Source organism: Phascolarctos cinereus, unplaced genomic scaffold (assembly GCF_003287225.1).
Source record: "Phascolarctos cinereus isolate Bilbo 61053 unplaced genomic scaffold, phaCin_HiC Scaffold_3;HRSCAF=262, whole genome shotgun sequence".
In the NCBI taxonomy this organism is placed as follows: domain Eukaryota; kingdom Metazoa; phylum Chordata; class Mammalia; order Diprotodontia; family Phascolarctidae; genus Phascolarctos; species Phascolarctos cinereus.
In genome coordinates, this window is record NW_027555736.1 from 75,167,513 (window position 1) to 75,455,870 (window position 288,358).

Below are 288,358 nucleotides of genomic sequence, written 5' to 3' on the forward strand. Positions count from 1 at the left end.
CAGGTATCCCCTATCTAAACCAAAAACTTACCCAGTACCCAGCACTAACTACATTCTTGATCTCTCCCTTTACATAACTTCAGTCAACAAACATTTACTAAGCACTTTCTATGTGCTAGGCACTGTGCTAAGTGTTATGGATTCAAAAAAGCCCCTCAAACCTTGCCCTCAAGGGATGCACAATCTAAAGGCAACAATGTTCAAACACCTGTGTATGAAACAATAAGTGCCAGGCTGAGTTGGAGATGACGACTGAAAAGGGCTTCTTGTAGAAGATAAGGCTTTAGCTGAGACTTGAAGGAATCCAGGGAAACTAGGAGTCGATGGAACAGTTCCAGGCATGGGGGATAGCATTATGAAGATTCCCAGAACTGGGAGATGGAGTGACTTGTGTGAGGAACAGCAAGGAGGCCATTGTTGCTGGATCATAAAGTTCATGTGGGCAGGGGTTGGAATAAGGTGAAAGAACACTGGAAAGGTAGGAGGGGATCAGATTGTAAAGGGCTTTCAAAGCCAAATGGGATTATGTATTTGGTCCTTGGAGTGTTAGGGAGTCACCGGAGTTTTTAAATTTGGCTCAGGGGTGGGGTGAGACCTATGCTTTAGGAAGATCGCTTTGACAAGCAGTGGAGAATGGACTAGAGTGTAGAGAGATTTGAGGCAGGTGGACCCAGCAGTTGGCTGCTACAGTAGTCCAGGTGAAAGGTGGGTGAGAGCATGTGTAGACGAGGGGTGAGATGTTAGGAAGGTAGAATAAATGGGACTCAACTGCCCCCTGACTTCCATCTCTATCACTTGATGGTCTTGTACATATTAGATGTTAATGATTATTGAACTTACCCTTTTGGAGGTCAACAATTATCTATCAAATCTAGTGAGCTCAATCTCATCCTTCTTGACTGACCTCCATAGTTGTTGAGTGGGTCACCTAAGACTCTCTTACCTTTGCTTCCATAGCTTTTTCTCTTCTTTGATAGCTTCTCTGTTTCCTTCCATATATTATCTCCTCCAGTCTGCCTTGATACTAGTGTTCCTTCTTTTATCCTTTCCTCTCTGTATCATTTCCTTTGGACCTTTCCGGTTCACCTTTGGGAGGATTACTCTAGGCTCATTAGCCTTAACTGCTTTTCTGAATGCCAGACTCCCTAATTTCTTCAATTTATTTTTTGGGGGGTTTATTCTGAACTTAAACACCAAATAGAATGAGCATTTGTAGGTGAATAACAGAAGAGAAAAAGAGTACTTGAAACTGCAAATCTCCACTAGGTGCTGTTAGCCTTTAGCTAACTTAACACAGAATGTCACACTAGGATCTAAAGCTTGATGTCAGAAACCAATTCATTGCCCTTCACTCGTGACCTGCTCCTATTCTTCCTGTGTTTCTGTACTTCTGATAGCTTTATAGTTTTTTGAGTTATCTATGCTGATAATCTTAGCCTTTGATTCTCTGATTTCATCACATCTAATTGCTAAGTTCTGTTAATTCCACTTCTGTCCTCTCATTGTGGCTCTTGCTATGACTGTAATTCAGGCCTTTTATTACCTCTCAGTAGGACCAGTCTCTCAAGCTTGTTTCCTTCTGCCCCAATCCATCTTGGTCATCAGTCTTCATAATGCAGTGACTACTGGAAACCAGTGGATTCTCATTGCCTACTAAATTGTCACTAAGTGCAAGCAACCTGGGCATTCAGTGCCCTCTACAGTCTGGTGAAAGAGGATATTCCTTTTTTTTTTTCCCTTTTCCTACTCATGTGGGATGCACCAACCAACTTGCTCACTCTTATACAAATCATTCCATGCTTTAACAACTTTTCATTTCTGCTCACCTCCTTCCCTATGTCTAGAGTGCCCTTAATTTACCTCAGTTTCTCCTTCCAAACTTTAACTGTTAAAATGCCTCCCATCCTTTAAACCTGTGCTTACTTTCAGGAACCTGCTTATTTTGCCTGGCAGAAGTGATTTGTATCTTAACTTTTTTGAACTTATTATGTACTTATGTTCAGTCTTCTAATATGTAATTTATGTACTTCTTATTTCCCATATTAGATTGTAAGCTTCATGGCAAGACCATGTTTTATATATCTCAGTGTTACTGTCTAATGCACAGCATCTTGCTTTATATATAGTAGGAACTTAAGTGTTTGTTGAATGGATGAAGAGAACAAAGAATGTGGAGAGAAGCTGTTTGACTCATAATCTTGAAACACAAGAGATAGTTGTAAAGCTCAGGTTCTTTGACTTCATCTAAAGGATTTGTTTTAATGACATAACATGAAGATGGGAATGTTAGGAAGCCACTGGCAGAGCTTTAAAGGTCTTTGATGATCATCTCAGCCCTGCAAAACTAAGGACCCAGAGGTGTACCCAAGGGTGCCACAGGAACACTGGTTATTACAGCCATGTTAGGATGATTAGTCAAAATTTCCAGCATCCATTGAAATGATGATAGACGGTTCTACTGGGTTTAATAATAAAACAACACGTTTGATGTATTTTACTTTTCTCTGTTTTAAGCACTGGGCATTTAAATACAACTATTAAGAATACCTTTGGTATCCCATTTTTAGAGAGTATGCCTAAAATGTGATTTTGTCAAGTTGTAAATTGGAGTCTGGGAGAAAGACAAGAATTCCACATGGTCCAGATTTAGATGGCACAGTTTCTTTTTGATTTTTACTATCTTTTCTATTTTCTATTTATGTTATATACACATCAGTATTGAATTTCACATCTGTGGATCAACGAAATGGTTTAATTGGAGTATCTAGTTTTCAGAAATTTATAGTATCCGTTCATGCAAACCAGAAGTATCTTTGCTAATACAACACTTTCTCAACAATTTGCTTATAGTAAGTTGTTAATTGTGGTGTATGGGAGGCAGCTTGGTGTAAAGAGCCAGGAAGGTAGAGGCCACTGGTTTAATTTCTGGCTCTTGCTGTGTAACCTTGAGAAAGTCTTCTTGAGATAGTTTGTTCCTCTAAATGTATGGGTACCTCTTCAACTTAATGTGAGGATCAAGTGAAGTAAGGTAGAGAGCTTTGTGACTGCTGTTACTGGAAGGCGCTTGTCTCAGATTATAGACTTCTAGAAACTGAAGGACTATGTTGTTTTGTCACCACAGAATGAAATCATATATGTGAAAACCTTGAAACATCCTGCCCCCAAATAGATGTATCTTGTCAGGGTCAAAACGAGCTCTAGGCAAATGAAGTCCTTTCTTCTAGCGAAGAAAATTGAAAGGTCAGGGTACGGTAAAGTGCATAAAGTTTTTTGGTTACTATCCCCCAAACAGAACAATAGGCTATTTAAATGGGAGGCTGGGATGAGAAGAGGTAGAGTTGTATGTTCTTTACAAAAGTGCTAGTTACGCGGTTCATCCTTCCTTACATTTAACTGTACTAGGTCAGTAGAGAAGGAAACCGTGCTTCGGTGACTTAACCAGTGAACAGGTGGAATGGGGAGCCGGCTAAGGAGATTTCAGGGGCGGGACACAAGCTTACTGTGTGAAGGAAGTGCGATTCGTTACGCAGGGCTTGTGGGAGAGTTGGAAGTGAGTTGTGCAGTATCAAAACTGTAGAGGACCAGAACTTCCTTTTACATTTTCCTTTATGGGATCAACGGCCCTCAGGTGGGGAGCTCGGTACCTTTAGAAACACCCCCGCCGGCTCCTATCCCTTGGGCTTCTTAGCCCCATTTTCCATGAGAGGTGCGTGGCGGAGGAGGGGCCTTCTTTCGAACTTCAGTGTGATTGGCTTTCTCATCTCCCTAAGGGGCGAAGGCTGTGTGGTCCAGCTGGGGCGGGGGAGAAGGGGCGGAGCGGTCCCTCCTAGCGCAGCTTTAGTGGTAGCTTCGGCGGTGGGTACCCTGAGCGCGGGTAGAGGGCGCAGCGCTTGGCACGCACTGTGCGCTCGGAGCCATGCACAACCGCCGCGCTTAGTCCGAGCCTGCGGTGAGTTCGGCTCACCTCTGCTCCTGCGTCCTGGTCTGGCAGCCTCGTACTGTCATCTTCCGCGCGCCGTGCGCACCTATGGCGCTGGCCCCCAGGCCCCGGGCAGCCGCGCTCCGGACCCTGTCTACCCTGCTGCTGCTGCTGCTGCCGACCCCGCCGCCTCTGGGGCTTTCCCCCGGCAGCGCTGTGGGGCTGGATTACACCCGGGACACAGCCTTCGATTACTCGGCGCTGGAAGAAGGGGATGCTGTCCAGGAGCCGCTAGATTATCACGACCCCTGCAAAGCTGGTAGGTACTGCAGGAAGTGGAGCTGAAGTTTGCTTCCCCATTGCCCCGTGGCAGGGATGGCCATTGAGATGAAAATGAGATGTTAACATTCCTGCGCTGCTGTATTTCTTGCGAGTCCTCAGCCCCCAGGAGATCTCCCACCTCCACGGAGTGTATCTCTTGGGGGGGGGGGGAAGACAATGCCCAGCGGGGAACTCATTAAATATCACTTAAGGGCACTCACGCCTTGGCTGCTTCTGGAGCGAGGATAGGGTGACGAGGGCTTCTGTGAGAGAGGGGCTGCTGATCTGAGCTGGAGTGCCTTGGGATAAGATGGAAAACGGGGGAGGGGAGCTCAGCTGGTGATAGCAGAGAGAATACAGACGGCCAGGTGTCCAGGACCAGACACCTATCCGGCTGTTTGAAATTGGAGTAGGAGAATGGAGGTGACAGTGGGAGTGCAATGTTTTCCCATCTCGGAAGAAGTTGGTAGCTCCAATTTCTTTCTGTTTGCACATTTCATCCAAACTTTCCCATGATCTTTATTTGGTACTTGGAAAAGACCAAAAAGACTCCCCCGCACAACTACAAACAATACAAGAATGCGAGTGAATGAAGTTAGTTGTATGTTTCTAATTAGCCATCAATCCATCTCTGGAAAAGCACCGTAGCCCAAGCGCCCCAGAGCAGAGATGGAAACCAGCAGGTGTCCTAATCTCCACAGTAAACCAATCTCGAAGGGATCCGGCCAGCCTGCTAGTTCTCAGTCGTGCGGATCTCTGCCTACGTTTCCTTACCTCTCTCTCTTCACTCTCCAGGCAGTTAACGGATGCTTCTTTCTCGGAGGAGATAACGTCTCAAATTTTAATTGCGGAGAAATATAGTGCAAAAAGTTTATGTGTGTGTGTGTGTGTGTGTGTGTGTGTGTGTGTGTGTGTGTGTGTGTCCCTGTCCGAGCAAAGTAGGCTACTTGGAAAGAGTGTGTGATTTGGATCTATGGCAATTCCCACATGGATTAATGAGGGCACTTGACTTGGAAAGGATGTGATTGGCCGGCTGATTGGCTTTTGGCCAGAATCCAGTAGTGCTAAATTATTTCCTAGCCACCACTGGGCAATCTATAGTGATGAAATCAACGTCCTCGCCCATTTTGATTTTGTCTCCTTCACAGACAAATTAAAATAGAAAAAAAAAACCCAACCTCATGTGAAGAAAGTTACCTTGTCTTTTTCATAAAGGGACAGACTGGTTTCTGAAGATTTCTTAGGTAGTTGGTATCGGAGACAGCCTGAGTTCAAATCTTGACTCTACCACTTATTCTGTGACCTTGCCCAATTGACTTAATTTCCACAGAATCTCAGACTCAACAGGGATCTCAGATCTTGTAGTCCAGCCTGTTAGTGAACAATCTGCTTTAGATCAGTCCTTCTACAACATTCTCGACAAATAGTCATTCATCCAGCCTTTGCTTAAAGACCTCTAGTGAAGGGCTCCTCTACCCTGGTTAGACAACATCTGGATTATTGTGTTCAATTCTGGGCCCTACATTTTAGAAAGGATACTGATAAACCAGGGCGTCAGCATGCAGAAAGTACTTGAGATCATGCCAAATGAAGATCAGCTGGAGGAAAGCCATGCTTTCCCTAGAAAAGAGAAGCAGTCTCTCAAGTCTCAATTTTTTTTTCTTCTTCTTTAAAATGGGGATAATAATATTCATATTACCTACCAGTTTACAGGGTTGAGGTGAGGGAAGCACTTTGTATACTTAAAGCAGTAGTAAATGCAAGTTATTCTGTGCTTTTTCATTGAAGTGTGTCTATGTGGGTATGTATGTATGTGTGTGTATGTGTGTGTATGGGGGGGGTTGAATGCCATGGTACCAATTCGACCGAAGGAATATCCATGCCTTCACTTCTGGAAATTCATCTGGTTCTGGCCTTAGATAAGGGGGTCTGAACGGAGGGGTTCACCTGGCCCTAGTTTGCTTCTAAGCTAGAAGATTCCTGAGGGTTTGGATCTGCTTTAGGACAGTTCTTGGGTCCAGAATCACACCAGCACTGTACAAGTTGCATCATCTGTTTTCCAACCCTGACTAAATCCTATTGCATTTACCCTGATAGTGCAGTGATCAATTTTACCTTTAAGGAAAGAGGGTGGGATAATAGGTTTCATACTTGGTGTCATAGCTGAAAGTAAGGGCATATCAGTAAGTGGTGATTGCTGGGTTATTCACACACCTTGAGAGAACTAACCTTATGTTCAGGGAGGAAGACTCCTGTCTGCATTGTTAGAAGACTGACCATGCTCAAGCAAGAAAGAAGCTGCTTATGGATGCCCATTGTGAAGGTCAGGAGAACTTTAGGAAGCAGTGTGGTCGATGGCTAGGACAGGGTGAATCCTGGAGAAGGGGCAAGAATAGAACTGTATTCCCTTCTTTGCCCCCTTGGCCTGGTCCTGCTGCCTTACTTTCCCTGCCCTGGGTCTCATTCCTCTTTGGCTGACAATTCTGAAACGTAGCAATGCATAGTGGAGTCAGGATTGCTGAGACTTGGAGTCAGGGGGTGTGGATTTCAATCCTGTTTTAGACATTGACTAGTGTGATCATGGTAAACCATTTTACCTTGGGTTTTCTTCACATTCCACGATTTATCTTGCAGGCTTGTTGTGAGGAATTCTTTGCAAACCTTCAAGTGCTATAGAAATGTAAATTGTCATTCAGGGATTCCATGATTATACAAAATACTGTTTTTCTGCCTTGCTTTTTTTGAAGGCGCCTAGAGCTGACAATGTGGGGGGAAAGCTGGGGCAGAAGATGAAAGCTATAGTTTTTCCCTGCTTGTTGCATCCTTAGCAGCCTCCTTTCATCTTCTTAGTTCTCCTTAACCCTTTAACTCTTTAACCCTTGAAAACTGTCAGTGGGGAGTGTCCAGGCTTGAGCAAGAAGGGTGCTCAAAGTGTATCTTCATTATTCCTTGCACTCTTAAGATTCTGTGCTCCTCCCCTTTTTTTTTTTGTCATCTGTGCCCCTAGTTAGCTCAGCATGATTGGGACCTTTTCCTGACTCCCTTCTCCTAGTCAAAATGGGTTGGTGCTGTGTTCCCTTCTGTTTGTTCCAATTGTCTGCTAATTGCTGTTATGAATGAATCCATCTTAATAGCTGCCAATGCTGTCTCTCATAAGTAGCGTGTTTGCATTTTGACAGGTGTCTCCCAGAGTTAATGGTCTCCCTCCTCTCCTCCACCTCTTAGGATCTTTAGCCTCTTCCCAAGCTCATCCCAAGTACCCTCTCCAACATGAGGCCTCCTTTCCTTATCTCCCCCCACCCAGGTTAGTGCCTCCCCTCCCAGTCCCCATTACTTTGCCTTTATTTTGTATATACTCATGTACTTATATACTTAGTATTTTGTTCATACCTGGTATTTTGTATCTGCTTATGTGCACTTGTTTTCTTCCCTAAAAGAATATCAGCTCCTTGAAGGTAGGTATCATTTTGTTTTTGTCTTTGTTTTTCCGGTGTTTGGCACATAGTAGGTGCTTAACAAATGCTTAGTCATTAACTCACTGATTTGAGATATCAACAGACTTTCAAAGGTGTCAGGTGTGTTGAGGTACCAAACCCTGTAATGTACCTGGGGCCAAGCCACAGGGAAGGAGGAAAAAGAGCTCTGAAGAGAATGGAATTAAAAAGTTGTGTTCGAGAGGACCTGTGTTCAAATCCCAGGTGTGCCATTTACCACCTGCATAGGCTTCCAGCTACAGAAATAACAGTAGTTATGGAAGAGCAAAAACAAAGGAAAAACCATAAGATCATAAGTCTAGACCAGAAATAGCCCCAGGGATCTTCTAGTCCAATCCTCTCATTTTTGTAGATAAGGAAGCTGAGGTTTAGAGAGCCTTGTCCAAGGTTACACAGTAAGTAGCAGATCCAGTATTGGAACTCAGTAACTCCACCCAGAAATATACATGACCCAAGCTAGAGGAGCTTTTGATCCTAAGTGGCCTTAAACCCCAAAGTCAGTTTTATATCCAGGGAAGGTCCTTTAACTCCATTAAGGGATTAGTTTTACTCAAGTCTAGAGTCAAAAGCAGGGTTAGATAAAACAAACAATGATTGCTAAAGATAGGAATTAGTGAATTCCCAATTGTATCTAAGTTCCTATTTCTTTAAATTTTGTGGTGATTTTGTATAACTTTAATAAACACAGAGATTGGCAATATTAATGTTTAGGCTTAGCTATTTTTTTATAGGGAGTTATATTCTTTATTTTTAAGAATGCTTGAATTAAAAAAAAAAACCCAAGGTGAAATCACAACAGAGAAGAAATAAAAATAATTACCAGAACCTACTATACAATTATATGTCAACAAAGTGAGGGACTTAAAATTTAAAAGATTACCTAAAAAGACAAGATAACCAAATTAACAGAACCCCCAAAGTGATCTTTAAAAAAATCTAAAGATGAAAATGAAAGTTGAGTGGAGATAGATTTATAGGTGAATTATAAAGTTTCAAAAAATAATAAATACCTGAAGTATAAAAATTATTCTCAAAAATTGAGAAAGAAAATAGTTCACCAAACTCCTTTTATTTGATATATAAATCTAATGCCTAAACCATGGAAGGGTAAAACAAATAAAGAGAACTATGATAAAAATTGTCATCAATGGATATTGATTCAAAAGTTTTAAACGTAATCCTAAGCAAGGGTAGTTGAATATAAAATTCATGGTTCTGATTTGTGTCTTAGAGAGAAGGAGAAAGAGTGAGAGAGAGAGAGAGAGAGAGAGAGAGAGAGAGAGAGAGAGAGAGAGAGAGAATGCCTTGTCACTTGGATAATGCCTCCATGACCAAAGAAAGGATCTGTTTGATGGGGATAACAATAGCACCTACCTTACAGAGTTGTGAGGATCAGATGGGATAACATCTGTAAAGTGCTTTACAAACTGGAATGCACTCTAGTACCTTTTGGAGCTTCTGTAGCTGGGGTTGGAACAAAAGGGATATGTTGGAGGTTAAAAAGGAGGCAAGTTGGGATGTGTACGTAATAGCCCTTGAGCAGAAACTGAATTTACTGCATTTAATTCATGCATTAAGGAAGGTTTCAGGGTATTAGGGTTGTTGCTTGGGATTCCAGAACTGATCTGAAATTAGGTGTGGGATTTGAAATTCTGTTAGTTGAGAGAACCTGGGATGTAGAGCCTGGAGAAGGGAGGACTTCATAGGGACCTAACAACAGTCATTAAATATTTGGAAGGAGGGATTAGAGTTGTTTTGCAGGGCAAAAAAATGTCAAAGTTAAACACGTAAGATGCTCTGTTGTTGTTGATTTGTTTCAGTCATGTTTGACTCTTTGTGACCCCATTTGGGGTTTTCATGGTAAAGATACTGGAGTGGTTTGCCATTTCCTTCTCCAGCTGATTTTACAGATGAGGAAACTGAGGCAAATAGGGTTAAATGACTTGCCCAGGGTCATACAACTAGTAAGCGTCTGAGGTCACATTTGAACTCAAGAAGATGAGCCTTCCTGATTCCAAGCCCAGACTCTATCCACTGTGCCATCTAGCTGTCCCAGAAGATGCTCTAAGGTTACTATATTTTAATGATGTCTTACAATAATAGTTATCCTGATAACATGGAAAATTGGAAAGAGCCCTGAGCTCAGAGTCAGAAGACCAATTTTTGGAAGTAGGGTGGCATAGTGGAAAGAGAGCTGGATTTGGAGCCAAAGAACCAGGGTACAAATCCTGAAATTCAGTTCTTAGTAGAACAAATCACTTAACTTCACTGGATCTCAGTTTCTTCATCTGCACATTGAGAAGGTTGAACTAGACAAAGCCTCTCAATCTGTATTTATGTTCGTAGTCCCCTACCATTTATTGTGTGACTTTGAGACAGTTCATTTAACATCTTTTCTCATCCATAAAATGGGTATATTCTTGCCCCTCCCTCCCCCATTTCATAAAGATGATGTGAGGATCAATATAGGTTATACAAATTGAAAGCATTATTATGATCAATATCCCTATTTTTTGTCAAATAAGAGGTTATTTGTGAGACTGAAATTACCTATTCATTTCATCTCATTTTCTGAGGGATGGGATTATCTCTTTAATTATTTACTGGCAGTTAGTGAACCCTATAAGGGTACAGTCAGTGTCCAAGACAATGCATGGAAGAATAGAGCTCTGGCTTTAGGAGCTCCCGTCTCTGCTTAATGCTGCAAGAGGAGGAAGGTAAGAGCCAGGAGCTTCCCCTCACTCCTGAGGGGAATCAATCAGTTATTCAGCCACCATTTATTAAATGCCTACTGTATGTCATGCACCATCTAGACTTTAGGGATACAAAGACAGAAATTAAACAGGCTAGACCCTCAAGGAGAATAAACAATAATGACACATCATAAGAAATGCCCGCGGTCATACAGCTACAAAATGTGAGAGCTGGGATTTGAACTGATGTCTTCTGACTTTAAGTATAATACCCTTACTGTTACATCATGATACTACATGATAAGACCCAGGATTACATTTCAGGAATTCCTAGTTTTCAGCATTCATCTACACTCCTTTAGTAGAGTGAGAGGGTAGTGATTTAAAAAAAATCTTTCATAACTTTGGCAATACAGAGCTGCTTCAGTTGTTGCTGTGTGACAAAAACACTGCTGTGTACAACAGGTTTTTTCTGTTTGGGTCTAGGTGAAGTTGTAAAGTCTTCCCAGTTCATCTCGTATCTCTAGGTCTCTTAATGCGTGGTAAGACATCCAAAAAAAGCCCATACAGTCTTAGGTTGCATTGAGAAGTACAGGGTATAGGGTGTGGGGGTGCAGGAGAGGAGGGAATACTCCATTTGTGCTCTGCCTCGGTCAAGCTACTTTTATTGTGCTTTGTTTAGTTCTGGGAATCTCATTTTAGAAAGGCCATTGATAAGTTGGAGATCACCCAGGAGAGGAAAAATTGCATGGCAGCTAGAATGATGAAGGGCCTTGAAATGGTGCCCTCTGAGCATCAGTTGAAGGAACTGAGAATGTTTAACTTGGAGAAGACAAAACACGGTGGGAAAGGTTGGGTATGCTTGAAGTCTTCATGTACGTGAAGAGGGATTGGATTGGATCTGCTTGGCTCCAGAGGCCAGAACTAGGAGCAGTGGGTAGAGTTTGCAAAGAGGTGTCAGGAATATGTTAAAATTTCTATCCGGAAATGGAATGGGCTGCTTTAGGAAATAGTGGATTCCTTGTCATTGGAGACAGTCCTTCAAGCAAAGTCTGGATAACCATTGAAGGGAGGATTCTTATTCGTGTACTGGTTGGATTTGATGCCTTGAAGGTCTCTTCCAACTCTGATATTTGATGATTCTGTTACTTATGCAGGTTCTAGATCCATGAGAGGGCGGGGGCCATCAGTCACCTTTATGACTTCCATGACATGGGTACCTGTGTTTGGTGCTCTCCTAGGTACTGAACAGCCAGATGGTCCCTGTGAGTCACAGGCAACTTCCAGGTTGTGGCTGGCTTCACATTGAGCACTCTTCCTCCCCCAAGTTCTGGCTGTAAGTGACAAAGTAAACAAATCCAGAAATAGGAAAAAACCCCACAACATTTTCCATTAGGTACTGCTGAGCCAGACAGATGCTAGTAGACTGAGGGAAGGAAAAAAGGAAAAGTTCTGAGGATTGACTGTGTAATGGAAGAGTCAGAAGGCCTGACCGTTTCTGACACCCCACCCCCATTTGGTTAGTATTTTTCCTCCCACCAAAATTACCTTCTTTACTTTGGGAATATCTTTTGTTTCCTTATCTGTGGACATGTTGTATCTCCTCAGAAATATATGAGCTCCATGAGGGTAGGTAGTCCTTTATTTCCTTCTTTCCTTCCTTCCTTTTGTCCCACATAGTAGTTACTTAGTAAATGCTTCATTTAACTAATGAAACGGTCATACCTGCCTCTTCCACTAACAAGCTGTATGACCTTGGCCCAATTGTTTTCTTTTTGTATGCCTCAGTTTCGCTTCTGTCACATGGAGGTTGAGGTGAGTTAGATAATCTCTATGGCTGCTTCCAGATTGGATGTTCTGTGATACAAACAAATGTTTAAACTTTTAAGATATGGAAACAAAAGAAAAAAATAATGTAACATCTCAGCCTAATTCAATGGCTACCTTTCTCCATCAGAGGCCATTTCCCCAGCACTGGAGGCAGCTGGAAACAGAATAGCATGCCTCCCATCCTAAACAGATCTTACACTTAATCACAGTCAAAAAAGGGAGAAGGAGTGAATACCATTTTGCTTCCATTTCCTCTCCGATGAAATCTTCCCCTACCCGACTCCATCCCCCATCCTGCTAACATGCATGAATGCTAAGTCCTGAAATTTAGGTTCGTGGTTTCAAAGTTCATGGTCCTGAGAATAAACAAAAAACCGATTGTAGCTGCATAGAGCGATGGACCCCATTAACAGGGACTCATGAATATTTATGGGGGGGGCCACAAAAGAACATAGAGACAATATTGTTTTTCCTAGAACTTTCTTTCCAGGGCACCTTTTTTCTGCATCCTTTAATGTAAGCTTTGCTTATTTAGTTGCACACTTTAAGCCGATTAACTTTTTACAGGGAGAAAAAAAACCCTTGTTTGTTTGTACATACGCTCTCGGGACAAAGATTCATAGAAAGCAGCTTTAAACATCCCAAGTCCCTCTGTTAGAAACCTTCAGTGAATTAAGCATGGACTGAGTATATCAGGAGCCTCTTTGGTGCTTTTTCCTGTCTCTCTTTTCCTCCCCGCCCCAGCCCCAGACTGGATCTTGAGTGGAATTTCAATGTTTTTAATGTTCCATAAACTGATGTTCACATAATCAATGCATGTCACGCAAAGTATGTCATAAGACCATCCACTGAGTCGGCTGGAAGGGGCTGGATCATCTAGTCCAGCCTTGTCATTTTATAGATAAGGAAAGTGAGGCCTCGGTGAGTTAAGTGACTTGCTTATGTTCATACGGTAAGAACTATGCTGGGAATTGAATCCTGGCTCTCTGACATCAATTGACGTTCAATATCCTTTGGAAGAGTGGATAGATACGAAGTCAGGGAGACCTGGGTTTGAATCCAGGCTGGGACATTTATTAACTGTGTGTCTCTGGGGAGGTCAGATGTGCTGAACCTTGGTTTCTCATCTGCAAAATGGGGAAAATAATAGCTTTGTTGTTGTTCAGTCACATCCTGACTCTGTTTTTTGGTTTTTTTTTTTTGCAAAGATACTGGTGATGGGGTTTGAGAGGTTCAGGGACCCCTCAAGAACTGAAGTACAGGACAACATTGTCTGGAATGAATTCACGGACTCAAGCATTCTTTAAGTCAAGTTTATTATAACGCTAATATGGCGGGCAGAGCTCCTTAAGGGATTCTGCCATGGTGAGCAGAGCTGCGTGGGGAACTTGACATGATGGGCAGAGCTCCTTAGGGAACTTGCAACCTTACGGGAATGATGCTAAATATATTTATATAGGAAAAGTAATGGATTGCGTGCCAAGTATGCTAATTAGGTGATAACATTCAACCTTAGTCACAGGTGTTATTTACTACTGGAAACCAGGGAGGGAGGTTCCTAAGGGGTGTGTTTTTGGTCTGTTATGTCTGTAACAAGATAGCTTTGGGAGTTACTATCCATAATGACCTCTGGATCATATATGATAACTGTGGGAGTCAATACATGATAGTTTTGTTGATACAAGTAGTCTCATTCATACAAAGGTGATTCTATAGAAGTCAGCTTGTTCTTGTAACAGGGAGAGATAGTGAGATAGTTTGCCTCACTGAGCCCACTCCTGAGTTATTGCCAGAGATAGGGTGTTTGGTTGGGCTGGGGAGAAAATTGTCAGGGATAGTGTTTTGAGGCTAAAGGAAGATATGGTCTTGGATGTGGGGTCCGAGTATAAGTACCCAAGCACCCCATCACTGGAATGGCTTGCCACTTCCTTCTCCAGTTCATTTTATAGATGATGAAACTGAGGCAACAGGGTTGAGTGACTTGCCTAGGGTCACCCAGCTAATAAGTGTCTGAGGCCAAATTTGAACTCAGATCCTCCTGACTCCAGGGCCTACACTCTCTCCACTGTATCACTTAGTTGCCCTATTTAGTGCTTACTATGTTCCAGACACTGTGCTAATGCTAGGGATATAAAAAGAAGCAAAAAATAGTCCCTGCCTTCAAGGAGTTCTCAGTCTAATGAAGGAGACAATATGAAAACATATATACAAGCAATCTATGTACAGGATAAATAGGAAATAATTAATAGAGAGAAGGCATTAGAATTAAGAGGAGTTGGGAAAGGTTTCCTTTATTAGATGGGATTTCAGTTGGGTCTTAAAGGAAGTCAGGGAAAAATAGATGTGCTGAACATGAACTTGGAAGATCTCTGAAGAAAACCACCTACATCAGGGGGCTGGCTCCAGAGAGAGATGGAGAAGGAGAGAGGAAGCCTTCTCTTCTGAAGAAAAGAGATGGAACCTCAATATGGATAAAAGGCAGAAGATTTGAAACCTTGATGAAATAGAGAGGAAGGAATTTAGAATCTTGAAAAAAGAAGGCAGGAGAAGAGACAGCAATATCCAACTTTATGTGGACTTGGAGAGAGACATCACACCACCTATGAAGGATTGAAGGATTAGCATAGTACTAAAGAGCCACCAGGACTTATCCTTTTGCTGTTACCATACTCCATATGAACGGTACAGGTTCTGAGGGAAGGAGGGATTCTCTCTAGGGAGAATTTCTTGAAATTCTTCTGGTGATTGAGGGATTCAGGTTCATAAATCCATTCTGTATTTTTTCCAGACTCAATCAAACCTGCTTTATATCTGATATCTTATTAGTCTGGGTGCTTGCAGGGGAACTTGGGACTCTTTTGTGGGGAAAAACAAAATGGGCCAGATATTGATATTCACAGAGTTTGCCTGGATAGGAGCAGGAGCCAGAAAGATTTTTGTAGGAAACAGCCAGATACTAACATTCTCAAGGTTTCCTTGGGTTGAGAGTATGAACCAGATTGTGTATGAGAGGTCCAACTTTCCCTAAATGCATTTGGAGGCAGGGTCTAGTTGACATGAGGGGTTATAGGCATGTGTGTGTGTGTGTGTGTATGTATACGTATATGGTGATCAGCAAATATCACTTGAAGTAAGGTTATTACCTGGATGGTATTCATATGCCCTGGCTAGAAATTAAGTTCACCATCTGCTTGTTTAGAGTGAGCTCATGGATGGCTTAGGATAGAACAGAGGCAGTGATTTCAGCTATCAGTCAGTCCATTAACATTTATTAAGAACTTAGTATGTACCAGACACTATGCTAAGTACTGGGGACACAAGGAAAGGCAAAAGACAGTCCCTTCCCTCAAAGTGTTCACAGTCTAATGGGAAAAGACAACACATAAAAAGAACTGAAAAGGGGGGAGGTAGAAGGTCCCCAGTGCGAGGGGCACAATAAAGTTCAGAGGGACACAACTAAGTGGGAAATGGTGAGATGGCTGCCCTAGGTACCCTCTTTATTTTTTTTTAATTTTTTTTGGTATATATTTTTTAAAATTTATTTTATTAACTTATTTTGATTTATCAACAATCACTTCCGTATGCTTTTGAGTTTAAAATTTTTCTCCCTCTTCTCTCCACTGCCCTCCCTAAGACGGTGCACAATCTGATATAGGCTATACATTTACATTCCTATTGAACATATTTTCACATTAGTGAAGTTGTAAGTAAAAATTAAAACCAATAGGAGGAACCGTCAGAAAGAGGAAACAAAACTCAACAGAAGATAAAAAAAAGATAGCAATTCAACTTCCATAGTTCTTTCTTTGGATATGGATAGCATTTTCTATCACGAGGCCTCTGGAGATGTCTTAGATCCTTGTATTGCTGAGAAGGATTAAGTTTATCAATATTAGTCATTGCACCACGTGGCTGTTATTGTGTACAGCATTCTCTTGGTTCTGCTCGCTTCACTCAGTATCAGACCATACAAGACTTTCCAGGTTTTTGTGAAGTCAGCCTGTTCATCATTTCTTATAGCACAATAGTATTCCATCACATTCATATACCACAACTTGCTCAGCCATTCCCCTACTGATGGGCATCCTCTCAACTTCCAATTCTTTGCCACCACAAAAAGAGCTGTTATGAATATTTTTGTACATGTGGGTCCTTTTCCCATTTGTTTGATCTCTTTGGGATATAGCCCTAGAAGTGCTATTGCTGGGTCAAAGGGTATGCACATTTTTATAGCCCTTTGGGCATAGTTCCAAATTGTTCTCCAGAATGGTTGGATCATTTCACAACTCCACCAACAATGCATTAGTTTTCCCACATCTCCAGTCTTTATCATTTTCCTGTTTTGTCATGTTGGCCAATCTGATAGGTGTGATGTGGTACCTCAGAGTTGTTTTGATTTGCATTTCTCTAATCAATAATAATTTAGAGCATTTTTTCATATGACTGTAGATGGCTTTAATTTCTTCATCTGAGAACTGTCTGTTCATATGCTTTGACCATTTGTCAATTGGGGAATGGCTTGTATTCTTATAAATTTGTCTTAATTCTCTATATATTTTAGAAATGAGGCCCTTATCAGAGAGACTGGTTGTAAAAATTCTTTCCCAATTTTCTACCTTCCTTCTAATCTTAGTTGCATTGACTTTGTGCAAAAACTTTTTCAAGTTAATGTAATCAAAATTATCCATTTTGCTTTTCATAATGTTCTCTATCTCCTGTTTGGTCATGAATTCTTCTGTTCTGCATGGATGGTACCCTCTCTAAATGGAAGAGCTCTCCTTCCAGCTGAGCACATATTCTCAGAGTTGCCTGAGAATACAGGCCAACAGTGCATCAGTAGCTATCACTAGGTCATCAAGTCTTGTTTGACTCCATTTTGGAACTTGCAATGCCAGAGATGATAGGAAGTGAGGGGAGGCTCTGGAGTAGTAGTGTACAATACTTGTTAGAAGAAGAAGAAATATAATTGTATTCTGTCCCATCCATAAACCATAATTTGATCATCCATTCCCCAATTTATGAGCACCTCCTTGTTTTATCTTTGATCTCTTTGGGGTATAGACCTGCACAGTTTATTAACTTTTGGAATATGGTTCCCGATGGCTTTCCAGAATGGCTGGACTAGTTCACAGCCCCACCAAAAAGTACATTGATGAGCCTGTTTTTCCACAGCCCCTCCAGCCTTTGTCATTTCTTTTTTTGCAACTTTACCAATCTGAGAGGCATGAGGTAGAATTTCACTGATGCAGAATGAAGAGAATGATTTATATGTTAACAATAATATTGTAAAGACAAATAACTTTGAAGGTCTTAAGAACTTTGAAAAACTAACCACAGCTCCAGAGGGACTAATGATGAATCATGCTACCTATCTCCTGCCAGAAGTGTAATGGACTCAAGGTATAGACTGGGAGTCTACTTTTTGAACATGGCCAATGTGGGAATTTGTTTTGTTTAACTGTGCATATTTGTTACAATACTGTTTCTTTTTTCTTTTCTTTTTTTACATTGGCTAGGGAAGGTAGGAGGGAGAAAAAAAAATTTTTTTTAATTTAGAAAAGTTAAATTCAGAAAAGAACATAAAGAAGTCAGAGGCTGAACAGACCATATATGCCCTTTTCTCTCTAAAAGTCTCAGAGTATTCACATCTCGAACAACTAGTCTGGGGTGAAGAAGCCATGAGATGTCACGGGATCACAGAATTTCAGAGTTAGGAAGGACTTCAGTAGACCTTGAGTCCAAACCATAAAAGAAATTTCTACAATAATAGACAAGTGATTGTCTAGCATCCGCTTGAAGAACTCCAAGGAGGGGAATCAACAGCCTCTTGAGGCAATCTTTTCCATTTTTGGATAGGCTCTAATTGTTAGCAAGTTTTTCCTGACATCAAACCTAATTGGTCTCTTTGTGATTTCTACCCATTGCTCCATGCACTGCTCTCTGGGGCCAAATTGAAGGATTTGAATCCCTGCTGGCACTAGAGCCCTTCAAGTATGTGAAGACAGCTATTATGTTCTCCCTGCCCTTCCCCTCCTGCCAGTGTTCTTGTCTCCAGGCTACACATGCAGGATTACTTGAGGCCTTTCACCAGCCTGGTTGCCCTCCTTTGGAAACGCTAGTTTATTTTTTCTTCATGAACTATGATGCCCCAAATTGAATACAGTACTCTGGATGAGGTCTGAGCAGGGAAGATTATAATTGAATGATCACCTTCCTATTCCTGAAAGATAACTGTGTCTCTCTTAATGCAGCCCAAGATCACATTAGCCTTCTTGATTGATACATCACTCTGTTGACTCATACTGAGCTTTCAATCTACTAAAACACCTGTAATACTTTTCAGAACAACTGTTGTCCCTCCATGTCCATTGATTTCTGTTCAATTTCATCTTACTAGATAGATTCAGTCCAATTTTCTACCTAACCTATCAATATCCTTTTGGATCTTGGCTCTGTCATCTAGTGTATTAGCCCTCCTTCCCAATTTTGGGTCATCTGCAAATTTGATGAATGTATCATCTATGATGGTAAGTCATTGATAAGACCATTAAACATCATTTATTAGCATTTATTTGTTAGTTTCTTTACATAGCTTGATGTTGCCCTTCTTCTGCGCCCTGTCCTCTTTACTCCATGTGTTGCTGGCACTTTGCATCTCAACATCATCAGTTCTTGAAAGTTCACCACTACTTGTCATTCCTGTGGCCACCACCCTATTTCTGATCCTTATTACCTCTTGACTGAATCACTGCAATACCATCCTTATTAATCTTCCTGCATTCAGTCTTTCTTTGTTGCAATCCTGCATACATCCTATTGCTATCTTGTCATTCTCATGTCATTCAATGACTCCCCCAGTAGTTACTGAAAAAAGTTTTTTTTTATCCTGGCCTTCAAAACTCTTCTAGCACTGGCTCTAACCTACCTTTCTAAATCTCTCAATGCTTTTCTTAAAATGCTCCATGCTTTAGCTAAATTATGCTACTCCATCATTCTCTATATATCACCTTTACTTTCCTATATTTCCTCATGGCTCATTTCTTCTTCCTGGAATGCCCTCCTTATTTTCCCCAGCTGAAATCATGCTTATTTTTAAATGCTGCCACCTCCATGAAACCTTCTTAGCTTCTCCTGGCTGGAAATTATCCTTCCTGCCTCTTAACCTGGGTCACTCTTTTGTTAGCCCTTTTCTCCTTTCAGGTCTAACTCCTATCTTGCATATATGTGGACATATCCTTCTTGGCCCTTCTAGATTGTAATCTCCTTAAAGGCAGGAACTGTCTTGCATAGGTAGCACCTAGTTTCCAACTTGCAAACAGATTGTGTTTCTAAAGCATCTTTTTATGTTTATTATTTGGAATTCTCTCTTGAAAACAAGGTTCCACGTGGTACATGGTTCCCAGACTGGACCACGAGTGACTATTTAAATAGTGTGCTTTTGAAATTTTTTCCTTTTAAGAACAAATGCCAACAAGTTCCACTACTAGTAATTGAATAAAACAAAAAAAGCATGGAAATCAAAGAAATGTATGTTTAGAAAAAAATATCTTGAATGCTAGGGCTTTGGGGAAAGTGGGTTTAATTAAAGGAGGATAAAGATGAAGCAGAAATACTGAATGGGACTTCTGGGCACCTTCAAGAGATGGAGAGGTCCTGGCTCTTTATTCAGTCTAACTTCACTTTCCAACTTATGATTTCCCCCTTTCTTGATATAAGTGTCACCCTAATACAACTGGTTGAGGTGGGAGTGGAGTGGGATACTCCTCGTTCCCTTTTTGCCACATCCAGATTCTTCTTCTACCATCCCTCAGGAACCTCTCCTTTGAGGTTCACTCAATCCATATTTACCACTAAAGAATTCTGGTGGCTATTGTTTACTGACCTCCAGGACACTCCACGTCTTTCCTCAGTGAATTCAGTGCCTGGCTCACAGTCTTTCTCAGCTCCTGCCCTCATACTAGGAGACTTCTTACATGATTGATACTCCTGTAAACACCCAAACTTCTCAGTGCTTCAATATACTAATTTCCCATGACCTCCTCCACCCCACCTCAGCACAGAGATGGTCATACTTTTGACTTTGCCATCACCCACAAATGAACCACTTCCAAGTTTATTATCTCTGAAATTCCCTTGTCTTAACACAATCTATTGTCATTCCACTTCTCCCTCTGGCTCATAACTCCACATCCTATTTCATCCACACTGTGACCTTCAATCCTTCAACCTCTTCAGTTCTTTCCCAGGCCATCACCTCTGCACTAGCAACACTCCCGTCCCTTCCCTATGTCCCCCTCTTGGTGAATCAGTTTGTCTTTATGTTGGTATCTTTTCTTGAGTGACCTTGCCTCCATATTATATTACTGATATTGCCTTAGCCTTGGATCACAGCTATCATCTGCTGCCTTTGCTTCTGTACAAATGCTGCTGAATGAAGGTGGGGAAAAATCACAGACCTGTGCTAAGTCCACTGCAAATTTATGTTATGTAACTTCAACTGGGCACTCACCACTGCAAGGAAATTCTTTTATACCTTCCTAATTAACTCACTACAATGATTCTTCTAAACTTCTACATTTCTTCTGAAATCTCCCAAGGGTCCCCCACCCCCTACCCTCTCAGCTGAAAATCTTGCTTCCTATTTTACTGAAAAAAAAAAATTGAGGCCATTTGCCGAGAGCTTCTTCTTCCCCCTTTCTCTTTATCTCATATTGAGTGGATTCCTTCTCTCCCCTTGCTCCTGTCTCACATAATAAGGTGGCCTTTCTTCTCATCAGTGCAAACCCCTCTGTATGCACAAGTGATCCTTTTCCAATCCATCTTTAGCAGATTGTCTCCTCTGATGTCCCCCACTCTCACGTAACTTTACTCTCTCTCTCTGTGCGCTGGCTGTTTCCCTACTGCCTACAAACATACCCATGTCTCCCCCAGCCCCCGTTGCTTGATCCATCCATCCCCTCTAGCTGTCATCCCATATTTCTCCTCACTTTGTTGGACGAATTACTTGAGAAGGCTGTCCACTTCCTTTCCTCTCATTCTCTTCGTAACTTTCTACAGTCTAGTTTCTGACCTTGTCATTCATTTGAAAATGCTTTCTCCAAAGTTACTAATGATCTCTTAACTGCCAAAACTCCTAGCTGTCACTCAGACTTCATTGTTCTTGACCTCTCCGAAGCCTTTGCCACTGTTGATCACCTTCTTCTCCTTGATACCCTTTTCTCTCCAGCTTTTCATGGCACCATTCTCTTGGTTCGCCTTCTACCTATCTCACCACTCCATCTCAGTCTTTTTGCTGGACCTTCATCCAGGTCATGCCTGTAGGTGTCCCAAAGGAGTCTGTCCTGGGCCCTTTTCTCTCCTTTTCTCTCTCTATACTGTTTCACTTGGTGATCTCATCAGGCCCCATGGCTTCAATTATCATCGCTATGCTGATGATTCCCACAAGTACTTATTCAGCCCTAACCTCTTTTCTGACCTCATCTCACATCTCCGATGGCCTATTAGACATCTGCAACTGGATGTTCCGTAGACATCTTTAACTCAACGTGTTGAAAAGTGGACTCATTATCTCCGCCCCCTTCCCCCCACAAACTCTTACTAACTTTTCTTTTACTTTTGAAGGTATCACCATGCTAGCAGGCACCCAGCCTCACAACCTATGGTCATCTTTGAATCCTCACTTTCTCACCACCCTCCCCAGTCCCTTAATATCCAATCAATATTTTCACTGATGTAAGCCCTCATTACCTCATGCCTGGATTATTGTAATAGCCTGCTGGTTGATCTCCCTGCCACAAGTCTGTTCCCGCTCCTGTCTATCCTCCACTAGGCTGTGAAAATAATTTTCCTTAAACCCAGGCACCACACCCCAATTAAACTCCAGTGGCTCTCTGTCACCTCCAGGATCAAATATAAAATCCTCAGGCATTCACAGCCCTTCGTGACTTTCCCTCTTTCCCCCACACATACCTTTCCAGTCTACCTATACCTTACACCACCTGTGTATCCTGAGATCCAGTGACACTGGCTGCCTTGTTGTTCCTTGAACAAAATGCTGCATTTCCAGACTCTAGACATTTTCACTTGCCATTTCCCAGGCCTAGGATTCTCTGCCTCCTGACATCCCTGGCTTCCTTCAAGTTCCAGCTGAAATCCCACCTTCCACAGGAAGCCTTTTCCAATCCCCCTTAAGTCCAGCTTCTTCTCTTTTTTATTCTAATTCATACTGTACGTAGCTTGTTTTGTATATAGTTATCTACATGTTGTCTTTTCCATTAGAATGTGAGCTCCTTGAGAGCAGGGTCTGTCTTATCTTTTTTCATCCCCAGCTCTTAGCACAGGGCCAGCCATATAGTAAGTACTTAATGTTTCCTGGCCTGCTGAAAAATGATGAAGATTCTTGTTGTTTTTTTTTGGGGGGGGGTTGATATGCAGCATGGAGTAAATAGAGATAAAAACATTCCTGGAATACCTGGGCAAAGGTGGAAGAGAGAAGGGCATGGGAGAAGGGAATTAAAGAGGATATGGGTATATCAGAAGTCAAGTTGACATAGCTGTCAGTGGTAGAAGGAAAAGAGGGACAAGGGTGGGGCAAGAGAGGACTATTGCATTGAGGATAGAACACTTCATCAGACTTGCAAGATCTGGGTTCCAGTCCTGGCGTTGATACTCCTTAGCTGTGTGCCTATGGGCAAACCATTTTATTCCTCTAGGATGTAAAATGGGAATAATTGTAATTACACCATTTACTTCATGATAACGTTGTGAGGAATGTGTATTGTCAGCCTTATTTGTTGTAGAAATGTGAATGGTAGTTTTAAAAAAATTATTTAGTATTTTATTTTTCCCCAGTTACATGTAATGATTTTTAAAAATTAATTTATTTTGATTGATCAACAATCACTTCCACAAGCTTTTGAGTTTTAAATTGTTCTCCCCCTTCCTCCCTCACCCCAAGACAGCATGCAAGCTGATATAGGCTATACGTATACATTCCTATGTAATAACAATTTTAAACATTAATTTTTAAAACTTAGGAGTTCCAAAATCTCTCCCTTCCTCCTTCCCCCCCCAATTGAAAAGGCAAGCAATTCAATATAGGTTATACATTTGTAGTCATGTGAAACATTTCCATATTAGTCATATTGTAAAAGAAAACATAGAGAGGCAGTTAGGTGCCATAGTGGTTATAGCACTGGCCTTGAAATCAGGAGGACCTGTGTTCAAATCTGGTCTCAGACACTTGACACTAGCTGTGCGACCCTAGGCAAGTCACTTAACCCCAATTGCCTCACCAAAAAAAAAAAAAGGAAAAAAAAAAGGAAAAAGAAAACATAGACCAAAAAAATAAAACACTCAAGAAAAATAAAGTTAAAAAAAGTTTGTTTCAATCTGTATTCATACACCTCAGTTCTTCGGAGATGGGCAACATATTTCATCATAAGTCCTTCAGTTGTCTTAGATCATTTTGTTGCTGAGAATAGCTAAGTCATTCACAGCTGATCATCTTACAATATTGCTGTTACTTTGTACACAGTACATTTCGCTTTGCATGAGCTCATGCAAGTCTTCACAGGTTTTCCTGAGAATATCCTGCTCATCATTTCTTACGGCACAGTAGTATTCCATCACCATCATATACCACAATTTGTTCATCCATTCTCCAATGAATGGTACTTTTTAATGGGTAGAAAGGTGGTGGGGAAATGTTATGTAGGCAGTCTACTCCCAATGCTGACCACGAGGTGGCACCATCATCCCAGAACACCCAGCTTTCTGGTTGGGGGGGGGTTGCAGGTGGGGGGAGTGTGGAGCATCCTGAATGGGAGGGGAAGGTGAAGTTTGGCATAAATGGAATATTTACAAATGGGTGATTGTAACTCCAGGGGTACCACATTACTTCCTTCTTTATCTCCCATAGTAGGCTCTCAGCAAAAACTTGTTAAATGACTAAAAAGTTGAGAGCATTGTATAAGTGTCAGGTGTAACAAGCATATTACGGGAATTATGGTTCCCATGAATGTGTCTACTTGACTAAATGCTTTGGTGACTAAGGAAATGGCTTTAAGGAATCTACCTTCCTCTTTCTTAGCGAGTTAGGGGACTATGGGTGCAGAATGTGGCATACGCTCTAAAATATGGCCGCTGGGTTGATTTTGCTTCACTGTTTTTCTTTGTTACAAGAGGAGGCTCACAAGGTGGATGAGTCTATCTAGAAATTACCGTAACGTAAAAACTGAAGTTATTAATAAAACAAATCAAAAATTAGAAAAATGTCACGGTTGCCCATTTATATAGACATAAAAAACAAAATGGCCTTGAGTTCATGTCATATAAGGATTGGCCGAAGGAGCTGAGGGATGTTTAGTTTAGAGGAGACTCAGGGGAATCATGATAGAGATGTTGATGTAGTGGAAGGATGGTTATGTGGAGGACAGGCTAGAGTTGCTCTGTTTGGTTCCGGGGAGAAGAACCAGGAGCCATGGTTACAAAAAATGAAGAAACAAAAGTCAATTTGGGCTTGATACCAGGGGGAAAAGCATTTTAATAATCTGAGGTGTCCAAAAGTAGAAGGGAGTGCCATAGGAGAGAGTGGGTTGCCCATCGCTGGAGGCTTTCAAACTAATAGATGACCACTTCTCAGGTTTGTAATAGGAATTCCTTTGAGGCAGCTAGGTGATACAGTGGATGGAGTGCTAAACTTTGGAAGACCTGAGTTCAAATCCTGCCCTAGAGCTGTGTACCCCTGGGCAGTCTCTTTACCTCTGCCAGCCTCAATTTCCTCATTTGTAAAATGGGGAATAATAATAATAGCACCCACCTCGGAGGGTTGTTATGAGGATCAAATTAGATAATATTTATAAAGTACTTTGCAAACCTTAAAATGCCATATGAATGCTAGTTATTGGGGGGGGTATGGGTTGTACTTGTTGGCCACTGAGATCCCCTTCAACTCTGAAATCCTGTGATTTTGTGGGAAAAAAACCCTACAGAAATAATGCCCTGTAATCTAGCAGGTCACAGCTAGGTGGTGCAGTGGATAGGGCACCAGGCCTGGAAACAGGAAGACCTGAGTTCAAATCTAACCTCAGATACTTATTAGCTGTGTGATCCTGGGCAAGTCACTTAACCCCTATTTGTCTCAGTTCCTCATCTGTAAAATGGGGACACACACTGGAGCAGGAAATGGGAAACTGCTGTAGTATCTTTGCCAAGAAAACTCCATGGACTTGGTGAATGGGGTCATATAGAGTAAGACACAACTGAACAGCAGCAATCTGTTTAAACATCAAAGTGGGGTCATGGGCCATGCTCATGCCTGGCGTGGTCTGCTGCAGCCACCCTAGTTGTCTCTGCACAGGACTGGCATGGGTAAGAATAATTCATTGTTTGCTTTGCTTTTCTGGGCCTCCACACAGTCAGACTCAGGCCCACTTTGGGGGAAGACTTTTTACCACCCCCGTTCTTCTGGTGATGCTGTCTGGCTGTGAATCACACCACCTCCACTGCAGCAGTTCTTAACCTCCCTTTGGTAGTCTAGTGAAATGTATGGTGGACGTCTCAGAATAATGTTTTTAAATGCATAAAATACGTAGGATTGCAAAGGAAGCCCATCATATTGTAATAAAGGTATACTTTTTTCCCATATTCAAGTTCACAGACCCCATGAAATCTACCCACAGACCCCTTAGTGGTGGGGGTGGTGGGGGTTCATGGACCTCAGGTTAAGCACCCCAAAGGGTTAAAATTGCAGAAGACCCAAAGGCCAATGGAGAGATGTGACATGGGTACCGTCACTAGACTGCAGTGTATATTACCAGTCATGACTTCATACCAGAATAGAAAATACTGTCGAGAATCTAGGAAATAACATCAGAAGTTATTCTTTCTGACATGTTTCATGTTCCAAACAAATCAGACTACTTGTATTCTCTCTATGTGATGTTCCGTCTCCTGTCCCTATGCCCAGCCTTTGCATAGGCCACCTGTCTTGTCTAGAATGTTCCTTCTCTTCATCTTGGCCTCTCTGGGTCTCTTCAGTTATCACCCCTTTAAGGGGCAGCTAGGTGGATGAGTGAACAGACTAAGACTCTTCTTCCTGACTTCAGATCCAGCTAGCTGTGTGACACCAGGCAAGTCAACCCCATTTGCTTCAGTTGCCACGTTGTAAAATGAGCTGGAGAAGGAAATGGCACACCACTCCGGGATCTTTGCCAAGAAAACCTCAGATGGGGTCAGGAAGAGGCAGACATGACTGAAGGGGACTAAACAACGATGAGCCGCCTCCTTTAAGATAACTTTCCTGATTTCCTCAGTTCTTAGTCTCCCCTTCCCCTCTGCCATTACTGTGTATTTCTGGTGCCTGTTTTGTATTTGCTTATCTTGTGTTTGTTATCCCCTTCCCCATTCTACTCCTACCCCCAGTAGAATGCTTTTAAGCTTCTTGAAGGCAGCCAGGATTTTCCTTTTTTGTTTTTGTATCCCTTAGTACCTTGCTCATAACAGGCTGTTAATAAGTGATGGTTGAATTGGATTGGACTGCATGGTCAGGAAAGTCATGTCACCAGCCTGAGTCTTAGTTTCTTCTGTAAAATGAATGAGGTGATTGGATTAGGTGGTCTCTATAGTCCCTTTCATATCGAAATCTATGGATTCATGACCTTTCACAAGACGATTGTAATAGCCTTCCAGCAGAGAAGTCTCATTGACTCCAGTCTCTTTTATTTCCAATCTGTCGTTTATACAGCTGAAAGACTAACTTTTCTAATGTGTAGGTATGGTCAAAACCCCCTTACTTGCCTATAGAATAAAGTTTATACGACTTTGCCTGGCATTTAAGACTCTTTGTGGTGTGATGTCATCCTCCCTTTCCAGTCTTCATTCTAGCCAAACTGGACTTCCCGTTTTCCAGTCTTGTCCAGTCCTCTTCCACCTTTTCTCATTTCTGCCAGTTATTCTCCATACCCGAAATATGCTTCTTTCTCAACCTTTTGAAAACCTTTTTCTTTCTATGAAGGCCCAGCTCAAGTGCCACCCCCTCCATGAATCACATTATTTGAAGGTTGGAAGAGAGCCCAGGGGCCTTCTAGCCCAAACCACTCCATAAAGAAATCCCTGTTATAACAATTAGGACAAGGTTGCCTGCCACTTGCACGAAGCATTGCCGAGGAGGGGGGACCAAGCATGCCTCCAGGCAGTCCATTGCGCTTTTATATGGTTCAGCTTATTAGGCAGTTTGCCCTGACATTAAGCCTGAATCAGCCCCTTTGCAACTTCTGTTCACTGTTCCTAAAATCTGCCTGTTGGGGCCGAACAGAAAAAGTCAAATCCCTCCTCTGTGTGACATCTCTTCAGATATTTGAAGGCCATTATCATGTGCCCCCTGAGTTTTTTCTTCTCCAGATTAAACACACAGAGCTCCTTCAACTAACCTCATGTGCCAATGCACTCAAGGCCTATTCTTCATCCTGACTGCAAACTCTTCTGGAAACTCTCTAGCTTGTCAATTTCCTTCTTAAACTGTGATGCCCCAGATTGAATCCAGTCCTCCAGACGAGTTCTGAACGAGGGAGATTATGATGGAATGATGGCTACATCTCTCAATGCAGCCCAAGATCACATCAGCCTTTCTGGCTACCACATCACACTATTGTCTCGTGATGAGCTAGCCAGCAGTCCCCTAACCACCTTCTCCCCTACATATTTTTCAGAACAACTGTTTTCTCTCCATGTCTCCCTGATCTTATACGTGTGAAGTTGGGGGGTTTTTTGTACCCAAGCACAAGACTTTCCATTGATTTCTGTTGAATTTCATCTCATTAGGTTCTAGATAATGTTAAGTGCTCTAATGCTCTACCTAACCTGTTAGGTTCTTTTTGTGTCCTGACCCTATTGGTAACCAATCTTCCCAGCTTTGAGTTATCTGCAGATGTGATGAATATGCCATCCCTGCCCTAAAGTCATCGCTAAAAATGTGAAGCAGCCCAGAATCAAGCATGGATCCCTGGGGTTTCCCACTGAAGACTTTCTGTCACCTATCTAATTATATTATCGCCTAATCTAGATCTCTCCATCTGCTCCATAAGAATAGTATGAGATACTTTATCAAAAGCTTTGCCGAAATCTAGATAGATTGTATCCACAGTATTCTCCTCATCTAATGATTTAGTAATCCTGTCAAAAGGGAAATGAAGTTAGGCTGCCATGACCCATTCTTGGGGAAGCCATGCTAGATTTTGTCATCACAGCTTCCTTGCCAATTATCTCTTTAATATCTTCTAGGTTTTTCCCATGAATGACAGTTAAGCTCATTGCCCCCGTAGTTTGTAAATTCTGTTCCCATCTCTCTCGCTCTATCTCTTTGTCTGTCTGTCTCTCTCTCTTAAAGTAGGTGTACTTGCCCATCCCTAGTCTTGTGCTACTCTCTGGTTCTCCTTGATCATTCAGATGTCATTGACAGCAGGTTTTCAATCACCTCCACCAGTTGTTTCAGTACTTGAGGTTGTAGCTAATCTGGACCAGGTGGTTAGAATTCATCAAAAGCCACTTAGGCTCTTTCTATCATCTTACTTATGTCGAGGATGTTCTAACATTTTCGATGCAAGGTCCTTCTCCTTGAAAGGGAAAATAGAAGCAAACTAAGGTGAAGCAGCTCTGTTGTCTTTCTGTAGTCAGTTATCATTGCTTTCTCTACCCCAAACAATAGTTTTAGCTCTTCGTTGCTCCTTATGATTCTTCTAGATCTAAAGTATATGGCTTTAAAAAGCATAGCATAGTGGATAGACAGCTTAAGTCTCAACTAAAATTTCATTTTCTATAGGTAGCCCTCCCCAAGCCGCCTTAATTCTAGTGACTTTCCTCTGTTAATTATCTCATATCTATCCTGTGTGTAGGGTGTTTGTATATATTTGTTTGCATGTTGTCTTCCTTGTTAGATTGTCATCTCCTTGAGGGCAGGGACTGTCTTTTGCCTCTTTTTGTATCCTCAACACTTAAATATTGATTGATTGATTGATTGAGTTCAAGTCCTGCCTCTGACACACACTAGCTATGTGACCCTGGGCAAGTCATCTCATCTCTCAATGCTCTCTGTCACTCTTCAAGACTCTTAGGTTGCAGAAAAGGTTCTAACCTGCGTTAGTTGAGGGGGATTCTCAAACAAGAGAATTGTATTGCATGAATGAAATCACTGGTACAGTGTTCATCTCCATCCCTTATAACTAAAAATATTTAAAAATCCTTTTCGTGGTTGTTAGTTTGTCTCACAAACCTTAGCATATCCCGGACTTCAGCATTCCTGATAAAATTTTTGTAGGAATGTGCCATACTCTGTTGCTTGGTCTTGTTTCCATCTTCTGTATATTTCTTTTTTAAACTCCAAGTTGGTTGGTGAGTTCTCTGTGCCTCCACAATCATTTCTTCAGATATACCCCATATGATCCCCCAGTTATGAGTAACCGAAGTACAGAGCCACAGCCAAGGTGAAGAGCTAGGGCTTTCCTCCAGGCTGCTGAATTTAGAAGGATGTAAAGTGTGCTGACAACAATTCCACAGCATGGAAACAACCAAGTTCAGCATCTTGTGGGCAAGACAAATTCATTAAAATAGGAAGCCGCTGGATAGTGGATTAGAGTGAGCTCCTTCAGGTTCCCCTCCACACACTTCCCCAGCGATGGACTTTCAGTGGTAGCCTTACACTAGTGTCCTGGGGTTTCTGTGTCCCTCCATGGGAAAAATGCTAATGAGGACATACTTTGTGCCCTCTCTCTCATATGATTTATGGCCCTTGCGGCACAAAGATTGACATTTGTGGAAATTTGTGGCTGTGCCCAAGACAGAACTTGCCCACTCTATGCCAGAATAGAAAGTCTCCTCTATAGCATTCCTGGTAAAGTGGATACAGAGGAGACAACCTACCTAGTCAAGTTGGGAATGAGTAGAATTCTTCCAGTGATTAGATAAAATGAAATGATGCTACACAGGGAGTTATGTTGGAATTGATTGAGGAGATTCAGTCATTCAAGTCACATGAGGCTTTGTAAACCAGTTCATATTCAGCATTTCACTGGCAGGTCAGAAGAGATTGACTCTAGCCAAATATCTAAGAAATAATAGCTTGGGGTGGGGGGAGACAAGGAGGAGAAGACTTTCTGTCTCCTCCCCCCATTAGCACCGCTTATTTCAGTATCCTTTGACTGATTAAGTGTATTCTCACATGATAAAGCTATCTGCTTATTAGGTAGTTCAATTCCAGTGGGTTGGTTGATTGGTTCAATTGACCCCTAAACCCTTGCCAAATTCTGGCTCTTATATCTACTTACACCCTGTGTTATTTAACCTTTATAGACTTTAGTTTTCTCATCTACAAAATAAGGGAGTTGGACTAGAGGGACCTGTAAATAGATAATCCTATGTTCCTTCACCACCGGAGGGAATTGCTGCTGCCTTTGACTTTGTTCTGTTACTACTTGACTGGCCAAGGAAATGAAGATCTTCAGAGAATTTGTTCTTCGGGAGAAGAAGTCTCTGGACCAGTCAAACTTAAATAGACATGGAAGCCCACTAAACCACACGTAGGAATACCTGCAGGCACATATTGTCTTTGAAAACCACATATTAACATTATCTGTGTTTTGTTATATTTTTATTTATTTTGTTAAATATCTTCCGATTATATTGAATCTAGTTTGGGCTGCACCTGGAAGTGTTGTAGGCTATTTGTGGTCCCTGTGGGCCAGAAGTTTGACATCTCTTCTCAAGACCATAATTGTTCCTTCCCTCCTTCAATGACACTCCTCTTCTAGGTCTTAGAAGTATAGATTTAGACAGTAGTCTAATAGTCATTAGAGGTCATCTAGTCCAATTCCATTTTACAGATGAGTAAACTGAGGTCCAGAGAAATGAGTGCTTTTGCTCAAGGATTGAAGCAAGATCCCTTGACTCCACGTCCATTGCTCTTTCCATTGTACTTTCCTGTTCTCTTTTACTCTGACCTCAGGTAACCAGAGGAACACCAGTTTCTGTTCTAATTTCCTTGGTCCCTATCACTATGGATGCTCACTTTATCTGGGTCTCTGTCACGCCCTGCATTCTAGCCTGGAGGATAGAGTTCTGGACTTGGGAGTCAGGAGACCCAGGATCAGATCTCATTTCAGATACTGGCTTTGTGACCATGGGCAAGTCCATTAAGTCACCAGAGCCTCAGTTTCCTTATCTGTCGAATGTAAAGGAAGGTAATACTTGTACTACCTACCTCAGAGGGTCAGGGTGATGAAAATACAGGGTGTCTCAAAAGTCTTTGTGCCACTAGAAGTCTTATTACTTTGAATGGCTTCAGACTGCTCTAAGATTTTTGGGACACCAAACATTTCGCAATGTTTGCAAACCCTGAAGAGCCATAGAAATGAGCTATGGCTCTCTGTAGAGCTTAGAAGGGTTGGCTCCCCAGGCCTGGGACATAAGGCCAAGCAGGTCTTAGTGAGTCAGGGAAACTGAGCCCCCAGTGTTTAGGATTCCTAGGAGAGTCTTACCTTTCACCCTTCCAGTTTCTTTATGTCTGTGGCTAATGCCCACCCCATTTAGTAACCACAAACCCACAAGAATGTTTTCCTGTTACCATAGTGACTTGTTTGAGCTTCTGTGTGGTTAGTCAGGATGAGCTGACGAGACCTGGCAGGCCTCAGGTCTGCCATTTAATATGTCCCGTCTGCCCACAAAGATAACATGCTTTCTCCTTTAATTGGGACGGTCTAGTTACTTGAGGCCTTGTTTTGTCTTCAGTATCTGCAGGAGGCCCTGCCTGCCCCAAGAGATCCTTTTCCCAATCGCCCTTCAATGACTACCTTTCTCTGTCCCTGTGGAGCTGAATTCACACAGAATCCCAGGACCTCACGGTTGGGTGGCTCCTCAGAGCTATTTGGTCCAGCTCCCACCAGTACAAGGAGCCCCTTTATAGCCTAGCTGACCAGGGGTCATCTGGCCTTGGCTCCCCCCACCCCAGAGATGAGAACCCTCCTGGCTCCCAAGGCTGGCCACCCCACTTTGGATAGCTCCAGTCATTAGGATGCTTTCCCTTATCTCAAGCCTAATTTTCTTCTTTGCAATTTCCACCTATTTTTGCCTTTTGGGGCCAAGGAGAACAAGTCTGATCTGTCTCCTTTGTGGCTGTCTCTGCCTATGTTGACTGGCAGCAACGACAGGGATAATAACCATAATTGGTTAGACATTTACATTGTGCTTGACAAACATTGATTCATTTGGTCCTTAGTGCATGCTGTGAGGGGGGCAATACATTATTTTGTTCCTTTTATGGAGGCTTCTTGGGGCCCTCTTATAGGCTTCATGGATTTGATTTTTCACGAGATTTCTTCGGCAGAATTGATCTAGTATGATTAAGTCAAGTCTCTGCCCTTAGCACCCTTAGTTTAACTCATAGGATGATAGATTTAGATAGATTTAGACCTGGAAGAGACTTTAGAGGCCAATCAAGTCCAGTACCTTTACTTTACATATGAAGAAACTCAGGCACACAAAAATTAAATGACTTGCTCAGATTCACACAACTAATTCATTTCTGAGGCAAAATTTGAACCTGGTATTTCTGACTCCAACTCCAGAATTCTACCCCCTATTATTGTTCAGTCATTTTAATTGTGTCTGACTCTTCATGACCCCAGTTGGAGCTTTCTTGGCAAAGATACTGCAATGGTTTCCCATGTCCTTCTCCAGCTCATTTTAAAGATGAGGAACTGAGGCAAACAAGGTTAAGTGACTTGCTCAGGGTCACACAGCTAGTGTCATATTTGAACTCATGAAGATGAGTCTTCCTGATTCCAAGCCCAGAGCTCTACCCACTGCACCACCTGGCTGCCCATCTGTCCACTACACTGTGCTAACTCTTCAATTTAATTCAATTCAGCAGTTATTTATTAATAATAAAACCTACTATACTGGGAGCATTTCACTAGGTACTAGGGCTTTATGGCTAACAGGAAATAATCTCTCCTTAAGGCATGGGAGGAAACACTTTGAATACATCTAACCCTTAGCCTGGTAAGAATTCATGGAGCTGGCAAATAGATTGTCTTGTTCAAGAAAAGACAAGGAGGTCAATATCAAGAATCACAGAGTATGTAAGGAGAGTAAGGGACAAGAAGATTGGAAAGGTAGGAGGGGGCCAGGGTATGAAAGGCTTTGAATGCCAGAGGATTTCATATTTGATTCCAGAGGTCATAAGGAGCCAGCCACTTGAGTTGATTGAATGGGGGTGGGGTGACATGGTTAGACCTTCAGAAAAAGATCAGTTTGACAGCTAAATGGAAGATGGGCTGGAATGGGGAGAAACATGAAGCAGCAAGACCAGCCAGCAGGCTATTGCAGTAGTGCAAGCATGAGATGATGATGGCCTGCAATGTCAGAGGGGAGAAGGAGGTGTTTAATATTAGAGATGTTTTGAAGGTAGAATTGATAGGACTTGGTAATACCTTGGATTAAGGGGGTGAGAGAGAGTGAAGAATCAAAGATAACACTTAGGATACAAGCCTGGATGACTGGGGAAGATGGTGGAACCGTCAACAGTAATAAGAAAGCTAAGGGGCAGCTAGGTGGCGCAGTGGATAGAGCACTGGTCCTGAAGTCAGGAGGACCTGAGTTCAAATCCTGCCTCAGACCAAACACTTGACATGTACTAGCTGTGTGACCTTGGGCAAGTCACTTAACCCCAATTGCCTCACTAAAAAAAAAAAAGAAAGAAAGAAAGAAGAAAGCTAGAAAGAGGGGAGAACCTTAGGGGAGAGATAATGAATGAGTTCAGTTTTGGACATGTTGAGTTTAATATGTTTATGGGACATCCGGTTAGAGATTTCTTGGAGGTGTAAGGCTGGTGTTAGGAGAAAGGTTAGGGCTGGATAAGTAGATCTGAGAATCATTAGCATAAGATGATAATGGAATCCAGTGGGAGTTGATGAAATCACTGAGGCTCCCTTTTCAGGACCAATACTAAGGGTATAGATACTGCTCATGTCCTCCAAGTCAGTTTAGAAATCTGTGGAATCAAGTAGGTAAAGGGGTTCCCTTCCTTGATGGGTGATGCTCAATAGTTTCACATTTATGTCTAAGGATGGGGTGGCTTGGTTGATTGACTCTATAGAGCCTCACCTTTACAGTCCCCCTCCCTCCCCCCCCCATGTAAATTTGCCATCCTCAGCAAATGAGCCAGGGTACACTTTGAACATACTGTCCATCCTGTTATCTCTCTTCCTGCTGATTTGGACTCATTTAGTAAGTGCCTAATTTATTAAGTGCCTAATATGTTCCAAGCACACTGTGCTACGTGCTGGTCATAAAAAGAAGGCAAAGGACAGTTTCTGCCTTCAGGTTGCTCATGATTTAATGGGGGAATTAACTAGCATTCCCATCACTTTGCCAGAGTTGAGATTTGTTGCATGGCTAGATCCAATATTGCCTTATCTGGCCTCATCTTTGCCAACTTCTCTGTTCTATTTAATACCATTGGTTTGTATCTTTCTTGAAATTCACTTAACCTCTTTAATACGATGGGGCTTGAAATCAAGATACCATTTGGGGGTTGCAGCTTGGCCCCTTATAGCTTTGTGATCTTAAAGCAAGTTGATGCCTCTCTGAGCTTCCATTTTGTCATCTGTCAAGTGAGGGGGACTCACCCTCACATCTACCATGTCATCAAATCCATTAGATTCTTCCTTAGCAGAGTCCTAAGACCCATCCCTCCTTATCTATCTATACCTACTGCCACTACCCTTGTCTAGGTCCTTGTCATAAGTATAGCTGCAATTCTATTCAGCTGGTCTTTCTACCTGTTACTTCTTCCTGTTTTCCCACCACCAGATACATTTTCTCTAAATCTGTTTTCATGATGTTGCATCCGTGCTCAAAAACATACATCGGCTCCCAGTTCGCCTGGCATATGAAATCTAAGCTCATCTACTTGGCATTCCAAAGAGCCATAATTCATCTCTAGCTAATTTTTTTTTTAACAGCTAAACAACCTGCTCCTTCTGGTTGGTGTCAAAAGTTCATCACAGTTGAACTCCAACTAGACTTTCTAGACTGATTTCCAATTACTCCCTCTCATGTACTCTTAATCCCAACCAAACTGGCTTACTTGTTCTTTGATGTGAAATTCTGTACCTTTTAACAAACTATTCCCTGTGCTTGGAATGCTCTCCTTACTTGTCTCCAACTCTTAGAGAATCCTTAGCTCCCTTTAAGGTTCAGCTCAGATTTCACCTCAGTCAATCAGTCAATAAAGATTGATTAAGGTCTGTATTGTGCTAGTTAGTCAATAAGCCTTTATTAAGCACTTACTATATACCAAGTACTGTGTTAGGTGCTCAGAATACAAAGACAAAGAATGAAACAGTCCCTGCCCCTAAGGAACTTAAATTCGGTTGGGGAGACAAATGCACATATCAAGATAGATGAAAAGACATACAAAACAGTAGAGGTGGAGTAAAGTATAATGAAAAGGTAAGGAAGGGCTATGAATGAAGGGCTTTGAAAGCAAACAAAGGATTTTATATTGGATCCTGGAGGTCAGAGAGAGAGCTGGGTTTTATTGATTTATTGATTTATTGATTGGTCAGACCTGTGTTTTAGGAAGCTCACTTTGACAGCTGAGTAAGGAAAAGATTCCACTGGGGAGAGATTTGAGGCAGGGAGACCCCCCAGTGTGAGTGGAGAGAAGGAGGGGGAGTCCCTAAGGTCCCTTCTAGCTGTAACACTCCATCATAATACCTTGCAGATGTGGGGGTGGTGGGAAGGGTTGGCTTTAAAGCCCTTTTCCAACGCCTTGCCTTAAAGCACCTCTCAGATTCCTTTAGGAGGTAGCACCCCAGCTCCCAGTATTCATCATTCTGAATGCTGAGTGTGAAGAACCAAGTGACTTTGACAACTGGCGATCCAGACATGATGAGTTAAGTTAGATAACCAGCTGGTTTACTTTCTCTCCCTGGGTGTGACCTCTTCAGCAGGAGTTTTATGCTGGGGTCTCTGTCTCCCCCTGGAGGAGGCTACTGGGCTACCTTCCCTGGGGGACCCTAAACCTGGGACTAGAGTGTATTAGAGAAGAACTGAGTGACCTCACTTCTCCTCCCACCCCTTTCACTCTGGCTGTTCTACCTGAGTCAATAGACTGGAAGTCAGTGATGACTGCCATCTTCCCTCCACTGGACTGAGACACCTTTTCAGGTGTCCTAGGTGCAAATATCCCAAGCGAGACCTGTGGTGTCTGCCACATGGGAGGTACCACACGAGGATCGTGGGACCAACAGAAGACAGGAACCCTATCCTATTCTTTAATCATCCTCTGTGGTGCCAAGCACGGTCTTATGCCTGTAGAAAAAGACCAGTGAATACTATATTTTGTTGATGGATTGGAAGGAAGCAACCAAGTAGAGAAGTGTCCTCTGAAGTCAGAAGACCTGGGATTTAATCCCTGCTCTGTCACTACCTGTGTATGCTGAAACTCAGTGCCTGGAACACAGTAGGTGCTTAATATGGTATGGTCTTATATATATGTTTATGGATGCATATGTGCATATGTATGTAGGTATATATGTAATGCATGTATATTTGTGTTTAATTGTAGCCTGGAGGGGAGGGAGGAAGAAAAAAAAAAGTGCACAGCAGAGAACAAAAGAAAACTTGGAAGCACAGAAAAGCTGGGTAGTTTTGAAAACAATGTGCAGTATTTATTATATAGATTTTTTTAAAAAATGGAAATGTATTGTTTTATATTAAAATTTCTATGTGCTTCTGTGTACATGGAAATATTTTTTACCATCCCCATCATTTTGTATTTAAGTTTAAAATGAACAAACATTTTTTTAAAAGTTTAGGGATTGATTGTTGATTGTGACCTCAAACAGTTACTTGACCTCATTAGGCTTCAGTTTCCCTATTTGTAGAATGAGGGGTTTGGCCTACATGACTTCTGGGGTCCTTTCTAGTACTCAGTCTAGAATCCTCTGATCCTAAGAGAATTTTGTGAGACCTAACCTGGATTTGCCCAGGGTGTTAAACTCCAACCTCATATTTTGAAGTGAAGCCACTTCTTAGCCCAGCAAGGCAGCCTGCCCAGCTGGCCCTGGGCCATTTTTCTGACATTTGACCCTTTCCCAGTGAATAATGCATGTGCTTCTGGGAGTGGCCTTGGGAAAGTCTTATACAGTATTCATAGCTAATTAATAGTCCTTGTTTAGTTATGGTGACAGTAGCTTCTAGAATGGAGAAGCTATCTGAAAGGCCTTCGGTGGATTATATATTGATGCTTGGTGTAAGAAGAGGACTGAGAAGCTCAGCTGGCTTCTAAGATTGGAATGGGGGCCTGGTGAGGGAGGCCAGGAGAATCAGCAGCATTGTCTTGGTTCGTCTGCTTGGGCACCTCATGGCTCGTTAGGATATGGTGAGGTTGGCATGTAGTTCCCACGGAGGTTACTAGCCTCTGGTCCCTTCCCATTACTGAATGACATTCTCCAGGGGGCAGATGTGGGAGAGAAATAGTAGATGACATTTATATAGCCCTTTACAGTTTGCAAAATACTTTCAAATTTCTCATCCCATTAGATCCTCACAGCAGCCATGTTAGGGCTCTTTCACAGGTGAGGAAACTGAGGCTGAAACATGTGGAATGACTTAGAGAAAGTTACAAAACAATAAAAAAAAATGATATCCATGAAAATCACCAGCATTTGCTTCTGGTTGATTTTTTTTTCTCTTTCCAAGGATGAATCCTCTTAGAATCAGGGGATCATAAACCAAAAACTGGTGCTTGCTCTTATATTTGTATCTCTTGTACCTAGTATAGGCCCTGGCTGTGTGCCTAATACATGTTTGTTGATTGACTAGCTGATTGCAACTTTCCTGTCTCTATATGGTTTATTCTTCTAAATTTCTCGCAATGAAGCATTCTGGGGTTCTGAATGGTGGAAATGTAGGATGATTCACTTTAGCTATGTGCAAGGCTATGATGTGTTCCAAGATCACTTTGAAGAGAAAACTTCTCTTTGATTTTTTGGGGAGGCTAGAAGTAGCAGGAATGTCTAACAAAAGACTTTGTGTTCAAGAGTAGTTCTGAAACTTCTGTCTTAGTGACTTGTCCAGGGGTAGTTATGTTAGAATTCAAGCCATCTAGTGGATGTCTATTTTAATTAATTGTCTTTGACAATAAACTCACTAATTTCTGCTTGCAGAAGGAGCACGAGTACTGCCAGCACCCTCTAAATTTTGGTGCCTTCGGATAAAGCTTCTGTTACCCTACCCTGGTTATGGCTTTGCCACAGGATGGCCTTAGCATCTGTGATCTCTAAGGGGACAATTCAAGGCTCCCTAAACTGGTTTTTATAATATATTTTCCTGGATAAGAAACATGTAAAGCTCAACAGGTTTTGTATTAGTTTTATGGTGTGGCTCTGTAAAGAGTTTGGGTTTGAAGTTAGAAAGCCTAGAGTCAAATCCCAGCTCTTCTGAGTACTCCTTGGAGTGACTAGCACAATCAAATTATCTCTTGAGGCCTCAGTTTCCCCATCCATAAAATAAAGGGGATCGGACTAGGTGGTTCCTTCCTCTCTCGTATCTGAGTTTCCTGAATCTAACTCTTGTGCCCTCAGTTCATTCCTTGACAAAATTGTGCAAACTGTCTATCTGTCAGCATCCCCCAGTAGAAGGCATACTCTCTGTGGCTAAAGATTTTTGTCTTTTTGTTTCCCCATCCCTAGCATTGAACACATGTTTGTTGAACTGAATTGAATTTGGGATCCTGGAGAGAAGGTACTGTGATAGCCAATATATTAACGCAAGGATTTGAAGGTTGAATGTTCATAATGATATTCTGTTCAAGTCACTTCAGCAAACATTAATTAAGCAACTATTGTGTGCAAGCAACGATGCAAGGGATGCTAAAATAAGTATAAAATGTTCCTACCCTCAAGGAGCTTCCATTCTACTGGGAAATACACCCTGTATGCAAAGAAGCTAATGCAGCTCAGGGCTCAGAGACAGCCCAAAGGAAGGGGGTAGGGATAGGGAGTTTCTATTACTGGTTTGTGGTGGTCCTTGGACCCTGCTTTCCTTTTCCTCCTACATCTCTGACTCCTTCTTCTTAGAATTCCTTATTGTATCATCCACATCCCGCCTGCTCCATGGGCGTATTTTCTTCAGCTCTGTCCTGGACCCTTTTTCTCCTCTCCCTATTCTCTCTCTCAGTGGTTTCATCAGCCCCCATTGCAGATGACTTTTCAGATCTATATATCCCATCCTTATGTCTTCTGAGCTTCAGTCCCACATCACCAGTTTACTGCTGGACATCTTCACTTCTCTGTCCCACAGGCAGATTAAAATGAGTATGACCAAAACAGAATTCATTTTGTTTTATTTTTTCTAAACTCACCTTACTTGCTAACTTCCTTTCTTCTATTGAGGACACCACCATCTTTCAGTCAGCCGGGTTCACAACCTGAAAGTCATCCTTACTTCCCCCATCCCAGCCAATCATTTGCCAAGACTTTTGATTTTAACTCCACAATATCTCTTGGCTTTGTTTGGCCTTCTCCTGCCTCTCCCTCATCCTTAGTTCAGGCTCTCATCTCCTCTTGCCTACATGACTTCAATGGTCCCTGAATCGAACTCTGTCCACTTTCCAGTTTATCATCTATACTAAAGATGTTGAGCTCCCTGACTACTCTCTGGGCAGCCAGAACCAGATTTAAAAAAATTGGGAAATGATTAATAAAATAAATAAAAGTAGAATACAACATAGGTGTTCATTTGTGGTCTTCTAAGTTAGTAAGGGCCAGAGTTCCATTTCTATTTGAGTTGAATGCCTCTGCTCTTTATAAACACAGCTGTCAAACTCATATTCCTAAAACACTGATCCCCTTTTTAAAAACAAAAACAAAAATATCAGTGGTGCCCTATTGACTCTAGGAGAGGGGTTCTGAACCTTTTTTTTTTTGTCATGGTCCTCTTTGGTGGTCTGGTTAAGCATGTTGGGATGTCTTTTCAAAATAATGTTTTTGAATGCTTAAAACGATATGTGTAGGATTACAAAGAAAACCAATCATATTGAAATTGAAATAAAGTTCTCTATCTGCATGTCTAGAGTGTGCTCTTTAATGGCCTAGGGGTTACAGCTGTACATCAGTCAATAAACATTTATTAAGCACCAAGGCTGTGTTAGGTACTGTGCTAAGCACTAGGGATAAAAAAAAAAGGCAAAAACCAATCCCTGCCCACCTTCCCCCAGGAGTTCACATTCTAATGAGGAAGACAGTATAGGAACATATTTGTGTGTGTGTGTGTGTGTGTGTGTGTGTGTGTGTGTGTGTGTACACATATACACACACACACATACACACACACACATATACAGAGTCAATGGAACATAGTCTTAAGTGAAAAGTCATAAAGGATTGGAGGAGGTTAGAGAACTGGAAAAGGTCTCCTTTAGAAGGTGAGATTTGAATTAGATCTTGAAGGAATGCTGAGAAATGGAGAGGCAAAAGGGAGGAGGTAGATCATTCCAAGCAAAAAGGCACGAAGGTGGGAGGTGGAGGATCGTGTATGGGCAAGTAGTCCAGGTTAGCCGCAGCTGGATGGTTGAGTATGTGGATGGGAATGAAGTAAGAGGACTGGAAAGGTAGGAAAGGGCCAGGTGAGTCTAGGTCTTTCTGACTTCCAGCTTCCCATCCATGATGGGAGAGTGCCTTTAATGACCCTGTTATTAGGAGGATTAGACTTTCTTTCCTGGTTTGTTTTGGTGTTTTGTCAGAGGAGGGGGTAAAGCTAATTGGTTTATAATTTTTCCTCCTAGCTGTCTTTTGGGGAGATATTGCGCTAGATGAAGAAGACCTGAAGCTATTTCATGTTGATAAAACCGTCAATTCATCTAAACCTTTGATAGAGAGAACCAGACACAACACAGGTAAGACCCAAAAGCATCTTGCTACGATAGTCTCAGTTTTACCAGACCAAGTTAGAGGGAACAGAAGCCTCAGTGGCTAGAGATGAGCCTGGGAATTTGTTGGTTTTAGTTGGGTTTGCTGCCCATCCAAGTGCAGAAATGTGATCTCTCAACAATTGAACAATCATTTATTAAGCATCTGCCATATGAGACCTCATCTCTATAAAGGTTGCTTTCCAGGATGATGACTCTTGGCGCTGGGCTGGTAGCATTGTCGTTCCCAAGGCTCTTGGGTTCAGAGTCCTGAGATGACTTTATCAATGTCTGAAGGAGATGGTGGTCAAGGAGGTAGTAGTTTGATTAGCTTGGAACGTGTAAATTGGCTGAAACTGTAGTTGGGCCAAATTACATTTTGGGATCAGGTACAGAGCATAAGTCCATGATAAGGCACAATTATGCTAGAGTGGGGTAGCTTATGTCCTAGCTTTTATGGAAGACCATAAGTCAAAGTGCAGGGAAGGAGTTTGCTTAGAGGCTACAACATGGAAGTCCCTTCTATCCTGGAGAAGACACACTTGTATATATGAGCAAAGCCTCATTTGCTAGTTGCTATGATTATTTATATATCTTTGTGAAAGGCATTTCAGAGTATAGTCATCAGGCAATAACACTTGTCAAGTAATGCCAGTATATTGCTTTTACTACATGAGTAGAGTGATAACTGTACAATTATCTGAGTGTGTGATTCTGTGAATTAGATAACACCATTAAATACACAAGCCTGGACGAGGGGACAGGATTAGGGCAGATCACCAATGAACCTGAAATTCCAAGTCAACAGCAAGACTCTGTTAATTAAGAAGCTTTAATTATCTTAGAGCATACATTGCTATACCCACAGATAACCACGTACAGATACAGGCAGTCATACACACATATGTGTCTATTCTTTCATTTCCTCATTCATATATTGGGCACAGTGCTTATGAATCCAGAAGAGAAGGTTTCTGTGGGCAGGTGAGGGAACAAAACATTGTAACCTCATGAACAAATCTTCAGAGAGGTCAATAATGTTCACTGTGATTGTAGTACAATCTTTGAAAGAACCAATTTTGTTGGATTCTTTTCCACAAAAAGTCCCAAAAGATTTTTCTGAAGGGTTTTTCTGAGCTAAGCCTATGGTTTTTCTCATTGATATTTGCTAAGTCTTGGAGAAGCAGTTCTTTTTATTGGAAAGTTTGGTTTTCCCTTCCTTTGGTGGTCTTTTTTTTTTATCATTTTAGATATTCATCTGTTTGCATTCTCGGGATGAGCTAGGATCTTTGCTGGGTCCAGTTCCTACCCTGGTATGATATTTTGTGAAAAATTCAGATTCTTTCTCTTCCTTGGCAACTTAGTCACTTGGGGACTTCCACAGATAACTTTTACGCAGACTCGCAGACATAAACTGCACGTTGTATAGCCCCCATGTTTCCACTTTCTTCAATAGAATTAATCCAGATTTTTAACTTGCCACTTGCTTGTTCTATTAATATGATAAGCTCTTTCAAACCTACCACGATTCATTGTGGAGCTGTTAATGAGGCATTGATTTTACCATTGCGATGATTAATGCGTCAGCTCTTAAAACCTATATTTTGCAACAACTGTGCCATGTCAGCAGGAACTAGCCCTTGAGAGCACAATGGGGAAATGCAATTTCAAAGGCGCTGGGTCACAAAGATAGAAAACCTGTCTTTCAAGAAATGAAACCAGAAGGTCAGGAAGCTCAGCAGGTGAGGTGTTGGGGAATCAAGGTCAAAATGTGACCAGTAGCAGCAAGACTCACTTAAAGCTAATCATTCAATAAACCAATCATTTAGTCATTATTAAGTACCACTAGGCCTCTTAGTGACTGAAGCAGCCCTGGAAGATTATAAATTTCAGGGCAGGAGCTTATCTGCCTTGATAGAAGGAATTTCCTTACCTGGTGTTCACTGTACAAATAAAATCACAGGTTTGGTTAAAAAAAAAAAGTGCCCAGCACTGTGTTAGGTATTGGCAATACAAAAAAAAAAAGTGAAACAGTCCCTTTTCTGAAGAAGCTTCTATTCTAAACCAGAGAGCTTCTTAGGTTGGTTGAACTCTTTATATGTTTTCTGCCTAGGGTCAGATTTGGTTATAGGGTAATGACAAGTGAATGCTCCTCCTCAAGGAGTCATTAAGTAGAATCAGAAGAGCCAAGCTCTTCTTTCACAAATACTCCAGCAAGGATGATAAAAAGATAGGGTCTCTATACTGAGAAATGACAAAAGCAAATCTAAGGAAAACTATAGAAAGTGCATTTTGTCAATCCAGGTCCATGTAAAGACACAGTCAGAAGCCTGCAAGGCACTAGAGAAAGAGTCTTCACAGAATAGCCTGCCCTGGGTGTCGTGGAAGCCATCTAGGTGGGTGAGCCAGTGGTAAGCCCAGGAGGCCTTGAGCCTGAAACTGTGTACTGGAGGCAAGTCAAGGGCACCTGATACCTATACCTGTGCTGCTCTGACTCCAAACCAGGGCTTAAGGCCTGCAGGGCGATGATCAGGGGGTACCCTGGATCAGTCTGGCCCAATATGAACTGCTCTGGATAGACAGATTGCCCCCATTGCAACATGCTGGCCACCCACCACTGAGGTCCTTAGAAAATATAGTGCTCAATCCCCAGACCCTAGATAGTACAGATTCCTTTCAAAAGTGGACCCCCGTTAGAGTTGTTGACCTCTGAGTTCCCTTGCAACTTGAACGTTTAGTGATTCTTGTCCTTATAGTCCTTGGCATATTCTACCCTTTGAAACCTTGGGTAGCTAAAGCCTTGTGTGCCAGCTGCTTTACTTAAACGGCAAGTTTTAAGCAGTTTTTAAGTTTCTCATCCCAATGTTCTTTTCAGTGTTTCTCTGTTTGTATATTTGAACACGTTTTGGTTTTGATCCATTCTTTTTCCTGGCTCTGCTGTTTCTATGGCTAAACCTCCAGGGCTCTGGTTCCCTATCAATAAATAGAAATCTCTGCAATGAGACACATCCTGCTTTCTATAAATACTATGGTCCTTCAGGATCTCAACCTTGCAAGCTACCTGATAAACCCCATTGTAATTTGAGTATATTTTAGGAAAGTGGATAAGGATGGTCTCTTAAGTCCTGACCCTCAACTCTCAGCCCCAGGAAGTTTCCTCTGAAAATTATAAGGTTCCCTTTTACAATGCAGTTCAGAACCAGTAGGAAGGAGGAGAGAGCTGAGAGCAGATGCCAAGGCTTGGAGCCAGATGGCAGAATAGATCTGAGAATAAGCTTCCGTGGATTGAACACAGATGGTAGGAGAGGTGATTTATGCCAGAAGAACTTAAGAGCTGCCACTTGAGGGCATTTAGAATTCAGATTAAGTGATACAGAGGTGCTAATAAAAGATTTAACTCTACCTTGTAGTTGAGTATAAAATGAAATAGAAGAGTGGACAGAAGCAGTGGAAATGTTTGGGACAGCCCGCAGGAAGAAGAAGGATACCAAGTTTTGGATGGACTATTGACCATTTGGACCTCGGGTCTTGAACTATCATTTTAGGAGGAAAATTGATTGGTAAATCTGGAGCAGATCCAGGAGAGACCATCCATGGTGGTGAGGGAACTCTTAAGCCATATCATACAAGAATTAGTTGAAGGAACTGAGATTGTTTAGCCTGCAGAGAAGAAGGTTTCCGCAAGGGTGGGGGATAGGGGTAGGAAGAGATAGAATTACTGTTAGTCAGTCAGTCAGCAAGCATTCAATCAGCAATCAGATGATTACTCTGTGCCAGGCAGTGTGCTGGGAAATAGAGAAAGGCAAAACCATACATGGGGAAGGTAGTATGCAAACAATGATGTACATACAAGATATGTAACGTAAATGAGAAGTAAATCTCAGAGAGCAGACACTGGGGGGCTAGAAAAAGCTTCTTGCAGAAGATGAGTGTTGGAGGAAGTTAGGAGTTGAGAAAGGAGAGTAGTCTAGGCATGAGGGACAGACCAGTGACAAAAGTGCGGAATGAAGAGATGGAGAGGAAAATCCAGAAGGTCAGGGGATTGTAGAATACTTAAACAGAGTTACAGTCTAAGACGACTCAAAAGGTGAGAGGAAGGGTCTTCAAAAACAAAAGGTTTTTATTGATGATCCTGGAGACATAGGGAGCCATTGAAGTTCATTGAATAGTTGGAAGAACCCTCAGAGGCATTCTAATCCAACCTAGGATCCCTTCTAACACATCATAATGTGCCTATTAATACTCCTTCAAGTTCCAACTTTCTTCTTCTCATCAATTTTTGTGACCTACTTTTCCATTTCATTTTAGCTAAACACAGAGATGGTCATATCATCAACACTGCCATTGTCTAAATGTGTTCCATGTCTTTGTTAATGGACTCTGAAATCCTTTATGTGATCATAGTCATTGATCATTCCACCTTTCTCTCTGCTTTAAGACCTTGTATCCCATTCTGCATCCTTACCATGATGACTGCATTCAGATATTTAAAAGAACATGAGGCAGGGTACACAAATGCTTATGTACTTCAGTATTGGAAAGCTCAGCCTCGTTTTCTCTGAAGAAGAGGGGCAGACCAGCAGATTGGGCTCCCTTATTCCTTAGGGAGGGGAAGTGCTAAGCTTTCTTCAATCATGGGCTCTCCAACGATTAAAAATGTAAGATTTGGTGCATTTGGTCCCAAAGGGCACAAGTAGGCCCAATAGTAGAAGTTAAAAGGAAAGCATATTTCTGTTCAATAGAAAGAACTTGCTCAGGGTTAGAGCTGCGCCCAAATAAACATGGGCTGCTCTAGGTAGGGCAGTGAACATTCCATCACTAGGACTTGAGATCCTAACACAAGGATGAAATTGGACTCCACAGTTTGGTAGAATAGGACCTGGGGCTAGAATATGGCTCCAGAAGGGTAGGCCATAGTGAAAAAGATCAGGATGGGTTAAAAAGGAGGGATGAGGATGGGATGGAGTAGCATTTTACATTAAGAAGATAAACATGTGTGAGGAAATCTATCAATCAATCAACACACATTTATTAAATGCCTACAATACTAGGTACTAGGGATAAAAGTAGCAAGAATGAAACAATCTCTACTCACAAGGAGCTAACATTTGAATGGGGAAACAGCAGAAACGTGTAAGTGGAGAGGATGGCACTGGAAGGGTGAGGAACCTGTTAGGATTCTGAGTTTATAAGCTCATATGGGTGGGATTATGATGAGACCCTTAATAAAAAGAGAGAAATTGGAGGAGGTAGAAAATTCATAGTAATGCAATGGGAATGTCTCGGGAGGCTTCCCTTTCAGAGTAGGGGCATCTCATTGCCTGTGTTGTATGTTAGATCAACCTAAGGTAATCTGTCAGTGTATTTTAACTTTTCACTCTTCTCTTACTTTCTTATACCTTGGGGCTGCTCTGAGGTTGTTTGTAGGTCCATAGCATGGTAGATCCAGGATGCCTACTCCTTACTGGGTTTGCCTGAGAGGATCAAAATGGCTTTGAGTGAACAATAAAAGCATTTATTAAACCATATATTATGTTCCAGGCACAATGAGAGACACTAGGGATTCAACCACAAGAGAGATAACACCTATGGAGGAACAGTGGCCAGGGAAAGGAGTTTTTGTCTGGAGAGATACATGCAAGGTGAATGGAGACATTGAGTAGTCAATCATTGTATCCTTTCCTGAAGCAAAGGTAGAAATGATTTGATTTCTGCTCCCAGATCAAGAGATAGAAAGTTGGAGGAGGTTGGGAGCCAGGAGAGGTGGTACAGGAGGTGTGGTACGTGGTCTGAATGGAATGTGAAGCATGATAAGGAGTTGGCTGAATACAGCTGTATAGTTGAGTTTGTACTCATGCATTCCCCGTCAGAATGGCTCCAACCCTTGTATGGGGTTCCAGAGTTGAGTAGATAAACTCTCTTAGGGAAGGGGCATTTATTTATGTATGATTTCCCAAGGATGGCAGATCATTCTTGCTCCTTATCCTTTCAGCTCTACTTGGGCATAGCCCCCAAACAGGTTCAAATCCTGACTTTTTGACCTCTTGAAGTTCAATGATGGGTCATTTTTGCCATTGGCAGAAACAAGCATAACGAACATTGCAAAGCTGTTCTTGTGTCCTCTCGGGGATAACCAAAATGACATGGCACTCTCTATGCGTTGCCTCTGTCAGTAAAAAAAATGGGTTAGAAGCCACCACTGAGGTTTCACTGTCTGCCTTATCTTCCACTTACCTCTTTTTCTCCTCCTTTGGGATGGGGGTAGAGAGAATGTGTCCAAATGGATTATATCCAGCTGGGGTAAGTAGCTTCGATTGTTTCTCAGGAATGTAAGCAGCTGCCAGAAATGAACTTAAGTTACAGGCACAAAGAATCCCTATAGAAAAGAGAGAGAGGGAGAGAGGAAGGAAGGGAAGAAGGAATGAAAGATACAGAGAGGAATAGTGTTGGGAGGATATTGGAGAACTTGGGTAAAATTTGGGTAAATTTTACAGCAAACGAATGATTTTGCACCAATAATCATACATTTGCATAAGAGAGAACTCTTCTGGATCCCAAGCCAAGTATGAAGGTGAATCTTAGGAACAAAGGCAAGAAGAAGGTCTCAGATGTTCATACCTGTAACATCCATTCATTCAGGTGTCAATTACTGAGCATCTACTATGCGTGAAACCTTGTATTAGACATTGTGTGTGGGGGGTGGGGAGAGCATGATGAATTAGTTCAAATTTAGTGAACGTTTATTAAGTGTCCATTACATGTAAGGTGCTATTTTTAGTTTTTTCCCTAAAACCAAGTAGAACTCGCATAACAAAAGCATATCACTGTGGCTAAATGGATACTTATTACCACTTTGGGGGGAAAATGATATCTTGCTGAGTAGGATTAATGCACCCAATCAAGGAAAAGCACAGTCAATCAGCATTGCCTGACTTAGCTTCTAACTTTTTTTTTTAAATGAGGGAGAATATTTCTATTCATTTTGCTGGATGTCAATCCTTGCATTGCACAAGATTAGACTTCCTTTAAATGGTACATGATACTCTGGTGATAAACACAATCAGTTCAGGATCCTGACTGAGACACTTCCTCACGTACTGTGTTAGTATGATCATTATATGAGCAATGCCCTGACCTCTAGACATGATGCATTACTGGCCTGGTTAGTTAAGGCCGTCGCAGTGCCTTAGTGAAATTTGTGTCCATCACTTAACTTCTGGCTTAGAAGAGGCACTTTGGCTAGACTTGGGGACTTTAAGGTGAAAGATTATGACAACCACAATTAAAGGTTACTTTTGAAAATTGGCACATCACTTTTGACATAACGCAGTCAGAGCTGACCAAAAAAAAAGAAAAAGAAAGAAAAATAAAAACTAGCATTCCTACATCAGATCAAGAAGGCTTTAATATATATTGTGATACATTTATTGTCGGGGCTTTGGGAGGGTGGAATCCTGGCAGTGAGCCCGTACTGTCACAGTTGAAATTGGAGATGAGATAATGTTAACTGATACCCAAACTAGTGGCCCCAAATGGAACAGTGACATTTATGTGGAATGCATCACTGGAAGCAGTTTGATTAATGAAATGTGTATCAATGGTGAAAAGAAGTCAGGGCATGATTATATCTTATTTAGAATTGAGTGACAGTTGTTGCTTTATGATGATATCTTATGATTATATATCTAGATGACATTTTTACGGAATTCTCTCCATTTATATATATTTTAAAGGACCGTGATAATCAATGCTATTTCTTATTGATTGATGGTTTTCTTTAAAAGATAATGACTTACTATTCCTAAGGTCTTAGTGTTTGGTCCAAAAACCTGCTTCTGGAAGGTTTCCAGATTATTGTTTATTTGTGACTTAAGTATCATATGTTCACGTACAGTATTGATTTCACCATTCGCTCACTGGAATGCCAAGATAAATAATGGATAGACCTGGCCTTCCAGGAATTTATAATCTAGTAGGGGGAGATGAGAATATGTACAAATAACTTTTAATAAAATGTAGAATACAGAGGCGTATGATACAAAGTGACAAATGAAAATTCACAGGGCTCAGGAATCAGTTCCTAAGGCAGAATGTGGAGAAGAAATAGGAACTCTATGCAATGGGAATATCTCAGGAGTTTTCTCTTTCAGAGTAGGCATTTGAACCCCAAATCTATGGGGCATTTCACTGCCTCTGTTATATATTAGATGAACCTAAGTTAATTTGCCAGTATATTTTATCTTTTTATTCTTCTACTGTCTTATACCTTGGGGCTGCCCTGAGGTTCTAAGTTCTTTCCAAGGTTGCTTTGCCTTGCTTGTGTGTTTTCTGATCTAGGAACAATGACATCACAGGTCCATGGAGTAGCTACTTTGACCTTGGCAGGCACTGTGGTTAGAAGGATGGACTTGAAAGCAAGAAGTCTGGGTTCAAATCCCAACTTGGACACTTCCTAGTTTTAAAGTTTTGAGCATGTCACTTCACTCCTATAAACCTCAGCTTCCTCATCTGTAAAATGAGCATAGGAATATTTGCAATACCTACTTCCCAGGGAGGGTTGTTGTGAGAATCAGATGAGACAATTTGTAAACTTGTAGCTGTTCAAAACCTTAAGCTGCTACATTTTCTTCTTGTAATATGCAAGGCATTATGGTACAGTAGAAAGAGCACTAGCTCTGGGGTCAGAGGACCTGGATTCAAATCCTGACACTGATACCTTACTGTGTGTGTGATCTTGGTCAAGTCACAAGTCTACTGGGCATCAATTTCCTCATTGTAAAACAAGTAGGTTGTACCAGATGCCTCTGAGGTTCTTTCTACCTTAGATCTATGGTCCTATGTCATATATCTAGCAAGTTCCTATCTCTTCTCCATATTCTGCCTCTCTCTGTGACCATTGTAGCTTGGGGATTTCACTTCAACAACTGAGTAATGGCCACTAATTCATTTAACAAACATTTATTATGTGTAAGACATTGTGGTAGGAGACAGAGATAAAAAACCAAAATGAGGAATAGTAGGGAAAAACCTCCTACTAGATTTGGCCCGGGGATCTATTTTCAAATCCTGGCTCTCTCCCTCTCTGCATGACCGTGGTCTGGGTCTCAGTTTCTCATCTTTAAAATATGGAAATTAAACTAGATGACCTCTAAGTACCTCTCCAGTTCTGTGATACTAAAATCCTACTATTCAGTTCATGGTGGCATAATAGAGAACTGATCTTGAAGCCAGGAGGACCTGGCTATGAGTTGCACAAAAGATGCCAACCTGCATTGGCAGATGGATTTTCTTTACCTGGGAGTTCCCTAGACTAGTGGAAATCACAGATCCAGTTCTTATCGCCATTCCCCAGTCCTTGTAACATTTATTAAGCATCTCTCATGTTCAAGGCATTTTCCTAAGCCCTGGGGATATAGGGACAAAATTGAAAGGATCCCTGCCTTCAAGGAACTAGTGGGGAGATGATATGTACATCACATATATAGACACATGTGTATCTGAATATATATGTATTCACACAAACTAAGTGAAAGTTTGATGCATTAACAACTGGGTGAACTGGGAAAAAGACTTCATGTCATATAGTAATTAGAATTGTAATTTACAGTTCTAAACTTGGGGTCTGTAAACTGGTTATTTTTTAAAAATATTTTGATAACTTTATTTCAAAATAGTTCACTTACTTTGTAATCCTATGTATTTAATTTCATTTTATGCATTTAAAAGCATTATTCCAAGAAGGGGGACCATAGACTTCACCAAACTGCCCAACGGGCAGATGCAAAGATGGGTAAAAACTCATAATGTAATGAGTTTTGAAGGAAATAAGCAATTTGGGGAAGTGGAGGCAAGGAGGTACTGCATTCCAGGCCTGGGCTGGGGAAGCCATCTCAAAGTCATGCCATGAAGAGGTGGAGGGGCCCAAAGAATTTTACTGGGTTGGAGCTAAGGAGTGCAACACATAGAGAAGTTAATACTTCTGGGTGATGTAGCAAGGCTTCATAGAGGAGGTGGGCTCTGGCTGAGGTTTGAAGTAAGGCCAGGATCCAGAGAGGAAGAGGTGAGGAAGGAAAGGTGTATTCCTCAGCCACATGTGGTACTGGTGAATGCTTTGTGGAGAGAGGAGCAGAGAAGCTGGGCCCCAGCTTCAGAGCACATCTGTGATGCAATTCAGAATGGGGTGCCGTGGCCTGGACTGTTCCCAGAAGAGTCAGGTGAACCCTTGGGGTTTGGGATGCCATATTCATCCAGGGAGGGCCATGGGTGAAAACCATAGCCCTGGGTAGCATAATCTAATTCAGGTTCCTCACTCCTGGATGGGTCTGGACATCTTGTTTAGATGAGTTAAGATGCTGAGAAGATTTTTTTTCCTTCTCCAGAAGTAGTGCCCCTCCCTTGTCTCAAGGCTTCCTAGATTTGGAGTTGAATAGCACCTCTGAGTCCTCCAAGTGCAATCTCCCATCTTACAGGATGGGGAAACTGAGGCCCATAGAGGTGGAGTAGCTTGCCCCAGATTCCCCAGGTATTACAATATTAGAGCTGGGGTTCAAATCTAAGCCTACCTCCAAAGGCAGTGCTCATTCCACTGCATGAGCAAACATAAGGCATTGTGGATGGGCTGGGGGGGTAGGCAAATGGTGGAGCAGAGGGGGATCCAGGGGGGAGATCATTCTCTAGGGAGAAAAAGTCCTTCTCTGTGCTTGATTTTGGGGGAGAAGAATGCAACTTCTGTGCAGGAATGGTCAAAGCTGTTTAATGAATGGGACCCTTGAATCGAACATTTCAAATTTTCTTAAGGATCCTAATTGGATTAGTTGTGTAGCAAGGAAGTACTTAGTACACACGTGGACACACACAGGCCTAGCTAGCACACAAACACATGTATGCACCAAGGAGATTTTCTTAGCAGCAACCAAAAAAATTACAGACCTTGCCCAATTCCATTGCCCCCATGCTCTTCCTCCCTAGCACCAGATGCTGTGTGGAGGAGGAAGTTGAGCCGTTGATGCACTGGAGGTTTTCTTCCCACCAAGAGCTGTGGCAGCCAGGATTATACTTTTCCAGCTTTGGGGTATGTTTGGAGTTTAGAGGAGGAAACCCAGCTCAATTGCTATCTCTATCCGGGTAATGGATCTAGATTCCTTATTCCCATAATCGGGACTCTTTTAGGGGAAATGGTTTCAATTACTTATCAGCCCTGCCTGGGGTGGATGCTTCCTGCTGGGTTCACAAGGAGTTCATGTCCATCATTTTTTGAGAAACTGCTCTCCAAAGTCACAGATGCCCAAATGCCTGTCATTTGTGAGAGTGTCTGTAAGCCCAATAGTTCATTGAAGTTCAACATATAGTAGAAAGATAGGTCATAGATGGATAGATGGAGCATTTATTAAGCTCTTACTCTGTGCCAGGCTTTGTGCTAAGCACTGGGGATACAAATATAAGCAAGTCAGTCAGTCCCTGCCCTCAAAGAGCTTACAGTCTAATGGAGGGAGGAGAAAGGTGGGGAAAGACAGCAATTATTAATGCCAGGCATTGTGCTAAGCCCTTTACAAATATTATGTCATTTGATTTTCACAACAGTCCTGAGAAGTAGGTGCTATTGTGATTCCCATTTTGCAGCTGAGGAAACTGAGGCAGAATAGAGGTTAAATGACTTGGCATTGTACAGCTAATAAGTGTCTCAGGGCAGATTTGAATTCAGATCTTCTAACTCTGGGCTCAGTGCTTTATCCATTATGCCATATAAAGGGGAGCTGAAGAGGGTGGGGTAATAACAGAGGGGAAGAATGCCTGCCTGTAGGGGTAAGGTTCCTGGTGAGGAGGTAGAGGAATCTGAAGACTGAGGATTGTAGTTGAAAGAGAAATAAGCATGTCCTGGGCTCCTTATGATATACTGTTCAGGGTCAGGGACTCAGCAGTCAGAAGAGAGGGTCGGAGAGACTGGACGAAGGTTGAAGAAGTGTGAGATTTGGTGCCAGCTCTGCTAAATTACCACAGTGGGGCTTTGGAGTCCTTGCTAACCCATCTGCACCCTGTTGGCTTTCTACCCAAAGGACCTATACTGTGGCTTCCGCTCGTCTATAGACTTGTTCCAGGGATATGAATGAGGCTTTCTGAGTTTATTTCCCTCTTTCAGCCTTTGCCACCCCACAATTAGGGATTCTTTCTATGCTTTCAGGCTTCTATGAGTGTCTGGGACCCAGGCTATAGAAGTCTGCCAGATCTGTCGAGTTGTCCCTTTTGCCAACATGTGAGGTTTTTTATTTTGTTTTTGTTTTTGAAAGCTTTATTTCCTTCCTGGCCATCTTTTTCTGTCTGCCATACCATCCTGCTTACATCTGGGCCTCTTGAAATTGACCCACAACCGTGCCAACTCCTCTGAGGGGTCATTTCAGCTAAGGCTTTGATAATGTGCTAGCTAAGCAGCCACTCTGGCTCACATATCAGTTTATGACTGAAAACTCCCCATGTTGGTCCCCATCCTAAGAGCCTTCAAGCCCAGCTGGGTCAAACCACTGAGCCCCAGACATGACAGAAAAAGGGTCTGATGGTGGGCTGAGCTCTAAACCTCATTTCGTTTGGGTTGTATATTTTGGTTCAATGAATGATTCCTGACCTAGGTTTTGCCACTTCTGGTGACTCTAGTCTCAGAGCACAAGCAATGTCCTCAGCTTACTGCTGCTGTGTATAAGCAGTGTGTTTTCCCACATTCCCCCTCACAGGACTCCTTCGTTCATTCCTTGATTCAACAAGGGGTTAGTAAGTGTCTACTACATGCCAGATACTTTGATGTGTAAAACAGAAGCGGAGAAAAAATGAAGAAGTCTCTACCATGAAGGAATTTACATTCTATTGGGGGAGGGGAAGGAGGAGAGAGAGGACAACAGGTGTATACACTATGTAAAATCAAAATGAATTCAAAAAGCAAATACTAAATAACCTTGGCTTAGGGAATGGCACTAGCATCTGGGAAGAGGGGGAGCAAGAAAGACCCCATGGAAGAGGTAGCACTAGGGATGAGAGGAAGAGGCATCTGAGGTGAAGAGGGAGAACGTTCCAGGCATAGGGATCACCCACTGCAAAGGCGATGAGGTGGGAGATTCAATGCCATTTATAAGGAGCAGCAAGAAGCTGGACCATAAGAGGCACAGATTCAGCGGAAAGGAATGTCAATTCTGGAGCATGTAGAGTGTTAGAAGGGGAGTCATGAGCAGTAAGCTGGCAAGGTAGTCTGGTTTTTTTTTTGGGTGGGGGGCACTAGGCAATGGGGTTAAGTGACCTGCCCAAGGTCACACAGCTAGTGTTATGTGTCTGAGGTCAGATTTGAACTCAGGTCCTCCTGAATCCAGGGCCGGTGCTCTCTCCACTGGGCCACCTAGCTGCTCCTTGGCAAGGTGCTCTGGAGCCAGATTGTGGAGGACCTTCGGTGCCAAACAGGAGTTTGTATTTGGTCCTAGAGTCAAAAGGGGACAGAAGATTTGTGGGGGCAAGAAAAAGCTGAGCAGTTTTATTCTACTGGTATGAGAGGCTGAGCCTTTTACCTTACTGACTATACTTTTATGCTCACTGACTGGGTAGCACAAGTAGCACCTTATTATCTGCTGTCCTATTTTCTATTTGCTTCTTCAGTATTATAGTGGAAAGAGCATTGGATTTGGTATCAGAAGGCCTGGGTTCAAGTCTTGGCAGTGCTACTTACTAGCTGTGTGACCTTGAGCCCATCAGTCACTCTCTCTGAGCCTTAGCCTCTTCATCAGCAGAATGATGAGGACAATAATAACTGTCCTGCTCAGCTCAGGGATGTTGGGAAGAAAGTGCTTTACTGACAATAAAGTGCTCCGTGAAAGTGAGCTGTTTTGTGGATTTCATTTGTCTCCCCAACGAGGTGGTAAGCTTTTTGCATTTTTGGTACCCACACACACTCTGGGATCAGAGGTACTGGGTTTAATCACAGCTCTGCCACATGCTCTGTGTGACCTTGGGTCTCTGGATGCCAGCGGAATCTGGGAGGTAGCTGGAAGCAAAGCTTTTGGAACTGACTCACCTTGCTGTAGGTGCCAGAAGAATAGGTCCTTGTTGGTGGGGCTGCCAATAAACTGTTTGTGTTTGGGGCTTTTTATAGATTTCCTGATGTCATCTGCAGCTGTTTGGTCTTTTTCCAAGCGGAGGGAGCTTGTTTCCTGGGAATCACTGCTTATATCTCCAGGGATGCTTTCAAAGTTTTCCCATTATCTCTTTCAGAGACTGGGTATCCCCCAGAACCCCTTTATAGTCCTTTCCCCATGAGATCTCTCTGGATGTCACAGTCTGGAATTCACTCTTGATGTCCCTGACACCCAAGCTCACCTTTCTGCCCTGACCACTCTCTTGTCACCCAGTTCCCAGGCTCTCCTTGGGCCATGTTCCATCTATGTTGATGTTTTCAAGTTACCTACCTCATTTCCCTCCCTCAGCTCCCCCAGCCTTCTAATAGGCACAGCTTTCTCAACAAGTCTCTCATGTATTGAATCTCAGGTTCATCTTCAACTCCTCCTTTTCCCTCTCAGTGATTACCGATTGCTCTGGAAATCTAAGAACGGGGCTTAGGCTGAGTAATGTAGAAGCAGCTGCAGGGCCAACAGGAAGAGATGCTGGGGAGCTGATTCTTGTCTCACTTGCACTCAAATGGGGCCACCAGTAAGTCTGTCCTGCTTCCAGTATGACCTCGCTGCATGAAAACAAGGCTAGACTTAGATTCTGAGGTTTATATTTCTGCTCTATGACCATGGTCAAGTGACTCAAATTCTCTGAAGCTGAAGCTTACTCATCTGTAAGAGGAGAGGATTCAATTTAGTCCATTTAACAAACATTTATCAAGCACCTAGTCTGTGGAAGACACACTAGATGCTAGGGATACAAATACTTGCAAGGAACTTACATTTTTCTTGGACTAAACGTTTGGTAATGTCCCTTTTAGCTCAGATCTATGATCCTATGATTCTGGATTTGTCACTTACTGTTCATGTCACCTTATGGGCAAATTATTTAAACCCTTTGAGCCTCAACTTACTTATCTGTAAAATGGTGGTTATGAGCAAAGTATTTGGTAAACCCTAAAGTGTTATGTAAATGTGCTTTACCACTATAATTACTTCAATTATTACAATTACTTGTAATAACAATAATAAGAATGATAATCACTCTTAGCACCTTCTTTCCCCTTTTCTGCTACCTTGCCACGGTCATTGCAGAAACAGAGGGGGATTACAGAGGACCAAGGGCCATTTTGTACTCTCTTTGTATCCTGGGTTCACATGGCCAGAGAATTTGTCACCAAGTGGATGGCCTATGAGCAATGCAATCTGTTTTGGGAGAGAATACTTGCATTGATGGAACCACAGATCCATTTGAGTGTATAGTACTGAGTGTTCGTGATAATAATGAAGAGTACACTTTGACCAGAAGGCTCTTTGAAGTCTAGATCTCAATATAGCTGTGTGACCCTGAACAAGTCACTTATCACTGTTTGCCTCAGTTTCCTCATCTGTAAAATAAGCAGTAGAAGGAAATGGCAAACCACTCCAGTATCTAAGAAAACCCCAAATGGGGTCATGGAGAATTGGACACAACTGAAATGACTGAACAACAACACTTCTGGTTTCCATATCTAACTATTTTTTAAAAACTTACATAACTCTCTGTGTTCCTGCTGCCACTTAACTTTTGTGCATTGTTTAAACAGTTCATAGATGATCGAATGCCAGAGCTGGAAGCATAAAATGTTAGACATTGCAGGATCATAGAGAGGCCTTCTAGACCCAACTCTTCATTTTATAGATGAGAAAAATGAGAACCAGGGAGGTTATGTCCCATGGGTCATAAACACCCAAAGAAGGATTTGGACCCAGGTTCTCTGACTTTGGATGCAGTTCTTTTCCTGCTGTACCATGCTGCTTTCTGTCATCTAATCCAACGTATTTATTTTACAAGTGAGGAAACTGAGGCCCAGAGAAGTTAATTGACTTGTCTAAGTACACACAGCTATTTAACACCATAGTTAGAACCAGAACTTAGGTCCAGTGTTCTTCTCCACTTCTCCACTGTGTTCCATTCTAGAGAAGCTTGGGCGTGGGCAGGGATTGATGGCTCATCCGTTTTATTCATTTACAGTGGTAAAGGCATCATATCTATTATTGCCTGTTTGAATAGGAGAATTGATTACATAGTGACTGGGTAGTCTTAGAAGCTTCTTTGAGAAAAGCATTTTAAGAAATCAGAACGCGATGTTCTTAGCTAAAACTTGGATGATTCATTTCCCCCTCCCTGTATTCCTCTGAACTTTGGTCATTTTCCCTCCTCCCCCCATTTCAGCTTTCTTTTGTGTGTGGTCTTCCCTCATCAGAATGTAAGTTCCTTGAAGCAGGGGCTTTCTTTTGCCTTTCTTTGTATCTCTAGCACAGTGCCTGGCCTAACGTAGTCACTTAGTAAATGTTTATTGACAGTTGACTCAGAAATTGGGATATAGAAATTTTAGTCATTTATTTTTACTTTTTACACTTATTTGACATTTTAGTCAATTGTTTGCGTAATTCTGAATTGTTTTCCAATGTGGCCATAGTGATTCATAGCTGTACCAATAACGTACTAGTGTACCTATCTTCCCACACCTCCTCCAACATTGACTATTCTAATTTTTTGTCATCTTTGCCAATATTCAGGGTGTAGGGTTAAACCTCGGTGTTGTTTCAGTGTGCATTTTCTTGATATTAGTGTTTTGGAGTGGTCTTTCACATTTCCTCCTTTTCAGTTCTGGGCCCAGCTCATCGTCCAACTATACTATCTGTCCCAGTTATAGAAAACTGTTGGGCAGGCTCTATAAGGAGTCAATCTAAATCCATGTTGGAATCTTGGCAAAAGATGTTATGGGACTTTTGTAACTAATTCATTGTATTGATGAAGAAACTGAGACCCAGAGAGATTAAGGGATTTACCCAAAGATAAAGGAGATAAGTGGTAGAGTCCAATTAAAATCCAGATCTTCTGATTCCAAATCTGGTGCTCTTTCCACTGGGGATGGTGTTTGGGGGTGGGAAGAAAGAGAGAGAAAAAAAGGAAGGAAGGTAGGAAAGAAGAAAGGAAAGTAGAAAGATAGGAAGGAAGAAAAAAAGTAGGAAGATAAGGAAGTTAGGAAGAAAGAGAGGAAAGTAGGAAGACAGGAAGGAAGGTAGAAAAGGAGGAAGGAAGAGAAGAAGAAAGGAAGGTAAGAGAGAAGGAAGAGAGGAAACATTTATTTAGTACTTACTATGTGCCATGCATTGTGCTAGGTTGTAAGTTCCTTGAGAGCAGGGACTTTTTTTTTTTGGCATCTCCAGCACCTAATGTAGTGCCTGATCCATGGTGGGTGCTTAATAAAATGCTGGTTGATTGTCTAACCACTAGGTATAAGACATGAGAGTGTGAGACATGAGAGGGAGCATTATTTAGTAGATACTGTAATAGCCTTGGGAGACAGAAAGGGTGAGTTCAAAGCCTACCCAGTACCCACTATAACCTATGGTCATAAATTTGGACCCAGGGAGTTTACAATCCAGTTGGGGAATTTATAGTTTAGACTTTTTGGCATCTTGATTTCTTTTTATATAGTTCTCAAGTTGGAAGGAAGACCTGCCAGTGATTCCTAATTCCTTTGGAATCTGCAAGCCCAGGTGTTTGTGAGGTGCTGAAGTGGAACCAACTCTTGGGGGGGGGTGGTCCCTTTCACACCTCCCTGTTTTGATAGCTCAGACAGAGAACTTCTCTGTTCAGATGAGCTCCCTGTTCCGGCTGAAGTCTGCTTTGGTCTCTTCCAGTTTACTAAGAAGAGGCTTTTTTTCCTCTCTCTTTTTCTTTCTTTGTGTCTCCTGCTTGGTTCTGGTTTCTTGGTCTCTGCTTCAGTTCCCTCATTTATCTTTTACAGAGCCCAGCGTGGAGCGGGGGAGAAACACTGCTGTTTCTGACATGTTTAGCCTCATATTTGCTGAATGCTTCCCAGCCCTTCGTTTTTGGCTTCCTTGGTGGAAGCGTAGTGCTAATGAGGCCAAGGTTATAGGTTCAATTCCTGTGTGGGCCAGTTAGCTTTGTTCTGAGCCACGGCCAAAGGCTCAGCCAAGACATCTGGCAAAGACATAAGCTACTGGTCATAAGGGGAGCTGGGTAAGAGTGAGTTCAGGATAAATTATTACCATAATTCAAGACATCAAACCTAAAGGTGACAAGGTGTAGCAGAAAGAACACTGCCCTGTATTCAGCTTCATCATTTCCTGGTTATGTAACCCCCCCCAAGTCAGTCACTTAACTTCTCTGAGGGTCAGGTTTCCTCTCTGTAAAATTGCCTACCTTAGAATTTTAATGAAGATCGAATGAGATAATATTGAATGAGATTGAATGAGAGAATGAGTTTTTTTTAAAACAACCCTGTAAAATGCCATATATGTATGAGTCTATCTCTAGTTCGGTTCAATTTAATAACTATTTATTAAGCATCTATATAGTGCCAGGCACTATGCTAACTGCTGGGGATACAAAAAAAGAAGAAAAAGTTAGTTCCTGACATCAAGGAGCTTACACTCTAATCGGGAGGGGTGACAACATGCAAACAAATATATGCAAAGCAAGCTATATTCAGGAAAATTGGAAATAATTAACAGAGGGAAGACATTGGAATCTCTATCCATATCCATAACCATATCTGTCTCTGTTTGTCTGTCTGTCTGTCTGTCTCTCTGTCTATGTCTGTCTGTCTATCTATCTATCTATCTATCTATCTATCTATCTATCTATCTACCTATCTACCTATGTATCTATGTATCTATGTGTACATATATATGCTGTTAATATTAAATTAGTGACAGGAACCCTATAGCATCATCTTTCTAAATGAAGAGCAGTAAGTTTTTGTTATTCATTGGGCCACCATAGACTGAGAGGTAGAAGGGGCCTTAGAGGTCATTAATCCAACCCCTTCATTTTACAGATGAGAAACCTGAAGTCAAAGAAAGTAAAGGGACACCCAACATCACCCAGGTAGTAAGTGACAGAGAAGGCAGGATTTGATTCTATATCCTTTCCAGAGTTCTTTCTACTGTACCATCTGAAAGGATGTTTGAAATGATCAATTAACAAGCATTTTATGAAGCACTTAGCATGTGGCAGGCATTGTGCTAAGGGACAGGGATACAAAGAAAAGCAAAAACCATCCCTGCTCTCAAGGAGGTTTTGTTTTAATTGGGGTGGGGACCGCATGTAAATAAATAATGCACATGCAATATAAATACAGAGTAGATTAGAGGAGTGATCTTAGAGGGGAAAGTCTAGATTAACAAATGGCATTTTGATGCCATAGTGACTGGACAGAATTATCCTCTACTTTTAGCTGAAGGGGAAATTGAAATATAGATGGGTAAAGCAACACTTCCAAGATGACTCCATGATGTACAGCAGGACTAAGTGGGAATGAGGGGAAAGAAGATGGGAGCTCCTAGGGCTTGGGAGCTAATTGTACTTGGGGAACTAGAGCCCGAGGCAGGCAGCCTGACTGAGGGCAATGGGTCCTGTCTATAGCACATCTTTTTGCTTTCAGTGTAAAGGGCTTTGAGTTTGAGAATTTTTCCATATCCTGGGCACCATCCCTCTTTTCAATTGCATTCACAACCTATTTCAAAATCAGATAATAATCAGCATTGACCTCAACTTCCTGAACCAAGAAAGGCTATGGTGCTCCCTATTTGAATACACTAGGAACTGTTTGGCTACCTAAGGCTCCCTGGTACCTAAGGCACCAGCATGTATCTGCACACACATACACAATTCCTCTCCTTTCCATTCTTTTCCACCTCCACCAGAAGCTCTTCAGAGGGAACCATAAGACAGTTCCCTTAGGTTCAGTGTGCTTTGAAACTGTTTTAGGTTAGACCATTGATAAAGGAAGCTCTGTTGTTTGTCAAGAATTATTTGGAAAAAAAAAGAAAAAAAAAGAATTATTTGGGAAGTTTCACTGCACCTTGATGGGTAAGGAAGTGAATGACTTCACCAACTTTTTGTCCACACAGGGACATAGCCAGGTGAATAATAATAATAATAATAATAATAATAATAATAATAATAATAGCTAGCATTTACATAGCATCCCAAGGTTTGCAAAGTACTTCATGGGTTATCCCTAATTTGATATCCCTAATTAGTCATTTCATGTTATGGATGAGGAACCAGGCCCAGACAGGTTAAGTGATTTGTCTGTGGTCACAGAGAGAGAAATTGTTAGAGGAAGGACTTGCAGTTAGCTCTCCTTTGGAGATCAAGCATTGCTTCTCCTACCCTACCCTACCTGAGTTACTCATATTTGCATAGATTAATAGATTTTTTCATTTGGAAGTGACCTTAATTTTAAAGCCACTGACAGGGGGATTCAGAAATAGAGGTTGAGGAATGTAGACTGTGGGTGAACACCTTCCATCCTTAACCTGCTCAAAAGACATTATTTGGAGAACCAAAGAGTCCCTGTGGAAAGAGGCTGGCATTATGAAACTTATTTCATAGGGTTGGCATGAGGAAAAAGCTTGTAAATCTTAAACTACTCTAGAAATCTGAGTTTTTAAATTAAAAAGCATTATTATCTTTTTTTCACCTTTATTTCCAACTATATCTCTTTCCCTCATCTAGCTTACCAAGTCACCCCTTGTATAAAGAATAAAAAAGAAAGAGAATTTTTTTTTGCCAAAATGAATCAACTCATAAACTAAGTCAACTCATAAATTCAATATTATAAACCCTTAGTCCACCACCTGTAAGGTATGGTTTCTCATCTCTTTTCTGGGGTCAGGTTTGGTCATTGTAATTAATTATGCAGCTTTCAATTTTAGAATTTTGCTTTTATTGTTCTTTCCATTTCCACTGTTGTTACTAGTTTACCTAGTTCTGCTTACTTCACTTTGCATTAGTTCATATGTGTCTTCCTATGCTCTGCTAACTATGAGCTGTTATTATGATATCTTGATGTTGGCATCATACTGTTAAATTTTCCCCAGTCTTCTTACTCTTATAATCATGCTGAACTGTCTGCTCCTATTAGGTGCTGGATTTTCTTTCAGGCTGTTGGTCACCACCTCTACATAAAACCACAAGCATAGGATGGTTCCAGGTAGGATTCAGGCTGTGGCTGTGCTTGTCAGAAGCAGGGGTAGGAGAGTCAGGCTGAAAACCCTGGTCAGAGGTCAGCACCATGGATGGCTCCAAAGAAAACTGAAGCAAATAATGTCATTTTAAAATCTGGAAGCCATCTGATCCTACAGAAAGACTTTCCTGATCCTTTTAGCTGTTAGTATCCTCCCTCTTCCTTAAATTAGCATGTATAGGCTTTTCTCTTTACATGATCTATCTGCTACATTCCCTCCCATCAGTGGAATATAAGCCCTGTGAAGGCAGGGACTGTTTTTCATTTTGTTTTTGTATGACCAGTAAGTAATACTGCCTTGCACATAAGAGGCACTCAACAAATCCTTACTGAATTGAATTATCTACTTGAATGCATTCAAGAAGTGTACTTCCTCTTTAAAGGAGTTAGTATCTTTTAACATCTCATTCCTTGGTTCAGAAGCTGAGTTCTCTTTGGCTCAGTAGCACCTTGCTATTGATGTCTATGGGTATGTAGCATCTTTTGGGTAGATTTTCTTTCCTATGGGAGCTTCAGGCTTCTCCTTGGCTCAGTGAAGATGACATGCCTAGCAGCTTCCCCCTTTCTCTGAGTCTTCTTTCTTTGAGCTCTGTGCTCCTCTGAAACCAGAAGTAGAATTCTGGCAGAGACTTTTTGCTCAGGCTTTGACATGAGAGGGGTATGACCTCTTCTCTCTTGCTTCTACCCAGACAATTCAGTTGTTGGTAGAATAAGAAATTTAGAGTGGCTGAGGATAACTTTCAAAAAACCAAGCCAAGAAATCTGTGGTTGTAGTAGATATGGCTGCCATCATCACATTTCTGGGCTTTGCCCCAATCAAACTAGATATTTGGACAGAAACCTAGATCCCTGAGACTTGTGAATGAATACCAGACTAGTGGCCACCTTAGACACCTTCTAGAAATGTGATCTTTTGTTTGATGGGATGCTCTGATATTTAGAAATGGTAATTGTTTTTTCCAACCACTACAGTGACATTTTTCATCACTTAATAGGTTTTGGCTTACAAAGAAAGCTTTATAGAAGATGATAATTTCTTCCTAAATGCTTTGATAAGTAATTTGGGTAGCTGCCACCAAGTAAATAATGGTGCCTGGGCTGACTTAGCATTTCCCATGCGTGAGTAATTGAATGAGCACAGGAATAATAAAGGCAATTTAGTCATTTGTATTTTTATTAAAAATAACTATTAAAAGATGAGCAGACACCTTAACTATCAAAAACTATGTAGTAAACACAGGAATTCACAGCTTAGAGTGAGGCTTAAAGAAATAGAATACTTAAGTACAGCATGTTGCCTTTCTTAGACTAAGCTTGTGAATTGCTGCTTAACCAAATGTTGATTTTCCTTATGGAATGGAAGTTCCTTGAGGATAGAGAACTGCTTTGTTTCCATCTGTGTATGGCTCAGTGCTTGCACATAGTAGGGATTTACTAAGTTTGCTAGATTGAATTGAGGTACAATCTTTAACTTCCTTTCATTTTAACGGTATTTCAGGTGATTAAAAAAACACATACCTTCCCAGAGCTTCTCAGTTATTTGTTTTATGTGGGTTTTATGTAGATTTAATCTTCAGAACAGAACTTCTGGCAGCTTATCTATCATGGCAGGACCATGGAAGGTGGTAGAAGATGGAAATATAGTGGGAATCCAGGACTAAGTCGAGAAATAGATAGGAATGGATAGTTGAGGTCAGACACAGAATGAACTGAACTCGGGGAATTATTGGAAACCAGTAATCAAGATGGAGATGGGAGTCAGGAGACAGTCTGAAGTCAAGGATAGAAAGAGCACTCAGATTTCAGATGTCAAGGCAAGGAAAGTGAGCCAAAACCAGGCAAGCAAACAAGAAAGTAGAGGCACCATAAACAGAATCTTGAAACAGGCAGCTTCTGTTTTGAGCAAAAAACTTTTTGCTACACTTTTTTTAATAAGCTTCTTTTTATATTCATTATTGAGGTAGGAACCACACCAAGGGTGTGACCTTTATGAGTACTACAGGCTAGATGGAATAAGTGTACTACTACCTTTATGGCAATAGTGTGTAGGTTAATATGGCTGAACAGGAAGTATGAAGTTGGAGGTAAGAGAGAATCCTGAACATTATCAGACCTGAGGCAGCATCTTCCCTTATCGGCTTCTTAACTCTCTGAGTTTCTTTCTAGCTATATATTTCCTCTTTGGGTGATACTAGCCCTCTCTTCCATGTAGATTTCTACTTTTTTTTCCTTCCACGGCCAAAAGAGAAAAGCAAAAAGAAATATAAAAGGATGTAACATCCTTGGGTCTTTATAAAACCCCAGAATGATCCCTTTCCAATTAGGAAAAAGCTTTCTTTGGTAACCATCTTTTTGTTCCACTCTCCCTCATGGCGTTTGAGACTTGATGAAAAAATTATTTTATATTGAATTGCTTAAGATTACACGCTAACTACTCTAGTGGCTTTCAGATCATCCCCAAATTTACTTCTTAAAGGAGTTCTGTCTTTTTTCCTAATTGTTGTTTTAGAGTCAGTTTGAACAGAGCCATTTAAAAAATAGTTTCTGCAGAAGATTCCTCATAAATACTTATATTCTGTAACCATCTTTAACTCAGTGTTGCTGAACAAATCATAATTTCATAGTTTTAGAATATTGCATGAAGGAGATTATTTTCCACTTGCTTAAAATAAAGTAGCAGATAGGCCCCCTAACATAGCGTTCTGTTGGCTACTATTCCCAGGTCCATGATACTTAAGGAGTAATATTCTGTTTCAAATTATTGCTGATGAGCCCCATTTCCATTGAATTTCCCCAACCATGCCTGACTAAATCATGTGACATCATTGTAAAGCAAATCAGACATTTGCTTCAAAGAGAATGCAAGGTAAACAAAAGGGATTTAAATCAAGCAGCAAGTACTCCTACCACTCGTTTCCCCAATCTCCTTTCCCACACATCTCCCAAGGAGCAGTGGTCTCAGCTCCTGTTTAACTTGACTGGGTTGTTATCTACAACACAGCCAGAGTAGCATGTACCAAGTCATTCATAACAGGATGTTAGTTTAGCAGACACTAACCAATAGCAGTAGTGGGCTTCTCAACGTAGTATAGTGAGCTGTGGTACTTCAAGCACAGTATAATCACAGTTTTAGCAAAGATTATAGAGAAGGTGTTATTGTTTCCCCTCACGTGTAGGAACCGGGATAGCCTTATAGAGTGTCCTTTCCTGGTACAGCTACTGAATAAATAGAATGTCAGGGCTATTACCACCTGCCATTTTTCCTCCTTCTCTCGAGTTCCATAACATGTCTTGTCCCACTGAAAAATTCCTGTGATCTTTTCAAACTGGGGGCATTGGGGGTTGCTGAGCTCTGCCCAGGCTTCTGGGAGATGTAGTTACCAAGGTGAATGTAGGAAGGATATGTCTTATGATGAAGTAGAAAAGAGTGCTTGAGGCAGATGGAGCAAGCAGGACATGAGATAGGAGATAAGATGCAGGAAAGAAAAGTGATCAAAGAAGACTATGCGTTGAAGTCCCCATCACGGACTTATCTGTGTGCTTTCACAAAGCACCCTCAATTCCACAACAGCTCTTCCCCTCCCCTTTTCTATTCCCTTTGCTTATCACCTCCAGACTACCTGATATCCCAGGCATTTTGGAGCCATGTCTGCTCCTTCCATTCTCTTGTCCCCTCTCCCCTATTCCATAAAATTGTATTTAAACCATGCCTTTGACCTGACTAACTGCCTTTGCCTCCTACGGGAAGCAGGGGCCACTCTGTTGTCTTAGGGGATCAGGGCCTGTGGCCTGTGCTCTGCCTCACGGGGAGTACATCACCCCAGTAAATGCCTTTCTTTAACTTGGAGAATGTCCGAGTGAATTCTTCAGGACCCTAGAACTCACATGTCTATTCCTCATCATTTCAGGTACCACCCCAACATTCTTGGGGTCCATCCTGAACTCATCACCAATGGCTACAGAGAAGGTCTAAGTGAATTCTTTCACACCTGAACCAGCTCTCCCAACTCTAAACCTCAACGCTTAATAAGGTAGTTTTTAGGCCAAATAAGGCACTTCAATAAAGCAGTTATTAGGACAGATGTATCTCTATGTAAAATCAGGTGTTCCAATAAATTCTGAAATGCTAGAACATTCCATAGTGAAGATTTTGATAGTGGTGCTGATGGAGCATAAGCAGTGTGTTAAAGAATTATACTGCATAATCTAGTAATATTTATGATTATAAATACCAAGGACTCAGTAATGCTAAGCAGAAATTATTAGAAGCCATAGAAATTGTTGAAATAAACAGCTCTTCTTTATTGATTCCTATTAATTGTTGTGATACACATTCCCTAGACAACCCAGCTTTGCTTATTGCCATATAGAAAAATGATAGGGAAGGCCAGTGTCCTTCTGAACTTTGTATAAAGCTGTGTGTTCTGGCCTAGGTGCCTTTACTTTTTGTAACCTTAATATCTGGCTAGTTTTGGAGGGCGGTGTGTATATATCTGTGCATTCTATAATACATAGGCTGAATCTATTTTTTTGTTGTGAATGGAAGAAAATTAGATTTTCCCAAAGAAACACTGCTTGCTCCCAAAGTTGCTAACAGATTGCTTCTTAATTGAACTTGGGAGGTGAATTATATGGTGAATTAGAAAAAAGAACAACTCAGAATTTAGTGAATTGTTCCATAAAGGAAACTGTGGGATTGAATTGCAAATGCTGGATGGAAACCTTGCAGCCGGGCCCCCATGCATCACAGGCTGGTGACCTCTGCTGTGTTTCAGTGAGAGCCTCTGCAGCCAGGAGAGCATTCTTCTCAGGGCTTAAAGTGCATTCTTTCCCAGAGACCAGCTGTAAGCCTTGGTTTCTTATGCAAAAGAGATGTTTGAATAAACCCCTGTGACTAATGAAATATACAGGATCTTTGCAGGGTCTTTCTTACTGGAGAGATAATTAACTATCGATCATATAGAAATAAGAATGGACATAATGAGATCTTTTCAAACATTTTAAATCTTGCAAATACACCCAGGGGAAAACTTGAATGTATCCTTTCCCTGGCTATGTATATGTTTATATCTGTATCTGCATCTCACACCAAGGCCAGAGCTAAGGTTACATAGACCGAATAATGCCAATAATGATTGACATTTATATGGGGCTTTAAGGTTTGCAGAGAACTTTACATCCATGATCTCAGCTGATCTTTGCAACACCCATGTGAAGTAGGTACTGTTATTATCACCTCTTAATAGATGAAGCAGCTGAGCTCAGAGAAGTTAAGTAACTTGCCCCAGGATAGTAAATATATAAAGCAGGATTCAAACCCACATTGTTCTGACTCCAGATCTAGGCTCTATCCACTATTCCTGGCCTGAGGAACTCAAGTGCAGTCTGAAGCAGATTAAAATGTAATTGGGAAGTGTTTAACAAAATAAATAAAAATGCAATCCAACGTAAATAATGTTAATGTGTGGTTTTCTAAGTCAATATGCAGTGGATAAGGACCTGCTTCTAGTTGAGTTTGACACTACTGCACTATTCTGTACTGCCTCTCCATACCAAGGTATATTATGGTGAAATGAAGAGTGGTGTAGTCCTGGCACGTCCTAAGTTATATGACTGTGAGCAAATCACTGAACTTCTCTGTGCCTCAGTTTTCTCATCTGTAAAATGAGAATAGAAATAGTTGTACTACATAACTGACACGGGTGATGTTGAGAAAGTATGTCATAAAGCATGAGACATTATATGCGTGTGGGCCTTAATTATTACTTCTCTACTCAATTCCCACTCTGAAAATACCTCATTCAGGCAATAAGATAATACTTGATTACGAAGGCAATGCCAGTGGAACAAAGTTCTAATAGCTAGGAACATACTGTGTGGACCACATCTGAGGACCAGCTTAGTTATGTGACTGGTGGTGTGGTATGGTGGGCAAAGCACTGGACTAGAAGGCAGGAAAACCTGTGTTCAAGTCCAAACTCAAGCATTTATCGTTTGTATGACTATGGGCAAGTCACAACCTCCATGGGCCTCAGTTTCGTCGTCTGTTAAATAATAGCACCTATCTCATAGGGTTATTGGGCAGCACGGTGACCCAGTGAGTGGATAGAGTGCTGAGCCTGGAGTCAGCAGGATTCCTCTTCTTGAGTTCAAATCCAGCCTTAGACACTCACGAGCTTTGCGACCCTGGGCAAGTCACTTAACCCTGTTTGCCTCAGTTTCCTCATCTGTAAAATGAGAAGGAAAAAAAAAGATGGAGAAGGAAATGGCAAACACTCCAGTATCTTTGCCAAGAACACCCAAGAGTCACACACAACTGAAAAATGACTTAACTCATACAGTTATTGTGAGGGACAAAGGAGATAATACATATAAAGCCCTTGATAAGCTTTAAAGTGCTGTATGAAAGTGTTATTATTATTTATTATTATTATCTTCTCATCTTTTTTATGTAATTCGGACTAAGACAATTCACTGTCCTGCTTTTTAAAAAATATTTTACAGACCATTATACAGGTGGAGAAATAACTCTTTTTGTAGTTGAATAAAAGTCATTCGATATAAGCTCATTCTATGTAGGCTCATTGAAAGCATCCTCCATACAGCTCCAGTAGCAGATGAGACAAAGAATATGATATGTACTTCCTTCTCTTCCATAGGATTTTTATCTCCTCTGCCAGATCAATATATTCTGAAAGGTTTGGTCTATATACCTTAGAGATTAAGAGTATTTGGTATGGCAATATATATTTTAAAAAAAACAATGTTCTTAATTTTTTATGGATCAGTCATATCTAGGCAATACTAGGCAACAATCTCATCTTGGACACTTACTAGCTGTGTGACCCTATTCAATTATATAACCCCCTCAGGCCTCCAGCTCCCTCATCTATAAAATGAAGAGGTTGGACTTAGTCACTGCTAAGATCTCTTCAATTCTAGAACCATCATCCCAAGTTTCATCTGTGAAAATGATTTGGTCCCAATACAATTTATTGGTTGATTTCTCCAGAATAGTTTGCATTCTCTATGTGTAGATTGGGATTTGACACCTGTCTATCCGTGAAAGTTATAGCAAGCTTCTAATACAAAGTTTTAGCCACCAGGTCGTGTCTTGCTAGATATTCAATAAGTGCCAAATATTGATAACCTTCAGTGATGTGTTGCACTGTCTCCATTGCTTCTTTGCATGATGATGATGACGGTGATGATGATGATTGTGTTAATGGTGGTGATGCTGGTGATGATGATAATGATGGTGATTTGTAGAAAGAATCAGACTCAGAAGGGTGCCTACTAGTTGAGGAATTTCTGACCACAGCAGTTCTTAAGGGATTACTATGTCAGTGAAGCGATGAAATCAGTGAAAGTCATATTCATTTTCTTTTACCTGACATGGAGGAGTACTTTCCATTGACTATAATTTGTGAATCATCTTTTCTGGACATTTGACATGTATTTTAGCTTAATTTCTATGATTTTAGGTTGTGAATTCCTTGAGAGGAGAGATTGTTTTACTCTTCAACATGCAGGACAGTACCTGGTATATAGTAATAAGTAAACACTTGATTAATGCTTGCTTGCTTATGATCTTTTACCACAATTGATTCTTAGTGATCTTGGGAGGAGTCAGATTGTTACAGAAAACAATGAAGTTTCCAGTCATCTTTGCACTACCAGATTATCAATCAGCAAATAATTATTAATCACTTATTATGTGCCAGGCCCTGAGCTAGGTGCTGGATAATCAAAGATGGAGGTTAAATAGTCCTTACCATAATGGAGTTTACAATCTAGTCAGGGAAGACAACATGTATATACAATATATGAAGATGCAAGGAGGAGAGAGGGAGTTGAGCACTGGTCCCCAGCCAATCCACTGGGGGTTTCTTGGAGCTTCCACACCTTGGCCCAGGCCATATAATCATAGGATCGTAGACTTAAAGCTGGAAAGGACCTCAGAGACCGTCTAGGCCAACCCTCTCATTTTACAGATGAGGAAACTGAGGCTCAGGGAAGTCCCATGAGTCAGAAGCAGGATTTGAACACCAGTTCAAATGGATATGGATAACTGCCGGTCTACTTCCCTCCCCTCTGGCATTCCCAAAGGATGGGCTGGTCTGAAGTCAGTGCAAAACTGGCTTAAATACCTCAACTAAATATAGAGAGAGCCCCTGACCCCTCCTTTGTACTACCCAGCCTGGGCAGAAAGAAAACAAGAATGCAGCTCTAAGACCGCAGTGGATTGGGAAAGTGGGCAGGGAGCACATCCATGGAGCAGGAAGTCTGGCAGAGGGTCCCTGGCTGGAGTGTGGAAATCTGGCAGAGGGGACCCTAGCAGCTGCAGGGAGGACATGAGTGGCTTTGGGCTTGGCAGGCAGCTCATTTTACTGGGCAAAGGAGAAGCAAACACAACAATCCATTTCCCTCAGGACTTGATGATGCCCAATTCACCTGTTCCCAACAGAATGTTTTCAGCTTACTAGCTTTCACAGAATCCTTGCCATATTTGTCATTGCAGAGAAAGAGATTATGGGCTTATTCAGAAGGGAGGTTTGGAATAATATGCTTTATTTTTCTATCCATTTCCTTTTTACATCCAGGATGTTTGGACAAATGTTTTGGAGGATATTAGTTTGTTAACATATATTAAGCACCTCTGGCATGTAAGGTGCTGAATGTGGCACTTTTCATTTGTTGGTTATTTGAATAAAGCTTTGTATGTTTAAACACTGTCATCCCGAACAGATGATGCTGTTCTAGAGGATAGAAATGGTACCTGTTGTTTCTTTTGTCTCCCAAGGGCCTGGTTCAGTACCTCATACATAACAGATCTTCAGTAAACATGGCTAGCCTTTTAGTTGTAAGTTCCCAGAGCTTTTAGAGAACTGGATCTTTCTTGGTCTAAAGACTGGGAACGGATTTAAGCAATCACTGTGATCTGTGCTCGGTGATAACTCTCAGGTTTCTTTTGCTGACCAAGTAAGCAGGATCAGGTTTCCCATAGAAGTAGCAACTTCTCTGAGAAAGGAGGCAAAACATTGCATCCTTTCAAGCGCAATTCCTACAATCCAAAGTTCCTGATAGATTTTAGAACAGGGAGATCTATGGGTTAGAGGAAAGAACGCTCACTAGTTTTGGAGTCAGAAGACCTGGGCTCAGATCCAGACTCTGCTATTTATTACTTGTATGACCTTAGACAAGTCACTTAACCTCTCTGTGCCTCATCTAACTAGAATCCATGGTCTTTTCTATTTTTCATGCTATAGCCCCTTTGGCAGTTTGCTAAAGCCTATGGACCCCTTCTCAAGATAATGTTTTTAAATTCATAAAGGAAAATACAAAGGATTACAAAAGAAATCTATGATATTGAAATAGTTTTAAAAATATTAAAAACATAAATAAGTTAATGGAGCCCAGGTTAAGAACTCAGACTACATCATCTCTAAGGTCCCTTTTTGACCTTAGACCAAAGATATACATCTCCCACAACAAAACACTCTTGAATTAAAGAAAATCCTAAAAAGAGACATGGGGATTTGTAGTAACAAAGAAAGACTGGAAGGTGTGGGACTTGGTAGGTGGGAGCAAGTGACAGAATAGATAGATCAAAGAGCAAGCAGGTTAAGAATGAATGATGATATGTAATGTAGCAGAAAGAATACTAGACTTGGAGTTAGTTCCTATCCCTGCCACTGACTTTCTGAGGCACTGTGGATAAACTGGTGAAAATTTGTCAACTCAGCCGATCAACAGATTGTCTTCATTAAAAAAATATATATATATAAAATCTACCCTGGAATCTGTTTGGCTCGGTCAGAACCCAGTCTTTATTTAGATCTGGAATGTGTTCCCTGGTGTTTTTGTTTTACTTTGCTTCTGTTTTTACATTTTACTATATTTGGTTTTAGTCCAAATTGGAAGGGAATTCAGAGTCCACCTAGACCAGCCTATATCTGAAAAAGGCTTTCCTTGACAACGTCATCACTTTGACTCCAAAACCTCTAGTGGGGGAGAACACACCACCTCCTTTATGGATAGCTCTAAATATTGGGACGTTTGTTTTTAGCTCAAGTTAAATTTGCCTTTCTGTAAGTTCTTTCTGTTCCTAGGTCTGACCCCTGGGGCCACGCAGAGCCAGCCTCATCCCTTTTCCCTGTAACAGCCCATCACATCCTTGAAGCAAGTTATGATGTCCTTCCAGGCTAAACATCTCCAGTTCCTTTGAGTGAGCCTCATATTGCATGATGCTGGACACTTCATTCTATCGATCACTTTTCTTATGATGCTTTCCAACTTACCTGTGCCCTTCCTAATGTTGAGGGTATGTCTGAGGGGATCATGGTTAAGGTTAACTCACTGATAAGCAGGTTAACAAGACAATAGGAAAAAGTCTCTGTTGACGTTATCTCCTTATAGAAGAGATAAGCACTTTCATTTGAGACCTTCTGGTATGATGTTTTCTTGATGGGGTTTGAATTCTCCTTGCCCTGAGTACTTACTGGACCATTGGCGCCATTTTAAGGAATAAATTTGTGCCTAATTTGAGGACATTTAGGCTATACTCTTACACTAGACCTCTAAAAAAGGAGATTGAGAACATATCAGAAAGACAGAGAGCAGAAAATCTATATACAGTGACACAAACTAAGGTCCCTGAACCAGAAGCCTTCCCATATTTAAGACCCCTCTGGGGAACCATGGGACCCCGAGGTTACAACAGCTGAGTAGCTAGGAGTACTTGGGCTAACTTGCAAGGATGTGAGGAGTGGAATGACAAAGTTGGATGGAAGGAAGGAGGGATTCCTTTATGAGCACAGGAATTCTTGGACTGGAAGAATAATTCCTGGACAATGCTGAGTTTCTGGACCAAGTCTTCTCAAGGACAATTCCTAGGGTAGGGTAAATGGAGCTTTGTCCCAGAGAGCTGACAATACTTACAGTTCTTCAGCACCTAGAAACAATTGAGCTTAGTGCCTAGTTAGCAAGAATAATTAAAGTTAGAAGTTGTCTGGTGGCATCCATCAGTACCTCAGGTAATCTTTTCTTTCCCTATAATCTTTCCTGCTGCTGAACTGAATTGTTCTTTTAAAAAGTCAATTTGAGGGCGTGTTTTGTACCCTGACTGCACAAACTGCTAGTTATAGCTCTATCTGGACTCAACCAGAGCCAGAGTTAAGAAGCTTCAAGGACCAAGGTCATGAAATGGAGGATCAAACCCATACCTTGTCCTTCACTGGTGTGGTAAGCTCTGCAGAATACACAGGCTCTAACCAAGATGGTCCTATAATTCCAGATGACTGTATAGCTTCTTGGGCTAACTGGAAGGATGAGTTATTTGAATCTCTAGCAGCCTTCAGTGTTTTCCCCAGGTGTGTTTTGAGGGCTGGGTAACTTAACCCTATAGTATAAATTTAAAGGACAGTATGAGTCCCAGGGGAAGATGGAAGGGAGGAAGAAGTGTGACAATTCATGGGCTCAGGTGTGAGTTTTTCTAGCTTTGTTTTTTTTTTGGGGGGGGGTGGTGTTAAAAAAATGTTCCGTATTTGATGTATTGTTAGTCTGAGTGCTTGCTTGGGAGCCAAAGACCCTTTTTTACCTTTTCTGTAGAGATCTAGGCATAAGCTAGAGTCTTATATCCTAGGAAAAATCTTTTATGGGGGCATGAGCAAAAAGAAAGGCATTTTGATATGTCTTCAAGACTTAGCCTGGTCCATGTAAATTCAAAGGTTTAGTTCTAAACCTACAGGTTACATTAAAATGTGGTATCCAGAACTGAATATAGTCTTAGGATCAATACTTAGTCTTAAATACTATACTACCCTTAATGAAACTTAAGATTGTATTTGCTTTTTTGGCCCCAGACTGTTGACTCATATTGAACTTTCTGACCACTAAAATCCCCAGATCTTTTTCAGAAAATAGTTATATAAGCCATACTTCTCCAATTTTGTACTTTTGACATTTATTCTTTGTACCCAAGTAGAACTTTACATTCACTACTAAAAGTTTTCTTCTTATTCCAGTTTGCCCAATACTTTAGTCCCTCAAGATCTTTTTAGATTCAGATACTATCATCCACTTTGTTAGCTGTACATCCCAGTTTTAGTTTATCTGTGAATTTAATAGGCAAGTAATCTATGCACTTATCTAAGTCACTGGATAAATCTCTTAGTTCCTCTGAGTTTCCATTTCCTCCCTTGTATATGTAGATACTTATACCAACCCAAGGCTCCCAGAAGGCAGGTGTAACAGGAGGAGATTCGGTGGATCATGCCAGTGACCACGATGGCATGTAAAGGGTAGGGGGTAGGTATACAGGCAGTTGCCATAAAAAGTCAGAAGCTTTAGGGAAATCAATCTAAATCAGTCAAACTATCAATTCACTAATACTTCCTATCTCTTGGCTTCCTAACTTAGCACTTGAATCCTTATTCCACCATCAGACTTTTCTACTTGTCTCTTCACTACAAAGACATTCAAGAACCAGCTGGTGTGGTGTCTCTGATTAATGCTTTCTTCCCTCCCAATGTGAATCCTTTCATATCAGCTCCAAGTAATAATCACTTTTGACTTCTGGCACTTAAAGTTATTGATGAGTTTCTCTCTCTCAGTCCTTAAAGTATTCATTTCCCTTGGACAAAGTCATAGAATCTCAGAAGGAATGTGAGTGAAAAAATATGTTCCTAGGCCAACCCATTCCTGAAAATATAGGGTTGAATAGTCATAGCTCCTGCTAACTAAATTTCAGAGATTATGGACATTTCTTTATAGGTTTAGTGACATTTCTGATCATTCCCAATTAGTGATCTTTGTTTCATAATAATTTCATGTTAGTGTAAAGAAGTTTGGTGCCTATACATACATACATACATACATACATACATACATACATATATATATATACATACATATATATATATATATATATAAATAAACATATGTGTATATACATACATATTCTTTTTTCTTTTTTTTACCTGCTTCCTTTTCAGGTGGCCTTGGCGAACAGTTTCATGAAATCGGGCCGAATGCCACAGCCTCCAGTCATAGTACCAAGAAAGTTAAAAAGGGTAATGTGGTACCCCACCCAGACATTTGGGTATCTTTTATTTAATATCTTATCAATTGAAAAACCTATTCTGTTTTAGAACCACAGAATCCTAGAAATACAGAATTCTTTTGGCAGGAATGTGGTTAAGCCAGGCAGCCAGCAAGATACGAAGAATCTGTTAGTAGTGGATTAGGGATGGGTTGATTGTTAATCTAGACCACTCAAAGAAATAGACATTAACATGAACCAAGCCTAGCCTAGAGAGATGGCACTGAAGGCATGGTAGGTGGACAGTGACCACACATGGGCATTGCTGGGTTTTGATTTAAGGGGATGTTTCAGGCTAAAATTTCTTTTCCACCTCTTTGTCTTTGTTACAAGTGGCTGTCTGGGATGCATTACCTTCTCACCTCTGCCTGAAAGAATCCCAGGTTTCCTTCAAAGCACAGCTCAGAGGCTACCTTCTGAAATCACTCCATGGTCCATGGACCCCAAGTTAATAGCCTCTCATCTATGGGGATATGCTTACTCACTATGAAAACAAATCCATGTTCCATTTGTCAGTGCCTAAAATAATGTGAGCCCTTTCACCTTCCCTAGTATTGGTGGTGAAAAGGATACTAATTGCCACTAGCATTTCACCAAAATAAATGGCTTTTAGAGAAGGCTTTCTCATTTCTGAAGGCATTTCCCTTCTCTTCCCTGTCTATATCTCTCCTGAATAATGTGATGAAGCCTGCTTGGCTTCTCTCCTGGAAGGACAAATTCAGCCTCAAGTGGCAAGGCACATAAGTCTCACATGAAATTCTTCCTATCAAAAAAAGAATAATAATGAAAAAGAAATACCAGTTCCCCAAACCTGAGAGACATCTGATTCAATTCAGTTCAATTCAACAACATTTATTATTTAAATGACTTTTTTGTGTAAGGCACTATTCTAGGAGCTGGGGATACAAGAACCCCCCCTTCCCCTCAAGGAGCTTCTACTCTCCTTAGAAGAAGAAATAGGAGTAGATTCTTGATTCCTTATAAAGAGTTAGCAGCTCTCCCTCCCAGATCCTCATATAAACTTTCCAAGTTAATTTCTCAACAACATAACCAAATTTTAATATTGGAGGCACCTTCCACTTTTCTTAGACTCATATTTATATTCCCCAAATCACCTTTTTCAATTTTCACCATCATCATCAAAATAATTAGTTTTTTCCGGTTTTATGTAAATGTATTCAACATTTTGCCTTCTCACCTGGTGGTCACCATCTATCTCCTGCGTAGAGGCCAAAAAAAAAAATCACTGTTGTTAACATTGTTGTTTTTATCAATCGTTCAATTTTTTAATACCCTTTCCTGGAATGCAGGAAAAGCAGGACTATCTATAAATGACTTTTCTTTCCTGTTCCACGCTCACATGTTGTCCAATCTCTTATGATGTAATCTATGTATACATGATACTGGTACACTAAGGAATTGTGTTACCTGGTGCTGAAAGCTAGTTGGCCACCTCTACACAGAGAGATGACAGCTGTTCAAACAGCTGCAAAGCCAAATCACTAATGGCAACCGGAAAAGCCTGAGGCTACTGCAGCCTCTCAAAACCCCTGGATTTAGTCTAGTTATAACTGATTACCCAAATCAAGATTAGCCCAGAGCAACAGGACTTAGCCCCTCAAGAGTGAGAGATGACAGTCCTCTCACTTGAAGATCTTTCTTTCTATGTACTAGCATGCACCGAGGGACGCTGGTTTGGTTGAAAAGGATAGGTGAAAAAAAGCCAGGGAAATATCTTGATCTGTGATATATGAAGGAATGACTGAATAAGCATTTGTTAAGTGCTTTCTGTGTGCAAAGCACTGAAGATATAAACAGAAAAGTGAGACGGTATCTACTCTATAGGAACTCACATTCTAATGGGGGAAAACAACAAATACAGAGACAGTTTCATCCACCCTAGGAATTTAGAGCTCTCCGGTGTCCAGTGTACTTACTGCAAGTCAAGAGAGAGGACCCAGAGGTGCAAGACAAGTGGGGTGGGCTAGGGCGACATTTCCATCCCTCTGCTCTCTGGGCCAGTGGGCTGGGGTGAGTCTGTTTTATTTGAATTAAGGAGAAGACAAGTTGTGTTTCACTCAGACATTTCCCCTTTAGTCACAACCTTTCCTCAACCAGGACCCCCTTCCACCACCCCCATAAGAAGAGACTTCACAAGTAGGAGAAAAGATCTGAGCCTCCCGGATTCATCTTTCCCCTGCTCAGCTGCGGGTTTATTTCCTTCTATTATTCAGAGCCTGTCAGCCCTGACCATAGTGCTTTGCTGGTCCTGGCTTTCTTTGAGAGCCATAAGAAGCATCCTCGTCCTTCAGAGACACCTGGCAGTTTGAGGGATCCCTCTTGTGTGGAGTTCAGGGCTCAGCATGCAGTTTTGAGTTTATAATTGGATTAACGAAATGGAGTGTGTAACCAGCCTCCCAAATGAAGCTGTGACTATTTTGATAGCATTGGATTTCCATAACCATATTAATAAGAAGAATGCATTCTGCAGTTTTAAAGGATGTTGTCCCTGAGAACTCCCAGTGCTTAGCCATATAACAGAAATGGGCGAGCCTGGTAGAAAGGGAGCAAAGCCCCAGCTGCCCCTCAAATCCACTGGAAAAAGCTGACATTTGGGGGCCACCCCAAATTTGAACCTTTGACTAACTTCTGGCTGCTCACACCTTTGAAAAAGAGTCTTCCCTATCCCATTCCCCTGAAGCCCACCTTTCATAGCAAAGCTATTCTGTGAATGCTATGGAGATGGGAATTTGGCCAAAGCGTTTGTGAGATTTCCCCTCCCGAGTTTGTAATGGTTTATCCAGATGGCTGGACCGCTGATGTATTTATTTCCAGCCAGTAAGGGAAAGACTTTCCCTTGATACAAGACTCAGGGCCTCACCTGGGAAAGGCTGAGACCAGACCATAGTATCATTTAGGGCCCTGCTGGGACTGAGACTGGGAATGAAATGTTAACTTATGATGGCAGCTGTCGCGTGGCAGAGTTTATGGGGGTCTGGTTCAGGAGGCAGATTCATTTGGATATATTTGGGCTTGGGGTGTAGCTGGTAGACTGGATCGGTTTCTTTTTGGGATGAGTTCCTTTAGTGCCAATCCAAATGCAGAGCATTCCGAGATAATGAATAAAATTATAATGGATTCTGATTTTCGAGATAACAGTAATCCAGGAAAATCCAATAATGACATTTGCATTAGGATCTTTTCCCAGCCTAAGCAGAACGTCTGTTTAGACATATTTTTAATCTGCAAATGCTTCCTGTGCTAAGTCCTCAGGAAGTTAAATTTCTCACTGGATCGAGTGGTAAACTGTCATTCACTAACTGATCACTGGAAATTATACCCCTTGTCTTTCCCCAGTTAGACTTTGAATTTCCTCATGTTGACTAGATGGTATAAGAATTGCCCCTGTGATTTGCTGTTACATTTCTATTTTGTACTATCTTCTGAGAAACAGAGGAAGCATTGTAGGTATTATTTGGCATGTAGAAGGATTTTTCCACCCCTGATTTTCTACTGAAGAAAGAGATGCAGAGGGGGCGGAGCCAAGATGGCAGAGTGAAAGCAGTGACTTGCTTGAGCTCTCCCCCAAACCCCTCCAAATACTCATAAAAAATGGCTCTAAACAAATTCTGAAGCAGCAGAACCCACAAAAAGACAGAGTGAAACAAATTTCCAGCCCAAGGCAACCTGGATGATTGATCAGAAAGGTGTATTGAGCTGTGCTGGGAGCGCAGCACAGTGTGGTGTGGGCACGCAGGCCGCAATGAACCTGGAGCAGGCCTCAGAGGACTGAATCGTGGGCAGCTGTGGAGGTTTCCAGACTCCTCAATCCACCAATGCCAAAGACAACTTAGAAGGTCAGTGGGAAAAGTCTGTTTCTGTCGGTGCTGAGAAAGGAAGGTGGGGTTTCAGCTCCATTCCCCAAGAGCATGGCCCTGCAGAGGGCAGCTGCTTTTGGAGCTTTCAGCCCACAGACTGAGGGGGAATCCAGTGGCTGATCAGAGAGGGATAGCAGGGATGTCTTTGCCAGTGCTGAGGCAGGAATCTCTTGCTTTGCCCGTGTGTGGATCTGGGTCACAGTTCTGGGCGGCAGTGCTGGGGTGAGAAAGGAGTGCTGGCATGGTGGAGCTTGTAGTGGCTGTAGAGAGGAACCCCTCCTCACAGTTACAAGACAGAAAGGAATACTTGTGGTCACAGGCCAGGAAAGGAGTAAACACCTCACCCCTTATCATACCACCTTGAAAGAACTGAAAATTTACAGGTCCCTACAAGTATCTCTGAAAACAGCTATACAAACCCCTGAAGCTTGGGACAGTACACTCTCCACATTGGAAGCAGACTCTTACCTTAACAAAGAGTTTAAAACTCAAGTAATTGGCTGGGATCATGAGCAAGCAGTGCAAAAAGAGTCAGACTATATTATCTTACTTTGGTGAAAAAGAAGATCAAAATATACAACCAGAAGAAGACAACAAAGTCAAAGCTCCTACATCCAAAGCCTCCAAGAAAAATATGAATCAGTCCCAGGCCTTGGAAGAGCTCAAAAGGGATTTTGAGAAGCAAGTAAGGGAAGTAGAGGAAAAACTGGGAAGAGAAATGAGAGTGATGCAAGAAAATCATGGAAAACAAGTCAACAGCTTGCTAAAGGAGACCCAAAAAAATACTGAAGAAAATAACACCTTAAAAAATAGCCTAACCCAAATGGCAAAAGAGGTCCAAAAAGCCAATGAGGAGAAAAATGCCCTAAAAAGAAAAATTGGCCAAATGGAAAAGGAAGTCCAAAAGATTACTGAAGAAAATACTTCCTTAAAAATTAGAATAGAGCAATTGGAAGCTAGTGACTTTATGAGAAATCAAGACACTGTAAAACAAATCCAAAAGAATGAAAAATTAGAAAACAATGTGAAATATCTCATTGGAAAAACAACTGACCTGGAAAATAGATCCAGGAGAGAGAATTTAAAAATTATTGGACTATCTGAAAGCCATGATCAAAAAAAGAGCCTAGACATCATCTTTCAAGAAATTATCAAGGAAAACTGCCCTGATATATTAGAACCAGAGGGCAAAATAGAAATTGAAAGAATCCACAGATCTCCTCCTGAAAGAGATCCCCAAAGGAAAACTCCTAGGAATATTGTAGCCAAATTCCAGAGTTCCCAGGTCAAGGAGAAAATATTACAAGCTGCCAGAAGGAAACAATTCAAGTACTGTGGAAACACAATCAGGATAACACAAGATTTAGCAGCTTCTACATTAAAGGACCGCAGGGCATGGAATATAATATTCTGGAGAGCAAAGGAGATAGGATTACAACCAAGAATCACCTACCCAGCAAAACTGAGTATAATCCTTCAGGGGAAAAAATGGTCATTCAGTGAAATAGAGGACTTTCAAGCATTCCTGATGAAAAGACCAGAGCTAAATAGAAAATTTGACTTTCAAATACAGGACTGCAGTGGAACATGAAGAGGTAAACAGGAAAGAGAAATCATAAGAGACTTATTAAGATTGAACTGTTTACATTCCTGCATGGAAAGATGATATTTGTAACTCATGAGAACTTTGTCTGTATTAGGGTAGTTGAAGGAAAGAATTATATATATGTATATATTGATAGATAGATAGATAGAGGGCACAGGGTGAGTTGAAGATTAAGGGGTCATATCTGGAGAATAAAATTAAGGGATGAGAGAGGATGATACTCGGAGAAGAAAGGGAGAGGTAGAATGGGGTAAATTATCTCACAAAAAAAAAACAGAAAAGAAAAGTCACAGTGGAGGGGAAACAGGGGAAGGTGAGAGGGAATGAGTGAATCTTATTCTCATAGGATTTGGCTTAAGGAGAGAATAACATACACATTCAATTGGGTATGGAAATCTGTCTTACCCTACAGGAAAATAGGGGGAGAAGGGGACAAAAGAGCAGGGGGTGATAGAGAGGAGGCAGATTGGGAAAGAGGGTAATCAGAAGCAAATACTTCTGAGGAGGGACAGGGTCAAAAGAAAGAATAGAATAAATGGGAGGGCAGGATAGGATTAAGGGAAACAGAGTTAGTTTTTCACAACATGTCTACCATGGAAGTGTTTTGCATAACTGCACATGTACAACCTATATTGAGTTGCTTGCCTTTTCAATGAGGGTGGGTGGGGAGGGAGGAAAGGGAGAAAATTTGGAACTCAAAGTTTTAAAAACACATGTTTTAAAAAAATGTTTTCACATGCAACTGGGAAATAAGAAATACAGGAAATGGGGTACAGAAGTCTATCCTGCTCTACAGGAAAATAGAAGGGGAAGGGGATAAAAGAAGGGAGGGGGGAGAGATAGAAGAGAAGGCAGACCAGGGGAAGGGGTATTCAGAATGCATGCCATCTTGGGGTGAGGGGAGGGATGAGAAATTTGGAACTCAAAAACTTGTGGAAGTGAATGTTGAAAACTATAAATAAATAAATTTATATTTAAAAATAAATAAATAAATAAAAAGACCAGAAAAAAAGAAAGAGATGCAGAAAGTAGGTAGGAAATTGTTTCATATAATAGGAGAAATTAACCCACACTCAGGTCTTCCCTACTTCAACCCGAGACCTGCCACCAATCCCAGCATAATGGCCTAAATTTACTACACCAGGAATGATTTTTGAATAACCCAGTTTTAAACATAAAAGACTTCATTTTTTCTAATGCCATCAAAAAGTCTTCTTCTTGGGGCAGCTAGGTGGTGCAATGGATAGAGCTCTGGCCTTGAAGTCAGGAGGACCTGAGTTCAAATTTGGCCTCAGACACTTGATACTTACTAGTTGTGTGACCCTGGGGAAGTCACTTAACCCTGATTGCCTCACCAAAAAGAAAAAAAAAACATTAAAAAAAAGTCTTCTTCTCAGAACTGATTAGAACTATTTTAATGTCTGAATTTAGGTGAGTGTTAGGAGACACTTCCCTTTTATCAGAGGCTAAGTATTTCAGGAAGTGGAATTGCTTTTGGTGTTTTGGGAGGTAGAGGATCAGCCATGGGAAGTACTCACATTATTTTCTTACAAGTGTTGATTTTAGCTCGTTAATGAGAAGGCTCAAGAGCTGAGGTGACTATCTACAATGAACATTCATTAGGTGAGTCACGAAGGTGGTGCTGGTCTCTCCTAGAGATAGGGATACCTAGTCATTCTAAGCATCTTCATGGGTGGCAGTGGTAACATTGGGGCTGTCTTTAAATGCCTACAACTGAAATGATGAGACTGTCTTGCAGGTGGCAGGCAGAATTCCATGCTTCCAGGGAGACTGAAGAAAAAGGGCCCAAAGGCTGCTCCCGGTAGACCTGTGGAGTCTTCGCCACGAGTCCGCAGGGCCACAACATCAAGGGCTGAGAGGATCTGGCCCGGAGGGGTGATCCCCTATGTCATTGGAGGAAATTTCACAGGTCAGTTGTTGTAAGAAGAGATGTGAATGTGGGGCTAGTGCTGGGATTGTAGCTTAGACTGATCCAGATAATAAGAAGCTGAGCTTATTCTTAGCAGGCTGAAGGATCTTCTGACATCTTTGGTGTAGGGCTGGGTACCATAACTTCTAAGGGATCAGTGGACAGATGTCAGGGGATCTGTAAACTTGGATGGGGAAGAAAAAATTACATCTGTATTTTCACTCATGTCTAACTGAAATTTAGCCTTTCCAGTGGACAGAATATTGGACTTGGTATTAGGAAGACTTGAGTTTGAATCCTGCCTCTAACACTTATTGGCTGTGTGTCCCCAGCCAAGTCCCTTAACCTCCCTCTGTGTCACTTTCCTCATCTGAAAAATAGGGGTAATAATTGTACCTGTCCCATAGGGTAGTTGTGAAGATCAAATAACCATGACCCAGAAAAGACTGGTCCAATGGAAAAAATGCTCCCTGGAGCCTGGAGACCGTGGTGCACATCCCACCCATGTTCATTCTTGGCCGAATAACCATGGGCAATCTAATTAGCCTTCATGAATCTCAGTTTCCTCATCTATGAAATAGTGATAGTAGTTGTACTACCTTCCTTATATTGCATGTAAATGCTTTGTCACCTTGAAAGAGCTATATAAACATGTGTTTAGAAATTCTCATTATTCCTCATGTAGAATGACCAAGAACTAGGACCAAGGAGCTAGACTAACTGTAGCTAACCAGTATAATAATACTTCAAGGTTCCTTGATTGGGCTGCTGTTTCTACTGTTACAGATTATGGCTTCACAGGGACCTAGTAGAGTTGCCATGACCAAAAATTCTATCACCCTGAGACTGACCTATTGATGTACCTCCTCGAACTCAGTAAAGTCAGTCCTTGGACAGCAGATAGACTCCATCTCTAGGTTTGTGCTCCAGGTGGACCTGCCAGAACGTTGACTGCACCTCTGGAGCCTTTGAGAATCCAGGGTCATCTTCACTGTGAGCCATTATTAGAGAAGGATTTTAAGGCAGTGATTGACCATATCCTCGGTCATTTCTGTAGAATGTTGACTGTCTCTAGCAGGATCGGGGTTGGAGCTAGTAGGGACCTCAGAGATCATTTAATCCACCCCCTTCCCTCATTTTATCAATGAGGGAACCAAGGATGAAAGGGCTGCTCTGACTTGATCAAGGTCACATGCGTCATGACAAAGACAAGCAGGAGTCAGATTGAGTTCTTGGGACTCCAAGTTCAACCTTGTCTCCTCTTGTACTGTGCTGCCTCTGGGTTATGTCACCTTCTTGACATTGCATAGGTGTGAACCCAGGATATCTGACTTCAAATCCAGCATTTCTTTCACTGAACCGTGTCAAAAGTCAATTCCATTTCAGGATGACCACTTCTAGGCGCATGCTGTCCCTTTGGAAAGGGCCACAAGGATTTTGTTGAAGTGAGAGTCTAACACTGGACTTTCAGGATACCTTTATATGTGAGAGAAGGGAACAAGCATTTATTTTTTTAATATATATATTTTTTGAATTATCAACAATCACTTTCATAGGCTTTTGAGTTGTAAATTTTTCTACTCCTCCCTTTCTACCTCCCTCCCCGTGATGGCAAGCAATCTTATATAGGCTATACATATACATTCCTATTAAACATATTTTCACATAAGGGATGTTGTAAGTAAGAATTAGAACTAATAGAAGGTACCATCAGAAAGAGGAAACAAAACACAACAGAAGAGAAAAAATAGCAAATAGTATGCTGCAATCTGCATTCAAATTCCATAGTTCTTTCTTTGGATGTGGATAGCATTTTCCATCATGAGGCCTTTGGAGATGTCTCAGATCCTTGCATTGCTGAGAAGAGCTAAGTCTATCAAAGTTAGTCATCACACAGCATGTCTGTTATTGTGTAGAGTGTTCTCCTGGTTCTGCTCACTTCACTCAGCATCAAACCATACAAGTCTTTCCAGATTTTTCTGAAGTCGGCCTGTTCATCATTTCTTATAACACAATAGTATAGTATTCCATTACATTCATATATCACATTCACAGTTATGATTACTATCTGTGTCTTTCCCTCCATCCTTTCCCCCCCATTTATGCTTTTCTTTCTCCTTTCTCCTCCTCCCTAATGTTTTGCTTTTGACCACCGCCTCCCTCAGTCCCACCTCCCTTCTATCAGCCCCTCCCTTTTCTTCCCCTTTGCCCTTCCTACTACCTATAGGGCATGTTAGATTTCTATTCCTAACTGATTATGTTATTCCCTTCTTGAGCCAAATCTGATGAGAGTAAGGTTTAGACAATGCTCATCTCCCTCCTTTCTTTCCCTCTGCTGTAATAGGTTTTTGTGCCTTTTCCTGTAATATAATTTACCCTGAACAAGCATTTATTAAGCACCTACTATGTGCCCAGCACAAATATAATCTCATCTGATCCCACAACTACCCTGGGACATAGGTGCTATTATGATTCTCATTTTACAATTGAGGAAATTGAGGCAAATGGGAGTTAAGTGACTTGCTTAGAGTCGCACAGCTAGTAAGTGTCTGAGGCAGGATTTGAATTCCGGACTTCCTGCATCCAGATCCAGTTCTTTATCCACTCCTGTTTCTTAGTCCATCAAAGGTTCTTACCAGTTTATAGGCCACCTAGATTTGGACTTCATATAAAAAACATTTTCTAACAGTCCAAAAGTGGGATCAGCTGCTTAGGCAATAGGCTTTCCCGTTCTAGAAGTCTTCACACAAAGGATGGATGATGACAGTGGGAGGATATTCTAGAAGGGGCTCTTGATCAGGTACAAGCTGGACTAGAATGACCTCTGAGGCTTCTTCCAGCTCTTAAGATTGAGCGATTCTGAACACTGTCTTTTGTGTCTACCAGCTCAGCATCTGAAGGGTTTTCCTATCTCAAAATGTGCCTTGTCTCCACAGTTTTGACATTCAATTCAATTCAGTAAACATTTATTAAACACCTACTATGTGCCCAGCATTGTGCTAAGTCCTGGGAATACAAAAACAGGGAAAAGACATTTGTTACCTTTTTAGGAGCTTACAATCTAATGTTAATTGGATAACTAAAAAGGAAATCCATTGAATTATGGATCTAGAACTGAAAGGGGGCCTTAGAAACCATCTGATCCAAGCCCCCTTCATTTTACAAATGAGGAAACTGAAATCCATGGAAGTAAGGGGATTGGTCCTAAGTCATGATTTGAACTTAGGTCTTCTGACTCCAAATCCAGTGACCTTTCCATTATATACTCCCTTTCTCTCAGATTCCTCACCTTCAGGATGAAGGAGGTGGACTAAAGGCTCTTAAGGACCCTTCGCAGGTCATCATTCTGTCATTCTTCATGCACTGTTTTCCCCTCTATCAAATGAGATCAGTGAACCTGCTCACTCTTCCAGCCTGCCCTATTAATAAAATGGCACACGATTGGGGCATCTTTGGAAATTAGATTACCCATTATCATCCTCATCCCCATCCTCATCATCACTACTCACATGTATATAGAACTTCAAGGTTTACAGAATGGTTCTGTCACAGTGACCCTATTCGATACTGCAAGTATTATTATTACCATTTTATAGAAGTGGAAACTGAGGCTTAGAGAGCATAAAGGAATCCTCTGTGGCCTCACAGCTAATAAATGGCAAAGCCCAGGCTCAGACTCTGGTCTCTTGATTTCAGAGCTATCATGTTCTCCACTAAATTATTTTTCCCACTAAACCATGTTATCACCACTCTCATTGAAACTTTGAGCTGGAACGGACCTTTGGGGGTTATTTGGAACCCTCCTGAGAGTGATCTAAAAAGAGCTTTGTTGAAAGGCCCTGGTTTTGTGTTTTAACTGTGTCTTTTCAGCATCTGGAGTGCTTTCCTGTCCCAGGAAGTGGCGTGTCATCATGGCTACTAACCTATTCACACATATGGTGTTTGGGAGCATTTTGTGTTTTAGGGACTTTTAGCATCCCTCATCTAGGTTAACACCCCTCCCCAAATGGAAAGAAAACAAATAATTGAGACAGTACTAAGATTTGTTCTATAAATTTATTTTTGTACCAATGAACTGATGTCCCAATTTTCAATTTTTGAATAATAATACTAAGAAAAACTAGCACTTACATTTGGTTTGCAAAATGGTTTGGTGTTTTAACTGTCTTTGGTTTATATATAGCATATCATTTGATATGAGAGTATCATCATACATGATGCAATGATATAATACATATATAATGGCATGTCATTAAATTTATATATGTATGCATCATGTTATAACATGATATATTATATGATTGAATATAATGTGAGTTAGTTACTACATGTATCAATACTCCCAGTTTTTCAAATGAGGAAAGTAAGACTCAGAAATATGAAGGCCTTTGCGTTTAATCACTACCTAGCAAGTATCAGAGACAGGATGTGCACCCACATCTTTTCTGGCCCCCAAACCAGTACTTTATCCAGCCCTCCATGCTGCCTTTCTGAATAGCCAGCTCCTGTCACCCTCTGCTTTCCTTCTTTTGCACCTCCAAATAGCTCCTGCTCATTCTCTAGAGCCTTCAGGTTGATGTCAGTTAACAGACAAGGCTTTCTTAAGTGCTGCATTGCCTCTCTAACAGAGTAGCAATCGCTGCCCTTTGTGAGATTCTTGTCTAAATGAATACATTAAAAGCCTGAGAAGCTAGATTTAGAGAGGATGTGAATACAGTCTTTTCTTGGGACATTTCATGACTTTTCAGTTCTGGAGTCTTTAGAAAAGCAAAGGAAACCCAAAGTTTTAAAAACAAAAGTTAAAAAGAAATAAGAAAAAAAGCAAAGGAACCAGAAATAAGTGTTATTGATTTTATTCAAGTGGTGTATCCAGAGCTCCTTGGACTCTTAAGATTTTCCTTAAGGCATCACCCTCAAAAAAATTCTCCTATGCTTTTATATAAAGTGGGGGAGGAGAACCAAGGTGTAACCCTTTAGTCTTCTAAGACTAAGTTTGCCTAAGGGCACCAGTAAAGTGGGGATACATCTGTCCCACTCCTAATGGTACCAGTATTGGGCAGGTGACGTACTTCCTCCTCCCAGAGTAAACTACCACTAAAAGGGAGTGAGCCCCAGCACATGACCCTGAGGATTCAGTTCCCTGCCCCCTCCTGGGGCCCTTTCCCCAACTATTGCACTGGTACGACACTCTGGGCCACTGGTCCACCAGCACATAGCCCTGAAGACCTGTAACACATAGGCTGCCCAGGATCAGGGCCCAGGAAGTTCATACTGACTTTGGGGGGGGGGTGGATTCTCAGGCTCTATTTCTATGCCCTCCCCTCAAATCAATTTGTCTCAGGTGCCAAAATCTTCAGGTATAGTTCTGCATGTTGGAATAAAATTTGAAATGATCTGTTAGAAATATCATTTTCATTATCAATGGAAGTTGAGAGAGCATAAACCTCTTTGAAAACTCTCTTTCCCTCATCATTTTCTTTAAAGTTAACCTCGGGCAAATTACTTAACCTCTTTGGGTTACATAAAGTCTCTTCCAGCTTTGAAATTTTGTCTGTTTGGGTAAGTGTATGGCTATGTTTAATCCATAAAACCCTTACAGGTTTGTAAATTCAGGAAAGTCTATCAATCAATAAACATTTATTAGGTGCCTACCATGTGCTAGGCATGAGTGCTAAGTGCTGGGGATACAAAAAAAGGCAAAAGACAGTCCCTGCCCTCAGGGAGTTTACTATCTAATGGTGTTAAATTTTGATCGAAGAATGTTGTCTTTTATGGAGTAACAATAGCATATGGTGACTCCTCGGGAAATGGGCTCAAGAATCATTTTAGGCAAGGTTACATTAGTATGCCTGTAGAATAAAATAGGATGAACTGGATTCAGACGCATGAACAAGGTAACAAATGAATGAGTGTTGGTGTTCTATTATTGTTTTAGGGAGCCAACGGGCCATTTTTAAGCAAGCCATGAGACATTGGGAGAAACACACCTGTGTGACCTTTATAGAGAGAACAGATGAGGAAAGTTTCATTGTGTTCAGTTACAGAACGTGTGGGTAAGTAAGAGAAACCAAGAAATCTAGCTTCATTTTTACAACCAAAAATTCTTAACGAACTGCAGTATATGAAAGTTTACCATTCTCTTTGTCAACATACCCACTCACTTGTCAAAGTCTCTCTTGAAATGCAGCACTTGGATTTAAACACAGAATTCTAGATGTTGTTCTCGTTATCTGAACATTCTAAGATTCTGTGATCCTAGATGAGCAGTAACCCAGTAGATTAGATCCTCCGTTGAGGGATGACTGGCTCACCTGGAGGGGGATATAATAAATGTGTTAGGCATTCAGTCTTTCCTGTCCATGATAGAAGTCACAGATGAGAACTCTATTTCTACCTGCTATCTGGGCATTTTGGGTCCATGTGTATTTGGGGAATGGTGAAGAAGGGGCATTTGGGTGCCATAGTTCTCAAGTAAATGGTGAAGAAAGACGTATGGGTTTGAAAGGGGAGAAAACAACATATAGAGAGACTGTGGGCAGCTTGGAGCCCTGGAGTGCTCATTTCCAGCTTAAATGTGTAGTCTTCTCCTGTGTACTTAAACAAATGGTTCACTGCCCTAACATCTATCCCTCTTCCCCCCGTCCCCCCCAAAACCCAACCCAACAACAATCCAGCATCCCTTTAAGCAGGTGTTTTAACTGCCAAACACCATTTCTAGCTCTTGGGTTTGGAGTCAATTCAACTCCAGAAATACCACATGTACCACTAGAAGATTCTCAGTTGAAAGAGCAGCTTATGAATAAAGGAAAACATTATGTATGTGTATGTATTCCACATGTAAACATACACACATATAATGTATATATACATTATGTATTATGTTTATATCTAAAATATTATATGTAATGTATATATAAAATACTATATGATATAATACACACACACACATATATATACATAAAAATAAATTCCCTGTAGCCAGAAAGTGGTATTCCCTTATTGTTATTGTCAAACATTAGATGAATTCTGATGTGTCTGGTGCTGTTTTTGGTCATTAAAGCCAGATGGAGGGGCTGTGCCCCATTAGGAAAAAAAGTGGGAAGAGGGATGGCAGTGATTCCTTATTTGAGAAGGGAATCGGTGGTCCTCCTTTTGACCTACTCCTTCTCTGTTCTGAATATCTCTAAGTGCCCTTCTTGGGTCTTGCACCCTTCTCTCTCTCTCTCCCTGACCTGGACTTTTTTCCCCTGATTGTTTCAGGTGCTGTTCCTATGTTGGGCGCCGAGGTGGAGGCCCTCAGGCTATATCAATTGGGAAGAATTGTGATAAGTTTGGTATTGTGGCTCATGAACTTGGCCATGTGGTTGGGTTCTGGCATGAACACACTCGGCCTGACCGAGACCAGCATGTAACTATCATCAGAGAAAATATCCAGCAAGGTAAGGAAACTTTGCTTTCAAGCACTATCTGATGGGTGGGAAGTGCCATGTTAATCAAGAAAATGAAGTGGGTGGCTTAACAAAGCCAATGAGGAACTTACCCTCATTCTGGGGAGCATTCATCATAGTGGTGGTGAGACATGCAGTGTCCTCTCAGGAGCCCTTTCCAAGAGAAGTTATGTCCCAATTTTGTCGTTTATAACCAAAGAGAAGATGACTTTCTCTGTTTTAAGAGACAATGGATTTGCCTAAAGAAACATCCTCCCCCAGATTCCCAGCTGTCAAGATGATGGATTCACGTCTCATTACTAGTTACATTTCAAAGTTTGGACCTCATCCAATAGATCTGTTTTTTGCCCCTCCATCATGACCGTGTTTCTGGTTTGGACAACATATCTTTAAAAATCCTACATGTAGCTAAATCGCTCTTTTTCCTGGGTCCAGGCCTGTGATTTCATCACGTAGAGATCTTTAGGTGAGGAAATTAATTCAAACTATGCAGATTGGCAACTGATCTGCAAGCTATGGTTTTAATTTGCCCACAGGGCACTGAGAGATAAAATTACTTGTCCAGAGTCACACACCCAATATGTGTTGTAGGCTGTATTTGAATCCAAGTTATCCTGATTCCAAGGCTGGCCTGGTATTCACTACGCTGGGCTGCCTCTTAGCTAAAACACCTGTATAGGCCATTATAGTATCCACAAAGTAGGAACAGGTTAAATATTTCCAAGAGGGCTTTATCTGAGTGGCCAAGACAGAGAAACTTGTACATCAAAATCATGGAGAAATACATCAATTTAGCTTACTTTTTTTTCTTATGGGGAATGTTTCTTTGAATGTATGATAGTCAAAGGGATATAAATAATATATATTGAATGATGGTATGTATAATGACAATATATTACACATAAGTCAAATATAGTATATAATGATAGAATTGCTATGAAAAAAGCTTCTGTTCAATATATTTGCAACTCTCCAGGAGCTTGATTTATCTTTTCGTGGATTTTTCTCTTGCTTCCATTTGTGTGATTGATGCCTTTTTCTTTATATGCTATTTAGGCCCAGCTGATTAAACCCAATCAGTCTCATCACTTTTCAGCTGAAGAATTTAGAGTGATCTTGAGTTTAGAGAGGAGCGAGATGGAAGAATCTGTGCTTTTCTTTCCTGTTTAAAATCTCAGACTTATTTAAACACACACACACACACACACACACACACACACACACCCACCTCAGGTGTATGGTGTGGGCTTAATATGAACCAGGAAGATGATTTTTCTGCCCAATTTTATCTCTCCTCTTTTTATCCTCCAATTTTGCCCTTCCTTAATGACATCTTTGCTTTCCCACGGACCCTAATAGTGTGTATTGTGTCTCAGGTCAGGAGTACAACTTCCTAAAAATGGAAGCTGGGGAGGTGAATTCGCTGGGAGAGACGTACGACTTTGACAGTATCATGCACTATGCCCGGAACACATTCTCAAGGTTGGAAGCGAAGGTTCTGACTGCTCAGTTCTTTATTGTGCCTCTGGCAGGCTGGGTTAGGATTCTTAGTGATTTCCCAAGGGGGTTGTGGTGGGTATCACAGAGTGTACAGGTGCCTCTGTCCTGGATGCTCAGCACCCTCTGGCTTGCAGTGAAATATAATCTAATCAGGAGTCTGCTAATAAGATTTAACCCCATTGTGAGAGCCACTGTTCCATTATCGCTTAATGTCACAACTAGCAAACCGGAAAATGGAAATGATCAAGAGCTTCTGTTTAAAATTTCCAGTGAGTGAGTGGGGGTTGGGGATGGTGGTGAAGGTGGGGGAGGAAGCCTATGGAGGAGTGTCCTTTGCTTTTAACCAGGGCAGCAGTTAACAGCCCTCCTGGAGAAATTAGGTTTGTTTCAGAGTTCAAAGGATTTCAGAACCAGGTAGGAGGGACCTTCAAGGCTGCAGGATCAAAGATTTAAAGCTAGAAAGGACCTTAGAGATCATCTAGGCCAGCCTCCCCAGAGAGAAGTAAAATGATTTGCTCTACGATTACATGGCTAAGAAATGCCCGAGCCAGGAACTGACCCCATGTCTTCTGCCTCCAAACCTAGCAGCATTCTCTCCACTGTAGCAAGCTATGTGTCTTATTTTACCGATGATAAGACTGAGGCCCAGAGAAGTAACATGACTTGTCCAAGGTCACACAGTAGCAGAACTAGGACAAGAACCCACATTTCCCTGACTTCTAGTCACTTTGAGCTACAAGGCTTTCCTTGCTCTCAGATGTATAAGAGCTTCTTACGCCCTAGTCAAAGACTTGAAAGGAAACAAAAGAAAATAAAGCAGTCCTTCTCTTGGACCCTCTTTTCAATTCCTATCTATCTTTGGAATTTATGTAAGAGAAAAAATGTTTGAAAAAATTGCACTACATCCCTCATCCCCCATTAGAACGTAAGGTCCTTGCCAGTAGGGACTGTTTCTTTGTAATTGCATTCTAGCATGCCTAGCACAGTGCCTGGCAACTAGTAGGTTCTTAATAAATGCCTGTTAATTGATTGATCCTGTTGGGCAGGGGTACTGAGACTGGCCAGTGTGGTGGTGTTGGAGGTGGGGAGTGGAATGTAACAGGGACACAAATGACTAGAATACAAGGTGGACTGTGAGAAGTGCTTCAGAGAGGTTCAGGTAAGGTGCTATTTAAAAAAAGATTTGAGGAGGACAGGATCACTTTCAGTGGGGTTGGGGGGTCACTAGGGAAGGCTCCATATTCTCACATTAATATTATAAAAAATGGACAATTTTGAAGACCTTTAAAATCTGATGAATGAAATGAGCAGAAGCAGGGGACCAATTCAGATGAGACAATCGTGTAAAGCCCAATGACTATGAAAATTCTAAGAACTGTGACCAATACAGTGACTCTCCATGATCCCAGAGGACAGATGATGAAACATAGCATCCCCTTTCTGACCAAGAAGTGATGGATTTAGGGCGCAGACATACATGTGTGTTGTTGTTCTTCAGTCGTTTTAGTCATATATGCCTCTTTGTGACCCATTTGGGGCTTTCTTGGCAGAGATTTTGGAGGGGTTTGCTATTTCCTTCTCCAGATCATTTTATAGAAGGAAAACTGAGGCAAACAGGGTTAAGTGACTTGCCTAGGGTCATGCAGTTAGTGAGTTGTCAGAGGTCAGATTTGAACTCAGGAAGATGAATATTCCTGACTCCAGGCCCAGTACTCTATGCATTATGCCACCTGGCTGTTCTCACATATGTATGTGGGTATATGTACATGTACATGTAGATGTACATGTAGTTGTGTGTCTATATGTAGATGCAATGTATATATGTATGCATATGCACATGTATTTGCATACAGCCAATGAGGAGTTTTGTCTTGCTTAATTGTGCATATCTGTTACAAGGAATTTTTAAAAAATCTCTTTTTTCCCCCAATGGATGGGAAGTGGAAGAGGAAATAGATTTCTGTTAATTAAAAACAAATAAAATAGGTAATATGGGTGAGATCACTGTATTAGTTTTGCTTAATTGTTTCACTTCATTCCAAAAGACCTCTCATGGAGTGAGAACAAATTTATGTTTGTTCTGTAAATGTTTGTGATGTAAAAACAAAGCATATCAACAAAACTTTATTTTTAAAGGAAGCATTCATGGAGATAATGTCCCTGGAGGTGAGCCATTTCAGCCTCAATTTTTTTCTTTTGCAAATGAAAGTTGCACCAAGTGGTTTTAAAGTTCCTTCCAGCTCTCTAGTGCTGTGAGTTGGCTTTCTGTGAAACGCAGTGAGAGTTTTAGGTTCCATGGGGAGGCTCAAGCTTGAGGGCTAGTACAAGGGTCTAGCACGCTTGATCTCAGGGGCAGTTTGCAGGATCCTGGGCTTTGCTGCCTCTGAGCTGTAAGTGGGTCAAACAGGATGTGTTCAGTATCAGGGACTGAGATGACCCATGGATTCTGGAAATGATACAGGAGGCAGGCTTCCTATTGGATCTGACTTTATCACATCTGATCCCAATTTAGAGTTCTGAATCAACAAGCCAAGCCTTGGTGTCAGCATGGGATGAGTTCACTACAAAGGTAGGACCACAGGAGTTAGGCCTAGAAGGGGGACTTCAGAGATCATCTAGTCTAACCCCTCATCCTTTTACAGATGAGGAAACTGAGACATAGACACATGAATTGACCGGCTCAAGGTCAAGCAGGGGATAAGTAGCAGAGCTGGAGTGTGAGCCCAGGTAGTCTGTCTGAGAATCCAGTACTCTTTAACAGTTCACAGCTGCTGCTTGGGCATTATAGCCCATTGCTGAGCTGACCCCCTGAGAAATGCCTGTTACTGGAGGAATCATGGGGAGGAATGGAATTCAAGCATGCAGTCGATTTCACTAAGTACTGAAGCCCTGGGATACAGTGTGGGTGTATTCTGTGATGAGCAAACATTGAATAGATCTTTGGAACTGAAGTACCTTCCGAGTGCCTCAAATCAAGGCTAAAGCAAAGCAGTGAGCTTCATCTCCAAGTTCAGTTCCTCCCCCTCTCCCCGCCCCCCCAGCCTTCAGGCTTCTGCAGGCTTTCAGAAAATGGACCTAGCAGGTGAACAGAGCTGAAAGGGACCTCCAAGGCCATCTCTTCCAGCCCCCTCATTTTACTGATGATGAAACAGACACACAGTGATTCACTTAAGCTCATAAGGCTAGTAAGGTGCCAGAGGTGGGCCTTATGTACATTAAGAGAGATAGAGATGTATAGTGGAAAAGCACAAGATTTGCAATTAGAAGGCCAGGGTTCATATTTCAGCTTCTCATTAACTGCGTGAGGTTGAGAGTCAGTGTGCTAGAGTAGAAAGAAAAATGGGTTTGGGGTCAAAAGACCCAAGTTTGATTGATGAATTTTTTTTGGGCTCCAACAGCTTATAAAAAGCATTTACTAAGGTATTGACACTTAGTATATGTATGACCTTAGGTAAAACACTCTTTGGGACTCAGTCTCATCATCTGTAAGATGAGGGGGTTGTACTCTATCTAAGACCCCTGACAGCTCTAAATCTAGGATGCTGTAATCACTAAACCTCATTGAGTTTCAATTTCCTCATTTATAAGAAGGGCATTTTTTTTAACATTTGCCTCATCTGTAAAATGGGGGTAATAATTCTTTCACTACATGCTTCATAGAATTGCACAGAGTTGATGAGACCCTATACAAGTGTTGGCCAAAGTCTTATTCATGGGCATCCTACTTATGTATGTTTTTATAAACTCCTTGCCAGTAGGTATTGTATCATTCTTCGTGTCTCTAATGCCCAGAATAGTGTCTGGCACATAGCTGGGGCCTCATAAATGCTTACCAATTAATGACTGATTATATAAAGGAAGTGACCCTGGGCTCTCATAAAGGCTGTCCCAGCCAATGACATAGCGTAAGCTTAGCTGGGTCCTGTCAAACTTAGAAGCCTTCCAGCAGAGGCACAAGAATGGACAAACGTGTCTGCCATCTGAAGACCAGCCTCACTCCACTCAGAGAGACTCCTCACTAGAGCGCTGACACCAGGTGATGGATTTTTTTTTGGCCCCAGCAGCTTATAAAGGCCATCTGTTAAAGCATTGAGCTGTGGTGCTCTGCATCAGTGGAGGGAGTACCCTCTGTGATGAAACCATGTAGCCTTGGCATATTGAATAGATATTTCAGTATGATTTTTAGCACCTTCAGCGGCTTTGCTAGATGGGTTTTAAATGACCTTGTTTACTGGTACTCCTAATACATTTCATAATCAGGGTGTTTATACCAGTCAAGGCTCTTCCTTTATACTCAGCAAAAATTTCTCTGACTTTATCCTATGTTATTAGCCATAGCAATATACCTCATTTGATGACAGCCTAAGAATACACCTTCCTATAACCCCTTAAGAACAGGATTTCTTCCAGTTGGGAAGGAGATATGTTATTCACAGGGGGAGGGCTGAGAAAAATATCCTCCTCTTCTCTTTCTTGAATATTGGCCAATCACCTTAACCTTTCTCCCTCCAGTTCCTTGGACATTTTCTGCGCATTTTCTGTCTTCACTGACTTTGTGGGATTGGTATCTTTGGGGGTTTAACTGGATAGAACTTGAGGAGATGAGGAGATGGTTCTCTGACACAGGGGTTACTTTGTTTTAGAGAACTCCAATCCAACACGTTTATTCCTCAAGGCATTTGCCAAACTTTTTCTGAGTTTAACAGAATGTAAATGGATTGTCAGACACATAAAGAGAGGTGAATTATTACATTTATTTACTCTGGGGTTACGTTGAATTAGTCACTTTCTAGGACCCAGAGCCATTTAGGTTGCTCTGAAAGTGATGGGGGATTTCCTCCCATATCAGCCATGTGTGGACTGATGTGATCTATGCCATTCTTACACATGGAAATCTCAAATTGTCAGTCAGTCAATGAATGTGTATTAAGCATCTGTTCTGGGCCAACCTCTGTGCTAAGTGCTGAAGATTCAAAGACAGACAAAGGACAGTCCCTGCTCCAAGGGGGCTCACGGCCGAGTGGGGAAAACAACATCCCAACAATCATGTACAAACAAGCTGGGTGCAATAATCAACAGAGAGAAGGTGCTCCAGTCAAGAAGGAACAGAAAAGCCTTCCTTTCACGGGGTGGGAGTTTAGCTGGGACCTGAAAGAAGTCGCAAATTGTCTTCAGTCAACCCATCAACAAATACCCATTGACATGTAAGCACTATGCTATGGATTGAGGGAAATAGAGAAAAAGTGGAAGATCTGGTCTCCTGTCCCCATAGGACTTATGGAGTTGTAAGGGAGGAAATGAGACAGAGTCATATAGAGAGATAAGTGATAATACCAGACAAATATAAATGCTGAGTGGCAGGAGACAGGTGACACAGTGGACAGTGTTGTACTTTGGGTCAGGAAGGCCTGAGTTTGAATCCTGCCTCACACACTAGTTATATGACCCTGGGAAAGTAATTTTTGTGCCTCAGTTTCCTCATCTATAAAAATGGGTATTTGTGAAGATTAAATGAGATGACATATGTAAAGTGCTTTGTAAACCTAGCACTATATAAACGTTAATTATTAGTAGTAGTAGTAATAGTAGCAAAGACAGATCATTTAAGCTCCATCAGAATAGAGACTATTTCACTTTTGTCTTTGTATCACCAGGGATTAGCACAGTGCCTAGAGTAGAGTAGCTACTTAATAAATGTTTCTTGATTTTTTGATTGCTATAGGAGATCAGAGGAAGAGAAATTGGTTTTAACTGGAGAAGCCACAGAAAACTCCATGGTGGAGGGGAACTTTGAATCATAGGATCTTGGCAGCAAGCTGGTAGAGTGAAGTCATGAAAACCTGGGTTCAAATCCAGCCTCAGACACTTACTCATTGTGTGACTCTGGGCAAGTCACTTAAACACCCTCAGTCTTAGTTTCCTCATCTGTAAAATGGGGATAATAGTAGCACCTACCTCCTGGGGTTGATGTGAAGACAAAATGGCATCATTTATATGAAAGTACTATACGAATGGTAGTTATTATTATCATTATCATTGTAGGATTTTATATCTAGAAAGAACTTTAGAGATTATCTAGTCTAGTCACCTTATAGATGAGGAAAATTAGGCTGCAAAGTTTACAATGAAATGCCTTTGGCTTTATGACTACAAGCCTGGCACCCTTCCCACTATCTCCACTGCCTTCTTGGACTAGATTTCTTTTTTTTTTTTTTGGTAAGCAATTGGGATTGAGTGACTTGCCCAGGGTCCAACAGCTAGTAGGTGTTTGAGGCTGGATTTGAATTTAGGTCCTTCTGACTTAAGGGCCAGTGCTATATCCACAGCACTACCTAGATGCTCCTCTTGGACTGGGTCTTGAAGGATGGGCAAGATTTTCCTGGGTGGAGAAGTAGTGGTGATGGTGGTTTTTATCTCTAGTATCTAGCACAGTGCCTTGCATATTTTAGGCACTGAAGAAATGTTTGTTCAATTGAATTGAATAAAAAGGTGTGGGGAAGGCATTCTAGGCTGTCGGCGTGAGATGGACAAAGGCACAGAAATAGATATTGACAAATATTTATTGAGTACCTACCACGTACAAAGGACCATAGTCCCACGCACTGGGGATAGAGAGAGATACAAGGATGAGGATGATATTTTTTTGCCCTCAAGATGTTTCTTGTCTAGTATGAGATCACAAGACAAATACCACCCCCCCAAAAAAATTACTGCATAAAACAGGATGTAACAACTGCTTCAAGAGGTATCAGCCAACTATGGTAGAAATTTGAGGAAAGGAGACTCCAGATTATTTTTTGAGGGAAGGGTTGGTGCTGTTAGGAAGTTGGCATTTAAGGAAAAGTTTGGTGGGGTCTGAGGAACTTTAAAATTTTCCAAGTATGGCCCTCATTTTAATGAATTTTTGGTTTTGCCCTTTACTAAAATCCTCCAGTGCCTCAGTGGGGCATGAAGCTAACCAACCTTGACTTTGCAATGGTTATATCAGTAAAATGCAAGCTCTCACTGGTCCTAGGAACTGGAGAGTTTTCATGTATGGACCTAAGGAATAATAATAGCTGATATTCATATGTTCCTTTAAGGGCTGCATAGCCCTTTATGTTTATTATCTTAGTTGATTCTGTCATCAGTCTGTTATCTGAAGACCAGCCTAGCTAGGTTTGAAGAGACTCATCACCAGACATAGCCACTGGGTCCTGAATTTTGTCAGTTCCAGTAACTCATGAAGACTCTCTACTTAAGGCACAGAGGAAGCACAAGCTTTCTTAGTGAAGGGGATACCAAGCTGACACAGCTGTGGATTCTGTCAATATTGAGCTTTCGGTTTTGTTCAATTCAAGTCTGGACTTTCTGAATTTATGCTGCTTTTCCCAGGTCTGTCCCAATAGAACTTAGGGCCAATCACTCAACTGTAGCACTTTAGCTGATTCAACATAAAACAGGTTGTTGTCATATCCAAACTTTTGTGACCCCATTTGGGGTTTTCTTGGCAAAGATACTGGAGTGCTTTGCCATTTCCTTCTCTGTTGGATCCATTTTGTCAGGCGATCGGAGGTTAAGTGACTTGCCCAGGGTCACACAGCTAGGCACTATCTAAGGCCAGATTTGAACTCAAGTCTTCCTGACTCCAGGCCTAGCACTCTATCCACTGAGCTACCAGTTGCCTCAATAAAAGAGTACTTATTTTTTTTCTTGCCTCCCTTAGGATATTGTTCTATAGAGACTCCAAGGCCTCTGTGTAGTTAGCATCTAGAGGACAATTGTTTGGGTAAGCTTCTTCATGAAGAATGTTTTCCATTCCTTTGGCCATTCTCTCCCTAGGAGCTGTGTCTGATATAGCATCTCTGCTTTTGAAATGGCCTCTGAGGTCATCTAGCCTGACCCCTACCTGAAGCATGAGTTCATCCATAGTAGATGGAACTATGCAACTGATCAACCTCCAAGCAAAGACCTCTAAGTGACAGGAAGCAGCCTGTTTCACTTTAGGGCAGCAATCAAGGGAAAAAGATAACAACTGTAGAGTCCAAATCTCCTCCCTCTAATTTCCTAGTCAATTAGTCAAAAAGCATTTACTAAAAACTTCCTATGTGTCAGACACTGTGTTAAATGCTGGGGATACAGTGAAAAAGCAATAAAAGTCCCCGATCTCAGGGAGCTCTCATTCTGAGAAACAACATTCAAAAAACATACATACAAGAGATATATAGTGAAAATGGGAGGTGATCTCAGAGGGAAGGCACTGGGGGAGCAGGAAAAGCCTCCTGCACAAGTTAGGACTTGAATACCAGGGAAGCCAGGAGGTACAAGTGAGGGGAGAGAGGGCACTCCAGGCGTGGTGGACAACCAATGAAAAGACTAGGAGTTGGGAGATGCTGTATTATGGGTGAGGAATAGCAAAAAAAAAAAAAATCATTGCTTCTGGATTATAGAATATATGAAAGGGAATAAAGTGTACGGGGGGAAGCTAGGTGGAGCAGTGGATAGAGTGCTAGGCCTGAAGTCAGGAAGACTTATCTTTCTGAGTTCAAATCTGGCCTTAGATGCTTACTAGCTGTTTGAGCTGAGGCAAGGCACTTAACTCTGTTTGCCTCAGTTTCCTCATTTGTAAAATGAGCTGGAGAAGGAAATGGCAAACTACTCCAGTATCTTTGCCAAGAAAACTCCAAATGGGGTCATGAAGAATCAGACGTGGCTGAAAACAATCGAACACTAACAAACAACAAAATGTAAGGAGACTAGCAAGATAGGAAGGGGCTGGGGTGTGAAAGCCCAAATAGAGAATTTTGTATTTGATCCTAAAGGTAATGGGGAGCCACTGAATAGTAGGAAGGGACCTCAGAAGCCTTGTAGTCCAATCTATAACTGACCAAGAATGTTTTCTATAACATCATAAGCAATGATCATTTCTTTTCCATTTGAAAACCTCCAGTGAGAGTGGACGCCAAGGTGGCCCCATCCATTGCCCGCTCCGGGACAGTTATCATCATTAGAAAGTTTTTCCTTACACTGAGCCAAATTTCCTTCTCTACAACTTCCATCCAGTCCTCTTTGTTCTGCCCCCCTTGGACCAAACATAACAAATCTAGCAGTTCTTCCTCATGATGACCCTTCCAAGGTGGAAAATAGTTGGCATCCTGTTTCTTTCCCCTCTCCACCTCTGATTCCCAAGTCTTCTCTTCTCCAGGGTACACATTCCCAGTTTCTTCAATCAATCCTTACATGGAATGGTCTCCAGTCCCCTCAACCTCTTGGTTATCCTCATCTAGTTATCTTCCAGATTGTCAATATATCTTCCAAAAGGACCTTGGGGATCAAACACAATAATTCCAGTGTGGTCTGATCAGTGTAGTCTACAGTGCAGTCTAATGGGACTGTTTTCATTCTGATTGTTATACTTCTCAACATCGACTACAGTACTATTAGCATAGCATATATAGTTTGAGGCCCCTGGATTGAGAACTGGCTTCAGAGCCAGGAAGGCCTGGACTCCAGTTCTGACCCTCATACATACTGGCTGAGACATGACCCTGGCAAGTCATATATGCTCTTAGAATTCTAGACTCTCTGTGTCTATATGTTATCAATCAGCATTTATTCATAGTGCCAAGCACTGTGTACCAGGTGCCTGGGATATAAGTACAAAGAATAAAAGAATTCTGCCGATAAAGAGCATATTCCACTAGCCAGATGGGTTTACATTTCTAAATCTATATAGCACAAATACAAATATATGTGTAAAGTAGTTAAATACAAGATAGCTTGGGAGAGAAGGGAAGGGTCAGGAAAGGCTTCGTGTAGAATATGGTAATTGAGGTACATTTTAAAGGAAGAGAGGGACTCTGAGAAGGTGGCAAATAGAGATTGCATTCCTAGCATGTGTGAAGGCTGAGATGAAAGGTCGAGTTTCATGTGTGTGAAATGGAGAGAAGGCTTTTTTGGCTGGGTCATAGAGTGCAAGAGACAAGGAGGTTAGATATGTACTAAAGGAAAATTACCTTTGGCATCAGTGGTGGACTGGAGTGATGAGAGACCTGAGGCAGGGAGATTAAGTAGGAGGCTTTTGCAATAATCTAAGTGAGAGGTGATGAGGACCTCAACTAAGGTGATAGTTGTGTGAGTGGAGAGAAGCGGTGAGATGTGAGATGAAAGATGTTGTAAAGATAGAAATGGTGAAATTTGGTATCTGATTAAATATGTGGGGTGAGGGTAAGTGAGGAGTAGAATATAATGCAGCTGAGATTATGAACCTGGGAGACTGGAAAGATGATGGTGCCTTCAACAAAAATAGTAAAGTTTGGAAGAGAAGAGAATTTTTGGGAAAAGATAATGAGTTAAGTTTTGGGCATGTTGCATTTGAGATGTCTCTGAGCTATCAGATCAGAAATGTTTATTAGGCAATTGGTGATGAAAGTCTAAAACTCAGGGGAGAGTCTAGGGATGGAAATATGTCTGGGAGTCCTAGTTAAACCCATGGGAACTTATGAGGTGGCCACAAAAATGAATATAGAGGTAGAAGAAAAGAGAGTCTAGGACAGAACTTTAGGGGCGCCCACAGTTAGGAGGAGTGATATGAATGATAAGCCAGCAAAGGAGACTGAGAAGTAATGATGATACGGGTAGAAAGAGAACCAGCAGAAAAGTATCACAAAAACCCAGAGGAGAGAGTATCCAGGAGGAGAGTGTAGTCAGTAATGTGTAGTGTAGCTGATAGTTCAAAAAGAATGAGGACTGAGAAAAGACCAGCAGATTTGGCAATTAAGAGATTGTTGTAACTTTGGAAATAGCAGTTTCAATTGAGTGAGAAAGGCATAAGGCAGATTGCAAAAGGTTGATAAGTAAAGGAGAAGAGAATTAGTGGAGACAGTGAGTTTAGATTCCCCGCCCCGCCCCCCACCAAGGAATTTCACTGAGAAAAGTAGGAAAGATATAGGATAATAGCCTGAGGGCATGGTAGGGTCTAAGTAAAGACTTTTTCAAGATGGAAAGACTTAAGTATATATGAAGGCAGTTGGCAAAGGATCATTAGATTGGGAGAGATGAAGATATGAAAAGAGGTGGGGAATGATTGAGAAAATATTCTACTAGACAATATGCTAGGGAACTGGATCAAGTCCATAAGTGGAGAAGTTGACCTTGGTGAGGAAGGCCATTTTTTTCCATCACAGACTGGGGAAAATGAGGTGAGAAAGGGGAGAATTTCAGAGAGTCTTGAGGTAAAAAGAATTTGAGAAGACAATGCTCGCATCAAATAACCTTACTTTTCTCAGCAAAGAGACAAGGTGGTCAACTGGAAAGGTATTGAATTGGGTTGATATAGGAGACTTCAGAGGTTTGGAATAGCCTCTGTGGGGAGGGAGATAGGGAATCAGTTGAAATAAAAATACTGAAATAAAGTGACTGCCTTGCTATAGGGAGGGACCAGTTGAAGTTGGATAGCTTGAATTTATAATCTATCCAGTGAGCACAACTGAGGCTTCCTTCAGCAATATTCATAGACTGGTGAGTAGTAGAAGAGAAATCAGGTGGTGAGAATAGTCCAAGACTGAAATTTGGCAACAGATGAATGGACTAGGATAGAACAAAGGGGCAAGAGATTCAGGAGCAAGGGACAGTATAGAGTTGAAATGAAATGATTAGGTTGAGATTGGAGAGAGAGGAGAGTGAAGTCAATGCAGGGGTAAGCACTTAGGGGCTGGAGAGATTGAAGATCTCTGATGGTAAAGAAAAGGTTTAGGAGTGTGCATTTTCACACGCATTATGTTTAGCTGTGCCTCCCCCATCCTTTTCACTGTGACATCAATTATTTGAACTTTACATTGATTGCTATTGAATTTAATCTTAAGAGATTTGCTTCATTGCTCTAGGCTGATGGGATTTGGGAGGATCCTAACTCTATCATCTGTTATATTAGCTATATTTCTCCTCTCAAATTCATGTCACTTCCAAATCTGATAGGCATGCCATCTTCATCTAAGTCAGAAATGTTGAATGGTATAAGGACAGAGCCTTAGAGCACTAATAGCTATCATAATAATATAACATTTATATTTAGTGCTTTTATATAATAAACATTTATTTTTATTATAAGCGTTTATATAGTACTTTAAGGTTTGCAAATCACTATGTAAATATTATCTCATTTTATCTTCACAACAACCCTGAAAGGTAGGTGCTTGAGGTAAAAAGAATTTGAGAAGGAGATGCTCACGTCAAATAACCTCACTTTTCTCAGTAAAGAAACAAGGTGGTCGGCTGAAAAGGTGTTGATTTTACAGATGAGGAAATTAAGTCACAGAGAGCTTAAGTGCCTTTTCCAGGATCACACAGCTAGTATCTGAGGCCAGTTTTGAACTCAGGTGTTCTTTATCCACTGCCATCACCTAGCTGCCTTGATACCACCCTCAAACTGGCATATATCCATTAATGATAACTCTTTGGGCCTGGTCATTCGATCAATTCTGGCCCTAACTATATAACCTAATGTACTATTGTCTAGCAATCATCTCTTAATCTTGCCTTCAAGTATGGCATAAGAAACTTTGTCAAATGTCATTGATCTTAGTACTGATGTCTGGGACCACACAAATAAGGCCTGCACTTCTTCCACCTGACAGGCTTTGAAATATTTGAAGTCTTTTTTTCCAGGATAAACATCCCCGAATTCATTTAACTATTCCCTATGTGCCATATTTCTTGAGACTCTCACCATCCTACCCTTCCTTCTCTGGACATACTCAATTTAGCCAATGTCTTTATTAAACCACAACACCTGGAACTGAACACAATACTCAGATGTGGTCTGACTAGATAGAGAATAGTTGTATTGCTGTCTCCCTCATTAGGGATACTCTGTTTCTTTTAATGTAGGCTTGAGTTTAGATGGGGGTTCTTTGGCCAGGATGTCACACAGTTGACTTATTTTGAATTCACGGTCCACTAAGATCCCCAGGACTTTTTCATATGAACTTTTGTCTAGCTTCTCTTCCCTTTTCTTGTCCTTGTGTAGTTGATTTCCTGCCGCCCCCCATTTAATAGTATTTTATTCCTTCCAATTACACGTAAAGATAATTTTCAATATTCACTTATATAAGATTTCGAGTTCCAAATTTTTTTCTCCCTTCCTCATTCTTCTTCCCTCTCCCTAAGATGGCAAGCAATCTGATATAGGTTATACATGTATAGTCATACTAAACATATTTCCACATTAGTCATGTTGTGAAAGAAGAATCAGGACAAAAAGGATATAGTTGATTTTTAAGACCCCGGGATTCACCCCCTCTCCATCTTGCTCGTGAGAATATTATGATCACCACTTTTCTGTCCAAATGTATACAAATCATAACTCTAAGATGGTATGATTACTTTCTCCCAACACTACTATTATTTAGTAGTTAACATTTAGATGGCATCTTTTTTTCTTTCAAAAAGTAGATTATTATTTGACCAATGTGAAAATTTGTTTTACATGACATCATGTATAATGGGTGTCACATTTCTTGCCTTCTCAATGGATGGGAGAGGGAGCTGAGGGAAGAAGAGATTTTGGAACTGAAAATTAAAAAAATAAAATGGGAGAAAGTAGATTGTTATTTATATATTTCCTCTTGTACTTCTCCCCTTTCCCCTTCCTCTTTTAAAACAAATATATTTTTAAATGGAATAAGAAGAGACATATGTAGCATTTTAAGATTTATAATGTGCTTTGCTAACAAAAACCCTGCAAGTATAAGTATTATTATGCCAAGTGCTTGGCAAACCTTAAAATGTTACATACGTTTCTATCATCATCATCATCATCATCATCATCATCATCATCATCATCATCATCATCATAGTTTGATCTCCATTAGCGACAACCAGGTTTGTGGTACTAGTAGGTGAATTTAAATTCACAGCTTTGAGCCCCCACTGATGCTCTTCATTATACAAGAAAAAGCCCGGTCACATATGTTAATTCAGAGCAAAAGGCATCCAATTAAATATAATATCAAGGCAAATAACAAGGAAAAATCCCCTGTACACAAAACTGCACCCTCTCTCACAGACTCATGCCAAGCAATGGGAAAGGGCACATTGTCTAAACATTTATGCTCCTAGGCCTTCCTTACGGCCTTTACCTCTCTTGTGGCTCTACCTATGCTGTAGGCTTCTAGTGGTACCTTGGAAATAACACAAGGTCTGGAAGCAGAGGACCTAGTTTCAAACTCTACCTCTTGAACTTACTACCTTTGTGATCTTGGGCCTTATCCATTTATCCTTCCTAGGCCTCAGTTCCCTTTTCTGTAAATGAGGGGGTTGTGCTAGGTGACCTTTAAGGTTCCTTCAGGGTCTAAGGCTGTGATCCTACTTGTGAGCTTGTAAATCTGCTTTGCCTTATGGCAAAGAAGGATCTCCTGTGATCTTCCTTGGTGATAGTTTTCCTAATGACAAAGCAATGGGTGTAAATGCTGAGATTTCTTATATAATGGAAAACTGTTTTTGGGAAAGGATGTGAAGATGGAGGGAGGTGGGTATGAGCACCCAGCAGGTCACTGGTGCATAGTACCATCACTAGTGAGGCTGTTTACCCTCCTGAGCTTATAGATAGCTAGACTGGAGCAGTTTCTTGTGAATCCTTCACATCTAGGGGACTGGTGAACCACCTGGGCTAATTTGTTGATAACATTCCGCATAGCAGGAGCATTACACATTTTCCTTGTTCTCACGTGATGGAGCCTTCCCACCCCTACCCTAATATGTGTCCTCTGTATCAATCAGCCCATGGACAAGTGTTTATGCAACATCTGCTATGTACCAACACTGCAGCACACTCTGGGACGGTCCACATGCTATTCCTGATGGCTCTGAGTTATTTGGTGTGGTAGTGGCACAAAGTCTATAAAACGCCCACTCTTAAGCTTTTAATGAGTCACTGAAATACTCAGTTTACATCAATATAGATGCGCTTAGCCCATTAGGGCTGCAGAAAATTTGACAAACTTGGCAGAGCTGTTTTCCCACTGGAAAGTGAGCTGGCAGCTGATAAACTGGAATGTTAAAACATAAGCACATGGGTGAATGAATCCTATTTAGTCATGGGGGGAGGGGTACCCTGGGGAGCCTCAAGGGTGGGTAGGAATGTTGATGGGATTACAGGGAAGGGAAGAGGGGACTGAAACTCTGAGCTCAGATGGCCTCATGGGCTCACTTTTAAAAAAAATTTTTATTCCCCACCCCCCCATAGAGGAGTTTTCTTAGACACGATTCTCCCCCGCCGAGATGACAATGGTGTTCGACCGACCATTGGCCAGCGAGTTCGGCTCAGCCAGGGAGACATAGCCCAAGCCAGGAAGCTGTACAAGTGCCCAGGTAATCACAGTTGTTTGCAGTAACTTCCATTCATTCTGCTCAGCTCTATATCAAAACTCATTCTCTATTAGGGACCATTTCGCTTTGCTGAAAGAACTTGGAAATCCTAGACAGAGCACCAGAAAGCTGCAAGTCCAGGGCTCTGTAGCAACTCAGTTGCTCTCTGGTGGTCTGAGGTCTCCGAGAGTCTTTCCATTGCTTGCTTTTGTATCCATGTGATCATTTCAAAAGGCACTTAGCGGGTGTTTCCACGGAGGTGATAACTATGTGAGACGCAACCCTCATTCCATGTAACCCTGGTAATAGCTGACATTTTGGCACTGCTAGGCTTGGGAGTGCTTTGTCTATGTTATATCCTTTGAAAGGCTTCAGGTGAATTTGGTTTTTTGAAGGCAGCAATTAGGATGGTTGTGTCCCATTACCCTTAACCCAACCTACTTGAGATTTTTGTGAAAATCTTGGCTTTCTAAGGAGTGAGAGTAGATTGGGACAGGGGGTATTTCTAAGTGGGAGGAGGCTCTGCTGGCTGATGGAAGAACAAGGGCAGGGATGAGGCCCAGAGCAATCTGGGACTTGTCCCATTATGAAAAATCCTTGGCAATGCATGGAGCCCAACTGTTAGTCATCTAGGAATGTGTTAGGGTTGAAATGTAGGACATAAATCTCATGTAACCTTGCTATGTTTAAAGGGTAACCTTATCGCGATTGCTAGCAAATGCCATGCAGCCACATGATAATTTATATGTTCCTGCAGATTATTTGTAATTGCAGTAAAACAGCTTCCATTTCACCTTTACTGGTGTTTGCTGACCCGAGGAATTCTGCCTGTACCTGGCAGTCAAGTGGTAAAATGATACTGATGGCCCTTTCTTCTAGGATTTCCCTAGTCTGATCACTGGGAGTGGTTTGTTTTGCTTTCTCAGTGTTCAAAAGCTATGGATGACTTACTCCCAAAAATTGCAAGCAAGGAGATTTATCCATGTTTAATTTGAGTTGAAGACTAGAAGGGTTCTTGAGTTTCTTAGGGTTCAGGGTCACCTTAATGGGGAGGAGAGATGAATAACAACGCCTCCTGTCATAAATGTTCAGAAAGTTGTGAGCATTCAGCCGGGGCACAGAATTGTTGCCACATCACTCATTGGCTTTCTTACTGTCACATAAATATATGCTCCCCAAGTTCCAGCGAATATCCTACTTCGAAGTTCCAGGTACCTACATTTGGGTCATTTTTAAAAAAAATAAAAACACAGAGAAACAATGGGAAAAGTCACTGGTATTAGTGTTTATAGCCCTTTAGTGTCCAAGGATGGCATGTCTGATTGGGAGATTATCTGGTTTTACTGTTTCTGGGCAGGCTTATTACCACTGCTCATTTTCTGGCAATTTTTGTAGCCCAGTAACACCTTTGCTGAATGTTGAAAAGCAGGGGAAGAGAAAAGAAGCATGATCAAAGCCTATCCATCCTACCTGTTGACTAATTCATGATTTAATGGGGAAAAGAGCTTGGACTGAAGGGATAAAATGTGAGATGCCCTGGCCAGGGTCGTTTCACACTTACATCATTAACGTGACCAAATCCCACTTGCCATCATGTGGGGAAACTACATTATGGGGATGATGACATTCGGCCCTAGCTGCAACTTGGATGGGAAGGCTCTGGAACCAGCTGCCCATGGTAATAGATTTCACTCAACATTGTGTTTTCACAGAATCAGTTGTATGGTACATGGAATGGAAAGAGCTTTGGATTTAGAGACAGAGGAACTGGGGTTCCAATCTTCCCTCTGCTACTTACTCTGTGGGATCTGGGGCAAGTCATTTAACATCACTGGGCCTCAGTTTACTCATTTGTAAAATTGAAATGCTTGTGTCTATGAAAATCAACAGTGGGATACTCCCTGTTTCTCTTGATCAGAGAGATCAGAATATTGGATGAAATCTTTTTCCTAACTACTAGGTCAATTAATAACACCTTGCTCACAGGGTTGTACGATAACAGATCAAATGAGATAACATGTAGAAGGCACCTTACAGATCTTAAAGTGCCATAGAAATGCTAACTATAATTATTAATAAAATGAAGTGCTTTGAGCTCCTTGGAAAATCACAGAATACTAATATAATGTAACAAATAAAAAGTACATGTAATATACGTATATGATGCTGTAACAGTAGGGTGTTACGGGCTGCAGCACTTATAATTTGTTTCACAGGTTTGGATCTGTACCCACAAAGACATGTTCACACTTTTCCTAGCTTGCAAATGATTTAATAATGATAATAATCATAAATATACATGCACATAAATGTGATTACATACAATCTTAGAAACAAAGACTATTAACAGAAAGATAGAGAGATAAAGAAGAAGTACATCACCAATCCAAGGAAGCACCAACTCTTGAACATCTGGCTGGGGGAGTCCTGTATCACAGCCGTCAGGGTCTCGGTTAGGAAAGTCAACAGAGTGGGCGTTCCCACCTCTGAAACGAAGACCTTCAAAAGTCCCTTCCCCAAATGGCCCGTTTTATATCTATGTAAACTGCGGGAGAACAACCTTAGAACAAAAGTGGAGCTTGGCCAAAGCTCCAGATGTCTATTTTTTATGTACATATCCAAGGAGAGGCCAGTTCCTTGGAAACGTACATGCTTTCCTCAAGGAATCTAAGATATTCCTTGAGAGAAGAGTTGTTCTGCCCTGGTAACATAGTTTGTTTTATTCTTTGATATTCTATTCCCTTGGTGCTCCTGGTCACGCATACTAACTTTAAATTACATTACTTAGGTCATGAGGCAGTTGTGTGAGGGGCTGAGGAGGATCTCCTCAGATGCAACGTCCCAATTAGTGGAAATAATGAATTTCCCCAAAGTGGTCACATCATTCTAATTTGCATTACGTATTTCTGGTGAACTGAAACCAGTTACCATATTTTACCTAATTTCAACTAGTTATGAATTATACCCAATTAATATAATATTATATATATTTATGATATCATATAAAACCTAATTTATATTATTATTGTTTTGTTGACCTAATTTATATATACCTAGTTTCAATAGTAGGATGCAGTTAGGTGGTGCAGTGGATTGAGTTCCTGGCTTTGAGTCAGGAAAATTCATCTTTCTGGGTGCAAATCTGACACTTATTAACTTGTGTGACCCTGAGCAAGTTACTTCACCCTGTTTGCCTCAGTTTCCTCAGCTGTAAAAGGAGCTGGAGAAGGAAATGGCAAACCACTGTAGTATCTTTGCCAAGAAAACCCCAGATGGGGTCACAAAGAGTCAGACACAACTGGAAAATGACTGAACGACAATTTCAATAGTGCATATTCAAATACATGTGACCAACTTAGGAAATTCATTATTCATATTAATTAGTACCTAGCTATATACATACATATGTTTATACATGTAAAATTATGATGATGATAATAATGATAATGATAACATTTATGTAGTGCTTACTATATGCTAGGCACTATGCCAAGTGCTTTAGACATATTATCTCTTCTGATCGTCACAATAACCCTGGGAAGAAGGCACTATTATTATCTCCATTTTACAGATGAGAAGAAAAGGCAAACAGAGGTTAAGTGTCTTGCCCAGGGTCACATAGTTAGATACACAGTTAAGTGTCTTGAGACTGAATTTGAACTCCGGTCTTTCTGACTCTACTCTATCCACTGTGTCTCCTAGCTGCTCCCAACTATATAACTTGTATTATTTTTTTTACATACAGTCTATATAAATATACATATATATGCATGCACATGTATATAGACATTCATATACATGCAGATGTATGTGTTTATACATGCATACATGTGTGTGTATACACACACATATACATATACATACACACACTCACATACTCATACATATACATATATGTACAACTGGTGGCACAGTGGATGCAGCACCGTCCCTGAAGTCAGAAAGACCCAAGTTCAAGTACAGCTTCAGACACTTACTTGTGTGACTTGTAAGTCACTTAAACCCCATTTGCCTCAGTTTCCTTATCTATAAAATGAGACTAAAAATAGCATCTACCTCCCAGGGTTGTTGTGAGGCATGTTTGATGATATGTTTGAAGTACTTAGTACAGGTTCTGGCACATTGTAAATGTGTGTAGATGTTAGCTATTATAATAATAATAATTATCATTATTATTATTGTTATTATTATTATTACATACTATGCTTATATGTGTATATGTTTATATGTGTATTCTGATAGGGAATTTGAAATTTTCCCAGATTTATTCAGAAGTCCTCACTTGTTTATAATGTCAATTTGTAGCTGGGGTAAGTTGCCTGGGTAATTTCATGTGCTGGAAATCACAGTTGTTGTTGTTTTGACTCAACAGCCTGTGGAGAGACACTGCAGGACACCACAGGAAACTTTTCTGCCCCTGGTTTCCCAAATGGTTATCCTTCCTATTCCCACTGTGTCTGGAGGATATCTGTCACTCCTGGGGAAAAGGTAGGTGTGGAATTCTCTTGGGAAATAACATTGTCGTTTGAAGTAGGCCTAGGCTAGAGGGCCCTTTGAGCCACAATCTGGATGATCTACGTACATGTTAAATAGAGATATCCTCGTTTTCAATTGATTTTTTGAAAAAAAGTATTAAACATTTTTTAGGCTGAGAGGGTGAGAGCTAGAAGTACCTCAGAGGCCATTCATTTTATAGATGAGGAAACCATGCTTTGCCCAAAGTAACTCAGGTCTTCAAGTTCCCTGCACCATGCTGCCACCTTTTGTATGAAATGTGCTGTGCTAGGCACCATCAGAGATGAAAATACATATAAGACATGCTCCCTGCCCTCGAAGGAGCTTATAATCTAGTAGATAAGAAAACATCTTCCTCAAGGGAATTGATGATGCTTGCTGAAAGCTTTTACACTAATGTGTGTTTGGAGCATCCAGTGATATAGTTGGTTCTGTGGGAGAGGAGCAAGCTAGTATCCAAGACCATCTCAGATAGACATGATTGTCATAGAATCATAAGACTGAAAGGAAACCTGAGAGATTACCCCAGCTGGTCAGCTGATAACCCCAAGCTGCAAGCCTGGCTGTAATTTGCTAAATGAGAAGGGCTCGTTTTCCTGTTTCCTCTCTCTGTGGTATTTTGAGCAGCCAACGGATGGTGACAGGTAAGTGTGTTCAAGTCCGTGTGTGCTGTTTGCACAGCCACAGGGATAAAATCATGCAATAGTATTATAAAAATAACCACTGGAAACTTGATGGCCAGACAAATATTTTTTAAAAGTCAGTGTACTGAGATACACAAGCATAAACACTACTACCGAAAGGAATCTATCTTTCATCCTATTCAAACTGGTCTACCTTTCTTACAGACAAATCTAACCCTTTAGCCTCATAAACTAGGCATTGGAGAGGTAATCCTGCTACGTAGAGCAGTCATGGTCCTTCAAGGTTGTGTTCTGGGCCCTTTACTCTGTCTATAGTCTCTCCCTTGTGATAAGCCCCCATGCATCCAATTATCACTTTGGAGACAACTCTCAAATTTACTTACTCTGCTCTAATATCTCTCTCTTCAACCACAGTCTTATGTCACCAACTGCCTGCTGGTATCTCCATCTTGATGTCCCATTAACATCTCGAACTCAGCATGTCCAAAATGGAACTCATCATGTGTTCCTCCAAGCCTAGACCTTCTTAAACTCCCTGTTTCTGTTGGAGGAACGACCATCCCTCAAATTATTGCACTCTTGATGTCAGACTCTTCCCCTCCTCATGAACCATATTCAATCAGTTGCCAAATCTTGTTATTTCTACTTCTTCCCACCTCTTTTGCATTCTCTCTCCTTCTTCCCACTCACACCTTCTCTACTCTCATTCAGGCTCTTATCACTTCTTTCCTAGACTATTGCAGTGACCTCCTAGATGGTCTTCCTGTTTTGAGAATCTTCCTTCTCTAGTCTGTCTTCTTTCTAGCTGCTAGATTGATATGATTAAAACACAGATCTAATCAGGTCACTCCTCTACTCAAAGACGTCAGTGACTCCCTATCATATCTCAAATGAAATACAAGGCCCTCCTTCCACAGCCTGGTTACTATGCACTTTTCCTGTCTTGTTTCACAGGATTTCTTTTCACAACTTGCTACTATTGATCTGGAAAATGGGAACAACTATAGCATCTATTTCCTAGAGATGTTGTAAGGACCAAGTGAAATTTTAAATATACATACATATATACACACACATACAATATATGTATATAAAATATACATGTGTATGTATATATTTGTATATACACATATATACACACACACATATATATATGCACACACACACACACGCACATATATATATACATTTTTTTCATACCTTAAAGTGCCATATAAACATTTGCTATTATTGCTGTTGTTATTCCTGCCTGCCAAACTGGCCTGATAACAACAAATCAAAATCTAAAACTCCAGACCTTGACCAACTCTTGACATTGATAATGCATTAACCCATAATTCCTCTAATTATTACAGGTGCTGTTTAGCAGATCAGAAAGAACAGTAATTAGTATACAAAAGAAACATCATGAGCAGATGTTTAATAATAATAAACTGGACTAGATAACCTCTAAGTCTCATTCCAGCTCTAAGTTTATGACCATCATACATCAGCTTTGCCATAAGTGCTTGGGAAAGTCTCGTTATGGGGATGGAACCGGGATATGAGTGGATCAATTAACCCGTCAACAAGCATTTATTAAGTTCTTCCTATGTGCCAGTAACTCTATTAAGCCCTGACGATACAAAAGCAAAACAGCCTTTTCACTCAAGGGCTTGAATTCCAATAGGGAACACAACAGGTGGATAATTGGATGTATCCAAGATGGAAGATGACCTTAGAGATTGGGGTAGCTGGGTGATGCAGTGAATAGAGAGCTGGGCCTGAAGTCAGGAAGATTCATCTTCCTAAATTCAAATCTGGCCTCAGACACTTCTAGCTGTGTGACCTTGAGCAAGTCACTTAAACCTGTTTGCCTCAGTTTTCTCATCTGCAAAATGAGCTGGAGAAGGAAATGGCAAACCACTCTAGTATCTTTTCCAGGAAAACCCCAAACAGGGTTGTGAAGACTCAGACAAGACTGGAAAGAGTGAACAATAACAATGACTTTAGCAGCTGGAGAGACCAGAAAAGACCACAGAAGAGGGGCAGTTGAGTTAAGTCTTCATTTGCTGCTAAAATGGGTGATTTTTGACTTTCATCTCCTTTTCTTCCCAGTGGATACTGGAGGTGCTGGGAGCAGGAAGGTAGAATGGAGGAAGAGAAGGTCGGATCTGGGGAGTCCTCAAATTGGCTGAATTGATAGTTTTCCTCTATGTCCCCTTATGCCAAGAATCTAGATTTAAATTTGTAAAATACATAACTTCTATCCTCAGACCTGTGATTTCATCTGTATGTGGATCTGCTAGTATGGAAGCTTCCTTTATTGATGCAGATCAGGACCTCCTCAGTAACTAACATTTAGAGGATTGCCTCTGGGGTCTCTGAGAGGTTAAGTGACTTGCCCAGGAACACATGTGTGAGGCAAGACTTGAACCCAGTTCCTTCTGACTCCAAAGCTATCCTCTATCCACTACACATAACAGAGTTCAGTAAATATTTGTTGGTGGACTTTTTCCTTAGCCTCTGAAAATAAGGACCACTGTTAATTATTCAAAAACTAATTGTACTGGTTTGAGATTGACTGAGACCCATGCATCTTCTCTTCCTTTCACAGCTCATTAGTGAGGTGAAGAAATGGAAGGAAAAGAAGTGATGCTCAAATTAGTCAGTTCTACTACTCACTATAAACTCTGGTGAAGGCTGAGAGAAGAGAGTATAATAATTGGCTTAAATGAGACACTGGGGAATTTCAATTATCTAGGCTCTCCCTCTCCTCCATTAGTAGACAAATGTGATTAGGACAAAGTTATATGGTTCAGTCCATACCCATAGCTTCTCACATGCAGGACATATGTGCCCCTCCCAACACACACACACACACACACACGTGTGTATGTGGTATGTGTATATATATACACATATGTACATGCATATACATATATCTACAGGTAGGGGTGTGTGTATGTGTGTGTGTATGTATGCAATTGGTGAGATGAATAATGTTGGGCTTGGAGTCAAGGAGATCGATTTAAGTTCCTCCTTTGACACTTACTCAGTATACAATCCTGGCAAGTATCTTAATGTTTAAGATCCTGGGCAAGTCATTTAAGCTTTAGGTGTCTCAAGGAACTCTCTAGGACTTAGCTACTAAGTCACAGACCTGTTGAGATCTGCTTTGGTGGAGGGACTTGCCACATTGGAAATTCCCTTTCCTTCTGCCCTCCTCCCTTCTCCACACTTCCCTGCCCCCCTCCCACTCCTCCCACGTCTCCCCTTCCTCACCCTCCCCTCCCCTCCCTTCCCTTCCCCTCTGTTTTGTTTTGTCTTTGTATTCCCAGTGGCTTGCACATGACTTAGTAAACAATTATCAAAATCAATTAAAATTCTCCAGGGAATGCCAGCTACTATAATCTTCCTTGGCAAGATATTCATTAACCAAATAAACAATGTCAATTTGTGGCCATTGTTTTGATCTGTATTCGTCTTGTATTCACAACATAGTGCAAACTGTGTGCCAGGAACTGTTGTAGGAACTAAGGGAGAGACACAAAGCTAAGTTAGGTTGGGGGGTGCACGTAACCACACGGTGTGGAGGTAGTCTGGAAGCAGCACGGCAACAGAAGCTTGTCTACCAGAGCCCAGGGTCTGGAGGGCAGAGTCCGAGGTTCTGGTGGGGGAAATGAGGAAGATGGTGAACGTGTAGACAGCATGGCCATCATTATGGTCAGGAAGTGAAGTTTCAGTCCAAAGGAAAAGAAGAAGAGACAACAAGTAAAGGCAGAGAGGAGAGGGGAGGGAGGGAAGGAGAGGCAAATTCAGGCTTGGGTCAAGTCAAGTGGGTTTTGTACTTGGAGAAGGTAAGGCCATCTCCTCAAACTGAGGGCAAGAGATGGAATTGCCAGCAGAGGGAAAGGACAGTGTCTAGAGTCTACTGGGGAGTCACCAAGAGATAAATAAAGGTGTTCCTAGAGAGTGTAAGCAGGGTTGAGTTGTTCACAACTTGCGTTGAGCCAAGTAGTTGTGGTTTGTAATCTTCCTACGGCAGTTTCCTGTGGCCTGGAAATATGAGCAGCCAAAGAAGGCAGACAATGGGAATTCCAACCTAGTTTTCTGTTCCGACCTGCCTGGAAGTAGGAGAATGCAGTGAGGATCGCTTGAGATTGTTAAGTAGAATCCTATGGAGCAACTTGGGAATGGCTTTTTGGACATGAGGATACTGGAGAAAAAATGTTAAAAATACTTGTCCTGAAAAAAAATTTACTGAAGTAGCCAACTGAAAATGGGATAGAAGTAATTCGTGAAAGTGTTCTGTCTTCCTGTGTCAGTTGGAATGATCATGATTTTCCCTTATATTTGCACTTCATCTCTTGCCAAATCACTAATCTCTTCTTCCCCTGGCCAATCTTTTAATGTCTTTTTCTTTTGGTCAACACCCATATGACTTAAGAAGCTTAAGTTCTTCATTATAAAATACCCTGGAAACGAATTCCTCCCTATTTATTCCCTGTTTTTCCTGACATCCTGACATTCATTATTATGATCTTTCGCGGGATTTTTTTTGGGGAGGGCGGGAGAGGGGTCTGGTTCTGTGATTTCATGGGTATAGGGAACTTCCAGTAAGAAAAGTCTCTCTACTGAAGCAAATCAGCAAGTGTTCAGGAAATTTTTTTTTTTTTAGTGAAGCAATTGGGGTTAAGTGACTTGCCCAGGGTCATACAACTAGTTAAGTGTCAAGTGTCTAGTCTGAGACTGGATTTGAACTCAGGTCCTCCCGACTCCAGGGCTGGTGCTCTATCCACTGCACCACCTAGCTGCCCCAGGAATTTATAGTATTAAGAGAATCACCTAGAGCCCAGAGAGGTTGTAACCTGCTCAAGATCATACCACTATAATGTGTCTCAGGTAGGATTTGAACCTGGGTCCTCCTAACTCTGATGCTAGTTCTCTATCCAAAGGGTGGCTAGGTGGTACAGTGGATAAAGTATTGAGCCTAGAATCAGGAAGACTCATTTTTGTAAGTTCAAATCTGTTCTCGGACACTTACTAGCTGTGTGACCCTCAGCAAGTCACTTAACCCTGTTAGCCTCTGTTTCTTCATCTGTAAAGCAAGCTAGAGAAGGAAATGATAAACTATTCCAGTATCTTTGCCAAGAAAACCCCAAACGGGGTCATGAAGAGTTGGACACAACTGAAATGCCTGAGCAGCAACACACTCTCTATCCATTGTGCCATGCTGACTTTTGTTATCAGTTATTATTTGTATTTTGTTAATACTATAAAATAATATGTTTATAGAGCACATTGCTGTATCCAAAGCACTTTCAAATGAAGGCCACTTGTTTTCATGTTTTGTATTGTGCTGTGGCGTGGGAGAAACGTTTAAGAAGCTCTTTGCTGGGTTTGTCTTGTGAGTCTGTCCCCCCGCCCCTAACTCTGTGCTGCCTCTTTACAGATTATTCTGAATTTCACATCTATGGACCTGTTTAAAAGCCGCCTGTGCTGGTATGATTATGTAGAGGTCCGAGATGGTTACTGGAGAAAGGCCCCCCTCTTGGGTGAGTGAACATTGGAATGCTTTCATGTGGATTGAGAGAGCAATGTGGGAAAGAAGAAAGGTCCCCGAACCTGCATTCACGTCCCATCTCTGCTGCCGACTTCCCGGCTTAGGGGCTAAGTCACTTATTTCCCTGATTCTCAGTATCTCTTACTCCTTCAGAAGATGTCAAATGGCTTTGAATAGATAAATAGAGGGGGCCTAGGTCGGGCTGTAATGCAGAGTACCAAGGCCTGGAGTCAGGAAGACCTCAGTTTAAATTCAGCCTCATATAATCACTATCTGTGTGGACCTGGGCAAGTCTGCCTCTGTTTCCTCATCTGTAAAATGGAGATAATAATAGCTCTTACCTCCCAGGGTCTTTGTGAGGATTGAATGAGATAATATTTGTAAAGTGCTTTGCAAACCTCAAAGAGCTAAGTAATGATGATTATCGTCATTATCATCATCAATTAGATGACACAATAGATGGAAAGAACACCCAGACATCTGGGTGAGAAGCTGTGGGTAGTAAAAGATTGTTTGGTTTTTTTTTTTTAATTAATTCAGTAGAAACTGGGTCCCAGAAGAGACCTCTTTTACAGATGAGCTAAGAAATGTGATTCGGCTAGTGGAAGGAGGGTTGAAAGGGAGAGGCCTGTGTTGCCGAGGCTTTAGCCACAAAAATGAGCTCCAACATCACAACCAAGTATTGGTTGTAGCAGCAGAGCAGGAGAAGCCAGGGTCTGTGGCCAGCCTCACGAACGCAGCCTGTGGCCTGGGGGACTTCTCTCTGATAACATCAGTATGGCTTGTGTTGGCCCCTACCCTGAAGTTTTCCTTGGCACATATGAATGTGGCTTTTCAGTTCACCTGCAATCAACTCCAGCCCCGATGTTTCTTGGAGTTTAAGATACACCTGACTTAATAGTCTTGTTCTTGGGATATGACAACAGGGTCAGATACTGTGGTGGTGGTGACTGTAACCTGGAAAGGATTATCCTGGTGTGACTTGGGAAGGTAGGGTGAGACATGGAAAACAGGGTGGTATATGTAAAGCACTCTCAGGAGGATTGTCTTGAATTTCATTGGGTAATCTCGTGAAGAATGGCGAAAGTTTATAGTATCATTATTTCCTGATAGTCAAATGAGATAACATCTGTAAAGTGCTTCCAAGCCTTTCAGCACTGTAGAGTGCTATTCTGATGATGATGATAACAATGATGATGATGTTTTTGAATGCTTGATTTTGGATTCTCCTCAGCTCTTAATATTCTCTCAGTTTGTCTGTATATGTTTAACATTTACATAGCTCAATTATGGATTTCTGTACAACCTTGAATTCAACATAGGAGTATTTGGATGATTATAATTATTACATGACTACAATCCCTATTTAGGTTTAGAACTGGGAACCTCTAAAGTCAAACTCAGTTCTAGATCATCCAGTTTGTTATTATACTAAAAGACTGGGCTGGAACTACACATTGAAATGATGAAATGTTTAATTGGGACAGAGTTCCCAAGCAAATAGTAAAACTTGTCTCAGAACTCATTCCCCAGTGAGCACACTCTTTCTCGATCCCCACCAAAGTAGCCTAAACAAAGAGCTTCTTAGGATTCAGGACTTTCAGTGTCTTTGTGTAGCTGGCTGGAGTGTACTTGAGCGTGTCCCTGGGTCTCAAGCTTCCAGGGGGGGGCTGAGTCTGTTTCTAAGATTGCCTGTCTCTTGCTCGAATCTTCACACCCTATTCTGCAACCTTTCTCTCTGTGTGGCCCCTAGTCATGCACTCTCCATACAGATCCCTGGCCCCTGATCTCTCTGTTCCATTATTCTTTCATCAAGTGTTCTAAGCTTCCTTCCTGATTGTTTTCACCAGGAGAGGGTCAGAACAACATATCCTCCCTCTTCTCCACCCCCAACCTACCACTCCTTGGCGGAAAATCTCTTTTCCCTACACAAGTTTGTGGTCTGTAAGCCTTTTCCCTTGGAGGGAAGGAACTTAATAACAGCCTGGCCCATGCTCCCAAGAGTTGCTGGCTATGTAGTTAAAGCACTTACGTTCTTTTACTTTCAATTAATAAAGAGGAATTAAATTGATTTATTCCACAATGGGCTACATTCTCGACTCCACCCAGACACTGGGAGGGTAGTTAACTTTGCCTTTTCCAGGCTGCCTTATGGTTCTAATCCTACTTGATTAGGTGTATTTTAGTAGGTGTGGGAACAGATGCTTGGGCTGAAAACCTCAAGTCCCAATTCCCAGACCTCAGCTCCAAGCAGAAAAAACAGTCAAAATCACGTTTCTGATGGGATGATATGCAAGAAGAATAAGGATGTGGCAAGAACAGATCTGGGCGCTCATAATCCCTGGGGCAAGCCCCTTAACCCATCATGGTGCTGCTGGATCTGGCATCAGAGGGCCTGGGTTCAAATCAAGACTTTGGCACTTGGACTCAGGCTTCTCATTTGCAGAGGAGGGCATTTATTGAATTAGACAGATGATGTCCTTTCCCACAATCAATCTATGATCATCTCTGGGTCTTTATTTCTTATGTTGTCAAATGGAAATAGTATTGGATGAGTATTAAGACAGAGCCTAGATCTTAGGAGAATTGACATGATTTCATTGTATCTTTGTATCCTTATCTCTTAGAGCAATGTTTGGCATAGAGCTGCTGCTTGATCAATCCTTATAGAACGAATGACATTTGATTTCAGGGTTAGAATGGGTATCAGAGGTAATATAGTCTAACCCTTACTCAAAATATGAATATCCTCTCTAGCCTTAATAATCATACAGCCTCTGCTTGACTTCCAGGGATAGAGAACTTACTCTTGGTTGAGATAATACCTGTTTTTTCCTGTCCTTTTTAGACCCGGTGGATCTTTAATATAAAGATAATTCAAATATAGCAGCTAGGTGGCACAGGGGATAGAGCGCTGGGCCTGAAGTCAGGAAGACTCATCTTCCTAAGTTCAAATCCAGTCTCAGCTGTGTGATCCTGGACAAGTCACTTAACCCTGTTTGCCTCAGTTCCTCATCTGTAAAATGAGCTGGAGAGGGAAATGGCAAACCACTCCAGTATCTGCCGAAAAGAGACCCAAATGGGGTCACGAAGGATCAGACCCGACTGAAACAATTGAACAACAAAAGAGTTACATTATTAGTATCTATAGATTGAGGAAAGAGCTACTCTGAATTCCCTTAATATTTTAAAGTGCTGTATTGTGATAGCATATGGGGATATTTATTCAGTCTGCGGGAGGTTTTGTTCGCTTGGTGATTATTTTAAGTCATGCTGCATATTTTATTGGGCTAAAAAAGGTCCAAATGACAGTGTGATACAGTCAGACCTTGGGTTCAAATTCTGTTTTTATTACTTACTGCCTTTGTGTCTTCATCTATAAAATGAGGAGGTTAGACCAGAGGATCTCTAAAGTATATTCCAGCTCTAAATCTTATCCCTGGTTATGGGTAGAGATGATGACTTAGGCTAGGAATGTTAATAGTCTCAGGAATTGTGGTTGGTAGGACAAAGGGAGAGCCAAAAGGGTTAAGTGACCAGGAACTGAGCTACAGAGAATGAAGAAATTGAACAAAATTAGAGTCGCAGAATCTCAGAGTTGGGAAGGAGCCTAGAGGCAGTCTATTCAAATTTCTATCTGAAAAAGAAGGGTTTCCCTTATCAATAAGGATCAGTCAATCAAGTCAATCAACAAGCATTAATTGAAGTCTTACTGTGTACTAATTGTTGTAACCCCAAAGAAAGGCAAAGCACAGTCCCTGCAGCTAAGGAGCTAACATTCTGTGGGAGAGACAACGTGGAAATAATTATCCACATATAAAAGATATACAACATAAATGGAATGTAATCCCAGGAGGAAGACTTTAATGGAAACACATCTTGCAGAAGGAGGTATTTGAACTACATCATCTCTGACAACTACAACATCTCTAGCCTGTACTTAAAGACCTTAAGCAAAGGGAAATTCATGATCCCTGGAGAGAGTTCATTCTGCTTTGTAATTGTCAGGGAGTCCTTCCTTACACCAAGCCTAAATTTACCTTTGCCATTTCTAGCCCATATTCCTAGTTCTGTCTTCATGGATAAACAGGACTAGACCATTCCTTCCTCCGCATGACACATCTTCAAAAACTTGAAAACAGTTATCATTTCCAAGTCCCTCCCCATGTCCTCCCCTCGCCCCCATCCCAAGCTTTCTCTACTCTAGTCTAAACATTCCCAATTCCTTCAATGGACCCTCTTGTGGCATAAATTTGGGCCTCTTCACCATACTGGTTGCCCTCCTATGGACCATCTCCAGCTAATCTATGTCCTTCCTAAAAATATGGCACCCACTAATTGAACATAATCCTCTAGATGTGTCTGAGCAGGGCAGAGTGCATTGGGACTATCCTGTCCTTATTCCTGGATGTTTTGCTGTTTCTGTGGTTTCTTCTACCTCTTGAAAGAAATACAAATTCCCTCTCTCTGCAGATCCTGGCTTCACTTGCCAAACTGCACGACCAAACAGATCTGTCTTTCTTTTGATTCATCTTGGCCCTTGCTTTTACCAGCTGCTAGTGGCAGGGTGCATGTGAGTGTGTGGATGAGTGAGGCCTGGCTCCAAGCCTTTGGCCGTCAGGTTTCACTTGTAGAATTTCTAGTTTGCTTAAGATCTGGCCTACTCGTCGAGGCTGCCAAATGCTGTTGTTCCTGAACCTTTGTATTTGGAACAAGTGCACTGGGTGATCAAGGGGAGGAGAGTTGGCCTCTGGGAGGGTCGGTCAGGGCTATGAAATCTTCTGGGAGGAGTCAGGCCGATGCTGTTTTGCCGGAGGGAGAGAGGATTAGGGTGGATTGGGAAAAGTATGCCTCTTGCAAAAAACTGTGCTTTACATATTTTCCCAGGGAAGTGTGTGAAAATCCAGCCATCAATGGGGCATAACTTTTTATGAATGAACCCTTTATCATACCAGACTCTGCTTGTCAAGTCCTTATCTGCATTCCCTCTTCTCTGCATCCTTCATGGGCTCCTCCTTGGAATCCGGGAACCAGAGGTCCAGGAATGCTCCATTTGGTCACGTGAGACCCCTTGCCCTGGTTAAATTCCTTCACATATCACTACCCTGCTTTGGAAAAGGAGACTCAGAGGTAGCAAGGAGAATATTCAGTGTTTTCACTGAGGGACATCCGACCCAAGCCAAAGAGTGAGTCACATCCTTGGTTTGGGGACAGACTCACAAATAAGGAAAATCCCAACTGAGTGAACTGAGCAGGCAGGGAATTTTTCTAATATGGGCTGTGCCCCTGTCTGTCTTGCTTTTTGATTTTGGACATGGTATTTCACGCTTTCCTGTGCACCTCGATTTCCCAGTCTGTAAAATAGGAAACTAAATGAGAGAAAGAGCTATGTAGTCCAGCATGAATTATTTTCTTTTAAAAACCAGTAATTTTTCAATTAATAAGTTTTATTTTCTCTCCTTCCCAACTCCCTTCCCCCATTAGAAAAAAGGAAAATAAAATCCTTGTAACAAATATGTATAGACAAGCAAAAGAAATTCCCCCAAAATGTCTCATTCTGCATCTTGAGTCCCTCACCTCTCTCTATCAGGAGGATGGGTATCATCTTTGGTCCTTTGGAATTGTGATCCATCATTGCATTAATCAGAGTTCTTAAGTCTTTCAAAGTTATTGGCTTTTATATTGCTGTTCTTATTGTATAAATTGTTCTCTTGGCTCTACTCACTTCATTTTGTATCAGTTCATTCAAGTCTTCCCAGGTTTCTCTGAACCCATCCCCTTCATCATTTCTTATAGTACGATTCCATCATATTCATGTATCATCATTTTTTCAGCCAGTCTCCAATTAATGGGCATTCTTTTAGTTTCTGTTTCTTTGCCACTACAAAAGAGCTGCTATAAACATTTTTGTGCATATGAATCCTTATCCTTTTTCTTTGATCTCTTTGGCATATATTAATTGTCTTGTAATTTTTTTTTACCTAATGGTATGTTTTCCCAGGGCCAGTTAACATCAGGGAATGGATATCTCTATTTGTCTTGGCTCCCTATGCATTTCATAAACTACCATAGAGCAGGTACCGTGTTTGCAATTTCTTTGCTGCTAGGTGAATAGGCATTGGATTTGGGGTCAAGAAGAACTGAATTCAAATCCTCCCTTGGATACTAAGTAGAAGGAGTTGGGGAGAAGCTGAAGAAGTCATCCAGGGAATCATAAGCTAGGCTGAGTTTAAAGAGGTCCTTCTGAGATCCCTTTACATCCAAATCTACAATCCTATGAGCCTATGGTGTGTTGCATATTCCATTCTTTAATTCCTATTATTACTTATTGAATGATTAACTGTATTTTGTCCTTTCAAAATAGGAAATATATTTCTGTCTTGGTAATGTTTCCATAAAAAAAAAAAAGTAATAATGCTAACTGGTCATTCCAAAGAACCTCTCGGAGAGTGATAGTCCTATGATTGGCAAACTCAAAAGGCTGCAGATGGTCTGAAATGAGAAAGAAGTGGAAGGAAGAACAGGAAGACTTGAAGGGTGTGTGTGTGTGTGTATGTGCAGAGTATTTCTCAGAATTCTGTTAAGTCACTTTCTTGGAAATCTTTCATCCCCTTGGAAGAGAGATGGTGCTAAGTTTTTTTCTGTATCAGAGGCAAACTGGCAAAGTAAGGGCAAGTGATGTCTAATGCCAAAAGGTACTGCCATCTTCCCATCCAAATGGATCCAGTTAGGTCTGTTGTATGAATTCATCAACTCCCCCCCCAAAAAAAAACCTACTTTTACTCTATTTTATGAGAACTTTTCCCCCTGACATTTGTGTTACCAGTCCACAGATATGCAGGTCTTCTTTTATTTTCCTCTTGAATTTGATACCTGGGGAAGCTAAGTGGTGCAGTGGATAGACCACTGGGCCTGGAGTCAGAAAGATTCATCTTTATGAGTTCAAATCTGGCCTCAGACACTTAATAGTTGTATGATCCTGGGCAAGTTAGTTAACCTTGTTTGCCTCAGTTTCCTCATCTGTAAAATGAGCTGAAGGAAGAAATGGTAAACCACTCCAGTACCTTTTCCAAGAAAACCCCAAATGGGGTCACGGAGGGTCGGACATGACTGAAAACGACCGAACAGCAACAGTTTGATACCTACCCATTTTGGTCACAAGGCTATAAAGAATCGTAGACTGTTAGAGCCAGAGCTCCAGTTTTACAAATGCAGAAGCTGAGAGCCCAAGAGGGAAAGCGATTCGTCTGAAGTTACCCAGCAAGTAAATCGAATCCTAAATCTAGAGTTGGAAGGGTCCTCAGAGGCCATTTAATCCAGTTTCCTTGTTTTACACACTAGGAAACTGAGGAGGTTGTAACTTGCCCAAGGCCACATGAATAATAAATATCAGAGGCAGGATTTGAACCCAGGTCCTTGGACTCCAGATTCGCTGTTCTTTCCACTGGCAGAGTCAAGATTTGAAGCCAGATCTTCTGACTGCAAATCCAGTGCTTTCCTGGCCATACTCTGTCTATAGTATAATGGACCATTAAGTAGTTTTGGAGTCAGAGGACCTGGATTCGGTCTAGACTCTGCTGTTTATGCACTGTGTGACCTTTAGCAAGTCACCTACCCTCTCTGGTCCTCTGTTCCTTCCAGCTCCAAATCTCTGATGAGAACAGAGCCGGCCTGAATGTGGGCTTATTATCACAAGGGCTGTAGTTCTCACAAGCTCTGGGGAGGGGAGGCTACCATAGTTGGCCATCCTGATCCGTTTGCTGGGTGGACTCCAAGCTTACTCACTGGAGGGGCATTTTCCTCCAGTTCATTTGTGTCCAAGCCCGGCCCTCCTGAGTCTCTTTAAAGACCTTAAAGGGCATGGCCAAATGGGAACCTGGAGCCTTCAGGAGACAGCTGTGCCCAGAGAGATGCTTCCATGTCCCCCAGCCCCTGAGGCTCCTGCTTTGGCACCCCAGAGCCTTTCCTTTTCTCTGTTCCTGTTCTGTTGACCCATACTTTGGCTTGGGACTCTGATCACTGAGGCCTCATCTCACAGTTTGATTCCCCAGGTCCTCCCCCTTCGAAACAAAACAAAACCAAACCGGCTGTGGCTTTGGGTCCTGCCCAAGCTGCCCCCATTAGCTCCTGGTAATCTCTTCCCCACCCTTGGCTGCGGAATTCTGCTTATTGCTGGCTGAGGCTGCAGCCTGAGCTTCATCTGTTACTGGCTTCCACTACTTGTCCCTCCTGGCTCAGATACCAACCCCCTCAAATAGAAGGCTTCCTTGAGGTAGGACAAGAGGAAGTCCCCTTGCCACCTAGGCAATGGGTACTAGCATGGAGGGGAGGAAAAGATCACTAGGAGAATTCTTTATGTTTTATTTCATTAAAAAATTTTTGCTTATTTTGAACCAGACGTGTGATTTTACTGATGTAGTGAATTCTCAGAGAGAAAATTCCCTCTAACAAAGGTAGATGGGCAACTGCCCAGGGACTTAGATGTTTAGCGAGTTGACTGGAGCCTTTACTAAGAGGTAAAGCATCTGACCTCAGGGTCAAACAGCCAGTATGTGTCAGAGGCGCTGCTTGAACCCAGCTCTGACTGGCTCTGAGCTCAGCCTTCTATCTATCTCTTATTTTAATGTGGTTTTTTTTATGCTGCCTGTTTTTTTTTTTTATGTTGTAGTCATTTCTGGACATACTGTCCTCCCCACCCTCAATCTAAAACCAAACCCTCCTTGTACCCAAGAAAAATAACTAAAGCAACTAACATGCCTGATAGTATCTGCCTTGCTAGTCTCTGGCCTCTCTGTTAAGAGGGGAAGCTGTCTATTACTGGGTTTTTTTAAGTTCCTTAGGATTTGGCCTCCTTTTAAACTTTTCATTTACATGGCTATATTCATACTGTACATAGTATCCTTTGGGCTCTTTCTCTTTATCTGGTCATGGTTCATACAGACCTTCCCATGTTCCTTGGAATTCTCGTCTTGCTCCTCACTAAACGGTAGTCATCCTTTGTATTCATTTGCCAGTTCTGCCATGCCCTAGTCAATGGACACCCACTCCAGCTCCAGTTCTTTGCAACCGCTAAAAGGGCTGCTGTGAATACTTTGGCATAGACTGGAGCTTTCTTTCCATTTCTGACCTTCCTGGAATATGAGCCCAGCAGTAAGATCTCTGGGTCAAAGGGTATGTATGAAAAATTCTTGTATGATTCCAAATTGTTTTTCAGAATATTTGGCTGGAGCAGCTACCAAGAGGATTCATTTTGAATCCGACTGAACAGATGGTAATAGTAAAAGCCTAAACTGATATGCTACAGGAGTGAGTTTTTTTCCTAAGTAAATAAGAAAAGGGTCTAGTTGAGAAAATAAATGATGATGATAGTGATGATGACACTTATATAGTACTTTAAAGTTTGCAAAGAACTTTACAAATATCATCTCATTTTCACAAACCTAGAAGGTAGTTGTTATTATCATGCCTGTTTATAGATAAGGAAATTGAGGCCCAGAGAGACTAGATGACTTGCCTAGGATCACCAGCTAGAAAGTGTCAAGTGGCTGAGCCCAGATTTGAACTCAGATCCTCCTGACTCCAGGGTCGGTGTTCTATCCACTACACCATCTAGTTGCCCCATGTCCATTCTTTAAGGAGCTGAGGTTTCATTAGCTCCAATGGTATAGATTACAGGTCCTTTATAACTTAGGTCTATGTGAAAGTCGTCTCCCTGCAAGTAATCACTGTGTGGTTATGAGGATTATATAAATTAATGTAGGTAAGGCACTGTATAAATATTATTTTTTATAATATTCCAGCTTTAACACTTAGCTTTGTCATCAAAATCAAGTCATTTTATTTCTCCAAGAAGTTTCCTCATCTATAAAATGAAGATTAATCCACCACCAAGTATTTATTAAATGTATATCATGAAGAAGGCACTATGCTAAGTGTTAGGGGTATAGACACAAAAATGAAAGTCCCTGCCCCGAAGGAACTTACATTCTAATGGATATATACATATATACATCCATATATTACATATACACAAAATAAATACAGGATAATTTGAGGGTGGAGTTGAGGCACTAGCAGCTGAGGGGTGGGGAAGGCCTCCTACACATAGGAGTGGCATTTGAGGTAAGCTTGGAATGAAACTAGAGATTTTAAGAAGCAGAGATCAGGATGGAGTATATTTCAGGCATGAGAGAAGAGCCTGTGGAAAGTCATAGAGATGATAGGAAGGTGGAACATTTGCTGTATAGAACGGGGAGGTGAAATATTTTGATTTATAGGACAGGGAGGTAGAATGTTTGCCGTATAGGATAGGAAGACACTACTTTCCTGATAGGGCTGTTGTGTGGAAAGTGATTTATAAACTTTGATGCATCAAATAAATGTGACCACTTATTATTAATCGTCTAAATGTTTATAAAATTAAATTGAACTCAACAGATGTTTTAATTCAACATTTGTTAAATGCCTGTTATGCACAAGACATAGTCCCGTGGGGACTGTCATGGCAGCCTGCTGGTGGGTCTTCTTGGCTCAAGTTCCACTCTACTCTCACCCACTCTCCACTCTGCTGTCAAATGGATCTTCCTAATATGCAGGTCTGGCCATATCGTGCTTGTAGGATCTAATATAAAATCCTCTGTTTGGCTTTTGACGTTCTTTGTAACCTGGCCCATTCCTGCCTTTCCAGTCTTCTTACTCCTTCCACCCTTCTATCTACTCTGATCTAGTGTCATGGCCCTGCACATGACACTCATCCCCTGAGACTCCAGAGTTTTTTCACTGGCTGTCCCCCATGCCTGGAACTCTCTTCCTCCTCATTTCTACCTCCTATTGTTGTTCAACCTTCATTCTTGAAGAGGACAGTGACACTAGGGAGGTGATACCCTGGATGGTAAGTGCATTGGATGTGGAAGAATCAGTCTGGGAGGGGAAGACCCTCAGGGTTTCTGGCTAACATAGAAACAATTGCTGTTTACTTTCACTCTGAGCCAATCTGGGCCCAAACAATGACCCAAGTGGGGGTTGGCCTGGCACCCATTGTTAGTCATTCATCAGGAGCCCAAGTGACTCTGGTTTAAGGTTTGGTCCTTAAGAATGAAAGGTTTCTGTGATCAAAATTTACATTCCTTTGGGCAGAGCTCTGGAAAGTAAGGGTTTGATACCGTGTGTAGAGAGGGAGGGGAAAGAAAGGAAGCAGTAGCAGTAGCAGCAGCAGCAGCAGTAGTAGTAGTAGTAGTAGTAGTAGTAGTAGTAGTAGTAGTAGTAGTAGTAGTAGTAGTAGTAGTAGTAGCAGCAGCAGCAGCAGCAGCAGCAGCAGCAGCAGCAGCAGCAGCAGCAGCAGTAGTAATAGTAGCAGCAATAGTAACACCAACAGCAAAAGCAGTAGCAGTGGTAGCAGCAGCAGCACTAGTAGCAGCAGCAGTAGCAGCAGAAGCAGCAGCAACAGGGAGGGAGAGAAGAAAGAAAAGGAAAGGAAGAAAGAAGCTGTATTCCTCAACTGGTCAGTTCCAGTTAATGAGGTCTAGAGGTTAGGGGTCCTGGAATCCCAAAATCACTACATGTGGGTCCTGCCCGAAAGAATTTAACCCAAGCCTTCTTTCAGCCAAAAACAAGGTTTATTGAAGATTCATCATATTAGTTAGACTCATAAGGAATCTCAGCATCTGTGGGCTATTGGCTAAATTGTGAAAATCTGCGCAGTGACTAGATTATAACAATCCCAGCCTCTTATTGGAGATAAGATGGAGCTTATATGCAGAAAGCCTGTGGGAGGGATCTAGGAGTGGCCAAGCAGTTTGGGGTGATGGGAGGAGGGGCTTAAGGAGATCTGGATGGGAGTGGCCAGTAAGCTGGGGTGAACAGAACTCCTGGGACTTGGACAATGGAGCCTAGCTAGGATTAAGTGTGGGAAATGGCCAGGGGCCATAGGGAGGTAAGACAATGGAGGGGAGATTGGATTTAGCCACAATGAAAGGCCAGTTGAAGGGATTATAGCCTCAGGTGAACTCCAGAGATTTGGCCACGTGGGAAGGTCCAGGGTTTTCCTTTCTAGGGACCAGATCCCAGCTCCATCATTGTTGGGTCCCTGGTGGGGACTATTTCTATTCACAGAGGCTGTTATTTGTCCTTCATTCTTGGAGGAGGACCATGACATGATGCCATGACTTGCAGGTGAATTGGATTTAAATGAGGGAGGGCTGTGCAAAGTCACCAGCCTCACTTTCTCCTCCAGTGGCCAGATATAGATCCAGACAACTGGAGATGGCCCAGGATTCAGTGGGAGACCTTGGGAGGTACTGGGTGGGGGTGGGGGTGGAGATGTGGTTAAATACAGGTTGGGGGAGGGGGTAGCAAGAGAGAAGTTTGTCTGGAAAAGATCTGAGTTTTTAGTGGATTGCAAGCTGTATATGAATCAATGGTGTGACTTGGTGGCCAAAAATACAATTCCTTCAATTTTGGGTGCCATTAAATCGAGTCTGTGAGTTAAGGACTTGGAAAGTATACTGTCCCTATGTCCTGGTCAGACCACATCTCAGGCTGGTATTAAATTCTGGATGCCAAATTTTAGGATGGACATTGATAAACTGCAAGATGTCCAGAGCAGAGCAAATGGGATGGTAATGGACCTTGAATTCATTCCACGAAAGGGTCTATTCAAGAAACTGAGGCTGTTTTGCCTGGGGAAGAGAGGACTCAGGGGCTAGTGCTGTCTTTAAAGTATTTGAAAAGTTGTCATGTATGAGGAAGACCAGACTTGTTCTGCTTAGTCATAGAAAGTGAAATTAAGAGCAATGAATTAGAATTTTAAAGAGCCATGTTGGAGAGCTGAAAGGATAAATTCTTAGGTAATTAGAGCTTTAGAGAAGGGGAACAGTCTGCTTAGATCACGGCTTATTGGGTGTACTGAGGAGGGGATTCTTGTGCCATAATATAGCTTATATGAAGTGGTCTCCAAGTTCCCTTTCAACTATGAGATTCCGTAAATCTATGAATGAGGCAAAAACAAAGAAAAAACCTTACAGGAGCTTCATAGATGTTTAAAAAGTTGTGAGTATTTCAAAAGAAATTGAGGCAACATAATATTTATGCACTTATTCAGAACTTACCATGTACTAGTGTTATTCTATTCTATACTGGGGCATACAAAGACAAAACCAAAATAATCCTTTGCCTCCAAGGAATTTACAGTTTATGGAATCCAACATATTTGATGCATTCTAGAAGCTGACTTTCTGTGTGTCACAATTTATGTTCCATTGGCATATTCATTCGTTTTGATCCGTCTCGTGAGAGAGTGTAGACATTTCTACTAGAGAGTACAAAGCCATCCCTACCAGAGGCAAACAATTCACAGTATAGACAATGTGTCATTAATGTCCCACTTATGCACAAAGGAAAACCCATGATTTATCAATGTGCATGCAATACACAACTTGCATTTTTTAAATGTTTGTGGTTCTGGTATTTGTGAACTGAATCCTGTGGATGTTCCCCAAATGTGTCTTCCCTGTAGGTTAATCCTATCTCTATCCTTCATCCTTGGGCAGTATGACCTAACAGAATTTCAATTAGTTAAATTAAGACAATTTATCAATTGTCTATGATATACAAAATGAGAGATTGGTTGTGGTGTAGTAGATAGAGCCCTTGCCTTGGAGTCGGGATGAATTTGAGTCAGATCACAATTCTAGATGGCTCCATGACCTTGGGCAAATCGCCTCTTCATACCTCAAAAAGCCCACTAACACTATAAATTGTGGAACAGTTGTTGATTTCTATCAGTAGAGGGAATTTTCTCACTGGGAAGTGTCCTTACGCTGATGAAATCAGAGGTTTGCTGCTTAGAAGCTCTTGTCACACACTACCAGGATCAGGACTAGGCTTCTGGCACAGTGAGGCATATTTTTTCAAAAATGTATTTATTTTAACATTCATTTTAAAATTTTGGGTTTTAAATTCTTTCCTTCCCTTCGTCCCCTCCCATACCCATTGAGAAGGCAAGCAATGTGATACTCATTATATATATGAAGTTGTCCAAAACATTTCCATATTAGCCGTGTTGCAAAAAAGTGAAGCATAATTTTAACAAGCCCATTTGGTTTTCTCACTGTAGGTCATAATTAATCGATCAATCAGTCAACCAATCAACAAACATACCAAGGGCGCTAGTTACCAGGAACTGTGCCAAGTGCTTGGGATACAAAGAAAAGCAAAAAAAAAAAATTCCTGTCTTCAATTCTTACATTCTAATGGAGCACATAACATATAAGTAAATAGCTAGGTACAAGATACATACAGAGTAAATGGAAGGTGACCTCAGAAAGTAAAGCTTTGTAGCTGGGTGGACCATAAAAGACCTCCTTCAGAAGGTAGGATTTGGATTGAGTCTTGAAGTAAGCAGGGATCCATCCTAAGAGGAAGAGGTGAGGAGGAACAGGATTCCATCATAGGGGACCCATAATGGTGGGTTGTCCACAGATGAGAAGGAATGAGTAGACCAAGATAGCTGCGCCATAGATTATGTGGAAGGGTGTAAAGTAAGAGATTACCAGAAAGGTAGGAAGGGGCAAAGTTGGGAAGAGTTTTAATATCAAACAAAGGATATGCTCCTGAAGGTAATAGGGAGCCACTGGAGTTTAGTGAGTAGAGGATAACATGGCTAGACCTTCCTATGCTGATCTTAAGATTAGAGATTTAGAGTTTGAAGGTCATGTGGTCTGATTTTATGGATGAGGAACCTGAGACCCCATGGTTGGAAGTGACTTGTCCAAGGTCATGTAGTTATAAGTAGCCCAGATCCTCTGGTTCCAAGTTCAGCCCTCTTTCCACTGTAGTACGAGATGTCCTAATTGTTTGCTTTTTGCCTTTCAGGTAGATTTTGTGGTGACAAAGTGCCAGAACCCCTCATCTCCACAGACAGTCGCCTTTGGGTTGAGTTCCGAAGCAGCAGCAACATCCTGGGCAAAGGTTTCTTTGCTGTTTATGAAGGTGTGTGGGAGAGTTGTGTGACTACCTTTCTTTTGCATATCAACTAGTGACCCCACTCTTCCACCTTGTACCTTCCTCCAGCCTTCCAAGTGTGTGTAGCTATGGTTGGGAGCCATTGAGGGTGTGGAGGTGGGACTTAGGGATACCAGTGCTGGTATTGTAAAGGTTGCCTCTGGCGGTCCCTCCTAAGTCCGTCTCCTGTGTCCTGGAAGCAACATAGGCCAGTCATGCTCTCTACAGGACAAACCTTTCTTCCCCCATAAACCAACACTCAGCCACAATTCCAGTCATTTTAGAGAAAATCATTTAAACCCCACACACAAAGTGACCTTGCCTCTGACTCTGTAACCGTGGCTCAGGAACCTCACAGTATCACTGTGGCCTGTCAGCCTCTATTCAACAACTTCTAGTGAACTTCACTTAGGTCATCTTCTGTGTACCTTCTATCTTGAAATGTTTGTGGGTTTGGTTTGGTTTTGTTTGGGGTTTTTTTTGGCAAATATTAAGTTCATAATAAAAGCAACATTTAAATAAAAAAAGTCTCTAGTGAGGATGAGCTCATTATAAGCTTAAAAGTGCACTAAGACTTTTGGGACATGGATACCAAATGGAAATCATGGATACCATTTTACTTCTGTGTAAGCTTTAATTATGTTAGGGATATATTTTCTTACAGCCTGAATTGTCTTCTCTTCAACTTCTACACATTTCTCTTAGATCTGTCCTCCTGATACCAAGCAGAAAAAGACTAATTTATCTTCCTCATGACAGGCCTTCAAATACTTAGAGGTAGAACTTTTCATGCCCTCCTACCCCCAAGGCTTCTTTTTTCAACTACTCTCATTGGTTTTCTCCCTATCTACCCCCCCCCAATTTTTCTTTGGTTTCCTCACCTGTAAAATGAGTGGCAGGGGCAGCTAGGTGGCACTATAATGCACCGAGCGCTGGGTCTGGAGTCCTGAGTTCAAATGTGACCTCAGATACTCATTAGCTGGGTAACCCTCTCTGTGCCTCAGTTTCATCATCTGTAAGATGGGGATAATAATAGCACCTATCCCCCAGATTGTTATGAGGATAAAATGAGATGATATTTGTAAAGTACTTTACAAATATTAAAGGGCCATGTAAATACAAGCTGTTATTATCTAGTCCTATTTCCACATTTGGCAGATGAGACCAGAAAGGGTGTAACCTGTGTGAAGTTGTATTTGTGGAAGAGCAGGAACTAGAATTTATATTTTCCATCTCTAAAATTCTGTGATTCTTGATAATCCCTAGTTTTAGTTATTCTTTAAAAAGATAAACTATTGTTGATGAAATCCTATCCTGGGTGGTCATTTTCCTTGATAGTAAAGAATTCACACCTGCAGTCATGAATCTATATGTTTGCAAGATGCTCCACCTAGTGGTGACAACTGGCTATGATACTATACTGTCAGAGCCGGTCACAGGTGTCTTTGGGGCCAGTGCAGGTGTGTTAGACACCTGTTTGTGGGTAATAGTGCACTGAGCATTGCCCAAAACACCCCTACTCTCACAGGTTCTCTTGGAAAGGTATGTTCCTCACCCATTGCTGTCTTTGTTTCTAAAGCTATATGTGGGGGAGAAATTCACAAAGATGCTGGCCAAATCCAGTCTCCCAATTATCCAGATGACTACAGGCCTTCTAAGGAATGTGTTTGGAAGATCACTGTTTCTGAGGGGTTTCATGTGGGACTGACTTTCCAGGCATTTGAGGTGAGTCATTCTGGAAGCTTTCTGACAAAAAAAGTGAAGCACATTTCATTAGTACATTCATTAAGAATTAGTATATGCAGAAGACATAAATCCAGATTAGATGTGATGTGTGTTTGTATATATAGTGTGTATATATCTATGCATATATATATATATATGTATATATATATATATGTATATATATACATATATATATATATATATATAAACATACATATACATGTGTGCTTTGTATTGTAATTGTCAGAAATCTCTGGTTTTTGAATGTTATTGGAGGGTTAGAATAGATATGACTGGTATAAGAGACTTTTGAGCTGATGAAAGTTGGGGCATCTTTCTTTCCCTGTTTATCGCTTTGTTCAGCCTCTTTTCTCCAAGTTGGGGAAATCATAGCCTCTGAATATGGCAGAATGGTTAACTTCATTGTGGATGTAGGATTTCATAATCCTTCTTTGATTTAATCAAGAGCAGAGAAAGTGGTGTTTCCCACCTTCACCCTCCCTCCCCCAATTAAATCCTAATTCTCAAGAAAAGCCGTAACTAGCAGTTACTGTGTCTGCCTGGGGTAGAGGACACTCAAGTTTCAGACTGGCACACCAGACCCTGAGAGGCCTCTGCTGGAATGATACTCAGGTTGGGAAGAGGGCATGAGAGCCGAGCCTGGCCAGGGAATGGCCTCCCCTGGAGTATAGCTTTCAGCATGCCCCTAGTGCCTTCAGTATGCTGGATGCAACTCTGATCACCCTACCCTAGTTACAGCTCTGTTCCCAGGCCAAGGAGATTAAGGTGCCAGTTATCACCTGCTACTCTCTCTTATGTCCCTTCTTTCAGATTGAACGACATGACAGCTGTGCCTATGACTACCTGGAAATTCGGGACGGTGCCACCGAAGAGAGTGCATCGATCGGTCACTTCTGTGGCTATGAGAAACCAGATGATATCAAATCTAGCTCCAACAAGATGTGGATGAAGTTTGTATCGGATGGCTCTATCAATAAAGCAGGGTTTGCTGCCAATTTTTTTAAGGGTATGAATTATTCCCTACCACTTTTAGTAATGACAGGATTTATTGACCTGTTTCACGTACTTGGTGAACTTCTCTGAAGGCAGCTAAATGAAAGAGGACACTGTAGATGGTCCCTAAAGCATCTTCCAACTCTAATATTCTTTGGTATTTAAGGGAAGAAATGATACCTACCAGGGCCCTTATTTTTATACTGGGCTTTCAAAAGAGATACAAGCCCTGAAAGTTACTGGCAGATCAACAATTAGGACTTCGTCTTGACATTTAAGATACATTATTATGTTCCTCAGCAAAGTTCATGGCTGGTTTTGCATCTCAACCTAAGACACTAGGTCTTTAGTGAACAAGCTCACCACCAGGGAGTGGAATTAGGCCTTGATAGATGCTATGCAGGCCCCTCTCCAATCCTTCCATCTTTTTCCAAGCCTAATTCAGTAACCGTATCCTCTCTTGAGGCAGAGGTCTAGATGGATAGATAGCTAGACAGGCAGATAAATAGATAGATACAAAGATAGATTGAAAGAAAGATATAAAGATGCATAGATAGCTAGACAGATGTAGAGAGAGACAGAAAGAAAGAGAGAGAGAAAATGAGAATGTTTAGTACTCATTATGAGTAAGAAAGGCACTTGGTGAGGAACAGAGACCAGAGCCATCCAACCTTAAATAATTGAATATGAAACTTAATTTAAAAATTTTTAAATTCCTAAGTAAAAATCCAGAGAGGCAGCATGATACAGTGGAAGGGTAACATCTTAAGTCAGAGGACCTGGGTTTGAATCAGCTTTGCTATCTTGGGAAAATATGACCTTGGGAAAATTACTTAACTTCTCGAGGCCTCAGTTTCTTGACCTGTAAAATGAGGGAGTTGAGATAAATGGCCTTCCAGTTCTTGATCTATGATGCTAAGTAGAAATAATTTCCAGTATATTTTGGATGGCAGCCAATGGACATGGCAGAAAAAAGGAGGCCCTGACCACTTTTGCAGAAATGACTGGCTACTCAATCCATATAGTCTTTTCTCTCAGGTCAGAGAGAATGTGGTTGGCATCTCTCAGCACTTAAGAGTCCCTAGTCTGATCTGTAAGTGAAACCAAGGTAATGTCAAGTCACTGACTCCACCTCCTTCCCCAATATGTATAGATGTATTTTTGAGGAGTGGGGATGATAGCAAGCCAGTTTCAATGAACTTACTCTGTGATAATAGGGATGGCCTCAGGACTAGCTGGAACAAAAAAGTGGGCACTTGGTAAGAATGAAATGATAGGTTCTTTTGACCTCTGGAATGGGGATGGGGACAGAGGGGAGCTAGGAAGTCCTTGGTTAATTTTCAAAGTCAAGTTAGTTTTTGATGCTCTTGTCCACTATTTTCCCCCTCTTCTCCCCTTCTTCTGCTTCATGAGGCTCCCTCTACCTCACCTTAAGCCCCATGATCTGCCCAAAGTTACTCACCATGGTAGTTCATCCCTGCAACATCCAATGCTCCAAAATCACCTTGTTCTCTCCTATCAATCAAGGCTACTGTGACCGTAGAACATCTGCTAAGGAAAGACATCTGAGTAATTCACAGTAAGGTATCAATGACTGATCCTCCCCTTCCTCTGCTCCCCACTCCCATGACTCCCCAGAGGTGTTTGCTAATGAGCCCATATAAATATCTAATGGGTAGAATTTCAGGCAGAATTGGGGAGATACTTTGAAGAAGAGTAGACCTAACCTGCACCAGATACATGGAAGAGAAGCTCTAAAAAGGAAGAGAAAGGAAATGGGCTTGCCCAAGAAGGGGGCCCCCCATTTGGTTTCTTTTTCCCACACCAGCTACTTCCTGTGAGGAAGCTGAAGCTTAGCCTTGCCCATTCTGAGCTTTGGCCATCAACAAAGAAGGGGTAAGTACAACAGGAGAGGGGAGGGTGCTTACCCTCCCTTAAGCTGAACATGCCTTGGGATCCCAGTGTCTACCCTTCCCTAATTCCCAGTCCCACCATAGGGTGGATAGGCCTGTCAGCCAGGGAATGTTGGAAAACTTGAGCCTGGGCTACCCTGCCGCAGAAACAGAGAAACCTGGTCAGATCTGTAGGTCTCATTGGGTTATAAATCTAGGAATCTTAATAAAGAGTTCACTAGAGCTTTTTGCTCCAGATTGTTACCCCTAAATCCTCTCTACTCTCTTTCTGTCACCTCACCATCACCCCGTTTCCATTAATTTCTTCTGAGGACTGTACTATGAATTGTGAGACAACCTTATCCACCAGGTCTCTGTTCTGCTAAACCAGTTTTCTAGGAGAACTGGACACAAGCCTAATAAAGCCATCTGGGAGCTCTGCCCCCTTGAGAACTGAGACATTATCTGAGCTCCTGAGCTTCCAGCAAGGCTGTCCCTGGGCATTCAATAAGTGAAGGAGGGGAAGTTGGTCCTTGGGCCTTCCCTTCCCCTTATGCCTCATTATAACACAACACAATTATAACCAAACACCCTATTAAATATGTATTAGATTAACTTTTTCCTATGTTTTATTCAATTATTATGACTTTAAACTCCTCATCTCATGTTTGGCCTTCAAAGTTTCTTGTCCATGCAGCATGGTGTCTGCTTCCACTTTTCAGAAGTTAGAAGCACTGTTGCTTATAGATGGGGGGGGGGGGAGCCAGTTTTCTTGTTCTTATCAGCTAGGATCTTTTTTTAGGCAGAGCCATCTCTGGGCTGTTCTCAGGCCCTTCTCTGGACAGTAGGTGCCAAGAGCATGTGTCAGGTTTCCTTAAGTAAAAAGGATGGGGAGGGTAACTACAAACGCCCTGCAAAGGAGAAGGACCAAGCTGAAACAAAGCAAAACAAAAACCACTCTTGCTTTTATGCCAGTTGGATAGAGACTCAGTGTTTCAGGCCAATTGGCTAAGAACACCAGTACATGTTGCCAACTGGCATTTGAGTCTGTTTGCTGTTGCCAAATGGCAGGTGTTGTCTCAGCGCACTGTCTGATGGTGCCAGGGTGCTTACCAGCAAGTAAAACTCCTCCAATTTCTTGCTGATTTGGGAAATGATAGTAGCATTTGCTGGTTGGCAGTCCCCACCAACTAACATAAGAAAATAGCAACTGCTCTCCTAATACTGAGCCAGGTCCATCCAACTTCATGTCCTGCTACTGATGTGACAACAAGGGTATTTTGCAAAAATGCCTGATTCTTTCCAAGATGTTGCTTCAAAAGACTGCACACTTGCCTGAAACATCTCCAGCTTTCCCATACAACCCATGTAATTAATTGGGAATTGGGGGATTTGGGAATGGTTCCAAATTTCCATACTGATAGCTCCTCTTGGAAACTGGTAGATAAAGCACTAGGCTCCATCCCCATCCCTTACATCCTGTGAATTAAGATTGCATTTCACACTAGGAATTCTCCCTTGCCTTTCTCTGAGGTGCTGTCCCATCCTTACACCTGCACCCAACACATCCTTCTTCCTTGTCTTATCATTGGTGTTATGTGATTGCACCATAACTAGGAAGTTTCTTCTTTCGTTATACACCAGGTGGGCCTTGTTTTCCTGCTTTTGCTGCCAATACCATGGGAATAAAAAGCAGACAGAGATTTCTGTCATTAAAAACTAGGCCCCTAGTTAATTATTATTATTATTGCTATTATTCCTTCCCCAACTTATTCAGAATCACTGAATTTCTTTATTTTTTTAAAGATTCATTAATTTATTTATTTTTAGTTTTCAGCATTCACATCCACAAGATTTTGAGTCCCAAATTTTCTCCCCATCTCATCCCTCCCCCAACCCCAAGGCAATGTGCATTCTGAATACTCTTTCCCCTAATCTTTCCTCCCTTCTATCTCCCCCCCTTCTCTTATCCCCTTCCTCTTCTGTTTTTCTGTAGGGCAGTATAGATTTCTATACCCCATTGCCTGTATATCTTATTTCCCAGTTGCATGTGAAAACAAATTTTTAACATTTGTTTTTAAAACTTTGGGTTCCAAATTTTCTTCCTTCCTCACTCCCCACCCACCCTCATTGAGAAGGCAAGCAACTCGATACAGATTATGCTTATGCAAAACACTTCCATAGTAGTCATGCTGTGGAAAACTAACTATATTTCCCTTCATCCTATCCTGCCCCCCGTTTATTCTATTCTCTCTTTTGACCCTGTCCCTCCTCAGAAGTGTTTGCTTCTGATTACCCCCTCTCCTAATCTGCCCTCCCCTCTATCATCCCCCTGCTCTCTTATCCTCTTCCCCCCCCCCCATTTTCATGTAGGGTAAGATAGCTTTCCATACTTAGTTGAGTGAGAATCACTGAATTTCTAAGATAGATGAGATCAGGCATCATCTAGTCCAACTCGTACCTGACACTCATGGCTTAAAGACCTTCAATGAGGGGGAGACTCATTGCCTCCCAAAGTGATTTCATACATATATATATGTGTGTGTGTGTGTGTGTGTGTGTGTGTGTGTGTGTGTGTGTGTGTGAAGGTTTGTGTGTGTGTGTGTGTGTATGTATGTATATATACACACACACACATTTATTTTTCCTCAATTACATGTTAAAAAACAACTAGTCCAGTTTGGATGGAGGGTAGTGTTCATAAGGACAATAGTGTGATATGTAACTGAAGAATTTGTTGGGAGCCAAATTTTGCATGGCTTTGAATACCAGTATAAATAATTTTGACTTTATTTGGTAGGCGATCTGGAAAAAATTCTTGTTTGAAAAGTGACACAGTCAGAACTCCACATTTGGAAAAGGTATCTGGAAATAGTATGTAGAATAAAATAGAACAGGAGAGATTGGAACCAGGAAGACTAGTTAGAAGGCTACTATGCTCTGACCAGGTAAGGATCATTGAGGGCCTGAATGAGGGTGGTGGAAGTTGGAGTAAAAAGGAGGTGAGAATTGGTAAATGATTAAATGTAAGGATGGTTGCTGATCAGTAATGACTTATGTACTAGTAAGCCGCTCCTTCCTTTTGAAATAAAGTCAATTTCATTTTTTTCCTTCGTGGTAGTTTTCGGTGCTTACTTTTAGAACAAAGCATATATAGGCATGTGGTTTCTGAATGGCATGTGAGTCATCTCCTTTTTCGTTTCTTAGTCTTAGACCTTTAAAAAAATTTTATTATGAATTTAATAGTCAACAAACATTTCAACACATAAAGAACAATAACAGTATCATGTATGAATCTATGAACCTGTTAGTTTTAAAAATATATACATATTAAATTTAACAGGGTAGTAATAAAATTTCCATTTGTTTGTGTCCTCTTCTGAGCTTTTTGATTTCTCCTGAGTATTAAAATTTTTTTATGCTCTTTTCATTTGTTTATTCCTGTTACTACCCACTAATTTCTATCCACCTCCAGTAAAACCTATCCCTTTAACAATCAATATAGTCAAGCAAGTCAAATGTGGCCAAACCTGAAAATGTATGTCTTATTCTACACCTGTAGTTCATTACCTCTCTGCCAAGAGGCAGAGGACAGGCTTTGCCATTGTTCTTCTGGAGTCATGACTGGTCAGTGCATTGGCCAGAGTCCTGAGGTCTTTCAGAGTGGTTTTCTTTCACATCCTAGTAGTCCTTGTATAAATTACTGAACCATGTTTTCTAACGTATTTTAATCATTCCTTTCCTCTACCTACTGTTGCACTGAGGTATATTTTGACTTAGTTGGGATGACCATGTAGAATTCTTCAAAGACTTTCTCTCTGTTTATTCTTCACAGAATTTCTCTGTGTTGTTCTAAAATGTGTTTATTTATTTTGCCTCATTCTCTACAACAGATGTGGGCACATAAGCTGCAATTATCTTCCTGGTGGTGTTTTTGCTTAGGCTCACCATGAACCCAGCAAGACAAGATGACCGAGTGCCCTCCATGAAATGCCTCTTGTTGCCTCTGGGTACACAATGAAACCAACTCTTCTAGTTCCTTAATTTGCTTTTCTGAGGAGAACCCAGGAGCCATCTTTCCACTTAGATACAGCTTTCTCATATTCCCCAACTTCGTTAATAGCAAGAATGCTAATATGAATATTGTTCAGTTCTTCTAGTAGGCTTTCAACTTAGTGGTAGTCAGTTGGATACAATAATCATTTCTTAAGTGCTTAGTATGTTCCAGATGCTGCTGTGATAGAGAACCATTGAGGGGAGGGGGACATGACTAGAAGTATGCTTTTGGAAAAAAAAATCACCTTGGCCAGGTTAGAGGTTAGATACTTGAGGCAAGGATACTGGTTTTGCAGTAGTGTGGGGGTGGGAGGTGATGGGGGCTTGAAGCAGGGTAGTGGCTTTGTGAGGGAGAAAAACATGTCTGTGTGTCTCTGTAGAGAGATGGAGAAAGAGGGAGAGACAGAATATGTTGTGAAGACAGAATGACATGATTTGCCAAAGTATTGACTATGTGGGGTGAAACAGTGAAGAGTTGATGACACTGAGATCCCCAGTCTGGGTGTATGAGCAGAGTAAGAATGGCAGTTGTAGTTAGTTAGATAAAAATCTCACACTTAGAGTGTGGATAGTTTAATTTAAGTTTACAAATGATCTGAAAACTGTGATCTTTTTTTTAGCACCTTTTCCACTCCTCTGCTCCTGCAGAAGACAGGCTTACTGGAATGAGAGCCATTTAAATTTTTTCTGCAACTGCCATGGCCAATAAATCTGTACTTAGCTAGTCTGATCCTGGGGCGGCAGGTGCAGTCTGTCAGTGAGGCAAGTACTTGATGTCTTCTCGGCTTAGTCGTACCTGTCAGGGTTCGCAGTCCACTGGCCTAGACTTTGAGCACCTGACATCATTGCTGTATTATGAAAAGGCATTGGAGTATGACTTTAATAGAAATTACTTATTGAAAATTTAGATCAAACCTAGAGGGATGATGGGGACTGGATAGTGGTGCACTGATAAATGTTTAACAATTCCCCCCCACACATACGCAGGTCATGTTTTCTTCAGCAATCAGTAGTTTGATGGCTTTGTGATCTGATCAGTTTAGGTACCCCTTCCAATGATAAGGCTTGCAACCCATCTGCTCAAGCTGTCTATTTTCATGTGTTCCCATCAGGTCTCCAAGAGGGAGCCATTCAATGATTTGAGGGCCTTCTTCTAGTTCTCTTGGTTTGTTGGTTTGCTTTTGGATCCCAGTAGTACACAGGGACCGTCAGATATTATTTTTATCTTTATATGACTGGCCCATATGATTTTCTAGTTATAAAACTCTCCAATGCCATTCTTTATATCACGTCCCTAATTGAAGCTGCTTAATTTTAACTTTTAGGAGACTGTGACTCATAGCCATAAGGTATCAACGTAGATAGGGTTGTAGATGTCGAGCTAAAGGGCCCTCAGAAACCTAATAATAATAATAGTTAGCATTTACATAGTACTTTCTATGTGCCAGGAACTATGCTAAGCACTTCACAAATATTATCTCATTTGATCCTCACAAGAAACTTGAGAGGTAGGTACTGTTATTATCTTCATTTTACGGTTGAAGGAACTGAGGCAAACAAAGGTTGAGTGACTTGTCACAGCTAGTAATTATTTGTGACTAGATTTAACCCAGTTCTTTCTGACTCCAAGGCCAGCTCTATCCACTGGACCACCAAACTGCTTCTTCTGGCTCAGGGAAGTTAAGTCAACAAGCATTCATTTATTAAGCACTGATTGTATGATAGGTGCTGTCCTATTGAATGAATGGTTGAAGGTGACCTAGGTAGTAAATTGTCAGAGACAGAAGAATATTGATGTTAAAGGGAGAAATTTTGGATTCTTAAAAGAACTGTCCAATTTCCCAAAAATAAATGCAGGCTGCTTGTCTCCTCTTTCAATTCCAGACCCAACTCGTCCATTTGTACTGTCTATTCAAGATACCTGTATCTATCTCTTCTCTATTAATGGATGAATTCTATGGATTCAGTGATGCTACCTCTTATAATGGTTTCCAAAAGGGAAACTGGTAACATAGTTCTTGGGATTTCCCTTGAACTTTTCTTATTAGTGAAATTAATCTTAGTGATGCCCCATTGGTACTTGCTTCTGTGCTGCACTGGATGTGGACAAATATACAGAGCAAGGTCGATTAAGTTGGTGGATATGTAATGATAAATTACCTTGTTCTCCTAACAGAAGTTGATGAATGTTCCTGGCCAGATAAGAATGGGTGTGAACAGCGCTGCATGAACACACTGGGCAGCTACAAATGTGCTTGTGATCCTGGTTATGAACTGACGGCTGATAAGAAGACTTGTGAAGGTCAGTGGCTGGTAAAACTGTAATAGGAAGATGTTGAGGACAGAGGTATGGAGATGTTTAGTAGAAGTGTTCATTCTTCAATGGGAAGTTTTTTTAAAAAAATATTTTTAACATTTAAGAAAATTTTCCAAATTCCCTCCCCTGCACCCATTGAGAATGTAAGCAATATATCAATTATGTGAAATCATTTCCACATTAGCCATGTTGCAAAAGAAAGAAAGCAAGAAAAATAAAGTGAAAAATTATATTTCAATTTGTGCTTAAAGTTCATCAGATATCTCTGTGGAGGTGGATAGCATTTTTCATCATGAGTCCTTTGGAATTGTCTTGGATCATTTTATCAATCAGAGTAGTTAAGTCTTTAATAGTCGATTATTGTCACAATATTGTTCATGTACAATGATCTCCTAGTTCTGCTCACTTCATTGGGCATCAGTTCATATTGATCTTCCCAGATTTTTCTAAAACCATCCCCCTTGTTATTTCTTATAGCACTATAGTATTCCATCATAATCATATCCTGGAACTTGTTCGGTCATTCCCCAATTGATGAGCATCCTTTCAATTTCCGATTCTTTGCCATCACAAAAAGAGATGCTATGAATATTTTTGTACATATATACGTGTGTATATATATCTATATCTATATCTATATATATATGTCTATATATATATAGATATAGATATATATATAAAATGTCCTTTTCCTTTTTATTTGATCTCCTTGGAATACAGACCTAGTAGTGGTGTTGCTGGGTCAAAGGGTATGCATGGTCTTATAAACCTTAACTCAATTCTCATAGACCTAGCATGGCCTGTTCTGTATGCCAAGAGCATGATGCCACAATACTGTGTTCTTGTGGCTCTAGATATTATTAAATGACTTTCTCTATTCCAGAATTTTCTCTACCTTTCTATAACTCCTCCCTTCTCCTCCCCTCCCCAATTTTGGCATTACTCACAGGACCTCTGTAGATCTAGCTACACTCTTCTAATCCCAAGTTTTAGGTCCACACTTAGCCCTCTGATTGAATGTTGGGTTTGTTGGTGCTCCAACTATATTACTACATGACCACTTCTCCTTCTTCTTCCTTTCCTCCCCCCAATAAGCAAACAAAGAGATACAAAGGGGCCGAGAGGACAATGTTTCCAACGTCTCAAAAACACAGATGTTTTGGCCAGATACACACTTAGTCCATGTTTTATGCAAACTTATGCTCAAAAATCAGAATTCCACCAGGTTAACCCCAAACTTCCCAAGTGATAATCCTTTCTGTCTAGACTATTGTGTTAAAGAAGGAATAATCTTTTTCTTTGTCACCCCAGAAGGCAGGACTGGTCTGCCTAGGTGGAAGTTATAAGGATTTGTATCTTCCCTCAATGACATAACAAAGTTCCTAATGGTTAGAACCATCCAACAATGGACACATCCCTCCCAATTACCTTCTACCCCAGTGAGATAATAACAATAATAGCTGACATTTGTACAGTAATTTAGTGTTTGTCAAGCATTTAATATACCTCAATGTTATATAGTAGAAAGGATACTAACTATGGAATCAGAGTACCTGGGTTCAAATCCCATCTCTGACAGCTACTACCTATGTGATCTTAAATTTCTCTGGATCTTGGCTTCCTCACCTATAAAATGAAGGGGTTCTATTAGAGGGTCTCTGAGGTCCCTTCCAACTCTAACCCAAGGGTCCTATGTCCTTATTTGGTCCTCAGTAAGGCAGATGCTCTTAGTATCCGTCTCTTACAGATGAGGCAACCTAGATTCAGAAGATTTACTTGACTTGCCCCACAGCACACAGCTAGGAAGTGCGTGAGGTGGGATTCCAACTTAGACCTTCCCGGCTGCGAGTGTGGCTCTCTATCCACTATGCCATGTGGCTATAATCCATGGCTTGGGAGCCATGGGCTTTCTTCAAGAATTTCAAAAAATGGTAAATAAAATTTTTAAATGTGAACATCCAAAGAGGAGTTGGGGAGGGGTTAGATGAACCAGATTCAGATGACTCAACATTTGTTTTCCCTGAAGAACATGGAGAATGCCAACAGTCACTTGGAACATACGACTCAATGACAAATGTATTTGCTTTTCACCTCTGCAGTGGCTTGTGGTGGCTTCATGACCAAGCTTAATGGGACCATTACCAGCCCCGGATGGCCTAAAGAATACCCCACAAACAAAAACTGCGTGTGGCAAGTGGTGGCGCCAAGCCAGTACAGGATCTCCCTCCAGTTTGAAGTGTTTGAGCTGGAAGGCAATGATGTAAGTTCCTTCACTTTGAGCTGCTGGTGAATTATCCAAAGACCCAGAGCCAAAGCAGTCCCTGACATAGTTACAGGCAGGGAGTGATTCTTCCTTGGGATCCAGCAGAGAGGTCCTGTTGAGTTTTTTTGACATTGGGATCTGGATTTCATTGCATTCTCTTAGGATGACTCTTGTCATCCACATACTCCCTCACTATGAGTTCTCTTGACTGGTTTTTAGTGCACCACTAGTGCAGGGAAACTCTTAAGTAGAAAATCAGCGAAGGAATATAGGAGACAAGACATTGCCCAAAGGAGAGAACAAGTACACTGGGGCCCAGCATTGCATGGGGTAGGTGTTCTGTGAAAGAAGGAGGACTCTAACTCCAGCATGTGGACTCTGGCATCCAGATGTGAGAAGGAATGGAAAGAATGAGCTTTACCTTAGCTGGAATAATATCTTGCACATATCTTCTGGTCGTACATTTTGAATCAGAGGAGACCCCAGGAGCCGTGTAATCCTACCCAGAAATGTTAAGTGATTTGCCCATAGTCACAGAAACAAAGAGTAACAGATCTGAGATTCAAACTCAGGTCTCCTGTGGTACTCCAAATCCACCTTTCTTTTGCTTTTTTTCCCCAGTTGAATTATTAACATTCAAGAAAGACACAAGACTTCAACCTCTTAGGACACAGGCCAGAGTAAAAGGTGGGGTTAATACTTGTCCTGTAGCCAGAGGGCTGAGCACAATGAGTAGGCATTGACCAGATTTCCATGTCCAAGATGACTTCAGGACTCCCTACAGAGCTGAACAGGAAGTCAGACTTGTGTTCAGATTTCTGCTCTGCTGCTGAGAGAATCAGAGATTTGGAACTCGAGGTCACCTTAGGGGTCATCTAGTCTACCACTCACTCTCTTAATTTACGAATGAAAAAGCTGAGACCCAACAAGGTTAAGTTTGCCCGAGGTCACACAGAGGTCAAATGGCAGAACTGGGATTTGAACCCAGGTCCTCTGATTCCCAAATCCAGTGCTCTTTCCACTGTACACAATTCCATCTCTTTATTTTCTTTTTGATTTTTTAAAATAAATTTATTAATTTATTTTTCCTTTTCAACATTCACTTACATAAAATTTTGAGTTCCAAATTTTCTCCCCATCTCTCTTTTCCTCCCACCCCAAGAGAGCGTGCAATTTGATATAGGCTCTACATATACATTCATATTGAACCTATTTTCACATTAGTCATGTTGTAAAGAATTACAGCCAACGGGAGAAACCACGAAAAAGAAGAAACAAACAAAAAAGGAAAAGAAAAAAGAGAGCAAATAGTATGCTTTGATCTACATTCAGACTCCATAGTTCTTTTTCTGAATGTGGACAGCATTTTCCATCATGAGTCCTTTGGAGTTGTCTTGGATCCTTGCATACAATTCCATTTCTAAGGTTTTTTCTGCCTCTAATCTTATGGTCCTGCTTCTGCCCATCTCCATGTGTCAAATGAAGAAGCTGAAGTAATTGGTCATTAAAATCTCTTCTAGCTCTGAATTCTCTGGTCTCTTGGCAGTGAGGAATCCTATAACCAAGAAAGCTGCATTAACTACTGAGGCATGCCTCTAATCAGACATGTGACTCCTTCACAGTGCCTTGCACATGGCAGTGTGATAGGACAATTTCTGGCTTAACTTTCTTAGTACCATTTACTTAAGATAAGCCTGTCACATAGTTAGCTAGAGTCTGCAAAATCCAGCTTGAGGTATCAGCTCCAGGTCCAACGTTAACTGTCTAGTTTCCTGTTTTACCTGATAAGGATCTTCCCCTTCTGCCATCTGTTCTTTGGTCTGTGAGTCGTTATTGTTCTTTGTAATTCCACTGTGCTCATCCTTCGTATGTAACCAAAACCTATATATGATTGCTGAAATTGAGCTCTGGACTCACTGATTTTTTTGTTCAGTGATCTGGCATTCTGCAGTAATATACTGCAGTCTTCCTGTAGCTTGATGTCGTTGATTGTACGATTAGCAGCAGTGCCAATGGACAGATCCTTGGCCACTGTTTGGCACTTAATGTCTATTGCATTGAATTGGATTCCATGGACAAATATTTGGGACTGCCCAATAAAATGATGATAAAAATGATGACAAGCTCTTCTGGCAGAGAGATCAGAGATCCCACCATCACGTGCATTTTAGTTAGAGAATTCATGTCAGAACACATATCATTCATTACTGTGATGCCTGAGGCTGTTAGAGCCCAGTCAAGCAGCTAGGTTTGGATATTTCAGGCAGAGGTAATTTGGCTTCAGGATACCTTGCCTGAAGACTTCCCTGAACTTTCATTATGAGGTGGAGGGACCCCTGGGTTCTCAAAGGCAGTACCAGGGTTCTTGTAGGGTCCTACCTAATTTGCAGTTCAAGAATTTGCCCAGCTAATTTCAGAGAAGCTGGGCCCTAAGGAATAACACAGGGCTTTTATTTGCTTCTTTTTGCTGTGGCAACTCATGATGAAGGTCTACTAAGGTGTGGAAGGGCTGCAATCTGTGTTGGTGAAAGGAACAGCAGTAGAGAGTAGGTGAGAGTGGTCAGAAGTATCTCTCTCCTCTCTTGCAGGTTTGTAAATATGATTATGTGGAGATCCGAAGTGGGTTGTCCTCTGACTCCAAGCTTCATGGAAAGTTTTGTGGCTCCTGAGAAACCAGAGGTGATTACCTCCCAAAGCAACAACATGAGAGTGGAGTTCAAATCAGACAACACTGTTTCTAAACGTGGCTTCAAAGCCCACTTCTTCTCAGGTATGTGGCTGTTTCAGAGATAGGGATTCTACTCCTAAGAATACAGGAAGTTTTAGATAAGAAGGGGGTGGGGGAGGGAACTCCAGATAAGGAAACTTCATGAGCAAAGACATGGAGGTGGGAATGAGCATGTTATACTGGTCGGACAGTAAGACAGCTATATTCCTATGTTGAGTAATACAAAATGAGGTGTGATAGGTGGGGTGGGGCTAGAATGCCAAACTCAAGCAACGTATCAATCGAGAAGCAATTATAGGTTCTTACTATGTGCCTAGCACTATGCTAAATGCTGGAGATACAAAGAAGAAATGAAAACAGTCCCTATTCTCAGGGAGTTGACATTTTAATAGGGAAAACAACGTGCTTTATAGACTCATAGAATCATAGATTTAGAGTTGCAGGGGTAGAGGGGGATGGGTTTGTGTAACAGACAATCATAAGCAATGATAGGTTCTTGGGTAGGGAATGGTATGGTAGAAGTAGTGTTTTAGGAAAACTAGTCTGGTGGAGCTGTTGGAGGAGAGGAGGTGGGAGAATCTGGTATTGAGGAAAAGCACAGCTGGGTAGAAGGAGAGAAAATATTGGCACTTGAATGGGCTTTCTAGTTTCTGAAGGCCAAGGATGAGTGGCAGGGGTTGGTCAATCAGTGAACAATCCTAAGCAGAGATTCAAGGGTGGTAGGGGATACAACCCTACCACTACAGATTATCATCAGATTAGTAACCTATTGAAAAGCTTTAAAAATTCTTTGAATGGGTGTGGGGGATATGGTGGTCCATGAGTGTAGGTGTGGAAGCTTGCATACATGTCAGATTTTTTTTTTAATGTATTGATTAGTTTTGCTAATTTTTTTTCTGTTCCTCTTTTTATTCTTTAAAAAAAACCCAAAACTTTGTTGTGTGGGATGGTATTTTTGGAAAGAGAAGGGAAAGAATCCAGAGCGAAATTCAGGCTATGTAAAAAATAAAAGAGATCAATGAAAATCTATCTTAAAAAGAAATTCTTGAAACTTACACAAACAAGTACAAATGAACATGATACAAATACATATTGAGTATACATTGAACAAAGGAAGGAGATAAAGTAATAAATAGGGCCTGTTGAGAGTAACCAGGGTAGACTTTCTGGAGGATATCAGTTTCGAATAGAGTTTTAAAAAGTTTGGGATGGTTCATAAATGGGCAGTTCAGTCTCATTCTCCTCTTGGAAATGCACACTTTCCTCTCCAGACAAGGATGAATGCTCTAAGGACAATGGTGGGTGTCAACATGAATGCATCAACACATTTGGAAGCTATGTTTGCCAGTGTAAAAATGGGTTTGTGCTACATGAGAATGGCCATGACTGCAAAGAAGGTGAGTTCTCTTACCATTTCTTTTTTTTTTTTTGCATTTTTTTGATTTTTTTCAATTAACAAGCATTTGTTTTCTCCTCCTATATATATAATTAAGATCATCATCCACCTAAATTAAATGCCATATGGAGATAGGAAAGGGTATCTAGAACTTCCGTAGCTACTGTAGATTCTGAAGGTTCTCCATGGAACAGATCTAGAGAGGGGAGAACAAGGAGAAATGAAATCTTTACCAGAAAGTCCTCTTCCAGGATTAGGGTCAATGGAGGACCCAGAAAGAAGAAACAGAAAAGGGTTCAGAGTCATTATAACTGTTCCATCTATCACTATAGTCATTGCCAATGAGTGCCATTTAAGTTCCAATTAACAGAGACAAATCAAAGGAAGGGGATAGTCAAATGAGTATGCCCATCACATCTTCTTTTCCAAATGCAGGCTACTACTAAAGCTATGAGCAGGCTTTAGCCACCAAGGTTGGAATGCCAGCTTTGAGACTTAAGAGTTGGAGTCCAATGCTAATGTAGAGAGATGGAGCACTGGATCAAACATACAGATTCTTCATTGACTGTTCACTATTCATTCCCATACGTGGTTGGTAAGGTGTGTGCACCATAAAATCTGCCTAAGTCACACTCTTTGCTCAAACTCAAGGCTTAACACTTAAAATTGCTTAAGTTATTACTGGTTTTTATAAATTGTGCTATGGTGACTAATAATAAATAATAATAATAAATAATAATAACAATAATAATACCAGCAACTGACATTTACCTGGCACTTTTAAGGCCTGCAAAGTACTTAATAGATATAATCTGCTGCAGCTTCACTCCCCTACCCTATTAGGATCAGGCATGAGAATGTAGATAAGATGGTATTCCTGTCACTGCCATATTCATTGCATGAGGGGAAGAAAGTCTTAAAGTCTCCTCTTAAACCAAAGATCATCTTCCTCTTGAGATATTCTTTAAAAAGGAAAAAAAAAACAGAAAAAGTAAGGGCAACAGAGCTCATCTGGAAAAAAAGAGTAAGTCAAAGAAAGGTTAGGGGATCTGCAACATACGTGATGGAAGATATATCAAAATATTTTTTAAAATTGGATAATAAATGCAGTAAAGGATTTAAGGAAAGGTTCTAATTCTTAAAAAAAATAACAAAGGAAGACTAAAAGGAGTAATTTACAAAAATGCAAAACAAAGAATGAAAAGCTTCAATGGAAAAAGTGAAGGTCGGAGGAAGAGTAATTGCATAAATATTGGTGAGTAATAATAGAGGGCATTCATATAATTCTTTAAAGTTTTCAAAGTGCTTTATATACATTATTTCATCCTCATAACAATCCTGTGAGGTAAGGACTACAGGTATTATTACCCCCATTTTACAGGTGAGGTACAGAGAGGTTAAATGACTTGTTTATACTCACACAGCCAGTAAATGTCAGAGGCTATATTAGAAATCAAGTTTCTCCTGATTTAAGTTAATGATCTCTCAACTATGCCATGTTGCCTTTTCAAAACAACAATAAAAGAACAAGCCCATAATATCATAGAATTTAAAAAATTAATTCATGACAATATAGAATCGAATTGTAGACCTAAAATTAGATAGAGGAATTCAAGCATCAGATTAATTGGGATCCCAGAGAGAACAAGAAAAAATACTTCATGTTGGAAGAAATAATCAAGGGAAAAGTTTTGAAGAATGCACAAGAAGAGATATCAATCCATGAGTGGAGAAAATTCATATGACCTCATCATAGAAAAATCCAAAACCCAAGCCTCTAAGAGGCATAATTTTAAATTTCAAAATGATAAAGAAAAAAGAAAGAAAAAAAAGAACTCATATATGATAAAGTACAAATTAGAATGTCCTCAGATTTTTAAATATATATATATATATTTAATTAAATATTTACCAACCACATTAATATTTTTTAACATTAATTTTAAAAAAATTTGAGCTCCAATTCTCTCCCTCCCTTCCACCCCTACTACATCCCGTGCTCCCATATTTTTAAGCAATCATACAAGGAAGAATGTATTTAGTTTTTTTTTAAAGGACATATATATAAAAAGATCAGATTAGATGGAACCAAGAATTACTAATCACATACACTTAAATATTTTATTTGAAACAGAACACTTAAATATTAAATATACCTCAAAGAAGTATTGAAAAAAACATTCAATGACAAAAAAACTTACAGAAGTTGAAGGAAGCTTCATGTTATCAAGTCAAAAAGTTATCAAAGATAATAGTAGGATTATGTAAACCTATCATTACCTCTAGTTAAGAATATAAAACTATGTAATCTTTTGCACATTAAATGGGAACAAGTAAGAATTTGAGATAAAATGTGTATTATTATTAATGAAAAATAAAATTTAAAATATCCTTAAAGTTATAAATTAGAAGACATTTAAGTGGAATAAAAAGCAATAGAAAAGAAAAGAGAAGAAAAAGAGAGAAATGGATGATTCCCAAAGGACAACTCCTAACTTTAACTAAAAGTCAGTCAAGTCTCCAGGAATCACACATAGCTAATAGCTTAAAAATAAAATGTTAATTAACTAGTTCAAAATTATTAATAATTTAAAGCATTAATTAATTTAAAAGTAGAAATAATTATGGGAAAATAAGATGGATTTACAACCTAGATTATAGAAAAATGAGACAGATTTACAACTTAAATAATATTAAGAACAAAACTCGAAAAAAATATTGGAAGATCAATTCAATTTGGTAAACATTTATTAAGTGCTTATTATATTCAAGGCATTGTTCCAATGATACTTTTTTATTTCACATTGTTCCAGGGATGCAAACAAAATAAATGACACTTTTTTATTTCAGAGAAATTATACTCTTACATTCTAAGTAGAATTTAATATAGATATTAAATATAAAGTACCTGAATTCACCTATTAAAAGGAAAAGAATTGCAACTTGAATTAAAAACAAAATCTATCAATATGTTGTTTACGAGAAACACATTTAATACAGAAAGATATAGCTTAATATTAAAAGATTTGTGTAAACGAGTTCATGAAATTGCTCATTCAGAAAAAGTAGGAGTGGTCATATTGATATCAGAAAAAGTTTAATTTAAACCAGAAAGCATCAAGACAGAGGTTAAGTGTGTCATATAATGTTAAGATTAACTTTAAATAAAGAGTACGTAAGTATGTTTAATTTATACACACCCAAGGTTTTGGTAGTTAAATAAAAATTAATAATGCTATAAGAGGAAAAAGAAAAAAAATAGGAAACTACAATGTTATTAAGATATGATAAATGCAACAAATAATATAAAATAAATAATAGTTGTGGAGTGTTTGATAAGCTGGAATTAATTTATCTATGGAGAGAAATAAATGAATGAAACAGCAAATACACCTTTTTTTTTTTCAAGTGCACATGGAACTCTCAAAATCTATCATATACATGGATATAAAAAAGCTCTGAAAAATTCTTACATGTGGGTTAGTTTTATTACTGCCTTTCATTCCTGAGAAGAATGATCTTACAGAGCACTCCAATTCAACAAACATTTATTATCAATTGTTTGGAAGGTGAGAGTTAGTATTGTATAATAAATAGCTAGCCTGAGAGTCAGGAAAACCTGGAGTTGAGTCCCAACACTGACTCATACAAGCTATGTGACCCTACACAAGTGACTGAAACTCTGTGCCTCTCAAGATATTCTATTATAACTTACAGAATAATTGTGAATCTGCATTGGCAGAAGGAATTAACTCATTGGACTTCCAGCCCTCCCACTTCAATGAAATCACAGGTTCAGAACAAAAATAAAATTTTAATCTTACTAATACAAATTCAATCATCTTTCAGATACCACTTTACATATAAACACAATATAAAACAGAATATGATAAATACATAGGAGAGACAAACACAAAGTACAATGAGAAATCCTGGGAGGAAGAAATTAAAAAGAGGATGAATCTTGCAGGAAATCATCTTTGTATCAGTCGGTGCTTTCCTTGAACTGATTATGTCCCTTTTTTCTAGCTGGCTGTGAGCACAAGATAAACAGTGCCGAAGGAATGATGGCCAGTCCCAACTGGCCTGATAAATATCCCAGCCGAAAAGAGTGTACATGGAATATTTCCTCCACTCCTGGTCATCGGGTAAAAATTGTGAGTTGCTTCTATTGTTTGGAAAATACCAACCAGAGAAATCTGCTGTTTTATTTGAAGTGAAATTTTTATGTCAAGCGCATGGTTTAAGTCCTATGAGTAGCATTCTCTAAGCTACACACCAAGAAAGTGTGGTGATTGGAAGTATGAAAGCTAGGATTGAAGATAGTTCTGGAATCAAGTGCTGGCTTTGCCACATACTTTATGATTCTTTTCCTCTTTGCTACATCTATGCATTCTTTTGAATCATTCACGTAAAATAAGTCTCATATTGCCAACTCATCTGTTTTAATACTTCTAAATATTAAAAAAAAAACCCTCTTCTGATCCTCAGGATTAGCAGAATGTCAAGGAGGAGGATGGGTGTCTCTGAGAATTTTATTCTCGTAATAGTGAATGTTTATATAGCACTTATTATGTGCTAGGCACTATACTAAGCACTTTACACATATTATCTCATTTGATCCTCACAATAACCCTGGGAGGTAGGTGCTGTTATTATCTCCATTTTACAGTTGAAAAAACTGAGGCAAACAGGGGTTAAGTGACTTGACCAGGGTCATACAACTGATAAGTATCTGAAGCTGGATTTGAACTCAGGTCTTCCTAACTCTAAACCCAGTGCTCTATCCATTGTGCCCCACAACTACCTCTAAATGGAGGAGAAACAAGGAAAAAGAACAGGAACAAGAAATGACATTGGGTAGAGGGGGGATAATCTTTACAACTATAACATTGATATCAGTGACTTATTATCCTTGTAGGACAGGTAGAGAGGGATGTAGAAAGGGATAGGCAATTCTGTAGGACTGAAAGTTCCTTATCCAGAATAGTAATAAGAATGTCTCAAGTCTGTATAGCATTTTATAGTTTTCAAAACACTTTCATTTGCATTATCTTATTTGATCCTATCAATAACCCTGGGAAGTAACAGAACAGGTAATCCTCTCCATTTTACAGATGAGGAAACTGAGAGCCATCATGTCACAACTTGTTGGATTCTCTTTCTCTCAGGACAGGTTTCCCCAGTGAGTTCATTCCAAAGAAGCAGACCATTGTCTATCCAGGAATAGGCCCATAATAGTCACTGAATATTGTCTTAGCCTGAGGAAATATTATTGATTTTGAGGCCTTGTCTCTGCCATGGTGATGACACACTTTCCCATACTTAGAGTGTTGTTGCTGTGTTTTTTGGGAAAACACTTAGTGTTTAATAGGTTCTCATTTGCATGTGATTTGCCCTTTCCTTCTTTTTCTACCCCACCACAAAATCCTCTGGCATTCAAAGCCCTTCATAACCTAATCTTTTCTCCCCCATACCTCTCCAGTCTTCTTTCACCTTATTCCTCACTATGTTTTCTTCCATCCAGTGATGCTGGCCTCCTGGCTGTTCCATAAACAAGACACTCCATCTCTTGGCTCTGGGCATTGTCTCTGGCTGTCCCCCATGACTGGAATGCTCTCTCTGCCCATCTCTGCCCACCACCTTCCTTTAAGTACCAACTAAAACCCTATGTTCTATAGGAAGCCTTTCCCAATTCCTCTTAATTCTAGTGCTTTCCCTCTCTTAATTATTCCCCATTTATCCTATATCTAGCTTGCTTTGTATATTTTTATTTGTATGTTAGATTGTAAGCTCCTCTTTTGGTATCCCCAGCACTTAGCATAGTGCCTGGCACATAGTAAGTACATAGTAAACGCTATTTGACTGCGGTAGGAATCTAACAGCTTGAAGAATCCTTAATAGCCTTGTCCATAATATCGGTGAGAATAGGTTTTATAGACCTGGAGTCTGGAAACCTGGGCTCAAATCCCCCTGCAACACTCACTAGCTGTTGGGATCACGGGTGAGTCATTGAACCACTCAGAGATTTCCTTCAGTGTAAAGTGGGAATAATAACATTTAACACTGCCTACCTTGTTATGAAGAGAGCACTTGGCAAACTTTAAAGCACCATATAATAATAATGATGATGAATAAAAATATATAATGAAATAATTAAAAATAAATGAATAAACATCACTACAAAGTGTGTTCCTCATAATAACCCTCTGAGGTAAGTGGTACAAATGTTACTGTTCTGATTTTTAAAAATTAGATGAAGAAGCTCAGCACAGAGAACAACAGGTTTTTCAAGGGCTTTTAGATGTCAGCTGTAGGATCTGAACCCTGGTTACTCCTGACTCCAAGTCCAACACCCTATGCCATATTGGATTTTGGGGCAGATGGACCAGAAGGAAGACAGAGGAGTTGTAGTGGCTTTCCCACGTTCTCCTTAGAAGGTTTAAAGAAATGGATATGTGCTAGCTAAACATAATCAGCCTTCAAGTACTGTTGTTCCCTTTGGACAAAGGCCCTTGATGGAGGGAGATTGATGTTAGCAGATCAACGTGATGTAGGTGGGGCCATCAGGGTAGTCATGACTTGGTGGTGAGGGGCCAGAAGGAAGCATGACGTTGTATGAGGCCGCAGGGTGGCAGGAAGCGTGTCCTAGGTTCGGAGTCACATATTGGCATTTTAGGAGTCCTGAGATCCAAGGGCTAGAGGACATAAAATCAGGCAAGAGTCCAGGGCATCAGGCATTATTATTATTGTTGTTGTTGTTATTATTATTATTATTATTATTATTATTGATGATGATGATGATGATGATAGTGATATTTGATTTTTATAGCACTTTAAAGTTTGCAAACCACCTAACATACATTATTACTTCACTTGATCCTTGTAACAATCTGGTGGTATAGGTGCTGTTATTACTCCATTTTATAGAGGAGGAAAATGAAGTTGAGAGAGGCTGTGACTCACCCATGGTCATACAACTAGTAAGAGTCAAAAGTAGAATTCAAGCCCAAGTCTTAGAGCCTTTCCACCATATGGACTTGGAGTTATAGATGGATTTAGAGCCATAGAAACTGGCATTTCTCAGTTTCACTTGATGAGTATAGCCTATGTGCTAGCTAGGAATATTTGGAGGGTTGATAATTGTAGCCCCCCACCTTGGACTTCTGCATAAGCTTCTACTATGGACAGTTCCCTGTTGATGCTAGACAGGGAAAGAGCTGAGCTGCTTCTCAGAGGCCTCAGCATGTAGTCACTAGTTTGCTAAAACCTATAATCTGAATTAAAATGATCTGCAGGAGGATAGAATTTAAGAAATTTCCTTGTGTCTTTTTTTAGCTAGTCTCCTGTGAATGGATCTAACCCTCAGATCATTCTGAAGTCCACAAACATGAGGGGATAAATGGGATTCTTTTTGAGTTATGATTGGACTAGGTAGCTACTAAAGTCCCTTCCAGTGCTGAAATACTGTGATTCTGTGACTCTACAGATGTTTTTCCATTACTGAAATTCATTGAGTGCCCCCACTGTTTTATCTCTACTAGGTATGTGTGGAAACTGGCCTTCTCTTCTGCTAACCAAGATCAGAGGTCCTGGATAACCACCTTCCTGTTTCCCTTTTCTACCTTCTCCTCTTCCCCCTGTTTCTTCATTTGACATTCCTTGACTTCCCACCCTGACCTGCTCCTTTCCCCATCCTCTAGCCTTATTGTTTCTCCTAGCCACACTGATCAGTCTCCTACTGCTCCTTGGTCTGAATGCTTCCTCTATCATCTCTCTATTCCTTTGTCAGTGGCTACTCCTTTCTTTTCCTCCCTTACTATACCTCTGATTCCCAGTTCTCTCCCTATGCCTCTTCAATCTAATATACTCTATATCACCTCCCATCTTCATCGTGGACCGTGTCCTGTAGGTCCCACAGACAGCGTTTGTTAGCATATCTTGGAGGACAACCTGTAGCAATTTGCCTGGTGTCTGTTATGTAACCTGATTTTTTTATGCTTCTTGAGGAGGGCAGTAGGGGAAAAGAGTGACTCATCTATCTTGTTAAATTTGTCTAGTAGCCTATAGCAGGAGGGATTTTCTTTTTCTGCTTCTGGAAGGTAATCTGTCACTCTGGGATATAAGCTTTGGGGGACTATCCATTGAAAGAGAACAGTAGTGTTGTATTGTGGTATAATCTCCTTGGAGGCAGGGATTGGTCATTTATATCTTTCTATTCCCAGTGCCTAGCATGGTGCCTGACATACTGCAACTGTTTAATAAATGGCTATTCATTCCTCTCTTGCTTGTTTCTTACCACTCTGTCTAAACTGAATGACCCATGGAGATGAGCTACTTACCCAAAATAAGTTGGGCTTTTTCCCATGGTGCTAGGCCAAGAGCCCAGGGCTGGGAGGCCATTGCTTCTCCCTCCCATTCTCCAGACACTACAAAAGTGAAGTAAACAAGGGCTGGTCGCATGTTGGACCTCTGGACTCAAGCTTTTGGAGGTGACCTGACCTTTGCCTGGCTTCTTCTTTTCTGTCTCATAGACTTTTAATGAATTTGAAATTGAGCAGCACCAGGAATGCGCCTATGATCACCTGGAACTGTATGATGGACCCAACAGCAAGTCCCCGATCCTCGGCCGTTTCTGTGGCAGCAAGAAGCCGGATCCTGTGGTGGCTTCTACAAACAGGATGTTTCTCAAATTCTATTCTGATGCTTCAGTGCAGAGGAAAGGTTTCCAAGCAAGGCATAGCACAGGTACACTGGGTTATTAGCTGTCTTTATGGGACAGACAACATTAAACTTTCTGATTATGCCATCACTCTCTCAGCCTTCTTCTACTCCAACCACCTCCTCAGCTCAATTTCAGCCTCATAGTCCCACCTTCCCCCTGAGTGATCCATCCACAAATCCCAGAAAGGAGTCATGTGAACACTTATGTTCTTGTCTTGGATTCAGGAAGCCCGAGGTTTATGTCCAAATTCAGACACTTAATAACTATGAGTTATTGTTTCTTTACAACTCTGTCTAAATTGAATGACCTATCTTGGTCATGCTTGGTCATCAAGAATGACCCTTGGCAAGTACCTTAATCTCTCTGGGTCTCAGTTTCCTCGTCTGTAACATGAGAAGTTTACATAGCAGATAGGGTATTGGAGTTTGAATGTTGCCTCAGAAACTCACTAACTTATTAGCTTCCTGACCTTGGGCGAATCAGTTAACGTCTCTGCCTCAGACTCCTCATCTGTTAAACAAGAGGCTAAACCTAATGGCTCCCAATATTCCTTCCAACTTTAGTCTATGATCCCATGCCTTTATTTAGTTTTAGAATTTAGTTTAATTCTTTTCAATGAACAAAAATCTGTTTTCTCTCCCTCCCAACCTTCTTATCCCATTAAAAATGTATTTTTAAAAAAAGAACCCTTGTAACAAATATTTATAGTCAAGCAAAACTAATTCCCACATTGTCTTTGTCACAAAATAGATGTTTCAGTTTGCACCTTGAGTTCATCATCTCTCTGTTGGGTGGTGGGTAGCATGCTTTAATTGTCAGTCCTCCAGAATCATGGTCATTCATTGCATTGATCAGAGTCCTAAAATTTTTCAAGGTTGTTTATCTTTGCAATGTTGTTATTATTATATAAATTGTTTGCCTTATTCTGCTCACTTCAATCTGCATGTTTCTACAGATCTACCTAGGTTTCATATAATTTTCCCTTTCCTCATTTCTTAATAACATGATAATATTCCATTTAATTTACATGCCATAATTTGTTTACCCATCCCCCAATTGCTGGGTACCCTTTTAGATTCCATTTCTTTGCTTTCACAATTAGAGCTGCTGTGAATATTTTTGTAAACAGGTCCTTCTCTTCTTTCTTTGATCTCTTTGAGGCAGATCCCATTCCTTCATTGACCTGCCTTTACCCATAACTCAGGCGAAGAGCTAAGGCAGGGACAAGAATCATAATGAATCATAATGGGTTGTATCTTTACTCCAGAGTGTGGTGGCCGGCTGAAGGCAGAAGTCCAGACCAAGGACCTCTATTCCCATGCCCAGTTTGGTGACAACAATTATTCCGGGCAGTCTCATTGTGAATGGGTTATTGCAGCAGAGGATGGCTATGGTGTGGAATTAATATTCCAGACATTTGAAGTCGAAGAGGAAGCAGACTGTGGGTATGATTACATGGAAGCCTTTGATGGCTACGACAGTACAGCACCGAGGCTGGGCAGATTCTGTGGCTCTGGGGTAAGTCCCAGACATGAAAGTCCTGAGCCAGAGCATCCTCTGGCCAATGGCAGGGTAACAGCATTGGAGAAGAATGTGGATTGGCATTTTGGGAGGCAGATGGATTTGGTGCAGATTGATGGTAATTAAATTCAATTATCTTAGGCAAATAGAAGTAAGGACTATTGGAAGTAAAATTCACTTGAAACTAGAGCCATAAGATGGAAACTAGTACAAGAATTTAGACAGTGTCAGGTTTTGAGAATCAAGACTGGATGTTGACCATGTGTACTGGTCTCAGTAAATATTCTTAAAATTTTTCTCCTTCTGTACTACATGAAGTATAGAATATTATTATTGTTCTTGGTGTGGCTCTATTCTTAGAGACAGCAAGAGTTTTTTTGTTTTGTTTTGATTTTTTTTTTTTAATAAAATGGGCCAATTATTTTGTTGCCTTTAAGACCAAATTTATTTACCTCTGCCTTTGGCCACACTCCTGAATATAAACAAACTTTGTTCAGACTCAAGTAAAAAACCTTTATTAGAAGAGTATAAACAACTGATTAACACAGACAATTCTATTCAAGAGAGAAGCAGGAAATTAAAGGACAGTGACTCTTGGGTTCTCCAGGCCAAGATGTAGGTGATAGCACTTCCTATTGTTCTACCGAGATGGGGGAAATAGTGTGTCTGAAGCCTGAATTCCTGGGGGAAAAGAAAATAGTTCTGGTTAGACTTCTGGGCAACACAGTTTAGGAATGACATTGATAAGCTGGAGAGCATTCAGAAGAGAGTTTCGAGGATGGTGAGGGGCCTTGAGTCCATGATATATGAAGATTGACTCATTTGTAGGAACTGATATTGTTTATCATGAAGAAGAGCAGACTGGGGAGGGGGAAGGGATGAGGATGGGAAATGTGGTAGGTAACTCAAAGTGTTTGAAGAGTTCTTGTGTGGAAGATGAATAAGCCTTGTAGTTTAACCTAAGAATATGAACTCTAAATCAGCAATAATTAGACAAATACAAATAAAAATAAGTCTGAGGTTCCACCACACACCCAATAGTACTGGTAAAGACATAAAAAAAAAAAAGAAATGACAATTGTTGTAAGGACTGCAAGAACACAGGCTTACAATGACATTGTCAGAGCTGTGAATGTGGTTCAGCCATGCTGGAGAACAATTTGCAACTGTTTGAACCAAGAGGGCAGAAGCAGGAGCACTCCAGAAATTTCAGGGAGGAAAATTTCTACTTCTTAATGATTAAAGTTGTCCAAAACTAGAGGCATTGGAGTTTGAATGTTGCCTCAGAAACTTACTGGCTTACTAGCTTCCTGACCTTGGGTGAATCAGTCAATAGCTCTGTGCCTCAGCTTCCTCATCTATTAAACAAAGGGGCTAAACTTGAAGGCTCCCAAGAATCCTTCCAACTTTAGTCTATGATCCCATGCCTTTATTTTTTTTTTAGAACTTTAATTTAAATTTTTTAATGAACAAAAATCTATTTCTTCTCCCTCCAACTCTCTTACCCCATTAAAAACATATATTAAAAAAAGACCCTTGTGACAAATATTTAGAGTCAAGCAAAACTAATTCCCCACATTGGCCATATCACAAAATGTATGTTTCAATTTGCACCTCCACTAGAGAAGTCTTATAGCACAGGCTGGATAATCACTTGTATGGATCCTTTTGGGGGGCATGGGTAAGACTAGATGAGTGCTGAGGTCCCTTCCAACTCTGCTACTCTATGTTTCTGTGTAGTTTGGATGCAAGGCTGAGACCTTTGTCAGGGCAGGAGTCTATTTAAGATAGAGTTTGAGCCCTTGGTCACACAGTAGGGAAAATGGTGTCCCAGGGTTGGGTTAATTACTTATATGATAGAAACTCAGTCAGAGCCTCTTTTAGACATTTGCCAAGGGCACTTCCAAGCTCTATTATATTGTGTCATATGGCTTTTACAAAGTAGAGAGATCCAGTGCAATGGAAAGATGTTAGATTTGGACTCAGAAGACCTGGGACAAATCCCAGCTTTCTCACTAACTCCCTGAATGACCCTGGACAAATCACCTCACCATTCTTGGCTTCTGTTTCTTTATTTGTAAAATGGAAGGATCATGTTAAGAATCCTTCTAGTTCTAGATCTGTCTTCCTATATGGTCCTTTAGGACCCAAAATTCCACGGGATGGGTCTTTGCAGTTTATACCAGTTGCCACTAGGTGGTGGTCTTGCTTCCAGCATCAGCTGCAAATCCAATTCTGGTGAATGAGTTTATTATAAAACTCAGACTTGAGATATTCGTGAGCAAATTGACACTTTCTTGGCAAAGTATTATTTACATAGATAACTAATTGGACCAGTTATATAGAAGAAGAGCTAGGTAGAGTCATAGCTAGTAATTCTGATGCCTACATCAAATCTGATGCTTGGGGCAAGCACAAAAGAGAGACACAAGTCAACTTTTTAAGGAAAAAGTCATGGTGGGGATGAGAGGACAGAGGAGCAAAATCTCAAAGAGAGACTTTGGAAAGTTTGAGACATAAATCCCAAGTGTGTGTGTGGGTAGAGGGGAATTGGAACAAAATTGCTCTTTAGAATGGTCTCTGAGAGATGGTTGCAGGGGAAGGAACAGGCCAGGGCCAGTTTAGAAAGGGGCTTCAGTACAACCACTGAAGGGAGAGTGATATAGTGAAGAAGTTGCCATCTGGTAGTTAGTTTTAATTATCTTACAATTTTAGCTAATTATTCTCTCTAATTAAGTGCTTGCTTCCTGAGAGGCAGTGTAGAATAGTGGGCAGAAGACTTCAAACTATGACTGAGACATCTTGTGCTATGTTATTACCTATATTATTAATGATTTAGATTATGGTATGGCTATTATGCTTATCGAATTTACAAATGCTGCAAAACTGAAAGGACGTAGTTCCCACATTGTAAAATGCTTCAAAGCACCAAAAATAAAATGGGTTGGATCCAGAAAATAAGAATAGTGGGTAGAGAGATGGCCTTAGAGTCTAGAAGACTGGGATGGAGCCCCACCTCTGCTGCAGGCTAGCTGTGTGACCCTGGGCAAATCTCTCAATCTCCTTAGCCCCATACAGCTAATTCTCTAAGACAAGATTTCATAGCCCTTTTTCTGTCATGGACAATCTGGTGAAGCCCATGGTGGAAGCCTTTTCTTAGAATGTTTTAAAGTTTATTAAATAAAATACATAGGATTATGAAGGAAACCAATTATATTGAAATATGGTTATCAAACCATTAAAAAAAAAAGCACAAATTTGGAGACTCCAGGTTAAGAAGCCCTTCTGAGACTCTTAAATAATGGCATAGGTGCAGATCTGTATTGGTAGAGGAAATGTCCTTGGTGGGAGTTCTCTACATTAGTGGAATCACAGGTGTGGTCCAAAAAAAGGAACAACAAAAAAGGGAAAACTAGATGCCTCACCCTAGTTCCAACTCCAGATAGAGGTATAGAAGGCAGCAGGCTTAATTCACACTCTTTCAGATTTTTAAAATAGATTTACTTTTGTCAATGTCTTTTGTTTTTACATCACCTAGATTCCCTCCTGTATCTCTGTTCTCCTCCTTCCAGACAGCCATCCATTATAATAAAGTTTTTAAAAATAAAGCAGTAAAAAAGAATAAAAAAAAATAAAGTTGATCAATACGTTAAAAAAATCTGACATTATATGCAGTTTTCCACTCCCTCTGCCCCTTATCGCTGCTTCTTCCTCAGAGAAGAGAGATGTTTTCTCATGATTCTTTCTTTCTTTTTTTTTTTTGGCTAAGCTTTCAGACATCTTCACACTTATAACTTCACTTTGTTCCTCTACCTTCGAAGTTGGAATCCACTACATTGGCATTCACTCCAAGGCTTTGCTCCTCCTGTGTTTCATTGAAACATTGTGATGAACAAAAATTGCTTTGGCAATGCCCTTCTGTACACACACACATGCACTCACACACATGCACACACACACACATATGTATATATGCACACATATACTGGCGTGGCTAAGCCACTGCAGGAAAGCCTCTGCTTCTAACTTGTGCACTAGTCACCTGACTTTAGTGAAGTTCTTACATAAAAGCATGGCCAAACGCTATTCAAGGACTGACTCTGCTACTTTTGGTAAACCACAAGGAACATCTGGATCAGAGCTTTTGAATGAGAAGGGACCTTAGAGGTCCTCTGGCCTAACCCCTCCCTTTTAAAGACAGAGAACTGAGATTTAGAGAGGTTAAATGCCATAGTGTCAGAGACAATATTTGAACTCAGATCCTTCAGACTCCTGGTTTAGCACTCCCATGTTTTGACACTATACCACCCTGACTCTCAATCCTTTGGACTTTTCTGCCTGTGGAATCTCACCTGGACCAGGGCAACAACCTCCTAACAGGTCTTCTTACCTCATCTCTTGTCCATCTGCTCCATTCCCCAGCACTTTGACAGATAGTCTTACCCGGTGCACATGCACACTCCCATCACTCACCCTCTCTGTTCAAACTCTCTACTATGACAAGTCCTATCTATTCAGACTCCACAATCTTATCCACATCTCTTTCCCTCCTTACTTTCCCCATTGCCTTAATTCTAGTCTTTGCAAACCTAAAAGTGTCAGATGCTGCAGAGATACCCAGAGAAATAAAAACTACATAAAAAACAAAGTCATTGGATTTGCTGATTAGCAACCATTGAGAAAAGACTTTTAGTAGAATGGTGAGAATGGAAGCCTTGTTGAAAGCTTTGGTCATATCACCTCCAGCTTCTCCCCACCTAGACTTTTCCTCCTGAGTCTCTTAGCTCTGATAGGTGAGCTTTTGCCATATCTTGCTGAATTCCAGGCCCCCAAGCCACTTTCCAGTCTCTTTCCCTTCCCCTTTTATGTGCTGTCTGGTCTCCATTAGAATGTAAGCTCCTGGTAGGTAAGGACTGTTTAGCTTGTTTGTATTTGTGTTCTAAGAACTTAACACAGTGTCTGGCACATAATAAGTCTTAATTTATTTTTAGTCACTGATCTGCGTATCTATTCATGTATGTCTTTACTTCTCTATCTATATATATATATACATTTATATCTGTCTATCCATCTATATATCCATCCGTCAATCTATATATCTGTCCATCCATCTATCCATGTATGTATGCATGCATGTGTGTATAGGCCTGCCTGCCCCTGTCTATTTTTCTATCATGGTAGAGTACAGTGGAGCCCTAGACTTAGAATTAGGTGGAAACTGGATTCAAATCCTGCCTCTGACACTTAGTAGCTGCATAACCATGGTCAAGTCACTTAATCTCTCTTCTTAGTCTCCTTATCTGTAAAATGGAGCTAATAATGGAAGTAGTCGCTCCCTTATAGGTTGTTGTGATCACATGTGAGAATGTATGCAAAGTACTTTGAAAACCTTGACCTGCCTGGTGTTATTCTTCAACTTATTTAAATGCTGGTTATCCTTTCTTCTTTTCTCAGCCTTTAGAAGAAATCTACTCTGCAGGGGATTCACTGATGATCCGCTTTCACACAGATGACACCATCAACAAGAAAGGCTTTCACGCCCAGTATACAAGCACCAAATTTCAAGATGCTCTACACATGAGGAAGTAGTTTCAGTGTTCCTTAAATACATCACCATCTTTGATACCAACACCCAAATGAGTTTTATTTTCCCCAGGAGCGGTACTCTGTTAATCTGACCCAAAACACTGCACAGTATTTTCCTCCAACCAAAACTCAAAATCCAGCCTTTCTTTGAACCGAAAGGACATGATACTCTCTTTTGCTGACATTTCAAAGACCAAATACGTTCCTTTGCTGAGATGTTTTCAATCATTGGCCCAAAGGAGTTGTTTGATTATTTTTCAGCAATGTCAAGGTTTCAGTTGAAAGGAGTAGCTGGACATCCGAGGACACCAATGGATGCACTGCCTCCCTCCCTCCTTGGATGGGTAGTGGGAAGGTGGGTTGGCACCTGAGATCGTCCCTTCCTTTCAGAAAGAGTCAGGTCGGATGAGAGACAACGTGACCATGTTCAGCCTTTTCCCCTAGTCAGCTGAATCTAGATCTGTGCAATAAGTGAGAAGCTTGATAATTGTTGATTTAGATACACTGTGCATTAATTTAATTCCCAACAGCACATCACTATTCTGCTTGTAGGGAGTCTAAAAGAGCTGCCTTTTTGCTTGTTGTTAAAGCATATTAGGTCATAGGAATACAGGATCTTAGAGCTGGAAAGGACTCTAGAGGTCTTCTAGCTCTATGCTTTCATTTTACAGATAAGGAAACTGAGGCCCAGAGAGGTAAAGTGACTTGCTCAAGGTCACATGGCTAGTTAGGAGCTAAACTGGGTCTCCAACTCAGGTCTCCTAATTCCTGGTCTTTCCACTATACCATACTGCCTCCCAGAAGCCTGTGGTGTGCCACAGGCTAGAATGCTGCTTGGATGCCAAAACCAGAAAGTCCTTTGCATTTCTGAGTGTAAGTGGGGAGATCATGGATCCAAGAGAACTGGGATGGAGCTGTTAGAAATGGTCCTCTGGCTACATCAACTAGGGTGGGTGGGAGGGAATCATCAATCTCTCTTTCCTCCTTCTTGGTTGCCCTTCTTTGTATGAACAGATCCTTGGGCCAAACAGTCATCGTGGTGTCCTCTTTGTAGCATAGAGGAGCCATTGGACTGCCATGATGAGAGCCTCTATCGTGCCAGAAAAGAGAGTATTTCCTAGCCTCAGAGGAACTAACTTGTCTCCGAAGTAGCCAATGCTCATTTCATTGGCAAATGGCACGGAGGACAAATGCTCTGCAAGAGACTAGCTCTTTTCACCTATGTGGCCTAGAGCTCAGAAAGATCATAAGCTAAGAGAGGATCATCACATGGTCCAGATTAATTGTCTGCAAGTTTCACTGGCAGATCTAGTTAAGAAAAATGGCTTCAACCAAGTTCCTTGAGATCAGACCACCAGCTGGTGATCAGAATGAACAAGGCTTGGCATTTCTTTGGGAGAATTGCAAAATCTGAATCTTGAACCATTGTATAGCATCATGATATAGTTTTAGGGGGAGGTTAGTTCTGAATGGCATTTTGTTAAGGCAAATGTGGGCATTATGAGCTAAAAGCTGTGGTGTGTTAGCTTTAATGAAGTATTTATGATAAAATAATTTATAATGATGTTTACATAACCTTAAGTATCGTTAGGTAAGAAGTTGGCTATGGCACATATGTTTCAGAAATAGATTGTTCTCAGTTAATATTAAAGACAACTCCCGTGCCTTTGGGGACTAAATGAAAGTCATTTAAACTATAGTATGTGAAGAAAGTTAAAGTAATATTTTAAAAATTGGAAAATCCCACCATAAGAAATTACCCAAATAAAATCATGGTTGGGAGTTTTAAAAAAAAAAAGGTTGTATAAAGGTAAAGGGAAATGCATGAAAATATTTTCTTGCTTTAAACAGGAAGAAGCTAAGTAATAATAATAATAATAATAATAATAATAATATATATGTATATGTATGTGTGTGTGTGTAAAGGATCAGTAGTCAAAGCCTTAATAAATGTAATATGAAAATGTTATACTTGTTGACCACAGTTTTACTGCAGGCCATGCAAAATGCTCTAATAGTATGTTTGGTTGGTTACACCTTGCATTTGCTTTAAATAAGTTCCATTTCGGTTACACACCCAGGAATGTCATGCAATATTACATCATAATGTAATAGGATTTCCCAAAAGTCTCTATTCGATAAACTCTTAATAGATTAAAATTGCATGAAGACTTTTGGGGTACCCCATATAGGAGAATCTACCCACCCTGGACTTTTGGACTAGGAGACTAAGCCAACATGTTCAAATTAAATTTTCACCACATATTTCAGTGGTTTCTATCCCAGTGTTGTACTTCCAAGGGAGTTCCCCCATGCCATCCTCCTATCACACTGGGCAAAGTTGAAACCAAAGGCAGGACACAGAGAAATGATTTGGGTACTTTTCTGCCTAGGAACTTGAGACATTTTGGTTTCCAGCTAGTAAGTGGTAGAGCCAGAATTCAAACCCAGGTCTCCTGATTTCCAAATCATCCCTCTTTCCACAATAACACACTGTAGCAAAATTGCTCCTGTTGTACTTGAAACTCAGGATATTTCACATAAAGGTCATATTTTGAAAAGGACACTGAGCATAACTTCGGTCCACAGATACTGGGCTATTGTCCTGTCACTGAGTTCCTGGCCTAGTGCTTGAAACAAGGAGATACCAGAGACCGCCAGATTCCTGCTCCACCTGAAGACAGAACAGAGGACTTGGGTCTTTGGAGCCCAGCATATTTTACTCTTAAGACAGTCCTTGTTCAGTATAGTTTATATCTGGGATCTCCTTGATCACCCTTGAGTAGAACCTTTCTTCCACCCATGGCTCCTCCCTTTCCATTCTGATATGCATTGGAAATTCTCATGTAGACTCCTAGAATCACAGAATTTAAGAGTCGGGAGGTGGGGCTTTAAGGACCTTTTGTTCCAACCCATACCCAGAAGGAATCCCCACATACTTGACAAGTGTTTATTCAGCCACTGCTTGAAGATTTCTAACGAGGAGGAACCTATCACCTCCAAGACAACCCATCCTACTTTGGCCACCTCTAAGTCTTAAAGCTCAGGCACATATCCCCTTCTAGTTTCTTAATTAGGGCATTGACTTCCAAAGCTATCCTCTGAACCAGACAGACACTGCCCTGAGACTAGCCCAGAATAATCTTCCCAGCCAGAGCTTTCATAAAATCAAATCTCTGGATCAGCCAAAAAGCAGATCTGGACTTATGGTCTCGGCATTGCCTTGACTCCCCTTATGTCTTGCTGGCTCTTCAATCAACTGGCCTTGCTGTTGTATCAACATCCCTCATACGTTTTCCTTGTTTATTCTAGGCCAGTTCTTAAGACCTGGAGTGCCTTTCAATCTTACTGGCTTTTGGAAGACCCAAAGTAGACATGGTGGTGTTATCTAATCTAGCAGAAGCACATAGCCCATGTCCCAGTGCAGGGCTAGGCAAAGAAAATAGCTGATTGAGTGGAATTTCTACAATCAGAGAGAAAATGGGAATATGGCCATAATTTACCAATTACAAGACTTCTCTGTCATGAAGTTGTTAAGTTTCTTATTGCTTCTGGAGTGATACCTATTCATGGACATGAGTGGTATTTTATTCATTGTGAAAGTTTTCAGTGAGGCTTATTGAGAAGACTGGTTATATTTGAGAATACTAAAATAATTAGGTTTTTGTTAAGACTGTAGGCAATTGTTGAGTCTACCTCAACAAATAATTTTTTTAGATCTCTCCCATCATAGGCTGAAATTCTATGATATACAAACACTGAAATTCTATAATTCTATGAAATTCTATAATAATCCCAAATGCCTAAAAGGTTTCTTTTTCTTTAAAAAAAATGTTTAAAAGGGTCCATATAACCACAGGAAAATGTGGGGCTTTTTGTTTTATATGAATGTTAAATACAATGAGTCAGTTTTGAAAACACAAAATAGGAAGGTGCAGAGGAATTTAAAATATCTGTCTGGGAAGAAATGAGTCATCAAAGAATATGGATTCATTGTGTGTCAGGAATTCAACTGAACAAACTCTTATTAAGTACAAGGCATTGTGCTAGGATCTGGGAAAACATGGACAAAAAGTTCCTGCCCCCAATGAGCTTACATTTTACTGGAGAAAAGATACATGAACAGAATCCTAACTCCAAAAAATACAAAGTAATTTTTTTTTTGGTGGGAAAAGCACAACTCAGAGGGGGTGGCATGGTGAGGAGAGGCCTTGGGTAGGAAGTGCCATCTGAGCTGAAGCTTGAAGGAATCTAGAGATTAATTATGTGGGGTTGAGGTGAGGAGGAACATTCCATTTCAAATGGGAGTTTGGAGGAAACAACCTGAGAAGAAACGAAGGGAAATGAGGATGACATGTAAGTTTCTCCAGGCTGCCATCTCTTTGGTCATGGCTCACTCTAAACCCTAGAAAAACTGGGAGGGGAGAGGTGGAGACTATGGGGGGGGGGACTTCTCTTTCATTTGGAGGGGTGTGTGTCATTTTTCTTGGGAATTAAATTGCTCCAGATTTGCATAGAAATAGAAGTTCAGGAAGACAAGAGGCAGCTTTCAAAAACTGTCATCACTTTTTGACCTGGTCAAGCTGCAAGATCTCAGAACGCAGTTTTGGAGGAGATAGTGGCTGTTATTGCTGCCACCGCCATATTTCCAGACATTTATGAAGTTATTGTGGATACCACGACAGAGACCTCAGCTTTCAGGTCATCCTGAAAGTTTCTGCATCACTACAGTTTTATGGGCTGCCCATTTAATCTATTTTTGTGGGAACTGAGGTATAGGAAGTTCCATGTTTTCATAAAAGCTTACCATCGGTTTCAAGACTGAACCTTTTAGCACATACAGCTAAATTTGTACCATTTGTATTCAGAACCCCCAGCTTAGCTGGCTCCCTGTCAGTTTGAAGTTACTGGTGTAAACTCCCTATGCCTCTCAGGCAGGTCTGCCATTTCTTCTACGCCCACAAGATGCTCTTCTGAATTGCATAGGGATTGATTGATGTTTCACCTTCACTTTCCAGGTTTCTGAGAAAATATGTTTTATGTTTGGCTACGAAGTTTCATTTTAGTCGCCACTCTGTTTCATCGCTTTGGATTGTGGTTTGCTATACATCTCAAAGTGTGCAGTTTTATAAAGTGACCTAACCTCAGCCCAGGACACCTAAAATGGGTTTCAGCTGATACAGATTTTTACGGCTGGTGGGTAGAAATAATGGTGAACTTTTCCCTTTCATAGGGATTTCCTCTTTCTTTTTTTTTAATTTATTAAGTAAAAAATTTTTTTTAAATAATTTATTAAGTAGCTACTATGTGCCAGGCACTGTGCTGTATAGTTTACAGATATTATCTCATTTAATCCACACAACTCTGAAAGGCAGGTGCTATTATTATTGAGGCAAACAGAGGTTAAGAGACACCCAGAATCACATGGTGAGTATCTGAGGCCAAATTTGAACTCAGGTCTTCCTGACTCCAGGCCTAGCATTCTATCCATCATTGTGGTTTTATTTTGACTCTATTGATATTTAATATTAAAAAGGAATATGGTGATATAACATTATATTCATCCCACATGTGAAAGTGTGGGATGTCATATGGTAAGTATTGAGTGCCCTGAATACAGAATTGGCTAAGACAGGTGAAGATTGGCTAACTGGCCAGTCAATAAGCATTTATTGAGCGCTTATGGTGCCAGGCTCTGTACTAAATGCCGGGGATATAAAGAAAGGCAAAAACAAGATCCCTGCACTCATGGAGCTCACATCTAAATAGGGGAGACCACAGATAAATAAGTCAATGTTATAAAGAAGACCCCAGACTCAGTTCCAAAGACTGGCGTCTCAAAGACTTATTAAAGAGACTGAAGAGGGGCAGGTAGGTGGCACAGTGGATAGAACACTGGCCCTGGATTCAGGAGGACCTGAGTTCAAACCCAGCCTCAGACATATAACACTTACTAGTTGTGTGACCCTGGGCAAGTCACTTAACCCCATTGCCTAGCCAAAAAAAAAAAAGAATTTTGGGGCAGGTAGGTGGCACAGTGGATAGAGCACCGGCCCTGGATTCAGGAGAACCTGAGTTCAAATCCGGCCGCAGACACATAACACTTACTAGCTGTGTGACCCTGGGCAAGTCACTTAACCCCAATTGCCTAGCTAAAAAAATAAAAAAATAAAGACACTGAAGTGCGTCCTTTCAATTCTCACGAGAAGCGGGCACACCTCCTTTGAAGGGGAGAGTGTGCCTAGTACAGAAGCAAGAGCAACTTTATAGTTAGTAATTACCTAACTTCTCCCTTCTGTATCAGGATTGGTTCTGGGTTACAATCTTCCTTATAAGCCCTGTTCGTGCATTTTACATACCCACCCTTTAACATACATTTTGTGCCTAGAATTGTGTTATCACTACCCCATTGGATGGAGAAGTTACCCTGTCTGTGTTGACTTCTTATCTACTTGTGGGGAAACTTAACTCTTTCATTTCTCACAATCAACAAGTCAAGTCAACATACTTTTTTTTTGAGTACCTACTATGTGCCTAGCACTGTGCTAAGATGAAATAACTGTGTACATATAAATGTAGATGGAATGCAATCTCAGAAAATGCTGGGGATTTGGAGGGGGGAGAAGTAGGAGGGAAGGGGGAAAGTCCTCTGCAGAAGGGAGGATTTGAACTGTGTCTTGAAAGAAGCCAGGAGGTCAGAGTCGAGGCGAAAGAGCATTCCAGGCATGAGGGATAGCCAGTGCAAAGTAGTTAGGGAGAAACCTATCCAGAAGTTTTAGAGATGCCCTTCAAGCACTTTGGGGGTTCTCCCATCATCTTCACAGAAATGAGTAAGCAGGTGGTCATAAATATGAATAAGTCTAATTTGTGGCATGGACCACGTTGTCATTACAATATACCTTTAGGCTGCAGCCCAGCCTAGCCAGAAGAGAGCACAGCGGAAAACATCAGTGACTTCTTGACAGCCTTTCACAATGTGGCTCCAAGTCTCTTTTCAGGCTAGTTGCATATCAGTCCTCCACATTCTTTATTCCATGCCAAGGAGGCCAACTACTTGCTGTTCCTTGTATATGATAACCCATTTCCCACCTCCATGCCTTTGTACAGTATATTCTTTATGCTTTGGATACTTTTCTTCTTCACTTCGGCCTCTTGGCACCCCCACTACCCTTAAGGCTCAACTCAAATGTCATCTTCCATAAAAGAAAAAGACTTTTTCCAGGTTCCCCCAGTTGTCAGTTTCTTTCAATTGCTTTCTATTTATTTTGTACATATCTTGTACTTAGCTGCATACATATATCCCCCTAGTAGAATATAAGCTCCTTGAGGACAAGCAATTTTTTCTTTGGGTTCGCAGTGCTTAGCATGGCTTAAAATGAAGTGGCTTAATAAATGTTTGTTGAATTAATTCTATTTTGTACTCATTGATCCTACCAAGAAAAACTGAATGTCTCAAGAACTTCATTAATATCATATGTGATGAAATAAATTAAATCCATCAGCAAAGCTTCCATCAGCAAAGGAATGGAGCAAATCTATATAACCGCTAATGCTTGAAAACACAAGAAACATTGAAGCATTGGTGTTTGATTATGTTTCCTGTTCCCTGGCCAACTCTTCCACTTTAATAGACTGCTAACATCAACAAACATTCTGGAGGTTGTCTTGTGTTAATATACCATTTGTCTTAAGTCCCAATCAAATATCTGCACAGTGATAACCAAATGATGAAATGAAACCGTCCTTGCCCTCAAGAAGCTTACATTGTACCGGGGAGACATAACATACGCATAGCTAGGTAAATAAAGGCCCTGAAGAGCAGTGGATAGAGAGCCAGCCTCAGAATCAGTTCTAATCTTATCTCTGACCACATACTGACTGTGTGACCCTGGATAAGTCACTTAAATCCTCCAGTGCCCCAAATAGCTCTCTCAGACTATAAATTACAGAGTAGTTGCAATTCTGGATTGATATCAAGAGATCCCTACAATGATGCAATCACAAGTCTGGATCAAAAATAGGAAAAAATTGTTAATTGAATATAGTAGCTATCTGAGAAGGTAGAAAGCATCAGCCACTGAGGGAAATCAGGAAAGACTTCAAGGAGAAGGCAATGACTGGAGTGAGCCTTGAAAGAAGAGGAAAATTTTGAGAAATGGGACTAGAGAAGAAGTGCATTTCAAGCCTAGGGGATAGCTTGTGTTACTGTGCAGAGGTAAGAGTTGGAAGTTTGAGGTAAGGGAACAGATAGTAGCCTAGTTTTGCTGGGATGTTTGTTTCAGTCATGTTCAATGCTCCATGACCTCATTTGGGGTTTTCTTGGCAAAGATACTGGAGTGGTTTGCCATTTCCTTCTCCAGAATGTTGCCATTTGACAGATGAGAAACTGAAACAAATAGGGTTAAATGACTTGCCCAGGGTCACACAGCTGGTAAGTGTCTCAGTCCTGATGTGAACTCATGAAAATGAGTCTTCCTGATTCCAAGCATAGTGTTCTATCCACTGCACCCCCTAGCTTCCCTGTAGAGCAGTATATAAAGGAGAGTGGGGGGGGGGAAGTAAGGCTGGAGAAGTAATCAGAGCTGGATCTCACAGGGAGGATTAAACGCCTAGCTGAGGAATTGGTGTCTTATCCTGAGCTAGACTCAAGGAGGACCCACTGAAGATTTTTGAGAAGGGAATGATATGGTAAGAACTCTGTTTTGGGAAGATTATTTTGGCAGCTTGTGTGGGTTGGAGATCAACTAGGGAAAGGACAGACTGAAAGGAGGGAGACCAAGTTGGTCTCCAGGCCGGAAGTGATGAGGAGCTGAACTGAACCAGGCTGTTGGCTAGATTGTGTGTGTGTGTGTGTGTGTGTTTGTTTGTGTATAAACACATATACACACATAGGTAAATATGTATATAAAATATGCAAATGTATTTAAATATATGCACATGTGCATATGTATATATTTATATATGCATATATTGTTTGTGTATGTATCTACATATATACATATGTAAATATGTGTATATGTGAATATATGTGTATATACATGTGTAAATATATGTAAATATATACACATATCTGTATATGTGTGTATCTGTATGTATATATGTATATATATGACAGTGCCCTTAATGGAAACAAGAGAGTTTGGAGGGGTATATGGTTAAAGGAAAGAATGATTAGTTCAGTTTTGGACATACCATGTCTTAACCAGCAATCAGATATCATGCAGAGAAGTCTACCAGGCAGTTGGTAATGAAGGATTGGAATTCCAAGAGATAGAGGTGGGCTATATGGATTTGGGAATCATATGTTTAGTGAATTCATGGGAACTGATGAAATCACAAAGGGAGGGAGTGCAGAAAGAAGAGGGCTCAGAACATGGCTCTGAGGGATCCCCAACAAAGAGGAGTTGGGAAATGGATTATGATTTAGGAATGGAAACTGACAAAGAGGGGAGGAAGGGGAAAGGGAAGGAAGCAAGCATTTATTAAGTGCCTGCTATGTGCCAGACACCGTTAAGTGCTTTTACAGATATTATCACATTTGATCCTTCCAACAATCCTGGGAGGTAGGTGCTGTTATTATCCCCATTTTATAGTTGAAGAAACTGAGGCAAACAGGCTAAGTGACTTGCCCAAGGTCACACAGCTAGCCAAGTGTCTGGGGTCACATTTGAATTCAGGTCTGCCTGACTCTAGGCCATTGCACCACCTAGCTGTGCTTAGGTAAAGGAGCAATGTCATGGAAACTAAGGGAAGAGAAATTACCCTGGAGTTCAGTTTGATTGACAGTGTCAAAAGCTGGAGAAAGGTCAAGGAAGATGCCAACAGAGAAAAGGCCATTGAATTTAGAAATTAAGAGATTACTCATGATCTCTGAAAGAGCATCTTTATCAGAGTGGTGGCCTTTAAAGGCATTGCAAGGAATTGAAAAATGAATGAGTGGTGAAGATATATAGGCAGTGAATACAGGCAGTTCTTTCTAGGACTTAGCAGGGAAAGGGGGGAGAGACATAAGACAGTATCTTGAGGGACTGGCAGGGCCACATAAATGGATTTTTTTAAAAAGCATGCAGGATACCTGGGCATGTTAATAGGCAGGGGGAGGAGTTAGGAGATGGAGAGAGGCAAAAGGTGAGAGGGAGAGAGTGATATATGGGATGAGCTCCACGAGGACAGGGGAAGGAATGTGATTGAGAGAACAAATAAATGGGTCCTTGGCAAGAAGTGTTGTCTCTTCCTCAGAGACTAATGTAAAGAAGAAGGGGATAGTGAAGATATAGAACAGTATGAAGCGTAGGCTATGGAAGATGAGGGATATCAAGATGGAGGGTGTCAATTTCCTTAGGACTCATTGAAATATGAGACTTTCAAAAACATTTTTGAGCAGGGGCTTGGGGGATAGGATCTAGATCTGGGATTTCATCAGTATGTGGAACTCCCATTGTGGAAACTTCCTACACCAATGCAAATCAGCAACTCGTTGGGACTTAGAGTCTTGGATAGTTTCCTGGGCAATAAAGAGTTGGAATCACTTGCCAATGGTCACACAGCTAGTAGGCATCAGAGTCAAAACCTGAACCTGAGTCCCCCTGATGCCAAGTATATCCCTCTATCCACTGTGCTGCTGTGTCTTTCACTTTCCCCTTGGGAAGAAAACTTTAAAATGTCTAAATCTAGAAAGACTAAAAAAAAGCATCCACATAATTATAGCATATAACATAATATTATGATATATTATGTTATAATATACAAGCTTATATGATTGTATATTATGTATAATACTATGATATATTATTATATAATATATGTCTATTGTGTGTGTATATAATCTCATTTGATCCAAATAACAAACCCTATGAGGTGGAAGCTATTATTATCCTCAGTTTATATGTAAGAAAACTGAGGCAGACGGTGGCTAAGTAACTTGCTCAAGGTTATACTGTCAGTAAGTATTTGGAGCAAGATTTGAATTCTCATCTTCCTGTCTCCAGGTCCTGGGCTCTATCCACTATATCAAATTGCCTCTCACTTTATAATATGTCCAGAATGTCTAGTGGCCCTAAATCTGTTACTTGAAGGAAATAAGTAGGTGGAATAAGCACCCTCTAAGAGACTGCCCGAGCATATCTACTCTCTGTATTGATGTTGGCAGTGGGTCCCTCTTCTTGCTGCCAGGAAAGCTGTTGAATTTGGAAGCCCATCAGCTGGAGATGGTGCCACCATGCCTTCCATTCTGTGACCCACTGCTTTCTGAGGAGCCTGCTGCTGCTGGCTGCAGATTCCTCCAAGCCTGGATTGACTTGACTTTGGCTGCAGAGGTGAGGAGAAGAAAGGGAGACTGAAAATTAAGGGGGACGAATACAAGTGCCAGAGGAATGGGCAAGTGCCCAACATGGTGCAAATAAAGGGTGACAAAGAATAGTTCTCCTTTGCTGAGGGACATGTGGCCTCAGATGCCTCCCTAAACTCTGGCCAGGCAGCAGCAACTGAGACAATTGCCTTCTGACCATGCATGTCTGGTGCCCTGGAAGCAGAGACTGAGCTCAGCTTTCTTCTGCTCCCTCCCTTCACAGATGGCTCAAAAGGTAGAACTGTCCTGCAGATGGGCGTGAAGAGTCAGTAGGAGGGCACCTGTGATCAATCTGGATTCGTTTGGTGAATTCTGGTGCTGGGAGGAAGTCTGTGCTGAGAGGACTCCGAAGCATACCAGCTGTGTGACCACTGGCACTTGCTTTGAGTGATTTAAACTCTTTAACGCTCAAAACACTATTCCCAAATGAGTCGTTGATCTTCATTGGTGGAGGAAGTTTCCACATTGGGAGTTCCACACACGTATGCAATCCCAGATGCAAACAACAGAAATGGTAAGTGAAAAGGGTTTTTCGTTTGTTTGTTTTTTTATCCCATTGACAACTTTGTTTCTCTTAAGGGAAGAAGAAAATGAAAAGGCTTTTAATAAGACTGTCTTCCCATTTGTTGAAAGGATATGTTTAGAAACAAAGTTTCTCATCTGAAAGAAGTTCTTCATGCTTTTGTGAATAAAGAGGTCAAGAGATTAACCTTTAAGTACTGACCAAAGATGAATAATTTTCCATATGGTGTTTAAAATTCTTTTAAATTTGTTATCAATTTGTAGTGGCATCTTGTATTTTGACATCACCTTAATTTCCCAATAGACCCCTTCCCACAGTCAACCCAGAAAACCATCACTTGTAATAAATGAAAACAAGAAACAGTTCAGCAAAGCTAATTAACACATCAATTAAGTGTGACAGTGGTTCATATTCCCTTCCAAGAAGGAAGGCACATTCTCATATCTCTTCTTCAGGGTTAAGCTTGATCATTCTAATTACTTTAAAAAGAAAAACAACTGAATTTTGAGTGTTTTCCTAGTACTATTTAACCTAGGGTGCTTAGCTGGTACCATGCCAGGGCACATGGGCATCAAGAAAGGAGCTTGACACTGTGCCAAGGTTATCTGAACTGGGGCCTCCCTATGCTTCTTGCCAAGAGCAAGACAGTAGATTTTAGATTCTAGGCTGGTTTGAGCCCAGAGGAAGGGGCAAATGGGATAGACGATTGAAGTGGAAAGGAAAGGACTGAAGAACAGGGCTCTTCCTAACAGTTCCTCTCCTTTTAGTAGGGGTTGTCAGTAGTAAAAAAAAAAAAAGTGCTGGGTTTATAATCAGAAGATGTGGGTTTGAATTTGTTCCATTTCTGCTACATTCAATCCATATAACCCTCAACAGGTTACTTCCCCCTTTGGGGGCTTCAGTTTCTTCATCTACAAATCAAAGGGGTTGGGCTAGCTGATTAAGTGCCCTTTCAATTCAAAATCTTATGACCTTTTCCTTCCATCAACCAATGTCTATCTGATAGCTGGAGAATTTGGTTCTGGGCTTAGATATAGCTCACTCATTTCCCTCACAAGAGGACACATCTGCTGACCAGGGTAGTTCAGATGACCCTGTATTTATCTAAGCCTTGCCTATCTCTCATTTATAGGTTATATCTGACTCTTCATCAGTTCTCTTTTGAACCAACTTGGATTAGAGTCCTTGAGCTTAAGAGAGCTGAATAAATATTGATGTAAATAAAAAAAAAAACAAGCTTCCAAGTGCTGTCCAGAGGGCTGCTGCTCAATACAAGGGCTGATACAGCTACTCCCAAGCAATGTCTCACCAGCGAGCACTGGGCTGATGTCAGTGTCATAGAGACAAAGCTTCTTTCTGAGTAACATCTGGGAGATGGGGAGTGACCTGAACAAGACATTGCATGTGCTATTTGTTACCATGAGAATGACAGAGATTTGGGCCAATAGGAGAAAGATATTAATGTCTTGAAGAAACAGAGTACAATGCTCTCTTCAAGAGGAAAACAATATCCAATCTAAATTCACTCATTCCTGAGACAATGGGCTTTAGCCTTATTCTGACTAGGGTTGGAAGGGTGATACACTTGCTCTGAGTATCCTAAAGAAAGAGTCATTTAGTGTATTTCAGATTTTATTAAAACCATGATCTATCTATACTATAATTGAATTACAGAAGCTTAGATTTGGGAGGGACTTGAGCAGTCATCTAAACCAACCCATATTCCAAAAATAATCTCTACTACAATTACATAATAAGTGGTAACTGACTCTTGCTTGAAGGAAAACCCAATAACTCAATGAGGATGCCCTTTTGGATAGCTCTGAATAGTTGTAATTGTTTTTCCTGAAGTTGGGTCTAATCTAAATTTACCTCATGCCAATTTGTGTACTTTTTTGCTGGTTCCTCCCTTTGGGGCCATAGAGAATGAGTCTAATCATTTTCCCACATGGTATTAGAGAGAGATAGAGACAGAAACAGAGAAAAAGAGGCAGAGAGAGACAGAGACAAAGGTTAACTAGGTCAGATAGTATGCTGAGCATTGGGGATACAGCTAAAAGCTCATTAGACAGTCCTTATGTTCAAAGAGCTTCATTTTTAAAAAAAACATTTATTTTTTCCAATTACATGTAAAAACAATTTTAAACATTCATTTTAAAAATTTTGAGTTGCAAATTCTCTCTTCCCTCCTTCCTCTGCTCCCTCATTAACAAAGCATGCAATTTCATGGAGACTATACACGTACAGTCATACAAAACATATTTCCATATTAGCTATGTTTGTGGGAGAAAAAACATGGACCAAAAAAAATACCCAAGAAAAATAAAATAGAAAAAGTATGCTTTGATCTGCATTCTAACTTCATCAGTTCTTTTTCTGGAGGTGTATAGCATTTTTCAACATAAATCCTTTAGAACTGTCTTGGATCATTGTATTGCTGAGAATAGGTAAGTCATTCATAGTTGAATATCATACAATATTGATGTTACTGTGCACAACATTCTTCTGGTTGTGCTCACTTCATCTCACATTAATTCATATAAGTCATTCCAGGTTTTTCTGAAACCCTCCTACAAAGAGCTTAAATTCTAATGAGTAAAGACAACACAGGAGGTGGAAAGTATGTGTATGCTGGATGACAGTAAGCCATGGGCAGTGACATGGCTGGAAATTTCCAGGGAATGGAGATACATTCCCCAAGAATTCTCTTATCTTGGGGCACCTAGGTGGCACAGTGGATAGAGCACCAGCCCTGAATTCAGGAGGACCTGAGTTCAAATCTGGCCTCAGACACATAACACTTACTAGCTGTGTGACCCTGGGCAAGTCACTTAACCCCATTGCCCAGCAAAAAAAAAAAGAACAAAAAAAAAAGAATTCTCTTATCTTGATTAAATATCCCAGTTCCTTCAACTGATAATCAGGATTAACTCAATTACTTGTAGGGCCCAAGCCATACATATATATGTGTGTGTGCATACATATATACATATATATATATATATGTGTGTGTGTATGTATATGTATATATGTATGTATGTATTACCGATATGGTGATATCATAAGAACCTAACAATACCTTAATTAGGCAGTGATTAGATATTTACCATCTTTAGCCATCTTCAGCTATAAATCTGGGAATGAGTGAAAAATACCAGAGTATGAGTCTAGAGGAGGCTAAGAGGCAAAGATCATAGAAGATACAATAGAGGTGGGTTTGCTAACCAGAAGAAATAAATTTTCTTATTGGTTGGTATATTGGTGGAAGTCAATCTAATACCCACACTAAGAAACACTCTATTACAGAAATGGTAGAGAAAGAAAACAAAAACAAGAGAGAGAGAGAGAGAGAGAGAGAGAGAGAGAAGAGAGAGAGAGAGAGAGAGAGATAAGAAGAGGGAATGGAGTAGTTAACTATAGAGGCAATGGCTATGTAAGAATCTGTGTCATACCTTTCTAGTAGAAGAAGTATGTCTATGATGTTATTTCCCTATTAAGGGACATACTGAACACTCTTCCAGATGACCAGGGGCTGCCATGACTCCTTTTTTTTCCTATTACTTGCTATTAAAGTTCTGCAGTCTTCATCTATGTTACGGTTTGATTACTAATCCACAGGGTACATCTCTAGCCAACATTCTATGGTCAAAATTTACCCCAAGCCCTAACAATTCCTAAGCAGTCCTTTTAGATATGATACAGGTGTCTTTTCCTTGGCAATAGCTCTCTGATGAGATTTAGATCGCAGGCACAGAACGCCAAACTTTAGCAGGGAAAAGGATCTTGATGATGACCTAGTTCAACCCCTTCATTTTGAAAATAGTGCACACAGGTTCAGTGAGGTTCAGTGAATTGCCCCAAATCACACAGACAGATAGTGGCAGAACCTAGACTAAAACATAGATTTCCTGACTCCTGTTTCAGTACTTTTTTTTTTTGTTGGTTCAATACTCTTGACTCTACACCATGCAACCATATTTGTTTTATAGCTTGGAAATAAAATCACAATTAAACTAGGATAAGATACATGAGTTGATACTCTAATTGTTTCAAAACTATTTGACTATCTGAAATTGGTAAAGAAATCAGAGCCCACTGAAACCTTTCAAACATTACTTGACACTCTGGAGTCTAGATATCTTGAGTTTCTCTCTTCATGTTAAATAAAGCAATGAACAAGTTGACTATAGTCCCTTAAATTAGAAAAAAAACCTTCTAAATAAAACAAATAAACCGTTTATGAGATCACAGCCTCAATAACACCAAATTTATTTCTGTTGGTAAGAAGTTAATATTTTAAATAGTTTTTGCTTTTTTTCCCCACAAGGGAGTTAGTGTCAATTTCCAATTTTGTGTGTGGGAGTTAGTAGGTTCCAAGCTCTATACAAGTCAACAACGTGATATCACAGCTTAAAAAGCTAATAAGATAAGGGGTGAAACTATAAGCAAATTAGGAGAGCAAAGAATAGTTTACGTGTTAGATCTACGGAGAAGGGAAGAATGTATGACCAAATAAGAGGTAGAGAACATTATGAAATGCACAATCTTGGATAATTTTAATTACATTAAATTGAAAAGTTTTTGTACAAACAAAGCCAATGCAACCAACATTAGAAGGGAAGCAGAAATCTGGGCAAAAAATTTTATGGCCAGGGTTTCTGATAAAGGTCTCATTTCTTTTTTTTATTAATTTATTTTAATTTATCAATAATCACTTTCATAAGCATTTGAATTTTAAAATTTTCTCCCCCTTCCTTCCCACCTCCCTCCCCAAAATGGCATGCAATCTGATGTTGGCTATACATGTACATTCCTACTAAATATATTTTCATATTAGTGATGTTGTAAGGAAGAATTAGAACCAATAGGAGGAACCACAAGAAAGAAAAAACAAAACAAAACAGAAGAAAAAAATAGCAAATAGTATGTAAAGGCCTCATTTCTAAAGTATGTAGAGAACTGAGTCAAATCTATACTAATACAAGTCATTCTCCGGTTGACAAATGGTCGAAAGATATGAAGAGACAATTTTCAGATGAAGAAATTAAAGCCATCTTTAGTCATATGAAAAATGCTCTAAATTACTGTTGATTAGAGAAATGCAAATCAAAACAGCTCTGAGGTACCACATCACACCTATCAGATTGGCTAATATGACAAAACAGGAAAATGATAAATGCTGGAGAAGATGTGGGAAAATTGGAATACTAATGCATTGTTGGTGGAGTTGTGAACTGATCCAATCATTGTGGAGAACAATTTGGAACTATGCCCGAAGTGCTATAAAACTGTGAATACCCTTTGATCCAGTAATACTACTACTAGGTCTGTATCCCAAAGAGATTTTTTTAAAAGGGAAAAGGACCTACGTGTACAAAAATATTTCTAGCAGCTCTTTTTTGTGGTGACAAAGAATTGGAAATTGAGGGAATGCCCATCAATTGTGGAATGGCTGAACAAGTTATGTTATATGAATGTAATGGAATACTATTATTCCATAAGAAATGGTGAGCAGGCAGACTTCAGAAAAACCTGGAAAGACTTGCATGAATTGATGCTGAGTGAAGTGAAAAGAACCAGGAGAACACTGCACACAGTAACAGCAACATTGTGCAATGACCCACTTTGTTAGAATTAGCTCTTCTGAGCAAGGCAATGATCTAAGACAATTCCAAAAGACTCATGATGGAAAATGCTATCCAGATCCAAAGAAAGAACTATGGAGTCTGAATGCAGATGGAAGCATACTATTTTCTCTTTTTTCTTTCTCATGGTTTTTTCCTTTTGTTCTGATTCTTCTTTCACAACATGACTAATGTGGAAATATATTTAATATGATCATACATGTATAGCCTACATCAGATTTCATGCCATCTTGGGAAGAGGAGGAATTTAGAACTCAAAATCTTATAAAAGTAAATGTTGAAAACTAAAATAAATAATTTTTTTAAAGAAAATACTCTCTAGCTCTTAAAAAAAAAGCTAATGAGATCTTTGGCTATAATGAGAAGCATAGTATTGACACTTCCCTACAAGAGGTCATGATTGGGAGAGAATTGACTCCTTCCTTCCTTTGAGTCAGTAAATTCCACACGATTCACAGTACTAAGAAAAGTAAAGTTCTGGGTTTCTCTTCTGCATTAGGGATCTGCACCTCGATGTTCCTTGACTCCAGCTCCTGATTAGAGCCAAAAACTATTGCACTTGCTCCAAGAATCTCTCTCTTTCTCTGTCTCTCTCTGTCTCTGTCTCTCACTCTCTTACACACACAAAAAACTTTGTCCCAGAATTATTCCACTTACACAAAACCTCTTCTCTTGCTCCACAGCTATTTCTCTATTGGTCCAGAAATTCATGATACTCCATGACACTTCTATTCCCTGCCATCTTTGGGGTGACATGTTTCCCTCTCTTTCTGGAGCCATGTGGTCCCATGGAAGGTCCACTAGGAGACATAAGCTTCTGCCAGAGACTCAGAGTCTATATGTGTACAACTGGGTTCTCTCTGGTTTTGTTAACTTGTATTCTCATCATTTCTGTGTCTGTTATCCCTTCTCAAGAGCAAGTCCATAGCTTAGGTATGTGGCTGGGTATCACTCAATCAGTCATCCTTAAGTTTATAGCTTATTAAAGAAATATCATCAATGACAGAATAGAATGAAGTGCTCATTTAGAATCAATAAAGCCTTTTGTACCTCTGTATAGGACAGAGGTTCTTAGCCTTTTTTGGATCATGGACCACTTTGGCAATCCATTGAAACCTATGGACTCCCTCCCAGAATAATGTTTTTAAATGCATAAAATAAAATGCATGGGATTACAAAGGAAACCTAGGACAATGACTGACATATGGTAGGTGCTTAATCAATGCTAATTAACAGACTGAAAATAAAAATGTAATTTTTTTCCCATATAAGTTCATGGGGACTCATAGACTCCTGGTTAAGAATTCTTGGTATGTGAAATTTCACACCTGGACTCAAGGCAATGCCCAGATACATGCTCTATAGCACGATCTTGAGGCCCTTCGTCATTCTGTTCACCCTCTTCTGGATGCTCTCCAACTTTGTTCAGTCATATCTGACTCTTCATGACCACATTTGGGGTTTTCTTGGCAGAGACACTGGAATGGTTTGCCATTTCCTTCTCCAGGTCATTTTACAGATGAAGAAACTGAGGTAAACAGGGTTAAGTGACTTGCCCAGGGTCACATAGCTAGTAAGTGTCAGGCCAGATTTGAACTCAAGAAGATGAGTCTTCTTGACTTCAGACCTGGTACTCTATCCAACTTATATTATGTTATCTCTTAAAAATGTAGCACCCAGAAGTGAGCATAGTACTCTAGATGGAGTGTGATCAGGGCACACAGTACAGTGAGACTACCACTCAGTCTTGGATACTCTGTCTCTCACTGCAGTTTTGGTCCAGGATGGAGAGAGAGGGGGAGGGAAGGAGAAAATCATTCCACGTATATAGTGCCTACTATGTGCCAGGCACTGTGCTAAGCACTTCTTTTACAATAATTATCTCCTTTGATCCTCACAGCAATCCTGCAAGGCAATTTCTATTATTATCCTCATTTTAAAGTTGAGGAAACTGAGTCAAACACAGGTTAAGTGACTTGCCCAAAGTCACACAGCTAGTAAATGTCCGAGGCCAGATATGAACTTAGCCCATGACTCTAATCACTGCAAAACAGGTAACTCAGGTCCAATCAGTTAAGCAATTAGCATCAGGGACCCAAACCTGGGGAAATGGGACAATAAGCCTCAGGGAGCAGTTGCTCAAAGACTAAGATAGAAGGCAGGGATATTGGCTCAAAGAAAGGATCCCATACACTGGGGGAGAGGAGAGCTCATCAAAATAGATTCTGAGCCAAACTACTTCTAGGAATCCCTAGGACTAGGGTTAGGGCAGGTTGAACCTGCAGGTGGGGATAAAATAGGAAATATCTACCTGAGTTAGAGGTACATGAGGGGGAGAAACCAGACAGACTATGAATGGCAATGAATTTTAATATTTCCTTTCTTTTTCAGAGTGTGATTGAAAATCTCACATTGCCGCCTAACACCGTAAGTATTCATATCCTTTGCACTAGATAAGTCAGCAAATGTTAGTGTCGTTTTTGAGTCAAACCTCTGTAGAACAGCGCAGAAACTTCACGTGAAGCAAGAGCAAACTGAATAGATGAGGAAGTCCCAATCTTTTTCAAATATATTTAGGCTTCTGGTTTCCAGTGGCAAACTGTTCCAATGCTTTGTTCACTCTCCATCTTGACTTGTTCTGCCTTTTATGTTGAGTACAAGTTACCTTCAACTTAACAAGATTACAGTATGATGTTTGGTCTAGTTCCACTTGTTTATTCCTTCTCTGGGTATTACTGCTTCTCTTTTTGGGGGCAATTATACTGATGATTCATAAGGATAAATTAAATCAACCTCACAAGGAAGAATTAAAGTGTGTTTCTATCTATGGATAAGAGACCCTCTAAAATACCACTAAAAAAGAAAAAGAAATCACACATAACATATTAATACAAAGCAGTTAAATTGAAGGGAAATTGAAGGGAAAAATAAAGAAGAGATGGGGCAAATGAAGGAGAAGAATGAAGGAAGGAGAGAATGAAGAGAGACAAGAGTGGAAATGTAAGAAAAAAAGGAAATATTAGATAAAGAAAGAAAATGATTTTCATAGTAGGTCAATATGACTCAGAACACATTATGATTAGGTAGATTTCCTTACAATGCAACCTGATCAAAAAGAGGATAGGAGTCCTGTGGCAATGGTAAGAGACAGGGTGGCAATAGCCAGGAGCCATCAAAAGTAATGGCAAAGAGAGACAGAAAAGAATGGCAGTCCCATATTGAGTTCTAGATATCCCAAATAGACCTTGATTTTTCATGAAACATAATATTGTTTGGGTATTCAGCTGTTAAAATTCTTAACTCTGAGCCCCATCCAACGACTTCTGAGCAAACCAAACCAGAGGATTCATGAAATCAAAGCCAAAAGTACTTGATAAAATAATATAGGTATTAAACATTCTTGGCACTCATTATTAAATGACCACTACTCCCCAAATATCTCCAAAAATCATGATAATCTCCTCAAAACAGCAGAAGAAGGACACATCAGTTTACTTACAGAAGTTTCAAAGCCTAGCATGTGATGGAGGGCTCTATTTATACATTTTCCTTCCCATCTCAAAACAGCAGTAGCTGGAGAGCACTGGCTCCCTGAGACGGCAATCAGATGAAGTATAAAGTTTTGCTCCCACCATCAAGGTCTAGACAGGATGCTGGGGCAAAGGAGGGGGCTGCAATGTCCTATGTCTCTCTGCTCTTCCCTTTGGCTATACTGGCACCTCCCCCTTTTTATCAGTCCACCTCTCACTACTTCTGAGGAGACTTCTGTCTTCTTTTTAAACTGGACATGCTAAAAGCATGCCTACTGAATCAGAATACATGACAGGTAATATGACCATACTGTGGCATTTGGTCACAGCCTTTTCGGATGTATAATTCAAGGGATTTACACATCATTGAATGTCTCCTCTCTTGACTCCCAAATATTGTGGAAATATTGGAGTGTTCCCCCACGCTTCCTTCTTTCTTCTAACCCTCCCTTCCCAGCACACACTTGGCCTTATACTTATATCCTGGGCTTTGCTACTTCCTATCTTTGTAATCTTGGGTAAACCTTTCTAATTCTCAATTTTTTCATTTGTAACATGGAGTTCTGGTTCTAAAACCTATGGTTTCTAATGAAATTAATTTTCTTTCCATAAGTAGGTGACACATAGCTCAGTGTCCTGGGTGACAGAATCAAACATTTGCTGTGGACAATTCAAATACTTGAAGGAGAACTCCCAGTATGGGAACTCCCTTTGCCAATGCAGATCACAGCCCACCTATGACTCAATAGATGTCTTAGGAAGTTGCTTGAAATACATAGTATCTTAAGACGTTTGTCCAGGGTATGACATAGCCAGTGGCAGGAGCAGCAATTTAACCCAGGTTTTCCTGACCCTAAGCCCAGCATTCTATCCACTAAGCTACCCTGTCTCTACATATGAATTGGAATGATGGAAGGAAACAAGCATTTATTAAGTACCTATGTGCCAGGAACTGTATTAAGTACTCTACAAATATTATCTCATTTAATCCTCATAACAACCCTGTGAGGTAGGTACTGTCATTATCATTTACAGATGAGGAAACTGAGGCAGAGAGGTTCAGTGACTTGTCCAAGGTCACACAGCTGTAAGTATCTGAGGCTGGATTTGAAATCAGGTCTTCCTGACTCCATGCCCACTTTGCCATCTTTTTGTTTCTTATATGCTGCAAATGCACAACGTAGGTACTTAAGAATTGATTTCTGAAATACTGATCCATAGGACCAAATTCAATTTTTTTTTGGACATGAATCAGCTCTCAGTTTAAAAGAATGGCTATTAAAATTGGGTAGTTTTGCAAAGAGTCAGAAAATAGAAATTCTATTTTCAGATAAGCTATTTTGCAAATATAATATCCTTTATTACAGATTTTGTTTTCTTAAAATGCGTGGTTTGTTTCCCTCCCTCTACAGACTTCCTTCCCTGATGCTACTGGTGGAATCACAGCAGTAAGTACGACATTGAATGGAAAAAATTTCAGAAAAACAAAACCAAATTACATATAATTTTGTATTTCACTTACAGAAAACATCTTCCTACTACCTCTGCTCACAAGTAGAACATAATGTAAAAAGAGCACAATATATTTACAATTATTTGAATGAAAAAAGAATGGAGAAGTACAAAAGTATTTATTATGTACTTATGTGCTGGGCACTATGCTAAGCGATAGAGATATAAATCCAAAAGCAAAATTTTAAGTTTCTCCTTAATAGAGTTCCATGAGTTCTTTCTATTTGTAGAATACTACTTGTTTTGATTCATTTTGGAATTTCTTTCTCAAGTCAACAGGTCAAACCAATGAGCATTTATTAAGTGTTTGCTGTGTGCTAGACACTGTGATGAGTTCTGGGAATGTAAGTACAAGCAGAAAGAAAGATAGTCCTTGTTCTCAAGGAGCTTACATTCTAATGGGAGAAGACGGCACCTAAAAGGAAGTGGAAAGGGGGACAAGAAGGTCCTATCAAGGAGACAAGGTAGATAAAGTCCAGAGAGTCAGGAGTGGAGCTTAGAGAGAAATGAAGAAACAGCTGGCCTGGGTGTTGTCCTTTTAATGGAGATTCTGGGAGGAACTAACCTACTAGAGAAAGGGACAGCAGAGGTCCAGGGTACTTCCTGTATGAGAAGGTTAGGAGAGGAGTGAACTTCCAGGAAGATCAAACTACTATAGCATTATAGAGAAAATCCAGATGGCCAGGTGTGGAGATTGAAGAGGAAAGAAATTTGATCATTTTTCTTGAAATAAAGTGGCCACAGTATTTTCTTTTCCACTATGTACTAAAACCTTAATAATTCTTAGGTTACTGCTCTCATTTGTCCAGGGGTATGCTGGTAAATGTTTAACATTCAGCTCTCTGAGGGGAAAAAAGTGTTCTTGACAGACTTTTAACTTTAATCTATATTATTAACATTTTCTCTATTACCTTCTTAGGTCTAGAAACAATAAATCAAGCCCTGATTTGTAGCTATGCTGATTTCCAAGAAGTAAATGCTCACACTGAAAATTTAACAATCTGCTTTCAAGAGCTGGTATAAGCTGGCTCCAGTACACTATTGGATTTGTTCTCCAACTCTGCCCCTTTAATTCAACCCAACAAATATTTATTACGCATCTGATATGAATATGGCACTCTATAAGTTGCTGGGAATACAAAGACAAAATAAAGTACCTTAGGTCAAATAGTGCTTTTTGAATGCTCCTCAGCCCATCAAAAAAATGTAATTAGCAAACCAAAATCAATTACAAAATGTCTCTCCAAGGCATTTCCCTTACATGTTATCTCCACTCTACTGGAAGCAGGCTGTCTGGCCTCGTTCACGTGGAGAACTGCATCAGCTGGGCTCTGTGCATGCTCATAAGGACTGAGAACAGTGGCTGCTCTTCCTGTTATACTATACATCCTACCATAGCATAGTTCATAATATAACAGGGAACTGCAGCAGTGAAGGTTGGAGGTACTATTGAGGAAGCAGAGAAACACACATTACAGAGAGATTTGGATGTAGAAAGGAAGTCACTCAAAGCAGAGAGCAGCTTTGAGAAACTGGGTCCTTGGCAGCAGAGAAAAGAGCTGGCTATGATTGCTGGAAGAGAGCTAGCTCTGGAAATTGAGAGTTGGGTTTTGTAGAGGAGTGAACCCTAAAAAGCCAACTGATCAATCTAATCAATGGAAATGCTAGTCCATGTGAAATTGGATGAGGACTCTTCAAAGAGAAAAAGGACTTTTAGGTCCTGGTTTATGTGTGTGGGTAAGGGAACACACAACAAATTTCAGCAGATTATAATAGAAGTACCTCCCTACTATTATCTGCTTTTTGAGATCATCATTCCCAAAAATACTGTGCTTATTTGTGGAAGAATGCCCCCCACCCCATTTATAAGTGGAATGTTTTGAAGCTACTCTTAGCAAATGCCTTTGAACCCAGGTCCTCTAATACAGATTCAGCACTCATTACGCCATCGCATACTGCATCTTGACTCAGAAACTCTAAGCCCAACTTTATGTGGCTAGGGATGAGTTCTCTAAACTCTTCTGCCTCAGTTTACTTACTATCAGCTTACTTCAGCTGGCTTTGACTTGCTATCAGCTTGATACATCCTTGGCCCAGCTCTGACAGCCTCCCTCCCTCTTCAGCTTCCTTTTGTGTATTGTCTTCTCCTCACATTTTAAGCTCCTCATGGGCAGGGACAGTCTCTTTTTCTTGCATGCATTCCCAGTGCTTAGCACAGTGCCTGGCACATAGTAAGTGCTTGATAAATGTTTATTAACGATTGATTGACTTTGTTGTTGTTCAGTTGTGTTTAATTCTTTGTGACCCTGTGGACATCTGTCCTTGGGGTTTTCTTGGCAAAGATACTGGTCTGCCATTTTCTTCTCCAGTGGACCACCGGTCCATAGGCAAACAGAGGCAGTGATTTGCCCAAGGTCATACAGCTAGGAAATTTCTGAGTCTGGATTTGAACTCAAGTCTTTCTGACTCTGAGCCCAGAACTCTATCCACTGTGCCACTTAGCAGCCTTTGATCGACTTACCTTCTGTAAAATAAATGGGAGGTGTTCAATGTTGCCTGGAGCTGTGAGGATTCCAGAGATAAGCTGATAAAATGCTTCAAACAGAGGTGAGAATGAAATAATGATAATAGCTTACATTTGTATCACCTTTAAAGTCTACAATGTGTTTTCACAGTCTTTCTCAATTTCTCTTCAATGTCAAGTGGAGAAATTATTCTTAAGATTTGTTCCCAAGAACCCTCTTATGCTGCAGAAGACTCTTCATCCTGGAAACTCAAACTGCCCTGGAACTCTCACACTGGAAGGACTCCTCTCAGCTTCTGCAGCTTCTCACTCTGATCGGATGACTCCTCCCAGGACCTTCACTTGAGGAAGGCACCTGGCCAGCGATGTCTTCATTCTTCTCCACGTCGCACTCTCCATTATTTCTCCCGTGCTTATGATTGGGTATCTTCATCCCACCACCTCCTCTTCTTCAGCTTCCTTGTACATGTTATATTTCCCTAGTAGAATGGAAGTTTCTTTCCTGGAGGAAAGGGGCTACCTTTCTTTCTGCTCATATTTGTATTCCCACTGCTTAGCACAGCCCCTGACACATACAAAGAGCTTAATAAATGTTTGTGGACTGATTATTCTTAAGCATTTATTGCCTCTAAGGGGCCTCAGTGGCATAGTGAATAGTCAAGTCAATGGACTTGGGCTCAGGAGAAATTGGGTTCAAATCCAGCCCCTGACACTTAATAGTTGTGTAAATCCTCAGCCATAGTCATACTCACTGTACCTTGACCTCAACATCATGATGTCATCGGTCCTCTTCAAGTACAAAAGACGAACAATAAGAACTGTTGGATAAACATGGATAGATTCCAAAGACTTTATTAAGTTACAGCAGCTGGTGGAGGGAGTTCCTAGACAAATGAAATCAAAGATCCTTGATGAATCTGAGTTTAAAATTTCACAACCTAGGATCATTCCAAGGCGGCTGTTTTCTCTGATGAGCGAGAGAATCTTTAAAATGGGATGATGATGCATCTGTGGATTGTCAGTGCCTGACAAAGAGAAGGCATCAAATCAGTGCTTGTTGAGTGTCTGTAGCTCTCAGGGGATATTGTGAAAATGATCAAGGAGCTTGGCTTGTCAGTAGTTGGAGCTCTGAAAAAGAAGCTGGAAATAGCCAAGGACAGATACTAACCGATGGCCCAGAAATCTAGAGACAAACTGTTCGGTCTGTCAGGGAGTGTATGTAAAAAAAGCATGAGTGACCTTGGTTGTAGCAACCCACAAGTGTTTTCCCTTGTGGAGAAGGGAGAATGACTTAGCAGTAGTAAAGGAAAGGTTATTGTCGCCTTGAATGGGCACTTAACACCAAGAGACTGCTTTTGGGTACCACACCAGAGTGACATACAAGGGTACCAGGCTGAGCAGCTGGGCATTAGAGGTGACAGAGAGTGACCAAATGGTAGTGAGCTGGTTATGTGGAGATTCAGGGTAGTGAGCAGTCTTCCTGTGATGTAGGAGTAGGGAATATTCTCCACTTTTTCTGGGGCATCTGGAATCCAGGGCAACATCCAGACTGCCAGAGGAACCTTGCCTAACAGAGCTCAGGGAAAACCCCATCTGAGATTCAGCAAGGATCATGAGTTTGTAGCAAGGGTTTGTGGGACCCCAGGATGCCCAGGGTAAGGCTAGAAGGGACCCCAGAGGCTATCTGTTCTAGCCACCTCATGTTACAGATGAGGAATCTAAAGCTCACGTAGGTGACTTATTCGAGGTCACAGAGACAGTAAACATCAGCTCACCGCGTGGTGAGACTATCTTATTTTCCCACTTGATAACTATCATCAGAGAAATAGCTAATTAAAAAAGAAGATGGACTGATCATGTGGTGAGAGCAAAGAATGGCCAATGAACAGCCTGTAGGCTCTTCTGGTATCCCCATGATATAAAAAGAAAACAAGGATGGACGCCAGCATATTGGGTGGATTCCTTGTGGTGTACTTAAGAAAAGACACATAAAAGAGTCTGACGAGATGGGTAGGCATAAACTTCCCGTACTTGGCCACACAAACAACCCACCCCCTCACATGTGGTATGTTACAAGGCTGCTACCCATTTTTAAAGAGCTATAGTCCTCAAGCCAGTTGGGTCCGTGTGAAGAGAGGGAGAGGTGGAAGGAAAGGGAGAGGGAGAAGGACAGGGAGAAGGAGAAGGAAAAGGAAAGGAAGATGGAAAAGAGGGAGAGAGAAAAGGAGAGGGAGAGGGAAAAGGAGGAGAGGAAGTGGAAAAAGGAGAGGGAGATGAAGAGAGTGGAAGAAAAGAGAGAGAGAGAGAGAGAGAGAGAGAGAGAGAGAGAGAGAGAGAGAGAGAGAGAGAGAGAGAGAGAGAGAAGAAATTGCACTGGGTTCACTCACTAGACCCTCAGAACATTATCTTAGATATGGGCTAATTGGGTAGGGTGATGATTGCTCAGAGGCTTTGAAAACTTTTCTGACTTGCGAAATAGTTGTCCAGGAAAGCTCATTTTCTGTAAGTGCTGAGCAGTTTACAATTCTGCCCCGTCTCTGCCCTGTTCTATTCCAAACCCCTGTCTGTCTCTCCTTTCTTCTTACTGGAAGCAAAAAGAACCAAAGTTTGGTTGCTAGAGTAAAAACCCTAATATAGCCCAAAAAGGCAGAAAACTTTTATGAATTCCCCCAATCTAATCAACCGCTTGTGTTTCTTTTTCTTTTTTTAAATATAAGATGATACATTTAAAAAATGGGGGGGTCGTATGGTACAGTGAAAAGACCATTGGCTCTTGAGTTAAAAGACTTGAGTTGGAATCGTGCCTCTGACACTTTCTGCCTATGTGATCTTGGGTAAGCCACTAAACCTCCTTTTGCCTCAGTTTCCTTATCTGTGAAATGAGGCAATTGGACTAGATGGCATCTGGCATCTCTTCCATCTCTAGATCTATGAGACATTTTGTTTTTCCATCACGTTTGTTCTCAGCTATGCTCCTCTGACCCTCCCCCACCTCCATCCCATCTTGTCAACCACAGGGAACACTCTTTCAGGGAAAATAGGTATTCAAAACCAACCAATGTATTGATCTCATCTGGCAGTGTATGCAAGCTTCCACACAAGTACTCTCCAAAGAAAAGAGGGAGGTGAATTTCATCACTTCTTTGGAGGCAAGATTACTTTGCTTTATGGGGGTTTTTGTGGGGGTTTTGCCATTTATATCACTCAGATAATTGCATTCCTGTGGATGATAACTTTCTCTGCATTTATAGCAGTCCCAGTTTCCAAGGCTAGGAAGGCAAACTTCCCCTGGGTCATTTTAGAAGTCTAAATATAGAGATCCTGGGGCAGCTAGGTGGTGCAGTGAATAGAGCACAGAGCCTGGAGTCAGGAAGTCCTGAATTCAAATCTGGACCCACACATTTACTAGCTGTATGGTCCTGGGCAAGTCACTTCACCCTGTTTGCCTCAGTTTCCTCATCTGTCAAACGAGTGGAGAAGGAAATCGCAAACCGTTCTTTGCCAAATACACACACACACACGGAGTCACAAAAAGAATCGGAGATGACTGAAATGACAAAAAAAAAACAAAACAAAAGTACCCTGGGACCTTAAGAACAGCCATTAGATTTTACTGATATGAATTGCCTCTGCTGAGTCAAATGTGTTTGGGTACAGAGGAAAGACAGGGGTGAGGCAGATGCTGTGAACCAGTCACCCAAATCTCTGTCTGTCTCATCAGAGAAGCATGAGAGCCAGATCTAGTTTCTGGAAGGCAGCATGACATAATGGGCAGGGCACTGGACACAGAGTCAGGAAGACCTGAGTTGGAATCCTACCTCTGACATGTATTCCCTATGTAGGCACGGGCCTCTCTGAGCCTCAGTTTCCTCATCTGTATAATGCAGATAATGATCCCTGCAGTAGATGCATCAGGGTTGTTGTGAAGCTCTAAGGCGATTGTGCATGTAAACCTTGAAGTGCTCTTTTAACGTCAGCTCCTGTTAGAGCTTGGTGACTCGGAGTGCTGTAGATTCTACTCCTCCTCTTCGGGGGGGACCTTGTGTCTGATTTTGTAGGTTGTACATTAGCACAGTGTAGGGGAAAGAATGCTGCAGCTAGAGTCAGGAATGCTTGCCCACTTCAGACACTTGCTAGTGGTATGATTCCAGCTGCTCTGAGCCTCAGAATTAGGGGTCCACTAGGGATCTGAGAGGGGCTCCCTCATCTGTAAAACAGGGATGATAATATCAGTAGCATTTATCTCACTGGATTATTGTAATGATCAAATGATATAATGTATGTATTATGCTTTATAAACCTTAAAGTGCCATATAAATGTTATTATTATTATTATTATTATTCACTGCTGCATAATTTTTAGTAGGTAGTCATATTTAGAGAAGTCAATAAGCACTTATTAAGCACCTACTATGTGCTAGGCATGTTTTCTTAGCTATTTACAAAACAAAACAGAAACATAGAGAAAAATACCATCCTTGCTCTTAAGCAGCTTACAATCTGGTCGGACCTTGAGTGTGAATAAAGACTGTGGCTTGGACATAGCTCTTGGTGCACACAGCATCTTTACTGACCGTTTGTGGGAGTGAATGGTATGAAACCACGGAAGAATTGATACATCTGATCGTATGCTTTCTATCTCTCTACATTAGGATTGTATCATAATTCTGGGGCTGGCAGCAGGCATCCCAACCTTGGTGGCCATGGTCCTGCTTGTAGCTTTAATTGTGGTCTGTGCTCAGAAAAGAAGAAAGGATGGGCATACCCAGGTGATTATCCCTTTCATTTGGTTTGAAGGACTCTAAATGACATTCATTCATTGGGCATTTATTAAGTACTTACCACCTAAGGCTTAAGCCAGGCATTGTGTGACATTTTGAGGATGCAAAGAAAAAATCAAAACAGGAGCTTTCATTGTAAATGACTTTCCTGGTTTGTGGGATTAGAATTCTTAGATTCCATTTCTGTTCCCACAGTAGATGCCGAACAAAAACATTCTCACCTTAAGCCTGAGCTTCATTGTGAGGCTAATGAGAATATCTACTCTTCAGAGGACATTTATTTAAAGTAACAATACTCTCAAATTGTAGAGAAATTTTCTGGTTGTAATCCTTAATGTCTATCGAATAATAACATAATGGTGAAACCAAGTTCCCATTCCATCAGACTTGGGCTTTAGGAAAATCGCTTTGGCTGCTATATGTAGGACAGATTAAAATGGGGAGAGATTTGAGGCAGGGAGACCAAGTATGAGGTTGTTGTAGTTATTGTTGTTTATTTTCAAAGAGGACCAGTGACATCACACGTGATGGCCCGACTTGCTTGTGAATTGGATTTAAGTGAAGCAGAGTTGTGCAAAGTTGTCAGCCTCACTCTCTGTCCTGAGTCATAAATGTCCAGTGGCAGGACAGAAGTCAAGAAGACTGGTGATGGCCAGGATGCAGTGGATGACCTCGGTGTCTTCTATGTCTAGCAAAGCTCTAAGCTTCCATCCTTTGGGCCAGTATAGGGGAACTTTGAAACAAAGTACAACGTGCAGGGAAAGAGAGTGAATGATAAATCTGGCCAAAGACAGGTGGCTCCGAGGCATGAAGGTGTTTATAAATCAGTTATGTCCAGGAATATAGTCATCTATGCTTTTTTTTTCTTCCAGAATAAAGAGGGTAGAGTATCCCTTTGTCATAAATGCAAGGCTATTTCAGGGTCCAGATCCCTCATTCAAAGTCCCTTAGACAGAGTTATTCAGAAAAGTTGTCTGGTTATTATCATCTAAAGTGTCACATGGACTCTAAATCCATTCCATCTCCTATTTTTGAATGTGCCTGTGTTCATTTCTCATGTACTTAAATCATGATCCAAGCTTATATCTTTTCATTCTACATTTTTGTTACCAATTTAGGAAAACCAAAGACCAAATGATTTTCCAGACATCTATGGCAGTTCTGAGGTATCATTGGAGGTAAGGATTCTCAGTTGCACTTTTTAATATCTCACAATAAATAATCTGTGGATTGTAAATCCTGTCATCAGAAGGAGAGTACAAAAGTCGATGGGGTTAAAATGAGAGGGACATAAAATGAAAACTAGAGAAGAAAGGGAAAGAGAGAGGAAGAGAGAGACAGAGACAGACAGACAGAGAGACACAGAAAGAGACACAGAGAGACAGACAGACAGACAGAGAGATTAGAATCAGGTAGTAATTTTCATTACTAGAGGTCAGCCTGGAGAAGAGACTTTCTCTAGGGACATGAAAGATGTCTTCAAGTTTTTGGAGAGCTGTAATGGAGAAGTGGAATTAAGCTTATTTTGCTTAACTGCAAAGGGTAGAGCTAGATGTAATGGGTGAAGGTTACTCTGGTGAAGATTTTGGCTCAATGTGAGGAAAAACTTCCCAATAATTAGGGCCATCCCAAAAACAATTGGGCTTCCTTATGAGGTAATGAGTTCCCCATAAACGGAGGTCTTCAGAGGTTGGATGATCATAATCATGGACCTTATCAGGAATTCATATCCAAGTATAGGTTGACTAGATGACTTATGAGGGAGATCTCTTCCATTGTTGAGATTCCGTGATTCTCAATGGATGCTCGTTTAATCTTTTCCAGTATCTGTCCTCTAATACACCTTCTTTGACACCATATCTGAAGGTCTTTCCATTGAGACTGAAATACTTCAATACTCAGCAATGGTGTCCAAGCATTTTTGAACATGTACTCTTATCAGTAAAAATTTTCAAGCATGAACCCTTAACATATGTATATTTACTTATTCATAAATTATGTATACATACTACTATACTAATAATTATAGGCATTATAAAAATCACACCAAAATGGAAATGGAAAAGATGAGATAAAAAGGAAACAATATTTGACCCTAGGGCCAATAGAGTTCATTGAGTAGGGGACTGATAAGGTCAGACTTGGGTTTTAGGAAAATCACTTTGGCTGCTATGTGTAGGACAGATTAAAGTGGGGAGATTTGAAGCAGGGGTACAACTTAGGAGGCAGGTGAGAGCTGATAGAGACCTGACCTAGGTTGGTGACTGTGTGAATAGAGAAAAGGGGACATAGATGAAAGATGACATGAAGGTGGAATTGGTGAGATTTGTCAAGTAAATGGATATGTTGAGTGAGAGTGAGGAATGGAAGGAGTTGGGAATTCAGATGACCAGAGAGATGGTGGTACTCTTGTCAGGAATAAGGTTCAGGTTGTTGAGGTGATATCTCGCCTGAGGACTATGACACATGAATTGGTGAAGTCTTTGCAGAGAGATCAACACTTTGAGAACCACTGAAGGTTTGTTAAAAGGGTAGGTTCAGGGATAGATTTTATTGTGAACAGTAACACCGTAACAGACCTCTTAACCTTAGCAAATGAATTATCATTATTAGGGGCTTATGTTAGCAGTGTTTCTTACATTGTGGATTGTGACCCCATTTGCCAATGGTAAAAGGTTCCTGAAAGTGCAAAGACCAAAAATTAATTCAAAATCAAACACATAATGAGTCCGAGGTGTTTGTGGCAGCATTTGCCAGTGTTACACTATGCAACTTCATTGCAGCCTTGGTTCTGAACACACAGCATGCACACTTTGCACTGTACATGCCATCAAGCCACACAAAGCCAAGGAATGCTGCCAACATATGAGGGGTGGAAAAAGTTTTAGAAGCCCTGATTTAGAGACTGGTCTGTTGTCAATGACAATCATTTGTTTAAATTAAACTCTTGCGCTAAAATTTAGAACCAAGGTACAGGGTTTTACTTGAAGCAAATTAATCTTCATAATAAATAAGGTTATAAACAGAATTCTTCTTTGTGCATTTACTAATTGCTCTTTTCTGTGCTGTGAAAAGCATTAATGTCTACCTTTAGAAGCATAGGCATCTCTATGCTACCAGAGTTAGGGCTGTTGCCTAATCCAGTATGACACCCTGGGAACTAAGAAGGAGAAGCAGGCAATTTGCCTTGAATTGGCATGCTAAAGAGCTACAGTAGCGTTGTGACTAATATAACCCTCGAAACTCCCCTAGGAATTCCTGGGGACCTCCTGACCTTAGGGATGTTAGGGAAATTCTAATCCGAGGTAGGTGGTCAATATAAAATAACCAATTATTAGTTGTTTGGGGGAACCTGATTATTATTTAATATTGAGATGACAAAGGATATGAGAGAACACAAAGCTATAAATGGCTTTAATGACAGAAATTCTGAGGCTGCTCAAGCTTCATTAGTCCTTTTATTTGTCTTTTTTCCAGAATCTCAGCAGCCCTGATGTGGATGTGAAGGAAACAATAGAGATGGAAGAGACTCATGTGTATGTGAAGACCATAACGGGCACAGAAGAGCTATCATATGATGCTTACTTTCCTAGAACTGAAATGGGAAAAAAGCCGAGTTTGCCGAGGTGGCTTTTACCCAAACGGGACAGGAAATGAAATATCCTCAGCTACTGATTTCAAACTTACTCCAAAAAAACTAGACCAGAGAAAGAAATACTTGGGTTTATACTGGAAGTCAATTAGAATTTTCTTCATTAATCTGAAAAAATATTTCATTGACATTTGAGTTGATTTATTCTATTAGTACTTAGGTTCTGCCTGAATAATGAAGCATTTGGTAATGAGGTGCTTCTCAACCAAGTCCATTGCTTAGAAGAATCATGGCTCTAGGACTTTAAACACTTCAATTCCATCTCTATCACTCCCATTGGTTTTTCTGGGTGAACAATGTTTTATTTCCCCATATCTGGCCTTCCCCACCTTGCCTTCCTTTAATCATGGGTCAGATCTCTTATTCAAAAAGAAGCCAGCAGATCAGGCTGTGTTTAAAGAAATGACAAAGCTCATGAGGAGCTATGTGAACGGAGAAACAATGGATGAGGCAAAGTCATCACTACCTTCTGGATAGCCAAGGCTAGATAGTAGGTAGAGAGGAAACAGTTACATTGACCTCAGGGCAGCCCACAAGATACTACTCAGTATAGCTTCCGCCTAGCTTTCCCCTGTCTCATAAAGGCAAAAGCCTTAACATCAAAAACTGTAGAAAACAGCAATAGGGCTACCTAACAACATGAACCTGAGGGTGTATGTGCAACATCCACTACGCACAGCCTAGAGTTCTACAAGTTTATTTCTAAATGTGATGCTTCATTGAACTTCAAGTGAATTGTAATTGTCCCTTTTCCCTTATAGGCCAACTGCCTCTCTTAATAGCTACCTCTGCCTTCTGTATCTGCACAGACTGTCGCTCATGCTTGGAATATTCCCCCTCCTCCTCTATGCCTCTTGGAATCCTTAGGTTCCTTTAAGACTCAACTCAAACACATTGTAATTTAGGCTTCCCTGATTGTCCCAGCTGCTAGAGCCCTTTCCCCACAGATTATCCTGCACTTATTTTGTGTGTATTTTGTCTTAACTTATCTGTGCACATTTTGTTCCCCACAACTTTGTAGTTGTGGGGAAACTCTTTGAAGGTAGAGTTTGGTTGGTGTTTTTGCCTAGCTCCTAGTACAGTATCCTGTTGAATAAATGTTCATCGGATGAATGAATGGAAGGATGCTTCTACAGATGTCCAATCCAGGATTAAGAGCTTTGTGGTTCTTTTAGCAAAGAGCCCTTGTTCATTTATAGATCTCCCTCACCCCTCCTTTGATGACCTTCAAAGCAGAGTGTAGGACTCATCTCTTTTTTTTTTTTTGCTTTTTGGTGAGGCAATTGGGATTAAGTGACTTGCCCAGGGTCACACAGCTGGTAAGTGTCAAGTGTCTGAGGCTGGATTCACTCAGGTCCTCCTGACTCCAAGGCTGGAGCTCTATCCACTGAGCCACCTAGCTGTCCCAGATTCATCTTTTTAAAATTGAATTTCCCTAGCCAGGGGATATCTTGTGGGAAGCCCTGTAAAGTGGTTTAAATAGTACTTTGCTATATTACTAGTCACTTTGAACATTTTGTAAATACTCAAAAATGTTAACTTTGTGGCCTCTATGAATTGTATGTGTATATAGTCAGTGTGGTATAATGGGTAGAGTGCTGGTCTTAGAAACAGAAAGACCTAGATTCAGGTCTCACCTCTCACATATGAGCTATGTGACCTTAGACAAGTCACTTAACCTCTCAGTGCTCTAGGATACTAAGTCTATAAGTTGCAGAGAAGGTGCTGACCTGCATGAGAGAAGAAGTGTCCTCATCTGGAAGTTCCTTTTATCAAAGAAATCACAGGTTCAGTTCATAGGTATCCCAGTTCATATTTGTTCCCCAAGGCAATTGTTGTCACAGATCATAATCTGCTTTCAGAGATGCCATTAAAATAAACAAATAAACTTTCCCAAAGAGCTGTGGGGTGAGGGTGGGAGTTAGAGGCTAACCATCAGCTCTTCTTCATCAGTTCAGTGCTTGAAGTGACGTGAGCCAGAGGAGCTACTCAGCAGAAAAGGCAGGAAGAGTCTGAATTAGAAGAACATTATGGTCATTATTAGATCACGCTGTGTCTTCGGGTGGCGGGGGGGAAGAAAAATTTAAAACTAAAAAGCTTATGGAAGTGATTGTATAAATTAATTATTAAAAAAAATAAATTAGGAGAACATTGTCTTTGGATAGAAAGAGAAAAGGTAGAACACTGTAAGTGGGAGCATTTGCCAAGTGCCCGAAATAGGAGCGAGACCAGCAGAGCCCATGAGTAGATTTATCTGCCTGCAGTGATGGAGACCAGTTGGCTAAATGGTCTAGCATAGAAATGAAGGCAGTGAAGGAGGCAGCTGGAGGAAAGGCAGTGGATGGAGGAGTTACAAATTTCTTCCTACATAACTGGGACTTTCCCAGAAAGTGAATTCAATGGTCTTAACGCGGCTTAATGCAGGCAGTCCTTGCAATGGAATGTAGGATTCAGCAGAAGAGCAAAGAGAGGCACCAGAGCTGTTAATATATTTCTAATAGTAATGGGTGCAAGTGACTAGGAAAGCTCGAATCCTAGAAGCATCTCTTATTCAATGTAGTAATAAACACTCATAAGGTGATTTACAAATTTGGAAACCATATGCCATATATTATCCCCACCTTAAAATATTAACATATTTTCTTTTTACATCATCAATGTATCCCTCCCCTTCCCTTCCCAAAAAGCCATCTCTTACAACAAAGAATAAAAAAGAAAAACCAAAGTATAGCAAAACTAACCAACACATGACTGAGCATGACATCTGCCAAGAAGGGAAAGAAGTATTTTCTCCCATCTCTTTATCTTATCCTCATTTTCTGCAGGAGAAAACAGGCACAAAAGGTTGGAGTGACTTGTCAACACTCACACAGTTTGGAAGACTGTAACTGCTGTTTTGACCCCCACATTTAATACTCTTTGCACTATGTCTGTACAACATATTGGCCTTCAATGGCAATCAGAATGCTTCAGAAAGTGTCTGTTGAATGAATGAAAATGAAAACCTTTTATGAAATACTTGCTGAATGTATGATGATGGTCACGATGACAAGCTTGAGGATATAAATACAAAAGTGAGAGAGTCCCTATTCTCCAAGAGTTTTCTCTGTAATAGGAGGAAGTAGATTGGTTGGTTATCGGCCTTTGTTATTGAAGAGGACCAAAATGATATCACCACGTTGGAGTTGAGGTATGATGTGTTCGACTGTGGCTGATCAGACCAATAGGCAGAAATAACATATAAAGGGGGACGGTTACCAGGGAACAGTGTTTTGTTCTGGGAATAAATAGCAGAGGAATGGTGAGCAGAGTCATAGGGAAGTCAACTGATAAGCTCATTCCAGAAGCATATTGATTTGTTTATAATTCCCAGACTAAGGCAGGGTGGGTAATAAAAAAGAAATAGCAAAATTTAACAACAAATAGTTAGGAGGAGAAAAAAGGGAAGGAGTTTTAAGATATCTCTAATTAGATAAATATGGGAAAATAGTCCCCTGAGTCTGAAATTCGAAAGTAAGTCCCAGAGGATGGCTGTAACTACAAATCATGTCAGGCTGGAAATTTGTGACTCAACCGCCCAAAAAAGTTCATTTTCCATTATCAGGGTAAGTAGAAAGACTGCAAATGACCTGAAGGTCTCCATCCATAAAGTAGCCTTAGCTCCACGGTGTGAGAAATCAGGATCTTTGGGCTTATACCCCAGGTCCATTAATGATTCATTGTATGACTTTGAATCAATTTATTAATTAATCTGTGCCTCTGTTTCCTTTTGGAGTAGCGATACTAACCTAGCTCACAGGGTGGTTATGAGGAATAGCTATTAATGTGCTTGGTAAGCAAAAAGCATTGACTCATGTATGCTAGAGCTTAGTAGCTATGTAATTGGTAAGTATAATCAATATTTTAATAATAATCTTATTTCTTACAATTATAAATAATTATGTCATAATTTATTTTATTGTGATAAAAATAAATATTTTTTATCTTTCTTAATCTGAGAAGCAAGCAAGTTTTCCTTACATGGGGCATTGTGGTTTTTGTTACTTGTGGTTCTTATTTTATTATATCAATATGTTGATTCTATATAAACAAAGCTATACATATGTACACACAGATACGCATATGGGGTTTAAATTTGTGTTATATACCATGCTGATACTGTCTAAAATACAACAGTGTTATTTCTTAAGTCTTATTTCTGGTCACTTTAATAAGCAAACATAATTAACACATCTTTACAGAGGAGTGAGACGCCCTTTACAGGTGGGTGTCTATACTTCTGTTATAGCCCACGATGCTGGAATTTAGGGCAGTTGATCATAATTCCATTTTACACACAGTTTTAAGTTTATTTCTAAATCAACTGGTGACATTTACCAATTCAGTCTTCTCTGGTTTGATTGGATGCACTTGTATTGATTGTTTCTGTATAGAGGGAGCAATTGTATGGACTTCTTTTTGGGGTAAAATAAAGGGCGTAGCCATTCCTGAGCCATTACTCCCCCATTGGCCACTACTGAAGGGGAGTGTAGCTGGGATAAAAATGTCATTGAGTAGTGGAGTAAAGACTGAAAAAGCCCCAATCCTAAGGGTTTGGGTCTTACAGTTGAGGGCTCAGATTTGCAGGGAGCTGCTATTTTTTCCAGCTTTAGACTCCATTATTATTCCCCCAACTTCTTTTGTCTCTCAACATCCTCTTTAGCCATTGACCTTTGTGTATACATGTAGGGGTGGGGCACTAGGAAAGGAAGAGTGTGAGTATTACTACTGAAGCAATACCTTAGACTAGTCAAAGAATTAAGCAAGGAAACATATTTCATTAATCCAAGGATCAGTTCAATTTAAGATATTCTAACTAGTGGCATACCAAAGCCATGAGGATGAACTTCTGGAAGCTTTGCCAATTAATGTGATTTCTGAGCTAATGCTCTCCTAAGGGAAACTCTTATCTTTATTCATTCATTGGACAAATATTTGTTGAGTATCTGCTATCTGCAAGACTCTTTGCTAAGCTCTGTAACTTCACTGTGGACATAACAAAGACTTACAGAAAACCAGACTTTCTCATAAATGTTTCTCTACTCATAAGAATGAGGAAGTCTCCAATTCAAACAAAAAAAAAATTACAGAAAGTTTTCAGAGGCTTTCCTTTCTTTTAGAAGATGTAAAGGATGGGTCTGATTCTTACCTTTGTACTTTCTCTGAGCTGTGGCACAAACCTATTATATTCTGTCTCAAAGATATTCCCACTGGGCAATTTTTCCCAGGGATCAATGATTAAGCTCATCCATGGAGGATCAGTCAGTCAATAAATAAAAATTTATTAAGTATCTGCTATGAGCCAGCACTCTACTAAGCACTGATCAGATAGATACATGGCTATGAGGATGAATCTGTCAGACAAGTCCTCTCCTAGATATTCTGTGGGTCCTGACTTCCAAGCATGAATAGGATCTGACTATGGGGCGCACAAGATACCTGGGAAAATCCATATAACTCATGAACTCCTCACTGCCTGACCCATAGTTAGGGCAGTCATTGGGTCATGCTTTCCAAGCAAGGAGACACTACCTTAGACTACCATAGGTAAGCTTCTGCAAACTTCTCATTGTATGGTCTCTGTTCTCTCATCCCCCACACTGTGGTCCCCACAAAGAACAGACCAGCTATGGCATGGCACAGAGACCCTATAAATGATGCAGAACTGGCTTAACTACCTGTCCCTTCAGCACTAGGTGGAGATGGAGCCCCTTGTTTTCATCTAGGTACACAGCCCTGACCCAGATCTTCTGCCTCATTTCTCCCATGCCCGTTGTTGGCAAGATGAGAGAAGAGTCTCCATTCATCCTTCTTTTCTTTTCACTGAATCACCTGGGCTCAACAGGCATACCTTATTTTACTGTACTTTGCTTTACAGCACTTTGCAAAGATTGTGTTTTTAACAAATTGAAGGTTTGTAGCAACTCTACTGGCACCATTTCCCAACCAGCATGTGCTCACATCATGTCTCTGTGTCACATTTTGGTAATTCACACAATATTTCAAATTTTTTCTTTATTATTATATCTGCCAGGAGTGATCTACGGTCAGTGATCTTTGATGTTACTATTGTAATTATTTGGGAGCTCCATGAACAGCGCCCATATGACAGCAAACTTAATCAATAAACATTGCATGTGTTCTGACTGCTCCACTTACTGGCCATTCCCAGTCTCTCTCCTTCTCCTCTGGCTTCCCTATACTTAAGATACAACCATATTGAAATCAGGCCAATTAATAACCTGGCAATGGTTTCTAAGTGTTCAAGTGAAAGGAAGAGTCAGTCAATACAGCAAACTTTATTTTTGTCTTGTTTTAAGAAATTGCCGCAGCCTCTCCAATCTTCAGCAATCACCACCCTGACTAGTCAGCAGCCATCAGCATGGAGGCAAGACCTCCACCAATAAAAAGATTGTGACTCACTGAAGGCTCACATGATGGTTAGAATTTTTTTTTTTAGCAATAAAGTATTTTTAAATTATTTTAAAAAAACATAGCACCATTGCAAACTTAATTTGTGTGACTCACTTTACTGTGATATTTCTTTATTGCAATGGTCTGGAACCCAACCTACAATATCTCCAAGGTAAGCCTGTCTTGGGCTCACTGCAGACAGGGCTGAGTCCATTCCTCCTTCTTTGTTTCTCAAACTAAATGACTGTCCATTTTTGTTGCACTTCCATTTTTTTTCATTAAAATTTTTTCAGCTCAGGTTTGCAGGTTTACATCATTTTGGGGAGCATCTTCAGCTCCTTTGCTTTTCAGAATATATTGTTTCAGAAATATACATTTCCTTTTGCAGTTTGTAGTGATCCCCAAATAGCCTTGAGTTATTAGAATTTGCTTTTCTTTATATTCGAAAGTCTTTCTTCTTTCTGTCTCCTTGCAAAACTTAGGGGTTTTTTTGTCATTGGAATTGTTAAATTTAACTACCATAAACAGGATGTGTTTTTTTTCTAGAAGCAATGTGGGGCTCTTTTTGGTTGCTGCTTCGTTTTCTGTTTTCAAAAGTTGTGGGCAGTTTGTTTTATTTATTTATTGCATTATGATGCTTAGGTTTTGAAATTCATCACATTCTTCCAGAATTCCTGTAACATTTAAATTGTCTGCACATCCTATTTTCAGGATCAAAAGTTTGGCTTGTATAGCTCTCATGTCATCTTTTCCTGTTACTGGTTTTTTGCTTCTTTTCTGCCGTCTTTTCCTCCGGTTGAGTTGCTCTGTATTGTGAATCTATTATTCTTTCTTCTGATGTTTTTTGTTGTTGTTGAAGAAACTTGGCACCACAGATTCAGTTTTCTCCTATTCTGTTACTTATTTTTTGCTGATATTGTTGTTCCATTCCAATTTTTTACCAAGTATATTTCAATTCTATTTTCAATTATTAATGTTATTATTGATGTTATTCCACGCTCTCTTGAGATTCCACAGCATTCTGTGTTACATCAGGTATCAATTCACCTTCCTCTTTTATATACTTATATATATATATATGTGTATATATATATATATATATATTTATATATAAAGACTTTATATGCTCTTTGAGGGTGTAGTACTTATCCATTGTCCTAGTCTTTACAATATTGCCTGTTAATTTATTTGCTTGAGTGTGAGAGTTTTTATTAAATTTTATTTCTCTTAAAAATCCTTCTTCTTTTGGCATTTTTCCTTATGTTCTCCTTTTATTTTCTTATTTCTTCTTCTTTGATGGTGGGTACATCCCTGGGATTGACTGCAAAGCTTCCTCATCCTCCCACATTGAAGAATTAATATATTGTAGTCCTTGCTCTCTTTCCTAAGTAACTGGGGTGAGAGGTGCAACTATCTCTAGCTGGGTTTCAGTCCTTTTTCCTTCAAACCCAGTGCAACGTTCACCCAACCTCCTACTCTTCTCCCATTTCCTTTCCAGGTTCTCATCTTTTCCTTTCCTGATTGGGCTGAATCAGTATCTACATTTTTTGTTGCAGTTAGGAAAGGGTGAGAAGGGTGTTACAAAGAGAATCTCTGCATCTTTGAGCCCCCTAATTTAATGGTTTTTACCAGAGAGGAGGCAGCTGGGGGTGGAGAGCAAAAATGGCATAAAGTGTACCAGTAGTTTCTGCATCAAGAGGTGAATTTCTACGTGAGTTCCAGGCACAAGCCTGTGGGTCAGTTTGTGTGTCTAGCAGAAGTATGGGGGTGGGGGGAGAGTCATTTTATTAAGGATTACACTTTAAGGATTACCTGCCTCCTAAGTTAATTCATAAAGTTTTCACTCTGATGGGGGGTATGTCTCCATCTTGGCCTGTGAATTTGGCTATAATTGTTCTACATTTGGTATATAATTCCTTCCTGATGTACTTTTTGAGGATCAGTGAGGACTGCAAAAAATGTCTAGTCCACAATATTGGTGATGACATCAAATAATTGTCTCTTGAAAGAATGCCTAGCTTTCCCCATCTACTTCCTCCATCTTTGGTGTGACTAGCAAAAAGCTGAGATTAATTACTGTTTATTTAGTAGTAGAATTTAGTAATACTACCTAGTTATTTAATGGAGAGTCTCTAGTACTTAGAAGATAAAAAAAAAGATTTAGAGATGGAAAGAGCTTAGAGTACCTCAGGATAACCCCATCATTTTACAGATGTGGAAACTTGGACCTGGAAAAGTTAAGTGACTTATCCAAGGTGACATAGGTTGTAATTGGCAAAGCTGGAATTTGTAGCAGGGTCTTCTGACTCTAAATCCCTGCACACATTCTAATATACCATGTTGCCTTTACAAACAATAGCAACAAAATTTAGCCTTATTTTAAACCATTGATGGCAAAATTTTGTTTAAAGCAGAGGTTCTTCACCGGGGCTCCTCAAACTTATTTAAAATTGTTTTAATAATTGTATTTCAATGTAATTGGGCTACCAAGTTCCTCCTGGAATCAGTCAAGTCTGAGTTCATACAATTCACTCCATGTTGTAACCTTTAGCCCCAGAGTAGTAACTTGATTACAAAACATTATGCATTTAAACCAGTTTCTTATGTGCTGTTTGTTTATAGTGGAATGGCATAGAACAGAGGATAGAGTGTTGGACTCAGAGTCAAGAAGATGTGAGTTCAAATCTTACTTCTGATAGTCCCTAGGAGTGTAACCAAGGGTAAATCATTAATTGCTCTGAACCTCAGTTTCCCCATCTGTCAAATGGGCATGATAATTTTTGTACTGCCTACATTATAGAATAATTTGTATGGCTCAAATGAGATAATGTACGTAAAGTACTTTGCAAATTTCAGAGTAATGTATAATTATCAGTTGTTATCATTGTAAAAGAAAAAGATTACACTACAATGTATTTTTCTACTGTGTTTTTATTGTGCATCTTTGATTTCACCTGCTTTGGGGTTAAATAGGCTTTTATAAGCTGACCTGAACATCAGCACAGCATGCATTATGTAGAGAATGTATTCTGAGAGCAAAATGGCTGATTTGCATATGAACTTCTGAAACTCAGTATGTTCAAAAGTTTGGAACTGCTGGAATTTGCAAAGGGGAAAAAATCCTTTTCAGGAACAATCGATATTTCATCTACATTTAGTGGCTCCTGTGCTTTCCTCCAGCACCTACTACTACAGGACAAAGACAGCAAAATTATTGAACCACATTTTATGAAGCAGAAAGAGAGATCAAGCCACAGAGAGATGTTCGCATATTTTTGTTCTAGGCATTTCTTTCCCATGGTTCAATGTACTCCAATCCCAGATGCGCAAAAATTTCTTCTTCGCTTTTAGCTTCGAGAAAAATCCTCTGAAAACCAGAAAATAACAAGAAGTGATATTTCAGTACATTAAAGTATCGTACATTCTCACTAGGTTGGCACAATGGCTACAGTATTTGCAGAAAAGGCATCATTGTGTGAAAGAAGTGTGGATTGTTGGATTTTTTAAAAATCTAGAATTTCTGCAAAAACAAAATCCACACATTTCTGATGGGTGAAATGATGAAAGTGAGAAGGACTGCTTTCCTCTTTTAGATGTCATCTAATTCAATGTCCATCCACAGGGAAATGCCGAGGACAGCTTTACGTTAATAATTAGGCTGTTTTGTAGAAACAGAATTTTTTTCCCCATAAGTAATTGGTACTGCACGAGAAATCAATAACTGAGGAATAATATGTATGTATATAGATCAATATAAACACACATATACATATATGAACATATAGTTATAATATGTAACCTTGGAGATTATGAAGAACATTATTCACTTCAAAGAAAAAAACCCTCTACCTTAGTCTTATCATACAGAGCATGGTTATCCAGCATCATCTTCTTCTCATGGGTAGCATACCTCCTCAAGTCTCTTTCAAATTGCTGTGAATAACATATTAGATGTAATTTCATATCATACTCAGAATGTCTTTATTACTTAATTATTCATGTTCTGGGATAGCCAACAAAGAATAGAAATGGTTGCTATGATAAATTTGATAAAGAGAACAAAATGTCAGTTTCAGCCATACATTTGCAGCATCTTTTTTCAGCTGGGCAGGTGCTGTGGCCAAGAAGAATATTCCTAATACCACTTTCCGTAGGGCTTGTGCTTTAATATTTCATTATGTCTGTTATCTCCCTGTTGTGATGATTCCCTCCAGTGGTCCAGATTGCAACATATCCTGTGCAATTCATAGTCTCTTAAATATGGAAGACTGTCATCTTCTTTTCTCTCAGCTAAACATCATTGACTCAACTGTCAATTGAGCTTATGTGCTCTCTATCTCCATCCTGATTGCTCTTCTCTGTATAGACTCTGTACAGACTCTCTGGTTTGTCAATGTCCTTCCTAAAAAGTAGCACCCAGAGCTGAACACAGTGAGTCTAGGTGTGGGCTGCCTGGGTCTGAATACAATTGAACAATCACTTCCTTCATTCTGCGAACTATGCCTCTCTTAATGTAGACCTTGATGATATCAGCTTATTTTTCCCCCTACTGCATCTCACTAGTGACTCATACTTAGCTTATATATTGTTTTTCAGTTGTTTTCACTCATGTCTGACTCTTTGTGACTCCATTTGGGGTTTTCTTGGCAAAGATACTGGAGTGGTTTGCTGTTTCCTTATCCAGTTCATTTTACAGAGGAGGAAACTGAGACAAACAGGGTTAAGTGACTTGCCCAGGGTCACACACTTAGTAAGTGTCTCAGGGCAGATTTGAACTCAGAAAGATAAGTCTTCCTGACCAGGTCTGGCACTCTATCCACTGTACCACCCAGCTGCCCTGAGCTTATATACTGTCCACTAAAATTTGTAAGCCTTTCCCAAATAAATTGTATTCTAGCTATGCCTCCTTTTCCTGTACTTTTGAGGCATTGCGGCATCATGGATGGAGTAATGCACTTAGAATCAAGAAGACCTGGGTTCAAATCCCATCTTAGACTCACTACATGACCCTGGGCAAGTCATTTGACCTTCCACGAGTTTGGCTGAAACCAGAATAAAATGTAGTTGGGAAGTATTTAACAAAATAAATAAAAATACAATAAAACGTAGATAATGCCAATATATGGTTTTCCAATCATTATGAGATGTAGGAATCTTTATCTACTATTTAGTGGCCTCCATTCCTATTTGAGTTTGACACCACTAGTACAGATGATTCTAATGTAGTTATAGGACTTAAAATTTATTTCTATTAAGTTTCATTTTCCTTGATTTGTCTCATTTTTCTAATTTGTCCAAGATCTCCCTTGCTCCTGGCTCTAGCCCACAAAGTTTCAGCTAGTGTCCTCTATAAATTTGTTGAGTGTGTCATTTATGCCTTAATCCAAGGTGTTGATTTAAAATGTTAAATAAAAATTCTTAACATTAAAAAATATATGGGAGAGAGTGCACAATTTGTGCACTACAGAGTCAACATGAGTCAACAGTATGATGTAGCGGCTAAAAATAAAAACACAAAAAAGTAATGTGATCTTAAGTTGCATCAATAGAAATATAGTGTCCTGACCCAGGGAGGTGATAATTCCTTTGGACTCATTGGATCATGAGAATTCTCTGTCCTGATGATATCAGTGTTTTGAGGAGGTGCTTTGAAATCAGCATGGCAGGAAACCCAGCTTCTAGCCCTAGCTTAGCCACACCTGAGACTTTGGCCTCAGTTTTGTCATCCATAAAATGACAGAGTTGACCCAGATCACCTTTGAGGCCCCTTCTAGGTCTAATACCATGAAAAAGTCTGTGAAAATGAAGACTTTGGAGACAGCCTATATAGTGCTTTAAGATTTGTAAAGCACTTTTACATATATTAGCTCGTTTGATTCTCACAATGACCTTGTAAGATTGAATGCTATGGGTAATAGTATACCCATTTTACAGATGAGGAAACTGAGGACCAGAGATATTAGGTAACCTTGCCAGGGTCACACAGGTAGCAAGTGTCTCAGGAAGTCTTAATTCCTGGGTTCCAGGTCTCTTCAGTACAACACCCAAGGCTTGAGAAAAGGCTAATTCTTTAAATATTGTTTCCCTCATAGGCACATGGGATGATGACGTTAGAGGTATGAGACTGGCAAAGTAGAGCGCCAAGGAATGAAATTTCTGACAATCATAGAAATGAAAATTAGTTTTCAATGTGATCATCTGTAGGAAAGAAAGAAAGAAAGGAAGGAAGAAAGAAGAAAGAAAGAAAGAAAGAAAGAAAGAAAGAAAGAAAGAAAGAAAGAAAGAAAGAAAGAAGAAGAGAAAGAAGAAGAAGAAAGAAAGAAAGAAGAAAGAAAGAAAGAAAGAAAGAAAGAAAGAAAGAAGAAGAAGAAAGAAAGAAAGAAAGAAGAGAAAGAGAAAGAAAGAAAAGTAAGGCCATGAAACAGAAAGAGAGGGAGGCAGAGAAGAGGATGCGGGATTTGAGGCAAACTTTGTTCGAAGTGAGGAAACCTCACAGAAGCCCCGTACTTCAGCCCAGATGGAGTGAGGGAGGGACAAATGGGGTGACAGCTCCCCCTGGTGGTGCAGGAGGGAGCATATTCCATGAAGCAAGCAAAGAAGGACACGAACTTCAGAAGCATAGTTTCCTGAAATGCACTTAATGTGGTGATGTGTTAGACCCAGCATTATTTTAAAAAAAAATTCCCTGAGAATCCAGGACTGTCATTCTTTTTTTTTTTTTTCAGGACTGTCATTCTTAAGGAAAGGAATTCTCCAACTCGAGGTGGAGGAAAAAGGGAAACAATCCAAAATAAAACCTGTTGATTCCCAGGTTTTAAACTCTGGATCTGGAGTTAGAGAACATGGCTTTGAGCCTTATCTCTGCCATTCACCACTTGTGTGACCTTGGACAGGTCCCTTAACTTCTCTGGACCTGTTTCCATGCCTGTAAGATGAGGGGTTTCACTTAGTGTCTCTTCCAATGCTAATTCCACAATGCTATGTTCAATTATAATAGCTAGTATTAAATCATGCCTTAAAGTTTGCAAAGCACTTTACATATGCTATCTCATTTGATCCTTACAAAAAACCCTGTGAAATAGGTACTATTATTATTGTCCCCATTTTACAGATGAAGAAACTGAGGCAGACAGATGTTAAGTGACTTGCCTAGGGTCACACAGCCAGTAAGGGCAGGATTTTAACTCAAGTCTTCCTGTTTCTAAGTCCAGCACCCTATTCACTGTGCCACCTGGCCACTACCCATGTTTAGTCTAGACAAGGAGAAGTCTTAGGGGAAATGTGAGAACTACCTTCAAACTTGGAAGAGGCAGTAGACTTGTTCTTGGATCATAAGGCAGAACTAAGAACATGGGTACCACTTGGCATAGGGTGGGAAGAACCTTCCTAGTGTTTTGAGCTGCCTCTAAGGGGAATGGATGGCCTTGGAAGGCAGTGGGGTTAGTCTTGCCTAGAGGTCTTCAAGGGAAGACTGGATGGATGACCAAGACTGTAGAGAAGAGTCTTGTTCAGGCACAGGTTGGCCCAGACTGCTGTTGAGATCCTTCCTGTCTGCATCTGTATTCTACACAGCATAGCTCCCTCTTAGCTACTCTTCCCTGCTTGCCTTGGCCCTGGCACATAGTCATTGTGTTGACTACGAGCTGCGTGAGAGCAGGGACTTGTCTTTTGACTTTCCTTGTATCCTCAATGCTTAGCATAGGACCTGGATTGTTAACTTAAACAAATGCTTATTGACTGATTGGCTGACTGACTGGAATCTAGCTTCTTATCCCTAGAACAAAGATTTGACTCGTAGGTAGACATAGCCTCAAAGAGATTGGAGGCAGCTTGGACATGTTGTATACCCGGTCATCGAGAGATTGGCAAGCCCAGGAGAAGCTTGGCCTGGGGTGATACAAGTTCATGGACTCTTATAAGCAGAGATAAAACAAGGATAAAACAAGTGAATTACTTGTCTTGGGTGCAAGCAGAGCCGAAGGTGAAAGAAAAATATTTAAAATATGCAAAAATATCTACTAGAAAATATAGAGCGGGCACTCGTTTGTAGAGGGCAGCTAGGTGGTGCAAAGGATAGAGTGCCAGGGCTGGAGTCAGGGAGACATCTTCCTGAGTTCAAATCTGCCCTCAGACACTTACTAGTTGTGTGACCATGGACAAGTTACTTACCCCTGTTTGCCTCTGTTTCCTCACCTGTCAAATGAGCTGGAGAAGGAAATGGCAAACTACTACAGTACCTTTGCCAAGAAAACCCCAAATGGGGTTAGGAAGAGTCAGACAAGACTGAACACGATTAAACAACAACAAAAACAACAAGTCTGTATTCTTACTTTGGGGGCCAACTGACTAGTTACAAATGTGATTGTGAGTCATGTAAGACTTATCAAACAGTGGGAAAGAACCATTAATTCCCAAGCTGCATGTTTAAAACTTGATCCCATTTTTCCATAGAAACAACAATATTGATCCCTTCTCCTTATCCCAGCCCCTGCATCCCAACTGGAGGCCCTAATGGAAATACTTTGGACCCAGAGACATACTTTTTTTTTTTGGTGAGGAAATTGAGATTAAGTGACTTGCCCAAGGTCACACAACTAGTAAGTGTCAAGTGTCTGGTATGAGGCTGGATTTGAACTCAGGTCCTTCTGACTCCAGGGCTGGTGCTCTATCCACGATGCCACCTAGCTGCCCCCTCCCCAGAGACATTCTTATTGCTACTGGTTGGGAGCAGGGAAAGTCTCTGCCCTCTCCACAATGTGTGGTGGTTGGGGACAGATAGTTCCTTATCTGTGTCTGTGGTAGGAAATCTGTTTCTCATTCAGTGTTATAAATGGTGGTCAGGTCTGTGGTACCATTAGTTCTGTAGTCCAACTACATTATAGGTTAAATCAGCTTTTAGGGGCTGCCCTGTGATTCTGTCCTCCATTTATAACTCCGTGTCTGTGGGAAAATGAGTTCCAAGTTCCACACAATTGACTTAGAAAGAAAAAGACTTGTTAAGATTTTTCCAATGGATGAGTCAGGAAGAGAAATCTGATTTTGTTTTGGTAAATCTTATATCCAAGATATATAAACAACTAAGAGAAATGCATAAGACCAAAAGCCATTCTTTAATAGATAATCGCTCAAAGGATGGGAACAGTTGTCAAAAGAAGAACTGCAACCTATCAACAGCGATGTGAAAGAACGGTCTGGATCACTCATAATGAGGGGAATGCACATGAAAACAGCCTTACGGTTTCATCTTGCACCTAGCAAACTGGCAAAGGTAGCAGCACATATGAATAGTCAATGTTAAAGGGACTGTAGAAAGATTTGTTGTTGCACAGTGATGTCCAACTCTCCTTGACCCCGTGGACCATAGCACACCCATACCATCCACAGGATTTTCTTGGCAAAGATATTGGAAATGGTGTTCCATTTCCTTCTCCAGTGGATTAAGGCAAACAGAGGTTAGGGGATCTGCCCAAGGTCACACAGCTAGTAAGTATCTGAGGCCACATTTGAACTCAGGGCTTCCTGACTTCCAGGCCCAGAACTCTATCCACTGAGCCACCTACCTGCCTCCTTGTAGAAAGACAGATAAAATACTAAAGCACTATTTATGAAGCTGTGAATTGGTCTGACCATTCTGGAAAGCAACTTGGAATTATGTGAAGAAAGTGTCTAAAATATCCGTACTCTTTGGCTCAGATTCCATTGCTAGACGTATACCTTTAGAGGACAATGACAAAAAGAAAGACCCCCTATACAACCAAATAAGTTTAGTGGAATTTTTTGTGGTAGCAAAGATAAGAATAGGAAGGAAGAAAACAAGTACCTACTATGTGCCAGGTACTATGTTAAAAACTTTACAAATATTATCTCATTTGATCTTTACAACAACCCGGGGAGGTAGGTGCTATTATTATCCTGATTTTACGGGTGAGGAACAGAGGCATATAGAGGTGAAGTGACTTGCTCAGGGTCACTCAGCTAGTAAGTGTCTACAGAGGCTTTGAACCTCGGGCTTCCTGACTTCAAGTTCAGCGCCCTAGACACTAAGCCACGCTAACAGTTTCCGAATCTCCATTAATGAACACTTACAGGATGTGTAAGATTATGAAAGCTGGCAGAATGTAATGGAAAGAGCCCCAGACAAGGGTTTACGGTGGCACTTGGGGTTCTAGTCTCTGCTCTGCCACTAAGCAGCTGAGTGAGTCACTGTAAAATAAGGTACTGGACTAGAAGATGATTCTGTGATTTATGATCTTGAATCTCCCTTCAAGTCCTAACATTCTGAGTCTTCTTGGGAGGATGAGGGCAAGAAAAGTTAATTTGCCCAGGATTTCATACTCGCAAGGGGCAGAGTCATCTAGACCCAGGTTTCTTGACCTTAGTCCAGAGTTCTATGAGTAGGAACAGTAATAATGCCTTACATGTGTAGCGTGCTCTTCAGTTTTCAAAGGGTTTACACATCCATTAGCCCCTTTGATCCTCACAGGGTGTCTGTGAAATACGAAGGCTAGATAGTCTTACTCCCATTTCAAAGGTGAATTAATTGAGGCTCAGAGAGTTTCACTAACTTGGCCATGGTCACAGATCTAGTGAGGGGTGGGGCTTGGTACTAGAAGCCAGGTCTTCCGACTTCCAGTCCAAGAAGCCATCCATCTATGTCATTACACTGTCCCTCTTGATTAAGTCTACGTGAAAATAATCCTATTTGGAAGGGTTTTCCCCCCAAATCTTCATGTCCCTGTGCCTAACTGGAAACCACCAAAATCTTGCAAAGACTAAATATGAGTTAATGGTTCAAAAATAGCATCTCTGTAGACTCCTGAAAGACTTACCCTCGAGCCTGACCAGCCTAGCAGAGCATATGCATACCGATCATACGGACATACCACCAGATCCACGCGGATGGCCTTCCAGTTTTTTGCTTCCAGCACATTCGACCCTGCAGACATTTCCCATTTGCTCCTGTCTCCCCTCTGATGGTATAATTTTAGAATCAAAAAGCATTTCTGAAAATGATCTAAAGCATCAGTCTTCCTGCTTGGCAGTTTTAGGTCTTCAAATGTTGACAGCATGAGGTCATAGTACAAAAGTAATCCCTAAAAACAAAAAGCAAAAGGGTTTCATTATCCTTTCCCAAGTAAATAGGAAAACCATACATTTCACATTGGGTCTCCTTGGAACAAACCTAAAAGACCTAAAAAAAATCATTTAAATGCTATTCATTTAGGTACCTTCCTTCCATCCCTGAGAAAGAGGAAGGAAAAGGTCACTGCCTTTTTCCCACTTTGCAGAAGAGGAAATGAGAAAATAAAGGGACTCAACTCCAACCACAGAGACTGCATGTAAATGTTGTACTAGCAGGACTGCATTGTCTGAGTTACCAGACAATGCACTTTTTTCTTTTTCTTTTTTCTCCACTTAATAGTATTTTATTTTTTCCAATTTCATGCAAAGATGGTTTTCAACATTCACTTTTACAAGATTTTGAGTTTCAATTTTTTTCTTCCTCCCTTCCCTTCCCCCTTCCCAAGACAGCATGCAATTTGATATAGATTATACACGTATAATCATATTAAACACATTTCCACATTAGTCATGTTGTGAAAGAAGAATCAGAACAAAAGGGAAAAACCATGAGAAAGAAAAAAGAGAAAATAGTATGCTTCCATCTGCATTCAGACTCCATAGTTTTTTCTCTGGATATGTACAGCATTTTCCATCATAAGTCCTTTGGAATTGTCTTAGATCATTGCATTGCTGAGAAGAGCTAAGTCTAACAAAGTCCATCATCGCACAATGTTACTGTTAACAATGCACAATATTCTCCAGGTTCTGTTCACTTCACCCAGCATCAGTCCATGTAAATCTTTCCAGGTTTTTCTGAAATCTACCTGCTCATAATTTCTTATAGAACTTCCACTATAATATTCCATTATAACCACATACCACAAGTTATTTAGCCATTCCCCAATTGATGGGCATCCCCTTAATTTACAATTCTTTGCCACTACAAAAAGAGCTGCTATAGATATTTTTGTACAAATAGTTCCTTTCCTCTTTTTTATGTTCTCTTTGGGATATAGACCTAGTAGTGCTATTGCTGGATCAAAGGGTATGCACAGTCTTACAGCCCTTTGGGCATAGTTCCAAATTGCTCTCCAGAATGGTTGAATCAGCTCACAACTCCACCAACAATGCACTAGTGTTCAGATTTTCCCACATCTTCTCCAACATTTATCATTTTCCTGTTTTGTCGTATTAGCCAATCTGATAGGTGTAATGAGGTACCTCAGAGCTGTTTTAATTTGCATTTCTTTAAGTGATTTAGAGCATTTTTTCATTTGACTATAGATTGCTTTAATTTCTCTATCTGAAAACTGCCTGTTCATATCCTTTGACCATTTATCAGTTGGGGAATGACTTGTATTCTTATAAAGTTGACTCAGTTCTCTTTATATTTTGGAAATGAAGCTTTTATCAGTGACAGTGGCTGGAAAAATTATTTTCCAGCTTTCTGCTTCCCTTCCAACTTTGGTTGCATTGGCTTTGTTTGTGTAAAACCTTTTTAATTTAATGAAATCACAATTATTAATTTTGCATTTCACAATGTTCTCTATCTCTTGTTTGGTCATAAATTCTTCCCTTCTCCATAGATCTGACAGGTAAACTATTCCTTGCCTTCCTAATTTGCTTATGGTATCCCCCTTTATGTCTAAATCATGCACTCATTTTGACCTTATCTTGGTATAGGGTGTAAGGTGTTGGTCTATGCCTAGTTTCTGCCATACTGCTTTCCAGTTTTCCCAGCAGTTTTTGTCAAATAATGAGTTCTTATTCCAGAAGCTGGAGTCCTTGAGTTTATCAAACAGTAGATTACTGTAATAATCATTGGCTACAGTGTTTTGTGTACCTAACCTATTCCACTGATCCACCACTCTCTTTATTAGCCATTACCAGATAGTTTTAGTGATTGCTATTTTTTTTTAGTTTTTATGGTTTTTTTAGTGTGTTTTTTTTTAATTTTTATTTTTAGATATGGTATGGGTAGGTCACCTTCTCTTGCATTTCTTTACATTAATTCCCTTGATATTCTGAGCCTTCTGTTCTTCCAGATGAATTTTATTATTTTTTTTTCTAGCTCTATAAATAGTTTGATTGGTATGGAACTGAATAAGTAAATTAATTTAGGTAGAACTGTCATTTTTATTATATTAGCTTGGCTTACCCATGATCAACTGATATTTTTCCAACTATTTAGATCTGATTTTATTTGTGTGAAAAGTTTTGTAATTGTGTTCATGTAGTTCCTAGATTTTTCTTGGCAGGCAGACTACCAAATATTTTATATTGTCTACAGTTATTTTAAATGGAATTTCTCTTTCTATCTCTTGCTGCTGGGCTTTGTTAGTAATATAGAGAAATGCCAATGATTTATGTGGGTTTATTTTATATCCTGCAACTCTGCTAAAGTTGTTTTATTTTAAGTAGCCTTTTGGTTGATTCTCTAGGATTCTCTAAGTATACTGTAATATCATCTGCAAAGAGTGATAGTTCTGTTTCTTTATTGTCTACTCTAATTCCTTCAATTTCTTTTTCTTTTCTTACTGCTAAAGCTAACATTTCTAGTACAATATTGAATAATAGTGGTGATAATGGACATCCTTGTTTCACCCCTGATCTTTTTGGAAATGCTTCTAGCTTATCCCTATTACATATAATGCTTGCTGATGGTTTTAGATAGATACTATTTATCATTTTAAGGAAAACTCCATTTATTCCTATGCTCTTTAGTGTTTCTAATAGGAATGGGTGCTGTTATTTTGTAAAACATCTTTTTCTGCATCTGTTTTTCTTTTTCTTAAAAATAAAAAAGGATTGAAAATCATAGAATGCCAGACTTGAAGGGGACATTGGAGGTCAACTAGTCCAATCCACTAGCTGATTCAGAATAATAGCTTACATTTTTCAAGGCTTTATACTTTCTAAAGTGCTTTAGCAATCAATAAATCAATGTATTTATTAAGAGCCTACTATGTGCTAGTTAGTGTGGTGGGTGCTGAAGAAACCAAGACACAAAACAGAGAAACAATTCCTCTTCTCAAGGGATTATTTTACTGAGGGAGACAATCTGCACACATATATCTATTCAGAATAAGAGGTGCAAAATATAAGTAATAAAGTGCAGTTTATCAATAAGTGAGTTAAATATAAGTTAATTAGGAAAGAAGGGAATTAGCAATTGGGAGAAAGACTAGATCAGAAAAACCTGAGTGTAGAAGTTGGTGCTCGAACTGCATCTTGAAGGGATCCAGGGATTCTATGAGGTGGAGGTAAGGAAAGAGTGCCTTCTGGGCATTGGGGATGGCCAAGGGTGAAAGCATGGATGGGGATGAGAGATGGAGCATCATATGGGAAGAATGCAGAAAAATGCAGGTTTGCCTGAAATGTATAATGCAGGAAAGGGAGGAATGGATAATGGTAGCTGAAAAGATAGATTGGGAAGAGCCAAGAAGCTAGAGTAACATGAATCAATACATCCTCTTTATCTCAATTGCTCTTTCAAATAGATCTAGAAAATACATCAGGTAGAATCCTGATAGGGAAATCCAAGAAAAAGTTACATAGAGTCATTTTTCCAGCATAGGTGGGCATAGGGAGACAGACAGTTCTATGGACACTGGGGATTAAGTCTAGCAAGGAGCAGTTGGCTGGAGCTTTCCAGCACCCAGAAGCTGTACGTTTGGGCAGCAGAGGTCCCAGATACTGAAGTACCTATTTGAGATACAGAGATCCCTATACTGGGACATTGCCATGGGAATAGGTGCCATCTAGTAGCTTTGTCGCCCACTACCCAGTTCCAGATCATAGATCCAGGTCAGGGAGTGGACCTGCAGCCAGATGTGGTATTAGGTCTAAGGAGTGGTTGCAAGTCATAGGTTTTGTACCTAGAGGAGAGCAAGTTCAGAAGCAAGCAGCAGAGATGTGGATCAAACCCAAAGATCAGAGCGGGGTCTCAGTTCCAGCCTCTAGCCTACTCTGAAGCCTATTAGAGCAATAAAGGCCAGGAATCCCAGGCCCAAGGGGAGCCTGCAGTTTTGTCATTCTTAAGCAGATCTTCTCAGCTAATTAATAGAGGCAGAATGCAATAGCAGACTCCAAACCAGGTCAGGAACTTGCAGGACTCAGACCAGGAGAGCAGCAACCACACTTTGCTCTGAAGCAGACCACTTTGGGGGTCCTGAAAGTTTGCAAGTCCCCAACTTGAGCTGTCCTAACATCCTGGTGAAATAGATGAAAACAGAAACAAGACCAGCCCAGACCTTCCCTCCAAACATGCTCAGACCATGGTCCTAACGCTGAGTCTGAGGTCAGGAAATAGATTGGAAGAATGAGCAAACAAAAATGAATGTCACCAAAAAGCCATTATGATGATGAGGAAGCTTAAGACTCAGACTCAGAAGAAGAGAATAACTCTAAAACACCTACAAGCAAAGCGTCGAAGTAAAACACAACCAGGATTCCTGGAAGAGATAAAGCAAGAGTTAGAAAGTGTTTTTGTAAATGAAACAAGAATGCTAGAATAAAAAATATTGGAAAATAAACAAGAGCTATGGAAGAAAATTGGAAAGAAAATTAACAGTTTGGCACAAGAGGTACAAAACTTTGCTCAAGCAATACACTCTCTGAAAATTAGGTTGGGTGAAATAGAAGCCAATGACTGCATGGAACAATAAGAAATATTAAAAACAAAGTCAAAATACTGGGGAAAATAGAAGAAAATGTAAGACATATCACAGCAAAAACAACTGACTCAGAAAACAGGTTGAGGAGAAAAAAATTAAGAATCCAAAGTCCTAGGTAGTAGTAGGGAAGATTTGGACTAGAATTTAAAGTTATCCGTAAATAGTGCACAATATGAGTTAGTCATCTGTGAATAATTGAGTATTGACTGCATGTAAATCAATTTAAAATTTTTCCCAAAGTCATCAAGAGGACAAATTGCCAAAGGGAATAGCATTTATCCACTGTTTTTTCCTCCTCTATGTAAGCAGAGAACACACTCCATGACAACACAGAAAGGAAAAGAAAATAAGAAACATATCAACTTCTTTTCTATGAAAAGAAGCCTAAGGGTGTTTGATGATGCAAGCCTATAGACCACGCTGCTGGAGAGGGGGAGGCTGGGATTCCTTGAGCTCAGGAGTTCTGAGCTGCAGGAAAGCTGAAGCCAACTGGGTATCTACACTAATTTCCACACCAATATTGTGAGTTTGTAAGAGCTGGGGGCCGCCAGGCTGCCTAAGACGGGGCTAACTGGCCCAGGTCACTAAAATGGAGCAGGTGAAAGCTTCTGTGCCAATCATTATTGGGATGGGTCCTGGACTGGTTGCAGCATATCTAGCATGGGTGAGATAGTCGAGGAAATAAGCTGGGGTTAGACAATCAAAGAAATGAACTGGAAAAAGAAAGAAAGTAGAAGTCCTACTGAGACTGAGGATGATGGGTTTCAGAGAGACGGGGCTCACTGCAGCGTAGAAGAGGAGGAGGATGGAAGTAAAGGTTTGAACTCTTCTTGATCTAAATTCAGAGTACCAGAAATATATTCATGGTCATAAAACACCTTATAGGGTAGAGAATAACACCTTTGAGAGCATAGCATTTGGGAAGATCTGAGCTATTGTCCTCTGCCATTAATGTAATTAGTTAAGAATGACCTAAACAAACGTAATACAAGAGATGAAGTAGATGTTTCTGGGGCCAAATTCAGTGGTGCTAATATAATGTTTAAATAACTAAGCATTTGTTAGGTAGCTTAAATTTTTTAAAGAATGTCTTTATTTTATTTTTTCTCAACCACATGTAAAAACAGCTATTAACATTCTTTTTTTTATAAGTTTTTGTTCCAAATTCCCTCCTTCCTTCCCCCCTTCCTTGAGAAGGTAAGCTCTTTGATATAGATTTTATGTATGCAGTTATGAAAAACACATTTCCGTATTTAGCTTAATGTTTTACCTGTTTTTCCCATAAGTTAGTAACTTTCTGTAAAAGCTGGATTTTCTTGTTCTTTTTCTGCTCCTGGGCTAGTTATCAAAAAATCTACATCATGCCCAAACTCCTTTCCCCTAAGAAAGTAATGAAAAAACACAGTGAGGAGGCTTCATTGACATAGGATGCCATAGGATTGTCAAGCAGCATCAATAGTCTAATATTTTTAATCTGGCAGAAGGTGTTGGGGATGGGGCAGATCTAGGGTAACAGTTAGTGAAACATTAAACTAAACTGTGCTTCTTCACCTTCGGAACCCTCCTGTCATGGTGACTAAAGCATCAGGCAAAAAAGTCCAGACAGCTTCTTTAACTAGTAAGCTCACTGCATCTGCTTCTGCCTTGGACACACAGGCAATGAGGTCATCATAATAACGGAACCCTGAAAAACAGTTTGACACATCCACTGGAAATAAAAAAGCTGCAGACAGTGTGTGAAATATCCTGATCTGGGCTAGAAGCGAACCATGCATTCCTGTAACTCTCTTGGGTGACACAAACAATACCGAGAGTGATCATTTCTAGTCAATCCGATATTACCCCCTTCATGTTTAAAAACAAGTTTAAACCATTTACTGACCAGCTGTTGTTTTCTTGTACATTGACTTTCTTGCTGCTCCAAGACTGTCCCATTAATATTCCTGCAGCTTATGATGCACCTTTGAATATGACTTGGATGGGAGGGATTTTTTTAAAGTTCCTATTCAGGTTGTGTGGTTGTGAGACATAAAACCTCCTCAGTCTCTGCAGAATTTAAGATTGATATCACATAGAGGGCAGAATCACAGAATTTGGGAACTGGATGGGAACTCAGGAGCCAGCTAGCACAAAACATACACAAAAGGAATGCCCATTATAACTAACAATGGAGACAACGGGCAGGAGCACAGTGGGTATGAACAGGCTGCAACATACAAACACCCAAAGAAGAACTTCGAAGAACAGAAGTGAAAGATGTTATAGGGCTGGTCACGCGGCAAAGGTTAGGGACGGTGAACAGCCAGCCAGAGGTACTACTGGTATCATCACAATGTCAGGAGCAAGTCGGATGCATCCCCAGGAGTGAGCTGCTGAGAGGATGTGGCAGACATGGATGAGTGTTGATTTCCATCATTGGAGAGAACTCCTGAATTGATGAGATCAGTCAGCGAATAAACCTTTATTAAGCATCACTGTGCTAAGTGCAAAAGGAAAGGCAGAAGACAACCTCTGCCCTCAAGGAGTTCTGTGATCCAATCTAATGGATCAGAGATCCACTTGGGTATGTTTGCAGACTTGGGATGATATTTGGGTTTTTGAGATATGATGCTTTTCTTAGATTTTTTTGGTTATTTTTAATTACATCTTTATGTATATGTTGAAAATGGTTTTTAAAAAGATTCTATAGCCTGACTGTGGCTGCCAAACTATAGAGGGCCTTAAAATAGAAAAGAATTTGTGTTTTCTCCTCTATGCCTTATTGGTAATGAGGACCTATTCCAGGTCTTTGGGTGGGGAAGTGATGTTATCATAGTCATGTTTCTGTTTGGTGGGAGTGCAGGCTGGTTTCATAGAGAACAAAATGTCAAAAGGACAAGGAAACCTTTATTTATTTAAAAGTATCGCTTTATTTTTGAACACTCTTTTTTTAACATTTGAGTTCCAAATTCTCTCCCTCTGTCTCACCCCTCCCCTACCCACTGAGAAGGCAAGCAACATGATACCAATTCTACATATAAGATCATGCAAAGTATATTTCCATAGGCAGGGAAACTATTGAAGGTATGAATTGCTAAGGAACTGGTTCTAGGTAGCAGTAGTGGGGATGAAAAGGAAGAGAGAGATGCAAGTGATTATAAAAGAGGGAGTGTTGATTAACCATGGGGAACCAGAGAAAAGGAAGAACCAGAGACAACTTCAAGATTTCCAGCTGTGGGGCAGCTAGAGGGTACAGTGGATAGAGCACCAGCCCTGAAGTCAGGAGGACCTGAGTTCAGATCCAGCCTCAGACCAAAGACTTGACACTTACCAGCTGAGTGACCCTGGGCAAGTCACTTAACCCCAATTGCCTAAAAAAACAAACAAAAAAAAAACAAAAAAAGATTTCCAGCCGACTTGGCTGGGAGAATTGTGGCTCTATTAGCAAAATTACAAAGTCAGGAGGTGAAGCTGGTTGTGTGGAGAATTTTGTATGCGTTGAGGTTGAGGCAACCCCAGGGCTTTGGGCATCTGAAAACATAGAATTGAAATTCAAGAATAAGGTTCATGTTAGAGTCAAAGAATGGGGCCATTATGTTGGCATCTTTCCCTCAATGCTTATCACATTAGACTACTGAGAGGCAGCATGTTGTAGGAAATTAGAGTGCTGGACCTGGTGTTAGGAAGACCTGGCTTTGGACTCCACCTCCAATACTTATTAGCTGTGCAATCCTGGGCAGGTTATTTCACCTCTCTGAGACTCATTTGCCCCATTTCTAAAAATGAAAAGGTTGGATTAATCGGCCAACTGATCTATGCTCCTATGGTCCCATTTACCTCCATCCAACCTTTCTGTAATTGACTTCCTTTGACTGCTCAAAGAGGATGCTTGAATTCAGCTGTCATTCCAGGCCGGTCCCCAGGGTACATCAGCAGCTTAGAGTGGGGTACAGCCTGCTTACCTTCCTACCCTAGTCCTGGGTAGCCATCAAAAAGGGGGAAGGAAATATCATCAGACCTACAGACAGCTCACATGCTGCTCTCCCAGACGTTCTATTTCCCCTTCTTCTCACCTCGCCTCCTCAGCCTCAACATATTAAAGCGACAGCCCCTTAGAGAGACTCATTTACCTGCTTCCTGCATTTTGGTAAATTTCAGGCTTTTGTCGGATCGGATTTTACTTAGTGTCCTGAAGCCCATTCGGTACCATTTCTCAGCCGTCTTTAAGCCCACTCCAAACACGGATGTAAACAGCTATAACAAATAGGAAGGCATGAGTCACAATGAACTATAAAGAGTTATAGAGATAATAAAATAATATTTTCAAGCCCTCAAAGCCTGATTTAGACTCAGAGGATCTGGGTTCAAATGTTGGCTCTGCCATTTTACCACCTGTGTGGCCTTAGACAAGTCACTTCATTTCTCTGGGCTTCAGTTTCCTCATCTGTAAAGTGAGGGGGTTGGAACAGACAGGGAGGCAGGCAAGAGTTATTTATTAACCTTTTACTATGTGCTAGGCATTATGCTAAAAGCTGGGGACTTCAATATAAGCAAAAAGCAAGACAGTCCTGCTCTCGAGGAGCTTACATTCTAATGGGGGAAGACAACACATAAAAGGGGGCTGAGAAGCAAAACCAGGGAATAGAAGTAAAGTCTGGAGATTCAGAAGCAGAAGTAGGAGTAGAATGAAGGTTGGCCTGCCTGGGCCCCTTCTCAAAATGGGAGCCTTAGAAGGAACTCACCAATGGGAAAATGGGACCCAATGGTGGAGGAATGTTCCAGAGCAAGAAGGCAGCTCAAGTGAAGAATCGGAAGGAAAGGGAGGAAGGGAATGAAGATTGATCAGCCACGTGACCAAGATGGAGGCCTCAGAGGTCCCTTGATGCTCTAAAATCTATGCTATGGTGATCCTATGCCTTCTGCCCAGTATTTGTCTAAGTTTATCTCCCTCGTTAGAACATAAATCTCGGGGCAGCTAGGTGGTGCAGTGGATAGAGCACCGGCCCTGGAGCCAGGAAGACCTAAGTTCAAATCAGGCCTCAGACATAACACTTACTAGCTGTGTGACTCTGGGCAAGTCACTTAACTTCATTGCCTAGCCAAAAATTAATTAATTAATTAATTATAAAAAAAGAACATAAATCTCTTTCAATGATTGTTTTATTTATTGGATTTTTTTGGTCACTTTTGCCTAGTACATTTTCTTGTTAGTCACTCTTAAGTCATGTCTGACTACATTCGGGGTTTTCTTGGCAGAGATATGAGAGTGGTTTGCCATTTCCTTCTCTAGATTTCTTTCTCCTTTCTCCACCTACATTTTCCCTTCTCTGCCTTCTACAGATAAGAAACTAAGGCAAAGAGGATTAAATGACTTGCTCAGGGTCATACAACTAGTAAGTGTTTGAGGCTAGATTTGAACTCAGGTCCTCCCGACTCCACACCAGCATTCTATCCATTGTGCCACCTAGCTGCCTTAGCTGTATTTCGAAGTAATTTCTAAGCCTGGGATCTGTGAACTTGTTTTAAAAAATAAATATTTTGATACCTGTATTTCAGCATAATTATTTTCTTTGTAATCCTATGTATTTTATATTGCTAGGTAACACAATGGATAGAGCACTGAACCCAGAGTCAGGAAGACCTGAGTTCAAATCCAGCCTCAGACACTTACCAACTGTGTGACCCTGGGCAAGTCACTTAACCTTTGTTTGCCTCAGTTCCCTCATCTGTAAAATGGGGATAATAATAGTACCTACCTCTCAGGGTTGTTGTGAGGATCAAATGAAATAATAATTGTACGGTCCTTTTGCACAGTGCCTGATACATGGTAAGTACTTTATAAATGTTAGCTGTTATTGTTGCTATTTCAACATAATTGGATTTCTTTGTAACCCTATGTATTTTATTTTATGCATTTTTATGCAGCTAGGACATAATCAACTTGGAGTCAGGAAGATCTGAGTTCAAATATAGCTTTAGATACTTACTAGCTGTATGACCCTGGCCAAGTCACTCAACTTCTGTTTGCCTCAGTTTCCATATCTGTAAAATAGAGATACTAATAGCACTTACCTCTCAGAATTGATATAGGGATAAAATTAGATAATATTTGTAAAGCTCTTTTCAGACCTTAAAGTACTATATAAATGTTAGCTATTATAAAAACAATTTATAGAGAATGGGTCTATAGGTATCACCAGACTGAGAAAAGGGTCTATTTAACACAGAAAAAAGTTAAGAACCCCTGATCTAGAGTAAATCAGTTATTTTAAAGTAAGTAAAACTGCGATCTACAGGTGGAGTGAGTTGTCCAAGGCTACAGGGCTGGTTTGTGGTAGAGCAAGCAAGCCATGACCCCAAGCCTGTGAAGGGTGAGACAGTGGAAGCCAGATCTGTGTCCTCACCACTTATATCATATCATGCCATGATATGCAACTCGTAAGCAGTTGCAGGATGAATAAAGTGAAAACTTACTTTGAAAGCCTGGTAGCGCTCCTCATTTAGCACAGCTTGAACTTCCAAACTTTCTCCATCCTCAATAATTTCCTATATAGGACAATTAAAATGTTTTGTCAAAATTCACTTAGTTATGCATTAACAATCTAAGGAGCTTCTGGTCTGAAGACTTGGAAGTTCTAATCTAATGATCGTGCCTTCATACTTGAAGAATCTGCAATCATGTGGTTATCCGTACTCACCTCCACCACACACATACCCACAATTTGAAATTGAGGAAATAAATATGGCCAAGGATTTTTCATGGGTATCTGGAAAATCCTCATAAGATTTTCTCCATTCCCTCCCCATCCTCAAGGGATATGAACATAGTCCTTTTTAAAATTTTTAAAATTCTGAACTTAACAAATTCCAAATATAGTAAGTAGTACAGAAAAAGAGGATTATACATGAAAATGGGAATTCTCATTATCCAAGCTGCTTTTCTGTTAAAGCCTGGGGACATGAACTCCAAACTTCCATTTAATGAGAGTTCAGCTCAAACATCTCATCTCTCACCTGGCTTCAGTAGCTTGGGACTCCTCTGACTGACTTCTCTACTATCCCCCCTTCTCCTTCCCTCCCTCGCTCCATTGGGTACCTCTCTCCCTCTCCCTATTCCTCAACTTTTCAGCCTCTTTTGTGTATTGTATTCCCCTGTATTTTTTTCATATTTGTATCCCTACCATTTAACACAGTGCTTGGCACACAGTAGGTGCTTAATAAATACTTATAATATTGATTTAATATCAATGATTTATTTAATATTTTATTTATTTTAATATTAATTTAGTAATTTAATATTATTTAAGATTTAATGTGTTGATAAAAAATATTGCTTGACTAGCTGATTGACTTGTGTGATGAGGACCAGGCAGTACTAATAACTTTTTGTTATGCATTTATTTCAATGACAAAAATTGTTGCTCCCCCTACATATATTTATAGAATGATGGGTTCTGAACTACTAATTACAGCCCAGGAAAAGGACCTAGGAGTCAATGTGAGCTACTTATCTACTTCAGAATGGACAAATTTCCTGAGAATTCATTATTACCATTTCAGAACTGTAAGAAACCTGAAATCAACTAGGCTTCTAGTTCTAGGGGCAGAAGGGACATTAAAGGCCCCTGAGTTCGCCCTCTTCAGTTTATTGATGAAGAAAAAAGAAAAAGAAATTTGCTGAAGTCACTCTGCTAGTCAGTGGCAGATGGAAGACAAGACCCCAGAATCTCCTTATCTTTTCCTATAACACATATTGTTCCCTCACCAATTCATCCTGGCTATGTAAACAGAATTTTAAGATTTTCCCATCTATACATACACATACACATACACACATGTATGCACACACAACACACTTACATGATAGACAAATCAACTAAATGGATACATAAAACACCATGAATAAAAGCCATTTCTGTGTTACCTCCATGATACCTTTAACTTCATCTCCAATCCACGGCAGTCCTTCTGTGTCTTTCATACTGACAATAGCAAATGGAAGACATTTCAGCACAGAGGTTGCTCTCAAAAATGTCAGGCAAGTGCCATGATTTTCTCTAAACTCGTAGTTTTTTGCCAGTATCTCAAAAGCATCCTAAAAAGTGAATCCAGATTTGCAAATGCTGGAGCAATTCACGTGACAAAGAAAGTCAATGTTCGAGAGCTAAAAATAACAGTTAACATTTATATCAGGCTTTATGGTTTGCAAGTGCTTTACATATTTATTTTATTTGATCTTTACAATAATCCTATGAGGTAGGTACAATTATTATTCCCATTTTACAGATGGGGAACCTAAGATCGATAATAATACTAGCTGGCATTTGTAGACTGCTTTAAGATTTGCAAAGCACTTTATATATGTTCTTTCCTCTTTTCCTCCCAATCCTGTGAAGTAGATGCTACTACTATAGCCATTTAAAAGATGAAGAAAGTGAGATTGATAATAGAAGTAACAGTAGTAGTAGTAGTAGTAATAGTAGTAGTAGTAGCAGGAGTAGTAGTAGTAGTAGCAATAGTAGCAGCAGCAGCAGCAGCAATAGTAGTGTAGGAAGAGGAGGAAGAAGATAAATAACTAGTGGATAAAGCTCTGGGCTTGGAGTCAGGAAGACCTGAGTTCAATTCTGGTCTCAGACACTTTTTAACTGTGTAACATGGGCAAATCACTTAATCTCTGTTTGCTCTGTTTTCTCACCTGTAAAATAGGGTTAATAGTAGTGCCTACCTTTCGGGTAGGTTGTTCTGAGAATCAAATGAGATAATCTTTATAAAGCACTTAGCACTTATAAAGTGTTTAGCACATAATAGGCCCTTTATGAATGCTTATTCCCTTCTTTTGCCTAATAATAATAAACAATAACATTTTTACAGCACCTTAAGGTTCACAAAGTGCTACAAGCGTGTTATTTCATATTTATCACCCCTATTTTATTTTTTATGAGCATTTATTTTATTTATTTATTTTTTAAATTTTTTTTTCTACATGCTTTTGAGTTGAAAATTTTTTCTCCCTTTTTCTCCTCCCCACCCTCCCCAAGACGGTGCACAATCTGACATAGGCTTTACATTTACATACCCATTAAACATATTTTCACATTAGTGCAGTTGTAAGTAAAAATTAAAACCACTAGGAGGAACCATCAAAAAGATGAAACAAAACTCAACAGAAGGTAAAAATAAGTGAGAGCGATTGGACTTCCATAGTTCTTTCTTTGGATGTGGACAGCATTTTCCATCCCGAGGCCTCTGGAGATGTCTTAGATCCTCATAATGCTGAGAAGGGTTCAGTTTAACATTCTTAGTCATTGCATAACGTGGCTGCTATTGTGTACAAAGTCCTCTTGGTTCTGCTCACTTCACTCAGCATCAGACCATATAAGTCTTCCAAGGTTTTTTGAAGTCAGCCTGTTCATCATTTCTTATAGCACAATAGTATTCCATTACATTCATATACCACAACTTGCTCAGCCATTCCCCAATTGATGGGCATCCTCTCAATTTCCAATTCTTTGCCACCACAAAAAGAGCTGCTATGAATATTTTTGTACATGTGGGTCCTTTTCCCATTTGTTTGATCTCTTTGGGATATAGCCCTAGAAGTGCTATTGCTGGATCAAAGGGTATGCACATTTTTGTAGCCCTTTGGGCATAGTTCCAAATTGTTCTCCAAAATGGTTGGATCATTTCACAACTCCACCAACAATGTATTAGCATTCCAATTTTCCCACATCCTCTCCAACATTTATCATTTTCCTGTTTTGTCATGTTGGCCAATCTGATAGGTGTGATGTGGTACCTCAGAGTTGTTTTGATTTGCATTTCTCTAATCAATAACATTTAGAGCATTTTTTCATATGACTATAGATGGCTTTAATTTCTTCATCTGAGAACTGTCTGTTCATATCCTTTGACCATTTATCAATTGGGGAATGGCTTGTGTTCTTATAAATTTGTCTTAATTCTCTATATTTTTTAGAAATGAGGCCTTTATCAGAAAGACTGGTTGTAAAAATTCTTTCCCAATTTTCTACCTTCCTTCTAATCTTAGTTGCATTGGCTTTGTTTGTGCAAAAACTTTTCAATTTAATGTAATCAAAATTATCCATTTTGCTTTTCATAATGTTCTCTATCTCCTGTTTGGTCATGAATTCTTCTGTTCTCCATAGATCTGATAGGTAAACTATTCCTTGTTCTCCCAGTTTACTTATGGTATCAGCCTTTATATCTAAGTCATGAACCCATTTTGACTTTATTTTGGTATATGGTGTGAGATTTGGGTCTATGCCTAGTTTCTGCCATACTCTTTTCCAGTTTTCCCAGCAGTTTTTTTCAAAGAGTGGGTTCTTATCCCAGAAGCTGGGGTCTTTGGGTTTATCAAATAATAGATTACTATAGTCATTGACTACTGTGTCTTGCATATTTAACCTATTCCACTGATCCACCTCCCTATTTCTTAGCCAGTACCAAGCAGTTTTGATGATTGCTGCTTTATAATACAATTTAAGATCTGGAATTGCTAGGCCACCTTCCCCTGCATTTCTTTTCATTAGTTCCTTTGATATTCTGGACCTTTTGTTTTTCCAAATGAATCTTGTTATTATTTTTTCTAACTCTATAAAATAATTTTTTGGTAGTTTGATTGGTATGGCACTGAATAAGTAAATTAGCTTAGGTAGGATTGTCATTTTTATTATATTAGCTCGGCCTACCCATGAGCAACTGATGTTTTTCCAATTATTTAGATCTGATTTTATTTGTGTGAAAAGTGTTTTGTAATTGTGTTCATAGAGTTCCTGGGTTTGTTTCGGGAGGTAGACTCCTAAATATTTTATAATGTCTACAGTAAGTTTAAATGGGATTTCTCTTTCTATCTCTTGCTGTTGGGCTTTGTTGGTAATATATAGAAATGCTGATGATTTATGTGGGTTTATTTTATAGCCTGCAACTTTGCTAAAGTTGTTTATTATTTCAAGTAGTTTTTTACTTGATTCTCTAGGATTCTCTAAGTATATCATCATGTCATCTGCAAAGAGTGATAGCTTTGTTTCTTCTTTGCCTATTCTAATGCCTTCAATTTCTTTTTCTTCTCTTATTGCTAAAGCTAAGGTTTCCAGTACAATATTGAATAACAGTGGTGATAATGGACATCCTTGTTTCACCCCCGATCTTATTGGAAATGCTTCTAGCCTGTCCCCATTACATATAATGCTTGCTGAAGGTTTTAGATATATGCTATTTATTATTTTAAGGAAGACTCCATTTATACCTATGCTTTCTAGTGTTTTTAATAGGAATGGGTGTTGTATTTTATCAAAAGCTTTTTCTGCATCTATTGAGATGATCATGTGGTTTCTGTTGGTTTTGTGTTGATATGCTCAATGATGCTGATAGTTTTCCTAATATTGAACCAACCCTGCATTCCTGGTATAAATCCTACCTGGTCATAGTGTATTATTCTTGTGATAAGTTGCTGCAATCTACTTGCTAGTATTTTGTTTAAAATTTTTGCATCTATATTCATTAGAGAAATTGGTCTATAATTTTCTTTCTCTATTTTGACTCTTCCTGGTTTAGGTATCAACACCATATTTGTATCATAAAAAGAATTTGGTAAGACTCCTTCTTCACCTATTTTCCCAAATAGTCTATATAGTATTGGAATTAATTGTTCTTTAAATGTTTGATAGAATTCGCATGTAAATCCATCTGGCCCTGGAGATTTTTTCCTAGGGAGTTCATCAATGGCTTGTTCAATTTCTTTTTCTGAGATGGGGTTATTTAAGTATTTTACTTCCTCTTTGTTAATCTGGGCAATTTATATTTTTGTAAATATGTATCCATTTCACTAAGATTGTCAAATTTGTTGGCATATAGTTGGGCAAAATAATTCCTAATTATTGTTTTTTTCCTCTTCCTTGGTGGTAGCTTCACCCTTTTCATTCTTGATACTAGTAATTTGGTTTTCTTCTTTTTCTTTTTTTAATTAAATTAACCAAAGGCTTATCTATTTTATTGTTTTTTCATAAAACCAGCTCTTAGTTTTATTTATTAGTTCAATAGTTTTTTAATTTCAATTTTCTTAATTTTTCCTTTGGTTTTCAATATTTCTAATTTGGTGTTTAGTTGAGGATTTTTAATTTGTTCTTTTTCTAGTTTTTTTAGTTGTATGCCCAATTCATTAATCTCCTCTTTTTCTATTTTATTTATGTAAGCATTTAGAGATATAAAACTTCCCCTAAGAACTGCTTTCGCTGCATCCCATAGGTTTTGGTATGTTGTCTCATTATTGTCATTCTCTTGAATGAAATTATTGATTGTTTCTATGATTTGTTGTTTGACCCAATCATTTTTTAGGATTAGATTATTTAGTTTCCAATTATTTTTTAGTCTATCTTTCCATGGCCCTTTATTACATATAATTTTTATTGCATCATGATCTGAAAAGGATGCATTTAATATTTCTGCCTTTCTGCATTGGATTGTGAGGTTTTTATGCCCTAGTACATGGTCAATTTTTGTGTATGTGCCATGTACTGCTGAGAAAAAAGTATATTCCTTTCTATCCCCATTCAGTTTTCTCCAGAGGTCTATCATACCTAACTTTTCTAATGTTCTATTCACCTCCTTAACTTCTTTCTTATTTTGTGGTTAGACTTATCTAGTGCCGAGAGGGGGAGGTTCAGGTCCCCCACTAGTATAGTTTTGCTGTCTATTTCTTCCTGTAACTCCCTGAGCTTCTCCTTTAAGAATTTGGATGCTATACCATTTGGTGCTATATATTATAATGATAATTACTTCATTGTCTATGGTGCCTTTTAGCAGGATGTAGTTTCCTTCCTTATCTCTTTTGATTAGATCTATTTTTGCTTTTGCTTTGTCTGAGATCAGGATTGCTACCCCTGCTTTTTTACTTCAGCTGATGCATAATATATTCTGCTCCAGCCTTTTACCTTTACCCTGTATGTGTCACTCTTTTTCAAATGTGTTTCCTGTAAACAACATATTGTAGGATTATGGTTTTTAATCCATTCTGCAATCCGTTTCCTTTTATGGGAGAGTTCATCCCATTCACATTCACAGTTATGATTACTATCTGTGTCTTTTTCTCCATCCTTTTCCCCCATTTATGCTTTTCTTTCTCCTTTTTCCTTTCTCCCCTTCACTAGTGTTTTGCTTTTGACCACCGCCTCCTTCAGTCCCTTACCCCTTTTATTATCCCTTTCCCTTTTCTTCCCCTTTAGTCTTACTGCTGCTTCCCTCCCTTCTTCCCCCCCTTTTCTTTCCCCCCTCCCTTTTCTTTCCCCTTTTCCCTCCTACTGCCTATAGGGCAAGTTAGATTTCTATACCTAACTGATTATATTATGCCCTTCTTGAGCCAAATCTGATGAGAGTAAGGTTCAAACAATGCTCCCCCCCTTCTTTCCCTCTGCTGTAATAGGATTTTGTGTCTTTTCCTGTAATGTAATTTACCCTTGTCTGCCTCCTCCTTTCTCAGTACTTTTCTAAGATAGATTGATCCACTTATTTGGATCCATTTAACCCACTTGATTAGTTTTTTTTTATCATTACATCAAAGTCAACTAATATCCACCCTCTTTATGTATACTCCTTTAACAAGGTGTAATAACAATACAGTTCTCAAGGGTTGCAAGTCTCATATTCCCTTGTAGGGGTTTAAACAGCCCCCCCCCTTATTAACAACATATTGTATCCTTCTGTCCCATTTACCTTTTTAAGTCCTTCTTGAGTCCTGTACTTGAAGATCAAATTTTTTGTTGAGCTCTGGTCTTTTTATCAGGAAAGTTTGGAAGTCTCCTATTTCGTTGAATATCCACCTCCTCCCTTGAAAAATGATGCTCATTTTTGCTGGGTAATTGATCCTTGGCTGCATTCCAAGCTCCTTTGCCTTACGGAATATCATGTTCCATGCCCTGCGGTCTTTTAATGTAGAAGCTGCAAGGTCCTGTGTAATCCTGACTGTGGTTCCATGATATTTAAATTCTTTCTTTCTGGCTGCTTGCAGCACCTTCTCTTTCATCTGGTAATTTTGGAATTTTGCTATTATATTTCTTGGGTTGTCAATTTGGGATCTCTTTCAGGTGGTGATTGGTGGATTCTTTCTATGGTTATTTTCCCTTCTGGTTCTAGGACTTCTGGGCAGTTTTCCTTTATGATTTCCTGAAAGATACTGTCCAGGCTCTTTTTTTCATCATGATTTTCAGGTAGTCCAATAATTTTTAAATTGTCTCTCCTGAGTCGATTTTCCAGGTCGGTTGTTTTACTGATGAGGTATTTTACATTTTCATCTATTTTTTCATTTTTTTGTTTCTGTTTGACTGATTCTTGCTCTCTCATAGAGACATTAGTTTCCATTTGTCCAATTCTAGTTTTTAACAGATTGTTTTCTTCTGTTAGTTTTTGTACTTCCTTCTTCAACTGGCCAATTGTGTTTTTTAGGGACTTGTTTCCTTCAGCATACTCTTCTGTTAGATTTTGTACTTCCTTCTTCAACTGGCCAATTGTGTTTTTTAGGGACTTGTTTTCTTCAGTGTACTCTTCTGTTAGTTTTTGTCCTTCCTTCTTCAATTGGCCAATTGTGTTTTTTAGGGACTTGTTTTCTTCAGTGTATTTTTTTTCCAACTGGCCAATTGTATTTTTGAAGGACTCTTTTACCTCTCTCATTTGACTATTAAAATCCTTCTTGAGCTCTTCTAAGAAGGCTTTTTGGGCTTCAGACCAGTTCATATTCCCTTTTGTTGTTGCAGATGTGGGTTTGTTGACAATGTTGTCCTCTTCAGAATTTCTGTCTTGATCTTCACTCTTCTCATAATATGAATCTATGGTACTTTCTTTTTACTCATGGTGTTTCTTTATTCCCTGGCCTTTAAAGAGATTGAGCTCTCCTGCTGGGGAACAGAGGGTACTGACCCAAGCTTCTTGTGTTGGGAGCCTAGGTCTTGGTCACTGGCTTTGTTTTGGGGCCTCTTATGCTGGGAATTGGAGGCTGTAGGTTTCTGGCAGCTTACCTTGTGTTGGGCTGGAATCAGCAAGGCTGGAACTTTCAGGCAATTCTAGGTTGCCTGCTTTTCCTTTCCTTTAGCTTTCTTCAGCTCCTTTTAGATGGCTGCTGCAGGATGTTTATCTGCCTGGGGCCCCCTGCAGTGTTGTCTCCTCTCTCTGCTAATGCACGGGAGATTCCTTTGCAGTGGAGTGCCGAGGCTCCTGGTGGTTTTCTGAGCTGGTTTCCCGGTTCCCCCGCCCTCACTGAGGCACTGGAGGTCCAGGTGTTGGTGTTTGCCTGCTCTGCCACCTGGGCTTCAGGATTTCTTCACAATTGGGGGCTTCAGGGCTCCTACAGCTCACCTGGTGTTGGGTTGGAATCAGCAAGGTCGGGGCTTTAGGGAACTCTTTAGGTTGTTTTCTTCACCTCCTTTCAGATGAATGCCGCAGGGTACTTATCCGCCTGGGCCCCTTGTTTTTGCTGAGGCACTGGGAGACCCATCTGCTGGGCTACTGCACTGCTGCTCCTTGTCTTTCTTCTAGTTCAGGAGTTCCAGGGTTTTTTTTTTTTCTGGGGTGATATTTTCTGGGTTTTCAGAGGTTGATAGGGGAGAGTGAGAGTGACTACCTCTTCACTCCGCCATCTTGGCTCCCGGAAGCGGAAACTATATCACCCCTATTTTACAGATGAGGAAACTGAAGCTGAGAGAGATTGAATTAATTACTTAGGGCCACACAGCTAGCATCTGAAATAGGATTTGAATCCAGATCTTCCTGAATCCCCATCCAACATTCTATCCAATGAGCCACCTAGTGGTCTCAAAGGCCAGCACTCTGTTTTCTACACCAGAGGCAATAACTCTATTTGAAAAGGAGACTCCAGATATCTGTCAACTGGTGATTCACAAGGATCATCCAATTTCTTAGAGTAGAAAGTTAGAATAGGTAAATACCCCAAATCTGACTTGAGGAGATTTATTTACTGAGGAAGTGAACAAATGCATGTTAGTATACCATTGTAACTACAGAGTGACTATAACATGCCATTATTGATAGGCTGGGATAGGAAGCCTGAGTTAAGACCTGTCTCAGATACTTGTATGACTCTGTGCAAATCACTTAACCTGTATGCCTCAGTTTCCTTATCTGTAAAAGGAGGATAATAATAGTTAATACTTCGAATGGCTGTTGTGAGGACAAAAGTGCTTTGCAAACCTTAAAGCCTTATATAAATGCTAGCTATTATTATTACTATTATCAATTCTATCAGCTTAGGGAACTTCCTAAATGGGAACTTGGTTCACCAGTGCAAGATTGCAACCTATTTATAACTTAGTAGATAAGTCTTAGAGCTGCTTGAGGTGTATAGAGGATAAAGGACTTGTCTGAAGTCATGTGACTAGTAAGGGTCAAAGTCAAGATCTGAACCCAAGTCTTCCCAATTCCAAGTCCTAGTCTAGTCAGTCAATAAGTCAGTCAACAAGCATTTATTGAGGGCTTCCTATGTGCCAAATACTGTGCTAAGTGCTGAATGGTACTCATTCCCATATTTACATGAGCATTATAAAGCATTAGTCACAGAAAGTAGTAAACATCTCTTAATTATCTGATCAGTGCTGTGGGTAGTTCCTGAGGGAATTATCCAAAAACTGGCTTTACAGTCTTTCTTTCTTATTTGAGGAAAGGGAAACTGCTGAAACACACTAGAAGTAGGACCAATGAGAATAGAGTATGTGGATAACAGGGACACTCAGGATGTCCTAGAAAATCTATAATCTGGTCAATTTGCTTGCGGATACATGGAAATTGACTGTAATGTGTTTGTTTTCTATAGATATGGCTTTATATTAACTACTTTACCGTAAACCTTTGGTTATGGTTGTTTAAAGTTGTCCGTCTTTGGCAAGCATATTGGGAGATGGCTTTCATTGCAGGTGGTAGAATCTTCAAGGTGCCTGCATTTGGGTCTGGATTAGCTGAACCAACCTCGCTCTCCTAAGCAAGAAGGCAAGAAGTGAGTCTCAATTTTTTAGTTCTAGAACCCATAGTAATTTCAACAGAAAAAACTTAATCAAAACGGTACTAAGTTTGTAGGTATTCAGAAGAAATACCCTGTAATTGATTATTTTTGATTTGATGTAGGTTTATTTTAAATCCTAGAATCTTAGAGCCAGTGGGATCTTAGTGATCATCTAATTTAATTCCCTGTTACCCCAGGCTGGGAGGCAGAACAATAGACCAGTGGTAGCAAGAAGGCAGAAGCTGCTGCCCTAATGAACATTTTCATTTTTCTTCCACTCTGAGGTTGTTTGGAAGTAGCAGATAAAAGCAAGAAGCCCTATAACGTCTGGGCTGGGCTCGTAGGCTGGCCTATCACAGTAATGACATAGCAGTATTGAAAGAGAGAAGACAGAAAAGAGAAGGTGGGGAGGGAGAGGGGAGAGAGCACCAGGGGAGATTTCCTAATAAAACATGAAGCTCTAGGAGTTTGGTATGTCGGATGTGGAGACCTAGGTGCAAATCCCAGCACAGACACTAGCTGTGTGGCCCTGAGTCACTTAATTTCTCTGAGCCTAGGTTTCTGGAGGGAGTTGGACCCAATGACTTTAAGGTTCCTTTCAGCCCTAAATCTGATCCTATAACATCCATTCTGGAATATTGCCAACTTGCACTCACATGCCTGGGCTGGGTTTTCCAGAGAATGGCTTTTACCTCAGGTTTGAGATGCCTTCTATAACCATAGACCACGAGCCCTCAGTGGTGTGCCTCCTATTAAGGAGTACAACCAGTAAACACAAATAGCTCTTAGCAGAGTCATTTACTAAAACAGCATAGATGAATAGCAGCCATAGAGCATTTGCCCTGAAAAACCTGGGGTATACTCTCCAACAAATATGTATATACATACATATATATATAATATCTATCAGAAGAGCAGGTAAAAACTTCCAGAACAATGGTAGAGAGTCATACATGTAGAAAACACATATGGCCAAGGCAACTTACAACAGCTATGTGATAGAACCTTGCCATCCTTTCTCTCCTAGTAGAGTCCTCAGGAAATTCAACTGTCATTTACCAGGACTATTTTCCCTCTGATTCCTTTGCCATCTCCCTTTTCTGCTGCTACTGGAAGCTTCTTCTAGCCTTAAGTGACTGCTTCTCTGTATGTCCACGTGTCTTCCTCAATTGTTCCTAGAACTCTCATGAATAGATTCTCCAACTGGATTCTGTTTCTCCGTCTAAGTAATCAGTTCCATTGCTAAGGACTATGATAAATAAGGATGGAAAAGAGAGAAAATCTCCTTTCCTACCCCTTTCCTCACCACCCCATCACCAAGAAGTGAAGAGCTGGGCTCTTCCTCAACTGCTGACTCTCTCTTCAACTTCCCAGACTTCTAAACTCACTGATAGTTTCCAGGGCTTGTATATTTAAAGCCCTACAAAACAACAGTATATTTTTAAATTGAATCATAATAAATTTATTAAGGGTCTAGTATATGCCAGGCACCATGCCAAATACTACAGTGCAAGTACAGACACTGAAACAATCCCTTCTTTAAAAGTGCTTCCATCCTAATGAGGGAGACCAGAAGCATGCATATAAATACAGGCAGCATAAATATAAAGGGAATAAATGCAAATACATATGAAGTAGTCAAATATAAGTTTCTTTGGAAGGTAGGACACTAGCATTTGGGGTCAGGAAAAATTTCATATAGAAGATGTTGCTTGAACTATGCCTTAAAGGAATAAAGGGACTCAATCAGGTGGATCTAAGAATGGGATATGAATTCTAGTCATGGATACAGGAGATAAGGTCTCTGGTGTGATCATTGTTTGCCATTCCTCCATAATGACTCATTTATAGGATTTGTTCACACTTCATGAATGGATAACCTGATGTGGCCAAATTTTTAGTTATTAGTTAGGTCCTGGACTTTCAAGGACCTTTACAATCTTCTGAATATGAGAAGTTGCACTAGATCATCTCTGTCACTCTGTAAGTACAGTCCTAGCAAAGAGTCTGTAGTCTGTCGCCTGTAGTCAGAGCCCAGCTAAGTACGAAAAAAGGCTCATGACCAGAGGAAATGGTCACCAAGCAGTGAATATTTTTACTATAGCAGTGTAGCAATTTGAGTTGGAATATGCAGACCATTAAGATCATAGATCTTGGGAAATATCAAAGTAAGAAGGAGCTTATTTCTCATTTGAAGAAATCATTCCTAAGTCAATGAAATTTATTTCTATCTAACTTACCACAAGCTGATATTTTCCTTTTGTTTCCACTGGTTTTCCAGCTTTCATGCATTCGATTAGCCAAGAGACATCAAGGAGTTCAATCTGTTCTGTCTTTTCCATTTTATGCGCCCTGAGCCAAGCCAGGACATCTGAACCAGAATTGTTTTCTGCCACAATGTGAGTCACTGAATTGCTGTGAGATAGATGACAAAACAATGAATGTTGTTGTTGTTGTTGTTGTTGTTGTTTAATTAGCAGGGCCTCCCTTCTTATTGTGCCATTAAGGGACAAGGATAATGCTTGTGAGTGCAAACTTTTCATTTCCTGGAGAAGAGCTACACACGCTAGATGCCACCATGAAATATATGAGGTCCCAGGGCCATATTCAAGATTATTTACTAACAAGACCCCTTTTCATAGTGGTAGAGTAGAAGAAAAGGTGGCTGAGAGTGCTAAAAATCACAATATTGTTAGACCTTCTACAAACAGTACCTTCATTATTGGCACTTCTAGATAGGAAATCTTCATTTGGTAACCAACAAATGGACATAGCACTAGAGGAATGATAGCACTCTTGACAATTCTACTATAATGAAATCAGACATTTCAACAAATGGTTCGGATGGCTCAGAGATTCTCATTAGAGGGGTAGAAAAATGAATTGGTAAAGTTTGTTATTTTTTTACATGCATCCAAAGGCATTTCATGGTACACTTATTCAACCTCATTTTGCAAATAAACATCTACAAAAAACATAAACGTGAAAAGGATGAGCTTATTAACTTATGAATCAACACCTTTTGCAGAGAATGAGGATGTAAAAGTAGAGGAACTCTATTAAGAATTCAACAAGACCTTCTAAATTAAATCAATATATATTTCAATATTTGGTAACTTAAGTGCTAATGTGTGGGCATAAGGGAGTGTGTTGGAAAATATGGTTCAGTAGTAAAAAGTGGGATAGAGAGAGAAAAGGCTTGTAGACTACACATATAGATGAATCTTTGAGATGAGAATAGGAAGCCACTGGACATGGTCAGCACAAAGTAACACTATCAGAAATTAAACCAACTGTATTTTAACAAATAGGAAATTAATGCTTACTGATGTGGGGAACATCTTCTTTTCTTTTTTATCTATTTCTATATTTTTAATTACATGTAAAAAATTTTAACATTTTGAGTTCCAAATTCTCTCCCTCCTTCCCCTCCTCATCCTTGAGAAGGCAATTTGATATAGATTATACATTACAGTCATGCAAAACATATTTCCATATTGGCATTTTGTGAAAGAAAACAGACAAAAAAACCACAAGAAAATAAAGTCTAAAAAAAGTATGCTTCAATCCACTTTCACACTCCATCAGTTCTTTCTCTTTTTCGTCATGAATCCTTCAGAATTATCTTGGATCATTGTGTTGCTGAGAATAGCTAAATCACTCACATCTGATCATCATACAATACTGCTGTTACTGTGTATAATGTTCTCCTGGTTCTGCTCACTTCACTTTGCATTATTTCATGTAAGTCTTCCCAGGTTTTCCTGAAACTATCCTACTCATTATTTCTTATAGCATAATAGTATTTCATTACAATTGGTCAGCCATTCCCCAACTGATGAGCATCCCCTCAATTTCCAATTCTTTGTTACCAAAGAAGAGTTGCTATAAATATTTTTGTGCATATGGTTCCTCCTCCCCCTTTTTTATCTCTTTGGAATACAAAGCTAGTAGTGATATTGCTGGGTCAAAGGATATGTACTGTTTTATAACCCTTTGGGTATGTGGGAACCATTTTCAAATCAACTCTCTACACACAGATTATCAATTTATTAGAAGAAAGATCAAAATCTATACTAAATTAGAAGATAGAGTACACAAATGAGAAGATGTGGTTGTAATTGAGAATACTCTAAACTGACCTATTTTTAAAAGCCTTTGACACCAAGCAATGGGAAATATAAAATAAGAGACATCAACCCAGACTCTCCACATTCCTAGGGAAGTTTAAATTAAATCAGTCTCCATAGGAAAATTTAAAAAGTCTAGAAACCATATCAACCAAACAAACATTTTATCACCTTGCTAATCAAAGAGACTTGGCAGCCAATGGTACTATTAGTCAATAATATAAGCTCATTTATAAAATCTTCCAGAGGAAGATGATGCCATATTATGAGTAGTATTGCTTCATAAAACACAAAAAAGCAATAGGTTAGTGGAAGAAAAGACAATTTTATGGAAAGTTAAGCAAAAGGCTAAGGTTTAATAACATCCCAAAAGCATTTAAAGAAGAAATAAAAGTAGGAAAACAACAGACAAAAAATGGAAAAGTAATATAAAAATTTTTATAACACTCTTTTATTTATAAATGATAGATAATGAAATTTTATAGAAATGAAAACTGAGGCCCAAAGACGTAACTTCCCCAAGGTTCCATAGCTAATAAATGGCAGTCAGGATCTGAACTCAATCCTATACTTTTCCACTGCAGCACACCCTTAATCTTAGCTCTGCCACTTAGGACCTATTTGACTATGGAAAAGTCATTTCCCTTCTCATTGAGTCACATTTTCCTCATCTATAAAATAAGAAATCTGGACTAAATGATTTCTAACATCCCTCTCCATTCTTAATCTTCAATCCACCAAATGAGCAGTCTTTTTTTTAATCACCTTAAGACCTATTCTCACCGATCCTGATCAGATTGTGGTGAAATTTCTGTGTAAAAAAATTCAGTTTGAGAACTCTGACTTCTGTTTCCGGTAGTTGATATGCATTTATTTTTACTTTTATATAAAAGACATATTAGAAGTAGTTGTTCCACTGTTTAAGTCTGGGAACTTTGCCATAATCAAGTGCACAGCCACAGTTGACCTGCCACTGTATGTCAGCTTCCTCTCTTGCATGTGCAGCTGGGCTGAGTTCTTAGCAGGCGTACACACACACACACACACACACACACACACACACACACACAACACTCCCTCCCCCCAGGCAAAGATGCAGCACTTTTGGCAGCAGGAAAAGCTTGTTCTGAGTCAGCGAGTTATAGATTCAAGGACCCCCTTGCCAAAGAAACTTTCTATTTCTTTTTCTGAATCTTTATACTTAATTTTTCAGGAAATTTAGAGATTGAAGGAGAAATATTTTCACGTATCTATACACTTTTTTTAAAAAAAAATACCACAGTTTGGAATAAAGGGCAGGTGGTTTGTTTATTTTTAAATTTCAGATGTACCCATAAGGAGTAAGCCTGGCATAATGAATAGAGCGCAGACATGGAGCTAGGAAAACCTGGGTTTGACTCACATTTCCGAGACTTACTAGCTGTAATGACCCTGGGCAAATTACTTACTCGCTGAGAGTTTGCTAAGGTTCTTCACCTTCAAATTACACTTCAAGGTGTTGTAAGGATCAAATGACATTATATGTGTGCGTACATGTGCACATATATGATGATTGCAATATTTAAAACATCATACAAATGTCAACTATCATTATTTAATTAGATTTTAAAATTATTCTCTATTGCATATGATGCCAGACATGGTTGATTTTTTTTAATTGCTATTTTCTCTCTTTGAAAAAAAAAACTGTTACTAGGAATGGTTCATGGTTCACTGAGTAGGAAAGAGAAAGGGATATATCTGAAAATATACATGATGTAAAAATAAATTGTAAAAAAAAAGGAAAAGCCAAAACAATTTAAAAAATTGTTTTTCTCTTTTTCTCTGTCGCTGTCTTTCTGTCTCTGTCTCTCTGTCTCTGTCTTCTCTGTATTGCTTTGTTTGTCTCCATCCCTCCCTCCCTCTCTCTTTCTGTGTGTCTCTCTGTCTCTGTAAGTTTCTCTCTTTCTGTCTCATAGAAAGTCATTAGATTTTAGCCCTAGAAAGGATCTTAGAAATCAACTACTTCAGCTGCCTCATTTTACCAAGGCATCTGTAATATCAAATTCCAGAGGAAAGCAAATGACTAACCCAAGCTGACACCGCTGTTAGAGTCAGTATTTCCAGACCAAACTCAAGAACGGCTCAATGATAACAATAAATCTTATGGAAATAAAATTGAAGTCAATTGTGCTATCATTTTCCTGTAACTATTTTAAGCAGAAGTAGATCCTATCCATACTGAATGTTGTAGATTGAGGGTAAAAAGGACCCCTGACCTGTAGTAATACAAAATAGAACCAAAAATAAAAACCGTGCACACAATATAATAATAATTGACAATAGAAAAATAGGAATCAGGTGTTTTACACTGATTTTTAAAAGACCTAATTGGGATTTTCTTGAAAGAGAGAAAAAGAAAATGTTCAATTTGCCTCCTTACAAAATTAAAGGCAGAGATAATGACATGTAATTCAATAAGAACAACAAATATCTTTCTTTAAGATACTTCAATTGCATGTTATAATGAGTAAGAAGAGAAAAGGAGGAAAGGCAAAGGAGAGAAGATAAATAGAGGGAAAGAAAAGAAGAGAGACCACGAGAGGCAAAGTGATGAAGAGGAGAAAGAAAAAGACAAAAGGAGATCCAAATGCCTCGAAGGTGAATGTTTTAGTAGATGATACATTCTTCACTTCACTTTGGCAATGAACGTTAGCATAACTTATTATCAGTTATCATGATTTATTGTCTTCTCAATAATTTAGGACAGTCCTGTATTCACTGGGAAATTTATTTATTTTTTCTCTCAAACCTTTTTAAGTAACAGCTTTCCCAGAGAATTCCAAAGTGTATATGAGTGTGAATGCACTGTGTGTGTGTGTGGGGGGGGTGTTTGTGTGTGTGTGGGTGTGTGTGAAGTGATGATTTGGGTTCTATACTTATAAACTAAGTTTGGAACATGCTTTATCAATACCCTTGTCATTCAAAATGTATCAGGTTGCTTTATCTTTGTTCATCCCACAAATCCCAAAGTTCATATTTATAATCAGGATTTATTTCTGCATTTGGATCTTTATCACCACCATCCCCCTGTCCCCTCCCCCATTAAATTGAGCTTTTTGGTTTAGTTGTGTATTAGTAGACATGATATGTACCAGAAAGCCCTTAAAATATAATGACTAGTTTGGAGGTATATCTATCTACCTTCTGAAAATGATTGCCCGCTTATCCTATCTCCCCAGGCTCTGATTTCAGCACATTTGGGAATGTGATCCATTATGCCTCTGTTTGGTGATGGCTGAGTAATGAAACATGGGTTCTTATTCTCAGCCTGCTACTTGCTGGTTATGCAACCTTGACCAAGTTCCAACCCCTCTTCAAGGTCTTAGCTCTCTCCTCTATAAAGTATCCCTTTCAGCAATTGCATCTGATGGTCCCCATGGATCCAAGAGGGTCATCATTCTCCTGGGGATCCCCACAAAGGCCATCCTGCACAGAAACCTTCTCCTGACAACACTTAATGGCCTACACCCACTAGAGGCAGTATGTAAGCAGACTAGATGTACCTGTCAGCCCTCCTAGCCCCTGCCAATAAAGCTGAACTCACATACAGGAGCCCAGGTGAAAGGAAAACAGGAAGACCAGGCTTCTGTGTTAAAGTAGTTGAAACCCTTTGGTTTGAGTTGGGGAAAATGCACAGAAATTGGTGAGTTTCTGTCAAGAATAAAATTAAGCATAGAAAAATCCCACCATTTTCTCTATATGTCAACCACTATTTAGCTATCCCCCCCCCTTCACCAGAGTGCAAAGCTAAAGAACTCCAAGTTTTTACTGCCTTCCAGAACAAACCAAATTTCTCTTGATTTGTTTATCATGCATCTTGGAAAAGTTAATGATTTACTTAAGTGATTAGTTATTTAGAGCTTAAAATTTTAGCCCAGGATATGTCCATGTATGCCTGTGTAAGTAACGTGCTGATGTGATCAGGATGATGCTGGCCTGGTAAGTAGAGCTTTAAATAAGTTGGGTTTCTTTTTCTTTTTTTTTAAGCCAATCAGAGATTTTAAAAATGAAATAAGTACCGTCCTACCTTAACTCATTTTCGACCCTGAAACCTTTCTTTCGAGCCAGATCCATCAGGAATGTTCTCCGGGTTGCCCCCATTTTCTTCTCCAAAATAAAAAGGACTAATTCATGAAATTTAATTTCATAAACTGTGGAGGAAATAAGAGCATTCATCTTTTTTTGTCTTTTCTTCCCATGGTCTGATTCTGTGGTCCTGATCCTATGCATGTTGGAGCTGTGGCTTCTGGCTGTAAACCCCAACTTGAATCTCTAACCGTGAGCATAGAATGCTAAGCCTTTCTGGTTACCAGGAACTTTGATGTCATCTCACTGCCTTCCTTCTGAAAGCAGAAACAAAGCCCTTGTAGGCTCTATTTTAAACTAGCATTTGTTGAATGAATGAATGAATGAATGAATGAATGAATGAATGAATGAATGAATGCATTCCTACTGAAAAAGAAGTGAGGAATGTTTTGCCTTCATTTGATAATACAGTTTTCCCTCTATCCTATCCAATCAAACATCCCTTACAACAAAGAATATTTTAAAAAAGAGGAAAAGAACCAGTTTGTCAAAGCTATTTGATACACTGACCAAGGCTGACAGTATATGCAGTATTCCATACCCATAGTCCACCACTTCTGCACAGAAAAGAAAATTAGGCAATTTTCAAGTAACTTGCAATTTCTTTTTTTGAGTATAATCATTATAACAGCATTTGAGAATTTCACCTTGCAATTCAATTCCAATAACCTCATATTTATTAAGCATCTATTATGTAAAAGTTTCTGAGCATATAAAAACCAAAACTATACTAGTTCCTGCCTTCAAGTTGCTTACATTCTACTGAGGAACTGATAAATACATTCAAGGTAATTTGGGGAGAAAATGCTAACAACTGGCAGGATCAGGAAAAGTTTTAGGATGGAGGTGGCAGCCAGATTGGGACTAGAAAAAAAATTAGGAATTCTATGAGGAAGAAGTGAGTGAAATAAATTCTAGGCACGAGAGAAAGCCTGTTCAAAGCCACAAAGATGAGACATAAAATAATGAGTTTGGGAAATAGTTTGTACAATTCAGTGTAGAACACAGAATGTGAAAGGGAATAATAAGAAATAAGTCCAGGGGCAGCTAGATGGCACAGTGGATAGAGCACTGGCCCTGAAGTCAGGAGGACCTGAGTTCAAATACGACCTCAGAGCAAACACTTAACACTTACTAGCTGTGTGACCCTGGGCAAGTCACTTAACCCCAATTGCCTAAAAGTTTAAAAAAAAAAAGAAAGAAAAAGAAATAAGTCCAGAGAGCTAGGTGAGAACTTATCAGGGGTGTGGAACCTGCAGGCTTCGTGGCCACATCTGGCTTAGATCATGGAGAGCCTTGAATACAGCTGCTGAGCTTCTATTTTAGCTTATATGAAGCAGAAGGAGACTACTGGAAGTTTTTGAGCATGGGAATAAAGTAGTCAGACCTGGGAATTTGAAATGTTATTCTAGCAGTCACGTGCTCCATTTTGAACATGTTTAGTTTGAGACAGCCATTGAACTTCTAGGTAGATGCATCTGAATGCACTTGGCCACGAAGGGGCAGAGTTTTATCAAATTCTAATAGGAATGGACATCTTCCCGCTCTACTAGTACATTCCATTAGGAAGGAAGATTGAACTGTCATAAAGGCAGAAGGGTATCTCTTAGATGTAGTCTCTAATTCATCACATGCCAATAAGGTGAACATAAATTCAAGTGTCTGGCCCCTTATGCAAGCAAAGGAGCTATCAGTGTCAGCATCAAGTGAATAACTACAAGAAATGCATGTCAGCAGGTACCTATCCAGCGGATAATTACAGAAGCAGCCTGGCATCATAGAAAGAGGGCTAGTCTTAGAGTCAGAAAGACCTGGCTTCAAATCCTGCCTCTGATACATACTAACTGTGATTATAGACAAGTCACAGCCAGTCAGTGCCCCTGACAACAACTTCGTGGTGCCCCGCTCTAAAAAACTCACTATAGACAAGTTATTGATTTGCATCATTGGAGGGAGTATCCACGCTGGAAGTTCCACCATACTAACTAAAATAAATGAAAAAATCTGGACCAAAAATAAAACTTTAAATGCATACACCTATATATGCATATAAGTATATTTATATAAATATATAAGTGTATACACATATATGTATACTCATACACACACACACACATATATACATATATAATCAACATCAGAAGTTCACTGGTACTAGTGATTATTAAACAAATGAATATGAGTGAAAAAGGTATTTATTAAGTCCTTACTATGTACAAAGTAGGCAACTAGGTGGCTCAGAGGACAGAAAGCTGGACCTGGAATCAGAAAGACCTTAGTTAAAATCCAGCCTCAGACACTAACTATCTGTGTGACCCTGGACAAGTCACTGAACCTGTTTGCCTTAATCCCCTGAAGAAGGAAATGGCAAACCACACCAGTATTTTTGCCAAGAAAACTCCATAAACAGTATGGTTTAAGGAGTTATAAAGAGTCAAACACAGCTAAACAACAAAAACATTCAGAGTACTGTGTTAAGTGATTGGGATACAAATAGAAAAGCAAGACAGTCCCTGCTCTCAAGGAGCTTACATTCTAACGGGGAGAACAATATATATGTAAGGTTTAGCTGCAAATAAGATGAATAAGTCCCACAACGGCAAAACAGATGTTAATGCCTCTTCTTTAATGCCATTTCCACTGATAGAAACAAATCATTTTCTGATGTTGAACATTGGACAGTGCCAAGAAGTTTGGTAGGAAGAACTTTCTGTCCTGGTCTTTAGTAGCTTCTTCTGTGAGCATTTGCCAGGCTATATCTCAACCGGGGTTGCCTCTTAGCATGATGGCTGTAGGCACTGGGTTGGAAGCATTCCCAGGACTCAAAGTTCAAGGCCTTAGGCTTTCTTTCTTTTTTTTTTTAATACAATTGTTTATTAAAAATTGTTTTTTGTTTCAGGAGTCATTAAAAGCATTGAAAAATACCTTTTCTTTTCAAAGTATTTCTCTATTTTGTTGTATCCTACCAAAAATGTCTGATAAGCAAGATTTAAAAAACAAAATTATTAATTAAGTTTTACTGTTTAATGCAATAAATATACAAAACAGAGTGGGATGTATTCTAGGACTCTGGGAAGTCAAATATCTCAGTACAATGACTATGATAAAAAAAAGCTGAAAAATAGAATTCAATACAAAATACACATTAGTGAGTACAATCATGAATTTACATTGCTCTACAGAAAAAGAATACCGTAAGTGGGTCCATTGAAGTTCAATAATCAGGAATCTTCATCAGTGATCCCTTGAACAGCACTGGAAATTGACTGAAAGAAATTCTCCATCACCTTTCCATTCTAAACCTGCAGGAGTAACTGATTGCTAGATGCTCCTGGCCACTCACAAAACCCTTGAGAAAATTAGGGAAGTTCCAATGAATGAAAATAACAAGTTGAAATGTTTCTAGTTTGCAGAATGAGACTTTTAAAACCAAATACACTGGGCTTAGTTCTCTGTTTCTAGTATAAGGGGGTGAATCCTAGATCTGTTCTGGGTGTAAAGGGGGAAGATAAACTCCTGATCAGTGTTGAAGTCAGGGCTGTTGAAAAATACAGCTGCACTAGCAGTTTCTAAATTTAAGCTGGCCTACATTTGGCTGTGCGGTCCACTGGCTCATCTGTGGCTTTCAACAGTATTTTACTAGAGGTCAAGGCCTTAGGCTTTCTCTAATAAGGTTTGAAAGAAATTGGTGGTCAAGGTGGTAGTAGTTGTTTGACTTGTCTGGCACATCCTACCCCTTCTCTTTCCCACAGGGTGCCTTGCCTTGCTACTTTAGCTAGGCTGGCATACTTGCCCCGTGAGTAGCAGTTGGTTGGCAGCCGGCCCATTCTCTGCAGTTGTTCAAGTCATCCACATTGTTTGTGTAAAGCCAAAGCAAATTGGACATCATTGAGGACCACTTGAACATGAGATTTGGGTCATGGAATCAGCCTACCATCTGCACAGTCAGTGGCATTGGGATTTATTTATTCTTTCCCCTCAAAGGTGCCACTTTTCCATTCTTGAAGCAGTTTCTTTGCAAAGTACAAGTTTGCTATATCCATTTTGGAGTTGTGGAAACTGCGACTCAACTGCTTTGTCCAAGGACACACGATTATTAAGATGCAGGGCTGAGACTCAACCCAGGTCTTGTGACCCCAGGTTCAGTGTTCTCTTCATTAAAACATGTAGCCTTGTGTGTGTCTTGTGTAGCTCCTTATGGAATCTAACACAGGGGGTGGGGAAGTGCCTCTTTGTTCTCCCAAGGCTAAGATACCTGGAGAGAATTAATTTGTCTGTGTGGATCCTTAGCATCCTAATTGAGAGGCCTTCTGGGTCAATTAAATCATGGCAGGAATTTGCCTATGAGGGATGATCAGTCCCAGACATTCATGTTTAGCATGGACCTGAGAATATTTTCTAACACAATTCCTTTCTCCCAACTAGAGAATGATAGTAGGGAGAGAGTACTAGAAGTAAAGTCACTCTCTCCAGAGGTTCTTAACCTTTGTTGTGTCTTGGACTCCTTTGGAAGTCATAAAAGCTATGGGCCTCTTCATAGAAGAGTATTTTAAAAGCAAAGGAGGGGAAAAGAGAGGGGGAAAGGAAAAAAATTTACATGAAAACTTTATTATATATTTAAAAGGAATAGCAAGTTGTACATAACAGAGTTGCAGTTTCATGTGCAACTAGCTTTTTCATGCTGTGTTATGGAATTGTTATGGAAATGTTTTATTTATTTATTCCATATATTGTTTTTTTTTACTCCATAAATTTGTCTTATATAGAACCAATTATATTGAGACACATATCAAAATTTTTTTTTAAAGTTCCCAGACTTGAGGCAGCTAGGTGGTACAGTGCATAGAGCACTGGCCCTGGAGTCAGGAGGACCTGAGTTCCAATCCAGCTTCAGACACTTGACACCTACTAGCTGTGTGACCCTGGGCAAGTCACTTAACCCCATTGCCTAACTCAAACCAAAAACAACAACAACAACAACAACAATAAAGTTCCCAGACTCCTCCAAGTTAAGAAATATTATAGTGACACAAAAAACCAATGATCATGGTTTATTCTCCCCTCAACCCCAAGAGAAAGAATTCTGCTTAAGAGCAGACACTCAGATGTGATTTGGTATGAAGTGTATCCATTTTTGAATCCCTCCCAAGGAGGTCTAGTTACTGATTTCACCAAAGGGCCTTTTACCAGATAGTTTCACTTAGAAAGTCCTCTTATAGCCTGGACCCCAGGGACAGCCTTCTCACAAGACTCCAGCGTAGACCAGTCAATCCGGAAGGAGGAAGTTTACCTCAACTGCCCTGTAAGAGGGACCAGTTCCTATCGTTCTAGCCCAGCTTCTGTATGTGTGACAAGAGAACTAAACCATGAACAAAGAAACAAGTAGAACAAAATGAATTAGTTTACTACAAATCTTAAACAATCCCAATTATTCATTTAAAAATTCTTTTGAAACACAAACTGAACCAAGGGCTTTTTGTTTTTGTTTTCAAACTATTCAGTTTGTTCAAATGGAAAGCAAATTGAGATCATTTCTAAAAATTATTGCGTGTTAGATCACTGAACATTTATCTCTTGTGTGATCTTAATAGTAGCCAGCATTTACACAGCCTTTTAAGATCTACAAAGGGCTTTATATATATTCTCTCATTTTGTCCTCACAAGCCTGTGAAGTGGGTGCTATTATTATTATGCCCATTTTACAGATGAGGAAACAGATTTAAATGCCATACCCAGGATCACACAGCTAGGAAGTGCTAGAGGTTGGATTTGGATTCAGGTCTTCTTGACCCCAAATCCAAATGTCTATTCATATGCCCCTTAGTTGTCCAAGGAGAATTAATTACATAGGAGACTCCTTGATGAAGGAGAGACCTTAATGTTAAAGTTTGCTCTTTGGAGTCTCATCATGCTTATAATCAACAAAAATATAAGCCCAATAGGATCCTGTATTCTTTTTATCTTCCAGACAATTTGTATGTGATTGACTGTAGAGAATCATCTTCGAAAGTGTGCCTATTCTCTTCTTATATTTTTATCAACGATATCCCTGATATCAACTCATGAAAAAGCATTTATTAAATATGCCTACTTTATGCCAGATATTATGCTATGCCCTTGAGATACAAATGCAAAAGTGAGACAGTCCATACTGTACCCTCCAGGGCTTTGTGTTGTACTGGGGGGATACAAGTTGTTTACAGATAAATAAAGGATAGATATGTAATCAGTTGTTGGCACTAGGAAGTAGGCCAGTTGAACTGTCAATCATCCCCTAAAGCAGAATATCTATTGATCATGCTGACAAAATTCCCTCACCTCCCATTTCACGGGCAGAGCTTCTCTAGACCATTACATCCCATCAAGAGAAGGGTTTTGACTTTCAAAGTGACTCACCAACCTCTCCTCTTTAGGGGTATGGTGTACATTTCACAGCCTGTTGCTGCCAATAAAATGGAAAGTGAAAATATCTGTACTTTACTCTCTTTCCATCTAGAAGCATATGAATTCAGAATTTTTTAGTAGACCTATAACAGTTAATACTAACCTCGCATCTTGCCCAACTGTTCTTTTTTTCCTTTCTTTTAATAGTATTTTATTTTTTCCAATTACATGTAAAGACAATTTTTACATTCACTTTTTGTAAAATTTTGAGTTCCAAATTTCCTCCCTCCCTCCCTCTTTTCACCTCTCCCTAAGATGCAATTTGATATAGGTTATATATACGCAATCATGTAAAACCTATTTTCATATTAGTCATGTTGTAAAAGAAGGAAGAGTTTTCGAAACAGTTACAGTTTCCCAATTGTTCTAAATTAGCTCCAAGCCCCCAAGTTCAGTCTGAATCAAACATTCAGTCTCTCTAGAAGGAAGAAAGCTGTCCTCCTACACCTCCCCTACCTCCACTCCCAATTTCCCCTCCCCTTTCTCCCACTCTATAACTGTAAGAATTAACTAAGACATAACACACAGCTCTGAGTTTCTGCAGATGAAAAATTATCACATTTACTAGTTCTGGAAATAAAATAAATATTTAACACAAAGGTGTTAACACAAGACCAGAGGGAAGTGATTTAGAAATAAGTAAAGAACTAGGTACATATGGCCCTCTCTGAGAAGAGGTTAAGAAAGAAGGTCACTAGTCTTTATCTTCAGCCTGAACTGGATGAGCATATCTGAATTACCTAAGACACAGGTTGAGGTTGCATCAGCCTCACCATCCTGGCTTAGGACTTCCCACAATTATTCACAACTTCCTGTCAACTTTCAATGGCTTTATACTTGTATCTCCTACTTACACTGGAGTCCATTTCTCCCTCCCCGCTGCTTGTTTCTTTACCTCTCAGTAGCACAGCTTCTATATCTCCTACCCACAATCAACTCCCCAAAGGTCATGGTGAGTGATACTCTGAGTAGAATGCCCTCAGGTCACTTCTAAAATCCCTTTGAAGCTTAGGGAATGCTGGGAAGAGTACTGTCAACCATCACTCAGCATGACCTGTCATCCCTTGTTCCATGTCCAAGCCTTTTAGGTGGCACTCCAAAAAGTGTATTATATGTGCGAAATAAATACAACATAATTTTTTGGGGGGGAGAGGGAGAGAGAAGAAGAGAGAGAGGGAGGAGAGGAGGAGAGAGAGAGAAGAGAGAGGAGAGAGAGAGAGAGAGAGAGAGAGAGAGAGAGAGAAAAGAAGAAGAAGAAGGAAGAAGAAGAAGAAGAAGAAGAAGAAGAAGAAAATTTAAAGAGGGAGAGAACATTGACAATTGGAGTGACTGAGGAAAGACTTTATAGAGAAGGTAACACCTGAGCTAAATCTGGAAGATTAGGACTCTGGTAAGTACAGGTAAGGAGGGAGTGCTGAGTTTAGAGAATAGTGTAGTTCTATGGGACGTGGATCACATGAATGAATGAATAAATGAATGAATGAGAAAGCATTTATTAAGTGCTTACTATGTGCCAAGCACTATACTAAGGGTTGGGATTACAAATACAAGCAAACAAGACCATTCTTGCCTTTAAGTAGCTTACATTCTAATAGGGGAAGACAGAACATATTGAGAATGGGGGGAGGAGTCTTTGGAAAGTATTTATTTGATTACAGTTTCAAGAGCCAGAGTTGGAAAGATGTTGGGAGAAGTGCGAAGAGTATGGTGGCTTATGGTGAAGTGGATGTTGGCTTAGGATGAAGGTAGATAGGCAGTAGAGTAATGTTTCTGAGTCCAGGCTAGATACAGAGCAGGGATTCTTAACATTGGATCCATGAACTTTTAAAAAATTTGATAACTATTTCAATATAATTTATTTCCTTGATAATCCTATGTATTTTATTTGTACATTTAAAAATATTCTTTTGGGAAAGGTTCATAGGCTTCACCAGACTGCCAAAGGGATCCATGAGACAAAAAAAGAAGAAGAAAGAAAAAAGGAAGAAAGAAAAGAAAAGGTTAAGAACTCATGATATGCTCACCAGTCAGAAGTCCTAGGAAGGGAGCTTGGAGTGCTAGGCTCAGGATGGTGATTGGAACACAGCATCATGACCAGGAAGATAAGGCTAGAAAAGCAGATTGGATCCAGGTTTTGAATGGCCTCAAATGTTGTGTTGAGGAGTTTGAACTTTATCCCAGAGGCAATAGTGAGCCATTGAAAGCAGTTGGACTGGGAAGTGATGTGGTCAAATCTGTGCCCTAGGGAGACTTATTTGTGAGAATGGAGTAGAGAAGGGAAAAACTAGAAACTGGTCAATTCAAAGATTATTAGGGTGTGAACTATGGTGGTGGCCATTTAAGTAAGATGAGGAGACACAAAAGACATTAGAAAAAATAGGCAAGAGTTGGCAATTCATTGAATATAGAAGGAAGTTTAAGCAATGAGGAGAACCAAGAATGCCTCCAAGATTCTGAATGGAAGACTGATAGTGCCTTTTATGAAAACTGGGAAGTTTTGAGGAGGGGAAGGGAACACATGCAAATTGTTCTCTGAAAATATTTAATTAAACGAGACATTCAAGTGAGGCCAACCAGCAGGCAGTCATCAAAGAGAGACTGAACCTTTAAGAGGCCAAGGCTGGATACATGGGTCTGAAAGTCATCTGTCTAGTGGTCATAATTGTATCTATGACTTGTGGATATATTTAGCTCCCTTGAGAGATCTGTGATCTCACTGGTGTGGCTGATCCCCCAACCAATGCAGATTGCAGTGCCTTCATACCATTTTATCCTGTGTAAGACAAGTGCTCATATCTTTCTATACAATGTTCTGGGGACCTTGCTCTGGATCTCTCACTACTTTATGGAATGCAAGGACAATACTAAAGCTATCCACCTCTACTCTTTCATTATCAATATATGAGAATAGGAATAGGGATGGAACTTTTTATTGCATTGCCATAAAGAACTCCTAGATGATGAAATTCACTCAAAAATGCAGGTGTGCACCTTCTATGCAACCTCAACTCTTAGAGAGTGACAAAGTTAGAATTTGAACCCAAGTGTATATGATTGTAAATCCAGCATCCTTTTTAATACACAGCTCCAACAGTTATCTTGTTGCTTCCCTTTTCCCCAACCTATCAAAGGCACATAGTGTGTACTCAATACATACTTGATTAGTGTACCCTGGTAACTGATTCCTGCTTTGCCACTTGATTTCTGTGGAAGGGATCTGATTAACTTTAGAGAAAATCAAGTCTGATGGAAGAAGGGAGAAGGAAGTGGAATAAGCCTTGGAAACAGAAAACCTAAGCTTAAGGCTCAGGATCACCACTTTCTTGCTTCACTTGTTACCTATATGACTTTAGACAAATTACCTCGATCTGCTATCTTCCTCCTTTCTTCCTTCTTTCTTTCCTCCCTCCCTCTCTTTCTTTTTTCCTTCTTCCTCCCTCCCTCCTCTCCCTTCCTTCTTTCTTTCTTCCTTTTTCTTTCATTTTCTTTTGATTTTCTTTCTTTCTTCCCTCTCTTTTTCTCTTTTTTCCTTCCTTCCTCCCTCTCTCCTTTCTCTTTCCTTTTCTTTTTTCTTTCTCTTTCCTTTTCTCTTTCTTTTTTTCTCTTTTCTTTCCTTTTTCTGTCTCCCTTCCTTCCTTTCTTTTTTCCTTCTTTCTTCCTAAATTGAGCCTCCCTATCTCATCCAGGTCAGTGGGCTCCCCCCAGGCTTGGCCCTACTATGATCAGATGGGAGCTCCAAGTGGCTTCATTTTCTAACCTGATTCAGTTTTCTCCTTATTAGAAAACTTGGTGATACTCCCCTCTCCCCACTCCCAGAGTTTTGCCACATTAATGCCAAACTTAGTGCAGACATGTTCAACAGGCTTAGCCAACTGGAGCTCAGAACTCCTGAGGTCAAGAGATCTCCTAGCCTCAGCCTCCCTGACAGGTGGGAATGCATCATTCTCCACCATAACTGACTCTTCTTTTCCTCATCTACAAAATGAGGGGATTAAACTAGGTGAACTCCAAGGTTTCTCCCAGATCTAAATCTTATGATCTCTCAAGAAGCTTATAATCATTTGTAAGTTTTCTAACAGAAGGTGAAAGAGAGGGGTTAGAGAGAACACAGGAAAGCAGCTAGGTGGTGCAGTGGATAACGCACCGGCCCTGAAGTCAGGAGGACCTGAGTTCAAATCCGGCCTCAGACCAAACACTTGACACTTACTAGCTGTGTGACCCTGGGCAAGTCACTTAACCCCAATTGCCTAAAAAAGAGAGAGAGAGAGAACACAGAAGTGGCTGCTCACACAGTCCCAGGTGTCAGAGGAGAATCGGGAATACACAGGCCATCATTTAAATAAATGTTCAGCCGTTATTTTCTGTAACAGCAAAACATTTCTGTTTGTGTTAGAAACAAACATAACAGACTTTGGGAGTTAAAACTTCTACTTCCTGCAGTTTCATGTTTCTTATATCAAATGTTCACGTATGAACTATTTGTACCAAGCTTCATGTCTGGGAACTTTGCCATCACCAAATGCACAGCAGCAGGTTTTGGGGTGGTTGGACAGGTTGAGTGATGTTTTTTTTTTTTTTACTGTTTATCAGTTTCCTCTGTTGTTCAAACAGCTGTGCTAGATGCTTGTGGTGAGTAGATCAAGCATAGAATTTCATATAGCAACAAGTCTAAGGTTTGGAGTTTACTTTTTGTTTATTTTATTTTTTAAATAGCAAAATCCCAGTGAATCTCTCCCTTGGTTTTTAGTAATGATCTTTGGCTGTGCGTAAATGATATTCTCAAAGTCAAGTTAATTGAAAACATTAATCACAATCTGTTTCTTACCTCATACATAGCAGAAAATACCCAGAACAATGGGAACAAGGCAATAGTTAAAGGAGGAGCCCCAGCCATCCATCCATTCATTCCTTCATCTATCAGTGAAGTCCACTTCTGCAATCTATTTGGCATTCACTCCCTCCTCTCCACTTCCACTGCCACTTCCCTTGTCTTTGTCCCCATGACCACTTGCCTTACGGTAGCCTTCTTACAGGCCTTCTTGCCTCTGCTCCCTTCCCCCCTCTAATCCATCTTTCATGTCTCTTGCAAAATAATCTTTCTTTTTGCAAAAATCAACCTGTCACTGTGCTGCTCAAAAATCTTCAGTTACTCTTACTCCCATTGCCTAAAGTTTATACTCATCTTCCTGACTTTGAATGCTTTCCACAGCCTGCTACTGCCCTACCTTTCCAAACTTATCTAACATTACTCTTCATAGCACTTATTGCTCCAAGCAACCTGGACCACCCTCTACCTACAAACTCATATTGTGTTCTACCACCTCTGTGCTTCTGTTTAACCCTACCTAGTGTGCCCTCCTTCCCCCTTTACCAATTCAACCCTTACCCATGCTTCTAGGCCAACTTCAGATATTATCTCCTCTATGAAGCTCTCCTTGATCCCATAGTCACAACCTCCCTTCTTACCACACACAGTATTGTTTTGCTCCTCTTTAATAAAGTGGTCATAAAAGAAAGTATTATGGTATGATCCCAAAGGATTCATCAACCCTGATCAACTAATCAGAGGGTGGGAAGATGGGTCACATTTTATCATGGGCTCTCCAAGACATCAGCATTAGCTTGTTCAACCATCAGAGCTTGCATTTCCCATCTCTGAATCCACCTATCTCTGGTTTCCAGTGTGGCTAAGCTGACGTTGGCCCCTTATAGAAGTTATAACCTAACTGGGACCTAGGAAGCTGCATAAGTAAAATCCCTCATCATCCCCAACAGTGTCCACATCCCCATTCTCCTTAGCTGCAATAGGCGTCCCTTAACTGGAGAGCTCTGCACAATGGAGTAATAGTTAATAAGGCTCTTTCCCATCTTCTTTTCATGTTTGGATGGGAAAGACTGAGTGGTGGAAGATAAGCAGACGTGGAGGGGTTGTGAAGTGTATCACAAACAGCATTATATTATTTTTCTCCTCTTCTGAGTTTCCCTATTACTATCAAGGACAGTACCATCCTTCCAATCATCCAGGTTTGAAACTCTGATGTGCTTCTTGACCTCTCATTTCTACCCACCATATCCAATCAGTTGCCAAATTTTGTTCTTTCTGCCTCTGCAGCATCTCTTGTCTATGTCCCCTTCTCCCCAGCTAGCATAATACCTGACTACCATTGTGGATGACAGACCTTATCACTTTATAAAGTAGAGGCTAAATCAAAGGCCAGAAGAACCTGTTGTCTCCCAAGAGGTCATTGAGTATGAATAAGTAGCAGGTTCTGAAGAGGATGCTCTGAGACAACAATTTTCTGGTGTTTCCCACCCCCTCTGCCCACTCTTCCAAATGTTTGGTGTCAAGCACAAGAAAGAATTCTTTTATTTATTTATGTATTTGTTTGTTTGTTTGTTTATTCATTCATTCATTCATTCATTCATTCATTTATTTTGCGTTTTCAACATTCACTTTTATAAGATTTTGAGTTCTAAATTTTCACCCTCCCTCTCCTCCCCCCAAAGATGGCATGCAATCTGATATAGGATATACATGTATAATCATATTAAACATATTTCCACATTAGTCATGTTGTTAAGAAGAATCAGAACCAAAGTGAAACTCTATGAGAAAGAAAAAAAAGAGAGAGAACATAATATGCTTCTATCTGCATTCAGACTCCATAGTCTCAGCAGTCTTCTCACCCTGAAAGATCCATCTGTTTCTGCAGCCCTCTTCCCTAATTGGTGAATTACTCCTGGAACCTCTATTTTGAGGAAGTGCACGAGCCACCCATGCTCCCTTTTCATTGCTCTTCTGGCTCTGCTCCTGACTCCCCAGACTTCTTTCTCCTTACCTCCTCCCACTCCCAACAATTTCCAGGTCCCTTTTGTGTGTTTTTATGCCCAGTTGGAATGTAAGTTCCTTGAGGTCAGGGTCAGGTCTTTCTTTTTGTTTGTTTTAGTATTTCCAGCACTTAGCGTCTGTGCTTGTTATATAGCAAGTGCTTAATAAATATTTGTTAATTTGACTAGAATGGAATTCAACTTAAGAATTTCTTAAGCACCTACTCTATGTAAGACATTATGCTATTCAATAGATAAACAAAGTTAAACAGCAAAAACAAAAATGAGAATAAAAAGCAGCCCTTAGGCTCAAACTTATATACTATCAGGACAGCAGAACACATACACAGACAGGTCACTTCTACAACTACATATAAAACTTATAAGGGTCACATATAAGATTTTGGTCTGATTGGATAAATGTTTCAGAATTCTTTCTCATGGATTATAAAAAAGGGAAAAGGACCCACATGTACAAAAATATTTATAGTAGATCTTTTTGTGGTGGCAAAGAACTGGAAATTGAGGGGATACCCATCAATTGGGGAATGGCTGAACAAGCTGTGGTATATGAATGTAATGGAATACTGTTGTACCATTAGAAATAATGAGCAGGCAGATTTCAGAAAAACCTGGAAAGATTTACATGAACTGATGCTGAGTGAAGTAAGCAGAACCAGGAGAACATTGTACACAGAGAGTCAAAAGTTGATATAGAAGAGGAATGAAGATGTCACTTCAATCAATTAGTATCCTAGCAAAAGGTCAGCAAGATAAGGGTCAGTGCAGCAATATAAGGAATCTATAGGACCTGACTAGGAAAAATACTGGTTATTTTCTTTTGTATGTTATTAAAATACATGTCCAAATTTATCTGTATATTTACAAGGTACACACAAAAGAATGGATAGGTCCATATCATTGGACGTTAATGTGAAAAAAATCAGTGGAATGCCAAATCTCTTTCAGCTTTCAGACCACAGTCCATTGACTCCATCAGTTTTATTCCCAACAGTTAAAACAGTACCTGGCATATAGTAGGTGCTTAATAGATGCTAGTTTACTTACCAAATAGAAAAGTTCCTCATGTTATTATTAAATAGATAATGTAATCTTGTTAATTACAACCTATTGATGCATTCAACTCTTGTCCATGTTGTCCCAGAAATTTACCATGGGGGATCTGTCCAACTTGCTGCAGGCCTTTCTTGCTTTCTTCTGATATTGTGAGGATACCATTGGAGTACTTAAACTATCCACCTGTCACCCCTTGCACCTAACCAGTCCACCATCTTTTTCTATCTAAACATTTCTTTGTCCTTCATTTATTATCTATTGATGTCTACTCATACCTATCAAAGTCATATCTCTCCATTTTCCTCCATGTAACATACATTTTCAATTCTTCAGAGTCTGTTACATTCTATGTATCACAGCCAGGTAAACAGTGACATATTCCCACTTATCTTTCTCTCACTCCCATTCTATGGCCTGCCTGATTAGTTAGTGGTGGAGTATTTCTCCTACAGCTGCCAAATTTGGCTTCTTGGGAACCACTTAGGTCCATGGTGGAAAATGGTGACCTCGTCTTGGTCATTTCCCAAGTCAGGTCCTAAAGATTCCTTTGCTTTGGGTCTCCTGCACTGACTCCAGTTGCCTTGCCTGTCTTTTGCTGGAGTGCTCTCCAATTCCTGGCTTGAGGAAATCCTATTAGCTTCACTTCAGTTCCTGGCCAAGCTCAGGTCTTTATTTTTCCCTAGTGCTTTCACATTCTTCTGTCCTCACTGAAGAGGCAATATGATACCCTACGAAGAGTGCTGGATTTGGGTTCAAAAAACCTGGATTTGAAACTTGGCTCTGCTATTAACCAAATCATTTCACTTTGGTGGGCTTTGGTTTCCTTATCTGTTAAAAAAAAATGGCTGTATGTTTGTGTCTGCGTGTGTGTCTGTGTGTGTCTGTGTGAACTAAGTGACCTCTAAGGTCCCTTCCAGTCCTAAATCCTATATATTCTCTTAATAATAGTCACTGACCATTCCTTACTGTCAGGAACAGGAAAATTGGACTGCCAGTCTAGAGCAGGAACAAGAGCAGTTAGTAAGTAGTTAAAGCCAGGCTGACATAAGTCAGGGCAGTTGTCTCCCATAGGTGGATATAAAGGTCAAACTAAACATGGATTCAAGCGGGCATCTGATTTATGAATCAGTAAAGACAAGGCAAGACATAGGCTCAGGGCAGGCAGCAGATATTCAAAGTAAATGAAATTAGGAGGACTTGATTCAAAACATTCAAAGGCAGTAAGTAGGTCAGGCACAGAGAGCAAGAGTTTCAGAGAGAAAATATCCAGTACCCTGGATAGCTCTCGGAGGGAGACCTTGGTTTGACAGCTACCTAGGCCTTTAGAATCCAAGGTCCATTCAGTTGTCTCCTTAGACTATCAAAGTCAGTTGTTAAAGGGGTCTCTGCAGCAGCATGGTCCCTATGGAGCCAGGGAATCATTCTCATTCCTCTGAGAACTCTCTGCTGACCTGATTGGGAGTGCCATAAGAAGGTTCATGTTCTCAGCAACAATCTGATAAGTAGACATTGTTCTCCTCTCCAGATGGTTCATCCTCTCCTCTTCCCCTCTCTTTGGATATGTATGTATGTATGTGTGTGTGTGTGTGTGTGTGTGTGTGTGTGTGTATACATGTAACACATAAACAAACACATGTATTTTTGTGCATGTATCTCAAAGGAGGGGTCAGACTGATAGAAGAGGCAACTTTCCTTAGGTGAAGCCAGGCTTTCTCACTATAAGGCTCATGGAAAATTCCTCTGGTTCTTAGGGTGCCATGGCAAAGCAGATGGTAATGCCTTTCCTTCACTTGACAATGACAAAGGCTTTCTCTTTAAGGTCTTCGGCAGCCCCAGCAAGAATGGTTCCCAGGCTGCATCACCACAGGTGCTGCCTTCCAGGTTGGTGACTACAGGAACTAGACTAGAAGAAGTATTGCTATTCTTTCTAGAATATGGTGCTCAAATCACCTCTTATTCCTGTCTACTCAGCTCCAGGGAACAGATCTATTTGTTCTTCTTAATGTGAAAGCATGATTTTACCTGCTTAGGTGATCCCAGGAATTGTTGAGGAGAGTGGGGGAGCTTTCGACAGTATCTTTGGTATATTTTATCCAATGCAATATCTTGAAAACATCGATGGGGACTGATATGGACTGGAGCCATGATTTCACTGGCATAAGAAACTCCTGGATGAAGAGACTATCTTTGCTGAGTGAAGGTGGCTTTTAATAATCTTAGATAGGAGCACTGGAGAGTTAAGCCCAAAGTCACACAGCAGGTCTGTTTCAGAAGCAGGACTTGAATCCAGGTCTTCTTGATTATAAGGCCAACTTTCTGTCTATGTCACACTGCCTCATTTAAGTCCCACTGAGGGGAAATGATACTTTCCTAGTATTTTCCAGCATAGCTGGAGCTGCACAATTTTTTGACTAAATTCTCTCGCAGGAATCATCCACAAAGAGTCCCGAGAGGGCTATTTCCAAAAACAGATGGCCAAAGTGCTCCTTTAAACACAGGCCCTACTGGACGTTATTCCACAACATGGTGAGGGAGGCATTGAGGAGAAAGGAAAAAAACATAGAACCTGAGTTAAAATTCTAACCAGTCCTCTTGAGGCCCCAATTCCTCATTTGTAAAATGGGATAGTTGACCTTTAAGGTCTCTACCAGCTCTAGAGTCATGATCCCATAAGCTCAGACACTTGGGAGGTGGGACATGGATCATACTGTTTTGGGCCTATGAGTGACCCTACTCCCCAAAATATTTTATTGCCCTTATAATATGTTTTGGTAGTTTCCTGGTGATAATCTCCAGTCTATAGACCTGGTTGAAAAACAATGAAATATTTGACTACATGAAGACCATTGCACACAATCTTATGAATCATACACCTTTTGCCCACACTTTCATAAGAGATTAAAATTGCTTACAAAATTATGCATCAGATGTTCATTTCCTGATGTAGCATATTTTTCTGTCTTAAAATCTTAAAGGTGATGCATCAGATATGATCAGCTCAGTCATGATGATGATGATGATGATGATAAAATAATTTTATTTCAAGTTTATTTCCCAATATCTTGAATTCTTATAGAATTCACTGGTTCCCACTTGATAATACATTCAGAGAGTTGGCCTGAGCTATGAGATGGAAGTCATCAGAAAATCAAGAGTATTTGGATCCAAGTGTGTGGCCATGAGCAACTCACTTTGACGTGTCAAGGACATACAAACTCAATGCCACAAGACACAAGTTAATGTACACCGAGTGTTTGCCTGTCAAAACCAGAATCTAGAAAGTTGGTTGGCTGAATATGCAAATAGAATCTCCTCTTTTCCCTGCCAGGAAGTGAATGTTCTTTTCTTAACCACCCTGGAAGGAAAACAGCATTTCACTGATAGGCAGAAACAGTCTCACATTGGCAAGAATTGTGCCAGACTGACTTTTCAATGCAGCAAAGTTGAGAAATATATTTGGTATTAAAGCATAACATGAAAAATTGTTTATTTGATAAACATTTTTAATACGAAAGTCTTTTTTCCAAGAGTTTGTCTGCTACTGACCATCTCCTGGAAAAAAATATATGTAGAAAAAAATAAGGATGAAATAATAAAACCATGAGGAAATTAATTTATTTAACTTAAAGTTGTGCATTTAATATTGTAACTATATACAAATATAGGGTTAGGCAATCAAGCTGTGCAGTGGCTTAAAGAGTTTGGCCTCTTTAAAAAGTCCGCTTGCTGAGTCACTCAAGAAATAGGGTGTTCAAAGGAACCAATGAAGGCAGACCTAATGATACTGTTTCTCTCTACTAAAGGAAGAGGAATACCATGGAAAGTGGGGGTTGTCACCATTTGGTCCAGAAGAAGTTTTGGAAGGGAAGTTGTTTCAGAAGACCCAGAAGGGCCAGTGGCTCTGAGAAACAAGAAAGAAGATCAAGTGGCTTCTAGGCATTGTGTTCCCAAGTTACATAGTGAGTAGCCAAAAAAAAAAAAAGTTTGCCTGATGTTTGAATGTTGAGATTTTGATTGCAAATAGGCTGAGAAAGAAAGGACCAAAGTTTAATTATTAAAATTAAGAGCATAGTTTTATTCTCTCTGTGGATTTTCATTTGTTTTATTATTCTGTGTTCTCCCTGTTCTGCTTGGTTTAGTCTATTTGTGTTCACCAAATGACTTCTTTTTTACTAAAAAAAATTTTTAAATATATTTTAAAACACATAAACACTTGTCTTGGCATTTCCCAAGGGAGGCCTGAGATGGGCAAGGGCATTCTTAATTTTCGGAACCTAAACCTCTGTGCCTGCTATGCTATGCAAACAAATGGCATTCAATCCCCCTGTGGCTTTGGCTAGAGGAAAGACAACAGGAGGAAGTATCCAGCCTCTTGGGGACTTGCCCCATCCTTCAAACAGTGATGGGAGTGTCACAATAACCTTGTAGGAGAACATTTTCCTTGTGAGGAAGTGTTTCAAGAGCCAAAGCAGAAAAAAAATTATTGTGTAATTATTTGGATGAACTTACAAAGACAATTTAGTCATTATCAAGGCCTTCAACATCATTTAGGCATAATATTATTCTCAAGAAATACCAATGAAATTGCTGATAAGTAAAAAAAAAAGTATAATTTTTCCAGTTCTTCCATTGAGTTTCCTCATGTTGTTTCCTTCTCTCCACCTTAGAGTGTGTGAACATACTGTTGTTGTGGGGAAGTCTGAGGGTATATGGAATTGCCCTCCCAGTAAGTAAATTTTAAAAAAACTTTGATACTTACATTTCCCAATGAATCCCTCTCCCCTTCCAGACAGCTATCTCTTATATCAAAGAATAAATAAGGGGAATAAAAACAATTCAGTAAAACTAACCAATATATCAGAAAAATAAAATGTTGTTCCATTAAATAGGTCATTTGAGTGAATAATTTCATAGATTTAATTTCAAATATTTGAAAGAAGCCTGAATTTTCTAAATCACCAAAAATCTACCTTCCTTTTATTGATTATTCCAATTAATTCTATGTATACACCTTGTTTGTATATAGTTATTTGCATGTTATCTCCTCTATTAGATTGTAAGCTCCTCAAGAGCAGGGACTGTTCTTTGCCTTTCCCTTAGCACAATGTCTGGCACATAGTAGACACTTAATAAATGTTTATTGACTGGCTGAATTGATGATCCGAGCGAGCAGAACTAGGAAAGCATGTTGAAAGAATGTTGCTGAGAGTCAGATCTCAATTTAATGGAAAAGAAAACATCCTAATGGTTGGAGCTCCCATTAAGAAGTAGAATTGATGGGATCCAGGTGTGCTAGGAACCCTGAAATGCAAAAGTACAGGGTGGGTCTACCTCAAAAGAATTCCACCACTCAAGCCCTCTTTCAGGCAGAATAATGAGGTTTTATTATACATTAATTGGGCAGGTGAGATTCTAAGAATCTGCACAATTTAATGGGGGTGGGGGGTAAGATTGGTACTTTTATACAGAAAAAGACTGTGAGAAAATTTGGATGGGAGCAAGGAGTGGCAAGTAGCCTGGGGTGAGTCAGGTGAAGACATTGAAAGGCTAGGCTGGGTTGGAGGGCCACAATGAAAGGATTGTTGAAAGGATTATTAAGTATCTACGTAGAAATGTGTGGGAAAGTTCAGGGGCAAAGACAGAGCCTTTCCCTTTTAATGGTCCATATCCCATACCCCATCAGAATGGCTGGTCTCAGTAATTAGTGGGTTCCTTATTACTGGAAGGCTGCAACTAGGTGCCACAGTGGATAGAGCTCTGGCCTTGGAATCAGGAGGACCTAAGTTCAAATCCGGCCTCAGACACTTGACACTTACTAGCTGTGTGACCCTGGGCGAGTCACTTAACCCCAATTGCCTTGCAAAAAACCCCCCAAAACCCCAAACAAAACAAAACAAAAAAGAAGCATAGAATAATGAAATAAAATAAAACTATTCTCTTAACTTTGATAACTTGGTTTTGGACCTTTCCTTTTCGGCCTATTTGCAATATAGAAAAGATTCTTGCTCAGGTACAATTGGAAAAGATAGACTCTGTGATCCCTTCCAAAGCTAAGATTTTACATGAACTCATTTTCTTCTGTGAGTCTAAATGCACCAAGGTAAATCATCTTTGGTCTACATGGAGATGATGAGGACAACAAGAGCAGCAGCCACAACAACGTATTCATACGATGCTTTGTTTTGCAAAACACTTAGTGGGCCTCATAGAATCAATCAAAACTTGTCCTTTGAGAGTAGCTTAGAGCTTCTTCACAGGCACTCTGAGAGCAGCACAAAGCAATATTTTTCCCAAATAGATTAGGACATTTTATATTCCACAAGGGTCAATAGTGAAGAATGGTTTATTTTCATCACAGAATAATGAGATGTGAGTCTCATTCATTAAGCTGTCTTGGACTCGTGTGTTGGAAGCAGCTTCTTCTTTTCCCCAGATATGTACATAAATTAAAGGCTGGGCTTGGAAGTAGCCCTGCCCCTATAGATATGGATGGGAGAGCCTCCATACAGCCTAAGAAACTTCAGTGGGCGCTTTTCAGAATTCAAATAACAGAATATGAATTGGAAGGCACCCCAGAAGCCATCTAGACATACCTGAAAAGGAATTCCTTCTCCAATATAATAGACAAGTGATCATCAAGTGTTGGCTTCAAAATCTTGAGTGGAGGGAGGTGGACCTCATTATTTCCTGAGGCAGCACATTCCAGTTTTGGACAGCGCTCAGTTTTAAGGGGACCCAGGTTATTTATTGATACCTTTTGCTTTTATATCACCTTTCATTCCTAATATGTCCTTTCATTCTTCCCTTCCTAGTGATTATCTCTTAGTTTGATCTATCCAGGCAAATTTTCCTTACCAATCTCAGTTTATTCTGAATTTAAGTAGTCACAAAACTCTACTTAAATGAGCATACCAAGCTTTTGTGTTCATCCTGTTACCTCCTCTTGCTTCAAACTTCCATCAAGTGGCTTAAAAAAAAACTTAAGTGGTTAATCCCTTGATTATGCATCAAGATTAGTTTCAACAGAAAACTCCCTTTTTTCCTCTCAACTGGACTTTATTTGTGTGTGTCTTCATTCATGCTTCTGTCCTGAGCTGCCTTCTGTCCCTGGGATCCTATTTATCTGTTGTTTGAACCCTTTGTAATAGTCTCTTGAAAAATCTATGGTCATTTCCACCCCAAAATGCGTTTCCTTCTGATACATAACAGAATTTCCCCTTGTTGGTTCTTCTATATTTTAATGGATAAAAATATCTTTAAGTGTAAGTGAAGAAATGACTTATTGCTCTGCTTTGGGTGGAGGAAGAGCTCCAACAGATATCTAAATGAGTGCCTTGTCACTGTTATTGTGAGGTCTCTTGTCACTGCCAGGCTTGTGATCTATTTCCCAAATTCCTCGTGTATTTCCTCTTTCTGTCCAGACTCTCTATTGAATGCCCCTTTGATTCTTTTGGTATAATAGAGTTTTTCTACACTTTTTGGTTCTTGAAAGAAAAAAGTAAATAATATTATTCATCTCTCACTATTCATATTGGTGAGTTTAGGAATAAAGAGTAAATTCATTTGAAAGAGATTGAATTATGGGTTGTATTAGACAGTGCTGTAGCCAAATTAGAGGTAGTGGGTCAATTCTTCCACTATCAAACATTTTAGAAATGAAATTTTACAGACAACTTCAAGGTCTTATTTGAATACAGGCCTTCCTGGATAGTACTGAGGAGGGTGGAAACCATAATCCAAATGATAAATAAATACTGTTATCAGGTGCAGAGTGGAGCAGAAACAGGAAGATACTTGACAACTTTGGGAAACTTAAGAATGCTGATCCGTGAAGCAGCCAGCTATGATTCCAAAGGGTCCACGACGAAGCATGCTACCTACCACCTGACAGAGAGGTGCTGAACTCAGGGTGCAGATCAGGACGTACATTTTTGACACAGCCAATTCAGGAATTAGTTTTGCTTGACTGTGCATATATGTTACCAAAGTTTTGTTGTTGTTCTTTTTTTTTTTCTTTAAATGAGGGAGGAGTCAGTAGTAAGAAAAGATAATAGATTTTTGTTCAATGAAAAAATCAGAGAAGCAGTCATTAACAGGGTTGGTAGTGATGGTTGTATTAGACGGAGAAGATGGCTTATTCAGCACTGACTCAGTGGATAGCAGAGGATCTATCACAATAGGGAAACCTTGTACTACCATTGCCGTGACATGGCGTGGGGGAGGGGCACAGAGGAAGGGTGCATTAGCAGGGATATTTAAGATCTATTACTAGCGCTGGTAGATGTAATCAGGCTGAATGACCATTGTGCCTTCAGATTGTTCACAGAGGATGTGTAAGATTTAGGTAAGCTTCTGAGACATGGGAAGGGAGCTACTGGTCTCTCTGGAGTTTCACAAAAAGAAACTTTCTTGTTGGGAATGGGTCTTTTTGTTGCTTTCATGTTAATAAATGACAAGAAAGTAGCCAGGGGATCCCAGCTTCTGCGATAAGAACTCACTCTTTGATAAAAACTGCTGGGAAAACTAGAAAAGAGTATGGCAGAAACTAGGCATAGATCAAAATCTCACACCATATACCAAAATAAAGTCAAAATGGGTTCATGATTTAGATATAAAGGCTGATACTGTAAGCAAACTGGGAGAGCAAGGAATAGTTTACCTGTCAGATGTATGGAGAACAGAAGAATTCATGACCAAACAGGAGATAGAGACCATTACAAAAAGCAAAATGGATAACTTTGATTACATTAAATTGAAAAGTTTTTGCACAAACAAAGCCAAAGCATCCAAGATTAGAAGGAAGGAAGGTAGAAAATTGGGAAAGAATTTTTACAACCAGTTTCTCAGATAAGGGCCTCATTTCTAAAATATATAGAGAATTAAGTCAAATTTATAAGAATACAAGTCATTCCCCAATTGATAAATGGTCAAAGGATATGAACAGGCAGTTTTCAGATGAACAAATTAAAGCCACCTAGAGTCATATGAAAAAATGCTCTAAATCACTATTGATTAGAGAAATGCAAATCAAAACAACTCTGAGGCACCACATCACACCTATCAGACTGACCAACATGGCAAAACAGGAAAATGATGAATGTTGGAGAAGATGTGGGAAAATTGGAACATTAATGCATTGTTGGTGGAGTTGTGAAATAATCCAACCATTTTGGAGAGTAATTTGGAACTATACCCAAAGGGCTATAAAAATGTGCATGCCCTTTGACCCAGCAATAGCACTTCTAGGGTTATATCCCAGAGAGATCATACAAATGGGAAAAGGACCTATATGTACAAAAATATTTATAGCAACTCTTTTTGTGGTGGCAAAGAATTGGAAATTGAGAGGATGCCCATCAAGGGGAATGGCTGAACAAGTTGTGGTATATGAATGTAATGGAATACTATTGTGCTATAAGAAATGATGAACAGGCTGACTTCAGAAAAATCTGGAAAGACTCGTATGGTCTGATCCTGAGTGAAATGAGCAGAACCAGGAGAACATTGTACGAAGTAACAGCCACGTTGTTCGACAACTATTATTGATAGACTTAACCCCTCTTGGCAATACAAGGATCTAAGACATCTCCAAAGGCTTCATGATGGAAAATGCTACCCACATCCAAAGAAAGAACTATGGAGTTTGAATGCAGATCAAAGCAAAATATTTGCTATTTTTTTTTTCTTCTGTTGTGTTTTGTTTCCTCTTTCTGGTGATTCCTCCTATTGGGTCTAATTCTTACCTACAACATCTGTAATATTTTGCAAATGAATTTGTACTAAACCAGCATGGTCCTTGGCTCCAATGGCTTACCTAATGGTAGGCAGATCAAATGTTTGCTGGCTGAGGCAGTTTCTAAGCACTGTTAGCTTCATTGCTGTGACTACTTTATGCTGGTTAAGCTTCTTAAGGAAATTATATTTAGCAGCAACATCTTTAGTCTTAACTATTTCCCATTTTTCAACACTAAAGCTAATTCAAATGAGTCAGGTTGAAGTTATTATAAGTGCACACAGTGTCTTCACTTTTAATCCAAAGTTTAGTGTTCGGTGCTGCTGCTTAGATGTGGTCTTTGCTGTCGCTACTCAATACAAAAACAGATATTTCACAAAATGATCCTTCTATCAGTAACTAGTCAATATCTGCTTGTTAAAATATAGCCAAATATTTTGTGTTATATTTGGTGCTCACTATGTCTAGTGCCTTCCAACTCTTTTCTGGAGAAAAGTATTTCTAGCAATGAGGCTTCTGACAGTCAAACAGGTCTGACCTCTTTCATTTATTAGTTGTGAGTCATCTTTTCTGACTTTTTTTGCCATCCCCACCTGTCTATGTTGAATTGGTTTGGAGAATCTTGTCAGATTTTGGTAGAATTTCACCCAGGTTGGTATAATGGATAGAATATGGGACAGGGAGTCAGGAACACTTGAGTTCAAATCTTACCTCAGACACCTACTAGGGACCCTAGATAAGTCACTCAGCCTAAATTTCCTCTTTGGTAAAATGAAGATAATAAAAACACCTACCACACAAGGTTGTTGTGAGGATTAACTGGGCTAATAAATGTGACACACTTTGCAAGCCTTAAAGCACTGAGTAATTGCTAGCTATGATTGGCAGCTACTATTATGTTTGTATCCTTTGCTACAAATGCTGACATGTAAGCTATGATTTATTTCATGGTCCTCTGCTTACGTTCATCATGAGCACTCCAAAGTAAGATAACTAAGCAACTCATGAGATGCCATTTCTTTAGCTCTTTGGTGCACAATGAAAGCAACTCTGTTAACTCCCTTATTTTCCTCTCCATGCAGAAATCAATGAATAAACAGGCCCTTATTAAGTGCCTACTCTGTGCAAGGCATTAGGTTTTTCTTTTTCAATCCTTGTTTTTGAGGAACTTAAATCTGTGAGAGATCCTTTCACATAACTGTAACCTCCTTATATCTTCTGGTTTGATTTACAGTGATAAGCCATTTCAGAATTAGTAGGATGTTCAAGGATGCTCAAAGATCTTCGCACCTGGGAAGTTTGTACTACACTGCAACTGTCTTCAAAATCCCAGGGTCACCTCTTTAATTCAATAAAACAACATGGAACCAAAATCCTATGTAGTATTCATGAAATGCAGAATGACTAGGCCAAGAGAGGTGACAGAAGCGCTAACTTTTCTGCAAAATTGGAAAAGAGTAGATCTAGATAAGAGCCATAATTATGGACTCAGGTGTTTTATGGTGATGCCTCAAATACTAGCAATGCATTTGACTCTTTCCCTTTCTTTTTTCCCATTTTTATTTAAAGTTTTCAATTCCAAATTCTATTTCTCCCTCCCCTCCCTCCTCTCTTAGATGATAAGCAATCAGATACGGGTTATACATGTGCAATTATGTAAAACATTTCCATATAAGTCATTTTGTACAAGAAGACTTGAATAAAAGAAAAAATGAAAGAAAGAAATTGAAAAATACCAACCTTCAGTCTGTATTCAATCAATATCAGTTCTTTCTCTGGAGGTAGATAGTATGCTTCATCATTAGTCCTTTGGGATTGTCTTGGATCATTATACTGCTGAGAATAGCTAAGTCATTCATAGTTCATTGAATAATATTGCTGTTACTGTGTAAAACATTCTCGTTCTGTTCACTTCACCAAGCATCAGTTCATGTAAGTCTTTCCAGGTTTTTCTGAAATCACCCTGCTTGTCATTTCTTACAGCTCAATAATATTCCATTACAATCATATACCACAGCTTGTTTAGGCATTCCCCAATTGATGGGCATCCCTTTGATTTCCAATTCTTTGCCAACGCAAATGGAGCTGCTATAAATATTTTTGTACATATAGGTCCTTTTCCCTTTCCTTTGATCTCTTTGGGAGACCAGACGCCTAGTGGTATTGTTATGTCAAAGGGCATGCACAGTTTTATAGCTCTTCGGAACGGTTGGACCAATTCATAACTCCCCCAACAGTGTATCCGTTTTTCCACATCCAGTCCAGCATTTGTCATTTTCCTTTTCTGTCATGTTAGCCAATCTGATACGTTTGCAGTAGTACTTCAGAGCACAAGGGAAGGAGTTGCCAAACAGCACACCCAGTCATGCGCCCACTAATAACATAGGTGTGCCCTGTAATCTCTTTCTCACCTGCTGACAAATCTCCCTATTATCTCTGTTTTGAGAGCTTTCAAAGCAGCTGCTGCTACTGTTGTAGCCTCCAAGGCCCAAACCTAGTGTAGCCATCACATGGGATCCAGGCCAACCCCAATCCCAGTGTCAAAGACTTCTCTTTCCAATGCTATAAGTTGTCCTTGGATAGAAAAATGTCTCAGCCCAACATTTTGTTGACTCTGCACCAGAAATCAATCTGAGGCGTTATTTTAAAGTCATTTGAAGAGGATTGTTAGGAGATCTTGGCTGTAGTGTTTCTTCTACTCTGTCATCTTGGCTCCACCCTCAGAAGTCAAGAACATTTTTAATAGACATAACAAACCTAATTCTAAATCTCTAAATTCCGTAGAAAGAAAAAAAAACTTTCAAAATATAAAGACACAAAAAAAGAGAAAGGCAGCTAGGTGGTGCAGTGGATAGAGTACCGGCCCTGGAGTCAGGAGGACCTAAGTTCAAATCTGGCCTCAGACACTTGATACTTACTAGCTGTGTGACCCTGGGCAAGTCACTTAACCCCATTACCTAGCCAAAAAACAAAAACAAAAACAAAAATATAGATACCTAGGGGAAGAAATGGAAAATATGTGAGAACAGGACAAGGCATATGTCATCCCTGTCATCCCTGTCAGTCTGCTACTTGTGTTGCCTGAAAAAGGCTTCAGTGAATCCATGGTCATGAGTTTATATTTCAATATACTGATTTACTTATAAAAAGCAGTCATTTTATCCATGTAATGGTTTAGTGGAATTCCCACTGCTCTGCAGGGATGTATTTCTGATCCACAGTTACCATTGCCATGGTGAATGTGAAGGAGTGGTTTTTTATTGGAACCAGCAACCAGGCAATGTATCCTGTTTAATCTTCAACGTTAAGTAAAGTTGCTTGCCTCACAGTTTATGATGCTTGAGTGTTTCATTGAGTTCTAAACACTGGGTTGGCCTTAGTTAGGTTTGGTTTGGTCCAGAGCATATATGAATTGCAGATTGGTGGGTGGGTTGTTGTCCTTGTTCTCAAAGAGAACCAAAATGACATCGCTGTGCTAGAGTCAAGTTACAGTGAGCCTGACTGTGGCTGACCAGACCAATACAAGGTCGGAATGTTCTACCACAGGTCGGGCACAAGTAGCCCATGTGAACATTTGGGGTGGGTTCTCTAAATGAGTGCATCTCGTGTTTCATTTGTGCTACATCAATTCTGCTGGCCTACAAGTTGCAGATAGCAGCTTGTCCTGAGGCCACTTCTATCTGAACTCCATCATAAAAGATGAGACCTACATGATCTTAGCATCTGATATTTACAGAGGGCTGAATCTACACAGACTAAAATGCTCCCCACCTGTCAAGAAGGCATGAGACTTCCCAAAAAAGGGATGAGAATGTGTGTTTCCATTGGTTTTCAGGTCATATATGTACACATATATGTACATGTGCATATATATATCTACGTGTACATGTGTGCACGTGTGTGTGTGTGTGTGGAGAGAGAGAGAGAGAACTCCTTCTCTCAGTTTATTTTTGCTGCCATTAAGTGTCAGTGTTTTATTTCTGAAAATAATTTTTACTTTTATAATCTAAAGACATTTCTTTTCCTTCCTCTTTTTGGCAAAAAAACCCCTTGATCTTGAATGATATTTTGTTTTTAATTTCCCCTCTAATTTTACCCTTGTTTTTTTTTGGAGGGGGAGTGTTTTCTGTTTTTTTGTTTGTTTGTTTTTAGTAACCTACCGTTCTCTTTAAAGGTAGAGGATGTAGTCTAAAATCTCAACTGCGCTACTTACTATATAAATTACTTTGGGCAAGCCGCCCCACCCCCACCCCGACCTATTTTCTCATCTGGCAAATAAAAAGGTTGGACCAGATGACATCCAAGGTCCAGCTCTTAGATACTAACATAGTGGGTAATAGTTGGGCTTGGAGTCAGGAAGACCTAGGTTTGAATCCTTCCTTTTCTACTTTCTAGCTATGTAAACATGGAAAAGTCACTTCACTTCTCTGAGACTGTTTCCTCATCTATATAACGCAGATAACTATCTATTTTACAATATTGCCATGAGGCTCAAATAAGATGTGTATTTTGAAATCTTTAAAGTGCTGTATTATCACCAGTTCTCATCAATATTATTAGATTCTATCAGGGTTGTCATTAGGATGAAGTTATACCTTCTGTTATCATTGGTAGATAGAGTATGAAGGGAATATAAAAGAAAGCAATTTGAAGAAAGTGAGAGTTCAGTAATTTTTTTTAATGGACTTTGGTGCCACCCTGTGGCCCTGAAGACCTAAGCTGCTTGTTCACGCAGTAGGCAGATGTGGGCAGAGTGCTAACTCGGCCCCAAGGGTATGAACTCTTATGATACCAGTTGTTCTGAAATGGGCATCAAAAGGGAAGCAGGGCTGTACTGGCATCTGAAAGATATTTTGAACTTAGATAGTCCAGGGAAGGGTCATGGGGAACTGAGGAGTCCCTAACCTCCTGGCATGTCTAGTTTATACTATCCCTGACAAGGAATGAAGTATTTGGTGATCTAAGTACTTAGTAAACTCTATGAGGGTTGAAGATTCCCCATGCACCCAGCTTCCCCATCCCCAACATATCAACAGGGGGATATTAATGTATAAGGGAAATCAATGGACCAAGGGTCACAGGATTTGTCCCAGCCCTGTCTCTGCAACTAATTGTGTGACTTTGGGAAAGTCCTCTCTGAACCTCAGTTTCATTATCTAAGTGACCTTTGCAGAATTGTGTGGAAAGCATATTGAAAACTCAAAAATGCCACATAAATATCAGCAGTTATATCCTCCATGGAGCCTTCCCTGGTTCTTCCTTCACTGTGCCCCAACTGTCCCGTTGACAATTACCTTTCCTCACCATATTTCAAAAAAAATTCTGTTTTGCACCCCTCTGACATATTTAACTGGAATATGCAGGTATAATGCAGGAAAAAAACACACTAAAGTGAGATTCTTTTAGCCATTAAAGAGTATAGTCCACTATAAAATGAACTCTTCAGAAATCAAATCAGTCAGCAAAGATTTCATAAGTACCTACTACTGTACTAGACAGTGTCTGCACTTCAGAGAGCTTAAGTCTGGGAGACATCCTTCCATTTAACTATAATTTCTGTTATGCCTTCTGGTTTCATTTACAGTGATGAAGTCATTGGATAATTAGCAGGCTGTTTCTAAGTCAGATCTAGAACCAAATAAGAGAAGGACAGATGAGTATATTAGATTTGGAAAATTATATTCCATTTTACTCTTAATGATCCCAAGTGGCTCTCAAATAAACAAACACATCTTTTTCAACAACACTAGTATTCTGGCAATGTCATATGATTTGCATCAATAAGTATAATGTCTAAGGCATCAAAAGTACAAATGAACTCAAGGACAATGAATGAAGGATGAATGTAAGAAGGCTACAGCTTATCACTGTTGTGACTACTAGGTAAGAAATGGCCTGCTCTTAAAAGAAATCATTCATAAGACATTTGATAAGAAAGTGAGGTGAGATGGTCACGGATGAAGGATGGGGGATGACAGGAGGATGGCCCAAGTGTTCCCTAAGTTTCTCATAATATATTTAAAGAGGAAGCTCTTCAGGATGTTAGATCAATCTTCTACGGAAGATTTATGGAAGAGCAGGGGTAAGGATGACATAGGAATAAAAGATGAACATCAAAATACCTTGTTAGAGGGAGCTAACTACACCTTTGAGATCCCAGATCCATTGATCCATTTTACATACATACATACACACACGCATACACACACATATAGGATCTGGGGTTCTATGTATATGGGATCAAAGTCATCTACTGTAAGGAATGGTGAGAAGAAGTAATGGGGGAAATGCTACAGTGAGAGGCTTGAGGAAAGGTGAAAATCTCTAAATAATATTTGTTAGGAATGAGAGACGGCATCAGAATAGAACAAAACAATTACATAGGAGCCAGGTCGGGTGGATAAAAGTTTTGTATCATAAAATTTTAGGGGCATCCCTTTGGAGGCAGGCAGATTCTTATCACTTGCTAACTTAGGGTGACTTTTGTTGGTTTCTAATAGTTTAAAGCAAGAAGGAAAGGGGACAGGAAGGAATAAGAAAACAAAAAATTTATGGGAGTCTGAGATTATCCAAAGACCAGGAGAGTCACAAAAGACCCAGGATTTTTTTAAGAGCTAGAGAGAACCTTGTCTAACCTGATTGTTTTAGGAGGCAAAGACACTTAAGGCCTGGAAAGTTAATGTGCTTGGTCAAGATCACCCTGCTCATCATTGTCAGAGCCATGAGAATATAGGGAAAGTAGAAGCCCTTTGAAGATAAGGACTGTTCCATTTTTTGTCTTTGAAGTGCCTCACACAGTGTCTGGCATGTAATAATATATGCTTACTAAATGCTCATTGAATGTTGAATGAATGGAAGACCAGTATTAAAATTTCATACGTTGCAATTTAACCAACAACTTGTTCCAAATGGATTCTACTTAGCAATTTAGGTCAGAGTAAAATTCTGGTGAGCTATCTTTTCTGATACTTGTACTTTTTCATTTCCTTTTTTTTGTTTGTATAATTGAGATTCTTAAATATAAATATAAGGCTATTAGTCAGCAGGTTTCATCTGTAATTATAAATTCCTCTCTGAATATTTGAACCATACTATGGAAATAATAACATGTGATACAATGAGCAGTGAAGCATCATCTGTGACAGTGTTGCTGTAGGTTATTTCCAAGAGAAAAACTGTGAATTAAGAGTCAATGAGCAATTAACTAATTAATCAACGACTTTATTGAATCCCTGTGCCCTGTGCTAGGCCCTTAGAAGATATAAAAGAAGCATGCTTAATATTGAGGTCAAGTGCAAACAGGTCAAACCATAACTATTTTTAAGTAGGTCATTTATAAAATGGATGCTGGAAAAATCAGAAAGACAAATGCAAATTTACAAAACTCAAAGGTATCATCTCATGGCCTTCAAATCGGAAAAGATGACATAAATCAGGAACAATCAGTGTTGAAGGGATTGTGGAAAGCTTGAGTTAGTAAACTGATATGAGTCGATCCAATTATTCTAGATACATATTTGGAATTATGCAAGAAAATTGCTAAGGTGTTCATATGCTGTAACCTGGTCAGAAGTTAAATATATACCAATATTGTCAAAGAAGCACTTTTTGCAATTTCAAAGAACTGGAAACAAACTGGATTGGGGAATGACTGATAAGCTAAGGCATAGGAATATAATAAAATGTTATTCTACAGTAAGAAATGACCAAAGTGAAAAATTCAAAGAAACATGGGAAAATTAATATGAACTATGAATTAAGCAGAACAATGAATTAAATATATGAATTCATATATGAATTAAGCAGAACAACACTAACAACAAGCCAAACAATGACTACAACCATATAAATGAAAAGATCACAGAAGGAAGATGAAATCTGAGGATGTGAAGAAATCATCCCAGAGAACAGATTAAAAAAAAACCTTACCTCCCTCCTCTTGGCAGAGAAGCAGGGGACTTTTGGACTACAGTAGAATGTCATATGCATCATCAGATGCAGTTACTATTGGATGCTTTTACTTCATCGTGTTTCTCTCTTAGAAGGGGGAGGGGTTCTATTTCGAGACAGAGAAGAGGAGAGGGTATTTCCAGAAAAGGCTGTGAATGAAAGAGATATTTTGGAAGGAGTGCTATGAGTCAGCATGCCTGGGTTCTAGGCCAGGCTCTGCCATTAGTTTAATATGTAACCTTTGGTAAGTCACTTCATAGGCTCATACAATTTAGAGCCGAAGGAACCTTAGCAGTCATCTCTTCAAACTCCCTCATCTTTACAGGTAAGAAACCTGAAGCCCAGGTGAGACTTGATCTTTGCCCAGAGTCACATAAACAGTGAGAGCAGAGATAAAGATTTGAACCCAAATCCTGGGTGCTCTTTCTACTAAAATGTGCTATATCCCTCTCTCACCTCACTGGGCCTCACTTTTCTCCTCTCCTAAAAAGAGCGAGGAGAGGGAAGTGAGGATTGGATTCTAAAATCCCCAAGCTTCCTTCAACTCTAAATCTTGTTTTATTTTTCATTATCTCAAATTTTGGGTAGCTCTCTAATAAGGAGGTTCCAGAATTATATGTTTCTAACACCTTGCCCAGCCTCCTGTGCTAAAGAAGCCCAGAAAAGTCAGTGTAGCACAGTTGGCAGGGTAGGGAAATGAACATTTTCCCATACTTCCAAATACTTGACTATCCAACTTAACAAATATCTTGTTACAAAGTCCTCATAGGGTAGAGCCTGACATGGTGATTGTAAATGCCTTTAACAACCAAATAAAATAAAGAAAAGAAAGAGCTCAAGGAAAACAAAATTTTCTGTCTCAGAGGGAAAGCCTCATCCCTCCACAACTCCCAGATTATATCAGGCTATCCCCATAAGGATGAAGGATTTGCGATTGACAGGAAGTCACCTCCTCCCCCTTCAGGGAAAAGACAAAATTGCTTTACCTTGGTGCTATGTAACAGCACTGAGTCCCTACAACCCAGGGAGAAAGATGGGACTCTCACCTCCTTTGCTCACTGACTGGTTCCTCTACTTTGGGCTCAGTCAGATACCAAGAACTACAACAAACCAATGCCTGGCCCAGGGGAGCTGGAGCACTGGCAGATGCCAAGTGAAATAAGCAGAAAAGGGGTACCACCTCATGCCTATCAGATTGGCTAACAAGACAAAACAGAAGATGTGGGAAAATTTGAACACTAATGCATTGTTGGTGGAGTTGTGAATTAATCCAACCATTCAGGAGAACAATTTGTAACTATGCCCAAAGGGCTAAAAAATGTGCATGTCCTTTGATCCAGCAATACCACCACTAGGTCTGTATCCCAAAGAGATCATAAAAAAGGGGAAAGGACCCGCATATACAAAAATATTTCTAGCAGCTCTTTTTGTGGTGGCCAAGAATTGGAAATCGAGGGAATGCCCATCAATTGGGGAACAGCTGAACACGTTGTGGCATATGAATGTAATGGAATACTACTGTGCTATAAAAAATGATGAGCAGGCAGACTTCAGAAAACCTAGAAAGACTTGCATGGTCTGTTGCTGAACGAAACGAACAGAACCAGGAGAACATTGTAGACAATAATAGCAACACTGTAGAATGACTGACTTCGTAAGAATTAGTTTTTCTGAGCAATCTAAGACAATTTCAAAAAACTCATGATGGAAAATGCTATCCACATCCAAAGAAAGAACTACAGAGTCTGAATGTGGATTGAAGCATTCTATTATCTCTTTTTTGCTGTTGTTTTTTGTTTTTTCTTTCTCATGGGTTTCCCCTTTTGTTCTAATTCTTCTTTCAAATATAACTAATGTGGAAATATGTTTATTATGATCATACATGTATAGTCTATGTCAGATTGCATGCCATCTTGAGGAAGAGGGAGTAAAGGGAGAGGGCAAAAATTTAGAACTCAAAATCTTACAAAAGCAAATGTTTAAAACTAAAAATAAATTAATTTTTGAAAAGAAATAAGCAGAAGAAAAATAATATGCAAAATGGTTATACTATGTCAACGTAAACATCACTAAAAGGAAGCCTAAATAGCTGGAAAAACTAGTGATGGTCCTATGGAAAAGATAATCAAAGCCTCTTTCTTCCTCTGAGCAGAGAAGACAGGGGACTATTGTACTAAGGTAGGAACCTACTGATATATTATCTGATATTCTGAGTCTCTCTCCCACTAAGAAGCCTCTACAGGCCAGCTTTGATACTGGAAAAAGTCTTCTTGCATCAATAAGAACTGCTGGGCCTCACATCAATACAGTGCATCCAAAATTCCTCTAGGGATTCCCTGCTCCCCCAAGTAAGGAATCCTGAAAAAAATCTCTAGGTGTCCCCTTCACACACAGGATACATCAAAATCTCTCCAGGCATCTTTTCATAAATAAGGTGATCCTATAAATAAGGAAGTTCACAGAAATACTTCCTCTGGACACCTGTACCACTGGGATCGTGAAATTTCTTTAAGGATCTTTGTTATACATAGGGAATCCACCTGGAGATACAACTTAACCCTCAGGAAAATATGTGGACTAAATTTAAAAGAAATTATAGTAGCTAGCATTTATAAAACACTTTAAGGTTTGTAAAGTGTTTCACAAATATTGTCTCATTTTGTCCTCACAACAACCCTGAGAAGTAGGTGATATTTTTGTCTTCATTTTACAGAAGAGGAAACTGAAATAGACAGTGGTTAAGTGACATGTCCTGGGTCATATAACTAGTAAGTATTTGAGACTGGATTTGAACTCTAATCCAGGCCCACTGCTCTATGCTCTGAGCCACCTAGTTGCCTCAAAGAAGCAACCTCAGAAAAGCCCTGAAGATGCATAGAATTCCCCAAAGGGATTACGCACTTGGAGTTGTTTACTCAGTGTCTCTAGGATAGTAGGAAAACCTTAATATTTGGACCTGCAGCCTATGAGAACCTCAGAAAAAAAGGGGCAGCTAGGTGGTGCAGTGAATAGAGGACTGGCCCTGGAGTCAGTAGCACCTGAGTTCAAATCAATCCTCAGACATATAACACTTACTAGCTGTGTGATTCTGGGTGAGTCACAACCCCAATTGCCTCCCCCCCCCCAAAAAAAAAAAACCTCAGAAAAATGTCCATTTGCCTTGTGAAGTCAATACAAGTTTGCTTAAAATAAAAATTTTAAATGAACATTTAAAGGTTATCATAGGTTGTATCATATCAAAGGTTATCAATTTTTAACCCTAAATTTGTGCTCTAGGAAAATTTCTGTTTTGCATAGTGCTTATATTAGCTCCAATACTCGTGCAACGTACAGTATACTGTTCTCAATGCATAAGCATTCAAACAAGCAAAAGTTATGGTCTGACTTGTAGAGAAAACACACAAAAATGATTGTCCAATTACAGTCTAAAATAAAAGAGGAAGAGTCACTTTTTGTCCAGTGAATTGCTAAAAAACTAGAGTTTCCAAGAACAAGGGTCCCAGATGGTAAATCTCTCCTGTGGGTCCCAGCAAATATAAAAGGGCGTCCAAATATATCCTGGATGCAGCCCTTGCAGTCTGACACCATCTCTGAGGCTACTTCCCAAACCTGCCCTAGTACTCAAAGGTTGAATTCCCAAAGGAAGTTCGCCTGCTTTCAAAGTTCCAGGTGTAACCGTGTGCATTTTTTTTCAAATAATGCAAATGTCCCAAAAATCTTTGTGCATGTTTAACCTTTAATGACTTCAGAGGTATAAGTGCTACAAACTTACAGAACATGAGTTGACAGTTTAACAATTTAAATGTTTTATACTTATTTAGTTTTGTGAATTTTGGGTAGCACATTTTTCTTTTCATTTTTAAAGGATGGGGCATCCTCTCATGCACTGGGTGTTGCAACAGCTTTAGAGCAGCCAGTGCTTTGGCAGAGTAAGTCCTCTTGTTTGACCACCTCAGTCACCTGAACTATCTTCTTTTAGGCTTTTTCTTGTAGAATCACGTGGAAACCATAATGTTTGCATCAAAACCTCATTCTTTGCATGATCTTTGGATCAAATGTAATCACTAGAGTGATTTGTAGTACGACATGGTGCTTTGGTTGATTTTAATAAGAAATATATCAATATACTTAAGTTATTAAAGCTTAAGACTGCACTAAGACCTTTGGGACACCCTGTATACTTTATTATGACAGTATAGAAACTAACACCAGAATGTTTACGTCTCTGACATTGCCTAGACAAAGCATTGAATGAAGGGAAAATCTGGCAGCTATCAATTTAGTTGATTGGGATAAACCAACTTACCCAAAATTCTACAACTTAAACAGTCAAAGGACCTTGCTTTGAATTCTACCTCTGCTACTTGCCACCTAGAAGACTGAGAACATCACTTAATCCCTCTGGGTCTCAGTTTCCTTTCCTATAAATATTTGTGCACTGAACCTTTAAGGTTCCTTCCAGCTCTTACTCTATGGTTTTATATTTCTGTATGCCTGTAATGAAATGATGTATGCTTATGCATACATACATCTTACCTTCCTTTGTAGAATATTAGCTTGAGAGCAGAAGCTCTTTAATTTTTGTTGTTTTATTCTTAGAGCATAGCCTATGCCTGGCTATAGGCCTGACACATGATAGTGCTTAATAAATGAATGTTGATTGATTGACTGATATTACCAGACTCTGTAATACATTATAATTATCAGAAAGATTAAATTTTGTTCTGCATAGTTTTAATGTGAAGTGTATTTCTATTCTAATTATTTGAGCAACTGCTGACCTATGGTAGAAGGTTACACATGTACTCACATAGCATATGGCAAATATCTAAATCAAAATATTTCATAAAGCAAAACACTCTATGCCCTAACCTTTACCAGATGGAACAGAATTCACAATGGTAATTTCAAAATACCATTGAAATTTCTGCGGCATTGTACATGATTACTATGTTTCTAACAAACAGGGGGAAAAAGCTAAAAACCAATGGAAGAATGTGTTTTTTACCACATTGTTGACATCTCAAAAGCAACTTTTTGGCTGGTCTAACAATAGATAGCAGAGAAAATTTTCTTACTTTACTTTGTAAAAAATGTATTGTATACTCTGGTGCTATTCTCCCAACTCCAGCTTGAAATGACAGGCTGGATCCCCAGAGCAAGGCTATTTACTTGTTCCTTTAAAGTTCAAAAGGAACCTTAGAGTGTCTTTCTGATGATAGAGACCATGAGCCCCCACAAGTGTGCTTCTATACTAATTAACAACTTATATCAATTGTCAGATTTCATTAGCTTTTAAAAAGGGGTATTTATTAGGGTGGACAGTTGACACAAAAGATCTCCCCAAAAGTCTGTGCCACACTGTCCCACAAGCATATACAGGGGGAAACGGCTCAAACGTAGAAAGTACATGTGGCAAAAGAGGGGTAGGGTAACAAAGCTCCTGGAAGTCCTTTTCATGGTGACTTCAAGATATTACCCTTAGTTACTACATAACCTTCTTCTGGGTTCCTGTTAGAGTCTTGAAACAATGTTTCCTCATTGTATCTAGTTTGTCCTGGCTCCCCATACAGACAGTACAAGTGACTATTGTTCCAGAGACACTGCTAATGGGCTCATAAACAGTATAAATCCTCTGACTCTATGAATTTCACAAAGTCTGTGGTCAAGGGGTGAGGAGATACAGAGGCTCTACTTTCCCCACCAAATGATTCTCTCAGGGACTAGGCTAGAACTGATCTCTCCTCTATCTTGCTCATACTCAAATTCCTGAATGTAAACTGTGAACTAACTTGATGGTTTCAAGCCCCTATAGGCACAATCAATATAAATATGTCTACTGTTGCACTTGGTTGAAATACCATTGGCTGTCTGTGTGATCCTGGGCAAGTCACAACCCCAATTGCCTCCCCCCCCCAAAAAAAATACCTTTGATAGATTGATTCAATAGCAGTGTTCTCACCTGCTTAAAGTAGTTACTTTGTGTGATTAACAGTTAATTCAATGTACCCTTCACCCTCACATAAAAGGGTGCTAAAGGAAGGTATTGTGCATATTGCCTCCTCCTATAGAATGTAAATTCCTCAAGGGCAGGAGTTTCATTTTTTGTCTTTGTTTCTTGAGGATCTAGGATAGTTCCAAATGCACCAGTATAAAATAATTAATTTTTTAAAAATAGTCCAAACCACTGTTTGTGAAGAAAATAGAGAATATATGAAGAGAGAAATGATATAGACATACTGTATATGTGTAAGAGATATGTTCCCATTTGTGTTGGGAACAGAAGAGGCTTTATTGTGCTATTATTAGAACTATCTTAGGTCATACCTTTATTATACCAACAAGAAGAAAACATGGTAGAATCAATTTTTCATGGGATCAGGAGCATAAATTCAAGTCAAAAACATTTATCAAGTTCCTACTCTATGCAAGGCACTATGGTAGTTGGGCATCGAAAATAAAATAGCCCCTATACTCAAGAAACTCCCATAAGGATGGAATGTAATATGTGCACAGATAGATAAGGATAAGGTACTTTGAGAACTAGGTGGAGGAGTAGAAATAGCTCAGGTGGCACCTCAGTGGAGCACTGAAGCAATCTAGGGATTCAGCAGGGTGGAGAGGAAGGGAGGAGTCCTTTGTTGAAAGGGAAGGGGTCAGGGCTAACATATAAGTCTTTATAAGAAAATGTTTGGAATAGGCACTCTAGGAAAAGTGAGCACCAATCAGAGAAGAATAAAAGGATTCTATTGCAGCAGTGAAAGTGAGCACCAGTCAGAGAAGAATAAAAGGATTCTTATGCAGCAGCAAAGGTCCAGTTGTCAATGGATAGCACAAATTTATAGTAGACCCAGAAAATATGACTATGTGACTTTTCTCCAGCACCACATGATTAGGAGTGGAGAAGGTAGATGGTGGGGGTAACTTTTTACATAGGTGACATTCTACACAAGTTTGACTGAAGTGTATGAAGATGAATAATTGAAAAAGTCTAAAAGTTGGTAGAATCCAGATTGTGGAGGTATTTAAATGCCAGGCTAAGTCTGTAATTTATTCTAGAGGTAATATGGAACAACTGAATGTTTTTGAGCAGAGGAGTAATGTTTATTTTAGAAATATTAATTTGGCAGCTATGTAGATGATAAAATGGAGAAGAGATACTGGAAACAGGAAGATTGATCTGGAGGCTATTGCAATAGTTAGGGCAGGAAAGATGTGATGAGTAAGCAAAGGAGGTGAGAGAATAAATGAGGTAAGCTTAACAAGACTTGGCAACTTACTGAATATGGTGGCTGAAGGAGAAGGAAATTTCAAGGATGACTAAGGTTATAAACTGGAATTACTAGGAAAATGGTGGGACCTTCCTCAAAAAAAGGGAATTTTGGAGGAAGAGTAAGTTTAGAGGAAAATAATAATGTTTCTTTTGGACATGTTAAGTTTGAGATACTTATGAGACATCCAAGTGAGATGTCCGGTTGATAATTAAGCCAAATGGTACTTGAGTTCAAGAAATAAATTAAAGCTAGATAGGTAGATTTGGAAGTCATCTTCAATTTAATTCAATTCAATAAACATTCCTTAAGTAAGTGCTATGTGCTAGGCACTGTACCAAATGCAAGAGATACATATACGGGGGAAAAAAAACCATCTCTGCCCTCAAGAAGCTTACAATCTAATGGAGAAAGACATAAATAAAAACCAAAAGCAGAGGTGGGGGACCACCAGGAGGCATGATGTTCCATCAACTTGAAAACAAGCAGAGACACTGCTGGAAATGGAAAGTAATATGGAAAGTTCTGAGCCCGAAGAAGAAGAAGAAGAAGAAGAAGAAGAAGAAGAAGAAGAAGAAGAAGAAGAAGAAGAAGAAGGAGAAGAAGAAGAAGAAGGAGAAGAAGAAGGAGAAGAAGAAGAGAAGAAGAAGAAGAAGAAGAAGAGAAGAGAAGAAGAAGAAGAAGGAAGAAGAAGAGAAAGAGAAGAGAAGAAGAGAAGAAGAAGAAGGAAGAAGAAGAAGGAGAAGAAGAAGAAGAAGGAGAAGAAGAAGAAGGAGAAGAAGAAGAAGAAGAAGAAGAGAGAAGAAGAAGAAGCAGCTTAGAGAGTTTATTGTTCCACTCTCCTGCCCTCCAATCAGAGGGGAGAGGAGTCTGAGGGAACTGAGAATGTGTTGAATATGAAAAGCCCAGTCAATATGCCCATTGATGAAATTGTAGGTGATCAGCACGTCATGAGGGAAGCATGGTGCTCTGTGGAGTCAGACTAAGCAGAACCACAGATGGAAAGTGGAGAGTTCTACCTAGAGATGATTGAATTCATAGGATTTCATGGCTTCACCAAGAGAAAGTATAGAAGGAAGGAAAGTGGGCTTATCATAGAGCCTTGGGTAATAGCCATGCTTCGCAGTCAGGAGTTAGATGATAATCCAGCCAAAGAGAGTAAGAAGGAACACAACAACACCTTCAGGTATTTAAAGGGCTATAGTATAGAAGATGAATAAAATGTATTCTGCTCGATCCCAGTGGGCACAACCAGGAGAAATTCGTGGAAGCAAGGCACAAAGGCTCAATTCAGTAACAATATCCTATCAAAGCTGTCCAAAAGTTGAATGAGGTTGTCATTGAAGGTAGTGGGATCCTCCTCAATGGAGGTGTTCAAGCAAATACTGGATGGACAGCATACCTGTTAAGATTATTACAACTGGGATTCATTCTAGGCCACAGATTGGACTAGATCAGGGGTGGGGAACTTGAAGCCTTGAGGCCACATGTGGCTCTCTGGGTCCTCAAGTTCGGCCCTTTAACTGAATCCAAACTTTACAGAACAAATCCTCTTAATAAAAGGATTTGTTCTGTAAAACTTGGACTCAGTCAAAAGGATTCACCCAAATATCTAGAAGGCCACATGTCGCCTCGAGGCTGCAGGTTCCCCACCCCTGAACTAGATGGTCACTGAGGTCCACCCATCTCTAAAATTCTGTGGCTATGATTCAGTCATCACATAATGGTTGGTAATCTTGGAGAGAACAGTTTCAGTTGCATGGTAGAACTGGAAGCCAGATTTTAAGGGTTTGATAAGTGAGGCAAATTGTGTACTATACTTTTTCCAGTAATAAAAGGGAGAAAAGATGTAATAATGATAACTTAAAGGGGTGACAGAGCAAAGTGAAGATCTTATTAAGGACAGGAGAGATCAGAGCATATTTGTAGGCAGCATAGGACT

At 40.2% G+C, this 288,358-nt stretch overlaps 3 protein-coding genes across 3 annotated transcripts; 2 read left to right on the plus strand and 1 right to left on the minus strand.

The window, feature by feature from the left end:
* Positions 1–3,322: 3,322 nt before the first annotated feature.
* On the plus strand, positions 3,323–167,079 carry TLL2 (tolloid like 2). Its single transcript, XM_020997114.2, is given in 22 exon segments — positions 3,323–4,238; positions 41,104–41,214; positions 75,409–75,486; positions 82,759–82,929; positions 88,865–88,982; positions 90,190–90,368; positions 91,754–91,859; positions 107,101–107,225; positions 111,595–111,710; positions 117,816–117,918; positions 132,798–132,914; positions 134,506–134,651; positions 135,483–135,678; positions 143,790–143,915; positions 146,030–146,190; positions 148,782–148,859; positions 148,861–148,963; positions 150,193–150,318; positions 154,347–154,474; positions 158,852–159,065; positions 160,310–160,560; positions 166,018–167,079. Coding segments are annotated over 22 exon segments (3,099 nt in total). The 5' UTR covers positions 3,323–4,027; the 3' UTR covers positions 166,153–167,079.
* Positions 167,080–177,402: 10,323 nt separating this feature from the next.
* Positions 177,403–203,546, plus strand: OPALIN (oligodendrocytic myelin paranodal and inner loop protein). The gene is made up of 6 exons (XM_020997012.2): positions 177,403–178,010; positions 186,056–186,091; positions 188,607–188,642; positions 195,883–195,999; positions 197,130–197,189; positions 199,489–203,546. Exons 1-6 carry the CDS (start codon positions 177,981–177,983, stop codon positions 199,666–199,668), a joined length of 459 nt encoding a protein of 152 aa, XP_020852671.1. The 5' UTR covers positions 177,403–177,980; the 3' UTR covers positions 199,669–203,546.
* A 5,483-nt stretch (positions 203,547–209,029) lies between these two features.
* DNTT (DNA nucleotidylexotransferase) lies at positions 209,030–247,358 on the minus strand. Its single transcript, XM_020996745.2, is given in 12 exon segments — positions 209,030–209,483; positions 209,966–210,049; positions 216,946–217,209; positions 223,127–223,165; positions 223,167–223,236; positions 223,408–223,540; positions 225,966–226,089; positions 228,310–228,381; positions 229,760–229,930; positions 238,696–238,830; positions 241,096–241,270; positions 247,055–247,358. Coding segments are annotated over 12 exon segments (1,557 nt in total). The 5' UTR covers positions 247,258–247,358; the 3' UTR covers positions 209,030–209,396.
* Between the last annotated feature and the right edge of the window lie 41,000 nt (positions 247,359–288,358).

Excerpts from the sequence above, each read along its gene's own strand:
- OPALIN (XM_020997012.2), top strand. The coding sequence starts at position 177,981 with ATGCAATCCCAGATGCAAACAACAGAAATG. Across the intron at positions 178,011-186,055 it reads AGATGCAAACAACAGAAATG|AGTGTGATTGAAAATCTCAC; the intron begins GTAAGTGAAAAG and ends TTTCTTTTTCAG. Across the intron at positions 196,000-197,129 it reads GAAAGGATGGGCATACCCAG|GAAAACCAAAGACCAAATGA; the intron begins GTGATTATCCCT and ends TTACCAATTTAG.